General features: G+C 37.9%; 6 protein-coding genes and 1 pseudogene across 7 annotated transcripts; 5 read left to right on the top strand and 2 right to left on the bottom strand.

Annotated features, from left to right (window-relative positions):
• The first annotated feature begins 16,174 nt into the window (after positions 1-16,174).
• Positions 16,175-42,414, top strand: POLI (DNA polymerase iota). Its single transcript, XM_079943348.1, has 10 exons — positions 16,175-16,437; positions 17,897-18,019; positions 19,986-20,150; positions 24,243-24,395; positions 26,580-26,816; positions 27,629-27,807; positions 28,632-28,723; positions 31,010-31,140; positions 36,074-36,279; positions 38,242-42,414. The coding sequence occupies exons 1-10, from the start codon at positions 16,398-16,400 to the stop codon at positions 39,061-39,063; spliced, it is 2,148 nt and encodes a 715-aa protein (XP_079799474.1). The 5' UTR covers positions 16,175-16,397; the 3' UTR covers positions 39,064-42,414.
• Positions 42,415-54,287: 11,873 nt separating this feature from the next.
• STARD6 (StAR related lipid transfer domain containing 6) lies at positions 54,288-77,937 on the bottom strand. Its single transcript, XM_079941925.1, is given in 10 exon segments — positions 54,288-55,156; positions 55,158-55,289; positions 59,437-59,530; positions 61,867-61,984; positions 65,087-65,213; positions 75,314-75,390; positions 75,392-75,397; positions 75,553-75,646; positions 77,087-77,170; positions 77,802-77,937. Coding segments are annotated over 8 exon segments (711 nt in total). The 5' UTR covers positions 75,643-75,646; positions 77,087-77,170; positions 77,802-77,937; the 3' UTR covers positions 54,288-55,089.
• Positions 77,938-78,804: 867 nt separating this feature from the next.
• On the top strand, positions 78,805-101,829 carry LOC307196704 (lung adenoma susceptibility protein 2). The gene is given in 10 exon segments (XM_079941924.1): positions 78,805-78,886; positions 79,466-79,562; positions 81,243-81,571; positions 82,280-83,062; positions 83,619-83,769; positions 87,032-87,134; positions 93,339-93,470; positions 94,791-94,861; positions 98,289-98,344; positions 98,347-101,829. Coding segments are annotated over 8 exon segments (1,614 nt in total). The 5' UTR covers positions 78,805-78,886; positions 79,466-79,562; positions 81,243-81,288; the 3' UTR covers positions 98,382-101,829.
• Positions 101,830-111,273: 9,444 nt separating this feature from the next.
• On the top strand, positions 111,274-125,102 carry LOC307197188 (uncharacterized protein; the record flags this gene model as incomplete). Its single annotated transcript, XM_079942912.1, is given in 14 exon segments — positions 111,274-111,738; positions 114,498-114,546; positions 114,549-114,718; positions 115,206-115,360; positions 115,362-115,383; positions 116,999-117,122; positions 117,125-117,225; positions 118,075-118,209; positions 118,213-118,228; positions 119,521-119,630; positions 120,240-120,353; positions 121,795-121,867; positions 121,870-121,940; positions 124,971-125,102. Coding segments are annotated over 14 exon segments (1,362 nt in total). The 5' UTR covers positions 111,274-111,648.
• Positions 125,103-139,682: 14,580 nt separating this feature from the next.
• Positions 139,683-274,806, top strand: LOC307197095 (uncharacterized protein). Its single transcript, XM_079942692.1, has 5 exons — positions 139,683-139,801; positions 216,180-216,323; positions 229,861-230,025; positions 246,782-246,854; positions 274,750-274,806. Exons 2-5 carry the CDS (start codon positions 216,246-216,248, stop codon positions 274,758-274,760), a joined length of 327 nt encoding a protein of 108 aa, XP_079798818.1. The 5' UTR covers positions 139,683-139,801; positions 216,180-216,245; the 3' UTR covers positions 274,761-274,806.
• On the bottom strand, positions 186,828-187,796 carry LOC307196792 (large ribosomal subunit protein uL22-like; annotated as a pseudogene). The gene has a single exon. The product of its transcript is annotated as a large ribosomal subunit protein uL22-like (transcript).
• A 202-nt stretch (positions 274,807-275,008) lies between the features above and the next one.
• DYNAP (dynactin associated protein) lies at positions 275,009-283,217 on the top strand (the record flags this gene model as incomplete). Its single annotated transcript, XM_079942448.1, has 2 exons — positions 275,009-275,156; positions 283,044-283,217. The coding sequence occupies exons 1-2, from the start codon at positions 275,100-275,102 to the stop codon at positions 283,215-283,217; spliced, it is 231 nt and encodes a 76-aa protein (XP_079798574.1). The 5' UTR covers positions 275,009-275,099.
• Positions 283,218-288,358: the final 5,141 nt, after the last annotated feature.

The following is a 288,358-nucleotide window of genomic DNA, read 5'->3' as shown; positions in this document are numbered from 1 at the left end:
CTGTGAACAAGTTATTTAATCTTTCTGATCGTTCATTTCCTCGTCTGTAAAATGACCCAGTCATTTTAGTCTCTATCATCCTTTCCAATTCAGAATATTTGAATATATACTGTTTTTAAATACCCTGGCATTTCTCATATAGCCCTTTCACGTACATATCATTTCATCCTCAAAAGAATCATTAAATTCGATAAGGCTGGTCTTTGCAGAACAGATAGAGAAGGTGGGTAACATTTTAACTGTGGTAACGAAGATTGTGGGAAATTAGGTGATTGGCAAAGATTACCTATCTGATAAATGGCAGAACTGGAACAAGAACTCTGGTCTTTTGACTCCAGCAAACGCCTGTGTAGGCCACCAAATGATGCAAGAGAAAGCATGACTGTTTGGAATCAATTGTGTGCATGAATTTCTTCTCCTGGTGATATGCCCTTGAGCTACTTAAACCACACTAAACTCAAAGTAAGTAACAGAAATAAAAGTAACAAAATGACCAGTGCTTTACTGTGATATGAATATGGAGTAATTACGAGGGATTGAAAGATAACAGCTGAGCTCTGGGTGGGTAAGTTTGAGGCTGCAATGTGGAGCAACGTTATGATTCAGTATGGCCACTCCTTACCAGAAATGTAGAGATAAGGTACAGGCGGTAGGGGAACAAAGTCATGAGGAAACACAAGGAACTGGGAAATTCTCACAGCTTAGCTAGGTAAAGTAGGAGAACACATAGACTAAAAATATTTGAAAAACAATGGCACACGAAAATCACAGTATGTATCACGCTGGAATGAACCAAGACTAGGAAAGGATGTAAACTTGGTTAGACTGCAATAAAAAAATGTTTGTGACTGCAAAATCATATGCCAAAATGTGATAGGATTTAGGAAATGCACACTGAAAAACTAAGGGGTAAAGGGAATGACGTATGGACCCTACTCCCAAATAGTTCAGAAAAAAAATGTATGGGTGTAAATCGAACCAGAAAACTTTCTGCTTTCTGTTGCTCTCTGACCCAATTATTACTGTAGGTGGAATAAAACTCCACCCAGTTCCATAAGGATATGGGAGATAGGCAAAGGTTATAGACAGAAGGTATTAGCGGTGTTTATGTCCTGGTACATAGCCCCATTCTTGAGAGGGATATGCTAAACTCCTGTCTTGCTCAAGGTTTCCCTGAAGATCAACTGAGCTAATGAAGGAGAAAGTACTTGGTAATGACAATGGAGTAATAAAAGTGAAAGCATTCCTGAACTGTGGCAATATAACTGTAATGGATACACAGTTGTTACTATTAAGCTAAAAGAAAACCAAGGTTAGCATTGGAAAAAAAATCATCAGATTGGTAGACTTGGTTTTTTGATACTATAAACGCATAATAGACAATTTAGTTGCCCTAATCCTGATAGACACAAATCCACTGCTCTTTTCTCTTCCCAATGACTCATGAAGTATATTAGTTTGCCAGGGTTGCTGTAACAAAGCATCACAAACTGGGTGGCTTACACAACAGAAATGTAATGTCTCACAGTTCTTAAAGTTGGAAGCCCAATATCAAAGTGTCAGCAGGGTTAGTTCCTTCTGTGAGGGAATGATCTGTTCTAGGCCTTTCTCCTTGACTTGTGGTTGCCTGTTTTCTCCTATGCCTCTTCACCTAGTATTTTTCTACAAGTGTCTGTGCCCAAATTCCCTCTTCTTATAAGGACACCAGTCATATTGGGCGAAGGTCCACTCTAGTGGCCTCATTTTGACTTGATCACTTCTGTAAAGACCTACTCTCTAAATAAGGCCACATCTGAGGTACTGGGGATTTGGACTTCAACATATGAATTTGGGGGCAAAACAATTCAACCCATAACATGAAGAATGGTTTCTTTTGTGAATGTAGGTCCTTTTCTTTTGTGAATGTAGACCGAATTCTTTGATGATCCAATGGGTTCAGTGAGAGATGGTTCTCCCTTCTTTACTTTCTTAGTTTCAAGGCATGTCTCATTTCCACTGCTGAATCTGTCTCATTGAAATGGGGAAGAAGAGATAGGCTTGCCCTCCACAATAGTGCAAAGGATTGGCAGTGCATTCAAAGACCTACCAGGTGGTATTCCAGGCATACCCAATGGGGTGTTCCAGTCTTTCAGTATACAGATCTTTCCCCAAGAATTTAGTAGTAATAGGTGAGAACCCACCTTACTACTTTCTGCAAGAATGTACAAAAAATATTTTTATAATGAACACATCAGTGACAGAACACTTACAAATACCAGATACCAATACGTTCTGTTGGAGAGCACACTTTTTTTTTTTTTTTTTTGCGGTACGCGGGCCTCTCACTGTTGTGGCCTCTCCCGTTGCAGAGCACAGGCTCCGGACGCACAGGCTCAGTAGCCATGGCTCACGGGCCCAGCCGCTTCGTGGCATGTGGGATCTTCCCGGACCGGGGCACGAACCCGTGTCCCCTGCATCGGCAGGCGGACTCTCAACCACTGCGCCACCAGGGAAGCCCAGAGAGCACACTTTTTAAGACACATGAGGCATTGAAAAAGCCTTTTTTGTGTGTGTGGCCAGAATATTTATAAATCTGAGAATTATCCTATTCATTTATTTTTAACCATTAAACTAAATTTTTTTCTGTTTTAATAAAAGCATTTCATCTAGAATATTCATTGCAGCAGCCAGCCTTTTCCATTGTTCCCTGAGTGCACCCCCAAAGTTTAAAATATAGTCCTCATTTTCATTTGTCATGTACTAACACGTGCTCTACGCCTCAACTGCAGGCAATTACTGAAAATGTCTTTGATGCAGTAAGACAAGCTGTACCTAATTCTCCTCTTCTGACTCTGCATAGTTCAAGGATAAACTCTGGAAGTAAAAGGGGAAAAAAAAGGAAACCCCCAATCCTTTTTATGAAACCTTCCCTCAATTTTTATTCAAACAGTGACCAGTTGACTTCTCCTGCTACCAACAATTGCTAAATAGTGGTGAAAGCTGTGTAAGAAACTATCAGTGAAGCATACCTGAGAAGCTCTGAAATAATCCCTAGAAAAGACTGGAAAATGTGCTGTAGGCTTCGTGTGCAGCAGTGTGTGAGAGTAGAGGCCTGAAACTGAAATCCTCAGTTACCTTTTGCAGTAGTCTGATGTCCAGCCCATGCACTTGTTTATTTTTGAATGCCTTTCCACTGTGTAGGAGCTGAAAGTGTACCTGTTGGGCTTAAACCAACAGTAAGCAATGGTGGTGACAATCACTGAACCCCAGCTGAGTTGAATTATTGGTACAACGAATATAATGAGAAGGAAAGAATCTAGCATTTCCTGAACCCTTACTTGGTGACGAGGTCAGCGCTTGGCCAACTTTAATGTGTGTACGAATCACCCAGAGCATCTTCTTAGCAAACATATTCAGATTCAGCAGGTCTGGGGCAGGGCCTGATATTCTGCATTTTCAACAAATTCTCAGTGACTACTAGCTTCTGGTCCCCAGACCACAGTTTGTGTAGCAAAAGCCTAGATCCTTCATATTTAATACAATAAATTTGAGAGATATTATTATTTTTTTAAAAGCAGACATTGAAGGAGAGATTAGAAAATTCATAAATGAGGAAAACTGCAATTTGACTTATAATAAAGTTCCTATTCTTTCCAGTACTCTAATAGCATCCAGTAAGAGCAACAAATGCTTTATTTTATTTTTAAAAGTTTGTGTCTCAAGTATGCCTGGTCACCTGTAACATTTGTCTAAATTTCTGATCCTCAGGCCCCACCCCAATCTATTAAATTGAAGTTGCTAGATGGTGCGTCTAGGAAACGGTATTTTAAACTGGTACCTAGCTGATTTTTGTGATCAGGAAAGTTTAGGAAACAATGATTACCTAGGTGATACTGTAGTTTTGGAACTGAAATGAGGAACTTTGGTGTTCTAGCTTTATTCGAGAGTTTGAGCAGAACATTACCTGCTCAGAACCTTTAATGCATTTCAACTTCACTGAGAAGGGCTGCTGGGGCACCGGAATGAAACTTGTCGGTTTCATGACGTAAGGGATATGTTTAAACCTGTATCTTATAACAGGGTTGTAAAGTATAGTATCAAATTATGCCACTCTTAATTGTAAGGTGAAAACAACAACAGCCACAAAGTTTTCTTTCCCTCTTTATCAGGTAAATGATCTTTGCTACCAATCCAGTTACAATCGGTATTCTAGAATAGAAACTCATCGGAATAATTTTTCCCGTGTCCAAGCTACATAATTAACTTTTTTCGTAGAAATCTCAATGCGATTAAAGTAAGGTTGGTTATTTATCTCTGCTTTGAAAAGTTTACTTTGCAGCAAGGAGATTACCCATAAATTTTTCACTATAGTTCTGAACAGGAAATGAAGGGCCAAAGTAGACTTTTTAAAGTAAACATTGAGTTACTTCTTTTAGATCACTGATATCCTTTCTGGCTTTTAAACAACACGCTTAATGTACTGCAATACTATATGTGATTAAAAGGCACTTTAGGATCTTGGTATAGTTAAGTTAATGTACTTAAATATAATTTATTAGCTTGATACATTCTGTTATTAATGGAACCTAATAACTTAATAACTGGAAGACCTTGAATTTCTTATATATTTCTATATTTTTAAGAAAATCTAATTATATATGACCAATTTTCAAATGAAATATCACATTTCCTTTTAAAATTAACAGGGTATTTCAAATATGTCAAAAGACTTGTATACCGAAATCTCACTATGACACAATTCACTAAGGGTGGAATTTGCTGCAGGGAAGTTCAACCAATATAAATATTAGTCATTTGGAGACGCTCAACTTGAATTTCAAACCTAGATTGGGCCAGTTAAGTAGTTTTTCTGAGCCTCCATTTCCTCATCTGTAAAATAGGGACATTTTCTTGCTGAGTTATGTATTAGACTAGAGGTAGACGAATGGGCAAGCATGTGGTAGGTGATTAATGAATGGTAATAATAAAACAGGGCATCATTGCTGAACTGCTGAAAGGACTTCTTTTTACTGATTATCACTTTTATAGTAATCTCAGAGAATGAATTCCATCATTATCTGTTTAGCAAAGTTCCTGCGTATGTACTTCCTCCATTGGATTACAATGAAGTCACATGATATCTACATTATACTTATTCAAATTCAACTACATGCACTTGACATGAAAGAGAAAACATGGAAAGAGGGGAAAAATCCCCCGATTTATAATTGTCTAGACAATTCAGCCCAATATTCTGCTCAATGAGCATAAATATTCTGGTGTAAATATAAGATGAGAAATGTGAATCTTTCTTTCCATTGGTTTTGCTTCCATTGGTTCATGCCTCTCAAAGCGTGAACACTTCACTGTCCAAAGTATAACTCTAGGATCTTGACATACACATTTCTGTACAAAGTATTCCTAAAGTGCAGGCCAACAACTGCACTTTATCTGCTGCTAACTGAAGAAAGAATGCTCTCTGTTTCAAAGCTGGAGGGAAAACTGGCTCTATTGGAACTATTGAGAAATACTGTGTGTCTCTTTGAAGTAACAACTTCCTGAGGAGTTTTCCAATGCAATGTTTAAAAATGTCTTATTTTGAAATAATTTTAGACACAGAAGTTACAAAAATAGTTCAGAAAGCTATTGTCTATCCTTCAACCAGTTTCTCTGTGTTAACAACTTTCATCACCATAGTCTAATTATCAAAAGCAGGAGATAAAAGCCTCATACTACTGAAAATGGACACTGTTGTTCATGGTGTCCATAAATTGTTAATGTGGCTACATTGAGAACACAGGTTTTGCTTCCATCACTGTAATTTTATTGCAGTGGTGACAATGAGACCTGCAACATTTTTTTTTGGCTAGGCTCATGAGTAAAAATTGGATATAACAAGGCTTTTCAGTACTAGAAAAGATGAAGGAATAAATAGCAACGTACTCTTGCTATATTTAACTTCTAGGGTCCTAAAGTAAATCGCTCGAGGAAATTGGATCCCAAAGATTACAGGTGGGGAATTTTGAAGTGTGCCCATATTCCACTGGAGATCAAAGAAGCCCAACTAAAAGAATTGTGGGCTGACTCACATGACAACTTCTTTTTTGAAAGGGCTATTTTATCTCGAAGATTATGAGTTTGGAGGAACTAAGGTGATTGGCAGTGGAAAGAATCAGAACATGTGAAATTCCTTAAAAACTTATTGACATAATTTTGTCTATGTTACACATAATTAAAATAAAAGAACCCTTTACACTTTGTGCAGAAAAAAAAAATCGGGAGATAAACGTGTGTACAAAAACTCTTAACCAAACTACAAAGCTTATTCGAATTTTGCCACATTTTCTCCAATGTCCCTTTTCTGTCCCAGAATCTGATCCAGGCTCCTACCTTTCATTTATTTGTTCCATTTTCTTGGTCTCCTCCAAACTGTGACGATTTCTCATTTTTCTTATCTTTCATGACTTTCCTCTGACTCCAGGAAGATAAAGAAAAGTAAATCAAGTCATTTTTAAGAATGTCTGAAGTAGGTATCGATTTCTTAGCTAAAAGATCTTGTGTAAGTCCCAAACCAGGATATTTTCTACAGAGGAGTATTTATCAGTTTGTCATTACACAAGTGAATGTACCAGGTGCCATTTACTGGAATGAATATAACTACCTGAGTGACAACAAAAGTAACAAACTGTTCTTGCTTTTGGATACTATTTTAGAGTCGGAGCCATTTCAGGCACTGGTGAAAGAATCTGTTAATGGTTCTCCATTTCTAACCCCTCAGATGGATTGGAGATTCAGCAATTTTGACTTTAGGTGCTTGATTTCTCAATGATCTTTCTGGGGCTTCCCTGCTGGTGCAGTGGATAAGAATCCGCCTGCCAATGCAGGGGACATGGGTTCGAGCCCTGGTCTGGGAAGATTCCACATGCCGCGGAGCAACTAAGCCTGCGAGCCACAACTACCAAGCCCGTGCGCGCGCCTAGAGCCCGTTCTCTGCAACAAGAGAAGCCCCCGCAATGAAAAACCTGTGCACCGCAACGAAGAGTAGCCCCCGCTGGCTGCAGCTAGAGAAAGACCGCGCGCAGCAACGAAGACCCAACGCAGCCAAAAATAAATTAAAATAAAATAAATAAATTTATTTTAAAAATAATCTTTCTGACTTTATTTAAAAGAAAAATGAGGTAAAATGTATAGATAAGTAAGAATCACCTCATGCAGAAACTTTCTAAGCAGTGATCATTTTAACAGCAGTAATTATCTGTTTGGTGCCAGTATATGCAAAAATATCCTTCAATTATAAACATTAAATGGGCATGAGAGCATCTTTTAGGGAATTTAAAGTATGGTAACAGAAATGGAAAATAATGGTTGAGACCTCAGAGGTTTAAAAGTTTTGTAAACAGAATTCAAAGATTAGTAGTCATCGATCTATATATATATTAACTAATAAAAAGATAGATTTTTCATTGCACTTTTGAATATCAGTAGCAACATATAAGACTTTTTTCCTCAACCTTAGTGAGGTATAATTGCAAATAAAAGCTGTATATATTTAGGTTGTAAAACATGATAATTTAATAAACACACACATAAAATGATTACCACAATAAAGTTAATTAACACATCTATCACCTCACAGAGTTGTGTGTGTGTGTGTGTGTGTGTGTGTGTGTGTGATGAGTCTGGAGGACTTTCTGTTTTCAGTTTTTTGTTCTTTTAGTCTAAGATTTGAAAAAATATTGTGGTTTGTTTAGAGTCTGATTTGTGATTACCTATTTTTTTAAGTAAACTTTTTATTTTCGAATACATTTTGTTTACAGAAACATTGCAAAGATAATCAAGAGAGTTCTTACATAACCCTCGCCAATTTCTGCTGTTGTTAACATCTAACACTACAATGGTACTTTGGTTAAAACTAAGAAACCAGCATAGACACATGTCTTAAACTTGTGATTTTATTTAGATTTCCCCAGTTTTCCCATTAATATCCTCTTTCTGTTCTGGAATCCAATCCAGGGGGCTACATTGCATTTAGTTGTCACGTTTTCTTAGTCTTTGCCAACCGGTGACACTTCCTTTTATCTTGTCTTTAGTGATCTTGACACTTCTGATAGAAACTGGTTAACTGTTCTGTAAAACACCCCTCAGTTTGGGTTTGTCTGAGGTTTCCTTAGGATTACATTGAGGTTACACATTTTTTGGCAAGAATTCCACAGAAGTGACGCTGTGCCTTTCTGAGCGCATCCTATCAGGGATGTATGATATCCACATGATACTTTGGTTAAGTAGTGACTGCCAGGCGTCTCCACTGTAAGTTTACTATCCCTCCCTTTCCATCTTCTATTCTTTGGAAGCAAGTCACTGTCTAGCCCACCTGCAAGAGGGACAAGAATAAGCTCCACCTCCTGGAGGGGGGCTTATCTCCATATATTATTTGGAATTCTTCTACAAGGAAGATTTGTCTACAAAGGACTTCTAAAATCTAACATTACTTAATTATCCAATTGATGTTGAAATAACGCTATTCATTTATTGCACACGTTTTGGGTAGATACCAATAAAGTACAAGGCATGCTAGGCCACTAACCTAATATATCCTAGTAGGAGAGAGAGATTAAAAACAAGTAAACAGCAAATGAAAAAATTACACATCAGGATAAGTGTTACAAATGATACTCAGTATGTCACGAGACAATGTGGTAATTCTGAGGTAGATCACCTGAGAGAGTGCGGTTTGGAAAAGTCAGAGGTGTTGACATTTGAATTGAGAACTGGAGAAAGAGAACAAGCCCATTCTACAAAACCTTTCAAATGATAGAATGGTCTGGAGGCAGGAAATTGTCCTATGACGTTTCATTTCACGTGTCAACTTGACTGGGCCACAGGGTGCCTGGGTATTTGGTTAAATACTATTCTGAGTGTGCCTTTGAGGATGTGTCTGCATGAGATTTACGTTCCAATGGGTAGACTGAGCAAAGCAGATGTGGATGAGCCTTATCCAATCTGCTGAAGGCCTGAACAGAAGCAAAAGGCTGAATGAGGGAGAATTTGCTCTCTCTGCCTGACTGTGTTAGAGCTGGGATATCGGTCTTCTCTTGTTTTCAGAAGAGGACTTGACCTGGAATTTACACCATTGGCTCTCCCGGTTCTTGGGCCTTGGGGCTTAGACTGGAGCCATATCATCAGTTCTCCTGGGTCTCCAGCTTGCTGACTTCAGCCTAACATATGTCCCCAGAACAGAAAGGGGGCTGGGGTGGCCCAAGTACAAGAGAAAAACATAAACTGCTATGAGAAGAAGCAGGGACATGGAGGAAGAATGATAAACTTCTATGAAGCCTGCCCCAGTGCCGTCTTGAGGACCCTGTGAGAAGGGGGTTTGAATTTTGCTCTAAAGGTTGTGGGAAGCCTTTCAAAGATCCTCAGCAGGAAACTTAAATTATATATTATATTATTTAAAGATCATTCTAGGGCCCACAGATGGTAAAGGGCAGACGCTCTGAAGCCAGCGCTGTAGGCTGAGCTGGAGATGTCTGTGTGTGGCCTGCGCTGTGTCAGCCTGGATGCAGAGAATTGAAGGGGTTCCAGAGAATGTTTGGAGGCAGAAATGACAGGTCCCCTGTATCATGGTGCTCTCTCAAGCGGTTTTTATTAATTTTAAAAAGATAAAGATAACATTCTTACAGAATTTTAGGAGGTTAGATTTGTCCTAGGGAAGGGTGGGATCAAATTCCTGAGGAAGAGCACAGAGATATACGTACAAGGATGTTCACTGCAGCAAAAAATCAGAAATAAGTGTCCATGAATGTGGAATTGGTAAAACAGAACATCCGTTAGAAAAGAACACAGTAGGTTTTTGTGCATGGAAAAGAAATGATGTTCGAGAGATACTAAGTGAAAAAGCATGGTAGAGAAGAGTCTGCATAATACGATCCCACTGATGTGAATTAGAAGTGATTATCACTATGTCTACTCTATATTAAATATTATAAGAAAAAGTCTGATGAAGTATATCAATATATGTTAACAGCGGTTAACTCTGTTGACAGTGGTCATATCACGGTGCAGTGGAGATTATGAGGGATTTTTACATTATACCTTATACCTTTCTGTCTTACTAGAATATCTTAAAAAATGGATGAGAAAAAAAAATTTTTTTTTAGACGTGGAATTTTCCTTCCTTTCCATATAACTTATCTAATTAAAATATTCATCTTGGTAGTTACCACAAAAAAGTAACATAGAAAATTGTATTTACATTTTGGGACCAAAATACAAAGGAAGAGCAAGGTAATACCTTGCTCCTTTCCCTCCCACTTCCCGGAAAGAAAGAAAAAGCCCCAAAGAAACTGCTCATTACACCAAGGATCACAAAGGGTTAATTTGTAATTTGGTGATTTGTATGTAGTGTAGCACGGAAAAAAAAAATTGCACAAGTTTTCACAAATGAGACCGAAGGTTCAACATCATCCTGTGTCTGCTCTGCAGCCATTTCAATAACCCAGGAGAGGCGGTTGTTTAGAAACTCGGTTTTTCTTCTTCCCTCTTCTCACCAAGTCACATCCCTGATCCAGACACTCTTGGAGGGGAAAGGGGAAAATAATTTTTTTAAACCAGAGACACAAGCAGTACTTTTAGGATTAATAGGTACTTTAATGAAGTCTTTGAATCAGCTTTAAGAAATAAGTCCTATAAATATAATTTTCCTTTATAAAGATTATGGATTATACTCAAACCAGGAAAATGGAGAATATTATTAATTAAGTTGAAATTATTAGTATTTCCAAAATGATGTTGAAAACATATTTATTCATTTCCTTCAAGTAACATCAAAAACAAATAAGTGTACAAAGATTTTCCTATGTCATTTATTTAGGCAATGGTTTCTGTGGTTTAGTCAAGAAAGAGAAACAGAAGTTTATTTGTGAAATAAAACTAAAGCTTTCTTTTTAAGTTGTGCTTTATGAAAAGACTATTAATGCTTGGTTATCTCTGAGCACCAGATTATGGATTATTATGGATGACTACCATTTTCTTTTTACCTCCTTTTTATATTTTCCAAATTCTCCATAATAATCACAAATCACTTTTGCAATTAAAAAAAATGTTTCATTAAAGTTAGGTGTCTATAAATGTAACAGTGTATCTGATCAATGTCAATCTGCTTGCACTTTCTACATGGCATCAAGTAGTTCTCTTTTTCTCAAAGACGGAAGTTTGCAGATCTTGTTTACAAACTGGGACCAAATGACTTTTATCGTGATCACATTGGTCCCTACCTCTCCCTCTATCCAAAATGACAAGGCAATATCTATTGAGCACACCCTGACAAGCAACTTTTTAAAGGTCATTACTAAAATGACTATGCAGGCCTTTCATCGAATTCTAGAGAACCACAAAGAAAGGTCAAAGCAAAGAGAAGCTGACTGTTAGAAAAACTCCAGCCTCTTACACCTTCTCTTAGCCACAGTCACATGGTATGCAGCAAATATTTTTAGGTTACACTGAGAAAGCTTGAAACTGCAGCTTTGCTGTGCAATGTGCAAAAAAAAAAAAGAGAGAGAGAAGAGGGTTTTTTCATGACAATTGAAAATTTTATGCAAAGGGTGTGAGATCCTTGGATGAGTGTTATTTAGTAAATACTGCACAACATGCACATTGTACAACTGCGTAAAATAATTCTACTTTGCTTTCAACCACCTGAAGCCTTTCGTGCTTTCTGGTTTCAGCTTCTAAGCCGTGTAAATTATTTCTGACTCATTAGCCTTTCACCCTGGGGGCAACTCACAAGCTTCATAAAAGTGTGAATATTTTTCTGAAATCTCTTTTCCAGCCAATGAATTCATTTGCATTTTAGCCTCAGAATGTAAATCCCCATGGTGAAAAGCAACTAAATAATACTTGTCTCCCTCTCTTATATCTTCCCTTCTCTAAAACTGTCCTATTCATAATTAAAAGCACATAACCAAAGACCAATTCTACATTATTAGTTTACAGCTGGGGACCATAAGCTGAGGAGGGAGTTGGCAGCAGGATGATACAAACACTACTAGGCCAGAGTTCCCCAAGCTTGGCCCAACTGACACTTTAGACTGATAATTCTTTATTGTAAAGGGCTGTCCTGTGTATTGTAGCATGTTCAACAATATCCCTGGCCTCTACGCAATAGATGCCAGTCATCAGAGCTGCAACTCCCCAGATGTGAACACCAAGAGTGTCTCCAAAATATTGCCAAATATCTTCTAGGGGACAAAATCGTTGTCTGCAACTGAGAACCACTGTACTAGATCAAAGACTACAGAAAGACTACAACAGGCCCTCTGTTCTCACCAATACAAATTGTTCCTTTGACCCCATGGCCAACCTCTATTTACCTAGCCACCACCAACATAAAATACAGATACTCATAAACGCCCTCACACTCTTCATCTCAAAGCCCTTGAAGAACACCATCTAGAGTTCTCCTGCTGAATAATATGTGGCCAATTTGTCTAGGAGGAGATAAGCAGACGCTGGTAACTTTCCCAGCCTTCCCTGACATGGCCGGTCATGCTTGTCACTTTTTTTTTTTTTTTGGCTGTGTTGGGTCTTCGTTGCTGAGGGCGGGCTTTCTCTAGTTGTGGTGAGCAGGGACTACTCTTAGTTGCGGTGCACGGGCTTCTCATCACGGTGGCTTCTCTTGTTGGGGAGCACAGGCTCTAGGCATGCGGGCTTTGGTAGTTGTGGCACACAGGCTCAGTAGTTGTGGCTCGTGGGCTCTAGAATGCAGGCTCAGTAGTTGTGGCGCACGGGCTTAGTTGCTCCGTGGCATGTGGGATCTTCCCAGACCAGGGCTCGAACCCATGTCCCCTGCATTGGCAGGCGGATTCTTAACCCCTGCACCACCAGGGAAGTCCTGTTTGTCACTTTTCAGGTATGTAAGTTCATAATGTCTTGACTTCTGAAGCTCATGAATGCCCCTAGTTTCTTTATCCATTACCTACACTGCAAACCCATGCTCCCCCATGAATATTGTTTCAACCTAATTTCCTTTAATTAAATGTTTATTCTGCCTTGCAATTGTTCTTCTCATTTGGCACTTAAGTACCCAGTTATGATCCAGGCTCAAAATATTTATTTCCTGAAATTATCCTAGATTTAGAGCCAATTAATTAAAACTGAGGGATGGGATTTATAGATTAAAAAAAAAACACTTTCCCTAATTCATCCCACTACAAAGCAACACATATTAGCTCAAATAAATTTTATTTTTATGCCTCCGAATATATCCAAGTTGTTGTGATTTTTTTTAATGAGGCAGATGATTCAAAATTCTTTTACTGATAATGAATTGATATGAAACTGAATTTGAATTTACTTAGTTGCAACTTCACTTCTCACTTTAAACAACTCTTTCTCAGTGATTGTCAGTACATAAAAAGCCCCTTTGCTTATAAACAACGCAGCTCTAATACATAACAGGGCCTTGCTTATTCTTACTTGATGCCACGCTTTTGCACATACATGAATAACACTAAAAATATATTTACGCACTTAGTGGAAACAGCCATACAAGAGTAACTGTAGGATTCCCTTTATATGAAATTCTAGAAAATGCAAACTACAACGTCTACCTGAAGATGGCAAGTTGGGTAGGGCTGGAAGAGAGAGAATACAAACGGGGCAAGGAAGCACCAAGGAAAATGGGCAGAGGGAGTGGTTTCCTCTGTGGAAGAAACATTCTTTTTTTTTTAAACATCTTTATTGGAGTATAATTGCTTTTAATTGCTGTATAACAAAGTGAATCAGCTATTATACTTATATCCCCACATCCCCTCCCTCTTGCGTCTCCCTCCCGCCCTCCCTATCCCACCCCTCTAGGTGGTCACAAAGCACTGAGCTGATCTCCCTGTGCTATGCGGCTGCTTCCTACTAGCTATCTATTTTACATTTGGTAGTATATATATGTCCATGCCACTCTCTCACTTCCTCCCAGCTTACCCTCCCCCCTCCCCGTGTCCTTAAGTCCATTCTCTATGTCTCTGTCTTTATTCCTGTCTCACCCCTAGGGTCTTCAGAACCTTTTTTTTTTTTAGATTCCATATATATATGTGTTAGCATACGGTATTTGTTTTTCTCTTTCTGACTTACTTCACTCTGTATGACAGACTCTAGGTCCATCCACCTCATTACAAATAACTCAATTTCGTTTCTTTTTATGGCTGAGTAATATTCCATTGTATATATGTGCCACATCTTCTTTATCCATTCATCTGTTGATGGACACTTAGGTTGTTTCCATGTCCTGGCTATTGTAAATAGTGCTGCAATGAACATTGTGGTACATGACTCTTTTTGAGTTACGGTTTTCTCAGGGTATATGCCCAGTAGTTGGATTGCTGGGTCGTATGGTAGTTCTATTTTTAGTTTTTTAAGGAACCTCCATATTGTTCTCCATAGTGGCTGTATCAATTTACATTCCCACCAACAGTGTAGGAGGGTTCCCTTTTCTTGTGGAAGAAACATTCTTAATGAATTCTTCTCTATGGAAAACTCTGGAAAGTAGATTTACCATTAATAGATTCATAATCTTGAGTAAGCGTCTTAGTCTCTGATGGCCTGTTTCATCTTTGGTAAAATAAGAATGATGATACCTACCCTCTAAGGCATATTGAATGACATAATCTGTTTTAAGCTCTTAGGGCTGTGCCTGACATACAGGTGTTTTGTAAGTGTTCTTTTCTATGCCACTTCCCTCTTCTGTTCCCAGCACTGGCTAATAATTTGTGAGGTCCAGTGCAACATGGAAATGAGGGCTCCCTTGTTCAAAAATTATTAAGAATTTCAAGACAGCAACAGGAGAACATTAAATCAAGTGAGGGGCCCTTCTAAATGCAGAGCTACAAAGCCAGCCTGGCTCACTCCCCTATGGTTGCAAGGTTCCATTTGTCTATTCTTCTACTAAATTTAAAGTCACTCTTCAGTTTGACAATTGACAGGGAAATAAATTCAATTAAAGAGGGCTTATGTGTGTTGTTTTTCAATGCTGGTTCACTTTTAGTCAAGCTGTTGAGTGTTAGTGACCCTAGGGCTCTTATAAAGGAACTGTTTTAATCTGCCATGGTATTTCCCTGGTTTGTATCATTCTCAACATGGAGGAATTGAAACAAAATACCTTAGTTGTCTACAAGTAATTGGACCCTTGATGATAGCCAAAGAGGCACTTAATTCAAAAGTACTTTATCTAGACTTAGCAAATAGCAATCGCAAAGAAAGCAGGATAGCTTTAAATTGGTGTCTTAGATCCCATACTGGAGAGTTTGAAGGAACTGGTCCAGATGTCTAAGAGTAAAATACCCAAAGAGGAAGACCTGGTCTCCAAACCACCGAGCCCCAGCTCTGCCTGTTATTCCTTCTTTATGGATGCATCAGCATGTCCTTTAATGGGTTTCTCAAAGTTTTCACAAGCTATTTATGAAAGAATCCTGTAAAAAAAATCAAAATAATTGTGTGAATATATATATATATATATTCATTCACACGCACAGAAATTTCCAAATTTTCTGTTGTAAGAAACACACACAGGCACAAAAGGCATCTTAACAGAAAGCAAAGAGAATGAACATTTTTTGAGCACCTTCTAACCTTCCATGTCCCAAGTGTTTTATATTCATTGGAATATTAAAGCGTATGTTAGTTTTCATTCGTTCATTTAATCCCAATACACTCAAGACCTTTTTGTTTTTTTTTTTTTTTTAAACAGTGGAGAAACAGGTTCAGAGCAGTTATTTAACCTGCCCAAAGTCACAGTTAGCAAGTTGGAGGGTCTGGATTGAGAATTTTACCAGACTCCAAAGCTCATGTATCAACATCCTATTCAGTTTAAATGATTAAAAATTCAGGGGTCCAATCTGTCACAGTATCTTTGAATCAAACACCAAACAAACAAAATGCAAACTTTAACATACTTGCTAATCATATTAGTTTACATGGTCGCCTTGCTGTCACCATAATTTCCATCCTTTCCCCCAACTCCATCAGCATAAATCATTCAGCGTCTAAGGGTTAGCAATTCTGCTAACAGTTATCAGGAGAACAGGCTGGCTTCTAAGTAAAGATAAACAGTTAAAATTTGTGGTGTGGGACTCACTCCGAAGACCTTAAGAAAAAAATGAGCTGTTTGGTAAGGCAATCTCTCATTCACTGCTGGGCGGGAGGGAACCCCCGCACGCTGGTCTGGAGGGTTCCCAGCCGGCGAGTCCTTCGGAGCAGCCCGCGGGTCGGCGCAGACCGCGCAGGCGCCAGCCCGGAGCGGCTTCCCTGGAGACCGGGCGGAAGCGGTCGGAAGCTGCCCTGCGGTTGGCCGCTGGGGCGGGACGCAGAAGCAGGGGGTGGAGCCTGAGGAAGAAGGCGACCGCGACGAGGAAGAGGACGCGGCTCTGGGCATGGAGCGGGCCGAGACGTGGGCAGCAGGCAGCTCGCCGGGTGCGCTGGGGCCTGAGGAGCCCGGCGGCCTCCCTTGGTGTAAATGAGCAGCGCGGGGCGGGAGGACTCCCGGGGCAGTGGCGGCGGCCGTTGGGGTGCGACCGTCCCGCCCGGCTCGGGTCCTTTCGTCTTCCGGGCTCCGCTGAGAGAGCTGCCCTTCGCTGCCCGGTGTTTTGAGGCCAAGATCCCGAGAGGGATTTTTTGACCAGTAGTAGGGTGGGCGCGTCAGTTGGTTAATCGAGGTTGCATTTGTAATCCCTGAAACAGCCCAGTGAAAGCGGAAGAGTCCCCGGCCGCCTAAAGGTTGCAGTAGCGGGGGAACTTGTCGCCCGTTTGGCAAAGGTTGGGGCCCCGGCTCAGCCCAGACGGGAAGGGACGGCGCAGCTCGGAACCGGGGACGAGGCACGTCTGCAGTGGCCGCCTCTCCGGTGACCCACTTCCAGCCTCTGGACCCTACTTTGCAGCGCGCCAATCCCCGGGCCTGGGGCCAAGGCTCTCCTTCCCTGCCTCCTAGACCCCCGCCCCCTTTTTAAAAAACTTAAATTTTATAATAATTTTAGATTTACCGAGAGATGCACAGATAGCTTTTCCTAACTTTAACATCTTACATCACCGTGATACATTTGTCAAAACTAAGAAAGTAACATTGGCATACTATTAATGAAAGGACAAGCTTTATTCAGATTTTACCAGTTTTTTTCCACTTAATTTTTTTCTGTTCCGGGCTCCAAACCAGAAAACCACATTGCATTTAGCCTGCCTTGTTTTTAACTGGTGTTAAGAGCTGTAATCTCCTCTGTCTTATCCCTCTGCCCCTTCCCTCAAGACATGAACCACTTTTAAAATTCAGGAAATATTTACTCTGTCTTGCAATTTAGCAAGTATTCATTGGTAGTCTATTATATGCCAGTCTCTGTTTTAGGTATTGGGTATTCAGCATTGAACCAGCTAATCTTGATATCATATGGGAGCTAGATGTAGTCCATCGGGACCCATAGGTTCTGTCTTGTGCTGCTTTGTATTTCAGATTATTTTTTTAATTTAAGGACATGCCACTTAGAATACTTTTTAAGTTGGTTGAAAGATCAGCGTTTAAACTTTTCTGCCCCTTGCAACTTTCTCTAAATTTTCCCATAAACTTCCAAGTCCTAGGATTACCTCTTGCAATCTTCCATTATTGATAATTTTTTTCCTTAAATTTATTACTATCCTGAGAAAAATATAGTATACAAAGAAATAGTAAGTAAACAGGACTGAAGACTATACTGTGGGTGGAGTTTCTCTCATGTCTTTGTAATTTTTAGATGCTTTGACACATGTGATAAATCCAGGAAAAAAACTTTAAAAATCGCTCTGCATTCTTCTTTCTCAGTTGCCGTGTTTTAAGGGGCTGGCAGTTGCTCAGAGGCGATAAGCTGCCTGAATGTATTTTTATGTTTCTTTGCATATTGTGCCACAGTCCATGATCAAGTGGTGCCAGCAGGAAGCTCTTCATCTAGAGTCATAGTACACGTGGATCTGGATTGCTTTTACGCACAAGTAGAAATGATCTCACATCCAGAACTAAAGGGCAAACCTTTAGGTAATTCTGGAGTTTGATACTATTTTCTTTGTATAATAGGATTCATTATTTATTATGATTTATTAACCATATTAATAAATGTTGGAAGCAGTTCTGTGATGCTTTATAGACAGTAGTCTTTGCTTCACTACAGGTGTAAACTTTATAATCGTTTAATAAATGGTGAATGTGACACAAGTAGTATAGTTCACCAAACGGATGAACAGAGAGACCATGATAAACTTTTAGTCTTTTTCTCAATGTTTGAAATTTTACAACCGTCTTATCTCAAGAACAATCTCTTTTATTAATTTTAATGGAAGTTGTCATCTATTCTCTCACTTTTGAAATTAACTCTTGAATTGTGTAACATTCGACAAAATAGTTGGATTTTGAACAGAACCCAAAATGTTAAGGCATACAGTACAAATTTTCCATAAAATCATAAGTATCTTTAAAAGGCAAAGAGAAATTTTACATTGGGGATCTACTTACTATTATGTTGGCTTTTTAAAAAAACTTTCTTTTTTTTATTATATCTTAAATTGGGAAAGTAATTTAAATTTCTGAAAATTTATTTTATGCATGTAGTAAGGATTTATCTTTTAGTAAAAGCATAAAGAGCAATTTTGGTTCACCTGCCGCTTCCCTCTGTTGTCTATTTTGGTTTTGATAAGTCCCCAATTCAACTCAGCCTAGTTGATTTACTAAGGAACAGAGGGATGACTGATGACTAGTTTTTGGTATGCCAAGGTCAGTCTAGGATCTTTAAAATTAAGGCTGTCAAGGAGTTAGGATTAGGGGACCTCAATTTTCTTCTGAAGGCATTTCTAACTAGTAGCATGGTAACAAGATGTTCTGTAAGTAATGATTAGTAAAAAGGTATTGTGTAATTAAGATGCAGGAATGAATGATTACCAGGAAGTGAGGGATATAATGCTGAAAGTTTCTAGGAGAAAGCAGCATAGTCTTCCATTTGTACTAAGCAAATATATGACTACTTAACTTGGGCTGGTGACATAATGGTGAGTCCATTAATCCTGCATTAAAAGACTACTTTTTTAGTTAAGGAAGTTACTAATCTGATTTTTTACATAGTTCACTGGTGAATCATAAATTATTACTTTTGACCCAGTGCTTCTATTTTTGGGCATAATCTGGTATATCAAAAATATACGAAATAATGTTTCTTTGCCTTGTTTATAGTATCAACACTTTAGAAACAAAATGTCTTACATTAGGGGAATGGACATAACCTTTTTTTCCCCATCTACATATTTGTGTTTTACATATTTTAGATGAACGTTACTTTAATAGTGGTAAACAAGTAGTCAACTTGTGTAAAGAGAAAAGCAAATAATTTTAGCAATTTTAAGCTACCGGAAAACTAGAATTTTTAAACAGTCTGTAGATGATCATAACTTAATCATTTTGATAAGGAGGGGGCTCATAATGCCACCTCACTCTCTATAATCTTTTCTGAAGATTACTATGAAGAACAGTTCAATAATTAGAACACTGGGGGAGATCCCTAGTAATTGCTGTAGGTTGGCACTTGTAACAGAACATTGCTTTATATTCATTGGAAAGTTACTCGGAAGACAAGTTAGGTTTTCTAGCAGCAACCGGTAGTTAATTGTACTCAGTTATTTTCATCTGCTTTATTTTTTGGTAAAACATGGCCTAGAGTTATATATAAAGTTATATAGAGTTAATTCTTTGGTTTTGTATTGTTTGAAAAAAATCCTCGAAGGATTTTGTTTGTGTCTTTTTGCAGAATTCATAGAATTGCTCGTTTGTGCTAATTTTTGTTAAATTGTACTTCATAGAGCTTTGATGAATGGAGGCTGTATTTTTTAACTGAGCGCTTTTTATTCTTATCAAAACATGGTATTACAACTATAATATGGAATAAGTAAATTATATTTTAAATTTTATTTTTAATCCTCATAAAATATTTTTCTCATAAAATATTTGTTTCTTATAGGGGTTCAGCAGAAATTTTTGGTGGTTACCTGCAACTATGAAGCTAGGGAACTTGGAGTTAAGAAACTTATGAATGTCAGAGATGCAAAAGAAAAGTGTCCACAGCTAGTATTAGTTAATGGAGAAGATTTGACTCGTTACAGAGAGGTGTCATATAAGGTTACAGGTACGTTACAGGTACAGATTATGGGCAATATAATTTCAGCATTAATTTTTATATAGGATGCCTGTTAACTACATGAATCTTTTAATAAATGTAAAATGCATAAGTCAGTTTCCTTTTATTTTGGGGCTTTCCCATGTAAAAAAAATTTATATGAGAATGACTTAATATATTATGAGTAACGGTGACAAAAATGTATAGTTGGAAGGAATTTGAACTCTGTCATGCTGATGTTTACATAAATATGAGAAAATGTAAAAAAATTTTTAAGTGAGAAAATGGGAGAAGATAAACCAAAAAGAACCAGGTAATTTTAATTATAAGTTTAAATGCCAAGTTTAAATAAACTATGAAGAAATATGCTGTACTCTAATGCACTAATGGGAGTTGAGAGAGGCTTCTGTAATGTTTGATTAACATAATTAAAAACCAATTTGTTAGGAAGTATTAGCAAAGATAAGGAGTATATTTTTTTCTTAGATTTTATGTATATATTAAATATTTCAGTGTAGATAAACTCCCCCTTACTAAGGTTTGGGTTTGAATCTTCGTGTTTTAGTAAATTACAGGAAAAATGAAACCATGTGTTGTACTGGCATATGGCAAATATATACAGTTTTAAAATGTATAAGGATCAGCTTTTTATTTATCTTGTTTGCTATTGTTTTAGTAAATTCTTTTTTTTTTTTTTTTTTTTGCTGTCCGTGGGCCTCTCACTGTTGTGGCCTCTCCCGTTGCGGAGCACAGCCTCCGGACGCGCAGGCTCAGTGGCCATGGCTCACGGGCCCAGCCGCTCTGCGGCATGTGGGATCTTCCCGGACCGGGGCACGAACCCGTGTCCCCTGCATCGGCAGGCGGACTCTCAAGCACTGCGCCACCACGGAAGCCCTGCTATTGTTTTTGTTTACTTGTTCTTTGGTTATTTGTAGCAGTTTTCAGATGAAAGCATTAAATATAATATCCAAGAGCTCTTAGGAATTAACAAGAAAAAGAAACTTAAGAAAAATGGACAAAGGATATGAATAGGCAATTAACAAAAAGAGCAAATTCAACAATGTGGAAAAAGAATGCTCAAATTCATTAGTACTAAAAATAAGAATGTGAGAAAAAGTAGAAACAAAGTATTACAGCCTTTTCAAGAAAGCAATCTAGAAACATGTTTTGAAATTAAAGATACCTATTATGTTCTTTAACCCAATAATACCACTGCTGGGGATTTATCTAATAGAACTAAAATAATGTGTATGTACAAAAATGTTTCTTGTAGCATGGTTCATAATTGCTAAAAATATGGAATGAAAACAATTGCTCACCAGGGTGAGAATGGCTAAATAAACTAAGACTTCTCTATGATAGAATATTATATGGCTATTAAAAAGAATGAATTGGTGCTGTACTGTTTGACTCATAGAGATATGCCTTGTTGAGTGAGTAGAAGGCAAGATGCAAAAACCAGTATCAGGTTTTTTCATATGTGTAAAACAATGACCCAAACCCCTTCCGCCACATATGTGTATATGTCTGTGTGTGAATAGACAATGTGCACAATTATGTGTGTGTATCTGAATACTCAGAAGTTAATTTTTACTGTACATAGAAGAGGTGATATAATACAGACAGTGTGCATCTTGCCTTTGTTCTTGGTGATCTTTCATCTCATTCATATAGCTCTTCCTCATTCTTTTTAGTGCCTGCACAGTATTCTGTTGTATTTTGTCCCAAACATTTAACCATTCCTTTACTGATATGAAGACAGTATGTCCCACTTTATGCCCATTGTCCCTATGTAATTATTAATAGCACCTCCTTTTGTTCAAAAGATATCTTGTAAATTTTGTGGCTTCCCTGATAGTGAGGGATTATTTCTGTTACCAACTTTTTGCTTTTACAAATATATGCTTCAGTAGACATTCTCTTACAGAAATTTTCACATACTTTCATGAAGATATCCTTAAAGTAAGTTCCTAAAGTTTAATTGCTAGATCAAAGATAATTTGCATTAGAAATACTGCTATATGTTGCACTTGAGGTTGTCCCAACATATTGCTAGTATGTATGACAGTATTAGATATTCATAAAGATTTTGCCTATAGGCAGAAAAAATAGTAAATCATTGTTTTGATTTGCATTTCTCTATAAGTAAGTGTGAGCATTTTTTCATGTATTTTTGGTCATTTATATATGTTTTCTGTGAATGGCCTTTCCACTTGGGCCCGTTTTTATTTAGATTGCTCCTCTGTTTTCTGATTGGTTTGTGTCATTGTTTGGGGAAGTTAAGGAAATTAGCCCTTTGATGGTCATGTGTTATAAATGTATTTCCAATTTGTGTTTCATGTTTTTTACTTTTCCAGTTTGTGTATTGTCTGACATTATGTTGTCAGATTTATCAGTCTTTCTCTTATGATTTCTGTGCCACTGCAACTCTTCACAGTGAAAATATCTACTGGAAATTCAATGAGTAAATCTTAGTTTTTATGCTGATTCTTAACTTATAAAGTAGTATCTTGAAAGAATTAAAAATGCACTAATATAATAACAATAAATATTCTAAGTATGATTTATGCATCAATAAAATGTTATTTTGTTAATTTTTTTCATGGTATTATCTGAGTTGAAATAGGAACATAGCCTAATAGTCCTATACTGAATTTATTTCAGACCTATTTATGATGTATAACCTTATTGTTTATTTCATATTTTTATTCTACAGTATTACATTTTTGTCTAGATAGTTTTTTCTCTAATTATAACTCCTCTCTTTGGCCTTGTGTAATCATATGTTTAATAAATGCCTCTTGTTTATGGAGTTGACAAGTTGACAGCAAAAAAGAGGTTAACTTCAGGAATGGATAAGTGATTTATTCCTATGACCTAGTAATAGAACCAATATAATCAATCAATATTCAGTGATCCACCAGCTTTGTGCATGATTCGGTACTTAATTTGCTTTTCTCCTTAGCACTTAACTTGTTCTTTGTTTTTTATATAGTATTGTTTTGATAAACTTTTATTTTCTATCTGTTACTGCTGGACATCAGGTATATACTTTTGGGGAGGAAAAGCAGAGATTGATGAGGGAAATTCAAAAGAATCCTTTTATATGGTCAGACACATTGTCAGTTTTTCCTCAGAGTAGATATATGGTTTTCTCTAGGTAGGTTGAAAGTGATTTTTGGTGGTTACCAGATCACACTGTTGTCTTTATTAATTGTTTTTTCCTGCTGTTATCAGTGTTGGCATCAATAAAACAGAGCTTTCATATTATAGGACTTTAAGAACCTATGCATTTTTATATAATAAGAGGCTAATAGATTGTTTTCTGCCATCCAGCTGGTATCATAGGTGATTCAGAGAGAAGTGAAAATTCTTCTTAATGATTTCAAATTATTAGTTTTAATCCTAAAAATGAGAATTGATAAGTCTTTTTGAACTTATTTCAAATCCTGGTTCAGCTCAATTTAGTAAACGTTTGAGTTATGGACTAGGCATTCTGTTAGAGGCTGGGCATTCAAATACATGTAAGTCATGGGCCATCTCTGCCCTTAAGGAATGTGCTGGAGGGTGACTAATCAAAAAGTATTGCATTGTAGTATATTTTGAAAATTAAGTAACTTTTCTCTTTGGATTAGTATTAACCGGACATTTTAAATTTTATTTTGTTTTGCCGTTTTAAAATTCTTATGAAAAACTTAGCTAGAATATATTATTACTTGTTTTTACTTTTCTAAGCAGACTATAATTTATTCTTTGACCTACTGCTTCAAGATCATAATTAACTATAAGCATTGATGTTTAATGTACTACAGATAGAGAAATTATAGGTATAGGAGATTGAGAAATTTATTGCTATGAGCATCTGCCCAGGAAATGTTATTTTTGGACTTATTTTGTTGGAAAATATTGCCTTTACTCAGAATGTGGTACAGAAAAAAAAAATCCCAGTTAACTGAGGACTTTATTAAAGATATTATGGGACTGTGAATATATGTAAAACCTTTAACAACATATTTTGTTATTTTTTTAAGCATAAAAGAGTTAAATCTATTCTAGTTACAACTTCAGTTACATCTGTGCTCCAATGTTATTTTAATTTAGAGTTGTTGGAAGAATTTAGTCCAGTTGTTGAGAGACTCGGATTTGATGAAAATTTTGTGGATCTAACAGAAATGGTTGAGAAGAGACTAGAGCAGCTTCAAAGGGATGAACCCTCAGCACTGACTGTGTCGGGTCATGTATACGGTAATCAGCGTAAGTGGGTTCTTATTCATTCAATTTAGTAACTAAAAGTATCTACATTTCTTAATGTTCAGTCAGTTCAGAGAGTCGATTATGTCTTTCTGAAAGTATTCTGGCTTTTGTTGGATATATTAGCCATATTTCAGCAGTCTAAGATGATTAAAATCAGGTATTGATATTCCATATTAAATAGGCAGAAAATCGTATTTTGATGACATGTAGCTCAGTGCTTTGTGCACTTTTCATTTCTCTGACACAGTCCTGTATTACGGTTTTTATTTTATTTTTTAATTTTTTGGCTGCATTGCATCTTCGTTGCTGTGCGCAGGCTTTCTCTAGTTGTGAGTGGGGCTACTCTTTGTTGTGGTGCGCAGGCTTCTCATTGCGGTAGCTTCTCGTTGCGGAGCACGGGCTCTAGGTGCCTAGGCTTCGGTAGTTGTGGCACGCGGGCTCGGTAGTTGTGGCACGCGGGCTCAGTAGTTGTGGCTTGCGGGCTCTAGAGTGCATGCTTAGTAGTTGTGGTACACGGGCTTAGTTGCTCTGTGGTCTGTGGGATCTTCCTGGAGTGGGGATCGAACCCGTGTTCCCTGCATTGGCAGGCAGATTCTTAACCACTGTGCCACTAGGGAAGTCCCTGTGTTATCGTTTTTAAAGAGGATGACTCTTCAGGTCATCCTTAAGTTACAGGAGTTGGCTTTTTAGAGTAGTTTTTGATTTTCTTAAAACCATTTTTAAGCAAAATTTTAGGTAGACTAAATTTGCCTTTGCTGTCTCTTTGCTTGTTCACTTCTATTCTCCCAAGGCATCAAGACCCTCCCAAGTTAGCCCTTGTGGAAGCTTGTCCAGGGCTACCTGCCATATTTTGCAAGCTCATATTTAATCAGTTCAAATAATCTTTGCCAACTCTTAGCAAGAAAACAGAATGGTTCCTCTCCTTCGCGTATTAAAGTATGAATGACTGATGGTATTTCCAGGGTTATTTGCATTTGAAAATAAGCTGCAATCAACTCTACTGAATATCTAATTAGGCTTTCAAACATCTTGTGACTGCTGGTGACTTCCAAATCATACCACGTAGAAGGCAAGCTACTCTGCTTTTCTCTAAGACTTGTCCTGACATACTTGCTCATAGGTTTCAGGCAGCATGTGCTTTCTCTTATTCCCCCTTTTTGAGTGCTGGTGGATCAATCTCCAGTCATTATCCACCTCCCTGATATTAAAGAAGAAAAGAAGTAGAGCTACCATTCTGCCTTAGAAGAAGATATGAAGCTTTCATGTGTCTTTTGTACCTGTGCTCTTTTGTCACTTACGAGGTCTGGGTAGCAAGAAGGTTCCAAATGTGTTTCTGTATAATTTTTAAAGCAAACTTAGATTCTATTTGTTAGAACATATTGCAGAGAGCTAGGTCTTATATCCTAAAATATCTAATTCTTCATGAATTCTTCTTTCTCCTCCACGTAAGATTGTGTTAATTTTTTTTTTTAAACCTACAGAAAAGTTGACAGAATGGTATAATGAGAACAGTCATTATGCCCTTCCTTGTAGATACTCCCATTGTTATCATTTTGCCACATTTGCTTTATCTTGCTGTTTATTGATTGGTTGATAGATTGTTGAGCCACTATTACAGACATCATAACACTTGAAATGTAAATACTCCTGAGGATAAGGACTGTCTCATATAACTCTAATGTCATTTTCACACCTAAGAAAATTTGTTTCTATATAATTTCCTTATACTTTTAATAAAAGATCTCTTAAACTGTATACAAATCCAAAATTGTTTTTAATAGCACATACCACTGGTGTGTAAAGTTTAGATTCAGATCTTTAAAGCTGTAATGTTAGCTTTATCATTAATGTAACACTTACTTTTATGCTTACTTCCAGATAAACATGAGTAAAAGTTCTACTAATGTCTGTCGGAATTTTTTATGTGATCAATTTTTGTAATCTGTTAATCATTCAGCACTCCCAGTATGCATTTGCTATCACAGGCCTTGGAATTTACTTGTGGTAGTTACTTTACAGAATTCCTGTGAAGGACAAGAGAGATTAGTTAAGTGTGTAGCAGTATGGTGGTAGGGAAGGGGGGTTGGATATAGATTAAGCCCTTTATCTTTTTAAAACTCATTTGTTAAAAAGAAAATTAAAATTTGTGGTGGTGACTTTTAACAACATTGGCTGTTTTTATAGCTATAAACCTGCATGACATCTTGCACATCAGACTACTTATTGGATCTCAGATTGCAGCTGAGATGCGGGAAGCCATGTATAATCAGTTGGGTCTCACAGGCTGTGCTGGAGTGGCTTCTAATAAATTATTGGCAAAATTAGTGTCTGGCATCTTTAAACCAAATCAGCAAACACTCTTACTACCTGAAAGTTCTCAAGATCTCATTCATAGTTTGAACCACATAAAGAAAATGCCAGGTAAGACAAATATATTTGAAAAATATATATTGGTTTTATTGTATTTCTTTAAGTTTAAAAATTACAGCTACGTGTAATTAATTTTTAGAGCCTGTGTACTCGGCTCTTGGTGAAAACCAAAAAACCTGACGTTTTCTGGAGGGAATCTATATTAGGAATCTATATATATGAAAGTATTTTCCTAGTTTTACCTACTTTTGTATAGTTTGAATATGATTATGAAAGTTATAACCTGGAAACGTATGGTCCTTTATCACAGCATTAAATTTTTTCCTGTGGTAAAGTATGACTGAGTTTTAGTGCAAGAACTTTGTCATAGGAGTTTCGCTAATGAGAAGATTCGTTTGTTTGCTTTCTGGCTCGAAGTTGTATTTGGGATGGTTCCTACCTCCAGATATAAATGTGTGGTATTGTGTATAGAAATCAGTCAAGTTAGCTAATAATTAGCAAATGGTAATGCATTTTAATTGCTCTAGTGACAGTCTTTCTTTACATGGATAATAACTATGATTCTTCAATACTTCCACATTGTTATGTAACAGGTGGTAAAAATTTCATTTTATCAATATCAAGACAGCATTTATTGGTTGTCTCCTTATTCATTATATTATACTATGGTTGTTAGGTTTTCAAGGTGGTTCATAACTCAGAGGTCTTGAGCAGAACAACAACCTAATTTTTAATAAAGTTTGATCTTAGCAAAATACAAATTATGGTATCAAAAGACGTGGTTGATATCTTTATAATATTTTAATTAGCTAATTTTAAAGAGAAAAACTATTGTAACACCGTATGCATCTCTTTTTGCTTAGGTATTGGCTATAAAACTACCAAACGTCTGGAAGCACTGGGTATCAGTAGTGTGCGTGATCTTCAAACCTTTTCATCCAAAATATTAGAAAGGGAATTAGGAATTTCAGTTGCTCAGCGTATCCAGAAGCTCAGTTTTGGAGAGGATAACTCTCCTGTGACCCCCTCAGGACCTCCTCAGGTACGTGGCGATGATGTTCATTTTAACTGAATACTGGTTGTCACATTATTTGAGGTAAAGATTTCTAGTTTTACTACTGTGTTCTTACTATTCTAATTTGCTTTTTAGGTTAGTACATGATCCCTTTCCTATGAGAAGGCTATTTATTATAGTAGATTAATAAATAGTCTTAAATTGAATCTAAGAATTAGTATTTAAGTCTCAAGTTAGCCACTGTGATTGAATACTACTTAATTTTAATAGCCTATATTGTATACAGTAGGCAAAATATTTTAATTTTTAAAAATCTTGTTTTCAGAGTAGTCTAATGGTTTAGGAAATGGAGAAAGGTATAATCACCCAGATAACATTGATGAATTTTTTTCCTGAGGGATAATAATATATACATTATCCCAGTTAATCTTCACAGTGAGTCTTCCAGGTAGTTAGTACTATTGTTTATACCTTTTCCCCCTCCCTTACTCCCTCTTCCTCCCATTATTTTTTTAAGATGAAGATACTGTACTTTAGAAAGGTTAAATAACTTGCCCAAGGTTAAACTCAGATTCAAGTCCTAGGAGATTAAGAGCCTCACTGTAATTGTACAGTAAAGCGTGGCATTGGTACTAGAGCTTTGTAATTTTCTTGACTTCCAGTGCACTTTCTAGTGGAGTACAATAACTTGCAGATAAAAAGATTTAATATAAAAGTGAACTAAATGGCTCAAACTAAGTACATGAGGTAAGTTAGTAAAGAATGTGTTGAATATTTATTTAACATACACACTGATAATTGGAGATGTTTATTTGGGTTTTTATTAATCCTTATTTGTGCTTCTTTGGTAGTCCTTTAGTGAGGAAGATTCATTTAAAAAATGTTCATCAGAAGTTGAAGCTAAAAATAAGATTGAAGAGCTACTTGCTAGTCTTTTGAACAGGTGATTTTTCCATTTTGCCGTATCATCTTATAGATTCTGTGTATAGTACATGGAAAGAATATTTGATGTTCTATCTTGGAACTTACCGATTAACTGGAGACTAAACATGCAAAGATAGATCATTATAAAGTAACAGATGTTTTTAACTAAATTTAATTCATCTACTTCCATTGGTCTTAATTTTAGTAACATTGTGGTTTACTGTGGATCTTAAGCTGCTGATCATTAACCTAAGGGAGTTTTATGGGTATCTCTAGAATCACGGCACCTATAAACTTTGTGATGATTGAGGATAGGAAATTGATGGAGAAAGCAGAAGAACCCTTTTATCTCCTGTGCCTCGGACCATGTGCAAGAAAATGGAGTCAGATGAAGGAATAGCTTAATGGGATTATGTGTGAGCAGTGAGAGTGATTGTGGGTATGTGCAGGGTTACTGGCCTATAAATACATGAGGAGTGTCAATTGGGATTATGAGTATACAAATAGCATTGCATAAACTGAACAAGACATTTAGTTTTCTGATGCCCCTTTGCCATCATATATCTATTTCTCAGTACTCCATTTCTTTTCCTCCCATTTCTTTGATTTCTCAAAGTGAGGTGTCAGGGATCTAACAGTTTTGGGTAGGTGTGCTTCTGTAATGATGCTAGGATGGCTAATGTGACTAGAGAAAATGGTTTTTGGATGACTGTAACTCTCAGAAAACTGATAAAGTGATATTTCCTTCAACTTCGCAGTCATGCAACATGCATTGCAATCCCATGTCTTGAGCAGGGCCGCGCAGCTCATCATTTGCTGCATGCAACTGGCTGGCTATATGACCCAGCTTCAGTGATATGACTCAGGCTGAGCCTGTGACTATGCTAGTGAAACTGGGTTATCTGCTTTGTTTCAGCTAAATATAAGACTACTGTGAAATGCCTGGTCACTGGAAAAAGTTGTGTACGTAGAGAAACCACAAGAAGTATACATTTTATAGGTTCTCTTATTTGAAGCATCAACCCAGAAATGAGTCTAGATGCTCTAAACCTGTGAAATAACTATTAACCATTTCTCCTTATCTCTGCTTGGCATTCCCTTTTCTACATAGTGGCCCCTTGTATCAGTGACTGAGTTGTATAATGCCATCTAAGTAAATGGCAAAAAAAATAATTGTGCGTGTGTGTGAATGTTCTCAAGCATATGATAATTAATACTATAGATATGTAAGAGGTATAAAATCATACATCTAGGCACTGGTCCATTAATCCATTCCCTAGGCACTGGTCTTAAGATTGCTTAGAGTATAACCTTTTTCTAGTATGTCTTAATTAGTTATAGGAACCAAATTGCACTCTTTGAGTTGCATATTAACTTAATAGAACTGGAAGATGTTTAAACTAGTAACATGTTTACAGGAACCATTTAAGATATTATCTTAATAAAGCAGCAGTCAAGAAGTTTTGTGATAAAGCAATAAGAAAAAAATTGTTTACTACAAAAATCCAAATTTTCTAATTCAAAATCAATTTGAGTATGTTTAATAATACTTGTATTTTATGTTTGTGACACATATAGAAAGGAAAATGTTATTCTTTGATGACATTTATTTTCTCTAGTAATTAGATTTTCTACTTTATAAGCGGATTTTCCATGTCATTAAAAGTTTTGTTTTCAACACTAAAACCAAGATTATTTGGATGGAACACTTTTTAAGATGCATGGACAAGTACTTACCTTCCTAAACATAGTATATAATTAGCCTTTCACATTATTTCTCTAAAGCCATATAATGGTGATATTACTGACTCCCTTGGATCTATTTGAGGAGTGCTTTTTGACGGAAATAATCTCATTAAAAAATTTTTTTTTGTAATCTTATTTTTTTTACATGTGTAAAAAATTGTCATTTTTTAATATATTTGCTTCTGTCAGTAAATGATTCTCTCTTTCTTAAATTTCCTGCTGATTTTAATATGTTGCTTTTAGTTATGTTTTGGATTTGGATTGTAAAATGGCTTGTTATTATTATATCTTATCTCTTTTCTTTTTCTGATAGCACTCAATTCTGCATGAGGCCTGAGAGCCTTATTTAAGTTTCAGAGCTTTATTATGTAGACTTTGTGAAGTTTGCTTGGACTATTCAGGGACCTTTATTGCCTACTGCCTAATTATCAACTGTATTTATAATTGTTACAGTTACTAAATCTGGCACCTTTAGGTAAATGAGGTATATTGGACCATTAAAAAAACTTTAGATAATACTTTTTCTAATTCCTTGTTTCCTCTTTCTCTTTATTTTTAGAGTCTGCCAAGATGGAAGGAAGCCACATACAGTAAGATTAATAATCCGTCGGTATTCATCTGAGAAGCACTATAGCCGTGAGAGTCGTCAGTGCCCAATTCCATCCCACATAATTCAGAAGTTAGGGATAGGTAATGGACTAATTTTCTGATAATTTAATTGGCAGGTCGAACTCTTAAAAAAACAAATTTTGAGTTAGAAATATGATCCAAAGATGGGTAGTCTTCACAGGGAGTTAGTGAACTATTAAATACTTTTATTCTATATGAAATTTTCACTAGAAAACTTTGTTGTTTTTTAATAGATATTAAAAGTAAAGACTCAGTTAGGAATGCTTCCCAACTCCAGAGAAAACAAAACTATGGTAATTAATTATATAGCACGAGATAACTTCTTTATGGGCATTTAGATTGTTTCCAGTTTTTGACTGTTAGAAAAATTTGTTACGAAAAATGGTGCTGTGAACATTTGTGTGCAAGTCATTGGGCAAGTATATGCTTTTGTTCATCTTGGGTAGATTACAAGGAGTGGAATTCCTGGGTTGTATGGTAAAGTTGAACTCTAAACTGACACATTTTTTTTCAAAGTGAATATAACAATGTAGATTCTCACCAACAAAGTATAGAGGGTTCCAGTGTTTTCATATTCTCACTGACATTTAGTACTGTCATTTTATTTTATTATACTCATTCTCATGACTGTGTAATGGTATTTCATTGTTTTGTTTTTTCTTCTTATATGGATAGTACTTTTGATATCATCTAAAAATTCTTGGCCTAACTCAGAGGTCATAGATATTTCCTCTTATGTTTTCTTCCAGAAATTTTATAGTTTTAAGATTTCTACTTAGATCCACTTTGAATTAATTTTTATGTGTTGTGTAAAGTAAGAGTCTTAGTTCCTTCTTTTCCATGTGGGTATCCAGTTGTTCCACAGAATTTGTTGAAAAGAATGTTCTTTCCTCTTTGAATTGCCATAGCACCATTGTCAAAAACTAATTGACCATAAGTGTAAGGGTTTATTTTTGACCTTCTTATTCCATTGATCTATATGTTTATCGTTATACCAGTTCCACCCTGCCTTGATACTTTGTTGTAAGTTTTGAAATTAGGTAGTATAAGTTCTCTAGCTTTGTTCTTTTATGAATAAGAATTGGATTTCTTTATTTGTTACAAGTTTATTCTGATTTTCTATTCATTTTGAGTCAGTTTTGGTCATTTGTATCTTCTAGGAATGTATGCATTTCATCCCAGCTGTCTAATTTGTTGTCATGAAGTTGTTAATATTCCCTTATGATCCTAATTTTTGTAGGGTCTGTAGTGATGTCCTCTCTTTCGTTCTTGATTTTGGTAATTTGTGTATTCTTTTTTTTTTTTTTCCCTTGGTCATTCTAGCAAAGGTTTATCAGTTTTGTTAATCTTTTCCAAGATTCAACTTTTGGTGTCATTGATTTCTCAATTGTCTTTCTACTTTCTATTTCATTTATTTCTGCTCTGATCTTTGTTATTTCCTTCTTTCTGCTTGCTTTAGGTTTAATTTGCCTTTCCACTCCTGGTTTCTTAAGATGGAAGCTTACATTATTTATTTTATACTTACCTTCTTTTCTAATAATTCAAGTTTAAAGTTATACATTTCTTTCTGAGCAGTGCTTTAGCTGCATTCCATAAATTTTGTTGTGTTTCTTTTTCATTAACGCTAAAGTAGTTTCTAATATCCATTGTGATTTCCTCCTTGACCCTTAAACTTATTTAGAAATTTGCTGTTTAATTTCCAAATATTTGATTATTTTTCAAATTTCTTTTTGTTGGTTTCCATTTTGATTTTAGTTGATCAGAGAACATACTTAAAGTAACTTCGATCCTTTTACGTATATTGTGCCTTATTTTGTTGCCTAGCATATGGTCTACCCTGGAGAATGTTCCGTTTGCATTTGAAAAGAAGAGTTGAGCAACACTATCAAACCATTCTACTTAACTAAAATTTATGGACTACTTCTCCAAAATAGCATTTTTGAATGACAGTTTGTCTGGATATATAATCCTTTACTGGTTTCTTTCTATACTTTGAATATAGTATTCCATTGCTTTCTGGTTTTCATTATTTTTGATGAGGAGGCAGCTGTTAATAGCTTAATCAGGAGAGATTCCTGTTACTAGTTCCAATCAAGAGAGAATAACCACACAGAAATTTGAACAGGGAAAGTTTCAAAGAATTACCAAATTATGATAGGGGAGTAACTATAAAGATATAAAGATACTCTAAGAGGTACCCGAGCGCTAAGAAAAAGTATCCAAGGAAGGGCAAACTTGGAAAAGAGAGTCCTCTTACCCCTCAAGGAGAAGGTGTGGTTGCAGAACACTGAATGGTAGAGAAATCCTTTGAGTTACCTGGCCCAGAGCTGGTCCATAGTTATTGGGCAAAGAGAATACCATGCTCTGATCTACAGATGAGCTGAGGCTGATTGGTGGATGCACAGGAGGTGTTGGGATATTGGGAGTTTGCTCACTGGCAGGGCAGCGCATGAGCTGGGGTATGCAGGTGTCCATGTTGAGAGGGCTTCTGTTAACAATCCTCCAGGATGTGGGCAAGCTGAGACTGGTAGGTGTTTATGCTGAAGGAATCTTCATTCTTCTGCTAGTGCAAAGGTGGAGGGTATGGTGCCTGCACAGGAAGAGCTGGAGGAAACAACCTTCTGTGGCATGTGCAAGTCAAGCCTATTAGGTGGGTATGCAGGAAGGGTCAGGGTGCTGTTTATGGCACAGGCCTGGTATGTGCAGTGTTTGAGTTGCTAGTGCCATGGTAACATGGTCACTAGGCTTAGACTGGGGCTGGAGGTTGCTGAGGGACTGAGCATTCCACACACACGTGGTATGGCACAGCACTATTGGATATTTCCACACATATGTACTGCACACAGACCATGTTACGGGAGCAAGAAAAGGTAAATGACAGTACATCGGAACCAGGAAGAGAAACACCCTTTCTCCTTTAATGGTCCCCCAGTTCTCTCTACTGACAAAACTTAACAGTTGAGTTCAATGTAAAAAAAATTTTAGAGTCCAATGCATTATCACACAGCAGTTACTGAAGTCTGATTTGTAGCTGAGAGGCAATAAATTGTTACCAGGCACAGTTGTATTGTTGTTCTCCTTTATGTGATGAGTTATTTACCTCTCTGTCTTTTTCAGCAGTTTGACCATGGTATATCTAAGTGGTTTTGTGTGTGTGTGTGTGTGTGTGTGTGTGTGTGTGTGTGTGTGTGTGTGTGTGTTTATCCTACTTGGGATTTATTGAGATTCTTAATTCTGTAGACTAAATTTTTAGATGAAATATGGGGAGTTTGGGGCTCTTATTTCTTCAAATATTCTCTCTTCTTTTTCTTTCCTTCTGGGACTCTCATTGCACATATGATGGTGTGCTTGATAATAATGTCCTATAGGTGTGTGCAATTCTATTCATTTTTCTTCAGACTTTTTTTCTTCTTTATCAGATTAGATAATTTCTTTTGAGCTGTATTCAAGTTCTCTGATTCATCTGTCACCTCAAAACTTTGTTACACATCTAGTGATTTTGTTGTTTTGGTTACTATACTTTATAACTCTAGAATTTCCATTTGTTTTGTTTTGTTTGTATGTTTGATTCTGTTTCTTTATTGAGACTCCCTCTTTTTTGGTAGTGGTTATTATATCTTACTTTACTTCCTTAAAATGATCTTCTTTAATTCTTTGAAAATATCTATAATCGCAACTTTGAAGTCTTTGCTAAATTGAACTTAAAGTCAGTTTCTATTGACTGCTTTTTCTGCCTGAGTAAGAATCACATTCCTGGTTTTTTTTTTTTTGTATGTATTGTAATGTTTTGTTGAAAATTGGACTAGATAATGTATTCTAGAAACTCTGGATTTGGATTTTTTTTCCCTGTGGGCTTTTTTCTCCTTTTCTTTCTTTGTAACCTGTCTGGACTTAAGCTGCAGAATCTACCTGCCCTGTGATGTGTTGCCCCTGATCTCTCTGCTTAACTTTTTTTCTTTTTTTTAATTTAAATTTAAATTTTTAATTTTGTCTTCTTAGGAGATTACCCTGTGTCTGCATAGTTTGGTGGTTAGACAATAATTGGTCAAAGGTTTGCTCAAATACAACAGCCTGGAAGGCTTTCATTTTCTGTCAGCAGACAAGTGCTTGGGTTGGAGAGCACTTTCAAAATTTAGGCCTTTTTCAAATCTGCCTTGGCCTTTATTTTCGGCTCGTCCCTCTTGCACCTCCCCTGGTATACTTGCTGCCATTCTGGTGAGAGACATATGGAAAGCTTGGCTCCTCTCTGTGTGTGCAGCTCTCAGTCAGTTGGGGTTGTGAGGAGAGCTTATCTAGTCCCTCTGTGGTTCTCTCATTTCCAGATCTCCTGGTTAAATTTATGGCTGGTCCATTGATCTTTCACTCATCCCAACCACAGTTGCCACCCCAGGCTCAAGAGCTATGTGATTTCCTTTGTTTCCTACCAAGTTTGTTCATTTTTCTGGCAACACTGCTGGGTGTGGGCTTTTGCCCTCTACCTCAAATCAGGTCAGTCCTTTCTGGCAGCAAAGCTTCCGGCTTTCACAGCCAGCCTCATCCTGGTAAAACTACTATACAAACCGCACTGTGTAAATGGGGATACAAGCAACTCCAACCAATAAGGCTGCTGTCCCCACTTCATTACCTAAGTTCCAGCAGCTTTTCATAAATCAATGCTTCTCACTTTATTTGCCTTTGGTTCATTCCAGAATCTCAGAATGATTATTTTTGACCATTTTGTTCAGTTTTATTTTAATTTTATGGGGAGATTTTCTGACCTCATCATTCTCCCGTAACTAAAAGTTCCATATTTCAAATCTTCTGAAAACTTTAACTCATTTGGCAGTTGGTGTTAGTGTTGAGCTGTCCCAGTTCAGTAAATAATGTCAAGATGTCCCAATGATATCTATAGGATTTTAACTTCTTAATCTAAGCAATATAAATTAGATTAAGCTCTTAATATCAATTATGATATAATGTGTTTAGATATTGTCTTCTTAAACGTTTTATTTAGGAAATTATGATGTGATGACCCCAATGGTTGATGTACTTATGAAACTTTTTCGAAATATGGTGAATGTGAAGATGCCATTTCATCTTACCCTTTTAAGTGTGTGCTTCTGCAACCTTAAAGCCCTAAATACTGCTAAGAAAGGGACTATTGATTATTATTTAACACCATCATTATCAACAACTTCACGCTCTGGCAAGCACAGTTTTGTAAGTACACTGTTACTGGATTTGTATGGTTAAATTTAGAGATATAAATTTGTGTTTAACTGATATAAGTTAGAGATTCTTTTGGGTGATATGATTTGAATGACTTACTTGTAATAGTGCCTTTCATATTATGGTTTCTAGCCTTAAGTATACTGTACTGTGACCTAAGAATAAAACATAAACATCGCTGGATAAAAGAGAAAACCTTGATAGAGGTTCTCTGTTTTGGAACTGTTAAAACATTTTATAACAGTATATAGGAATATGATGATTAGCTCACATGAAAATATTTTCAAATACTGGAAATCTAATCTTGTTGTCAATTTATACATAAGCTACCAGTGACGCCCCCCCGCCAAATGTCTTTGTTCAAATATTTAAATTTTCTTGGTTTTGAAATTACATAAAATTCTGGTAGCAATATTGATAGAATATGACTCCTCATTTTACAACTGTAGAAATTAAGAGTGTGGCAATAGAGAGGCAGAGGCTAGTCATATTTTCACATGACTAAAAGAAAATGCAAACTTTTGTTTACCAAATGCTTTAAAAAATAATCATCTTTTACTAAATTGTTTATGCCTACAATTAACTCTTAATTTTATTTTATTTATTTATCTATAAATTTTATTTATTATTTATTTTTGGCTACATTGGGTCTTCGTTGCTCCGCACAGGCTTTCTGTAGTTGTAGCGAGTGGGGGCTGCTCTTCGTTGCGGTGCGTGGGCTTCTCATTGCAGTGGCTCCTCTTGTTGCAGAGCACGGGCTCTAGGTGCGTGGGCTTCAGTAGTTGTGGCACATGGGCTCAGTAGTTGTGGCTCACGGGCTCTAGAGTGCAGGCTCAGTAGTTGTGGCACACGGGCTTAGTTGCTCCGCTGCAGTGGGATCTTCCCGGACCAGGGCTCGAACCCCTGTCCCCTGCATTGGCAGGCAGATTCTTAACCACTGCGCCACCAGGGAAGTCCAACTCTTAATTTTAAATGTTTTTATTATTTTCTTTATTATTATTGTTTAATCAGTCATTATAATTTTAGTAATATTTTCATTTACATTTAAGCTTATAATGAGAACAGAATAGTGTTATGGAAATACTGAATTAGTGCCCTCTTCTAATTACTTTTTTTTCGGTGACCCTTTTTATTCTGTATATTAACTGACATTTAAAAAGATGTTTACTTTTTAATTAGTCTGTAGAATGAGAATTAAAGGTCTCTCATCCACAGTAGTATTAGAGAGTAAACATAAGTGAAAGTACCTTGTACATGTCTGGCACACAGTTCATGCTCAATAAAAACAGTGACCCAAATCTCTTCTCCTTTTACTTTTTGGAAGTTACTAATGTGTTGATGTTTCCTGAATTATATATGACTATCTGTACATTTTTATGGTGCTTGAAACTAGAGGGAAAATTAGGCAAATTAAAATGGAAGGTGTTTTAAAATTTTTATTTCATGTAAATATAGAATAGTGTTACATCTTAATAATGATACTGGGTTTTTACCATAGAAGTATTTTTTTTCTTTCTGTTAAATGTTACACTTCAAAAATAGGGAATTTTAGAAAACCAGCCCTTGGTGCTATCTGTGCATATACATATGTTTTAGATACCCTTGGTGAATCATTTTATTTTTATAGGCCACCAGTCTTTTTATTCACAGAATTGAAAGTTTGAATACATGATTAAGGTCCTTTCCAGGTTTCCAGTACATACCTACCTTCTGGCTCAGTGCTTTCTAGGAAGGAAGCCGTCTTCCTGGAATCGTGAGTAAAGATCCACACAGTTGTGTGACTAATTGTGGTGGATTGATCATTTCTAGTTGTTTGGAACTGGCCAAAAGGATTGAAGTTATAGAGTAGGATAGAAACATGTTGGTTGGATAATAGCTACAATCACACTTCAGCAGCATGAATGTTTAAAAGATATCAGTTATCTAAATTTTTCTGTTACCCTTGTATTCTAGAAAATGAAAGACACTCATATGGAGGATTTTTCTAAAGACAAGGAAACAAATTGGGATTTTCTACCAACTGGAAAAATTGAAAGTACAAGAACTGAGGAGTCTCCACCAGATACTACAAGTTTTTCTAAAGAAAAAGACAGTAATGAACTTCCACTCTCCTCACTTCCTGCGGGTATTGACCAAGAGGTCTTTAAGCAGCTTCCAGTAGATATTCAAGAAGAAATCCTTTCTGGAAAATCTAGAGAAAAAGTTCAAGGGAAAGGAAGTTTGAGTTGTCCATTACGTGCTTCTAGAGGAGTATTATCTTTCTTTTCTACAAAACAAATGCAAGATGGTTCCTTAAATCCTAGGGATCATTTATCCAATACCAAACAGATATCCTCTGTATCTCCCTGTGAACCAGGAACATCAGGTTTAAATAGCAGTAGTTCCTCTTATGTGTCTAGCCAAAAGGATTATTCACATTATATAGACAGTAACTTAAAAGATGAACTAATGAGTCAAGGACCTAAAGAGTCTCAAGGATTCCACTTTTCAAAAACAGACCCTGCTGTATCTGTTTTCCATTCATTTCCAAATGTGCAGAGTGAGCAACTTTTCTCCAAAAACTGCACTACAGACAGCCATAAACAACCAATGGCAACAGTCTTTATTCATGAAGGACTTACAGAAAATAGAGAGCAAGATTCTACCAAAGAGAAAATTACTTTTCCTTCTGACATTGATCCTGAAGTTTTCTATGAACTACCAGAAGAGGTACAAAAAGAACTGTTGGCTGATTGGAAGAGAACAGGATCAGATTTCCACACTGTACATAAATAAGCATGCTCAGAAAAAAGGGAAAGACGTTCTCAGATTAACAGTTTATTAAGCTCTTCTAAATTAAACACTAATACTTTCAATAATGTAGAAACACAATATAAAATGTTCCAGATAAAGCAAACATAGTTATGGGAAGTAAATTCTGGCACAAAGCATAAAAATATTCGTAACAGAAATAATGTAAAATGTTACCTTCCTCTTATTTCTAAAGCTATTTTATATTGCTTTTCAATAAAAAGAATATCATGGTCAGCATTAGTACATTTTCCATTCATTGTGGAAACATTGGGAGGAAGATATATATGACTATATAAAAAATAGAGTGGCCAAATCATTGGTATGCTGTACCAAAGAGCAGGTTTTTTCTATGAACTATGGAGTTGCTCAAGAAATTCACCTCATTAGGAAATAGCTATAAGAAATTCTATTGCCTGCTAAAAATGTATGTCTTTGACTGAAGTACTATGTACCATTCGATAAGTTGATTTAAAAAAAATACCAAAGCAATGTATATTCAATTAATGATTCTTAGTATACCTAGAACCTACCTCAATGCCTGGCACACAGAGGGTGCTCAGTAAGTACTGAACGAATGAGTTGTGTGGCAGAGGCCCAGCAGGGAATTGGTCTGGGGAGTGTATTTGTTGTAAAGAACTAGAAGGAACTCTCCATACAAGTTGATTAAGGGAAGGATGACACTAGAAATTCAAAGTGATAGGTCTTTAAGAATGTCAGATAATGGAAGAAGTCCATTTCCTCTGGCCAGTCTGTAGGGTCTAAAAACAATGGATTAGGTGTGTTTTAATCTCTACAATTTTGTAGATGAAGATTTGGAGATGAGATTAAGGATATCATACACAGTGACTAAATTGATGGGTATCCTATTTCTCCCATTGTTGTTGCGTTCCCCTTTTGCCTTCAAGATTAAGAATCAGATATAAGCTTGTGGACATTTTATAATTTGCAGGACATAGAGAATGTTTCTAGAAGGCACCAAAGTGTGGGTCAGCATTGGATTGGAGTAGGTCTGTTCTCAAGTTTATATCCTTTCCAGATATAAGAAAGAAAGGATGATAAAAATAAAGTGTACAAACGTGAATAAAAGTTGTTTAAAAATATTTTCTTCCTGGTGAGGACCTTTAATTAGTTTTAGATTTCTTGACATCTGAAAATTCCCTAACAAGGATTTTTAACAGGGAGTTGGGGTTATCAAAAACAATAACTTGGAGCAAGAATGTCAGAAATTATTTACCATGCAAATATTTAGTGCTTAGGATCAAAGGCTATAGAATTTTCTACATGCAGTATTCTGGTAAGGTAGTTAAAATTCATATGAAGGGATATATTACTTTTTTGGATAATACATTTTTACAAAGTTTCTAATAATCCTTGTAATTGTTTCAGCCAGAAATCACTGGACAACTGAAAAGTTAGAAAAAAAAAGGTTAAGAAAAGTAAAGTAAACAGTTTGGGACAGTTTAAAAAGAGAAAATGAAGTAGTAAAAAGTACACTTTCTTAAATGAGAATGCAAGGGGTATATCACCGCTCTGCTATTTATTTATTCTGTGGCCTTAAGTTGGTCTTTCAACATCTTTGTGCCTCAGCGTCTGACTTTTTAGATTATCTTTTTATCTCTATCTACTTTTAATAAAATAATCTCTTTTTTCTTTGGTGTTCTACAGGTTTACTATAATGTTTGGAGATGTGAATTTCTTTTTATTTATTCTTGGTGTATGCTGGCTTTCTGTATCTTTCAATTCATTTTAGTTCTATTAAATTTTTAGCCACTCTTCAAATTCTGCTGCTCTATTCTTCTAGGACTCTGATTGCACAAATGATGGACTTTCTTACTCTATCATGTCCTTTAATCTTTCATATTTTTCATCATCTTGTTTGTGCTGCATTTTGGTTAATTTCATCAGCTCTGTGTCTTATTTAGTAATTCATTTTTCAGCAATGTCTGATCGATTTAAAAACACTAATAATGGTTTTAATGTCAGTAGTTATATTCTTCATTTTATTCTTTTTCTAATCTTCCTGTTTATTCATTATAGTCTCTTGTAAGTCCATTTCTAATTTTAAAATTTTCATAAATATTTCATATTCTATTTCTGATCATTTCAGTATTTTAAGTCTTATAAGTCTAAATTTTTGTGTGTACCATTGTGTACTAAATACTGTTGTGTACTATTTTGGCTTGTTTTCTTTAGTGTGTGGCTAAGCTAAATCTGTGGGAAAACAAAGGACCTAAATTGTGTATACTTTCCTTCAGATGTGATTTTGCATTTGCTTCCAGTGAGGCAGTACCAAACCCATTGGCACCACTGTAGCCCCGGCAAGGTTCCTGACTGAATGCAGTTTGTCTTTGTCTTATTTTCAGCACTCAGACAAGTTTGCTTCTTGCCTGATGCTTCCTGCTCCTTTCCTGCTTTTGTTTCAGCTCAATTTTTTTTTCCCCTGTGTGAGTGTAGAGGGATGGGACCTGGAAATTTCTCTTATATAGCACAACCCAGCAATGAATTAAATCGTTTGTTTTCTTCAGAATCTAGTGTTTTGTATTGGGAGAACACTTAAGAGTATCTATCCCACCATAGTGCAGAAGTGCAAGTCTGTTTGGATTTACTTTTTCCATCTTATTTTGTGCTTTCTATTTTTTTCTTTTTCTATGCTATGCTTCTTTCCCATCCTTATCCCTTTCCTGTCTTCCTTTTGGCTTGGTTGAATTTTCTATTTTCCTTCTACTGATTTGAAATTTAAACATTCTAAGTTTTTGATTACCCTTAAAAATTTAACATACTTAACATCTAAAAATTGTATATATCTGTACCCTCTTTCCAAACAACAACACAAAGATGTTAAAATATATTAATTTTAATCAAATTCCTCTAGTTCTTTATATAACCTCCAAATTGGATATTGTTAGTATTTTATATAGTTAATGTTTGGGTTTGCTCACATGTTTATCTTTGTTGGTGGGGGGGAGGCTCACCTTTTTTTCTTGTATTGCAGATGTTTCTTCAAAATAGGATTATTTTTACTTTCTAAAATTATGTCTTCAGAACTGTGGATTTAGAATTGACTTCTCGGGTTTTAAAATATATTTACTTTTATCTTTGGAGGTCTGCAGTTTTTACTATATGTCAAAATATATATTTATTTTTATCATGTTTGGGATTTGGGTGCTTTCTGAATCTGCAGATTTATGTCTTTCATTGAATCTGGATTAATATCAATATTTTAAAATTTCTATTGTCAAATATGTGTATAGGAAAGTACATAAATGAATGGACATGTTAATGGGTAATCATAAGCGAAAACTATGTAACATCCAGGTCAAGAAATAAAATATATCAAGGGATCAGGAAGTTTGGAGTTTTTTTTTTAATTGAGATATAATTGATATATAACATGTTTCATGTGTAAAACATATTGATTCAGTATTTGTATATATTGCAAAATGACCACCATAATAAGTCTAGTTAACATCTGTAACCACACAGTTAATTTTTTTTTTCCTTGTGATGAGAACTTTTAAGATCTAAGGAAGTCAAGAGTTATTCTTGGAGTTTCATTACATAGGGAGGATTTAGTAAATTATTGGCCATGTGATTGAACTCCATCTCCAGCTTCCCTGTCCTACCCTCCCTGGATGTCAGACTGGCTCAAAGCCTCAACATTCTAATCAAGTGGTTGGTCTTTCTGATGTGGACTATCTCCATCCTAAGTCATCTTGTTGATATAAGCTATCTAGGGACCCACAACGAATCACCTCATTAGCATACATTGTCAGTGTCCATGATGAATAACAAAGACACTCCCATTTGGGAAATTCTAAATGTTTTAGGAGCTCCATGCCAGGGACTCTGGACGAAGATCAGAAAACTTCTTCATTCTACTGCAGAACATTTTGAAATAAGTTTTGAGATGTTTTATGGCCCCAAATGTGCTGTAACTAAGTAAATATTCTGTGTGTGCTTGAATATGTATTTTGCTGTTGGTGGAGTGTTGTATAAATGCCAATTAATTTAGTGTTCAAGTTTTTTTTTTTTACATTTTTAAAATTCATTCATTCATTTATTTTAACATCTTTATTGGACTATATTTGTTTTAAAATGGTGTGTTAGTTTCTGATTTATAACAAAGTGAATCAGCTAAATGTATATATATATATATATCTCCATATCCCCTCCCTCTTGCATCTCCCTCCCACCCTCCCTATCCTACCCATCTAGGTGGACACAAAAAACCCAGCTGATCTCCCTGTGCTATGTGGCTGCTTCCCACTAGTGATCTTTTTTTTTTCCCCTTATTAGTTATCCATTTTATACACATCAGTGTATACATGCAAATCCCAATCGCCCAATTCATCACACCCCCACCCCACCCCCCGCCGCCTTCCGCCCTTGGTGTTCATACGTTTATTCTCTACATCTACGTCCCTATTTCTGCCCTGCAAACCGGGTCATCTGTACCATTTTTCTAGGTTCCACATATATGCGTTAATATATGATATTTTTCTCTTTCTGACTTACTTCACTCTGTATGACAGTCTCTAGATGCATCCACGTCTCTACAAATGACCCAATTTCGTTCCTTTTAATGGCCGAGTAATATTCCATTGTATATATATACCACATCTTCTGTATCCATTCATCTGTCGATGGGCATTTAGGTTTCTTCTGTGTCCTGGCTATTGTAAATAGTGCTGCAATGAACATTGGGGTGCATGTGTCTTTTTGAATTATGGTTTTCTCAGGGTATATGCCCAATAGTGGGATTGCTGGATCGTATGGGAATTCTATTTTGAGTTCTTTAAGAAACCTCCATACTGTTCCCATAGTGGCTGTATCAATTTACATTCCCACCAAGAGTGCAAGAGGGTTCCCTTTTCTCCACACCCTTTCCAGCATTTATTGTAGATTTTCTCATGATGCCCATTCTAATTGCTGTGAGGTGATACCTCATTGTAGTTTTGATTTGCATTTCTCTAATAATTAGTGATGTTGAGCAGCTTTTCATGTGCTTCTTGGCCATCTGTAAGGCTTCTTTGGAGAAATGTCTATTTAGGTCTTCTGCCCATTTTAGGATTGGGTTGTTTGTTTTTTTACTATTGAGCTGCACGAGCTGTTTATATATTTTTGAGATTAATCCTTTGTCCAATGATTGATTTGCAAATATTTTCTCCCATTCTGAGGGTTGTCTTTTCGTCTTGTTTATGGTTTCCTTTGCTGTGCAAAAGCTTTGAAGTTTCATTAGGTCCCATTTGTTTATTTTTGTTTTTATTTCCATTACTCTAGGAGGCGAGTCAAAAAAGATCTTGCTGTGACTTATGTCAAAGAGTGTTCTTCCTATGTTTTCCTCTAAGAGTTTTATAATGTCTGGTCTTACATTTAGGTCTCTAATCCATTTTGAGTTTCCTTTTGTGTATGGTGTTAGGGAGTGTTCTAATTTCATTCTTTTACATGTAGCTGTCCAGTTTTCCCAGCACCACTTATTGAAGAGACTGTCTTTTCTCCATTGTATATCCTTTCCTCTTTTATCATAGATTAGTTGACCATATGTGCATGGGTTTATCTCTCGGCTTTCTATCCTGTTGTATTGATCTATATTTCTGTTTTTGTGCCAATACCATATTGTCTTGATTACTGTAGCTTTGTAGTATAGTCTGAAGTCAGGGGGTCTGATTCCTCCAGCTCCGTTTCTTTCCCTCAAGACTGCTTTGGCTATTTAGGGTCTTCTGTGTCTCCATACAAATTTTAAGACTTTTTGTTCTAGTTCTGTAAAAAATGCCATTGGTAATTTGATAGGGATTGCATTGAATCTGTAGATTGCTTTGGGTAGTATAGTCATTTTCACAATATTGATTCTTCCAATCCAAGAACATGGTGTATCTCTCCATCTGTTGGTATCATCTTTAATATCTTTCATCAGTGTCTTATAGTTTTCTGCATACAGGGCTTTTGTCTCCCGAGGTAGGTTTATTCCTAGGTATTTTATTCTTTTTGTTGCAGTGGTAAATGGAAGTGTTTCCTTAATTTCTCTTTCAGATTTTTCATCATTAGTGTATAGCAATGCAAGAGATTTCTGTACATTTATTTTGTATCCTGCAACCTTAGCAAATTCATTGTTTAGCTCTACTAGTTTTCTGGTGGCATCTTTAGGATTCTCTATGTATAGTATCATGTCATCTGCAAACAGTGACAGTTTTACTTCTTCTTTTCCAATTTCTATTCCTTTTATTTCTTTTTCTTCTCTGATTGCTGTGGCTAGGACTTCCAAAACTATGTTGAATAATAGTGGTGAGAGTGGACATCCTTGTCTTTTTCCTGATCTTAGAGGAAATGCTTTCACTTTTTCACCACTGAGAATGATGTTTGCTGTTGGTTTGTCATATATGGCCTTTACCATGTTGAGGTAAGTTCCCTCTATGCCAACTTTCTGGAGAGTTGTTATCATAAATGGGTGTTGAATTTTGTCAAAAGATTTTTCTGCCTCTATTGAGATGATCATATGGTTTTTCTTCTTCAATTTGTTAATATTGTGTATCACACTGATTGATTTGCGTATATTGAAGAATCCTTGCATCTCTGGGTTAAATCCCACTTGATCATGGTGTATGATCCTTTTAATGTGTTGTTGGATTCTGTTGGCTAGTATTTTGTTGAGGACTTTTGCATCTATATTCATCAGTGATATTGGTCTGTAATTTTCTTTTTTTGTAGTATTTTTGTCTGGTTTTGGTATCAGCATCATGGTGGCCTCAAAGAATGAGTTTGGGAGTTTTCCTTCCTTGCAATTTTTTGGAAGAGTTTGAGAAGGATGGGTGTTAGCTCTTCTCTAAATATTTGATAGAATTCACCTGTGAAGCCATCTAGTCCTGGACTTTTGTTTGTTGGAAGATTTTTAATCACTGTTTCAATTTCATTACTTGTGATTGGTCTGTTCATATTTTCTATTTCTTCCTGATTCAGTCTTGGAAGGTTGTACCTTTTTAAGAATTTGTCCATTTCTTCCAGGTAGTCCATTTTATTGGCATAGAGTTGCTTGTAGTAGTGTCTTAGGATGCTTTGTATTTCTGTGGTGTCTGTTGTAACTTCTCCTTTTTCATTTCTAATTTTATTGATTTGAGTCCTCTCCCTCTTTTTCTTGATGAGTCTGGATAATGGATTATCAATTTTGTTTATCTTCTCAAAGAACCAGCTTTTAGCTTTATTGATCTTTGCTATTGTTTTCTTTGTTTCTATTTCATTTATTTCTGCTCTGATCTTTATGATTTCTTTCCTTCTGCTAACTTTGGGTTTTGTTTATTCCTCTTTCTCTAGTTCCTTTAGGTGTAAGGTTAGATTGTTTATTTGAGATTTTTCTTGTTTCTTGAGGTAGGCTTGTATAGCTATAAACTTCCCTCTTAGAACTGCTTTTGCTGCATCCCATAGGTTTTGGATCATTGTGTTTTCATTGTCATTTGTCTCTAGGTATTTTTTGATTTCCTCTTTGATTTCTTCACTGACCTCTTGGTTATTTAGTAATGTATTGTTTAGCTTCCATGTGTTTGTGTTTCTAATGTTTTTTTCCCTGTAATTGATTTCTATTCTCACAGCGTTGTGGTCAGAAAAGATGCTTGATATGATTTCAATTTTCTTAAATGTACTGAGGCTTGATTTGTGACCCAAGATGTGATCTATCCTGGAGAATGTTCCATGTGCACTTGAGAAGAAAGTGTAATCTGCCTTTTTTGGATGGAATGTCCTATAAATATCAATTAAATCTATCTGGCCTATTGTGTCTTTTAAAGCTTGTGTTTCCTTATTAATTTTCTGTTTGGATTATCTGTCCATTGGTGTAAGTGAGGTCTTAAAATCCCCCAGTATTAATGTGTTACTGTCACTTTCCTCTCTTAGAGCTGTTAGCAGTTGCCTTATGTATTGAGGTGCTCCTATGTTGGGTGCGTATATGTTTATAATTGTTATATCTTTTTCTTGGATTTATCCCTTGATCATTATGTAGTGTCCTTCCTTGTCTCTTGTCACATTCTTTATTTTAAAGTCTATTTTATCTGATATGAGTATTGCTACTCCAGCTTTCTTTTGATTTCCATTTGCATAGAATATCTTTTTCCATCCCCTCACTTTTGGTCTGTATGTGTCTCTAGGTCTGAAGTGGGTCTCTTTTAGATGGCATATATATAGGTGTCGTTTTTGTATCCATTCAGCCAGCTTTTGTCTTTTGGTTGGAGCATTTAATCCATTCATGTTTAAGGTAATTATTGATATGTATGTTCCTGTGACGATTTTCTTAATTGTTTTGGGTTTGTTTATTGTAGGTCCTTTCCTTCTCTAGTGTTTCCCACTTAAAGAAGTTGCTTTAGCATTTGTCGTAGAGCTGGTTTGGTGGTGCTGAATTCTCTTAGCTTTTGCTTGTCTGTAAAGCTTTTGATTTCTGCATCGAATCTGAATGAAATCCTTGCTGGGTAGAGTACTCTTGGTTGTAGGTTCTTCCCTCTCATCACTTTAAATATGTCATGCCACTCCCTTCTGGCTTGTAGAGTCTGCTGAGAAATCAGCTGTTAACCTTATGGGAGTTCCCTCATATGTTATTTGTCATTTTTTCTTGCTGCTTTCAATAATTTCTCTTTGTCTTTAATTTTTGCCAATCTGATTACTGTGTGTCTCGGCCTGTTTCTCCTTGGGTTTATCTTGTATGGGACTGTCTGTGCTTCCTGGACTTCGGTGGCTATTTCCTTTCCCATGTTAGGGAAGGTTTCGACTATAATCTCTTCATATATTTTCTCGGGTCCTTTCTCTCTCTCTTCTCCTTCTGGGACCCCTATAATGTGAATGTTGTTGCATTTAATGTTGTCCCAGTGATCTCTTAGGCTGTCTTCATTTCTTTTCATTCTTTTTTCTGTATTCTGTTCTGCAGCAGTGAATTCCACCATTCTGTCTTCCAGGTCACTTTTCCATTCTTCTGCCTCAGTTATTCTGCTATTGATTCCTTCTAGTGTATTTTTCATCTCAGTTATTGTATTGTTTATCTCTGTTTGTTTGTTCTTTAATTCTTCTAGATCTTTGTTAAACATTTCTTACATCTTCTCGATCTTTGCCTCCATTTTTTGTCTGAGGTCCTGGATCATCTTCACTATCATTATTCTGAATTCTTTTTCTGGAACGTTGCCTATCTCCATTTCATTAAGTTGCTTTTCTGGGGTTTTATCTTGTTCCTTCATCTGGTACATAGCCCTCTGCCTTTTCATCTTGTCTATCTTTCTATGAATGTGGTTTTTGTTCCACAGGCTGCAGGATTGTAGTTCTTCTTGCTTCTGCTGTCTGCCCTCTGGTGGATGAGGCTAAGAGGCTTGTGGATGTTTCCTGATGGGAGGGACTGGTGGTGGGTAGAGCTGGCTGTTGCTCTGGTGGGCAGAGCTCAGTAAAACTTTAATCCACTTGTCTGCTGATGGGTGGGGCTGGGTTCCCTCCCTGTTGGTTGTTTGGCCTGAGTCAACCCAACACTGGATACTACCTGGGCTCTTTGTTGGGGCTCATCGTGGACTCTGGGAGGGCTCACGCCAAGGAGTGCTTATTATTGCGGTAATCAATAATTATGAAAGTATTAATTTTATATTAAAAACAATGAACAATTTTCAGTTATTGAGTAGGGAAAGAGATTGACAGTTAATATGAATGTTGAAAGAGTACAAATACTTGATAACTTTATGATGAACACATATCCTTGAGTCAACAAAAAATGTGTTGTTGTTTTGTGGCATTATTTTGTTAATAGATTACTACAAAAGTTAATACATACAAGTGGGGAGCTGTTCAACAAAACCCTGAAAATATGGTATTGGCTTCAGTAGGGAGTTGAGAAAACTGTTAGCAGAGGTTGAAATAATGACGAGGAAACTGCTTTATTAAAAAGCTTTCATGAAACATTTGATAAAACAGCTGCCTATGGTACCTTGGAAAACAGAAAATACACCTAATTAACTTTTGGGTTTGGGCAAGTTTATCTCCAGGCAAAATGTAGAAACCGCCACCTGGTGGCTTTTAGCTACATGGAATATACTACGTACAAGAAAGAGTTGAACTTTAAAAAAAAAAAAAAAGATGGTTAGGTTGCAAGCAGAAGTTAAAGGTAATATAGAGAGCCAGAACTGCTAAATTGGAAAACTTGTCATCTTATCTCCAGCCACCCCAGTTAGCAAAGTCTCAAAGTGAGATGTGAACATGTGTCAAACATCAAATGAACACTGTGACTATCAGATATTTTGATAAGACTTCTGAGAGAGTTAAGGTGGTGCTGAGATCTTCTGAAGTGGACAAAAGCCTAAGGGTGTGGTTGCACAGAAGTCAGATCCAAAATTAGCCATAGGAAAATCTAGAGAAGTATATGTTGATACCAGTTATGGGGGTGTGGCTTTTGAATATGTAATGGACCATAACCAGACAGTTACAGAAAGCTGAAAAGTTTTAAAGAGAGTACTACTAGCAAAAACACCAACTGCCTGGATGACAAGAGGGGTCAAGCTATACAAAGGTCTCTGGGCTCTTGACTTTCGGGGTAGGAAGCATCCTGAGAAAGTTATTCAGCTGCTAACAAGGATCATTTCTTCACAAAGAATAAAGGAGGGTGATGGGAAAAGGAGGGCATCTCAGATAGTGTGACAAAAAGCTGGAGAACAATGAGTCAGGGAGCAGCTCCCAGAGAGCAGGGTTGGGTCTAATCAGGGAGCATTTCCCCATCGTCAGAATGGCAGGCCCAGTGGGATATCAGAATTGTTATGAACCAGTGACTCTATGCTTCCCATTCTTCCTCCTTTCCAATGGGACTATTCACTGTGGTTATCCTGTTCCTTTTTTATTATTGTATATTGGCTGCATGTGTGTTGAGGCAGAGGGCTAGGAAACTTGTTTTTATTTCATAGGTCTTTGGACCAAGAGAAGCTGCATCTGGACCTGATATATATCACAAATTTCTAGACTTGAAGTCTGTTACTGTGATTATATGAGACCTCTGTGGGTCTTGGGAATGAGTGAGTATATCATGCATGTGGAAGGAATGTGATTATGACCAGACGGTGAAATGTCATAGATCAGCTGAATTAATGGTCTCACTTCTTCACCTCTTGTATTCATACTCCTTTACCATGGGACTTTACAGTTTCACTAAAAAGGCAGATTCTATTTCTTTGCTTATATAGGATTACAAGTTTGGCGGAGTGACTTGCTTTGCCAATGGAATGTTAGACTTGAAAAACACTTAGTCTTTTTCCACCTCCAGGCAAGGCTGCTGGAGGATGGAGACTCGAAGCAGAGCTACGTCACTCCAGTTGTTCCAGCCCAGGCCATCCTTTCTCGGATGACCCACAGCCGTTTGCCAGACTTAAGATAAATAAAGTTAATTGTATGCCTCTGAGGTTTTATGGTTGTCTATTAAACATCATTATTGTGGCAACCAATAGTTATACAATAATTTACAATAGTATATATAAGTCATCTTGATTTATGAAAAAGATAAAGTCTGTGAGAAAAGTGTTAGTGAAAAAAAGTGTTAGTGAAAAACAACTTATTTTGTTCAACCAATTAAATCCCCAAACAACCTTCAACTGGAGGATAAAATTTAAAGCAACTTATTAAAGTGATTATTGTAGACTGCCATTTTGCTAAAGGAATTTTAAGGTTTGCCAAAGCTATGAATCCTAAATTGAAGTTCATTTTTTTTTTTTTTTTTGCGGTACGCGGGCGTCTCACTGCTGTGGCCTCTCCCGTTGCGGAGCACAGGCTCCAGACGCGCAGGCTCAGCAGCCATGGCTCACGGGCGTAGCCGCTCCGTGGCATGTGGGATCCTCCCGGACTGGGGCACGAACCCGTGTCCCCTGCATCGGCAGGCAGACTCTCAACCACTGCGCCACCAGAGAAGCCCCCAAAGTTCGTTTTGAAACTCACAGAACTGAAGAAACTTTTCCCAGATTTTATGTCCAAAGGAGTTAGTAATATCATTATGTGTGCCACTTGAGCCTGTGTATTGAAGGGGTACAATATAGTGACTGTAGGTATAGTCCAGAAGCTGACAATACTGAGAAATTATTTTTCCCTGCACACTCTTGTCAAACTTGAAAATGTAGACTTCTAAAAATTTTAAACAAAATTATAATACATATTTTTTGATAAAACTTCAGATTTATCCTTATGTCCCAGTTCATTCTATGATGGTGATAATAGGAGCTGGCCTTGATTTGGACAAATACTGAAATACTCACCTACTGTTTGACCAAAATGTATATTTAATTCAATGTACTTCTATTTTTACATAGTTTAAAATTATAAATTTATTCTATTGTTGTTAGATATCTTAAGACATGAAAGACATTTAGGATGAAGCTCATTTTCATTGACAGTGGATGCAATTTTATATTTCAAATAGTCTTGATAATTTTTCTAACTTCTTATGAGATCTAATTACATATATTGTTATTGTTTACTTTATAATGTTGCAAAGATCTCACATTAATGAAATGTCAGCTCTGCTATATTCTCGTTTTTGCTTTCATTATTTGCATTTTCAATCCTTAGTTTCTTTATAGAAATCTTTTAAATTCACTTCTCCATTTTCCAAGGGTTTTTCTTTCATTAAAACTATATCAATTTAACTGTAACCCTAGGAAACCCAATTTGTCAAAATATACTGAAAGCCAACGATCACTTTCAAAACTTCCACATTGTTGAACTTATTCTTACTCCTCAGAATGTCTTTTATAATATGTCTCAGGACCCTTTCATAACTGGTGAAGTGTGACACTGTAGGCAAGGTACACAGCATATATTAGGAATTGATTTTTTGAAAAAAATGAACATAAGTAGAAGTTGTAATATTTTATTTCTGCACCCCAGTAGAACTTCCCTTTTTCTTTTTCTACTACAGATGCTAGAATACCTTCAGATGCCAGGTCTGGCCGTGTGTTCCACTCTTGGCTAATGAGATGTGAACATCTTGGATTGAACGTGGAGGTTTCCAAAAAGGCTACGTACCAGGATGAAATCAGCTAAAATGTCTTTTAGCTTTTACCCTCCTTTGTCCTGCTTGGAACCCTGGGACAGTGCCACTGGGACAGAAAGACAGAAGCTACAATCGAAGCAGAATTGAGTGATGTAAAGAGCCTCCCCGGTCCCAATTATTATTAGCTCTGTACTGCACACTCCCAGAGTTCCTGTGTGAGAGCAATAAACCTCTCAACATTTATGTTCTCTGAAAGTCCTCTTTTTTTGCACCCAAATATTTTCTTAACTGATATAATCATGTTGCACAGTTCTGGTTCATTAATGTTATATGTCCAACATCACAGTTAGATAAGATCCAAGATTTGAAGGTGCATAGGGAATAAGCATTTCATTTGATTAAATATAAACATTTTGTTTTGGTAATTCCAGTAATGTCTGAATATCTGAAATTATTAGGAAAGCTGCATGATTAGAAAGATTTAAAATATTTAAAGAAAAATCTAAGTTTAGAATTAAATTATTTTTATTTTTCATATTACTTGGATGACAGTATTACCTTCAAACTTTTGCGTTATATAGGATTTTCGTTATTACAGATGACACCTTCCATAATACTTCTTCCTAGGGTCTTTCTTAGAGCATACATTTTAAATTTTGATGAAGATTAATTTGCTATTTTTCCTTATATGGATCATACTTTTGGTATCCAGTGTAAGAATTCTGCCTAGCTGTAGGTTCTGAAGATTTTCCTCCTAGGAGTTTTGTAGTTTAATGTTTTACATTTAAGCCCATGTTCCATGTTGAGTTAGTTTTTGTACAAAGTGCAGGATTAGGCCTTTGGATGTCAGTTACTCCAACACCATTTGCTGAAAGGTTGTCCTTCCTCCAATGAATTGCTTTTGTACCGCTGTCGACCATCAAATGTGATTTAATATACTCCTGAGAATAGCATATGACATTTGACATTTTCACCTCTTTTTACCCATTCTGATGTTCTTCTTTCCTTTGCAAAGGACTCTGGATCCTATTGAACCTTCCATCTCAGCAGACAGTCTCCTAGTTGAGGTGTAATGCGAGGACTGGTGGGTATGTACATTCAGCTCCCCACTAGGCCCTGCTCTCACCACCCTGGTGAAAGTAGAGCACTGACCGACCCTCATTGCAGATGTGAGGGGGCAGCTCAGCTCCCCTTGCTGGCAAAAATGGGCACTGATTTGCATAGACTTGTTGCCTCCAAGTGCAAATATAAGCTCAGCTCCCCACTGGGCCCCGATGACACCAGGGAGGGGAAGGGGAAGTGGAGTGCTGACTGACCCCATGTCCCACACCTTGCTTCACCTTGATGATGCAAGCTAGGAGCAGAGGCCCAGATTCCCACTGAGCCCTGCTGACACCGGTGAGGGTATATTAGTTTCCTATAGCTATCGTAACAAATTACCACAAATTTGGTGGCTTAAAGGAACAGAACTTTATTCTCACAGTTCTGGAGGCCAGAAGTCCAAAATTAAAGTGTCGGCAGGGCCACACTGCCTCTGAAGGCTCTAGGGGAGAATCTTTCTTTGCCTCTTTCAGCTCCTGGCAGCTCTAGGTGTTGCTTGGCTTATGGCCGCACAACCCCAATCTCTGCGTCTGTCTTCACATGGCCTCCTCCTCTCCACATGTCTCTCCTTTGTGCATCTCTTATGAGGACACTTGTGACTGGACTTAGAGCCTGATAATCCAGGATGATCTCATTCTGAGGTCCTTAACTTAATTACATCTGCCGAGATCCTTTTTCCAAATAAGGTCACATTCAAGGTTCCAGGGATTTGACAAGGATGTACCTTTTGGGGTCACCATTCAACACACTACAGAGGGCAAAACACTGATGCTGGGTGGGGATGGAGGCTCACATCGTGCTGGGCCGTGGTGGCGCCAAGGATCAGGGAAGCTGACTGGTGACTAGCTCTTCCTTGACCTAGCTGGTTAAATCTTGCTGCTGCCAGGTGCGGGTGGAAGCTCACTCTGCCACTGAATCCCACTAACACTACCCCAGCAGGGATATCAAAGCACCATACCTGCCTCTGCCGGATGGAAGGTGGAAGATGAGCTCCCTGCTCAACCCTGCCGACACCACAGGCTGGGGGTGTCCAGGCACCACCGCCTGCTTCTGCGCCGCAGAGATGAGGTGGGGTGGAAGATTCGCTCTGCTTTGCCCACACGGTGGGGTAGGTGCAGCTTTTCGGTTGGTGTTTGGCTGGTGCTCTGCGGGGCCACCCTTTTGTTTGCGGGCACTCCTATGGCGAGGAGGAGAAGGCTTTTTCCTAAAGCCTCCCCCCTCTCTTTTTTCTTCTTTCCTGTCAGCAGTTCCAGGTTGGAGGCTTCGGCAGCGCCCTGTCTGGAATATATGGATGGCAATAAGGAAACCCAGAGAACTCGCGGCTAAAACATTCCTCAAGTCTCCAGGTCCTTGGCCAGTTCACCTTCTTCTTGCCACCTATGCTGGAGTCTTCCTATGCTTGTCTGTTGTGGTAAGTGCAGGTCTTCTAGTTTTACGAGGAAGGACTTGGGAGGAACGGGCTACTACATTCTGGCCAGACCAAAAATTGACTCATGATTCAGCTGCAGATTCCAGATATCAGTTGTCAAACATTCTAGTGGAATTCTTTTCAATTTTTATGTTCATGCTTCCTACAGTTATCAATTTAAGCAGTAAGTGAAAGAAAAACAATTTAAAATATATTTTAATCTTTAATTAATGCTGACCTCTGCCTGTATATGCTTTCTTATTGATGTTTTCTTGCAGGGCATTTTCCAGGGGAAAAAAGCAAAAGATAAAAGTGCATTAAGAACACGTGTTGTTTAACATTATTCTTACATGAGATTAAAAACTATATTTAATGCTTCTCTTGTACAACTATGAGCTCTTATTTTCACAAAGTACCTTCAGTAGTTTGTTCAAGAATACAGTTTAGAATAGTGTAACAGTATTTATGCATATTGACTTAGAAGTAAAAGGCAGTTAACTGCCACGCATGATTTTAAATGGCCTCATTTCTTCTTTAGGAATGACGAATGCCCATCATGATGACATCCACGTCCTGATGGAATTTTGTGTCTTTACTCCATCCTTTACATTGAGGAGGAAGCTTACTAAATTGGAAGGCATGGTTGCTTCAATTATTGATGGGGCCAATTTTCCTCTCATTTCTGTCTGGACAAACATCACTAGTTTGGAATATGCTGGGTTCCTGTAAACAAAGGAAGAGTTAAAAAATATAAAGAATTTTTAAGTTTATCTATGGAGTGTACAAGTTGACAAGGAGCAGGAAGCTTGTCTTATTCGCCAGTGATTGCCCACATAGCGCTTATGACAGTGTAAACAGCTACTGAAGGAAGGAAGGACAAAATGTAGAGTGAGTTGCACACTCATAAATAAACTATTTTACATAAAAATATTAAGTAGTCAGACTATATCTTAAAGTCTTCAGTTTTAGTTATTTCCTTTTTGTCATTTTATTGACTTTTTAAAATTATAAAAGTAATATATGCTTATGAAAATTTAAACTGTAGAGCATTTTCACAATTCCCCCTCACTCTGTTCACCAGAGATAATCACTATTTATAACTTTGACTGTAGCTTTTCAGGTTATCGTCTATGGATATACAAAGATAGCATGTATGTACATATATGTATATGTACCCCACATATATGCACATGTACATTCTTGGTTTTACAAAAATGAGACATATTTATTTTTCTGGAACTAGTTTCATTTTCCTCTTAGTATGATATCATGCACCTCTTTCTGTGTCAATCTATATAGATCAGCTTAATTGTTTTTCATGATTGCACATGGTATTTCATACTCTATTAACCAGTCCTCTATTGACCGTCATGGGGTTGTTTCTCACTTTTTGCCACTGTAAATAAAGCTGCAATAGGGCTTCCCTGGTGGCGCAGTGATTGAGAATCCGCCTGCCGATGCAGGGGACACAGGTTCGTGCCCCGGTCCGGGAGGATCCCGCATGCCGCGGAGCGGCTGGGCCCGTGAGCCATGGCCGCTGAGCCTGCGCATCCGGAGCCTGTGCTTCGCGACCGGAGAGGCCGCAACAGTGAGAGGCCCGTGTACTGCAAAAATAAATAAATAAATAAATAAATAAAGCTGCAATAAAGCATCTTGTAATGTATCCATTTGCACTTCTATAAATACTTACATTGAGTTTCTAGGGTCAAAGTTTTTGTGCATTTAACATTTTGAAATGTTATCTCCAAATTGCCTTCCAAGAAGACTGTAGTATTTTACATTCTAACCCAGTGATCTTCAAACTAGAGTATATGAAGACTTGCCAAGGGGTATGAGAGACTGAATAACATTTAAGGGAATAAATTTTCAAATCTCTAACTTCCATGTAACTTTTCCTTAAACTGATCTGAGAATACGTCTCTGATGGAGATGCTGGCTTTTCTCTTGCCACCAGCCTGTTCACACCACCCTTCTATTGCTTTACAGAACCAAGGGATGCCTGTCATTCCCCACTGAATAATACTGAATGGTACCAAGGTGCTTTACTCCGGCATATAAAAATCTTTGAGATGCTAAAGGGAAAATTCAATCTATTGGAAGTGAATTGAGAAAGTGAATGACAGATGACTGGGTAATAAAACCTTACCAAGTCATGTCAATTCTTTGCTTTCAATAAAATGTAAGGATCTAATTGAGTTGTCACCTGATAGGTCATTAAAAACAATTTTTGATTATAGGTCACTATGTAATTCACAGCACATAACTCAGAAGAATTTCAAGGGATTGAATGACAGTGCTAGGGTTGCACTCTCTCCATTTTAACTCACTCATTTATGTGAACAAAGTTTCCTATGCTTATTTTATAAAAATGCAAAGTAGAAGTAGACTTGATAGTCTCATTCTATTAGATGGGACATCTAGATCAGCATTTTTGTCCCATGTTTTTTACAGTTAAATTAGTGTAATTGATAGAAGCATGGACTCTGCATAGTTCGAAGCTGAGCTTTGCTATTACCTATGTGTAACCGTGAGAAAGTTACTTAATCTCTCTGGGCTTCCATTTTCTTTTCAACCGACTTCATGAGGTAATTGTGAGGATCAAATAATTGACTTATTTGGTATATGTAAATTGTTTGTAACAGTGTCTGGCACATAGTAAGTGCTAAGTTTTGCTAATAATATGTGTTTCCAATAACAATTTGCTTTTTTTTTTTTTTTTTTTGCGGTACGCGGGCCTCTCACTGTTGTGGCCTCTCCTGTTGCGGAGCACAGGCTCCGGACGCACAGGCTCAGCGGCCATGGCTCACGGGCCGCTCTGCGGCATGTGGGATCTTCCCGGACCGGGGCACAAACCTGTGTCCCCTGCATTGGCAGGCGGACTCTCAACCACTGCGCCACCAGGGAAGCCCAACAATTTGCTTTTATATTGAACAACTATGTAATATATTTTTATTTTTATCAATGTGTAGTAATAACAATTTAAACCAGTACACATATATATATTTTAACATTTAGATACTTGGGGTCATAGAAAATAAAACAAATTTTAAAAATTAGGTACTTATTTTTGCTGAGGTATGATTGAAAATAGATAGATAGTGATTAATAAAAGAACCCGAAGCATAAGATATATTCTATTAGGGTAAAATTATGCAAGGGAAAAAGAGTAAAAATATGGGATCAAGGAGAAAAGAAAAGAAATGACACAAACTTTCTGACTGTTAAAGGTTATATGTATTTTGAAATTGATAATGTAATGGTGGGTTTCAAGTTTTTATGGTATTTAGATTCCGTTGGATGCACTTAGAAGGGTGATATAACCATTTTTTTTAAATGTCAGGATTTAGAGTATGCTGGACATTGCACCCTCTTAATATAATGCTATGAAAAATTTTAATATCAACTTAAAAATGTGCAAAGCAGTATACAGTTTTACAAAATTCTCTTGGGGGGTTTGAAGACCACTGCTCCAACAAACTGTGAGTGTCTATATTCTTACACCCTCTCTATGCAGAGTTTAGACTATTTTTACATTGTGTCAAATGGCTGGACTCACTAGCAGTTTGTATAGTCTTAAATCTCTATTTGAGTTTACTAGGGCTTTACACACTTAACCAAGCCTTTCCAACATTTACTGTAGAGTACCTTTACTACAGATACTATGTTTTATAAGTTTACTATAGGACTTGGGCTGCATGGAAAGAGAAGGTACAAAATTACTTTTTTGTCAGTACCCTTCTCCAGCAGGATGCTAGGCAGAGTTTCCACCCTAGGTGGGATATCTAAATCAGAGCTTTTGTCCTATGCTTTTTGCAGTGGAAAGGGAACGGTGACAAGGTGCAAGAAGGGGACTTTGCCTGTGAAGCACACTTTAGGTTGTGTAGCTCCCCAACAAGAGTCCCCACCAGCAGCTGATGTACCTAGCTGATTTGGAGTAATAATCCTTCCCTGTTTTGTTCTTTCCTGCTGTGGAGAATAAAGTCCTGGCCATAGACACAAAACTGATGGATGGGCAGAAAGGCCATATCGTCATCAACATCATCATCTGCATCAATGATCCTGTCCATTAATGTAAATATTTGTGACTATCTTTTAGTTCTCTAATTCAGTAGAGAAAATATTAAGGAGTACGGGTCTAAATGTAATTTTATTTTGACTTCCTTCACAAAAATATTTTTCTCATATTGAGTGGTTTATATCTGACCACTATAAAGTTTTACACCTGTTTCTATGTGTCGACATCTTTTATTTAATATAAAATCATTTACCAAAAATTAAAATGTAACGAATTTGTAGAATGATATACATTGAATTAATATATAGGCATTTAAAGACTATGTGTATTGGATGTTAGTGGCCCTAGGCTGGCCACCTGTGGGCAGTGACTCTAATTTCTCCAGCTCTTCCCTTTCTGAATTTACCTACTGGATGTCTCATTCTGCAGGTATCTGTTCTCAGTAGGTAGTCCATTGGAAAGAATTTATTCAAGGTAAAGCATTCATTGCTGATAAACGTAACTGCATTATAATTCTAGAGAATTTATTTTTAATTTGCAAAAATTCCCTAATAATTCACAGAAGTGACTCTAATGGAGAAACATAAAACATCAGGTTAAGGTTAATAGGAGGGGGTGAGGATGTCTGTATGTATGTGACTAGTGCCAGAAACCTCAAATCATACTTCATAGGGAATTATCCATTCTGATTATACTTAAGACAAAAATACTTAAAAATTTATTTTAAAAATTGTATTTAGGGGCAATTTTTTTCCCAGCAGAATATACCAGAACATATTTCTGGTGAGTTAGTTAACAAATTACAAATTGAACTAAAAAACTGTTAAAAAATAAATATACGGAAATAAGACTTACTCTTGCAGAGGTGAACACATATAGCCACAAGCATGGTTATAACCACGGATATAATTTGAAGATGGAGGATATGCTGGAAAATCCACACTAGTAGCTAAGTGATTAAAAAAAATTAAAATGAAACTTATTCCACAAAGATGAAAAATTCTGTTTCCAGTAGCATATTTTAAAAAGTGTATGACATAGCACTTGATTTAACTTAGTTATTATCAGCAGTGACATTAGTTTTATACATATGTATGTATGTTTGCACATTTGAATGTGTACACAGGCCAAAAATGAAAGAATATCAGTATGATCACTATTGTCCTCTCACACTTTTTCATGTAGAACTTCGAAAGATGCTGTTATCTTTCACGTACAGGAAAAACTGTTAAAAGTATTGTTCAATTACTTTCTGAGATTTGAAGCAGAAATCACAAAGAAAGAGACTATTCTATTAGGATAGTGGGTTTATAGATGTTTTGGTTTATAAATTTTTAAAATAAAATATTTGATGTAGTTATTTGGTCTGTCAATACAAGTAGTTTAAATGCCCCTTTCTGCCAATTCCCTGTAGCCAACTTCAATATATAATTAAAAATCAGTAGATTTTGTTTTAGGAATTATGCAGCATAACTGCATATTGTATGTGAAGTTAGAAGGGAGGTCATCTGATCATGATTATGATAATTATATATACTCTTCCAAATATTTTTGTTTACTCTGTGCAACTGTTTATTCTGTGCAACAGAATATATTTGTTTATTCTGTGCAACTGAATCCTGCTTTTGTCAGAATTTTCCTATGTGATTTTAACATAAGCAATCACTTCTGTAGAAATATAATGTTAAGCACTAGCTTAGGACTAGCTTAGGAGACAAATGTGGTGGAATCAATTTCCCATTTTCATGACCTGTTTCATCATCTTAACAGAGCCAATTATGTTGGCAAAATGGTACTGCCAGAAGTGATATTAACAATTTTTTCACTGTTTAAAATATGGAGATTATATTTGTCTTTATTTTTTAAAATTTTGTTATATTCCACAAACAAGTATGGGTCTTTTGTGAGGCACACAGTATGGTAGTTAGTACAGATTTTGGAAAATCAGAAAGACTTGAGCTGCTTATTAGCTATGTAACTTGATTTCTGTGAACTTCGGTTTCCTCATTGGTGAGAAAATGCATGCAAAATATTTAGCTCAAAGCAAGATACACAGTAAGCTAGACAACAACAGAAACATTAAGAAGAAAACTATCAGTAATCATCAAAAACTCATTCAAAGAAAATCACTTAAAGCAAATTCAGTAGTGATCACTGAATGACTGATTATAACTATTTATTGATTTTATCTTCCATACTTATTTTTTACCTTCCCTCTGACCACTAAAAATGAGATACAAATTGAATGCTTTCAAAATATAGATAATAACAGATCTATGATTCAAATGGACAGTATTTTGTGTTATAGGCAGTGAATAAATTTTTATGTGCCCTCATTTAAAAATGAGATGACTAAATGACAACTGTATGAAACTATACGAGACGAATATGTGAAAGTGATGAACAGCAGTCCCCAGTGGTATGGGCAAGAGAGCTAACTGTGCACATGAGTGCTATCAGCAGAGCAATGACTCAGTCCTGGACTCAGAAACTTAAGAGTCCTACAGATATATCAAAGTAACTGCAACCTTGTTCGAAAATAATAATTAACAACACTGAACTGTCCCTCCCCAAGTAGTTTACAGTAGGGGAAACTATTCACATAGGAATAGTGAGATTAAATTGAATTACAGGGGAAAAAAAGGCTCTAGGTCATTGTCCTACCAAAGTCCCTTCACCATGATTTATCTTGAGTTCTTGGAGTCCAAAGATCTTTGGGGTGTGAACTGGTATGTTTTAAGTGAATAACGCAAATTAGGAAGTGGTTATGTATTTGTATTTTACAGAGTGACACATTTTTTTTGCCGGGGGGTGGATAAGGGTATATCAAAACCTCCAGTTTTTAAAAGAAATATAAGCACATTTATGAAAACACCTATCTATTGAAATTTTCTTCATGAGCTTTTTCAGTTTCTAGATATACCCATTCTATGTAATTTAAATACAAAAGTATATATCCAAAGATCAATTTTGTTTCTTAGTAGTTTTATAATGTATACTGTGACGTTTTAGCCTGCAAGTATCTAGCTACACTGAGCGCTGCAGGGTATATGCTGCAAAAAGGCCAGGAGATGCCATAATCATTGACGATGATATAAATGGCACCTCTAGAATTAGGTAAAACTTCAGGCTTATCTATATTAACATGCATTTATTGGCCTCACTAAGTAAATACAAAAATAATTAATTGAAAATATTGTTTCTTTCAAACTGTGAGTTAAAAGTAAAAAAATTTATTAATGACTCACAGTAATTCCAAAGTGTGGGCAAAATGTTTCAACTTACAACTGATAATATCGATATTCCCTTCGCAGTGCTTCAAATACACTAAGTCGATAAAGTCTCGGGGGGATATTGAGCCCATGGCAAAACTTTGTGTGATGGTATGACATATGAATGTGTCCTGAAACAAACTGCATAAGGCTGGACTGTATTTGGAAAAAGCAGGGCTTTGAGGTTTTAAGAATTTATCACCGAGTCAACTTGCATTTTCAGTTAAAGAAACAGTAGATGTATAATTATAAGTGCAAGGCAACAAAAGCACAAATAAACGAGTGGGACTACATCAAACTAAAATGCTTCTGCACAGAAAAGGAAACTATCAACAAAATGAAAAGGTGACCTACAGAATGGGAGAAAATATTTGCAAATCATATATCTAACACGAGTTAATATAATCATAAGTGTGACAGAATCAGAAAGGAATCTTGATATTATCTAACCTTTGAATTTTTTGATGAAGAAATTGAAGCCTAACATTAAATTACATGTAGAACTAGAGATATGTATAGAACTAGAACCTGGATTTCCAGTACAATATTGTGTCTACTACGCCACACTGACTAGGTAATATATTCTGAAAAATATATTGACTTAGCAGCTTGTGGTGTAAGGCCTAAAATTAAAGGCCAATATATGCACTGCTTTGACATCTGGTAAAACTGGGAGGGTGGTGAATGGCCTAACTGCAAGTTCCTCTCCCCACTCTGTTCCCACAGATAAGAACCCTTAGTCCAACAACCCTCCTTATCAGCAGGATCAGACACAATGCCTACTTATACCTGAGTAGTGCATTTCAGTTCCCTGCTACCCTGCAGAATTATTCCAACAACCAATCAGATCCTCCTGCAGGAATCAGGGGTCACCTCAACCTCTTGATACTACAAAGCCTGCCTTGCACAACCCCTAGTTATTCACTCTGTTCCTGAGTGCAGCTCCCACGTCACACTGCATGACATGGTGCATCCTTGAGAGTTTAGCTAAGCTACTCCATGTACTGCTGCCTCAGTATCCGTTTTGTTTGTCCGAGCAGCCTGCAGGGGCCTTAAACTAACACTAGTCCTCTCATGTAAGGACACCCCCAGATAACAGCCCTCAGAGTCACAAGCAAATGTAAGTTCCTGATATGACTTCCCCAACAGCGCTTCTGATCAACTGTCTCTCCCACTTCCCAGGGCCTTCCCCTTGTGAGCACCTTAGGTAAGATGCCCCCTGTGGAGCTTACCAAAACCCTGCTCTTTTTGGTTCCAATTGATCAATCTGGGCTTAGCCCAGGAACCCCAAAGCACTCCACCCACAGACACTAATAAAGGCATGTGCCTCAGGTCCTGCCTCTCTCTGTCTGCAGCCTGCCTTGACCTCCCCACATGGGGCCCTTAGGCGTGCTGTACACTTCCTCCTCGACCTGTGAGTAATAAACTTCTCTATTTCAATTTCTCTTGTGGTCATTTGTTGAACCTGGCTCACTATTGGCACCCTGTGCTCCACTAACAAATGTTAATTTAACAAAGTCTTAACAGTCCTTCCTGGGCTGTGATTAAGGATTAACAAAGTGCTGTGGATCTCATTTGTCTAGTGCTGGTGTCATGTGTTTGACCACCACCATAACCCTAGAGCAGGAATCCCTTCCTCACCAATGGGGTGAATGAGTCAATTAAAATGCACCCCTGGAAGTGAATGCTACAAACATTCACTGCAAGGCAGACTAATTCTTCTCACAGTATAATGTGATTCAGAGATACTGTGGTATACTGGAAAAGGCATCAAATTTGGAATGAGGAGATCAGGTATAAGTCCTGGTTATACCATACATTGGCTGTGGTGACCTTGGGCAAATCACAAAATTCCTCTATGTTTTCAAGTTTTTTGATGCCAAACCTAGTATACTTTCCATTATTACAGCTGACTTGCAGCAACAGCAGAAATATCTGAAATGCTAATGAAACTGTATAATTAGTATCATACAATCATGAATGAAACAGTCCAATTGTTTGGATTTTCATTTGTGATGGGCCATGTTCAAATCCCAAGAAGGTCACGGACAGGCGTTCTTTGTGGATAAGAACTTCAAGGCCTCTCTACAAGATGAAACTGCTTTACCTTTCTGGGCTTTTCTACAATCTCACCCCCATCCCAGATTTCAAAATCAGTTTAATAAAAGGCGGTAAAGTTAACCTACAGAGTTCTAAATACATGATAAGGTGATGGCAGATATGTGGGCCATTTGTTTTGATGAGTGAAATGCGGCTTGGAGACTCTAAGAACCAAAGACTCAGTGATGTGGAATTTTACCAATGCAACTGTTTAAGTTTGCATTACTCCAACAGTCACATTTACCAGCTCCTTCTAATAAAGTTATTATTAGCCAAACAGTAGGACTCAATTTTTAAAAGCCGCTTATGAGGTATAATTTACATACCGTGAAGTCTATCAGTCTTAATAAGTGTCAGACCTATACTGTGCTGTACCAGAGTTCAGAATCCCCCACCCCACTCCTGTCTTCTTCCTGTTCCTCCTTCTTTCTACCAGCTAACAGTCTTTCTCATTTCATTCATGCTTTTCTCCTCCTGAGCTTTCACTCTACCCTCACCTCACCCTGATCTTCTCTCCCCTTTTAAGCCCTATTTGCCTCTTGCATTCTGTCTTTCTTTCTCTCACCTCTATGACTTTAGATTTCTAGTCCATTACCTATATTTTTCTTTTCTGTTTTTATTCTCCCTCTTCATTTCTGAGATAATGTATTTGAAAGTGTTTCTAAAACCACAATATAATGTTATTTCACACTTACTCTTTAAAAAAGTCACATGCTGTTTGTTCTTAAGTCCTTACAGTAAGTGTCTGCGATGTTCCTGTTATCTAGTGTATTATGACTAAGATAAATCTACTGACTTCCCATCAACAAGGCATGCTTAATCTTTTTATTCCACCTAATGGAGGAGGTGAATCCATGAGTTCAGTCGCCTCAGTAACCGAAGGCACACATCTGCAGGAGAGCTGACCAAGTTCAGAATGTGGTATTCATTTAAAACAGAATAAAGGTAATTGGAATTGAACTCTTGACTAATAAAGAAGGAAGTTTTAAGCTTTTTATAAAAATTTCAACTTGATTTGAACCTGTAAAATACAAAGTGTCCACATAATACAGATTTAATAAACTCAAATCACTAAGATAGCAAACTAAAAGTGTACTCATACAGTGAAAGTCCAATATTAAGCAGTAAATTACCGAATCAATTTTTTGTACCATGCTGTACATTTTCAATGATTTGTCCCATGTGACCCTGTTTTCAGGTTTGTAGAGGAAATCAGGTAGTTTAGATGTTGATTCTGGAATTATTCCTTCAACACGATATCTATAGTTAACAAAATAAAGAAAATTCAAAATTTAATAAGTTTAGTCTAAGTTGAAAATATAATGCTATCACAGTATAAAGCACACTAATTTAGCAAATAATGTAAAGAAAACTTGAAGGTAATATCAGCAATTTAAAATACTAATATTCAGGCTTCCCTGGTGGCGCAATGGTTGAGAGTCCGCCTGCCGATGCAGGGGACACGGGTTCGTGCCCCGGTCCGGGAACATCCCACATGCCGCGGAGCGGCTGGGCCCGTGAGCCATGGCCTCTGAGCCTGCGCGTCCGGAGCCTGTGCTCCACAACGGGAGAGGCCACAACAGTGAGAGGCCCGCGTACCGCAAAAAAAAAACAAAAAAAAAGAAAACTAATATTCAATTGGAAGTAGCCAGTTTATAAAAATATGCAGTGTAATAATTAATATAAATTATTTTTTCTACAAATTTTGTTTATAATGTTTCTATAGTTGTCTTTTTAAAGGGGCTACTTTCATTTAGAATTTTTCTAAACTCTTTCTCATAAACATTTACCTACTGTATTTATCATAAGTCAACAGTAATTGATGAGAAGTTTGTGTGGTTGTGCAATATCTTGTGGCCTTAATTCTTAATTGAAGGATGTAATATGGTCTAAAGCAGTAGTCAGCAAACTTTTCAGTAAAGGGCCAGATGGTAAATAACTTAGGCTTTGCAAGCTTCATGTTCTATGTTGCAACTATTCAACTTTGCTAGTGTATCAGTGAAGCAGCCATAGACAATATATAATGGGCACTCTTGTGTTACAATTAAACTCCATTTATAGACATTGACTTCTGAAGTTCATTTATTTTTCACATGTCAAGATTTGGAGAAGAAACTAACCTTTATGTTAATCCATCAATAGAATTGGGTTGGGCTATCACAACCAATGAAGTTAGGACAATGTGAGAAAACTGGATTAAAACCCACAATTTAGCAGTAGGTTGTTAAATGAAAATGAAATCTGAATAATATTGGCCATACTTTCTCTCTCTGTTAATCATTCTTTCTAAACTAAGGAGATAGGTTTAGGTAAAATCAAAATTTTAAACCTCTAAAAAGTTAAAATTTTTGGAGGAAGTGAGGTAAAAACTAAATGCTATTATTACAGAAAATAGTTGTTATATTTATGAAGAGTTCTTCCTCTGAACCTTGTTTTTATGATTTGGTAAACAAGTAAATCATTAGACTATTTTTTTGTATGTTAGTCTCTCTTTAAAAGCTCAACTGGTCCCTAGTTTTCTCTGTGAGATATCCTAAAATTTTCTTAGTATGTAAGGTTTCCTTCCTTCAGATCTACAAAGTTTTTAAGAGCTTATTATTAAACTCTATAGAAGACAGTGACAAAACAACCTGAATAATTATCAGGTCCTTTGAAAAAGAAGGCAGATATAAAACAGTTAAAATTTAAGCACAAAACTATTGTTAAGGGGTTTGTATATACCTCCCTAGATTGCTTTTTTTTATTAATCTGTTCTCTAATTATATTGTAAATTTTGAGGATAAAGAGCTTTTGACCTTTTTGTATTTCTAACTAACATCGAATTAGGTATCTTTTATTAAGCACTTACTATATATTTACTGATAATGACTACCCTTAATCTTTTAATAGCATTCTTTTATTGACTGAGTGATCAAACATTTACTATTTATTATGTTGACGCTTGAACAACATGAAAGTTAGCAGTACTGAGCCTCATGCAGTCAAAAATCCGTGTATAACTTTAGAGTCGGATCTATGTATCTGTGGTTCCTCCATATCCACAGTTCCACATCCAAAGATTCAATCAACTGCAGACCCTGCGGTACTGTAATATGTATTTATCAAGAAAAAATCCACGAAGCTAAAACCCGTGTTGTTTAAGGGTTAACTATATATATACTTCAGCCTAGCAGAGAGTCAGACATATAATCAAAAAAATATTATATGGTTTGATAAGTGTTGAAGAGACAGAAAGCAAAAAAAAAAAAAAAAAAATCAAGGTAAGAAGGGGAATAATGTGCTGAAGCTCTTTTTGGAAGGTTTGCCCAAACCCTTTCATAGTTATTCACGATAAAATTAGGGATGGACAATATTGAAATGGAGGACATTTAGGCATCAGCTGCTTTGTTTCTTCTATTTCGGAGAGGAAGTTTCGATTTTTAACTTTAAGTAACAGTACACACATTACATATAATTTACAAAAGCATTTCGCTTTTTTCTTTCAAAACTTTGTTTTAAAATTTTATGCATATGGATAGCTATCCTTCTTGTATAATATTTTAAATGCTTAGTATAGAAGTTCTCTATATTTTTAATTAAAATCCTTTATTAATTATGTGTATTACAAATATTATATCTCTGGCTACAGCCTACCTTTTCACTTCTTTTGGTACAGAAGTGTTTCACTTTACCATAGTCAAATTGACCAATATTTTCCATTATGGTTTGTGCTTTTTTATGTCTTCTACAAGATGTCCTTCCCTACTTCAAGATCACTAAGCTACTTTCATACATTTTCTTCTACAATTTTATAGTTTGTATTCATATTAGGACTTTAATCTACCTGGAATGGATATTTGTGTATAGTGTGAGGTCAGCATCTAATTTTACTTTTTACATATAAATAATCACTTATGTTAGCACAACTGATTATAAATAGTTCATCCTTTTCCATGTTTTTGTAATGCCTTATCTGTTACATATCAAGTTTCCACACATGTGTAGGGCCTGATCACACCCATATATTATTGCAGAGCCTCCCTGACATTTGAAAGAAGCTCCCTAAAAGAGACAGGAACATATTAAAAACTCTCTTGATAGAAGTTGGCTTGTAATAATTCTAATAATACTTTACACCTGTATCTGCATAGTTCTTTACACTGAGATACTTAATATTTGATTTTGCTGATGTTTCATAGTTGCTACTACACACAGGCAATAAAGTTAAAATGTTAGGAGAGTAGCATATAGAGTCAGCCCACCTGTTTTCAAATTCTAGCTCTTACCAGTTATCTGACCTTAGGCAGGTTACTTATTCGAAGTCTTGGGTTTCTCATATGTAGAGAGAGTAATATTTACCTCATAGGGCTGTCATGAGGACTGAATAAATTAATATATTTACAGGATAGTACATGGCATGTATTAACTGTTCAATACATGTTAGCCATTATTATTTCACATATATTGAGTCTTTTATGATAGTCATCCCACTCTGCCTTGTATTATAGGTATTTATGTACTTTTCTCTCTTACAAAGACTAAAAACTCCTTGAGGAGCAAATCTGCTGGATAAAATCATGAAAAATTAACTTTAAGAGGTTTTTTTCTTGAGAATGTCAAGATTATAAGCTTTACAAGTATATGCATTTTGTTTTGCTCACCACTATACTACCAGCACCTAGAAAGTGATTAATGAATAACTGAATATAATGAATGAACAACATCATTTTAAATAAGTCTAGATACCTTGCTGAACCTTGCCAACTCCTGGTTTAGACTGTCTACTCAATGGCTAATTGTTCATTTTCCAGTCATTTGTAAAGGTGAGATAAGTTTGAGTTATTGGTATTATATGACTGCAAGGCAGAAATTATTTATTTTGCTTCCTATAAGATTATGAAATATAATTAAAGTTGTGTCTTGGGTAGAGGGTAGGTTACTAGTTAAGAAGTACCTTACCTTGGCCTTCCCTGGTGGCACAGTGTTTAAGAATCCGCCTGCCAATGCAGGGGGACACAGGTTCAAGCCCGGGTCCTGGAAGATCCCACATGCCGTGGAGCAACTAAGCTCGTGCACCACAACTACTGAGCCTGTGCTCTAGAGCCCGCGAGCCACAACTACTGAGCCTGCATGCCACAACTACTGAAGCCCGTGCGCCTAGAGCCTGTGCTCCACAACAAGAGAAGCCACTGCAACGAGCAGCCCACGCACCTCAACAAAAAGTAGCCCCCGCTCGCTGCAACTAGAGAAAGCCCGTGGGCAGCAAAGAAGACCCAACGCAGCCAAAAATAAACAAACCAAATTTTAAAAAATGAATAAAATCTATATTTAAAAAAAAATACCTTATCTTAATTCACTAGTTAGAGGTGTATTGGAGTTACTGGCTTTTAAAAAATATGTAAATATAATGCCTCTTTGAAAACATAAAACATCTCTATGTCTTGAATAATTGAATCTATCATTGAATGAGCAATTCAGTATCTACTGTGTTCAAGACTCTTCAGAGATATCAATTTTGTCATATTTGAATCTAAGAACTATATTTTTATATCTATTGATCATTAAAATGATTGGTTCTTTGGATATTTTACTAAGATCTATAATAAAGCTTCATGCTCATTATGAATAAAGTGACCAAGTCAAATTAAAAATATTTTAATTATTCTCTCTTGTCTCTCACAGTTTCTGACAAGCTTTAGCTGGTATGTGGGATAATTGATACATGAAATTATGTTTCTTACAGATCATTATTTCATGAAGCAATGAACACCTTTTAGTAAATGTGCATTTGTTTCAACATGCTAATTTGAGCATGCATCTCTAAATCATTTTATAGCCTTTTATGGCTTCTGTGAATGAGTACTGCTGAACAGTAAACTAGGAGGATAAGGGAGGAGAAAAACAGTGGAAAGTGCCTGTTTTTACATACTGGAAATTTAAACCTGGGGAAGCACCTGTAAGATGATAGGCTTTTTAGTGATCTTATTTTTGGCATTTCCTATGTGATAATTAGAGTTGGGAGTGGGACTTCCAGAGTGGCTATGTGAGGAGCTAAGGAAACCCTCTTCTACAGTCATTGAACTGGTGAACATTACTTTTAAAAACTACTTAAATTCCCTAGAAATTGACCTAACAGCACACAGGAAATGAAGAAACATTTATTCAAGAAAATCTACTAAATCTAGGTAGGAAAAGTCAGAGTCTGTAGCATCTGAGCCACGACCTCCTTCCAGCCACCCCCCTCCCTCTATGGTAGCTCTGCTCCAGCTGGGTGCAGACTAGAAGACAGGGGCTCCCTCTCCCCACGAGATCCAGGCTAGGGCTATGGTTTCATCCTGGGATCAGCAGGACACTGACATCTCTCATCACCGAAACTCTCAGCTCATGTTGTAGAAGCTCTATTCCCCGCATGCACTGCTCAGAAGACTAGGGTTTCCTGACACCCTGATCTCACTGGTAGGGTGAGGGCTTTGCTTAAGGCACAGTAGGCTGCGAATCCTGGGGCCTAAACTGCCCCTCACCCCTAGAATAACAGGAGCAAACTGAGAAAGTCATGGTACCATCCTTCCCCTATGCTACCCACTTACTCATGGAGCAGAAGTGTTACTTGGCTTCAGTGTATTAGTGCATAGGTCCCTACTCAGAGCAATCAGAGTGAATGTGAGGCTGCCCTTAATCAGAGTAATGAGAGTAGATATACGAGGTTGCCCACTCAGGAGAAATCAGAGTGGGTGTACTAGGCTGCCCCTACTAAGGAACATTCAGAGTGACGTACCAGGCTGTCCCTAACCGAGAAGCAACGGGAGCTTTGTACTAGGCTGTCCTTACTCAGACAAATCACGCTGGATATGCTAGGCTGCCCCTACTTAGGAGCAATCAGTCCAATATGTGGCTTCACTGACTTGCAAGCATTCCCCAAGCCATACACAGGTTAAGTAGCGAAGGGCTGAAGTCTTACTGGCTCAAGAGACTTAAGCATAATCTCTGAGTCATCACTGACTGAGCAATAAGCTATTCTGACCACTTTAAAATAAAATCATACTCATCGCTGGTGGTTTGGAAGAATGTGTGCACCCCAAGGCTATGTCCTCTGGGGAATGACTGGTGACACAACTTCCAAGCTACCGGCCCCCTGGCTACATGCAAGGCAAAACCATAAAACTCTCTGAACTGTGAAAACAGTTTCCAAGCCACACACAGAATTGACAGTAAAGGGTAAAAATCTTACTGGTTTTGGGTGCTAAGCACAACTTGTGACCAATAATGGCTTGTGTTAACCTAGGGATGACCTATAGGATGCCAGGCTGAAAGATAAAAACAAGGACAAAAATCAGGGCAGGTATATCTGAGGCTGCAGACTGGGGGGGGGAACAGACTTCATGGAATTAGTCCAGACCAATCACTAAACAAATAAATGCCCAAGCAACAAGAAGCCCTGGGTGAGTGGGTGGGATCTGTATCCAGAGTTGCTATATTACCTAAAATGTTCAGTTTTCTTTTTTTTTAAGGATTAAAAAAAAAAATTGATTGATCGATTTTGGCCGAGCCATGCAGCATGCAGGATCTCAGTTCCCCGACCAGGGATCGAACCTGCGTCCTCGGCAGTGCACGTGCAGAGTCCTAACCACTGGACCTCCAGGGAATTCCCTAAAATGTCCAGTTTTCAAGAAAACTGTGAGGCATGCATGCAGAGAAACATGGAAAGTGTGATCTATACACAGGAAAAACAACAGGCAATAGAAAGTATTTGTGGGATATATGGGTTAAGTTTAAAAATGAAATTATTTAGCTTAGTGTGTGACATACAGTAGATTAATAGGGGAATTAATAGGGAACATAGGGGAATGTGTCAGCTGAACTGTGTGTTGGTAGGTCTGTATTTCATCTCTTGAGGGTAGAAAGGAAAAAAATTCCAACCAAAGAACTGGCCCCCTTCTCATGCATATAGGCAAGTGCTCAAAGCTAACCACAAAAGGAGCTTTTTGGGTGGGAAATTAATAAGAAAAGGTGAAAGTGCTGAGAAAATATCTTCAGGTTTTGTTGTTGTTGTTCTGTAGTTATAATGGAAACAAATATGTTTAAATGCTTTCTATTTGGCAGCCAATATAACATAACTAAAGTCCATAAATTCATTCAGGAAATATTTATTAAGTGTTTATATGACAGACACTGTTCTGGTGTTAGGGATACTATGATGAACAAGAGTTTATTTCTAGTCTGCTTCTTGTTCAAGTTCCTATTCTCAAGTTTATATTCTAATAAGAGAGACGTAATAAATAAGACAACAAATGAAGAAGATAAATTTCATCTAGTGATAGATGCTATGAAGAAGGTTAACAGCAGAATAGGGTAGTAAACGGTGGTTTGGTGTATTTGAGAACTTTGACCAATTGGCCAGGAAGGTCACTCTGAAGAGAAGCAATGAAGCTGAGATCTTGAAAACAAAAATGACATCAGCCTTCATTTGGGTGAAGAGCACGCTAGGCAAGAAAAGAGCAACTACGAAGGCTCTGAGATGTTCATTCGTGCCAACAGTAGTCCTACGTGGCTGTAGCATAAGGAGAGCAAAGATGCAGTGGTAGGAGAGGCCAGAGAGGTAGGTGGGGGCCAGATAGTGCCTTGCAGAGCATAATAAAGCCTTTAGAAGAGTTTAGGCAGGGGAGCAACACTGAATTATATTTCAAAAATCTACTTTAACCATTGTGTGAATAATAGGATGTAGTTGAGTAAAGGTATATATGAGGAATCCACTAGGAAGTTACTGAAATAATCCATGAGATGCGAGAGAATAATAGTAGGGAGATAATGAAAAATAAATCACTTCTCTCTGTACATACCTAGTCAATTAGAGCTTCTATTAGAATCCAAATCTGAGATGAGTGACCCATTATCTATCTAGGTCAATGTTTTGCAAGCATGTTCTTTGTTGAAAACATTTGGAAGAGTCTGAATTACAGTTGGACAGATGTCTTTACTTTAGGACTTCTCCGAACCTTAGAGAAGAGAAAATAGTCTAGAGTGTTTTGAAAAACTTGACAATGCAACCCATTTTTCCCACAGGGCATTTTGAAGGATAATTTCTCCCAGACACTAGCTTGGCAAACCATATTAGACCATGCTACATAACCCCAAAGTGTGCAATGTTTACACTTGGTTGTCCAGTCTAAATTAACATGCATATGTTTCTTGCTTTGATTATTTATAACCCTATAAATAAAACTGTGAAGCTTGAAGTACGGGAAAATTTTAAGCTTCCCTAGCCTTTTCCCTTGATTTATTTGACGGCAATCTCACCTTCTTCTCATTCCAAGCTGGGGGAGGTAAACGTTTCGACTGAGGCAGACCAACCTGATCAACATGTTCAGATTGATTTCCTTTGGAAGAACCTAAATATCTGCCCCAGCTGATTTAGAATAATATAGATATTTTGAAAAGTATTAACTGCTCCAGTCACACTCTCCTTCTGTACATAAACATGCTAAACTTAGAAGGGTCAGTGGGCCGTGCTTGACAAAAGCAGCATGCAAAATTGAGATGTGTGTATCTTCTAGCAGTCTTAATTTTGAAGCTGTGCTTGATATTTATTGGATGATAGTTCAACTGTAAAAAAGAATTAAAAGAGAGTTTGCCAAAATCATCGTGTGATAGGCAGCCTCTAAAATGGCCCCCAGTGAACTCCACTTCTTGGTATTGACACACTTATGTAATCCCCTTCCCCTGAGTCAGGGCTGGATCTAGTGATTCACTTCTAATAAACTGAATACTGCCAAAATGATGGGGGGGTGGTCCCTTCCAAGATTAGGTTACAGAAAGACCCTGGCTTCTATCTTGTTTGCTCTTTCTTTGGCTCTGTCCTAAATCCCTCCCTCTGAGGGAGGCAGACTGGCATTTGTGAATAGCCCTATGGAGAGGCCCATACGTCAAGAACCGAGGAAGGCTTCCAGCCTAGAGCTGGCAAGTAGCTGACGTCCCCAGTCTAACAAGCCCACGAAGAACTGACTGCCGGTGACTGTGTAAGTGAGCTTGGAAGCAGAGCTGCCTTCAGATGCGACCTAAGCCCCAGACCACACCGTGACTGCAGCCTTGTGAGAATCCTTGAGGCACAGGCACCAAGCTAAGCTACACCTGGATTCCTGATGACATAAACCATGAGACAGTGTCTGTTAAATCACTAAGATTTGGGATAAGATATTACTGTGTATTAATAAATAAACTAGTATGCAGTGCATATAAATTTCTCTTAAAGCAAGGGCAAAAAGTTTCAATTTTTTTTGTCTGCGTAGTATGGCATGTAAGAGTACAATATCGTTGATGAAAAATTTGAATAAAGCTTTAAAACAGCCTTATTGAGGCTATTTTTTGAATGGCTCTAGGCATTGTGTAGAGCACCTTGTATAAAAGTACCCAGCAAGTATTTGTAGAATAAATACCTTCCAAGGTTTCTTTGAGGCATAGGTTGCTGTCCACACTGGTCTGACCTGGAAGGCACCAAAAAACTACAACATCCAAAAGTTTATTCCCATAGTGTGCCTGGGCTTGACGTTACCCATTCCCTGCTCAATCTATTTTTTCAAGTGCCACCATTAGAATCATTAATTATTTAGATTACAAAGGTAGGGATTACCTTCCTGATAATTATTAAAATGAATAGGAGAAAGTATACCAGCTTTGTCCTACAGTAAAAAAATTGAAATGAAGCACAAGATAGATAATTATAGTCAGATGAAAAAAAGAGCAATAAGCACAAAACAGAGTAGTGAAAAGAAGGAGTGGATCCCTACCCCTCAAAAATAAACTAAATAATATTTGGTTTTCTCAATAGCATATGATGATCTGATGGCATTAATGTGATATCACGAGCAACAAAGGAACAACTCTTAAAAAGAAGGTTAAAGATGTCAGCACAATTTCCCTTAGAGTACTTGTATCTGAAATAACAGGATCCTCAAAAATATCCTTAAAAGCAGCTTACAGAATAAATCATATATGTTAGCAAGAGGAATATATTGGGAAAATAAACTTTGTCTTTAAGTGGTTCATTTAATGGAAAGGTGAAGTTTTAAAAGACCACGAAATACTGTTAGAAAGAAAATATCAATCTAATTTTATAGTTATTATTTCTTGAAGTGGAAATTTCCTATCTTAGTGAATTATTCACTAGAAGTGATTTTCTTTTCTGATTGTCTTCCGATTTGGAAATTAGATGGTACATATTGCTCATTTTATTAATTTTACATTTCAAACAAGTGACTTTATAATTAATTTCTACTTCCTGTTCACTACCAAATAACGTTTTATAGCTAATGAAGTAGCATTGAACTCTAGATACATCAATGTCATTGAATTCAAAACAATGATTGTAAATAGGAGATTGTACTTACAGATTTCCATGGAATTTCTTAGAAGCCTTGCTGGAAACAGTTAACTTTTTCTCAAAGGGGAATAAAAATCCACAAATAAATTAACTGTCAGATACAGAAAAAATGAAAAACAAAAAATAAAGCAAAAGTAAAAACTTTTTTTTGGTTTGTAGAAGAAAATATTTTTAAAAATGTCTTTGCAATGAATTGTTTCTCATTAAAAAACAAACTCTTGAAACATATTTAACTTCTCTTCTTACTGAAGCCTTAACCACTTTCCAGCCTGATGTATCTTGATAGTAACCTAAAATTTCTTGAGCAGTTTGTTGGGCAAGTGCCTTATAGTCCATCTACCTGCAAAGTTTTAAAAACAAATGACTGATGAGAATGTAATCATACAAAATTTTTTTAAATGCTGTGTTACATTTTAATACTATTTCTATGTCTGTCACATAGCAATGAACAATAACTACTTTTGGAATGCATGCATGCATGAATCTCTTCCTTTTTATTCATAGTCTTTCAAGTGAGAAAATGTGATATAGTAAAAAGAGCAGGCTTTGGCTTTGGAGTCAAAGAGACCTGGGTCAAATCGTCTCTGCCACAGACTAATTGTGAACCATGTTATTTCATATTTCTCTTTCCTCATTTTCTCAAGTTGTAAAGCTGGGACAATAGCTAACCTGGTAGAACTGATATGAGGATTAAATGAAATAATGCACTTAAATGTCTTACCCCTTTGCCTGGCACATAATAGTTATTCAATAAATTGTTATTTCTAACAGCTAAATCATGCTTCCTTTCTCTTGTAAAGCAGCATAATCTGTTGATCATGTGTTACTGGGAATTCATCTTTTTAAAGTGAGTGGCAGTGGCACTAAATGATCTGACCCCTGCCTTCCTCTCCAAAGACAATTCCTACCTGTCTCCTTCTCTCCCACTTAGCTCCACTCATACTGACCTCCTGGCTGTTCCCCAAATACAACCAAGCAACTTCCTACCTCAGGGTCTTTGTACTTGCTGTTCCCTATGTTTTTAATGTTCTTCCCCAATATGTTCAGAGGACTGACTCCTCTTCATTGGTGTCTTTGCTTAAATGTTACCTCTTCAGAGAGGATCAAATTCACATCAGTTCAACTCAAACACATTTACTAAATCCTTGCTAAGGGTTAGATATTGTGGTAGATGTGGCAAAAAAGGTTGAGTAAGATGCTGTTTCTGCTTTGAATGAGCTCAGGAAGGTGGAGTCTCATTGGTCCTTTGGCCCATCACCCAGTTTTCAATTAAGGGAAGCTGGCTGGTGTGGTGGAAAGAATATGACAACACAGAGCTGGATTCAAATCTTGGTTTTGCCACTCACCACCAGCTTTATCATTCTGAGTAAACTGCTTAAACTTTGAAATTTAATTTTCACTTCTATAGATTGGGGATAGTAATACCTATCTCATGGGGTCATTGTAAGGATTAAGTGAGTTAATATACGTAGAAGTGATTGAAACAGTGTCAGGCCCCTTCTTGGTGATCAAAAAGTTAGTTTTTTTTCTTAAAATGGACACATTTAAATCTACCTTAAAAAAAAAACTCTCCTAAGACCTGCCTGAATAAACCTTAAAGTTTAATTATCAGCACACGTCTTCCTTAGCTCTCACCTAAAGGCCTTTAGGTGGGATCATAAATTTATTTTCTCGTGTTTAGTTCTCCAGCAAGGCACAGCACGTAGTTGACATGTATATTTGAAAAGCATTAGTAAACCATTATAATTTCTCCTTCCTAGTAGACTCATGGTTACTTCACCTTTCCTAGTAGATCTAGTCCAGAATTTTAATAATTATTAGGACTCTTCTCCAAATCCTTGTGGAGATCTCCATAGCTTTCAACCTGTGAAGGAATGAAGTGGAAGTAGAATTATTTTGATCCATGAATTAGGTAAATATATTTGATAATTTCCTTAATATTTTCTCAGTGTCCTTTATTTACACTCTATGTACTCATTTGGAAACATTTGATATATCTTTCCTCAATGAAGGAAAAACGTAGTAAGAGATACATTAAAGATAATGTTAATGAAAAAGAACCTTTAAGAAATTATCTTTTAAAAGAATAGGTTAAAAAGATACTTATGTGGAATGTGGATAAAAATGTCGAAGTTTTTAAGGTCACGCCATTAACAATCCTGGCTGGTCCCTGACCTGGGCTTGTCCCAGCATATATAACACGGTTCTTTATTTCCTACCAGCAACGTACTTGATACTGAAGGCTCAAGAAATTGCAGATTTTTGGAACAAACCACTAGCATGTAAACTTCCTGCAGGGACTTTGTCTTACTCATTTTCAAATCACTAGCACTACTTACTGCCAAAATAAACATGTGTTTAATTGAACCACTCAACTAAATTTTGTAGCTTCTGGACTTTTTCATTTGCTAAGAAAAAAAGGGAAGGTTAAGCTTACTGGGCTAGAGAGGGTGAAGAGAAGAAAAGAGCAAACAGCAAGACTACAGTTGTATTACCTGGTGATGTAACATCGGATGAGCTGGAACATATTCAGATGGAGTAATGGTCAAGGATATCTTCACCCATAGGGTCAGTGGAAAATAAACACAAACCAACACTGAGATGGCATCTTTTTCCGATACACCACTCGGTTGAAACTGGATTCTTCGCAACTCATATCCCGTCCCAGCCTTGTAGACAGGTTCACACATGTTGTTAAGTGGGTTTTTACATCTGTTTGTATAATCTCCCTGTTTCTGGGCTGCCTGACTGGGTTCCCAATCCGTGCTGGGTCACTGCCATTGTTCCCTGGGAATCAAGGTCCCCAAGGAGTTTGTTAAGTCCCATCCCTGGCCAAACTCCCTCCTCCAATCCCGCGTCTGCTTTGAGGGTGAGGGGCCGGCTGGAAACCCAGGAAGGCCGGGCTCCGGGATGGGAAGGGGAAGGCCCTGAAGAGGAGGGAAAAAAGTGGTCGGGGGATCTGCCCCCCCCCCGGCCGGGTCGGTGTCTTATCCGGGGAGGGGGTGCTCTGAAAGCGGAGAGGCCGAGCGTGTTGGAAGGACTGTGGCTGTAGGGCTGGCTCTCAGCGACCGAAACGGCAGCCGCCGGGGCCCCAGGTCCCCATCCCCGCCCCGTCCCGTCTCGAAGCCCCGGGAAACTGGCCGAAGGAAGCTCAGCCTGTCATACGCGCAGACCGGCCGCGCAGAGCCGTGACCGAGGTGGGGAAGGCACGCGGGGTAGCGACGCGGAGGTAGTCGAGAACCTCCCCGCCCAAGAAAGACCGGGAGGGAGAAACTACACTTCCCAGCAGGGAGAGCGACCTAACGCCCCGCCCCGCCCCCTGCCCCTCGCCCTGCTAGCCCCAGCCCCCGAGCGCCACGCATGCGCACCGCAAGCCAGCGCCATGTTGGGTCAGTTTGAAAGGGAGCGCGGGATCCGCGCTCGGCTTTGACGGCGGAGGAACCTGCGAGCTAGCGGAACCTGAGGCCGGGCGGCGTCCGGGTCTGGGTGCTTTGTCACGTCTCCCGTCGGGTGGCAGGACAGGGCTTTGGGTGGAGAATTGAGGACGTGTGCGCTTTTCTCTCTTTCCAGGCCTTCGTCGGTGAGTTTGGCCGGAAAAGGGCGTGTGTTTTCGAAAGGCGTCCCATCCTTTGACAGCCCGAGGGGAGGGGTGGGCTGTCTCCCGAGGGAGGGGGCGGGATGAGAGTCCCGGTGGAAAGCGGGCAATTTTAGGGGGAGGGTCGCGGAACGGGAAGGAGAGGACCTGACCTGGACCTCGAGGCGCTGTCGGCGATTGAAGCGGGCGGGGAGGCAGGGTCTTGGGCTTTAGGGGCCGTCACCTCGGCAAAACTGGCTGCTCGCTCTTGTTGTCTGATGAATGGTTTGTGAGAAGCCTGTGTCTGGGACTGCGGTGGGGGGTGGGTGGGTGGGTGCTGAAATCCCCGAGGGAGGTGCTTCCTAGTTAAGGGCGGAAGCTTTGAAGCCGAAGATGCTCCGCTGCAGGGGCGCCAGCGATCTTCGCTTTCCAGGGTCATTAATTCTTGTCTTTTTGCTGCAGAACAAGCACATGTTCATTTTCATAACATAAATCAGAGCTGTTATTTCTAAGAGTTGTTCTTCATTTCCTGTGAGCTATTCTCATTGGTAATTTAACGCTCTACGTTCTGTTTTTGAATGAAAGGTAGTAGAGATCTCTGGCCACTCGTGCTAACGTTCTATTCGTCGGAATGATGGATTTCCTTTTGGAGATACACCCGGAAGTGTTAACGGAAGAAATGGTAAGATGCAGGGAATTTGCTTCCAGATAATTCCGTGGCAGAAGTGAGGAGAAGTGGGTGGATAGAGTTTCGTCGTGTTGGTAGTTGAAGCAGGATGATGGGTGCATAGGAGTTGATTAAACTTTTCTTTCTTCTTTGGTGTACTTTTGGAAACTTTGCACAATAAAAATTCAGTTGTGGATTTTCTTTTTGCCTTTTGTGAATTAAAATAAATGTTATTACCCACTTACTGAGAACTGTAATCCAACAGCTTTCCTTTTTAGGGTTTTGTTTTCGTTTTCAAGGTTTTGTAAAATAAATTACAAAATCGGTAACCTGTCCTGTGTTGGAATAAGGGGGGAAACGTTTGGTCAAGTTTGTTATCCAAGCAATATTTACTTGAGAAAAGTTAAAATCATTAGTGAGAGGGGTGAAGAAAGGGCAGAGCTGACTTGGCCTAGCCATTCTTTAGAGGTATACCAATAGCATCACAGCATTCAGGGAAAGCAGAGGCTAAATAACCATTATCTTATGTTCTGCTGCTGCTTTGCACTGACTAGTGTCAGCTCTGACCTTTTACTCTTTTCTTCGTAAACGGAAAACTTTCTCAGTATTTTAAAGTCAAATTTGACAGTTATTAAGATTACATTAAAAGTTGTTAAAACTTTAACATTCCAAAAATTATAGCCAAAAATTAAACATTAATTTTATAGCATCATAGCATGTGTTAAGTCCTAGACATTAAACTTTCATTTTTACTTCAGAAAATCCATTGATTTAATTCTAAAAGAATGTCATATTATTTACTGAAGTAGTACCTGTTCACTCTGTTATTTCTTAGGTTTTCAAATATAGATCCTATTGTTGCTATATTAAGGTAGACTGGAATTCTCTCAATTTTAATAATGGAAAAACAGATGAATACATTAAAGCAATTTCCAAACTATTGTCTCCTTTGAAAGAGAGGTGGGCTGAATCCATTTTACATAAGAATTGAAAATAGTGAGGATAGTATCAAAAATGAATGTCAGAAAATGATTATTGACAGTGTTATTTTAGGAAAAGAACATTTTGCTAGCTCATTATATGGTAAGACTTGCAGTTTATTTCTTTATAAATGAATATTGTAAATTGTTTTGTTTTCTCAAGTCTTGGGGGAAGGGGTTGGCTGAAGTTACAAATTGGCATTTAAAATGTTGAAGGTGGGTATTCTCCATTGTTCCTTCTTGTTTCAGCTACGTCATTTGATGCCTTTTAAAAATTTATCAAGCACCTACTATGTGCAGCGCGTGGTGGTAGGCTTAAGAATTGAAAAATATTTTGTATAGGGAATGTTAGGTATTGTGATGTCATAGCCTATATCAGCATAAGAAAAGACTGTACATCGTAGTTTTTAGGACTTTAAAAAAAAAGTGAGTATTCTTCCCTTGGTACTTTCTATACATAGTCTTAGATGATTTTTGTATACATAATTCCAGGCACATAATAGGTGATCAATAAATGTTTTCTAAATTGATGATGAAGGAATTCACAGTAATTAAAACAGATAATCTATAATGTACATTACCTAAAAATAATTTATAGATAATGGATTTTATTTTTTAAAGAAAGTTATAAAACGTTTACAGATTTAGTAATTTCTCTCTGTACAGCTATTATTCCTTTTAATTGGAAGTTTAACCTTTTGTTTTTGTATTACAGTTGTTTCTAAGAGAAATGAGTGGAAATAACCCATTTTGAGGAAGCCATGGCAAAATTAAATACAAAGCGCAGAGTTTGTTCTCGGGAATCTTCAGTATCTTCTCTGTTAGCAAGCTGCAACCTGAGTGGTAGTAATTCCTCTAACTCTGATGGCTCTTTTCAGTATAAGGATAGACTGTACAGTTCTGCATCTCAGGCTCTACAGGCCTATATTGATGATTTTGATCTAAGCTGTGTGTATCTTGGTGCAAGCACTGGAAAGATTAACATCGATAAATGTTCTGCTAATATGCCAGAATTCTCCAACTATGTTTATAAACCAAAGAATGGTATGCTTTATTCTTTGTTTTCTTTTTGCCTACCGATTTAAAGCATTTTGAGAGATGTATTGTAGCCTTGGAAAACTAAATGCTTCTTTTGGGGTAAAAATGATTTGTAATATTGAGATCTGGTTATATTTCTTAAATGATTCTGTAATTTTCTGGTTCTTAGGGGTTTTCAGGTAAGATCCCCTTTTGACCTTAGAGGAGAAGCTCATGAAATGTAACTAATAATAGTAGATGGCTGATCCTAAACCCTTAAGCCGTTCTATTATAGCATAACAGAAATAGCATTGACTTGGTGGTTCTAGCTTCCATTAACTAGCTTAATGACTTTAAACAAATCTCAGCCTTTCAGAATTTATACTTGATCAGTTCCAATTGATGGGCTAGGGCTATATTAGTCTTCCTGATCTGTATTCTGTAGGACAGTAATATTCACAAGATGTTAAGGGTTTTTCCTTGGTAAGGTTTCCATGAATACAAGTTTGGAAAATGCATCTGTTGATAATCCAGTTAACACTTTACTGAGCACTTACAGAATGGCCCCTAGTGTGGAAAAAGGTTACATTCTACTCTTAGAAGTGGAGAATATATTCCGGAAGGGAAAATGGCAAACATGATTCTTAATTCTTAGTTTTCATTTACTGTTGAATATTATAAAGTATTTTTATATGTGATACAGGAAGGTAAACAGAACTATGCTTTGTTTTTCAGCTTTTGAAAATCTTGATGACAAAAAAGATTTGTCCTTATCCTGTAGAGGACAGACTATTAATGACATGGACTCCATTAGCCTAACAACTGATGATCTATTAAAACTTCCAGCAGATGGATCATTTTCTTTCACTTATGTTGGAGCAGGTCATGGAACTAGCAAGAAAAGCAAAAAACATACTGGAAGACTGAGTTCATCCAACAGTGAAAAGAATCAAAATTTTCAAGAACCAGCCACTCTACTGGGCAAGGATAACTTAGTTACCCCGGTTGTATACACAAATGTAAAAGGAAAGCAGTGTGGTAGGCTGAAAAACCCAAAACTTGTGAATAAGGTTAATAAATGTGTTTCTGTACCATCTTTATCTTTTAACAAGAAATCATCTTTTAGGGACAGTTCAGAACACAAACTTGAAAAGAATTACCCAAGATGGCTCACTAGCCAGAAGTCTGACCTTAATGTTTCAGGGATAACGAGTATACCGGATTTCAAATACCCAGTCTGGCTCTACAATCAAGACTTGCTGCCCGATACAGATAGTCAAAGGATTTATCAAATATTTAAAGAAGATCACTGTTCCCCTAGGCATAGTTACCAGGCACAAAGAACTTCTCAGCTAATGAATAAATTAGATTGTTTTGAATATTCTTTTGAACCGTCAAACAGTTCACATTCCTTGAGTGATGATAAAGGATTAGTTAATGAATATGAATGTGATTCTGAACATAGCCAATGTCAGTGTGACAATCCACTTCTCCCAGGATCCAAAAAGCCATTCAGTGGTAATTGTTTTGTTTTGTTGTTGTTTTTAAGAACCAAAGAAAGTGCTATAAATTTGACCTCACATCTAGGAGTTTTTGTGTCATATTCTTGATGTAACCATCAAGTGATATATCTATTTTGAACTCTTAATGGTCTTCATTTACGTAGCATTTTGTGACTGGAAAATGTCTTTTCTGTTTTTCTTTGTGTCACAACAGATGTCACTTTTTTTTTTTTTTTTTGCGGTACGCGGGTCTCTCACTGTTGTGGCCTCTCCCGTTGCGGAACACAGGCTCCGGACGCGCAGGCTCAGCGGCCATGGCTCACGGGCCCAGCCGCTCCGCGGCATGTGGGATCTTCCCAGACCAGGGCACGAACCCATGTCCCCTGCATCGGCAGGCGGACTCTCAACCACTGCGCCACCAGGGAAGCCCCAGATGTCACATTTTAACATAGCTTGCTATTACAGATATGTGTGTATTCCAAATTATCTGAATTCTTGTTGCCTTTGTGAGGTTTTGCTGTGCTTTGCATTTATTTCTTTTCTTAAAGAATTAATGTGATCTTTTAAATTAGGTGACAGAATTGAATTGCTTATCCTGAAGGCCAAGAGAAATCTAGAGCATTGTACTGAAGAATTACCGAAGTCTATGAAGAAGGATGACAGTCCTTGTTCATTAGATAAACTTGAAGCAGAAAGATCATGGGAAAATATTCCTGTTACTTTGTAAGTAAGTTACAATAGAAAAACTATTCAGTTTTCCAAATGAAGAATGTCATGTGAACATCTGATTTATCTTTTAAATAACAATGATAATTAACAGTGGTAATAACATGGTAATTCTGTAGAGCATAGCTTTCAGTGTTGCTTGCTTTAAATTGCATTTTTCATTTGTTACCACAAGATGGCGTAATATTTCATAATCTTAGGTACATTATATAATTTTTGTCTTTGTTACATGGTCCTTTTGTTGCACTGTAAAATATTAATATATATTAAATATGAGGAATTAGAACCAAAAGCAACTATTTTGCAAATGGAGAAGGCTTGAAATTCTCGTTACTTTTTTTACTTTAAGTTTTTTCTTCCTCTGTATTCTCTCCATGTATTAGAGTTATTCATTTCTTTTCATTTACAGTTTACTTTCTTAGTCATTATTTTCTGTAAATAATGGTGCATTTTCTTGTATGGTAAATGTTTGCAGTTTCTAAGATTGTTTTCATTTGTGTACTTAACCTTTATATGCCATAGTTTCTCAGAATAATTTAAAAAGTGTTTGCCTAGATACCCGTGAATATGAGTATAGAGGAGGAATCGAGAGCTTAGGTAGGAAAGTTTCTTTTAGTGGTATTATTACACGTATATTCATCAGAAATGCATTCTTGGTAATCCTGTGTCCTGCCTTAGGCTCTGATAATTTATTATCTTCAGTTGTCTAAGCCTTCATTCTGTTACAGACAGTCTGTTAATTCCTGAATCCTTTTTTTGATTCCTTCTCAGTTGAACATCTTATTCTTTTGTAAGTGGACACTGACTAATTCTAGTTTGGAATCTTGGCTCTGTCACTTCCTTGCTGAGACTCTGTACAAATCACTTCTACTTTGGGGTTGTGAGGATTCAGTTGATTAGAAAATAAATATACAGCACTATTTACAATAGCCAGGACATGGAAGCAACCTAAGTGTCCTTCAACAGATGAATGGATAAAGAAGATGTGGCACATATGAACAATGGAATATTACTCAGCCATAATAAAAAGTAAAACTGAGTTATTTGTAGTGAGGTGGATGGACCTAGAGTCTGTCATACAGAGTGAAGTAAGTCAGAAAGAGAAAAACAAATACCGTATGCTAACACATATATATGGAATCTAGAAAAAAATATATGGTTCTCATGAACCTAGGGGCAGGACAGGAATGAAGATGTGGAGAATGGACTTGAGGATAAGGGGAGGGGGAAGGGTAAGCTGGGATGAAGTGAGAGAGTAGCATTGACATATATACACTATCAAATGTAAAATACATAGCTAGTGGGAAGCAGCCGCATAGCACAGGGAGATCAGCTTGGTGCTTTGTGATCACCTAGAGGGGTGGGATAGGGAGGGTGGAAGGGAGACGCAAGAGGGAGGGGATATGGGGATATGTGTATACATATAGCTGACTCACTTTGTTATACAGCAGAAACTAACACACCATTGTAAAGCAATTATACTCCAATAAAGATGTTAAAAAAAATAAGTAAATATAAGGTACTTAGGACAGTTTCTGATTTATGATGCTCTCTTAAAAATTTTAATAGTGGCGATGATCATCCAGAGTATTTTTTGTTTGTTTAGCTTCATTTCGCACTTGTTGGTTCATTAATATCTTTTAAAAAAAAAAAACTTGGGTTAGTAATTAGCTCACTTAATTCTTAAACTTATCTTTCATCTTTACTAATTTCTTATCTTCTTATCAGTTGGTTGTATTTGTATCTGTATTTGTAAAGTCCTATAGCTGCAATACTTTGCTTTCAAGTGGAACCAAAATGGGTGAGCAAATCATATCAGAGATGCTTAAATTAAGAGTAAAATTTTTGAATGCATCAAATGTATTTTGTAATTAGATACTATGACTTCTAACTTGTATAATTATTATTAATGGTTTGCCCTAGTACCTTATGGTACAGTAGTTGATTTTTGGAAGATTAAATTCATATTATGATGGATATGTTTTACATTAAATTAATGATGGTGTGAGAAGAAGGAATAGACCTTACTTCACTGTGATAATGACAAATTATTATCAATCTGTCATCAGAAACAAAATTGACTGGGAAATACTCCAAGTAGTATACTGAGAGATAGAATAACTACAACCAGACAATTTTTTTTTTTTGGTTTAACTTTTTATAATGGAAAATTTCAAACAAATACAAAAGTATAAGAATAGTATAATGATTCCCTATATATCCAGCACCCATCTTCTATAATGAGGTAAATCCTCAACTATTTTTGTTGATAGTTGGTGGATGTACAAACTCTTTGGTAAAGAATGGGAGAAAAGACTACTTGGAAGCGAGAAAAAGTTCCTAGTAAATTACAAATCAAATGAGTCAATAATGAAGTGCTGCTAATTATTGAGAAAAAAGCATTATTACATTTAAATGTTTTAAGAAGATTCTTAGATATCTGAGTATTTGAGTTAGAGATACATCTTATATTGATTTATAAATGAAAAAGATAAAATGAGTTTCTTTATTCTCTGTAACTAATAGAATTTGGTTTGGGGAAAATTTTTACTCTTGCTGGGGATCCCCTTTCCTTCTGCTTGAACATCAAGATAGAAACTATTATTTATTGAGCTCTATTCAATGTACCAGGTATATTGAGTTAATTTATGCAATACTTCTGTGACATAAGTGGGGCTACAAATGTAGAAACTGAAGATAAAGTTTTGTGAAGTCATATAAGTGAGTGGGACTGGTATTTGAACTCAGGAATTTTAATTTCAAAATTGATCCTTCTCCCACTTTAATCTGTCCTTTATATTAATATGTGCCAGTTCTGGGGGAGAAGTCTGTCCTATTGCTTTGACGTAGAAGAGCATGTAACTGCCATCCCAGTAGAAACTGTTAATAAATTTCTGGCAGTTTTGTGTATTAATATTGAGTAACTAACTAACAATGTTTAATTGGAAAAATGCACTGCTTATTTCAAGCAAATGAGCTTTTGGAGGATACTTATATTTGAAGGCTTATTTGTTTAGTTGAAGACTAATGTCTTTAGTTTCTATATAGTTTTTCCTTAAAGCTTTAAAGGAGAAGCAAGGAGATAGGGTGGGATGAAGGAAGAAGTTTAGGGAGAAGGTGAAGGAATCACTAAGCAGCATCAATATGAATCCTAATGGTTATTTAGTGGTGACCACTTTAAATGATAACCATCAGTTATATACTGTCTAATTTTTGTAAATGGGGAACTTATTTGCTGTCTCGTATCCTTAAATCCTAGCAAATCTCCTGTTCCGGTTAACTCTGATGATAGTGTTCAACAAACTTCAAGGGCAAAGTATGCTGACGGGTTCCTTGAAGACTTTTTAAATAATGATAATCAGGTGGGTGATGTTAAATCTTTTTAACTTATTAAAAGAATATTTATGACTAATATATATAGATATTAATTTCTAAGTTATTTAGATAGTATAAAACAAAAAATGACTAAAATCCCTTCTTCCCCAACACACTTCCATAAAACCATCACTCCTAGAATTATTCATAATTTTATTTTAGTATTCTAAAGTAGAGTGACCTGGGATTGAACTCTACAGGGAGCCTAAATTGTTATTACAATGGTTTTTTTTTTTCTTGTGAAAAACATACAAAACAGAATCTTATAGAGTAAATTATATTTTCCCATATGGCGGTTGCTTATTGAGAGTTATGTTTCTAAGATGCAATTATCACCGCTATGATTTAAAATGGGAAATTTATTATCCAGTTTTATAAAATCAGCATATGTGTATCTTGCAAGTAACCCTAAAATGAAGTGTAAATGTGTATATATACACATAAGGAATGATATATAATATGATTTAGAAGTATAAGCCATGGCTGTTAAATATTGAAATACACTTTCGATATTTTAACATCTGGAAGATTTGAGAGATTGAACACTCAAAACAAAAATTAGCTAAAAATTTTAATACAATATATATCTTTTCCTTCAGTGAAATTTACTAGAGAAAGTAGAGGCTGTCAGAATATGTCTGACCTTAGAGCTCTCTTTTTTTTTTTTTTAATATTTATTTTGTCCGTACCTGGTCTTAGTTGTGGGATGCAGGGTTGCAGACTTCTTAGTTGTGGCATGCATGTGGGATCTAGTTGCCCGACCAGGGATTGAACCCGGGCCCCCTACATTGGGAGTGCAGAGTCTTACCCACTGGACCACCAGGGAAGTCCCTGACCTTAGAGCTCTGTATAAGATACTATAGCAGATGCTGATTAAGTGAAGCTTAATTATCAAATATTTAGTTGCCAAATATTTGGATACCAAGCACTTTTCTAGGAACTGTATTCCTAATAGTAAATAAGAGAGAAGAAACCTTGCATCTTGGAGTTTTTATTCCAAATTGGAGAGATAAGCTATATCAAAATGTAATATATAAGGTGATACTACAAAATGTTATAAAGAAAAATTACTTGGGATAGAGAAATTTTAACTAGAGTAGGTAGGAATCGTCTCTCTAGAGAGGTGATATTTGCGCCAAAACCTAAAATGAGTGAATAAGCCTTGTGTGTACCCATAGGGAAGTAACTTTACATGTAGAGGGAATAGTAAGTGCAGAAACCCCAACGCAGAGAAGTGTTTGGCATGTTCAAGGAATATCAGAGTCCAGTCAGTGTAGCTCAATCAGAAAGAACAAGGATGAATGGTTAAGAGATAAGATGGAGAGGTAACCAGGAGTCAGATCATGTAGCTATGTAAGTAATGGAATGAAGATTTTATGTTTTATTTCAGCGAGATGAGAAGTCACTGGAGTACTTTGGAGGAATGAAATTATCAGATCTACATTTTGAAATATAAACAGGCAGCTGTATGGAACATAGACCTTGAAAGGAGCTAGAGAAGGACAGGGAACCCAGTTAGGAGGCTTTTGCAGTCTTCCAGGATAGGGATTGTAAAGGCTTGGGCTAGGTGGGTACATTGGAGATGGTCAGAAATAGTTAGACTTGGGATGTGTTTTGAAGGTGACCTCGTAGGATGGAGATAGAGAGGATTCAAAGTATGAGTCCAAGATGTTTGAGCCAAGCAACTAAAGGATTGGGTGGTGCAATTTACTTGGACCATAAGTTTTTGCATAAGTTTTTCAGAGTTTGAGATGGATGACTGTTAAATACTAACCAACTAATCCCTTTTCTTATGCCTTTACACACACAGCCTCACTACCACGGTGTTTTTTTATTTTTAAATAATTTTAGATGTACAGAAAGTTGCAAAAATAATACAGGTCGTTCCTGTCACCCTTCTCCCAGCTTCCCTAATGTTAACATCTTATATCATAATGATCACATAGGCCCAATACTGTTACCTGAACTACAGACCTTATTCTGATTTCACCAGTTTTTCTACCAATGTCTTGTTGCAGGATCCAGCATTGCATTTAGTTGTCATGTCTTCTTAATTTACTTCAGTCTGACAGTTCCTCAGTCTTTCCTTGTCTGTCATGACCTTGACACTTTTTCAGAGTTACTGGTCGTTGGTTTTTTTGTAGATAGTTCCTGAATTGGGTTTATCTGAAGTTTTCTCATGATTAGAATGAGGTTATGAATTTTTGGCAAGAATGCAACAGAAATCATGCTGTGCCCTTCTCAGTGCATCATATAAGAGGGTTCATGATATATTGATATCATTGGTAATATTGATATGTTCCTTAGTTCAGGCTGCTGTAATAAATATGCCTTAGACCAGTTGGCTTAAACAACAAACATTTATTTTTCGCAGTTCTGGAGACTGAGAAGTCCAGATGAAGGTGTCTGGTGAGATCCTGCTTCCTAGTTTGCAGATGGTCATCTTCTTGTATCTTCAAGAGCAGAGAGGGTGAAAGCTCTCTGTTTCTCTTCTTATAAGGGCACTAATCCCACTCATGAGAGTTCCACCTTTATGACCTAGTTACCTCACAGAAGCCCCTCCTCCAAATACTGTCACATTGAGATTAGGCTTCAACATTTGAATTGTAAGGGGACACAAACATTCAGTCCAGAGCAATATGTTAATAAAATAATATGTAATATATAAAATTATAATATATTAATACTTGTGATGTTAGTCTTGAACACGTGGTGCCTACTGGTTTTCTCTTTAGTAAAATCATGGTTTCCCCTTGTAATTAATAAATATCGTAGGGGAGATACTGTGAGACTATGCAAGTAGTCTCAAACTTTCATCTACTAACTTAGTATCCATTGGTGGATATTGACTTTTTGTCTGCATTATTAATTGAAATTCTTGTGTAATGAAGAGCTATTCCTTCTCCCCATTTATTTATTAAACTATTTATATTAGGACTCATAGATATTTATTTTATTCTAGGTTTAACACAATACAATATTATTACTTATTTTGTTGCTTAAATTGTTTTAGTTTAGGCCATAAAGAGTTGCTTCAGGTTGGCTCCACGTGTCCTTTTGACATGTCCCTATGCTTTTTTGAGCACTTCTCTGAGGAGCCATGGTTCTTTTTATTGGAAAATGGTATTTAGAAACTAAGATCTAGGCACTAGGTGTGCTTATTGCTGCTGGGTTTTTATTCTAGACTTTCTCAGCAGGCAGACTTAGGAAACATAAGTTTACTAAGCCACGCATACACACATACTTATTTGTATATCTGTTTACATGTATATATTTTATATGTAGGTATAAAATCATGAGTTCGTACTGATACTACTTATTCTAGTCCAATACCACAGACTTTGTTTTAGCCCCTCTGTTCCTTATTTGTAACTTCTTTCTCATCTGGTGAGAATCTTTACTCTTATTATCTATAATAGGTTTACTTATTTTTTCAGTCTTAGCATATGCATAGTTTCAGAATTGCTAACCCATACTGCTGTAAGAAACACATTTACTAATTAGATTATATTATTTGTGTATGGTTCTTTTTGTCTTTTGCCTTGCAATATCCAGTCAAAATATTCTTTTCCAAGGTTACCGTGGTTAATTATTTTCTGCCCAACTCCTTTCAATGTGGTCATGTTGTTCATTTGTAATGCTGTTAGGTGGCTCATTTTTTTTATTGTGTAAATTGGGTTATTCCCACATTTTATGTGGTTTAAATAATTGGTTTTTGAATACATGAAACATTACTATAGTTCCGAGAGTCAGAGCTATACTATACAAAAAGACATACTCAGAGACATTCACTACAAGGATTTAATGAGAAGTCTCAGAACAAATTCTATCAAACATGCCAACGTTTATTAAACATTCATTCGTGAGTGGCACAGAACAGTTCATATAAACTGTTTTGTAGTTTTCTTTTTTGGTACTCTGACCAGAATTTTGCCTGAAAAGTTCACTCAAGGCAGACATAGCAAATTGCAGAGGCAAGCTTTTGTAACTTTTATGGTTGGCATTAGGCAACCTGAATTTCTTCTAAACCAGTGGCTGGATGCAGATCATTTAGAGATAATGCCTCAGGTGCTGTCTCTGAGGTTGTAGGAGTATAAGTGGAACTGGATCCTTATGCCCTGTTTCTTTTTCTTTCTTACTTTTTTTTTAAATTTTGGTAAAGTATATATAATATTTACTATTTTGACCTTTTTTTTTTTTTTTTTTTTTTTTTGCGGTACACGGGCCTCTCACTGTTGTGGCCTCTCCTGTTGCTGAACACAGGCTCTGGACGCGCAGGCTCAGTGGCCATGGCTCACGGGCCCAGCCGCTTCACGGCATGTGGGATCTTCCCAGACCGGGGCACGAACCCGTGTCTCCTGCATCAGCAGGCGGACTCTCAACCACTGCGCCACCAGGGAAGCCCTGACCATTTTTAAGTGTATAGTTCTGTGCAATAAGTACCGTACCTTCACATTGCTGTGCAACCATCACCACTGTCTATCTCTAGAACTTTTTCAGCTTTACCAACTGAAACTACCCACTAAACACTAACTCCCCATCCTCCTTTACCCCCAGCCTCTGCTAGCAGCATTCTACTTTCTGTCTCTATGAATTTGATTATTCTAGGAACCGTATATGTTTTAGTCTGCTGAGGCTGCCATAACAAAATACCATAGGCTGGGTGGCTTAAACAACAGGTATTTGGTTCTCACAGTTTTGGAGGTGGGAGAATCTAAGATCAAGGTGCTGACTGATTCTGTTACTGGTGAAGGCTCTCTCCCTGCCTTGCATACAAGCCACCTTCCCACTTTGTCCTCATATGGCCTTTCCTTGAGCTCTTAAGTGTCTCTTTATGAGGATATTAATCCTATGGTTTCAGGGTCCCACCCTTATAACCTCACTTAACCTTGATTACCTCCTTGTAACCTTATCTCTAAATACAGCCACGTTCAAGGTTAGGGCTTCACCATGAATTCTGGGGTAGGGGACACAATTCAATCCATAGCATCTTATAAGAAGACTCATACTATATCGTTCCTTTTGTTACTGGCTTATTTCACTTAGCATAACGTCTTCAAGGTTCATCCATGTTGTATCATCTGTCAAAATTTCCTTCCTTTCTTAGATTGAATAATACACCATTGTGTGTATGTATCATGTTTTGTTGATCCATTTATCTGTTGATGGACACTAGGTTGCTTCCACCTTTTGACTATTGTGAATAATGCTGCTATGAACATAGGTGTACAAATATCTGCTTGAATCTCTGCTTTCATTTCTTTTGGGTATATACTCAGAAGGGGAGTTGCAGGATCATTGTGGTAATTCTGTATTTAGTTTTTTGAGGAATTACCATACTGTTTTCTACAGGAACTACACCATTTTATTACGTTCCCACCCCTTGTTTCTTATACCCTGTTCATATAACTGTGGAGAGTGCCTTTAAAATCTTTTTGGCCACTGTGCTTAACTTCGTATATATGTTATACTGTCCATGTTGAAATATTTTAAATTATAGACATCTTAAGAGGCCTATTTTCCACTTTGTGGATGATTATCAGGACACAGCAACTCATTTGAAAGATGTAAAAATAAAGGTAAGACTTTAAAAAAGAAGTTTAAAAATATCCTGTACAGGTTCTCTTAACTGACTACCTTATGTGGCTAAGTGCTGTTGCCTTCTTTGGATGCAGATAAGATCAGTGGTAATCGAGGTGTGAGTGTTTTTAAGGTAGCAAGGAATGTGTGGTCCATAAAGAGGTGAAAAACCAGCATTCCCTGTGTGAAAACGTATTTGGAAGTGTGCAGAGAATATGATATTTGAAATTCTAGTCCTTGTTCAGCTGATAACCAGCGTCATTTACACACTTGAAAAGAGCATATTGACTTACCTGCTCTCTGAGGACCTTTCAGTTCAAAAAATCTATAATTTTAAATGTACTAAGTGAACGCATTGCAAATGTAAACATGTACCATTCATTTTAAAAGAACAAGGACTGGGAAGGATGTGCCAAGCTGTTAATAGTGATTGTCTTTAAGTGACTGGGTAAGGAGAGGTTTATGAGTTACAGTTTTGATTTGTTGGAACACTTTATTGACATGTATTGTTTGGATTTTGCATTAATTTATATTGTGGGGAAATAATACAAAATAGAACTTTTCCCCTTCTGAATTTGGATGGTTTATCATTCATCTGTTTTAACTTGTAGAGCTGTACCCTTTCTGGAGGGAAACACCATGGTCCTGTTGAAGCCCTGAAACAAATGTTATTTAATCTTCAAGCAGTGCAAGAAAGTTTTAATCAGAATAAAACCACAGAGCCAAAAGGCGAAATTAAACAAGTAAGCACAAACTTAATTTATGAATTGAAATCTATGAATGTGAATTGAGATCTGTGAAGGATAAGATTTCCTCCTAGATCTTTCTTAGCCTCACCTCTAATTTTATGTTAATAAGCATGGTATATAACACATGTCGTAGAGTTGCACTGTTTTTATTCTTTTTTTAGAAAGTAACTTACTCAAATTTAATACTGTAAGATTTTTGCAGTTGTGTACCCCTGAATGGATTGTTCTGTTAAGTTTATGGTTATAAATACAACATCGTATTTAGATATGATGTTATTAAAACTGTAGATGAAAGGTTTGTAAGAGTTGTTTTTTAATGCCCTACAAAATTATTCTGTGTAGTCCAACTTCCTGTGTTTATATTTGAGGTGACCTAGAGAACCTTTCGACATTAGACTTCTCCCCATAACCTTTGTCATCTGAAGTTTCATTTTGTTACCATGTGTTTATTGACTCTTAATACGGTTATGTAAAGTTTTATTTTAAAGTAATTGTGTTTTTGTGTATTTCCTAGGAATTTGGAAATCTGTTTCTGCTTTGGGCTGATATTTCATAGGGGTCGAATTTTCCTCACAGTAGTATAGTGTTTGCAAACCTAGCTTATGTTCTTCCAAGCCTGATTGTGAATTCTAATTCTGCCACTTACTAGCAAGTGCAGTATTTGTACAGATCACTTAACCTCCTTAATTTCAGTTTCCTCTTCTGTAAAATGAGATTGTTGAGAAGACAAATTGAAACAAACTATAGAAAGTACTTATTATAGTCCTTGGCACCTGGTAAAAACTTAATACCTGGAAAATACTTAATACATTTTAATTGATATTGTTTATTTTGTTATTCAGTAGAGCTTTACAAAATTCAGTTTTCATTACAAGTGAGTGTGCTAGATTTTAGGAACTATCACATGCTACTCACTTAAGTTGTATTTCTTAATTTTTCTCCTTACATTCTAATGATCATGACACTAACATACAGTGCAATCCATCCTTCTTTTCCTTCCCCTTTTAAACATTCTTGAGATAAAGCCTTGTTCAGTAAAGTCATAATTTCAAGCCAAGATTTGATATTTAATGAACAAACATTTTGAAGCATACTTTAGGACAGTTGCAAGATGAAAAAGTTGTAGTATTTTTAGAATAAAAAAATATATATATATTTAATGCTTTACTGAAAGTTATTTGCTTAGAATTATTTCCTTAGGAATGCGGACAATATTTTTAATGTTCTTATTAATCACACATATTAAATAGCATATAAGTTTATAATTATATAATATTTTCACTGTTTTATTATATTTGGTGTTTTTAATAATAGGTTTCAGAAGATGATTTCTCTAAATTACAGTTGAAGGAAAGTATGGCTCCTGTTAATAGGTCACTTCAAAAGTAAGTGTTCTCTGTTAATTTCTGAGTATGTTATGGATACAAACATCTCTGATTGAAATCAGAAGGTTACAGAATGGAATTAAAGTAGCTGGAAGAGGAGGTGTGCTAGGTATATTTAAGATTCTTGGAGCATAATTTTTAATCCTGAGATTTTCTCTTAAATTTGCGCTATTTTCTATTGAAAATGTTCTTAGGACCTAATGAGATAACTGTAGACACTAAAAATATAATAGATGTGAATGGCCTAGGGAAAATATCTTTTCATTTCTGAGTAATACCAACAATTTGAGATAGTATTGGTGTGGATATTCTGGAAGAACAACTTGTGCGTGAAATGTGTTGTCATATATTCCCTCTAGAAGAGATAAATAATCCTAAGTAAGTATATCATTATTTGACATATCGCCACAGAAATTTAAGTGGATATAATGTCCTGGATATAAAGATAGGTCTAAATGCCCTAAGGTGTTAATCTACTTATTTTCTTAGTTACATATCTTAAAAAGTTGGGAAGAATTTCCTATAGTCATGATATTGGTAGAAGAGACGGGTATTTATTTTATAGATTTGATTGTGTGAATATGAAGCGCCCTTACACATATGAATGTGTAAGATTTTGTAATTCTCAATACTAAAGGCCATGCTGTGAAAACCAAACTTAACGATAGCTGGGAAGTTGTCTCATTTCTCAGATCTCTTTTCGTGCTCAATTTTCTGGTCTTCGTTCTACACTAGGGATAGACAGAATTAGCTCTCAGACTTGCAAAACTTGACCCTAAAGCAAACATTTTTCTTTATTCTAATGTGCTCATATTTTACTTAGATCTAGGAAAGAGTGGGCAGTTTGTTCTGAAAAGCCTTTCATTCAGTTCTTGCTGGATTCTAGGCTGAATATAGGCCAGTAAACATAGTATTTAAGAGAACAGCCAGTATAGTAGTACTAGTAGAAAAACAAATGTAAGATGTCAATGGGTAAAGTATAGCTAAATTGCCATCACATAATCAGTGTTACTGAGTTTCTGTGGGTTGATTAGTATTTACTTGAATGATCATCAATAGATACATTGTCACAATAAGAAATGAGTTTTTTAATTTCAGTTTTTAAGGTGAATGACTATTCAATGTTGTAATACAACCCTTAGGTTGATGTTTTCCCCATTAGCCTGCTTTTTCACTTTTTGAGAGAAGAAAATCAAGAATAATTTCCTTCTACAATTTTATCCTTCTCTTCTCCCTACACTTAACTTTGAAATACCAATCACTTTTGATAGACTCTTCTCTAAACAGATCGCTTTATTCTCAAAACGGGAGATAGAAGTTAGATGAAAGGAACTGCCAAATGATTGCGTAGCTGAGGTAGGGAGACTGAAGATTTCACACTTCTACTTAGCTTTTTTATTCCTTCCCATTATTACCCACTCCCCTTTCTACCTGACATTTTGTTTTAAAGACATAAAATATACTACATGGGATTAGAAAGGAAACCAGTTATAGTGAATTAACTATGAAAATATTAAAATACATTTCTAATTAGTAAAATATGCTTCTCTTTATTGCATTTAAAATAAGACAATACATTTAAAATACAGGTAAGTTAAAATTCATTTTGTAAAAACATGTATTAGTGTGAAGGCCTTTTGCATAACTTGAATAAAAGCATTAAACCATGGTGTGCTCTTTTACTTACCTTTCACATATTGATCAGCAAACAATTACAGAAAGGGAATATTGGAAGGCATTGATGTCTGGGTTACCAGTGAGACTTCACTATTTGGAGGATGAAAACTAGACTTAAAGTTGTCTAATAGTTGGCCAGTTATGTCATATGAACTTTTGGACTGTAGACAGCAAGACTTAGAGGACGTATGTTTTAGCAGTGGGTTTAATAACTGTTGTAATTTTGTAACTATTATATAACTATTGTAATTTTGAAGTAGTGATGAGTATAAAACATACTTGCAATGACTGTAATGTGATATCAAAATACCTCTGATTTCTATGGCGTATGAGGTCACAGATTTTGGCTGTTGCTTACATTCATAATGGAAGGAAATGCTAATTTAGAGATAGCATTTTGTGAAAATAAAGATGATTTTTTTCCCCATCCAATTTCATAGACCCTCTGAATCTAAAGGATCTGTTGACCCTCCGATTTGTAAACAGTAACATCAGATTCTAGCCACTTGTCATCTTCCTTCTCTTGAGTCACAGCCTGAAAAGAAAAAAGGAAGATAAGCCCCAAGTATATTTACAGATTATCTTCTTCCTCATAAATATGTCTGTAGGAAGAAAATAATTCTTTAAGTAGAGAGATATTAGGATGTAGAAATAATAAAGTCTAATTTTACCTCTGATTGCTTAGTAACTCTGGGTGAGTTATTGTCATTTAGATAATGAAGATGACAATCTCAGAAATTAACAGAAGCTGCCAAAAGGATGGCAGAATTCAGATTCTTAATACATTTGAGTAGAAGTGTCTAAGAAATAGAGTACAGGGAAATAGACGTAATGCAGTAATTAACACTACTAATTTCCTCCCTCTCCTTATCCTTGGTAAAGTGGAAGATATATTTTATTTAATATACATCAGTTGAACCTGTGTTGGAGACTGTAGAATAAGGTGTTGTAGTCACCACCTTTCAGTAACTTCTCACTAATTTCTCACTTTAGAGATTACTGGTATATTATTTCTGTTTTTCTTGGTCTCTTATTTATCAGAGATCTGAAATATGGTTGATTAACTGATATTTTTGAGTGATCCTCAAGGATCTGAAGGGTAAGGGAGAAGGAAAGCTGGAAGAATACTTTTAGAGGAAGACTGGAAAGTTAAGGGCTCCTATCTTCTTGGTTTGTCTGAGGGATGATTGAGAAAAACCAGGGTGTTGGTATAATACTGCATTATTCAATGTAATTGTCATTTGTTTTCCCCCATGCTCAATAAAAATGAGTTTTCCTCAATTGTAACTGATTGTTTAGTGCTATTTAAATTTAGCTCTCTTGATTGTACATGTTAAAAATGAATTATGTCCTTTATTTCTTAAATGATATACACAGTATATCAGAAGGTATCATTTCATTCTGCAAAGTACATGAAAAAGATGCTTTAAGTGTGACACAAGTGATACCTATTATTGTTTCTTATTAGGCTACTTGGCACACTTTCAAAAAAAAAACCCTTAAATGTCAAACATACAATTTTTTTAAGTAAGTGTTTATAGAATTTTAGATGAATTATTTTAACCCTCAGTTATTCAGATTGCAAGGTTTTGTAAAGAAAAATTTTCAGTTTTGATACTAAAACTATTCCATAAACTTATCTCTCATACTAATTTTGAAGTTAAGAAACAATATAATCACCATTTCTTTTTGCATTACCTATTCAGTCCTTAATATTGGTTTATAATGTGTTTTATACTTTTTAATGAAGGGCTTTGCACCATTTATCTCGCCTGAGAGACCTGGTTGATGATTCCAGTGGGAAACAGTCACCGAAAATACGAAGAGGAAAATAAAACTCTAACCAATAAGTAGTCACCACAGAACAAAAATGTATTTTTTTTCCTATTGCTTAAACTGACAAAGTAATTAGAAGCCATATATTATTCTGTGATTGGTTCAAGTATTATATATTTTTTAAAAACCAGACTTGAAAATGTTCATAGATTTTTGTGGTCTATCCTCATTTTGTGCCGAAATACCAGGAGGTGAACTAGAAGTACCCACACTATGTGGCCTAGTCTGACTTTGGTCTTCAGGCTGTCAAATGTCTAATATTCAAAGATGGATGATTTCCGTTCTTGAAGCTTACATGGACTTAACTTTCTTCAGCATCCTCATCATTTTATCATCTGATTCTGGATCATTAAGAAGCTTTTCCTGGTTTCTATCCAAAAGCTCTTAAATAGACTCTTTTATAAAGTTAGTATCCACTTAAGGAGCTTGAGGAATGTCAAAATTGTTATGGTGTATCTTATCCATATGGAAGTATGTTACTTTCAAGTTTCATAAAGCAAACATTTAAGAATATGTTATATTTGCAAATAACATTAACTGGTGCAGTGCTAAAAGGATGTTTTATATTGTGAATTCCAGGAAAACCTCATTTAATTAATGCTTTGATTCTATATGTAAGATAATCTTGACAGTACTTGACAGTTTATAAAATATTTGGGGGGGATATTTGAGATTTTAATATTTTGATATTATTTCCCAGATTTAAGTTTTGAGGTTAGCTCAAACTAGTAAAAACTATATCAGTGGCCAGTTGCTTTATGGAATTTGATAACTAAACTTAAATGAATATGGAAAATTAGAAAGTAACTGTATTTTAAAGCTATTTTGTAAGTGCTGAACTTTCTTTAAGGTTTGTCACTAGCTAGGACTGAACAGAGCTCTATAATTTTGCAACTTCTACCAAATGAGCGTCTAATAAGCAGGAAGCATCTTTACAACAAAATGAAGGAATAATTCATAAGACATGGCGAAGCATATTAAAAAAGCCTGATGAAATTAAAGAATTGGTATGCATACAAATAGTACAAATTAACACCACCCAAATTGGAGCGCTTTTGCTAATAAGTAGCTTCACTGTCAAATAGGAATTTCTAAGTACATTGGGTCAAAGAATTTTTTCCCCCCAATTTAAAGCACTATCTAAGGCCTTTGTTATAGAACTTACATGTCAGAGACTGTGGAGTGAATCCTGTCTTTCTTTTCCTTGCCTAGTGAGTCAGTCACTGTACTATTCTTTTTGCCCAGTTTGAGAGTCACTTGCTAATAAGTTTGTTGTGTTTACTCTGTGGAGGTGTTTTTGCTGCAGACATTCTATTTCTGATTATGGTCTTCTGCTTCACAGCAGATAGTTTGCATACAATCAAACAAGACATTACTTTGATGATTGAAATGTGGTTGGCTGTTAAAAGTGCAGATAGATTTTAAGTGGATGAACATAGATCTGAGCGGAGCGTGTTCCAGTGAAATCCAGTATCCAACGAATTCTAAAGGCAGAGCAGACAAAGATAGCAGATAATTACATATTATCTGTTGATCAGATATAATATGTTTAGTATACCTAGAAAGCATCTCCAAAGGGATTATTATGCTGTGTTGACTCTGAGTAGCACTGATTTGGTTAGTTCTTCCATTTGCAAGAACATATATCCAGTACTAAATAAGATAAGCCTGTTCTAAAATTTTGTTATAACTAGTATTTTAAGAAACTTGATTATACTTACCCCAGAGTATTTTTCCTTTTGTATTAAATATGGAAGTTTAAGTTTTTTAGCAAAAAAGAGAACTTTAAATGATTAATTCTAACCTTTCAAAAAATATATAGGAGATTCAAACAAGAAAAAAATGTAAATGATAAATGTTCAATAAATTCTTTAAGGAATTGATTTAATTAATTGTTAAATATTTCAGTATTTTTTATTTTGAGATTTCCAGAGGAAAAAAAGGAGACAACAGTATTGAGACTGCTGAGTTGGGAATTTAAAGCAGATGAGAACAATTAGTTTTAAAAATAGGATTGTGAATATAAAGTTTTATCAACCTTTTTCTCTCTTTTAGGTATATTGAAAAATATTAAATAGAAAAAGTGATAAAATTTTAATAAGACATTTCAGATTTTTAATTGAGCATGAAAAAATTTAACCTAATTCCAAAAATTATTTGAGATCAGTCGATAAAAGTGTGATGCATATGTGAAGACTTGAAACTCAACTGTATTTTCTTTGTTATCAGTAAGAACTCTCAGTTTTTTCTGGGACAATTCATTTCAGCTTCATAGAGATTTCTGACCAAACTGAGGAACTCTGTCTTCTTGGGTTTGTTTGGGTTATATGTCTCTCTAGTTATGTTATTTCTTGTTGAAATTTATAAATGTGGATTTGGGGGGTTATTATTTTGTATTTAATGTTTCGGATAATGTCTTGTTAAATCATATGCAGTTATACCAAAACGTTGCCTGAAGATAAATCATGACAAGATTTCTTTTTTTCCCCCTATGTTTTGAATATGTGGAATCACTCATTACTTTGAATTTGTTTCCTTTTTTCCTGTCCCACCTTTCACTGTGTCTCAAAACCTCTTTGTTAGAAGTGCTCTCAAGAAGTAAACTTGACAATAGGCAAGTAGCATGAAAGGGAACAAAATTCATCTGTGGCTAAGATCATTTTCCTTTTTTGAACAAAAGTATTAGTTTTTTACCCTCCCAGTTTATTCTACATTGTCCTTACGGTAGACCAGACATGTCTGCGTAACAACTTTTTTTTTACAATGTAGCAACTTCGTTACATTAACAGAGACTAGTCCATTTGCCTCCTAATATTTATTTCACCCATGACCATTCTTCCCCTCATTTTCAGTTCATACATCCAAAGACATCCTGACTAGTGTTTACAAGATACTGTTGTACACACCGCCACTGTAATCTTACTGATTTATTTCAGCAAGTTTGCTGCAGCTAAATTGCTTTACTCAGATTCTCCCAAACTTTCTGTGTATGTTCTCACCTTTATGCATATTATTTCTCATACTTGAAATACTCAGTTTTCTTTCATTCTGGTTATTTAAAGCTTACTCTGCCATTTCTTTAAAGCTCTGACAGAGTTTATACTTACTTTTCCAAACATTCTCACCTTCCAAACTCTGGTAGCTTGGCTCTCCATTTTCCTTCCCCATCGCTCATTTAGCTGTTATATTTCTTGTTTATGTTTTTGATATTCTTCTTGTAGCAAATTTGTATCCTTAGGGGAGAAAATGTCTCAAAAAGTATTAGATGATTGATTCTGTTTTGTCTCCTTGATAGTGTCTCTTACATAATGATGTATAACCAGAAACATGTAAATTTAAAGTGTTAATTGATAATTCTAAGCCTGATTTCCTATATAAGGTTGTAAGCTCAAGATAGGAGAAACCACGTCTTTTATTTATGTGATGTCCTGCAAATCCTTCTTAAAATGAGGTAAATTAAACCTATTATGGAAGAGATTTCTTTTTTGATATTGCAGTTTATCAAATAAGATTAACATTTTTGTATTTTGGATGACTTGGTTATAAGCTTTCTAACCTCTTGAGCCCTGAAAACTTTTAAGATTTTTGAGTTTTTATATATTCTGCATTTCATCAGGTACATGAACTATTTTACAGATCTAGGACTAAGTCTAGGGAAACTTTCAGTGGCTGGTTTTCATTGTGTTGCTGCTTTGAGCCTGGCTTGATGGGAAACTATCAGTCTGGGTCCAATCTAGAAACAGGAACCACACAGTGATTGTAAACAAGAGAAGCTTAATATAAAAAAAAGTTTTAAACTGGTCAGACTCCCAGGAGTTCAGCATTTGCAGCAGCTGAAGAAGTGGTGTTTCCCTGGACCTGGCTGCCTCCCTCTCTCCCGGGTTCCACAGGGGGAAAAAAAGTTTTAAATTGTGACAAAAGAGATATATAAGAGAGCTCTATATGGTACCCCAGAGATAAGGGAGAGTGCTCAAGGAAGGACAACCTTTTAAGAAGGAGCTAAGAGTTGGGGTCAGAGCTTGTAGCTGCAGTCACTTGATGGCACAGTTTACTGGTTTGTCCAGACCAGAGTCGGTTTTCAGTTACTAGGCAAGCAGGAAGCCATTCTCCAAGGTTCAGGGAAGCTGCAGGTGGTGTCTGGGTGTGGGCCTGGAGAGGGAGTGAGGATTCTTTCTGCATGCTGGACAGTGCTGGCTGGACACCTGGAGCGTAAGGGGTTTGTATTGGGAAAGTTGGGAGGGTGATCACCAGCCTGGGCCAGGTCTGTGAGGTCGCCAAGGAGAACCATACATTCTGGGACTGTGACTGGGGCAGAGAACTACCTGGTGTCTTTATACCCACCTTGTTTACTGATGGTGGAGCTGCCAGAAAGCAGCAGGTGAGCCCTGTCAGGGTGAATTTGGAGCTGAGAGACTATAAATTGATGACTGGCATGGAAACTTGTCAGGTTCTAGAAAGGTTTTGGTGGGAGAAAACATCATAAGGGAAATTTAAAAAATGCTTCACCTGTCCAACTCTGACCTCCCTGTTTTGCAATATACTATGTAGCCTGTCCAAACCAAGAACCTGGAATAAAGATAAAATAGCAAAAATGTCAGGTCATTTGGAAAACAGGCCCAGTAAGAAACCTTGGGCCAATATTTTCAAAATCTAATGAATTTGGTAATTTTGTAAAAGAAAACGGATCTGAACTAGAAATCTGGGACTATTGTAAATATTCTGGAATTATATGAAAGAAGATCAGAGTATCAGGGGAGTAGATTGCGTTCCTTCAATTATGTTTCATCAAGGTGCCACATAACTTTTGAGTGTTTTTGGAAATTGAGCGTTTCCTGCAATTGGAATGCTTTGTTTTGTAGTATATTGCTTCAATTAAGCCATGATTTTTTCTGTGTCTTCCACATATTACTCTTAATTTTGCCTTTCAAGACAATCTCACATTTTGGTCTTCCTAATATTGGAACCAACAAAAATAATGCTACTTCCATCTTTCAGGCTGTTTCTAGTTTCTAAATTATTTTTTTGGACAAAGTTTTATGTTCATTATTGTCTCACTTTTTTTTGAATGCTGTCTAGCTTTCCCTGTGTTGTTTAAATGTCTATATTATCCAAATGATCCAGAGCCCTACTTAACAGCAAAACTCTAGAGTATGCACTTTATTTTTCGTAGTGATACATGATTGACATATATTAGTTTCAGGTATACAACATAATGATTCGATATTTGTATATTTGATGTTTGTATATAAGTCTAGTTAACATCCATCAACTGTATTTTTTCTTATTGCCACCCATAGCTAATTTTTTCCCAGCTTTGTTGAGGTATAATTGACAAAATTGTAAGATATTTAAAGTGTATGTCGTGATGATTTGATATACACATGTTGTGAAAAGATTCCTCCATCTTGTTAATACATTCATCACCTCATATTTATCTCTATTTTGGTGAGTTGTTTTCATTTTTTAAGAAATGTGGCATCAGATGTCCAAGATGCATAGAGTAGATCATAAAGGATCTACATATTGTTCTTTGATAATTTATTATTCCATTCAGCATTCATTTATTTGGCTCTGCGTGGCGGTGGAAGGAGGAGAGAGGAGTGTAAGGGTGGGAGAGATGATGACAAAGTATGGCTATCGTGAGGAACTCGATGGAAATATATAAGTGTATACAGTTACACTACCCCAGGTAAGTATTGTTTCAGAGAAATGAAGATGGAGCAACTGCTATTAAGGCACAGGCGATGGAGCAGCTAAGTGGCCGGAAGAATCAGGAATGAGTTCGCTCAGGAGGGAATGCTTGAGCTGATCTCCAAAATGAACAAATTTGCCATCAAAGAAATTGGATGGAAGGTTGTTTGCTCTAGGCAGAGAGTAAGACGTGCAAAGACTCGAGTCATTAAAAAGGTCTGATACAAAATTACTGAGTTGGAAGGGTATGTTGTGTGTTGTTAGTGGAAGAAACCAGTGCTTTAATATCGGGCAGATTTGTTTTATGATTCCACCATTTATTAGCTCTTTGTTGTAAACAAGCTCCTTGATCTTGCCTGAGGCTTTATTTAAATTTTCCCTTCCATTTGTAGTAGGTACTTGGCAGTTTTGTTTCAAGAATTAAATGGTAATGCCTCTCACGTGATTTCAGTAAACACTAGCAGCTAATAATGTTAATACACCTAGGTGGGGGGAGGCTTTGAGCTCAGCCCCTGGCATGCATTCACCAGTTACAACTCTTGAAAACTGTGCTGGAATATATTAAGAAATGCTCTTATCTCCCTCTCTTCCCACACCAAGGTATAACTCTTTCGTTTTGAGGAGAAAGAAACATCTCTCTCCATTCTGTAGGCCACCTACGTTCTTTAGACTGTAAGCATTATGATTAGGACCCCAATTCTCTTCTTCCTCTTCAGGATGCTTCAGCCCAGGGTTCCTGTTAGACCACTCATGTCCTTTGTGCTCCGTCTCTCCTAGTTACCATCCCCACACTCACATAATGGGAGGGTGTTTGAGCCTAGGCAATGCTTCTGCCATTGTAAAGTGGTGGCCCTTGGAAGAATACTTCACTTTGGATCTTCAGCAAGCTATAGACTTGACATCATGAGTTGGGAGTGGAGGTTCAAGGGAAGTACACTTGTTACTTATCCTTTAGACCTCTTCACCGCACATATGATTAAAGCAAGTTTAGCTGGTAGACTAAGCCAGTGGCCATAACCTCCCCAACACTCTCACTTCTAGTAGGAGAAAAGAGAAGGTGTGAGGTGGGGAACGAGTAAAAACAGAAAGGGGCAACGAGGTGAAATACAAACTTTGATAGCATCACTATTTTGAACTAACAGACCCTGCTTTGGTTAGTTTTTTCATGGATTAATAGAAGTTTCAGATTCCTAGCTGGTGACCATGCCTACAAAGTAACTTTACAAGGGGATGTTACAACATCTGTATCCTGGTTTGCATGTGACTTGTTTTCTGTATACAGTAGAATGTCAAATTTGAGGGGTTCAGTGTCAGGTCTCTACTTAGCCATGGTCACAAAGAGGAGCCCCCAAGTATGAAAGGATGAGTAAGGTATAGAGGTGAGGGGTGAGGAGTAGAGGGGACATCTGCCAGGATGATTGGAAGGGTAGGAATCCTCTGTTGTCTAGTAGGGATAGAAGGGGGACTCCCCTTTGAGTCATCTTTGTAGAGTTCTGAATTGTAAAAGTAGGAGCTGATGTCTCTGTATCCCAGTTCTAGGATCTAGAAATGTCTAGATTTTATAGCACGGAGTTTTTATAGCATTCTCTGACCCATAGTCTCAGGTTCAAGTGGGAAAGTCCAAACTCTTAGCATTACCTGTGTAGCAGGGGCCTTTCTGACTGTTGGAAGGCCTCACTTGGCAAGAATGACACAAATGAGGGCTTTGGTTCAGTACTTTAAACAGTATCTTGTCCAAGAATCACATATTCTGGGCTTCCCTGGTGGCACAGTGGTTAAGACTCCCCTACCAATGCAGGGGACACAGCTTCAAGCCCTGGTCTGGGAAGACCCCACATTGCCATGGAGCAACGAAGCCTGTGCACCACAACTACTGAGCCTGTGCTCTAGAGCCTGCAAGCCACAACTACTGAAGCCCATGTGCCTAGAGCCCGTGCTCCACAACAAGAGAAGCCACAGCAATGAGAAGCCCGTGCACTGCAGCAAAGAATAAGCCCCTCTCACCGCAACTAGAGAAAGCCTGCGTGCAGAAACGACCCAACGCAGCCAAAAATAAATAAATAAAATTTAAAAAAAAACAACCACCACATTTTCTGACCTCGAATAAAAAGAGGGCAAGTTAGGAATGCTGTTAATGTTGGCAGAGTTGAGATAAGGGGTGAAATTAGAGATGACTAATTTCACTACTGGCTTTAAAAGTGAGCAACCAGGGCAGGACAGGAATAAAGACGCAGACATAGAGAATGGACCTGAGGACATGGGGAGGGGGAAGGGTAAGCTAGGACGAAGTGAGAGAGTGGCATTGACATATATATACTACCAAATGTAAAATAGCTAGCTAGTGGGAAGTAGCTGCATAGCACAGGGAGATCAGCTTGGTTCTTTGTGACCACCAGAGGGGTGGGATAGGGAGGGTTGGGGAGAGATGCAAGAGGGAGGAGATATGGGGATATATGTATATGTATAGCTGATTCACTTTGTTATGCAGCAGAAATGAACACACCATTGGAAAACAATTATACTCCAATAAAGATGTTTAAAAAAAAAGTGAGCAACCACTGGTTGTACAGGAACTAGTTTATAAACAGTCTAGTAGAAGTAGTCATCCTTTTAATAAAGTTGTACTTTTTTAAATAACATTTTTAAAAACTTTATTTATTTTTGGCTGCATTGGGTCTTTGTTGCTGGACGCGGGCTTTCTCTAGTTGCGGTGAGGTGAGCAGGGGCTACTCTTCGTTGCGGTGCGCGGGCTCCTTATTGCGGTGGCTTCTCTTGTTGCAGAGCACGGGCTCTAGGCGCCTGGGCTTCAGGAATTGTGGCTCGCGGGCTCTAGAGCACAGGCCTTAGCAATTGTGGCACACGGGCTTAAGCTGCTCCGCGGCATGTGGGATCTTCCCGGACCAGGGCTCGAACCCATGTCCCCTGCATTGGCAGGCGGATTCTTAACCACTGCGCCACCAGGGAAGCCCTGTTATACTTCTGCTAGCTTGATTAATTGTTGAACCTTCTTCCTTCCAGTTATATGTGACTATGTCTCAGTCCTTCCTGATTTGGGTTCAGTATCTGCTTTCCCTGGATTACTCATCTTACTCATTCTTCTCTTCCCTAGTTTACTGCAGTATCTATGTAGAAATATACCTGTAATTTATAAACATATATCATTTAAATTTTTTTAATTAATTCAGTTTTCTTTATTATAAGCTGCTATTGAAGTATGATGAAATTTTTTTAACATGAGTCTTGCATGAGAGAAATGTGGCAAAAATCTTTGAATATACATTTTATTTAAAAATCTTTTGGAGCCACAAGCAAGATTTAGGTGGAGCCATATGTAGTGTTGCTTTTGAATACAGATATGAGTATGTATACTGTGGAGTTCTCAGGGTGGGTATATCAGGATTAGCTGGGTGGTATTTCTTCCTCAACTCCATCACTGGGTTGTGATGAGGGATAATGTGTTGCAAGTGTCAGTGTCTGGAGACAAAAAGAAGTTGACAGCGTCTGTTACATTGTATGTTTTCATCCTTAAATGCTGACCAAGATATCTTCATAGTTACATATATTTCAGAAGACAAAGGTTGTGTGTGACAAGAAATGTTGGGTGTTTCTTTGTTTGTTTCCAAGGGCTAAGTGGGGACTCTGGAGTCAGACCTGTCTGTGTTCGAGGCTCTACCACATGCTAGCTATATGACCCTGGTTTAGTTAACTTCTCTACACTTTGCCTTTCTCATTTGTAAAGTGGGGCTAGTGATAGTACCTACATCAGAGGATTGTCATGAGCATTTAATGGGACAGTAAAATAGATCATAAAGGAAGCCTCGATAAATGTTAACTATTACATTATTACAATTGTTATTAGTCACTAGGTATAATGTTTCTGTGTTTCTTTTGCATTGGAGCAATAGAGTGTTGCTCATATTAACTAACTTAAGATCATTGTTATCTCTCGTGATTTATCTGTTGTCTGCTTCTTGGAGAAGTTAACTATGCCCTTCTAAACAGATATATCACTGATATAAACCATTACAGTCAATATTTGTTGAATGAATGCGCATGAGCTGTAACAGTTCTCTGGAGTTGGACTCAGCTGATTTTGTTGTTCATATCACCACTCAATAGCCTTCTGTTCTAAAATGCTGTTGGATTGGCACTAAAAATTACATATGAAGCACTTATATTGGAGAACAAACAAAAGCTGGAATGTTGAATATCTTGAATTATTATGTCAATGAAATCTTGAAAAAAATGGGAGTGTTGGGAATCCAGCAGTGTTATTTCCCCAAATAATTATATCTCTAATTCAAGTGGGTAGAGCTAGACAGTCCTAAGGGTTATTTAATCTAGCCTTAATTTTATACACATGAGGAAAACTGACTTAGCAAGGTTAAGGAGCTTGTCCAAGATCATCGTCATGTAGAGCTGCGTGAATAGAATATTTTCATTTTCTTCACAAGTTCAGAGCTCCTTCCCAGCTCTTTCCCTTCTCTGACACTTATTTTAGGAGCCCATACCCACATAACACCTCTTAGTGTTAGAGTTCTTCCTGAGAACATTCTGCAGTGGGTAACGGTGGACTGTGGCAGCAGTGGGAACATGTATTGAGTCTTTTTCCACAAATGTCTGAACATTAAATGTATGGCATTGATTTTGAGGTGACAAAATATTTAAAATAAATTAAGTTTTATCTGTGGGACCAGTAAGGGGATTTCCTCATCTTGTTACCAGGGTACTATAAAACATAGTTTTTCTCTTGCAAATCATTACATTATTGTCTTTGAGACAAGGATCTATATCTTCTATGATACTGTAACAGTCTCCAGTGTCTGGTCATCTGAAAGTTGGCAATAGATAAGATACATTTGCATAATAAGAGCATTGATCAGTCTTGTTACTGGTAGACATTTCAAAGGAAGTAATCAAATAATTGCCAACTTTATCTTATTAGCTTTTTCTACCTGAATCATAGAAGGCAGATAACTTGGAGATGGGGGCTGCTGGGGAAATGTTCTTATTGAAACAAAGAAGCACTGCCTTTTCTTCTATGCCAGCATGGCATAAAGGAAGAATCCTGTTGGCTCAGGTTTTCTAACAGAAACAATATGCATATATTCTGTTTTCTGCTTAACCTTTCAACCAGTAATAAAATTACTAAAAAGTTAAAAGCACCCACCAAGGGATCTTGCTTGAAGCAATTATTATGATGATAATCTAATGGTGATTTTCTGTTTCTTTCATTAAAAAATATATTTTTGGTGGGTGATGAATATCTTACATAGATATTCTATATTACATAGATATATATCTTACATAGATATTAAGGACTTCTGCCTTCCCACCAGCACTGCCCATTTTGGAGACTAAAGTGACCATGGTTTAAATGATGTTAAATGGTGAAAGGGTGGGTTAGAAGAAGATGAAGGGGTTAAAAGTTAAGAAATATATTGCCAGTAGTACTTAGGTATGGTCTAGATAGGAAATTCACTGTAATGGCAATAAGAAAACCTGGGTTTTAGTTACAATTCTGTTATCTTTATATAAGCAGGTCTTTTATTCCGATTTTCTAATTTGCAGAATAAGGACAATTCTATAAATGATTCAAGGTAATGGGTGAGGATGTAGTAATTTGACTTACTAGGAGGGATAATAGGTGGTTTATGAATTCAGATGTCCTTCTACCATATAAAGATAAGGGTGTTATTAAAGTAGTGAGTCTACTTGTGCTTATTAAAAAGGAAAAGCCTGACATTCATTGGACATTTACTATGTATGGGCACTGTGCTAAGTGCTTTACTTATATTAACTAGTTCAGTCCTCTCGCACCTTTATGAGGGCAACATTGTTAGCCCCATTGTAAAGATAAAGAACTTGAGGCACAGGGAGGTTAAATACCTTGCCCCAGGTCACACAGCTAATAAGTGGCAGAATTAGGATTCAAACCTTAGTGGTCTGGCTCTAGAATTTTCACTCTTAATCACACACGATAAACTTCTGCCCTGGTTATAGCCACTGGCAGGACTGATATTCATCTAGTATATACTGGTGTGACCACACCACCTATATTTCCATTGAGTCTTACAGACCACTCATTGTAAAGCACATCCCATTTTTAGAGATGTTAAAATGTTGAATTCATTCTAACAAATGCACAAGGAAAATTTAATAGGAAAAATATGTTTTATGGTACTCTGATAGCATGATGAGAAAATCACCTTGCTGGCTCCACAGATAAATTATTTTGAATATTTTATTACCTCAAAAATCAATGCCATACATTTAAATTCCAGGTCTTTGTGAGAAAAGGCTAAATTGATATGAGTCACTGATGCATCTTAGATTTGATGAGATATGTTAGGAAAGCCACAAAGTCACTCCCTATCACTTGAGCATAGATTAACCTTCAGCCTTGTCAGAGCCTGAGCTGCCTGACCCAGATAGAATCTATATTTTTACCACATGGTCTGTTACTAAACTACTTACAGGCAAGTCAGAAATATGAAATAGAATGTAACTAAATGTGTCTACCAAGTGAAACAGTGTTAGGACTCGAAGACTTAGCTCAAAATTATGGTTTCAGAGAGGGCTTGCCTTTTCTTCCTATCTCAAACACAATTATTCTTTCTGTGCTCACAAGATCTTGTACATATTTCTATCAGAACACAGCACATTTTGGGGGGAAATTATTTGCTTTCTTTTCCATTTCTCCTACTAGATTATAAGGTAATAAAAGGCTTCGTAATGTGTAGAGTGGTATACAGCCTGGAATAGAGTAGGCATTCAACCATGTTTATGGAAGGAATAAAGGTAGGAAGATAGAAAGGAAAAGAGGATGGGTGACTGTTTTGTGGATTACAGTAGTAGTTTTTAGCTTACTCAGGCCACAGCTCATCACCAGGAAAGCTGATGCAAGATGAATTTTAAATGAAGATTTAACTTTCAGGTAACAAAATTATCTAATAAGTAAACCACATAGAAAAATCACTCATTATCTAGAGGCAGGACTGATTTGGGTGATAAAATGTTATGCTAGACTGAGCACCCACCATCAAACTCTGCAGAGAACCAATGCCATGGAAGAATCTTTTGATAAAGGGTGCTTTGCTTCTACACTAAAACTAGTTGTGTGATTTCGGGCAGGTATCGCACCTCTTCATGCCTCAGGTTCCTAATTTACAAAATGGGAATAATCATCATAGTACCTGACAGGATTGCTGTAAGAATTAAATCCCATGATGTATGGAAAGCACTTAGTACTGTGCCTGGTACTTTGTTGAAGGGAGGAAATAAATGTTAGTTAGCTATTGTTATTATTATCTGTGTATGTGCCATCAGTGAGCAAAGAATTGGGGACCAAAAGAAGTGTTTTGTTGGTCTCTAATTTGGCAATGCTTTCAACGGTTTTTTTTTTTTTCAACTGAGATTATTGTTTAAGAAACAACTTCCTTGTTTCATTTCCTTAACTTTCAGCTCTATATAAGCACTTCCTTCCTTAAGAATTATCATTCTTCTCCTCTCAGGGATCTCTCCATTTGCTAAAGCTACATCCCTCCCCCGTTTTTCTTTTTCAGTGAATTGCTTGCCCATCTATGCCAATGGACAACTTAGCATTTGAAATGCATGAAGATGCAAAGCAGAATATTGTGTCTGGGGGGAAGATGAATACCATGTCCAGAATGGTAAGAATGTAAATGGGGACTTAAGTCTTGAGATTAGTTCCCCCCATAACCTTTATGCAGAGCTCAGGAAACAGTCCCTCTTTAGACCAGCTCTCTTCAAGTGACCTTCTTCAGAAAGGTAGCATCTCCTGCTCTGAATATCTCCTGACTTGCCATCTCTCATAAACTCTTAACTCCTGTAGCTACTTAATGGCCCAGCTTTCTATGAATTGTTGTTCATGGCATTAATGAGTTGTTTATTGTTCAATATATTACCCTTATACAATGTTAAATTGAATATGTTGGTAAATGATTATGTTATACAAAATGTACCATTTAAGAATTGATAATTTTTTAAATTTTTATACAGTTTTTAAAGATTACTCTCCATTTAGTTATTACAAAATATTGGCTATATTCCCTGTATTGTACAGTACATCCTTGTAGTCTGTCTTACACCCAATAGTTTGTACCTCCCACTGCCCCACCCTACCTTGCCCCTCCCCCCCACACACACTGGTAACCACTAGTTTGTTCTCTATATCTGTGAGTCTGCTTCTCTTTTGTTGTATTGACTAGTTTGTTGTATTTTTTAGATTCTACATATAAGTGATATCATACAGTATTTGTCTTTGTCAGACTTATTTCACTTAGCAATAATGCCCTCCAAGTCCAACCATGTTGCTACAAATGGCAAAATTTTATTCCTTTTTATGGTTGAGTAGTATTCCATTGTATATATACCACCTCTTCTTTATCCATTCATCTGTTGATGGACACTTCCATATCTTGGAAATTGTAAATAATGCTGCTGTGAACACTGGGGTGCATGTACCTCTTTGAATAAGTGTTTTTTTAAATTATTATTATGTACCTAGGAGTAGAATTGCCAGGTCATATGGTAGTTATGTCTCTAGTTTTTTTGAGAAACCTCCATACTTCCACAGTGGCTGCACCAGTTTACATTCCCACCAACCTTCCCTTTTCTCCACATCCTCACCAACATTTGTTATTTGTGTTCTTTTGAATATTTAAGAATGTTAAAGTAAGAATGTCTGTTAGAATTATTAGTGATCAAAGGTTTGCTTGCTCAGGGAGAAAGACCAGTGGAAAAGGAGTCCTGGACATCATTGCTTATAAAGGTCATTTTAGCGGTCAGAGGAGTGAGGGCAAATTGGTCCAAAGGTTAGGGTGTGTATTTTCTTGGCAGCTTTCAGTAATGTGGGTTGTAACTCAGAAATAATACTGCTGTTTATAGCATATATTTGTGATATGAAACCAGGAAATAGTAACATAGAAATACATGGAAATATTGTGACTTGGAGATGGGTGGTGACTTGGAAGCTCATTTAGGTAATACACAGGAGGAAGGGAATTTAATGAAGCTATTTAATGAAGGAGGGAGGGGGAGAGAGAGACAGAGACCTGTCAGGCCCGTTGACTACTGATATGTTGCTTATTCCCATGCATGTAGCTGTACATGTAAATGCATTTGTACATTCTGGAACCAAAAAGTTCTTAGAAAATACTATTTATAACCTCTTTGATTTTCAGGTGAAGAAACTGGTAAATAGGGGCTAACTGACTGACTTGGAATGCACTTCATATACAAACTTAACTGGGTACTTAATTTTCTAGTATTATTCTGTGCCCCAGCTCCTTGTATTTTTATTTTTATCCTTGTTTATTTGGATGTCATCTGGGTATACGGGGTGTGTGTGAGTGTGGGGCTGTGCCCTGCAGCCTGCAGTCCTTGCACTTGCCCAGCTGCTAGACTGAAGAGAGAGCCTGAGTCAGTGGCAGAGACATCAGTATTCACCGGACACGGAATCTTACAAGTCAGAGGCCGAGGTCCTGGAGTGACACCCACCATGTACAGGCAGGCAGGCAGGACAAGACAGCAATCTTCCCTGCGTAGGGGAGGAAGAGGCTATGAATTATAGGGGGCATGACATCAAAAGGGCTCCTTGGTTGCCAGGGGGACTGTGGAACACATCTCCGCACAGCTCTCTGGGTTAGCAACCAACGCAAGTGCCTGGTTTCCTGTTGATGACTGAACATACTGGAGCTGGTCTGGTCCCAGGGCTAGAACAATGGTTAGCGGAGGTGGCTGTGGGGGGCAGCGATCAGGCAGGTGGTTACTGATTAAACTTTCCACTTAGGAGGGAAGGCAGTCATGTGCATAAGTAAGCATGAGGCAGGGCTGGGGAGGGGGGCAGGGGGTGTACAGGGAGCAAGAGAGCAGCCGTCTTATGGGGCCTGACCATACTGTGAGTGTACGTATGTGTGTATTTATTTACACATGTAGTATTTTTTTTTAAAGCACATTCTCTGCATTCAAAGACCTTATTCTTTTTTTTTAATTAATTAATTTATTTTTGCTGTGTTGGGTCTTCGTTTCTGTGCGAGGGCTTTCTCTAGTTGTGGCAAGCGGGGGCCACTCTTCATCGCAGTGCGCGGGCCTCTCACTATCGCGGCCTCTCTTGTTGGGGAGCACAGGCTCCAGACGTGCAGCCTCAGTAGTTGTGGCTCATGGGCCTAGTCACTCTGCGGCATGCGGGATCCTCCCAGACCAGGGCTCGAACCCGTGTCCCCTGCATTAGCAGGCAGACTCTCAACCACTGCGCCACCAGGGAAGCCTCACATGTAGTATTTTACTCAGTATGTTTATCCCACAAATGCATTTTTTTAAATAAAGAGAAAATAAACCAAATTGAGAAAGGAGGCAATATTTCTCATACATCAAGAGTAGAGAATAATGGCTTCATAATTTCTCCTAGGAAAAGAAGAGGCAGTGGTCACTGACGAGCATTTTCCTGGTGTGTCTCTTGGCTGCACCATTACCACTGCATCTGGAGTCCTGATTCTCTCCTTGGTTTATGTTAACAACTCTCAGCCCCATTCAGAACCTGGAGCCCAGCCTCTGCAAACAGCAATTCCCATGGTGCAAAAGGGTGTTGATCCAAAATTCAAGTTTCTTAATCATTTACCTAAATCCAACGTATGGATCACACGTATTAGGAAAAAGAATCATCTATTATAAATGGTGATTCCAGAACAAAGTTTCCATTGCTTGTTTTCTAAGCTTTGTTCTCTCTTCATTGGAAGGAAGCAGCTGCGGGCTGTTTGGAGGAAAGGAAGTGAGGGATAGAGAAGGGGGAAATTTGGGTGGATATTGGCTCCAGGCAGAATTTTTCTTTAGCAGATAGTTCTATGTTTGGCTGGAGGGGAGAAGTGCAGGGCAGCCCTGTTCTCTTGCCAAGACAGGTGTTCTTTTCTATGTCAAACAGAGACTGATAGCACTGCATGTACCACGTTGTCTCCCGGAGTCTTGCAGACCTATTCTTTCTCTTCCTTTTGGGGCCTCCAGTACTCGCCACACCACCTTGCCTTTTCCCTTGTGCTTCCCACTTACCCCATAGGCCATGGTGGCCTCACGTTCCTCAGGAGGTGGCCTCCATGCTGCTGATTTGCTTATGGCTTTTCAGGTGTTTGAGTTCCCCGGTGGTGCAATCCAGTGGGCCTGGTACAGGAACAATGCCGAAGACTATCTCAGCATTGAAGAAGACGCCTTTGGCAGCAGCTTGAACAGTCAGAGCTCACAGATGACTCTGGGGACCCTGAGAATAAAAAGCAACGGCCTCCGAACACGGCTGTCTTGTACAGGTATCACCAGTTTGCCCACGTTCTGCCCTTAAGCATTTGTGCTGTGTGTCCTCAGGCTATTATTTAGGTTGTTGCAAAACCTACTTAAATAAGTGGTAGACCACATCCAGGCTTTGGCTGTGTACTCAATTAGATTAGTTATCAGTGCCTTGAAGCATTAACCTGTTTGTTTTAATTATTCTTGGCATCACTTTGAACTTCTTTCTTCAGTATGAGATCATTTTTCATACATTGTTAAGCTAAGATCACTGTTCCATCTTTTTTTATATATAAATTAATTAATTAATTAATTTTATTTATTTATTTTTGGCTGTGTTGGATCTTCGTTGCTGTGCGCAGGCTTTCTCTAGTTGCGGCGAGCAGGGGCTACTCTTCGTTGTGGTGCACGGGCTTCTCATAACGGTGGCTTCTCTTGTTGCGGAGCATGGGCTCTAGGCGCATGGGCTTCAGTAGTTGTGGCTCTTGGGCTCTAGAGCGCAGGCTCAGTAGTTGTGGTGCACGGGCTTAGTTGCTCTGTGGCCTGTGGGATCTTCCTGGACCGGGGATCGAACCTGTGTCCCCTGCATTGGCAGGCGGATTCTTAACCACTGTGCCACCAGGGAAATCCCCACTGTTCCATCCTTTGAGCCAAAGCTAAAACTAGTAGCTTGATCTAATGATCAAAGAAACTACAGCTTCCCTCTAAGGAATAAAGCAGTGACTGTAATAACAAACTGGTTTGCTGATGTTCAGCCTGGAGTCTCTGAGATCAGCCAGTTGGATGCCCTTTTGTGGTTTAGACCTTTCAGAATTTTTTGGAAGTGAAATTAGTGTGCTTACTTGAATTTCAAATAAGTCATTAATTCTGAAATGTATTTATGGCTTCTGTATTCCAGACCCTGGGGAAGCTGAAGTGACTAAGCTCTCATAGAACTTTCAGAGTTTGGTCTTACCCTGATGATCTTATTAATAGATCAGCCAGTTTTTTGTGTGTGACATATTTCTGTTGTTGTTAATAAAACTCCTTTTTTATACTTGGACAATTCACTTGATTTTAGAATTTACAGCAAGAAGAGAGATTAGAGCTTTATCTATATGAGAGGAAACTCTTCTTAGAAGAATACCTGGACACACAGTAAAGCACTATGTTATTACTATTATTATTATCAAAATTATATGCAGACTTTTTCTTATCTGGAAAATACATACGTCTCTGTATGCATACACACACAAACACACGCAAGCACACACATGCATGTGCGTACACATGTGCCTGCAGTCTTTTCAGACTATCAAACTAGCATGAACTTAGAGCTCTAAATGCTCAGTGGGGGTGGTATTGCCCAAAAGGGGGCAAAAACTGGTTGTTAGCAGGGTAAAAATATTACTCGTTTTATGTATAAAGCATAGATGTACATGTAGTACATGAGCAGTATGTGTATACAGTATACAGATCTATAGTACCTCTGTATAATGTGTTAACATTATAGTACCTATGTATAATGTGTTAACATTTCATAGGGTGGTGATTAGAAAAAAAAGTCTAACATGGTACCTTAGAAGGGAGGTAATGAAAAAAGGTTGAGGAGCATTGCTCTAAAGTAGTGTTGGATGAGCTCTTCTGTTTATGTTTCAGGGGACAGCGTGGATTGGGGCGGTTGATGGTGCTGTCGTTACCACGTACAGTGTTACAGCTGGCCAGGTGAACTTCTTCCCTAAAAACACAGTACACTGGATAGAGAATGTGGGGAGTGAAGACTGCTTTTCTTGCTCTTCTTTTCTACACATCATGAACTTCAAACCCTGGAAGCTGATGATGTAATTTTTTCTATACCTGAGGGCATTGCTTCCAGGTCACTTGAGGTCTGTACCACTGCTGAGAGCAAATCCCATGAGGGTACAAAGAGGGCACGAATATTCGGGTTTCTAAGGTAGCAGTCAACAAAGTGACATTGGGGTAATGGGCTCAAGAGCATTGAAGTTGAATTGCTCTTTATTTTCCCTTACGAAGGCCTGCTGTAGGAGCTACTGTATAGTGAATTGGTAGAAAGGTTACGATATAGTTAATAAAAATTACTATAATTTTCATCTCTGAAAAGCCATTTGCTCATCCAGGGATAACTTCGCTACAGATGATGTAATTGTGTTTTCCGAATCTAATGCAGAGGTTCCCACAGTTTTCCTGAGGAACGGCTGCTTTTCTCTTTCTGATCTCTTTCAGTAGTTATACTATCACTGGAGGGATTGCTGATAATGCTGGGTATAGAGGGTCAGATGTGGATGCTGACAGTGCAAATGGGTGATCAGAATTGGTGATGGCCCGTGAGTGGTACCTGGAAGGGGTTTTGTGGTAAATTTAGGAATCTAAATAATAAGATTTTGAGATATATCTTGCAGCAGATCCTGCTCTAATGTTATAGGGAGAAGTAGAAGAAATGAGTCATTAGTGAGAGTGTTGGTAAGCATGGGAACCAGTGTATATTTTTGCAGGCGTTTATATTGACCATAAAATACTAATGCCCATACATTGAATGCTTGGAAGATTTTCATAAAGATCACAAGTCTTAGGCTAATCGAGGTCAGCTCTTTTGACTGGGCCACTGAAAACCACACTGGTGCCAGTGCTGCCCTATCCTCAGCTACCGCCCCTTCTATTGTTAAAATTTGTAGAATGTTTCACAAATACCTTATATGGTCTCTTATGTGTTTCAGCCTGAAGGTGGAATTAGTTTCATTAGAACATTCCATAAGCAAAAAGAGGATGAGGGGGTCAGTCTTCCTCCCAGCTTGGCAGAACTGGTTGTCAATGCTGATTACTCACAGTCTCCAGATAGCCTTGTGTGGAGATAATTGTATGACCTGAAAGGTATAGTGTGTTATTTTGTGAAGCCTTTTTAGTTAAGTATTTATATATATGATTATATAGGTGTATTGGATTGAGATGTAATGTGTTTTTTACAGTGGGTCACAGTCAAGAGAAGTTTGAAAAGACACATTTCTCAACAGAGTAGCAAATGTGAGAAAAGACCTGGAAACAAAAGAAAATGTGGAAAAAAAATTCAGAGTGTGAGGGGGGTGTGCTGGGGCTGGGGGATGCTGTAGGAGAAGAGGCTTATGAGAGAGGAGAGGCCAATCATGTAGCAATTAAGGGGCTTTAAATAGGAGAGTGACACAATGAGGTTTTTAATTATTTTATTTTATTGAGGTATAATTGACATACAACACTATGTTAGTTTCAGGTATACAACACAATGATTCAATATTTGTATATATTGTGAAATGATCACCACAATAAGTCTAGTTAACATCCGTCACTATACATAGTTACAGAGTTTCTCCTTGTCACAGGAACTTACAAGATCTTAGCAACTTTAAAGTATGCAATACAGCATTACTAACTATAGCCGCCTTGCTCCACATTACATGCCCATGATGTGTTTATTTTGTAACTGGAAGTTTGTGTCTCTTGACTTCCTTCAACCATTTCACCCACCCCCACCCCCACCACTGGCAGCTACCACTCTGTTCTCTGTATCTGTGCGCTTGGGCGCTTAGGTTGTTTCCGTATCTTGGCTATTGTAAATAATGCTGCAATGAACATGGGGTGCATATATCTTTTTGAGTTGGTGTTAGTTTTGTTTTTTCAAGTGATGACCAATCCAGCTGGATTGTGGAGAATAATTGGAAGTGGCCAGGTGAGAGGCAGGGTGATGAGTCAGGGGGCTCCTGCAGTCCCTCCAGTAGGGGATGATGGTGGCCTGCACTATGTGAGAGGGAAAGAATTGTTGAGAAGCCGAGAATTTAGAGACGCAGGACTGACAGGGCTTCGTTGACGGATTGAGGGGAGAGGTAGGGATTGGTATTTAGGATGACTCTCACGTTTTCCAGCCAGGTCCCCTGACTTGAATGTCTGTCTTAAAGAGGTCACTCTATGTTAGAAATTTCAAGAGAGTTTGGGAAGTTAGGATAGTATCTGACAGTATCAGATCAATATCTTGGGGGAACATAGGATGTGGTATTGGCAATTCCTACCACATAAACGTTCTGTGACTATAGAAGGGCTATGTACCTTACTAGAACTGCATTTGACACTCCTTTTGTAGTACCATTTTGAAGTAGTTTTATCTTATTTTGTTTTTTAAACTTCATCTGATTCAGGTTCAAAAGAATATCAATTTCCAGGAGGAATAATACAATTGGCACAATATTGGAAAAACAGAAGTGAACTAAGCAACAATGAAAAAATTTTTGGTGAATTCCTGAATCAGGTAATTGAGAAAAATGTTTTGAAATTATTAAAATATTATTTATTTAATAATTATTATTTAATTATTATTAAAATGGATGAAATATGAGACTTAGATTGGATTCATCATTTTTCTAGACAAAGGAAAAGGAAAGAGCTAGTCAAACACTGGTTGATCTGATCAATGCAAACTATTGATTGAGGCCTCATTGTGAATTTGGGAGCTTAACTTCTTGGCGTGGGTGGTTACATTAACAAAGAGACTGGATGCTCGTGAGATTTCTCTTTTCATTTTCATTTGTTTTAAATGCTCAACTGGCTGTATTGCTTAATGACTAAGAGCACAGCTGTGGCATCAAATTCCCTGATTCAAATCCCAGTTCTGCCACTGGGTGACCCTAGTATACTCAACCAACCTAGAATTTAATTTCATCTCATAAGGTTGGTGGCAACCTTATAAGATTATTATAAAGGACAAGTGACATAATAAATGTAAAGAACATAAAAAATTGGATGTTCTCAGTGAGGGCTTCATAAATTTTAGTTATTATTATGATTATATGAATTGTTAAGTTGCTGAGTTGAATGTTGGCTAAATAACTGGATTTCATTTTTCTTTTTCTTTCTCAAGCACAAAAATACCCTCACTTTGAGTACACTCAAGATTTATAACAATGGATTAAGACAGCCACATTTTCATTTTAATGCAAATGAAATGGGATATGTAATAAGTGGATGTGCAAAGGTAATTCCTCTGTGAACAGGTTTTTTTTGAACTTTCCTTTTCAGTGCAGAAAGAAGCAAACAGGAGGTATTTCTTTGTTTTGGTTCAGTTGTTGGTAACATAATAGGACTCTGTGCCAATGGCTTTCTGGGCCATTTCCACAGAGGATACCACGCAGGTCCTGCTAGGTAACTTCCAAGTTTGCTCTTAGCATGAGAAGGGGCTAAGAACATTTCAGAACTGATAAAGAGGTTTATCACTGATGGTGAGGGGCTGGAATACCTGCTTACATGTTCAGAGTTTTGCATTCTCAGGTAATGCAAGCATTTAATGTGCTCTACTTTGGGGACTGTGAAATTGGCTGTTTGCCTCTCAGTGTAAGATGAGTGGGGGGGTGGGGAGATGTGGAGCGCCAGCAGGGTGGCCACATATCCCCATTTATCCAGGATCCTTCTGACGCATACTTGTCATCTTGGTGAAGTTATTAACATCAGCCCCTTTGATTCTTCGGAAAAACCACACGAAGTAGCATGTTACTACAGGGCTCCTGGGGAGATCTACAGGTAAAATGGGCTTCTCTAGCTTGTACCTGAATCAGTCTTGACAGAAAGAATCAGAACAGCCTGAAATTCACCTTTTATGTCACCCATAGCAAAAGTTTTATGTTTTTAGAAGTGAAAGCTTTAATAAATTGGAAAAGGGCATTGTCATCTTCCACAGATTTAATTTCAAGGATCGGAGTTTATTGTTGGTGTGCTTTGTGCTCATCTGTGTGCGTTTGTGCGCACATTCAGTCTCGAACTCTTTTTTAAAAGACCGTTAGGATGCTGCTCTCCCAGAAGGCTGAATTTTCCCAAGCAAGTAGAAAGGCGGGCGTAGAGGTGGTAAAACACTGCAATTTAAGTCCTCTGCCTAATTAGGGAATGTCACTGATAACCCTTAATTAGAACATGGTGATTAATGCTCTTTTTGCATGATGTTCTACACTACTGAATTCACTAATGCATTTTGAGGGACATTTACTTTAAATAGAGCATCTTTTAATTTTTGTGGGATTTTGTCTCAGAAACAGGAGAGTTAATGTGCAGGATTGCCTCTTTTCTGCTATTTACCCTCTCTGCGAAGTCCCTTTATAACCATATGCTTTTATTCATCTGTTCTTCACTATGAATACTTAGCCTTAATGAATATTTGATTTTATTTGCTTAACTTCAGCATAGTTTTTTTTTTTTTTTTTTTTGCGGTACGCGGGCCTCTCACTGCTGTGGCCTCTCCCATTGCGGAGCACAGGCTCCGGACGCACAGACTCAGCGGCCATGGCTCACGGGCCTAGCCACTCTGCGGCATGTGGGATCTTCCCAGACTGGGGCACGAACCCGTGTCCCCTGCATCGGCAGGCGAACTCTCAACCACTGCGCCACCAGGAAAGCCCTCATAGGGCATAGTTTTTTCCCCGCCTTAGGTGGGCATTATCAATGCTCAGTGTACCATAGAGTTCAGTGTTCACATTGGAGATGTGATATTTTTCCCCACTGGAACCAGCATTACGTTAAGAGTACATGCGATAAGGAATTGCTTCTCGTTCTTGCCTTCAGCACTGGAGACCAGGTGAGAATAAGCCAGTTTAAAAGAGATTGCTGAGTGCCAGTGATGTGCAGAATACTCTGCTAAGCAATGTATCTGCATCATAGGGGGCCCTCAGTATATGTGTGTTGAATAAATGATTGAACTGGCTGAACGAATGTGTGAAGAGAAGAATCAAATAATCTTTTCATTCAGTTATAAAGAGATCCAACACATCACATTCCCTCTTAATTCCCCCAATTCTCAACCAGCTGAGAAAAAAGACCAAAGAGCAGTATATAGAGATCCAGGAAATCATTTCTATTACTAATCAAGCAGGTATTTAAGAGAATATGATTAATATCTGTGGGCAAGTGGGTTTCCCAATATCTATCTCCAGAATTGGGCTGGCCTTCCGACATTGAGGTGGGCCCTTGTACTACCTTACATCGTAGAGAAGCAGAGCATGATTTTTGAAGCTTTGCCAGTTCCCAGACAGAGAGGGAGAAGCTGAAGTGAGCATGGCTAGTTTATTCTTCTGGAATTTACTTGGCAGAGAGAGGAAAAGAAGAGTCTCTTGTGTACGAAAAGAGACTTCAGGAGACGTGAAGTAACATTGCGTATGATTGAGCAGTGCTACCAAGAAGGAGTAGCATTCCTTCCCATCATTCTTTGTTTTAAGCAAATCTGATATATCATGATCTGCAGTATAAAACATACATTAAGAGGAATTGTTTATTGTATTACATAGTTGTTTGCTTTTAAAAATTCACCCCAGTGTTCCTTAATTAGATGAATAATGTGTTTGAAAAACGAGAATAAACAGTGGAATTTAGATTTTTGAACAGTCCTTAGGACTAGGTTCCCTGCTGAGACTGGGTGAGAATTATGAGTCTGGGTATTCCTGGGGCAAATCCAGGAACAGACATTCCTCTTGGCCATGGTTCTTCCTACATGGAGACCCAACAAGATCTCCAGGGGAGAGCACAGCATGAATTCAGCAGTATCATCTGCAGAACCTACGCCATCCTGCTCAGTGGTGCTTATTTCCCATGATGACACTTTCCTTCTTTGAGGGACACTGGAAAATTCCAGCATCTGCTTCTCTGTGTCTCTAAACCTTCCTGGGGTTGCCTGGGATGAGGTTTGTGAAGAGCTCTGTGAGGAGGAGATGCAATGGAAAGCTAGCTGTAGACTCTTGGGGGGAAGAGGATTCCAGTGTCCCCTGCTTTTGGTGTGGGGCTCACCACTACTGCCACCCCCTTGGTCATCATTCTCTGCAGCTGTTATAAGAACAAATCATGAAGCAAAACGAAATCCAATCAAATATAAATAGGAAAAGAAGGGAAAAACTCATTAAAACAGCAAGTTAGAGTTAAAAAAATTAAGATCAAGAAAAGGGAATTTTAAAAATTAATTAAAGACTAATGTGACGTGAAAGGCTAATACCAACAAATTAAAACTTAAAAATATGAAAGAAGGATAAAAATAACAATTGAAAATTATTAAATACAAGTTAAGAATTAAAGAATATAAATCTTTTGAAAAGAGAATAGAAGTAGAGGGTTTCTTTCTTTTTTTTTTTTTTAATGAAAAGAAGCAATTTAAGGGAGTGATCCACAGCAGGGAAGGAAAAAATGAATCAGAATTTTGGGTAGAAGGAATTTTTTTTACATCTACCCCCACCGCCAAGAATGTCTGATATGCATCTTGAGGGAGCATAACCCCAACTAACCCATTAGAAGGGGTATTAGGGGTGTTTCTAACGGGGATTTATTTTGCATAGGGGTATGAAGGGAAAGAGAAAGGAGGAAGAATAAGAGAGAGGCTGAGAGACAGAAACACATGCCTAGAAAGAAACACAGAATGAGACATAGGGACACAGAGAGAGACATACATGCCCAGAGACACACAGAGATAGAGACATACAGAGAGAGAGAGAGACAGACAGAGATCTACAAAGAGAATGACACAAACACAGAGAAAAAGAGAGAAACAACACAGATACACAAAAAGAAGGAGACATACAGACATAGACACAGAGAGGGACAGAGACCCATAAAGAGACAGAGACACAGAAGGAGAGACACACAGATACACACATACCCAGACACAGACCTATACACAGAGGGGCAGGGAAAGGCAGACATACCTAGAGACACACACGCACAAAGAGTTAGGAGAGAGATTCAGAGACAGATAAGCTCAGAGACACACACAGACACAGAGAGAGACAGAAACACAGAGACACAGAGAGACCCACATACATGCAGAAATTGAGAGGCTGGCTGAGAAAGAGAGGTAGTGTCAAGGGGGAGGGGTACAGAAAGGACAGTAAGATCATGATAGAGAGAGGGCACAAGGACAGACAGAGTCAGAGCCAGCCAACTGGACAGCCAGGCCAGTTAAGCAGAGGTGAACTACTGTCTCTGGCTGTGCAGGAGGAGGACTACTTACCTGGCAGCCAGGTAGCCTCCATCAGGTGCCTGTGGGCATGGAGCTCTGAGGGGCCCTTTTGCCACTAGTCCCTGCTTACAAGTAGACAAAAGGTCCTGCTCCCTCTTTAAAGAGAACTACCTCCCCGTGGGATGGAGGTCCCTTCTAAAGAAAGCTTCAGGGCTTCCCTGGTGGTGCAGTGGTTGCGGGTCCGCCTACCGATGCAGGGGACACGGGTTCGTGCCCCGGTCCGGGAAGATCCCACATGCCACGGAGCGGCTGGGCCCGTGAGCCATGGCCGCTGAGCCTGCGCGTCCGGAGCCTGTGCTCCGCAACGGGAGAGGCCACAACAGTGAGAGGCCCGCGTACCGCAAAAAAATAAAAAAAAAATAAAAAAAGCTTCAGATGCCTCAGCATCTCTAGCTATCAGTCAGACTTTCCTTATTCCCAGAGTCGAAATGGTGAGCTCCCCATGGCAAGAGAAGACAAGTGTACAAGGGGACCGTTCGCAGGATTTCATAGCTCCTAATGTTACACAGCTATACCTACAGTCTTGAAAATGCCTTGATGGCTGTAAGATCTTTGTAGAAACCTGAGTAATTTGGTGCTGATACATCTTCTTTTTGTTTCCACTGTCAGTTGCAAACCCTTGACATGGACGATTATCTTCAGGCCACAGCAGACCACATCCTGGCCCAGCTTTTCTTCAAGCAAAGTGAGTTTAAGAAGATCCCCAAATTCAAGGAGGACCAGGCAATCAACCTGCCTTAGATTTGCTGATGAGTTCATATCTATTCTTTGCTCTTCATATGTTATTCTTGCTGTTTTTAAAGAAGGTCCACTTGGCCAATGAGCTTGGAGCTCTTTACAGAGTGATATTGGGAAAGCAGGTGTGAAGCAGCCCTGTGGGCTCATTTAGCTGATAAGATCATCGTCAATTCATGCTAAGAGAACATTTCAGTGTACTCTGTGCAGATTATCTATGGAGGGGATCTGATAAATTAAATTAATATATTTTTGTATGGATTTTAGTCACGTGTATATATTTGTTTATTTTCCTTTTGTTACTTCAAATTTATTACTCCAGAGGAAAATCCGTTTTTTTTGCACATCACTGAAACTTAGTGCTGTGCTTGTATTTTGGTTATATTCATCACTGTGGAAGGAAGTAGGGAGATCAGCTTATGTATGTTGTACATACGGAGGCACTGGAACCCGGGTACATCTAACTTTGTCTGGAGAGTTTAGTATAGAACCTTAGGTTAGCCATTCTCAACCCTTTTGTTGACATGAAGATACTTTTTATAAAGCCCAAAATTTCAAGGACTCAGTCATACGAGTAGTTGAATATTTATTGTATATTAGCTGAGAAAATACTTACTGACAAGCTAATTATGAATTCAATACTTTCTTTGAATGTATTTGGATTTTATTAATCACATCATGAACTACTTACATTTGAGGAGTAGTCATCCCTATGGTTGAGAAGCATGTGTTTTCTTTAGTCTATTGGCTGGGTGTGTATATGAATTTGAGGACTACTTGTCATCACTTGAAAACTGGTAGAGGCTAGTGGTCTCTAAGTTGGGGGTCATTGTCTTAAGTAGAAAAGAATTTGTTCAGATCTAATCTGTGCTTGATTTTTGTTTACAATTTATTTTAATAGGTATTTGGTACCCCTGCATTTTGCTTGGGTATCACCATCAGTTCTGGGCTACCCTATATAAAACCCAGTCAGTACAGACACTTTTTAATGCCTTGAACCACCACCCTCTTTCAGTTATATTTCCCTGACACATAATGGAATTTTTAGATATCTTAGGATGTTTGCTCTTAACCTAAAAATAAATCTGTATGTATTTCTCTCTCTCTCTGTCTCTCTCTCTCTTCTAGATAACTAGCTCTATTGACTATGTAGAAGACAATGAGAATTAGGAATGACTCACTTTTGGTGTGGGGAAGTAGCCATCTACATAACCTACATAATCAGGTCATAAAAGGCCTGTCATCCCTTGAAACCACCTTACTGTGTATTTACCTTATTGCCATTTTCCAGGACAGCCAGCTGAGATCAGAGCTTGGTAGCAAAAGGAATTTTGTGGTGGTGGTATAGTTCTGAAGAGACCTTGTAGGGAATGCGTCCCCATCCAGGAGGAAGAACATGATGCCGGGAACAGCACAGGACAATAGGTATATGAAAGGTGGATGTCCAGATAGAGGGGAATTGGTCATAAAAGGAAATGGCAATGTGTGTCAACATATTTTGTTTGCAAATTTTGTTTTACTTTGGAAATTTTTTAATATACTATGAACTAGTTCATAATCCCTTTTCTTGTATCAGGAAGTGTTATATTAGATTACTATGTGGTCATTTAATAAAGATTTTGTGTATCTTTGCATATTATCTTCTCATTTAATTTTAAATGAAACCTGTTTTTATGGTTTTATGAATTTGAAGCATTACTGGATTCCCTCTATGCATCCTTGAAATATGATATATCATCATCTAAAGAAAATATGTTACGGTGTTGGAACTTTCTGGGTTTCCTGATAATAATATACTGGAAGCCTGACTTAGGTTTCCAGACTACTATGTATTTAAAAAAGAGAAAATGTTAAAAATAATCTAATGAAGACATGTCAATTGGAATATTGTTGGTATGTTATTTTATGGGTTTTTTTTTTTCGGCTGCACCACTTGGCTTGTGGAATCTTATTACTTCCCTGACCAGGAATTGAACCCAGGGTCACGGCAGTGAAAGCACCGAGTCCTAACCACTGGACCACCAGGGAATTCCCCAGGATGGGGACTAGATAGATATGTTCTTAATTTTCACTTGGTTGCTCTAATCTCAGTCTTTTTCCCTCCTTGGAAAGCTGATTTCTAGTTTTCATACCATTTTATTCTTTAGTGTAACTTCATCCATTAATACTCAAGTGCTTTTAGGCTGTTTGGTATTTCTACTTTATTTATTACCAAATCAATAGATTGAAGAGTGAATTGCTCAATCAGACATTATTTGTCATCATTCAGGCAAAACCCAGACATTTAACTGAAAACCTCCTTTAAAACTGAACCTACCTTAACCACTTTATATGCACATTTGATTCATTTGAAATGGTATGAATTGTACATAAAAAGTTCTTAAATGTCAAAAAAAATCTTTAGAACTTTTTAACAGCAGCTTTGAATAACTGAATGGAATGAATGAATTAGACTAGAGGAACTACAAGGTTAGGTAAACACCACTGAATGTTCCTTATTGCTTCTAAATAGTGCAAGGTAGTATAAAAAGTTTCCTTGCTCATATTCTCATCCTTTCCTATGAAGAGTAATCAGGCTGCTTTTTATTGTCCAACCAATTTAGGAAAAGGAAAATGGTCACTTTTACTATGTAACTCGATTCCTAATGACCGTAATTTATCAACGGTTGAAAGTGATTTTCAGCTGTATAGCATTATTACTTTATTTTTTTTAACATCTTTATTGGAGTATAATTGCTTTACAGTGCTATGTTAGTTTCTGCTGTATAACAAAGTGAATCAGCTATATGCATACGTATATCCCCATATCCCCTCCCTCTCATGTCTCCCTCCCGCCTTCCCTATCCCACCCCTCTAGGTGGTCACAAAGCACCGAGCTGATCTCCCTGTGCTATGCGGCTGCTTCCCACTGGCTATCTATTTTATATTTGGTAGTGTATATACATCCATGTTACTCTCTCACTTCGTCCCAGCTTACCCTTCCTCCTCCCCGTGTCCTCAAGTGCATTCTCTACGTCTGTGTCTTTTTTCCTGTCCTGCCCTTAGTTTCATCAGAACCTTTTTTTTTCTTTTAGATTCCATATATATGTGTTAGCATACAGTATTTGTTTTCCTCTTTCTGACTTACTTCACTCTGTATGACAGACTCTAGGTCCATCCACCTCACTACAAATAACTCAGTTTCGTTTCTTTTTATGGCTGAGTAACATTCCATTGTCTATATGTGCCACATCTTCTTTATCCATTCATCTGTTGATGGACACTTAGGTTGCTTCCATGTCCTGGCTATTGTAAATAGAGCTGCAGTGAACATCGTGGTACATGACTCTTTTTGAATTATGGTTTTCTCAGGGTATATGCCCAGTAGTGGGATTGCTGGGTCGTATGGTAGTTCTATTCTTAGTTTTTTAAGGAGCCTCCATACTGTTTCCATAGCTCGATTCCTAATGACCATAATTTATCAATGGTTGAAAGTGATTTTCAACTGTATAGTATTATTAATTTAAAAAAAACGAAGAAAAGAAAGAAAGAAAGAAAAAAAAACGGCCACGGTGATTTTATGTTATAATTAGAAGTTACAAGTGGTGTTTCTTCATGCTCTGCACTCACCATAGCTTCGTGAAACTCATAGGTTCACTTTGGAACACTGTTCCTTTGAACAGAATAGTAAGATGCTGGAGAGTCCAGAAAAGAATAGCAATGCTAAAGAGATGAAAAACTGTGTTTTATTCACTGAACTTAAATTGGAACTGTTTGGAAAAAAGAAAGGATGATGTAGAACGATGAGGTTGTACAGCTGGTAGAGGCCACATATCATGTGGTCTCAATGCTTTAACTTGCAGAAATACAAAGTGAGACCTGAGAAGGGTAAGCAAGCTACCCAGATTGCAAGTGAGGTATTTGAGACCAAAGTCCAGATCTCCTGTGGTGCTTCCCACCTCCTGTGTAGAGTTATGTGATTACTGTCTTCACGTATATAAACGAGTCCTCCACCTGAAGCAGAACTCTACACAAGAAAATGTACCATCTTCAAATGGGAGAGGCGGCTTCTGTTCACCCACACATCAGCAGCCCCAGTGCCAGCGCTGCTTCTCCTTTTCTGAGCCTCCCACGTGCCAGATGCCCAGCCCCAGCTGCTTCTGTAAAGGTGATCAGAGCCTCCTGACATCACAGGTCACTGTTCCTATCTAGCCAAGTATTCTCTGCTTACGTTTTCATTTTAAATTTTTATTAACAATTTTTTACACTGACAAGATGTACCTAGGATAAAATTCACCACTTTAAGTGTACAATTCAGTGGTATTAAGGATATTCACATTGTTATGCAGCCATCACCACTGTCCATTTCCAGAACTTTTTCGTCATTCCAAACAGAAACACAATACCTATTAAACAATAACTCCCCAGTCCCCTCTCCCCCAGCTCTTGGTAACCTTTATTTTCTATGAGTTTGTCTCTTCTAGGTACCTCATATAAGTGGAATCATACACTATTACTCCATGCTTATTTTTATGAGTTTTTACTCATTTTCAAAAATTATGCCTTTACTGTGTGCTCATTATTGTACTAGGATACAGAAGAGACATAAAAAAGATGTGACCTCAAAAAATTTATAATTTAAATGTTTCTTATTCAGTTCTATATTTCTCTTCCCTCCCCACCCCTGTATTAACCCAGCCCTTATCATGAGTATTCAAAAGAATATTTGTTCATTCAGACTATATTAAGGAGTACATAGTAGCAAGATGAAAAGAGCTAAAGAGGTGAGTATACATTGTGCGTTCATATTTCCAGAGAAGGCAACACTCAGCCCCTTTGGTGGTTCCCATTCCACTGTCCTAACAGTTCTTGGTCCTCAGATTTTTCATAACTTTCATAAAATCGCTTTCCCCTACTTTTATTGAGGACAGGACCTCATTCTAGCGCCTGAAGTTTAAACATCCACGCAAGAGTGAGTTCTAGGGGTTTTTTGTTTTTTTGTTTTTAAACATTAACAAGAAACCCAGTGGCCTCAGCAGGTGTTGTTTACATCTCTTCTCTTGGTTCAGGAATGCGCAGCTTCATTCTACTGGCAGTAAATCTATTGTTTTAGTATCTTAGCCTGTTGAATTCAGATTCTTCCTTGGTTCAGAGTGTGGAGTAGCTCTTGCTGAAAGGGAGCAAGCTTTGATGTGCAGGCTAAATGGATACTGTACCAGGTGGGCCCGTTGTAGTGTGTGGGGGCCTGGACTCATGGAATGTCAGCCGAGGCATTAGCACACATCCCAAAAGCCTACTTTGGATGTAGGGTCAATGAAGATATTTAAGAAATTTAAAATCATCACCTAGAAAACAATTTGCAAAGGAAAGCGTAGCACCTTTCTTTTCTTTTTTTTTTTTTTTTTTTTTGGTCTTTTCAGGAAATTGCACAATTAAGAGGCAGAGTTTTTAATTTGTTTTTGTTTGGTGTTAAGCATGCAGTATGCTGTAGCTGTTAGTGTCAAGAATAAATTAAATAAAAAATAGAACAATTACTAGTAAAGTTGGTCTCAAGTGATTCACGCAGAGCCTTTAAATGTCTCCTGTACCTTGATAACTTTTCCTCCAGAATCAGCACTGCTCAGACGATTATTGTCCTGGGAGACAACTTTGTCTCTCTTAGTAAGGAGTTATAGATAGCAGAACCAAGAAGAAGAAACTTCTGTCAACCAGGATGGATTGTCCTTCCAAATGTACTTTCTCTAATGTTGTAAAGTAAACCATTGGAAATGGGTTTACAAGTTTATAGTTCTGAGCTCCTCCCTGGCCTAGGTATGGGAAGGCGTTCTTAAATACACAGCTACAGAACAGAGAGAAGCAGGAACACATACAAGATAAGGGAAACCTATGATTAATTGTTGTTTTAAAATGTCATGACTTAGGGCTGGAGTAGAACTCTTGAATTTCCTTCCCATGAGATATCTTCAATTTTCTCTTAAAATATTTGCTTTGGGATGGGATTCTTTTCTAACCAGACACAATCTACTTCTGCCCATGTTTTTAGCTACCACCCCTTAGGTTTTTAACTTTTAGCTCCTCACTTAAATATAGCATACATGGAGAAAAGTGTCCAATCACAGATGTACAGCTTGGTGATTTCTGCAGACAGAACATGCACATGCAACCAGCACTTTGGTCAAGAAACACTACATTGGGCTTCCCTGGTGGCGCAGTGGTTGAGAGTCCTCCTGCCGATGCAGGGAACACGGGTTCGTGCCCCGGTCCGGGAAGATCCCACATGCCACGGAGCAGCGGGGCCCATGAGCCACGGCCGCTGAGCCTGCGCGTCCAGGACCTGTGCTCCGCAACGGGAGAGACCACGACAATGAGAGGCCCGCATACCGCAAAACAAACAAAACAAACAAAAACAAAAACAAAAAAAAGAAACACTACATTGCCTGCAAGTCCTCTTGTGGGTCCAGCTTCCATCACCACCGCCAATATGATAAACTTACTTGTGCCTGTTTTTGAACTTCATGTAAGTGGAATCATACTCTCTGTGTTTTTTGGTACCTGATTTATTTTCCCCAACATTATATTTTTGAAACTCACTCATGTTGCTGCTCCTTCTCTTAACTTCTATGCTTCTTTTTTTTCTTTCTCTTCAGATAAACACTTAGCTTTTATGTGTCACCTCCTTGATGCAGTGTTGCCAGCCATGACGTGTATAAGTAGAGTGACTCCAAGTCAGGTCCTTCTGGTGCCCTTGATGGCTGGGGCCGTCCCTGCTCTTTCTCCTCTGCATGGTTACCTGGGAAGAACTGAGAGCTAAGAAGAGACAGGAGAAAATGACAAGCTCAGCACTCTCTGCATGAAGCTTCTTTTCCTTTAACACTCTTCCTCACTCCAACCCCTTCCACCCCAGTCCCTCAGGTGGGAGGAATGTCGATGCTGGCTACACCAGCCAGGTTCAACTCCATGGAGACACTTTCCCGAACAGGAGTCATTTTCCTCTAATTAGGGAAGGAGGAGTAGAGGAAAGTGATCTAGGAACATATTACCAGCTTTCATCTAGGAACATATTACCAGCTTTCATATTACCACTTTCCCGAACAGGAGTCATTTTCCTCTAATTAGGGAAGGAGGAGTAGAGGAAAGTGATCTAGGAACATATTACCAGCTTTCATAAAGGGGTGATTTGTTTGGCCGGTAATTTGTTCATGATTTTTTCCTTCCTCTCCTGGTGTGCTTGCCCATGAGAAATGAGCTAATGCTTTATAAAATACAAAAATAAATTTAGCAACCTCTTGTTTAAGAGAGAGAGAGATTTAAACTTCACAAGCATATAGCATAGATGAAACAACCCATTCAAGTTTGAGCAATTGATTTTATAAAGATTTTTTGCCCAGATCTCTTTGCAGTATGAAATTTATAATAGCAGCTCTGTAATTTTGTAGGTCGTCTTTTTACTAAGTACTTGTCAATTCATTCATTTTCATACACTGTGCAGAAGTAAAGCCAATAGCTGTCTGAATGTGTCAACTTCAAACACTAGTGCGTTATCAAGAAAATCAATACGATGTTTCAACACTCTTCCAACTTATTCTTCTGACCTCAAAGGCAGAGAACATTCACTGGAATGAAGTCAACTTAGATTCTTAGGTCACAGCCAAAGTGGTTATATTGATAAAACGAAGACAAGGGAATTGTGCATTTCTTTTCTGATGTTTCTTTACATATTTATGATCAGCGTTTGCAGCACTGGGAAAAATGTAGGAGGAAGTGGGAGGAACCGGTGTAATGGTTGCTGTGGTTTTAGATGCTAAGGGAGTTACAGACCCTCCTGTAACTCTGCAGTGGCTGCAGGAAGCGGTGTCAGGGTGGTGGAATATGGTACAGGGGATGGTGAATCCTTTTGGCAGGTCCCTTCTTATAGTCCTTGACACTGGCTGCCTATGTGGGGAAGTCGACTAGAGACAACAGCTCATTTGGAGACGCCCCCTCCGTACTCCTCTGTTTGGGGCATGAGAACCATTTCGATTTGCAAAATGAAATGTTGAGAATTCTGTATATGTAGGCACTTGAAATTACCTAGACCCCAAAAATGTGAAGGTCAAATAGAATAGGAGACTCACCTTTTGAAGCCTCAGTACAAAATATGCATGGAAAATTTGAATTTATTTTGTATTAAGTATTTTGGGACAGTTGCTGCTAAGGGCAGTGTGATCTGAATGATGAACCAGATGTAGGGCTGAGGCTCCAACCATCAGTCATGCATTCACAATAGGCATGTAAGAAATTAACACGAACTTGAATTAGTATTTGAAGCCTTTCCTCAAAGTACCTTTGTTTAAAGGAGAGACGAACCCCATCCATTAAGTGTCACAGGCCAGATTACTCTGTCACCTGCTATGGCATCTCCATAACTGTCTGGAATGCCACATAGCTTGTTACTTTGTTTTGGAGAATTCCTACCTACCTGTGGTAACCATATTTCCTTTGTCAAAGGCCCCCACGTGCTGCTGTATTCTCCGCCTTCCTGATACTCACCATTGCTTGACTTCACCCTACTGCCATATACACGAAGGCTGTAAAGAGAAAAAGAGACCTTCAGAGCTGGGAAGGGACCAGCTAGTCCAGTAATTCCAAGCTGTGCTCCTACAGTGCCCTAAGCAGCCTGCACAGAGTTGGGACTTAGAGCTGAGGAGAGCCAAACTAGGGGTGCTCAATGCTCGTACCAGCCTTCACCCTGCCCTGCTTCAAACAAAACAGAAAAAGATTCGCAACTCAGTTACATAGTCCATTCGCTTTCCTTTCCAGGTAAGGAAATTGGAATCTGAAGAGCTGACTTCCTAGATACAAAGCATATCAGTGTGGCAGTGACAAAACTGCTCGAGAAATGGAGGATTTCTGGGAACTGCAAGTCCAGCCCTGACATGTGAAGGAGGGAGTTGAAGGGCAACATAAACCTTCTGAGACTGAACCAGGAAGAAATAGAAAATATGAACAGACCAATCACAAGCACTGAAATTGAAACTGTGATTAAAAATCTTCCAACAAACAAAAGCCCAGGACCAGATGGCTTCACAGGCGAATTCTATCAAACATTTAGAGAAGAGCTAACACCTACCCTTCTCAAACTCTTCCAAAATATACCTGAGGGAGGAACACTACCAAACTCATTCTACAAGGCCACCATCACCCTGATACCAAAACCAGACAAAGATGTCACAAAGAAAGAAAACTACAGGCCAATATCACTGATGAACATAGATGCAAAAATCCTCAACAAAATACTAGCAAACAGAATCCAACAACACGTTAAAGGGATCATACACCATGATCAAGTGGGGTTTATCCCAGGGATGCAAGGATTCTTCAATATATGCAAATCAATCAGTGTGATACATCATTTTAACAAATTGAAGGAGAAAAACTATATGATCATCTCAATAGATGCAGAGAAAGCTTTCTACAAAATTCAACACCCATTTATGATAAAAACCCTCCAGAAAGTAGGCATAGAGGGAACTTACCTCAACAAAATAAAGGCCATAGATGACAAACCCACAGCCAACATCATTCTCAATGGTGAAAAACTGAAACCATTTCCACTAAGATCAGGAAGAAGACAAGGTTTCCCACTCTCACCACTATTATTCAACATAGTTTTGGAAGTTTTAGCCACAGCAATCAGAGAAGAAAAAGAAATAAAAGGAATCCAAATCGGAAAAGAAGAAGTAAAGCTGTCATTGTTTGCAGATGACATGATACTATACATAGAGAATCCTAAAGATGCTGCCAGAAAACTGCTAGAACTAATCAATGCATTTGGAAAAGTTGCAGGATACAAAATTAATGCACAGAAATCTCTTGCATTCCTATACATTAATAATGAAAAATCTGAAAGTGAAATTAAGAAAACACTCCCATTTACCATTGCAACAAAAAGAATAAAATATCTAGGAATAAATCTACCTAAGGAGACAAAAGACCTGTATACAGAAAATTATAAGACACTGATGAAAGAAATTAAAGATGATACAAATAGATGGAGAGATATACCATGTTCTTGGATTGGAAGAATCAACATTGTGAAAATGACTCTACTACCCAAAGCAATCTACAGATTCAATGCCATCCCTATCAAACTACCGCTGGCATTTTTCACAGAACTAGAACAAAAAATTTCACAATTTGTATGGAAACAGAAAAGACCCCAAATAGCCAAAGCAATCTTGAGAAAGAAAAACAGAGCTGGAGGAATCAGGCTCCCTGACTTCCGACTCTACTACAAAGCTACAGTAATCAAGACAGTATGGTACTGGCACAAAAACAGAAATATAGATCAATGGAACAGGATAGAAAGCCCAGAGATAAACCCACGACATATGGTCACCTTTTCTTTGATAAAGGAGGCAATAATATACAGTGGAGAAAAGACAGCCTCTTCAATAAGTGATGCTGGGAGAACTGGACTGCTACATGTAAAAGAATGAAATTAGAACACTCCCTAACACCATACACAAAAATAAACTCAAAATGGATTAAAGACCTAAATGTAACACCAGACACTACCAAACTCTTAGAGGAACACATAGGCAGAACACTCTATGACATAAATCACAGCATGATCCTTTGTGACCCACCTCCTAGAGAAATGGAAATAAAAACAAAAATAAACAAATGGGACCTAATGAAACTTAAAAGCTTTTGCACAGTAAAGGAAACCATAAACAAGATGAAAAGACAACCCTCAGAATGGGAGAAAATATTTGCAAATGAAGCAACTGACAAAGGATTAATCTCCAAAATTTACAAGCAGCTCATGCAGCTCAATATCAAAAAAACAAACAACCCAATCCAAAAATGGGCAGAAGATCTAAATAGACATTTCTCCAAAGAAGATATACAGATTGCCAACAAGCACATGAAAGAATGCTCAACATCATTAATCATTAGAGAAATGCAAATCAAAACTACCATGAGATATCTTCTCACGCCGGTCCGAATGGCCATCATCAAAAAATCTACAAACAATGAATGCTGGAGAGGGTGTGGAGAAAAGGGAACGCTCTTGCACTGTTGGTGGGAATGTAAATTGATACAGCCACTATGGAGAACAGTATGGAGCTTCCTTAAAAAACTAAAATTAGAAGTACCATATGACCCAGCAATTCCACTAGTGGGCATATACCCTGAGAAAACCATAATTCAAAAAGAGTCATGTACCACGATGTTCACTGCAGGTCTATTTACAATAGCCAGGACATGGAAGCAACCTAAGTGTCCATCAACAGATGAATGGATAAAGAAGATGTGGCACATATATACAATGGAATATCACTCAGCCATAAAAAGAAACGAAATTGAGTTATTTGTAGTGAGGTGGATGGACCTAGAGTCTGTCATACAGAGTGAAGTAAGTCAGAAAGAGAAAAACAAATACCGTATGCTAGCACATATATATGGAATCTAAAAGAAAAAGAAAAAAAATGTCATGAAGACCCTAAGGGCAGGACAGGAATAAAGACGCAGACATAGAGAATGGACTTGAGGATACGGGGAGGGGGAAGGGTAAGCTGGTACAGTGAGAGAGTGGCATGGACATATATACACTACCAAGTGTAAAATAGATGGCTAGTGGGAAGCAGCCACATAGCACAGGGAGATCAGCTCGTTGCTTTGTGACCACCTACAGGGGTGGGATAGGGAGACTGGGAGGGAGGGAGACGCAAGAGCGAAGAGATATGGGAACATATGTATATGTATAACTGATTCACTTTGTTATAAAGCAGAAACTAACACACCATTGTAAAGCAATTATACTCCAATAAACATGTTAAAAAAAAAAAGGTCAACCTAACTTTGTAAAGCTTTGGTTTCATTCAGAGATTTTAACTTTTCCAAGGATGTGCTTGCCACCTTCTCTAGATTCTTGGTTTCTGGTACACAGCTTTGGAGAATTGTCCGTGCTGTTTCAGGAAAAAAATTCAATAGCAACTTTCAGCTAGTGCTTCTCGTGCCAATGTGAGGCTAAACACAGGGAACTATGGTGAAGACTGTGGCTTCTAAGGCTTACCTTAGTCCAAACCTCCCTTTCCACACTTTAGAGAAGGCCACGATGAAATGACAAACATGCCTAATCCATGTCCCACAGTTCCTGGGTGGCAGCTTGACTTGCGATGGTGCTTGAGACCCTTATTGTTATTGGTCCCCCGCCTAAATCCATCTCTCCTTTAGACCCTCCCTCTCCAACTCCAGACTATTATCAACTGTCTACTTGAAATTTCCACTTGCTTGTCTAATAAACACCTCAGACTTAACATGACAAAAGGTGAATTTCTGGTCTTCTCCCCAAACCAGCTCCACCCAAGCATTTTTCACCCTGGATGATGGCAACTCTATCCTTCTGATTACTCAGGCCAAGACCCTCAGGGTCATCCTTGCCTCCTCTCTGTCTCACACCCTCCATCCACTGGATCTGACCAGTCCTCACTCCCTCCACTGCTGTCACGTCAGGCTGAGCCACTATCATCTCCTCTCCTTTTTGCTTCAGGAGCTTCTTAACTTGGCTTTCTTTCTGCCTCTGAACCTCACTTTCAGTCTATTCTAACAAAGTGGTCAGAGAGGTCCTTTTTATAAGTAAGTCAGATCATGTCATCCTTTCTTCAGAACACTCCAATGACTCCCCATTTCACTCAGAAATTAAAAGATCTGCCTTCTTTATTCCCCACCCTCTTCCATATCCCATTGATCCAAGCCACACCCTTCCAAGCCGCCCCAAAGTCCCTCCATGCCCTTCCTCTTCCACGGTCACCCCCTCCATGCCTCACCCCCATAACTTCTCTGGCCTCATCGCTACTACTACTCTTGACCCTCCCCATCACTCCACTCCGGCCACACCAGCCTCTGAGCTGAGCCTCAAACTCCCTTGGTGTGCTTCTGAATTAGGCAATTTGACCGGCGGTCCTCCTCTGCATGGATCACTCTAGCCAGATTTCTAACTCCCTTACAGCTTCAGGGCTTTGCTCCAGTGTCCCTTTCTCAATAATCATCCTAGCTAAATCATCAGGGAAATATAAATAAAAACCACAATGAGATATCACCTCATACCTGTCAGAATGGCTATCATTAAAAAGAACACAAATAACAAATGTTGGTGAGGGTGTGGAGAAAAGGGAACCCTCTACACTGTTAGTGGGAATGTAAATTGGTGCAGCCACTGTGAAAAACACTATGGAGGTTTCTCAAAAAACTAAAAATAGAAGTACCATAAGACCCTGCAATTCCACTCTTGGGGATACATCCAAGAAAAACAAAAACACTAATTCAAAAAGATACATGCACCCCAATGTTCATAGCAGCATTATTAATAATTGCCAAAATATGGAAGCAACCTAGGAGTCCATCAACAGATGAGTGGATAAAGAAGATGTGGTGTATATATACAACAGAATACTACCCAGCCATAAAAAAGAATGAAATTTTGCCATTTGCAGCAACATGGATGGACTTGGAGGGCATTATGCTAAGTGAAGTAAGTCAGACAGAGAAAGACAAATACTGTACGATATCACTTATATGTGGAATCTAAAAAATATGACTAATTAGTGAACATAACAAAAAAGAAGCAGACTCACAGATACAGAGAACTAGTGGTTACCAGTGGGGGGAGGGGAGGGGGAGGGGCCACATGGGGGCAAGGGAAAAAGAGGTACAAACTCTTAAGTATAAAATAAGCTACAAGGGCTTCCCTGGTGGCTCAGTGGTTGAGAGTCCGCCTGCCGATGCAAGGGACACGGGTTCGTGCCCCGGTCCGGGAAGATCCTACATGCCGTGCAGCGGCTGGGCCGTGAACCATGGCCGTTGAGCCTGCGCGTCCGGAGCCTGTGCTCTGCAACGGGAGAAACCACAGCAGTGAGAGGCCCGCGTACCGCAAAAAAAAAAAAAAAAAAGCTACAAGGATATATTGTACAACAGGAGAAATATATCCAATATTTTATAACTATAAATGGAGTATAACTTTTAAAAATTGTGGTTCACTATATTGTACCCCTGTAATATATAATATTGTACGGCAACTATACTTCAATTAAAAAATAATTTAAAAAATTTTTTTAAGAAAAAAATCATCCTAGCTAAAACGGAAAAATACCTGCCACCTACACATGACTCGCCCTACGCATTCTTGCTTGTGGCTATGCATAGCGAGCGGAATTTCCAGAGAGAGACCTGCGGGAGGAGCTCTTGGAACTCTCGCGAGAGCCAAACCCCAAACGGTGCGCCGGAAGTCCACGTCGCTCCCTGTTCCTTGGCCCGCGGTGCGAAAGCAGCACGATGCTTAGTGACTCTGAGAGGCCCGCGGAAGTCCGTCAGAGCCCTAGCAGCCTTCCTGAAGGTCCAGGAGGCCGAAAGTGCCTGAATGGGTGGGCGCTGTCAGCCGGCCAGGCCTAAAGCGCTTGCTCCCGACCATGAGAACTGGTTCTGCACACCGCGTGTCACCTGTCCCTCCGGGGCAGCGCTGGGGCGGGTCCGTGACCGAGTTGCAGCGGGGCGGCCGCAGGGAGGCGGCGTCCTGCCTCAGCCCAGGCTCCAAGAGCGTGGCCTGTGGTCCTCCCAGCTCCGGAGGCGCCGAAAATGGTGGAAAAGGCCCGAGGTGGGGTCCGCAGACTGACATCGCGGGAACAGAGAGGTCTGGATGGGCTCGCCGGGTAAGGTGATGGCTGACGACAAGGAGCATTCCGGTAAGTGATGCTGGGTTAGTAAATTGCCTTATTCGTTAAAAAAAAAAAAGAGAAAAGAAAAAGAAGGAATAGCTGGGTTCAAGTATATGTCCTTAAATTTTTGCCAGCTATTGCCAAACTACCATCCAGAAAGATTCTTCTAGTTCACAGTTTCACCAACAGTGTGTTAATTTCTTTCTCCAAACCCTTGATAACACTGTCTTATTAAAAAAAATATCTTTGCCACTCCTATAGGCCAACAATTATGTTATTACCGTTTTAGCTTATGTATCTTTGGTTACTGTTGAGGATGAACATCTTTATTGATAATCTGTGATTTTTACTTTTATGAATTGTTCTTTGTTTTTTTAAATTGGCAAATTATGAAAACTCTTTATGCATTAACCATTTCCTAGCGTTTCACGTTGCACCCGGTTTACTTTTTATCTTTTTTTATGGTGTTTTTTTGGTCATGTGAAAATTTTAAGTGTTTAGAGAGTTAATTCTATCCACCTTTTCTTTTATGGGATCTAGTTTTGCTTAAAAAAGTATCTCTCCCTCCTCTTCATATGAATATTTATCCGTATTTTCATCTAAGTTTTCTGTGGTTTTATCATTTCACAGAAATCATTATATATTCTGGAGTTTATTCAGGTTTAATAGGTGTGATAGGTCGCAAAAATAGCTACAGTTCTCCATGCTTCTCAGTACCACCCCTCTCTGCAATGTCAAGTTGAGCTCTGCCCGTGAGGAGGTGGAATCTGTTTCCCTACCTCTGAAGTCTGGCCTTGTGACTTGCTTTGACCAATAGAATGGAATGGGAGTGACAATGTGTATCCAAAGCTAGACCTTAAGAAACCCTTTGTGCTCCTGCTTGCTCTCTGGGAAACTTCCTGGGCCACACATGAACAAGCCTGCTGGGTGATGAGATGCACGGGGCCTTGTTGCTCTCGATCACTCCAGTTGACATCAAGTCAGCTTACAGAGATGTGAGTGAGGTCATCTTAGACCCGTTGGTCCCTAGCCAAGATATCAGCTGAGCAGTAGCTGAGGGCAGCAGAGCCAAGACCTGAAGAAGAGCTGCTCTGCTGAGTCCATCCCAAGTTGCTGACCCACAGAAAAATGAACTAAATAAATGGAGGTTGTTTTTAAGTCCCTAAGGTTTGGAGATTGCCTGGTTATATAGCAAAAGGTAACTGATGTATGAAGTAGGGAATCCTATTTTATTTATCAAGGGTTAGCATATGGTCTAATATCATCACTGAATAGTTCATCTTCTCCCCACTGATTTGAAATGTCACTTTTATTCCAAATACATTGTCTTGGTTCTGCCTCTGGGTTCTCCATTATGTTCTGTTGATTTGTTTCTCCTTTGTTTAATAGCCTTGCTCAGTTATATGTTTCAATATCTGGAAGGATAGGTCTCACTTCATTATTCTTTTCTCCTACAATTCTTAGCTATTCTTGTATTTTTATTCTTCCAGATGAGCTTGGTATTATTTTTTCATATCACAAAAATATATATGTTGGGCTTTTGTTTGGGTGTTATTAAACATAAAATTTGAAAAGTATTGACATTTTAAAAATATTGAGCTATCTAGAAATACAATATTTTGAATAATTTATTGTCATATTTTATATATTTCAGAAGAATTTTATAGTTTTCCTTATGTAGCTTTCTCATATCTCATATTAAATTGATGCTTGGGTATTTTATATTAAAAGTAGGATTGTTTCATTATATTTTATAGCTGATTACTTTAAATTTTTAGGAAAACTATCGACCTTGATATATTAATTTTGTAATTGACCCCCTTACTGAACTCTCTATTTCTAGAAAAATGTTTAAAATTGGGTTATTTAGCTATGCAAATCATAGCATTGCAAATAATGATGACTTTTTCTCCTTTCCTATGTTTTTTCCCTTTATTTTGTCGTTGCATCTTATTGCTTTGGTTAGCACTTTCAGAATAATGTTAAAGAATAGTGGTGATGAGGTCATCCTTTTCTGAATCTTGCCTGTATTGTTTCCTTTAAACAAGATAATAACTCTTTGAGAGCAGACTCCATGTCTTGTTCTTTTATTCTTTCTCTCTTGATTCATAGCACAGCGCCTTGCTTATATTTGGCAATAAGCAAATATTTAGTAATTTAAGGGGCAAACACTTATTGCAGATCTTCTTTGTGTTGGAAGTTGTAGAAGGAACTGGGTGTACAAAGATTAAGATAAGGTTCCCCAGCTTCAGGGACTTTTAAGTCCATTCATATTGTACGGACTTTGTAGTTGGAGAGAACCAGGGGCAAACCTTGGCTTTATGTCCTACCTGTTGTGGGACTTTGAAAAATTTACGTCACCTTTCTAAATTTCAGTTTTATCCCCTTGAAAATCTGGAAATTAATCGTAACCCTCTTACAAGTTTCTTGGGAAGATTGGACAATACATGTATAAGAGCATTTAGAAGAATTTCTGAGTAAATGAACAGAAACAGGAAATACAGGAAGAAGAGCTGTGGTAGATGGGGGAGAACACAGGCTCAGATTTGGACATGCTGAGTTGAGAAAGTCTGTGGAACTCTAAATGGAGTTGTATGTTGGGCAGTTGATTATACAGATCTGGAATTTGGAGAGATTTCGATTTATGAATATGTTACTTAGGTCCTTAATGTTTCAAGGCCCAGAAGAATCACTCTGGTCACTATAAAGAGGTTTTTTTGTGGGGTGAGTGGGTGGCAGGAGAGGGGAAATACATATGAAGCTAAACTGAAAATGGAAAGCCACCAGAATGGAGACAGCTCAAGGATGAGAGTTATCAGGAGAGGCAAGTGCCACAGAGTGGTCCAGTGAGCTGGGGATGGAAAAGTGCACTGATGTTAGCTATTAGGTCTCTGGTGTCCTCTCAGGAGCAGCTCCACCACTGGAGGGTGGGAGAGGAGGGCTGACGGCAGTGCAAGTGGGAGGTGAGAAGGGAGAAAGCAGCTCTGCAGGGAGGATAGAGATGAGCGCCATGCTATCTGTTGGCTTGGTGGGTGGTTCGTAGCTCAAAGCCACGCAATATCCATGGCTGGGGTTCAGATATATCTCTGGGAAACTCTTCTGTGGATGACCACATCTGAGCCTATTTCTGTTGAGGGCTGAGATACTCCCTTGGCAGGCAGTCAACAGAGTGTAACCCCAACGAGGATCTCCCCACTTGGAGATGGAATGCAAGGTGGCTTTGACACACTGAGGATTCCAGAGAATGCAGAGTACCTTTGGCTTCTCAGTGGCTCTAGAACATTAGCACAGTGGACAAGGTGTTTATCAGGCTGCAGTGCTTGGCAAATGGGACAGTACCTGGCAGAAGAAGCAGGTTCCAGGCATGGCCATGCTGTTCAGTGACAGCAGCAGTGGCTGGAGGATGCAGTGGTACCTGGAGGAGATGACATAGGTGCTTCCCAAAGCAGGCAGGTTCCAAAGGTGTGGTGGTACCTTATGTCACCAGAGGAGATGGGGGCTTGGGGGCTCCACCTGATACCTGACTAGGCTTTCCTGTGAGTACATATAAGAAAGGGCTTGGGGATTCTCAGAAATACACAACGGGGCCTTGAGGGGTTTAGGGTATTGTGTGGTAGTTAAGTATAAGAGCCAGCAAAATGTGGGTGATGAGTAATTCCTATGATCCCTTGTGCCCCTATGAGCTAGGCTGTACGTGACGCAACATGGTTACCAGGTGAAGAAATTGTTCCTAAATAGGCCACAGGAGCCCTAGCAGGTCAACCATTTGCTACTGTCTCTGGGGTTGTCTCTGCATGGAAAGTGTTTTAGCAGGACATGCACACACACGAGTTCTAGGGTGAAATAATCTGGGAAAGTGAGTTAAAGAACATTGAACAGGTTTTCGTATATAGATTCTTTTATTAAGGGTCTCTGGTGTCCTGATCCATTCAAGTTATATTCATTGAGCACCTGCTAGGTATCAGGTGAACTAGGTACAGTGAACACCACAGGCATGGTCCTGGTGGTCTAGAAGGGCAGACAATGCTAATATAGACTGTGAATCTCTAGGAGGAAGGGTAGAGTATTCAGCATTCCCCATATTTATGCCATGAATCCTTTCTGGAGGAACACCCTTCGTGTTTGGGATACTGCAATATCAAAGGAAAAGAAGTAGGAGGAAAGCTGGCAGATGAGGTATGACTATTTGGTCTCTGACTAAAGGACATAAAACAAGTTGAAACAAAGACAAAGAAAGAAACAATGCACACCATAGAAGGTGTTTATAAATCAACAATAAAGACCAAATGGGGGTGAGGTGAGAGAGAGAGATTCTGAATTGCTCCCACCCTCCAGAGCCCTTCTCTCTCTCACTCTCTTTCTGCTTGAATTGCCTCCAAATCATTTGAAAACCTCTGTCTCCCCTCTCACATATATACTTGATATTTAAACATTTTAATCATAAGCTTAAGTAGTTATAAATGTGCAGTTACCAGGTTATTGCATGTGTGCCTCAAATATATTTTTGAAGCTGTAGATTTGAGTTATCTAGTCATAAAATATGCCCACCGTGTAATTAACCCACAAAACTATTCCTCATTTTCAGCCCGAACAGCCAAATCTTTCTGAAAAAAAAAAGTTCTTCATGTTTTTCAGATACATTCCTTTGACAGCCATTCCTCTTCTGAATTCTTGTCCTAAAGTGGAGGGAGCAATATTGCACACAGCACTGCACACAGCAATAGAAGACAAAGGCTTAGAGACTGCCATCAGTGTGTCACTGAGATGAAATGAGCGTTACCTCCTTCAGTATTTCCTACCTGACTTGCTCTGCTTTGCCCTCAAGGGAGATGCTTTCTCAAACTGTCCATGGGTTTAGTGACCTGGAGGTTTTCCCGACCTGGGGCACTGCTCCAAAGTCAGACTGGGTGAAGGCTGAGTCTTTCCTTTGTGAGGAGGGAGACTTCTTGTGAAAGGGGAGGTGGCAGGTGCCCCTGCCCCCCATCAGAGCCTGTGTGGGGCAGTCACTTTTAGGAAAAGACACGGAAACTGAGGATCTCGTGTCCATGCCCATGTGTCCCGCGAAAGCCGTTCTATGTCCTAACACACTTGTACCCAGTTAAAACACTACTGGTGAACTAGCCGGAGAGTAATGGAAAGAAGCCGCTTCTGATTAAGCTCATGGTCAGTGCAGAGGCTTGGGGGCTTTATTCCTTCTCCTAAATTCAAAGCCCAGTTTAGCCCCCACTTGGGGGGATGCATTTGCTGGACGAGGAACCCAGTGCTGGAAGTCACAGACATTTGGGTTGGGAGGGAGGGGCCCCATCATCAGCACCTGGGGTTTTATCCTGTTACAAAAGAAATTCTTATTGTGTCTGAGTTGCATTCTTCTGCTTTCCCCTTCTCTCTGTTATCAGGTGCCCCTACCTTCCCCAGTCCCCAGGTTTCAGCGTAGCAGGCTGATCTGTACCTGCACCAGTCTTCCCCTTGCTGAGCCCACCAGTCTCAAGGAGAGGCATCCCACCCACCCTGTCCCCCACCCCAGGGCAGCCGTTGCCCAGGCGATCTGATATCCACATTTCATAAAACCTCCCAGATCCTCTTAGCCTTTCAGCTATAAGAGAGTGGATCATTATCTGAATATTCCCCCGGCTTCCTTCAATTCCCTCTTATAGTCAACTTGTAATGTTGACTTTTCCCCCCTAAGTTGTCAAGATGTTTTATCTCTACTGCAAGAGTGGAACTTCCTAGGGGCAAGGCTTTTTTCTCCTTGCTCATTTTTGTTTCCTCTGAAGTACCAAGAATGGGGTGTCACACACGGTCGGTGCTTAACAAATATTAGTTGAATCAGTGAAATTGGAGGTGACATAATATACATATATGAGCTATGCCTTGATAAGACTCAGGTCACAAATATAGAATGAAATTCATATAAAGAAAAATATGAAGACCAAGTTTACAGCTGAGGTTTTTAGTGGTTATAATGGCTATTACTGGCTATGCATTATTGACAAGAAAATCCATGGAATCTGAGTGCGTGGCTCCTTATTTTGATAACCACATTTTGTGATTAGGATGTCAAGCCTGAAACTAGAGACTGAAGCCACCCCTGCCTCTGGGCAGCAGATGGCGCTCGCACACCATTAGAGAAGTTTTTGCAAACTGCCTCAGTCTGAAGTTTCTGTTTTATCAAAGGGGAGGGCTGTGGCTTTCCGCAAAAAATTGCAACAAATTGATTTCCTGCAGTCTTCTGGGCCAGAGGTCAGTTCTCCAAAGCGGGGGTTTAATACACACACGCGAAAACCTGATTGTAAAGCACCCAGCTCAGGCTGTATTGAAGGCCAAATCCTGTTTCTGTCAGTGCAACGACACTGTCTCTTCTTGCTTGGTCTTTGTGCCTTTTAAACAGCTTTCTTAGTGAGAACGAAAAGACCAGACGAAAAGCAGAGAAAGAGAGCTAGAGAGAGAGGTATTGTCTGGACTCGGGGATCACTGCTGACCTATAGAGAAACCCAGAATGCAAGTACTTTGGACAAATCACTTGCCCTGAGCAAGCCTGCATTTCATCATATAGGTAACGATGAGGACGCTGCCTCAGTGCTTTCGGATCTTTGGGGAGGTGAATTTTTACTGTGTTTTGTCAGCTCTTATCTCCTTACTCTGCAAGAACTCTGGTGCCTTGATCTCTCTCCTCCCGCTTTCTCTCCTCCACTATTCCTGGAATCTTCATGATCAGTCTACAGGGAGGAAGTGGTTAAGGCAAAACACAACACAACACAGCGAAGCAGCCTGTGTCACTCACCATCTGAGGCAGTGTCTTCCCTGAGCCTCAGTTTACGTATCTGTAAAATGAGGATAATATGTACTTGGAAAAGTTGTTTTTATAAGAATTGAACAAAATAATGGATATGTGGTGAAACATTTGTTTTCTTATACCTCTGAATAAACAACAAATACAGACTAACACTAACCAAGAATTTGAGTCTAAAATCTTCACTAATTCATTTTTAGTCCATTACTTCTAAGCCATCTCATTAGTTTCTCTTCACTTAGGCTGGTTCTTTATGACATGACTGGTTTTCCATTCATTCTTTTATGAAACAAACATTTATTGAACACCTAATGTACCCCAGGCACTTTACTAGGTACTGCTGAGTATACGACAACAAGGACAAAATCCCTGACCTCATGGAATGCATGTTTAGTGGCAGAATAAATAATAATAAATAATAAACAAGTAAACAAATAATATGTAATTACAAATATTTACTGTGAAGGAAAAAAAAACTAGTGTTTTGGTTTAAAAAAAAATAACAATGGGGCTTCCCTGGTGGTGCAGTGGTTGAGAGTCTGCCTGCCGATGCAGGGGACATGGGTTCGTGCCCCGCTCCGGGAAGATCCCACATGCCGCGGAGCGGCTGGGCCCGTGAGCCACGGCCGCTGGGCCTGCGCATCTGGAGCCTGTGCTCCGCAATGGGAGAGGCCCCAACAGGGAGACGCCCGCGTACCGCCAAAAAAAAAAAAAAAAACAGTGAGGGGAGGGATATCTTAGGATGGTCAGGGGAGGCCTTTTTGGGGAGGTGAACTTAAAATACAGAGGAAATAGAGATGAAAGTGAATACTTTCCTATGGAATAGGCTAGGAAAAAATCCAGGGACACCTGAAAGATTTTATTTTTATTGTCCTTAAATAATAAATACAATTATGTTTATAATCATGTAATAAAACTATCCATTCTATAGCATTTTGCAGTTTATATAAACATATTTCTTTGGGAGATTTCATCAAGTGTATCTTTTACCCTACTGCTTTACTTTCAGCCTGGTCCATAGTAGGTACCCAATAAATGCTTGTTGAATGAATAAATGGTTATAAAAATCCGCCAGTGTAGGCAAGGCAGGGGTTACTGCACCATTTCAGGGATGTTGAATGACTTGTCCCTGGCCTAATGGTTCAGAAGGGAATGGAACTAGAGCTAGAATCCTGACTTTTTTTTGACCTTTGGCAATTTTTTCAATATTTTAGTCTTTAAAATTAAAGTCTCATCTTACATTTATGGAATTTCTCTTCAATATATTAGAGTGTTTAGGTGAGATACAGTCCATATGTCTGATGGAAAACCAGTGCAATCTTGTGGGGGATAAATTGTTTATAGATAACACTGATGTTAATCCAAGTGAAGTTGTCCACACCACCTATCCTCCACCCATAAAATCCTGGACAGGTTTAACCTGCCAATTGCTGATTCTTGAGTGTGTTTCACAAGCCCATGATTAGCACCAAAATACTAATGTTTCTATGAATTGTTATGAAAGGATGATTCCAAAGCTTCAGGAAGGGTGTGGTGGCAGAATTGTGCTATTGTAGAAAGTCCGTATTTCAGGAATGCGAATGGATCTCTTCACATTCCCATTTATATTCACCCCTCCTCTGTAGGAGGTGAAGTTCAGAGAGATCTTATGGGTATCTCATGTGTTGGTGGATTAGTAGATAACTAAAGAAGTGTTTGAATAGGGACTTCCCTGGTGGGGCAGTGGTTAATAATCTGCCTGCCAATGCAGGGCACACGGATTCGAGCCCTGGCCCGGGAAGATCCCACATGCCACGGAGCAACTAAGCCCGTGAGCCACAACTACTGAGCCTGCGCTCTAGAGCCCGTGAGCCACAACTACTGAGCCCACGTGCCACAACTACCGAAGCCCGCGCACCTAGAGCCCATGCTCCTCAACAGGGAAGCCACCGCAATGAGAAGCCCGTGCACTGCAACGAAGGGTAGCCCCTGCTCACCACAACTAGAGAAAGCCTGCGTGCAGCAACGAAGACCCAACGCAGCCAAAAAAAAAAAAAAAAAAAAAAAAAGCCTGAATAGAGCGTCTTGAAGGTAAGATCTCTGATCAAAAAAAAAAAAATCTCGTGGGGATCTGGAATGCCACCCAATGGCTTTGTTTCCTCATTTTAGGTAGAATCTTTGCCTGCAGTCTTTCTTTGAATACAGATCTATGAATCACTGCTAGGTTCTGGGAGAGGTGCAAAGAAGAATAGAAGTGTTTTTCCACCCAGTAAATAATTTTTTTTCTCCCTCCCTCCTTCCTTCCACGAGTATTTCCTGAGCACACACTATATGCCAGATACTGTGCTAGGCTCTGGATGAATCAAACAGCTAACGTTTTGAATGCTCACTGTGGACAGACACTGACTGTTTAAAGTGCTTTTTATGAGTTAACTCATAGACTCACAACCTCCCTTGATAAATCAGAAAGGGAGGTCCAGAGAGGTTAGGTGATTTAACCTGAAGTTACACTGCTAGAGAATAGCAGTGACAGGATTCAAACTTAAGTGTTCTGGCTCCAGAACCCGGGCCTTCACAGGATCCCTGCCCTAAGCTCCTAGCCTAGTTGGAGGGACAGAAATGTAAAGAGATTTGTAACTAGAGTCCAGCAGGGCTGTGATGGAAGGGGAAACAGAGAGGACTCCTGGAGCTGGCTGCCTGGAGGAGCTGGGAGCCATCACCAGGCATCAGATAGTAACTCTGGAGCCGTAGCTTAGTCACAAACAATCAAAACACAAAAAAGCACCTCTTGTCTTCCTCAGTGACTCGCTTTGCTGTTAAGGTGTATCACTCCACTGAGGTTACTTCGGTAATGCAATTTTTAATTCTTTTAAAAGTAATACAAATCAAGTACTGGTTGAAGCAATGAGCGCCATTTGGGTTTGTGAGACTTGGCAGGTATCCCATGTGTAAAGAGTCACTTTGTGCTCTTGCTTTTGTCTCTCAGCCTCTTTTGTTCTCTGGGTCGGGTGGGGGATTGAGCCAGGGTGGAAATCTTGAGACACTGTTCTCTCTCCCAGGACCGCATGGACGTGACTAAAACCACCAGAACTGGAAAGGGAAATTGAAGGGGAAAGGGGATGGATAAATTCAGCCACGCCATTGTGAGACTTTAATCTGTTCATTCTCTGCGCGCTCACTGTCCCTCAAAACCTTGCATCTTCCGTCTCCTTTCCCTGAAGTACGATGTCATCTCTTATTCCTGCCTGTCTGTGGTCCCGAAAGATGCGGCTCATAGCCTGCCTCTTCAAAAAGCCTCCCTAACCTCCAGCGCCATCTCCCTCACGCCACACTCCTGTGGTGCTTAAGGTACACACCACTCATCTCACTAGTGAACAGACGTTGCTTTGGAACAGCTGGTATTTTCATATTATGGCATCATATTTCATATCTCTTCAAATTCAACTCAGTACCCTTTTTCTTGAACAGAAGATTCTAGTTAACTATACATCTAGGGTAGGTCTTCCTTTTAAAGCCGAGGAAATCTTGATTGTGTACCTGTAAATTTCTCTCCTTTTAGGCTTGTCAGCAGGTCAGTTTTCCTAATCCTATTTTGCTTAAAAATCAGTTCCTCTTGTGGTGGACTCCTAACACTTTTGCATAAACTTTATTTATATAGAAGTTACAAAAATTTATAGGTATCAGCATGGTTGTTGCCTTTTTTTGAGAATATTGCATTGTTTTACGTACACTTAAAATTTTTTTCTCATAAAATATGCATAGCATACAATTTACCATCTTAACCATTTGTCTATCCTTTTAAAATCTCCAAGGTTTTGAGCTAAATAATCTGAATACATTTATTTCTTTTTATATTTCTGATATTTCATAAATGTATAGAGCTCCGTGTATCAATCATTAAGTATATCCTACTGGAACATTCTTGTTTCCTTCTTGCTGTTTTGTGATAGAAGTGAAAACACATATAAGGAATATATTTACATAATAAATTCACTACACTTTAATTTTTGTGTTCCTAATTAATTTTGGGTCCTGCAAGTTGAATTGATAAGTTCCCAGTTATAGACAACTGCATCAGGCTCATCACACTCTTGCTTTTTACCTCCACACTTTTTTAGGTTTCAAATATTGTCAATACTTATAGCTGCGATTGAATTATTTTTGATATTACATTGAATATTGTGATTTTAAATGTAAATAACACTAATAATATGAATACTACTACTAATAGTAGCTAACACTTTGTCAAGTACTTACTGTGTTGCCAGGGATTTTTTAAAGTGATTACACAGATTGACTTAGGCACTCAAAACATTAATTCCAGTCAATTCCTGTGCTGAGTAACACTTTATACCGTCTCATGAAGTTAGACCAACGATAGATGCAGGTGTCTCTTGTCCTCTTCTGGGTTTGCTCTTGGGATATAAGGCACAAATATTAAAGTTCACCAAGAAGGGAGTAGCAAACTATACTAGATTGGAAATTCCTAGAATTATTTATTTTTGATATCCCAAGTTATTATTTGGCATACAAATGTTTGAGAAATAAATTAATGAATATTATTTCATTAGAGCCCAGTAAAGTATAGGATCATGATGGGCTTTGAAATGGCAGGGGAAACAGCTGTGCGGGGAGCTGAGTTTTCAGCTAGAACTTACCTGCTGTTAGGGAGGTAAGTCAAGGAAAACATCTATTCCTGTCAAGGCGAAATTTAAAGTACATGGTATTGGCTTCATGGATGATTGCAAATGTCAAAATTCCATTAATTTGATTTTTAAAGTTTAAGGTATTCTGCCATTTGGTTACTCAGTATATGAATAGAATGACATTTATTCTACTTGGCTCTCTGTAAGCTGCACATGCACATTTGTTTGAAGGGTATAATTTATCCCCTTAATGAGTATTTTAGGAGCACACCACGTTGGGCTAAATAGGATGTGTGAACTGCAGGAAAGGGACTCTGATACTTAGACTCTAATGGAAGACAGACCTGCTGGACATGAAAGTCTTAAGTTATAATGAAAACCAGTGTGGGATTAAGTGGCAGTGAGTGATACAGACAAGATGATACATCTACATATATTTCAGAGAAGGGAGAGGATGGTCAGCTAAGGCCTGATGAGGAAGGTAGGATTCTGTTTGGACTTGAATTGCAGGGAAGGGAAGAAGAACTTCCTTTAGAAGTGGAGGTGTGTTGTGACCCAAAGCAGGAATTCATAATGTCTGTTTTTGAGGTAATATAATGATTTTTTCCTGGCTGGAGTTTTTCTTTTCTTTTTTTTCTTTTAAGGTCATTCATTGGGCACTTACTACATGCCAGGCATTGTGTCATGTATTAAGGTGCATCGTTTAATTTAATCCATCTTACGCCCTATGAAATAGCTATTACTAAATCCAGAGAGGACACTCAGGTAAGGGAGGTCAAGTCACTTGCCCAAAGTCAGCAACAGATCTCAAGTCTCTCCCTCACAAAAGTTTGTGCACTAACCCATGTGCTCCCATCCCAATTTGTTCAAAACGAAATATAGCCCAAGTGTCAGTCTCTCTCGAAGACTTCTCTTCCTTTAGTGTATTTGGGGATAGGTGGTCTTATCTCATGTTTTCCCTGAGTTATTTCCCCGTAGCACACGTTCCCGCTCACTTCTTTCAGCTTGGCCCTGAGGTTCTGCTTACTTTACGGGTGGTCACTGTTTGGACACTACAGCCATTGTCCTCATGATATGGCGCTGCTGCCATTGTGCTGGCTTCAGCTGAATGGTGGTGTGGAGAAGGACACAGTATCTTTTCCTGCTCTGTTGCTTAATTCTTCACTATATCACCAGCACGAAACATCACTGAAGGAATAAACTGGAGGTTATCTTAGTTTGGATGTAGGTTTAATCATAGAAACAGAGACCCGCCATTAGTAATGGCTTGACTATGGTGGGAGTTTCTCTACCGTATGAAAGTCTGAGGCGTTAGGGTTGCTCTCCTTCATGACAGGGATAGGGGCCCAGACTTCCACCTTGTTGCTGTGCCATCGTAAGGCAGCTACATGTAAGGTCCAGTGTGGTGCATCATCATGTCTGTATCCTACTAGTCTTTTCAAGGAATGGCCTGGAAGTTGGACACATCACTTTCACAACCATCCTGTTGGCCAAAACTTAGTCACATGGTCCTGCCTAGCTGCAAGGGAGGCTGGGGGAATGCTGTCTGTATTCTGGGTGGCCAAGTAGCCAGCTGAAACTCAAAGGTTCTATTACTATGAAAAGAGGAGAATGAATATTGAGGAATAGTTAGCAATCTCTGCCACAGAGGGAATGATTACAAACGAAAACTGTGAAAAGACCAAACTGTTAAAATCTTTGGATTTGGGAGGGATGCAGTCCTCTAATAGACATTGTCTAGGTACAGTCTTTGCTCTCAGGTGTGACTTCTTTCAGAGAGAGAGAGAGAAAGAGAGAGAGAGAGGGAGGTCCTAAGTACATCTTCATTCTTCTAAAGGACACTGGGTACTCCTTCTTCCACAGAAGTAGTTCTCACCCTTGGATCTCTCCTCCAGCACTATCCTTAGACACGACAACCTGCAGCCATACCTTTGCCAAATTCTGTTTCTTTTTTATCTAGAGTTGCCCGTAAGGGACATGAGCGGAAACCCCCAGATGTTATAGAAGAGTGTTACAAATGCAGCCAAAGTGGCTTTTTGCTTCACATCATTGGTGGGATTTTTTTCCAGAAACAAAGTAGAAATGAATGTCTACCTCGCTTAGCTTCTACCAGCAGGTTCTGAGTCTCCACACAATGGTTCTCAAATATGGCCATCGACTGGGACCACTGAGGGACTGTTTAGAAATGTCAGTGCCTGAGTGTCTCTCCCAGGGCTTCTAAGTTAATTGGTCCTGATCATGGCCTGGGCCTCAGGATTTAATAGGCGATTTTAGTGCACAGCTGCTGTTGGAAATCTGTTCTCTGCCTTTTCATAGGGATATTTCCTGAAGGATTCAATTCTGAGTTAGTGACTTATTTTAAAATGGTTCTGGGACTTCCCTGGTGGTGCAGGGGATGGGACTCCATGCTCCCAATGCAGTGGGCCGGGGTTTGATCCCTGGTTGGGGAACAGGATCTCATGTGCCTGCCACAACTGAGAGTTCGCATGCCCCAACTAAGGAGCCCGAGCTGCAACCAATATATATATAAAAAATGGTTCTAAAAGCACTTATACTTGGCTGGTAGAGAGAACAATTAGTGAGCAGCATTGAGAATTGGGTAGAATTAGAAATAAAGTTGAGATTCCAAATCCTCTGGATCCAAAGTGAAGTGACACATAGTTGCACGATGGGTGGGAGACAAGGTGACTGAACCAGGCAAGATCAGAGTGAGAGCACATCGCAGTGAGGCAGATGTAGGGGCGGATGTAGGAGGGAAAGGGTGAAGGGGTAGGCTCTGCTACTCCGGTCTTTTGAGGTAAAATTCTAACCAGGAGGATTTAGATTGCCGATGGGCTTTGGAAAAGTGCACAGGAAAGCAGGAATCCCAAGTGTGAGAGTAGAATGAGAATTCCCCTCTGCCAAGCATCCCTCTTTCAGAGCTGCTTGGCTGGTCCTGTGAGCACTGAGGGGCTGAGAAAATGAAGGTTGAACGCACCCTCCCTCTCCCATCCCCTCATCTCTACAAGCTTCTCTGCCAGGGGACTGTGGACAATTCCTACTCAGAGCAGGGGGATTTACATTTGACTTGGAATTGTAAAATTTCCAAAATCACTGTTTACAGCTCTGCCCTGTTGGTTCAGTTCATTTCTGCAATTCAGGGGTTTTAAGGGGAGCTTTTAAAAATGGGACAGGAAGGGGAAGTTGAGGAATAGGAGAGAAAATTCAAATTGGTCACTTTTGACCTATTAAAATTTGGAGACATGAAGCCAGGTGGTGATGCCTGGATTAGCAGTTTTAGTCTTGCTTCACTTGCGTCCTCAAAGTTATTTTTGCTCTTTGTAGATACATTTTTCAGGTGTTGAACCCGTGTCCCCTGCATTGGCAGGCGGATTCTTTTTTTCTTCTTTTTTTAATAAATTTATTTATTTTATTATTATTATTATTTTGGCTGAGTTGGGTCTTTGTTGCTGCACGCGGGCTTTTCTCTGGTTGCGGCGAGCTGGGGCTACTCTTTGTTGTGGTGCGTGGGCTTCTCATTGTGGTGGCTTCTCTTGTTGTGGAGCATGGGCTCTAGGCACATGGGCTTCAGTAGTTGTGGCACGTGGGCTCTAGAGCGCAGGCTCAGTAGTTGTGGCGCACGGGCTTAGTTGCTCCGCGGCATGTGGGATCTTCCCGGATCAGGTCTCAAACCCGTGTCCCCTGCATTGGCAGGCGTATTCTTAACCACTGCGCCACCAGGGGAGCCCGCTCTTTGTAGACGTTTATTTGGTGTTTTTCTGCATCTCCTTGCTCTTTGATAATGGGTAAGATCTGATATATGTCCAGATAGAATAATGTTAAATGACTATGTTTTGGCTCATATTACATTTTACATTTCTGCCTTGTAATAGTCTGCTTTAGTAGAATATCAGATTTTTCATTTCAGTGCAATGCAACCATCGAGTTTGGCTTTTCTCCAGTTTTTTCTGTTGGACACTAGTGGCAACAGTGTGTAAAATTTATACTTGCCTTGGACCCCTGTAGTTAAGGGTTCAAATCATTCTTTTTGAAAAATTACTTAAGATCTCTGAGCCTCAGTTTCTCTTTTATAAAATGGGGATAATAATAGTCTCTATTTTATAGAGTTGCCTTTTATACTGCTGTTTAAAAAATTATTAATATTATTTGGTTTTTACAAAAACCTGTTTTAGGACTTCCCTGGTGGCACAGTGGTTAAGAATCTGCCTGCCAATGCAGGGGACATGGGTTTGAGCCCCGGTCTGGGAAGATCCCACATGCTGCGGAGCAACTAAGCCTGTGCACCACAACGACTGAAGCCCATGCGCCTAGAGCCTGTGCTCTGCAACAAGAGAAGCCACCACAATGAGAAGCCCACACACCGCAATGAAGAGTAGCCCCCGCTCGCCACAACTAGAGAAAGCCTGCGCACAGCAACAAAGACCCAACGCAGCCAAAAGTAGATAAATAAGTAAATAAATAAATAAACTTATAAAACAAAACCAAAAAACTTGTTTTACAATGCTGGAACAGTTTAGGCAATGACTAATAAAATAATATTGAACTAAAACTCAAAGTATAAAATAAATAAAATACCAATACTGATGTAATACATGATTGATTAATTAATAAATGGAGGGAGACTGAGCAAATCTGTGCAGAATTGCAAGTAATTCCGAAGTCCAATCCATTTTTCAATCCCAGGTCAAAACCAAAGTGTCTGATGGTAAACAAAAAACGTTAATTTGAAAAAAAACCTGGGATATCCTCAAGAAATCTTAACACCTAATGATGACAAGTTAAACATGGAGAAGTCAGGGATGTTAGAGGGAAACATTCTCTCTTCAAAAACTATAAAAACAACGCCAATAACTTTCTACTCTGAAAAACTTGAAGTTTTTTCACGTTTGTTTTAAGTGATTTTAAGTTCGCAAGCCTTTAATACAGTGTGTTGACTGATCCTTTAGAGTCATTATTTTTTACTTTTACTTAGAAAAATGAGGCTGGAGTAGTTGTGTTTTTCTGGTGTCAAAGAGAGTAGACTTTGACGATGTCATTCCTCCTCTTTCTCTGCGTCCCCTACTCTCCCCATCCAACACCACGCCCCCCAACCAGAGTATTATTTTATGGTTATTCACCAACTCTTCCTTTAGCTAAAGAAAATATTTTTGGAAAAGTGAAAGATACATGCTATTCTTCAAAGTTTATTTCTGTTTCCATTTTGGACAGCCCTAGAAAAGATGGGTATATTTGAAGGTGTGAAAGGCATCAAGAGAGGATCTGGGAGAAGGCGGCAGTTGGTGTGTCAGGGGTTTGCACTCTTGTTAAGCAAGGTCTCAGCCAACACTGCTTCTGACCTGCGTCCCTCCCAAAAGAGGTTGTGTTTGTCTGACAGCTTTGCGCCATGTCTGCAGGGCGTGTTGGAAGTTTGTATTTCCATAATGCTTCTTAATGAGTGCTTTCAACAATGCTCACTGTCCTAGTTTTGAGGAACCAGTCTTGTTAATTCTTGTTTCATGTGAAATAGTTTAACATCAATGCCTTACTTACGTCAAAGACCTTGGAGCAAAAAAACTGTGACGAGATAATTTACTGAAATATTAGCTGATTGTTTTCTCCTGTTATTTCCCCTCTTCTTTATTTGAGGAATATAGCCTGGTCTAGATTTTGTTGTTGTTATTGTTTTTTGGCTCAGAGATTTTTGTTGGATAGAAAGGAGAAGCAACGTTTCCTTCCTTCCTTCTTTCCTCCTTCCTTTCTTCCTTAGCTAATGGCCAGAACAGGGAAATATAAACGTTATTTTGTAATAACGATAAATGGAATATAATCTATAAAAATATTGAATCACTATGTTGTATACCTGAAACTAATATAATATTGTAAATCAACTATATTTCAATTAAAAAAGAGCTAATGGTAATGTCCTATGAGGAAAAGGGAAATAGATAAGGCCTTTAAGGGCTTGGAGAAATCGAGGCAGAAGATTCTCCCCAAACTCATAATTAAGAGATTTGAGGTCTCATGGGGGAATAAACGCATTGCTTAGGAGGGGCAATAGCTGAGGAGTTGGGAAGAGCCCAGAAAAATGGCACCTAGGGGAGAAGAGACATTAAGCATGAGGGTTGCCAGTCCAGGTAAAGATCCCTAGTGCCCACGTATGGCAAGGAGGCCAACTCTCCTGCCCTTGTAGGACCACTCCGGGCTCGGAGGATGTTCACCCAAAGTTCTTCCTGCCTTCTCTGCATTCCAAGTGACCCTGTCAATCTGGTGCAGCCTGGGAATGGAAGGGGTGCTCCTCATGACGGGGATGAAATGCAGGCTTGCTGCCATATTAAGTTGGTTAAAAGGCAATAAAACAGCAATATTTCTTGAGCACCTGAGCTGTGGACTGAGATTCATATCTGCTACACTAGAATTAATTCATGGCTAATTGATTTGAGGGGAAAATATTGATCTTTCACACCAAAGGCAAATGTTTGAGTAAGCCCCGACAAAAGCAGGAATTGTATTAATTTCATGTATTAAGGGGGAAGAGAAGGAAAAAGCATAAGTAAATATATAGGGTTTGTTTTTCTGTAAAAACTCAGGGCTCCAAAACCCTAGTCAGAGTTTCTTTTACAGAATATACACATTTTTATTTTATTTTATTTTTGTTTGTTTGTTTTTTTACGGTACGTGGGCCTCTCACTGTTGTGGCCTCTCCCGTTGTGGAGCACAGGCTCCGGACGCGCAGGCTCAGCGGCCATGGCTCACGGGCCCCGCCGCTCCGCGGCCTGTGGGATCTTCCCGGACCGGGGCACGAACCCGTGTCCCCTGCATCGGCAGGCGGAGTCTCAATCACTGCGCCACCAGGGAAGCCCCCTCACATTTTTGAATTCTAGGGATTTGCAATCATTTTGGGCACGTTTTAGGTGTGAATGGGGAGGGAGTCATTGACTTACTTCCCGATTGGTTGTCCTTTCCCTTCCATTTCCAGCTAATGCACTTTCTCATCTCTGGAAAGAGCACTGGACTGGGAGTCAGGACACTGAATCCCAAACCTTGGTCTTGGGTGAGCCATTTTACCCTGAAATATGTGAAACCGAGGGTCTTGGTGTACATGGGAGTTCCCACTTGTTGGGATTGAGGATGGGGAGTCAGCTGTGGGGAAATGCATAGAGCGAAGAGCACTGGACTTGTTCTGAGGACCGAAACTCAAAGTTCGGCTTTTAATACTTACTAGCTTTTATGACTTTTGGCAAATTATTTAATTTTTCTCAACCCCAGTTTCCTAAACTGGAAAATGATCCTTATTTTTTGTGTGTGTGAGGATGAAATGAAATGCTGTATGCTGGAGTACTTTGTAAATTATGAAGTACGATACAAATTTAAGGCCTTATTAGCAGTCAATCAACATAGGTTTTTGAGAGCCTGAAATATGTTGCTTGGCTCTAGAGGAGAGATGAGAGGAGCCTCAAACGACTTCAGTCTCAGTGAACTTTTCGTTCAGTTGAGGACAGGAAACAATCAAAGGACACTTAGCAAAGGAAAACTTTTAAAAAAGTTTTATTGGGGCAGGATGAGAAAATAGCTGGGGCATATTATTAAAAAATTATGACATTAAAGTAAATAAAGGCTAAATTATTTGCCAAGCCTTCTAAAATTTGCCAAAACAAACCCAGATGATCTTTCATTTTTAAAAAATTTAATTTTTTTCCTGGAACTTTATATATCATAGCAGCAAACAAATCCCATCCTAGTCAGAAAATGCAGAAAGCTTCTCTGGGTGAGAATCTCCATGCCTGTTAAATCCCAGATCAGTAAAGATTCTTACCTTTTTGATTTCTTGAAAGTGGCTTGCCTGCCAGCAGTGTGTATTTCTGGAAGAAATGATAGTAAGTTCAGGTGTCCCCATGCTTTACATAAATTAGTCTGTTTAATCCTCACAACAGTCTTATGAGTTAGGCACCACCATTACCACCAGTACCCCTGCTTTATAGAGAGGAAACTGAGGCACAGAGGAATTTACAAGCAGTTGAGCCTGAACATGAACCTGGGCAGCCTGATTCCAGGGCCAGTATTCTATGCATTAACCAGTATTCCACGTTGCTGCCGAAACACAGCATCATCTCTGATCTTAACTTTTGCTAACAATGAAATTTTTGTTCTGTAGAGTGTAGAATACCCAAAGTTCTCAAAGGCAGTTTTTTTTGAAACATTGTTTTATTTCATTTAAAGTGAGAATATCTATGACAATCTGTTTGTTCATTGTTGGTGCCATCAGTGAAGACAATATCCCAGGAAGATTAGTACTTTCCTTTGTGCTAAGGATTCTCTAGAGTGATGATACTGAGATCGTGAGTCCTAAACTCACATATAAGTGACAGTTAGAAGAGAGAAAATTAAACAAAGAAAAAAATGGAAACAACAGAATGAGATCTTGAAAAGACAGAGTAGAAAAACAACATATGTCAGATTTATTTTAACACAACTCACTTGAATTCAATGCATATTGTGAACAGTTTTGACTGAGATATTTGAATTCCCAGAGAATTTTTTCTTTCTATTAGTACATCCTTTAATTTTAGGTTATGTATTTGCATATCCAGATACTTATCCTTAGGGCAAAAGTAATTACCTATGTCCTTAAAAAATAAATTATTTGTATGGTAAACATGCTGAATAAAAAATATTAGGTCTCCAGGCAGAGGATTCTATTCATGCATAATTCCTATTTATTATCAAACACATGTGTAATTATAAATCTTTTTGAAAAAATATGGAGAGCTGTAGTAAAGCTATTATATGAGCAACAATAAAAAATTTTACAATTGTGGTGGAAAATTGGTTTGGGTGTTTTACCTCTACATTAAGCCCTACATACCTTCAAACATTTAGGGCGCTTCTGAGGAATGAGGAAGAAATTGGTGAACTCCTAATGGTAATTATATTAAATTGCCAACACCTATTTGATTGTAATACTGAAAAAATAAACATGATACTAGGTAGCAAGTTTAAATAGAGAAACTGGAGCTTACATAAGGAGAAGGAGACAGATGTTCAGAAAATTTGAGAAATCGGGCAGTAAAAATTCCCATTGTGTAATTTCTTCCTAAAGACACACATTAAAAAAACAGTTTTATCCCCTTACCTTTCTCCTCCTTTCCTTCCCTCCCTTTTTTCTTCTCTGTCTTCCTTTCATTCTTTCTCGCATATTTATTGGGTGTTTATTGTATTCCAGTCATTGTTCCCACTCAGAGTGCAACAAGACAGATGTGATCAAGACAGATGAGGTTCCTGCCCTCCTGGGGCTTACGTTCTAATCAGTATCTCTCCCATGCTGTTTCCATTTTCTTCACTATCACTGCCATCCCTCATTAATAAATGTGAGCTATTGTAGCTAGACTTCTAACTGGTTACCTGGTTTCAACTTTCTTTCCTTACTCTGTTTAGCATACTGCAACCAAATAAATCTTTGCAGTATGTTGCTTGGTTGAATTCGCCACAGAGTGAGGACCAGAAAACTACCATCTGGTTAAATGAAACTTTCAGGTAAAGATTTAGCACAGTAAGTCCCCATTAAATATTGGTCCATGCTGTTATTCTAGAGCCTCCATTGGCTTCTCCCTCTCCAGGAGGGAAAGGTTAGCCTCTCATCCATCATTTGCATGCCTCCAAGATTTTGGTTAGGGCTTGAATATAACATATTAGGCAGTTCTGTTTGGTTTACAGTTTGTGGGATAGTGAGGGTCAGGTTGGGTTTATGATACACACTTAAAAGTGATTCAGTCCCCAAAGTGATGACCATTCAGGGGTAACAGTAGAGAGAGAGTATTTGTCTAGAGCACCTTTCAGTATTTCAAATTCTACCCTGTCAGCCTATGCTCAGCCCCTGTAACAATGTAGGATATTGTTATTTTTACTAAATTATACTGATAACTTCTACATGTCTAAAACAGAACTCATGGTTTCCCCTCCCTATTGCTCCCCCTCCCCCGCCCCATTGGTAAATGGTACCGCCAAGGCACCCGCTTGCTTAGTCAAGAGATCCTGGAATCATCCCTGATTTCTTTCTTCCTCTATTACCCCACACTGAGTTCCTGAATAAAGCCTGGGGGCTCTAATTTCAAAATGTATCCCCACCCCAACCCTATCTCCTCTACTCTCTGGTCCAGAGCATCAACTTCTCCTCCCTAGGTTCCCCCAAGAGCCTTCTTCCGTGGTGTTTTGCCTCTCTTGCCGTCTACAGTCTATTCCCACACGGCAGCCAGAGTGATTCTTCTGAAACATGAAATTACATTAAGAACCTAAGTCCTTTGCTCCTCCAGCGACTTCTCATCTCCTTTAGAATCAAGGCAGATACCTTGCAGAGGCCCTCCCTGACCTGGCTCCTGGCCTGTCTTTAGTCTCGTTTTCCACCCCGTCACCTCTTGCTCACAGCTCTCCCGCTTCACTGGCCGCCTTGCTGCTCCTCTGACTGACTGTCTCCTAAGCAGCTTAACCTCCTGAAGCTCCTTCTGTTTCCATTGTACAAAGGAGATATTTGCATAGTTGAGATTTTTTGTCTCCTGTTGCTTGGGAAGATTACAATGGATTAGGCTTGTAGAGTGTTGTGCCTTGTGCCTAGCATACAGCAATTCATTAATAAATGTTTACTATTGTTTCTCTTTTAATACGACTCTGAGTTTTCCAGATGTCCTAGATGTCTCACTGGCAAATCAAATTCGATATTTCCAACCTGAACTCATAAACGCTTCCCAACAAACCAACTCTTTTTTTTGGCACTTCTGTTCAGGTGTCAGGACATCACCGTTTTTCAGGATCCCTGTCCTGACACCTGTGCCCTGACTCTTGCTTAGATATCACCTCTAATTAGTCACCAAGTTCTGTTGTTTCTAAAAATTTCCATCGATCTCCCTCTTTGCTTAATGCCAGCAAACCAAACTCTCATAGTAACTTCCTAACTGACCATCCTGCTTCTGGTTTCTCCTTTCTAAAGGATCCCGTTTTCCACTCTCAGATTCCTGCAGTCCAGCTCGGCCCTGGTCATGCCACTCCTGGACTCAGAAGTCTTTAAAATCTTCCCGTCACCTACAGAAGAAAGGCTCTGTGACCTGGCCTGTTATTTAAGGCCTCTGTATTCGTCAGTATTTTCCAGAGAAACAGAACCAATACCATATGTGTGTGTGTATATGATTATGACTATATATATTATATATATATGATTTATTCCATAGAATTGGCTTACATATTAATGGGAGCTGGCAAGTCTAAAACCTGCAGGGTGGGCCAGCAGGCTGCCATTGCTGCAATTCCAGTGGGAAGACTGGCAGTCTGGAGACCAAGGAGAGCAGATGTTCCAGTTTGAACGCATTCTGCTGTAGAAGGCTGTAGGAAGAGCCCTCGTCGCTGATGAAGTCTGAAGGCAGTGTGCTGGAGAATTCTCTCTTGCTCAGAGGATGCTGGTCTTTTTGTCCTATTCTGATGGTTGGAGGAGACCCACTCACATTGTGGAGGGCAGTCTACTCGAAGTGCATGGATTTGAATGTTAATCTAATCCCAAGACAGCCAGAATAATGTTTGACCAAATATCTGGGCACCCTGTAGCCCAGATATTTGGTTAAGTTGACGCATAAAGTTAAAAGCTAATATCTTAACCAGCCTCCTTTGTGTAGGCCAGTACTTGCTGTTTACTGATGACTCTTATTTAGCTTATTTTGGAGTTTAAATCAGCAACCTGCTGTGCTTCTTGGTTTTTTTTTTTTTTTAGAGTTATTTATTCATTTATTTATGGCTGCGTTGGGTCTTCGTTGCTGTGCGCGGGCTTTCTCTAGTTGCAGCGAGCGGGGGCTGCTCTTCTTTGAGGTGCGTGGGCTTCTCATTGCTGTGGCTTCTCTTGTTGCAGAGCACGGGCTCTAGGCGTGCGGGCTTCAGTAGTTGTGGCTCCCACGCTCAGTAGTTGTGGCTCAGGGGCTCTACAGCACAGGCTCAGTAGTTGTGGTGCATGGGCTTAGTTGCTCCGCAGCATGTGGGATCTTCCCCTACCAGGGCTCAAACCCGTGTTCCCTGCATTGGCAGGCGGATTCTTAACCACTGTGTTACCAGGGAAACACTGTGCTTCTTGGTTTTCAAAAAAATAAGTTAAAAAAAAATGTTAAATTTAATTAAAACAATTTATTGTGCATAGAGGGATTTAGAACAACTGTTGGCCTTGTTCTTTTCATTTCAGTTCCCAGGCAGCAAAGGCTGCTGAGTATGAACTGTCCATAGTCACCAGGAAGCCCTCTGAAACCCCCAAACCCAATAGCAATCCAGCAAAAAAAACAAAAACAAAAGCAAAAATCTATCATTTATTGAACTGAACATGAACTGCCTACTAAGGTTACACCAAATAGGCCTGAATGCTAGTTTTTAGTCTTCCCATTTTGCAGCTGACAAGACTAAGGCTCAGGGAGACTGAGAGGGTTTAGGTAACTTTCCTGAAGACACACTATAAATGGGTAAATTGGGATTCATCCTAGGAAATTAAAAAAAAATACACACCTAGATTTATTCCTACTAGTGAAAGATTTTAAGAAGTGGGGCCTGGAGGGCTGCATTTTTTTTTTTTTTTTTTTTTTGTAGTACGCGGGCCTCTCACTGTTGTGGCCTCTCCCGTTGTGGAGCACAGGCTCCGGATGCGCAGGCTCAGCGGCCATGGCTCACGGGCCCAGCCGCTCCGCGGCATGTGGAATCTTCCCGGACCGGGGCACGAACCCGTGTCCCCTGCATTGGCAGGTGGACTCTCAACCACTGTGCCACCAGGGAAGCCCGGTCTGCATTTTTAATGAACTCACCAGGAGATTCTGGTATGTGGACCACTCTTTGAGAAACACTGACCAATGGGAATGAGCTTGTGAACATGAAGAAATGAGCTCACGGACATGGCACTGCTGTGGGATAGTGTTCAGTTCTCTCAAACCAGCCATTTGATATTTCAGATAAATTGAAAGTAATACAGTAGAATTCAGTTATGGGACTCACAGAAGAGGAGCTCAGTGCAACGTGAGGTGCATACTTCTCCAGTGGACAGATATGGAATAGCTTACAGTAGAGAGGCCCTGAGCTGAAGACCAGTTGAGGAGTGGAATTAACTGGGTTACCTAGACATGTTAGGATTCCGTGTTCCTGAAAAGAGAGAAGCCAGTGTCAGCTCAGACTCCACCTGGAAGAGATCTGGGGGCGACTGTTTCCTTGGTCCCCAAAATACAACACATATGGGGAGGATTCATTGTTTTCCATTTAAAGAGAAAATGGCCCACCTTGGTTCTGAATAAGCAGTGGGAGGTATTTGAGTGTGATTTCTGGAGAATGTAAACTGTCCCCCAAATCACTTACAGATAATGACTCCAAATGAGCTTTGAGCAAATTCATGAAAAGCTAAGTGTTTTTTGTCTGTTGTAATAAGCGTCCTAATACAAGATCAAAACATGCAAGTTCAGAACTGAGCCACACAGCAGGAAAACATTTACAGAACCCAGTAAAGGAGGAGTCCAGAGTCCCAACAGCCAAGATGTTGTCTTGGTTCTCACCAGAAACTAGACCCTCTGAATCACATTCATAATATATGTAAATATAGCATAAGTTAACTGCTTCGTAAATTTATATATTTAATATTCTAGGATAGTATATTTTCCATTTATTTCTATATAATCCATTTGTGGTCTTCAAAAACTCTGAGGTTGAGTTCCTTCAAGTATTGTAATGGATTACCAATTATGTCTAAACATAAAAATGTTATAATACAAAAATATAAAAGTGAAAATGCCTTATTAGTAATTGCTTCATTTCATTTAAAAAAGCACAAAGAAATAAAGAATCACGGAAAGTAGGTTTTGCTTATCTTAAATACTGAAAACAAAACCGAAGGGGAGTATAAAGTACAAAGGCAAATTTCTGAGTTTACCTACAGCAACGATATAAACTGCATCCTAAGTAATCATATTTCCCATTTTAAAAACAGTATATATTTTCAAGTTCTAAAGTGAATGTTACCTATTTAAAGTTACAAAATAGACATCAGCTTATTTAAAACAAAAGCAGGATGACAGATTCTACCCATGAGAATTTTTAGCAATACTACCGAATTCTAACATTCGTTTTTGCATATCAGGGATTTTTTTGGCAACAAAGAGCACAGTGAAGCAGGAACATATTAAGGAATTCATCTATAAACTGACTGTAGTCTTGCAAATGTCAAAGGCTTACCTAAGGTGTTTGATATTTCACAGAGCTGCTGAAAGGATTAGCTTTCTTCCTTTCTCTCCGTTCTTTCATTCTGTTCCTGCACTAGGACAGCTCCTCAGAAATCAGACCTTGCCAGGCTGTATCATCTTTTATTTGTCTCAGTTTCCAGAAATGCTGTTCCTGCATTAATAAATAGTTAATGCTATATCGTCTTTTTTTCTTTTTTTTAAATAGAAGTCAGATTAAAAAATACTCATTTGGGGCTTCCCTGGTGGTGCAGTGGTTGAGAGTCCGCCTGCCGATGCAGGGGACACGGGTTCGTGCCCCGGTCTGGAAAAATCCCACATGCCGCGGAGCGGCTGGGCCCGTGAGCCATGGCCGCTCAGCCTGCGCGTCCGGAGCCTGTGCTCCGCAACAGGAGAGGCCACAACAGTGAGAGGCCCACATACCGCAAAAAAAAAAAAAAAGAAAAAAAAATACTCGTTTGAAGAATGACTCAATTAAAAAACTAGTGAAAGATATTTTATTCCATAAGCCTATTAGAAAGATTGAAATAATGTTTGTTCTTCTTAAAAGGAAATAGATGTATTCTGCCAAGGCCAGGGCCTAGCACAGAGTGGATACTCACTAAATGGTAGTAATTTAAGAAAATCTCTTTCAAGAGTTACTGTCAGAAAAATATTTGACTCTTCTGAGGAACTTGTTTGCTTTTTAATGGAATGAATGATGAGAATTATATTCTCACTTGTTTACCTATTGTCTATAACTGATAGAAACTCGAAACTAAATTTAGTGCTTAACTTCCATAATCATCGTATTCTAGATACTTAACGCATCTATTTCGAGTCATTTTACAATTGTAAAAAATTAGCTATGTTATTTTATTTGGACTTTAACATTCTGATCACCTTCAAGTGGTTTTTAGATGAGAATAATGAAAACAAAACAGTAACAAGAAAGAATGCTGCAAGCCTCCAACTCCTAAGATTTTTCATAGACATTAGGATGCATCCAAACAAAATGATTTTATTTTTATGACATAAATTATGTCAATTTATGTTATGTATTATTTATGTTTTTACTGTAGTGTCGAGTGTTTAAAATATTTCAAATATCACAGGAAAAATAGCCTGGATGACTGATTCATGCCGCACTTAAAAAATAAAATAAAACAAAAACCAGTGTTTTATAAAATTTAGAACTTTTCTGTTTTCTAAAGAGAAGTCTGAGAGAAGCAAAATATTAACTTATGCTGTGTTTTAACACTTTAAAGCATCGTGGTGTATACATGGTTATATGGACAGAATCCCACAGACTCATGATCTGATCCAGTTGCTGCTGCTTCCTCCTGGGTGATCTTTGCAGAGTTAATCAACCCTCTGTGTCTGTTTCCCTATCTGTAAAATTAAAAAAAAACAATTCCTACCATTCATAGTTGTAAGGATTTATGACAGTTTATGCAGCTTGCCTGAGACAAAGCCTGGTACCCATTAAGTATTCCATAATTGGTAGCTGTTGAATTAGTAACAAAACCAACACTATATGCTCTGCTTGCCTAGAAGGGTGCTGAACATGAATCCTCAAAGGACCTTTGGTAAGTTGCATTGAGAAAAAGAGTAATACTGACAGCAAAACAAGCTGGCTCTTCCTTCTAGGATGCTTCTGGCTTGACTGACTTTCTCTCTGATTGATGAAGCTGGATGTAAAGATGGGGACTGGAGTCTATTTTTAATAGCAAGAGTTATTAAATATTGTTTTTCACTTATATCAAATATCAAAAGTAACAACACTAAGAAAATAACATTGTGTTGTTGACATAGTTATACTTCTTTTTTTCATAAGGAAGAGAGAAAAATATCTTAATCACTTATAATAATCGTGTTGAACATGTTTTTCAGGCCATGGGGCTTTTTCCTGTAACACCCTGGAATAATTATTTACTTTTGTCCCAAGTCTGTTTTTGATTGTGTACAATTTCTTTTGATTCTCTTAGAGGTGCGCTAAGATTCCAGAAGGCTGAATTTTGCCCGTAACATACTGCACCAGTTGAATCTGGAAATTGTGCCTGTTGGAAAATAGATGCTGACTCACATGGTGGACTATAGCATGACTACATGTAGTAGTAGTAGTAGTCACGTAGTCACGTACATGTAGTCACGTACATGCCCTTTCATCTGTTAGAGCTCCTGCTGTCATAATTGTAATTTTTTTGCTCTGGAAGAAACTGATAATACGATTCTCAGTTTGTCAGAGCTGTAGAATTCCACTAATGTAACAATTTGGCTTTGGTATTCAACATTTTTGCAGCTTTTTGTATTGGTAAAACTGAACTAAGCAGAGAATCATGAATTAAGTGTGTACCAATTTTGACCCTTTAACTTTGTTTTCTCTAGGAAGATATAAAAACAAACAAAAAACTTTACCTGCCAATTGGTAAACTTTATAGTGTAGCTGTGAAGTTTAGAAGCACACCATGTTTGCCTCTATCAAGACACGCAGTAATTACTGCATTGGGGAAAAAGTTCCTGCTTTTCTGCTGGGGGAAAGTTGGGGGAAAGTTCCCTGGAGTTGTTTAAGGGACTGGTGGGATGATGTCTGCCAAAACTGTACTGGAATATGTGGCTGTGTGCAGTGGGATGCATGCTCCTCAGACGTGAAGCTCATGGTTATTTCTTCCAGGGTAGGCAAAAGGCACAGTTTTATTTAAAATAAACAGCAAAGGTACACATCATCTGAGGCAACACATTATAGATGTGTATGTGTACCTGTATGCAGGGATTGATGGAAATCCTGCATTTAATATACTACATTCATTGCTGTTTTGCGTACTATAGTGAGATATGCATTGCTAATGAGGGGCAATGCTTTGAACTTTCATGTATGCATTGAGCACCCCATGTACTTCAATGCAATATCACCAAATAAGTATACATTTGCCTGTGTTTTCAAAATAAATGGTCAAATAAATATATAGCTCTCTAATCCCTGAGTAGCACAGTGACTAGGGTGACCAACCATCCTTGTTTGCCTGGGCCTGAGTTTCTCAAGATCAGGACTTCCAGTTTTAAAATCAGGAAAGTTCCAGGAAAAGTTGGACCAGTCGGTCACCTTAATGGTGACATACCAAGATGTGAAAAAGTTGGTCAATATGTTCTACCTCCAATACTAATATAGGAAGTGTGAAATCAACTGAATGTTAAATTCTAATGTTAATTTACACAAAAGGGCAGTAGCTACGCTGTCTACCATAAGACCTGTGGTTGCTCTAGGTCTCAGGACTATTTTCATCATTATCCCCTGCCTGGTATTTATAATACACATGATAACTACTGACCAAGATTTTGTGGACTGACTCAGCTAGCCACATCACGTCCCAGCATGGAGCCAGAGAGGTGCAATGTATCTAAATAAAAGCAGAATTAATTAATACTGCAAGGATTTGCAAACCTTTTCCTCAAACTTAGAGGGACATTTTTAGGAAATATTAAACTAGAAGGGCTGGAAGAAAGGGAAGTATAATTCACCGTAAAGAATCTTTCCGGCTTGCTGTTTCTCATGCAGCTGTCTTAATGAGATTGAGAGAAACAAGGAAAAGAGCAAGGGCTCTGGAGCCAGGCAGGACTGGGAAGGAATCCTACCTCCAGGACACCTTGGCTGTGTAATTTTGATCAAGTTACTTAACCTCTGTAGTCTCATCTCTGAAATGAGAAATGCATAGTCTAAATCATTTTCCTTTGTCATATGCTTTCAAAGAATTATATTTCTTTTCATTAGAGCACTGAGCTTAATGGTGATTATTTGCTGTGTCGATCTCCCTGTGAGTTCTACGAGAGGAGTGGCCATCTCTCTCTTTATTTTAACTGCATTGTCATAGTGGGCATTCAGTCATTTTTTGTTGAATGGAAGAATGAAGAATTTTTGTGAGGATTACATGAAATAACTTACATGTAGGGTTCCTGGAACCTTCTTTTCTTCTTGTCTGCCCAATCAAACCCACTGAAATTACAGTCTTGCTTTTGTATTTGTAGAAAAAGGTTTAGTTAATAGATATTTTGTAAGTATGTAGAAAAACTGAAAATCCAAAGATCAGATGGTATATCTGCATGTTCATCCAATCTGCATATTTGGTCCAAATGCCAGTTCCTATCCAGTTATTTGGGGTAATGTCCATGCAAGTTAGGTTATGGCTAAGGATTGTGACCACAGAGAACTGGAGTTTATTTTGTTGTGATTAGTGGTCCCTATTTCTGTAGAGAGGGTACGCTGATAACCAACAATTTAGATGGATTGCATACATTTTCAAATATCTTTTTATGCCAATTTTGAGCCCAGGTATTGCATTCCAGGTAAGAATTGTGTCTGAGCAGACAGTGAAAAGTGAGTACTAGCAGGAAGTTTATTTTCTTTTATCCAATCAATATTTCAGCTGTATGTGATTTTCTGTCCAAATTATGTAGTTGATTGCTTCAATTTTGTACTTCCTTCTGCATGTCTAGACACATCATTAGAACTGACAAAGAGATTTAAGTGGCATGCCAGTCTCTGTAGCACAGGGCCTTATGAGAAGGATAATCCTTGGAACTACTCCTTTCCAAAACAATTCATGTAAAACAGGCCATATCATTTATTTGTAGAAGGAACACTATTCAGCTTATCTATAAGTTAATATGGGGTAAATAGAACAAATTTAGTTGTATCATATTTTTATAGTGGGCTTATTCCACTATAAAATTCCAATACCCTTTCAGGGAATCCTTTAATTTTGTGTGTGTGTTTTGAAGAGTTATCTAGATATAACAATTCAAAAATTTTAATGCTTGTTCTATGATTTGATCCCTAAAAATCAACAATGGATGGTGTACCCTCACCATTTTTGTTCAGAATAGTCTTGCTATTGCCACTTTCTTACCTCACCACATCCTCTGCTCTTCCTGTACTCTCAGGCATACTTTCTTAAAGATTGGAAGTAAGGATGAAATTAAAAACATACAAACCAAATAAATAAAAAACCTTGTGACTAATTATTTTATGCATAAACCTAATAAGAATACAAAATATAGGTTGTTGCCTACACAAAAATCCTTGGGGTTTGCCACAAATGCCATTTTAGTTTCTACATAGTTGATGCTGATGGGGAGGGGAACATCTCTTCTACGCATCTTGGGTTCTCTAGCTGTGGCCTTGTAAATTAGACTGGCCAAAGGCAGATTAACAAGGGAAAAACAAACAGATGGTTATTAACATGTGCACCATGCATGTATCACATGGGAGTACCAGAGATGAGTAACTCAAAGGTTTTGTTAGCATTTTAGCAGAGGAGCAAAACATTTTTAGAGATATGACAAGGAAAAGGAAAAGGACCTTGAGTCTCTAGGGATAGCAAATAGTGGAAAGGCAAATATATGAGAAACTAATGGAAGACAAGGACTAGCTAGTAAAATCTGTTATATAGATTCCTCTGGTGCCATCTCTAGGTGATGAGGATCTAAATATGTCTCTTGTGATTAACTTTTGTCCTTCCTGGTAGAGAGAGGGAGGAGGGACACCTTTGTACATTTATGTTCTGCTTTAGGCAAACAGGAGGGCAGAAAGCTTTTCTTGTATCTGCTTTTTCTCAATTGCCTTCCGCTCAAAAATAATCCTTATGCCAAAGTGACACACAGTTGGCCTATCCACGGGTTCCAGATCCAGGGTTTCGACTGACCCCGGAACCTGCAGATGTGGAGGGCAGAGTGTGCAATGCTGTTTTACATAAAGGACTTGAGCGTCTGTGGATTTTGAGAGGCATCCTGGAACTAATTCCCTCCCAATACCGAGGGACGGCTGTATTTTGGGATGATATGTTTTGCTACCCTACAATGCCATTGGCCTTTTCTTATGCTGCTTGTGTGTGTGTGTGTGTGTGTGTGTGTGTGTTGCTTTCTTTTTAAGCTATAAGATGAAACTGATAGAATTAAGGACATATGTGATAGTAACCTCTATATAGCACTCATCAGCATATTCAGGGTTCAAATTAGATACATTTACTTTGTAGAGATCAATTACATGATATAATGTGACAAACTCTAAGTGACTTTTTAAAATAGAAAAGGATACCAAGGTCACCTTTTTTACTCACTTTATCATTTCATTCTCATAGTTTAGGACTAAATTTAACAATACTGTTAGGCAAATAAAATTTTTAGAATAAAAATTTGGGAACATTGCACTCTCCCAAGTCCAAAATTTTATAAACTACATGGGAGGGACACATTACAACATGTTTGCCCAGTGTTTTACAACAGAATTTATTCTCTCATTCAGAAACATTTACTGAGTGCCTCCTATTTCCCAGGTGCTAGTGCTGTGCTGCCAGTTTTAGGAAATAGGAAGCAAACAAGACATTGTTCCAGCCCCAGGGGAGCTTACCAAGTGTCAGACAAATCGATGGGTCATTTTTACATTGTGTGATGAGTGCTTTGATAAAGACAAGTGCCGTGTTGCCCTTCCATTCCCCTTAGAGGTAGGTTCTCTGTCAAAGTGATAACTAATGAGGCTGCTGAGTTCATCAGTGATCTGTGAGGTTAATCATGGAGTGGGCTAAGTGGGATCATGAAGGCGTGTAAGGAGGTAGGTTGGGAGACCACAGCCTTTTTTTTTTTTTGCGGTACGCGGGCCTCTCACTGTTGTGGCCTCTCCCGTTGCGGAGCACAGGCTCCGGACGCGCAGGCTCAGCGGCCATGGCTCATGGGCCCAGCCGCTCCGTGGCGTGTGGGATCTTTCCGGACCGGGGCACGAACCCGTGTCCCCTGCATCAGCAGGCGGACTCTCAACCACTGCGCCACCAGGGAAGCCCGACCACAGCCTTCTTAATGTGAAATCGTTTGAAAGGACACTTCTCTGACTTCTAGGAAGTACTTACAGCTATGATAGAGATGAGTTATCATGGTAGACTTTCTAAAAAATCAAAAACAGATTTCTGGGTCTCTTTCAGGGTCTGCTAGTGTTCCTTGCACACTCTGTCTCACTTACACAGGACGTTTTCCTGCACACAGAAAGTCAGTTGTATTTTACCACTTAACAAGATTTATATAGAAACAAAATAATGAATACTGCTTGCGTTATTAGTTGCAACTAGTCGCAACCCCAAATATGTTGTTAAGTCTTCCTGCAGTGGAGCCCATCTTCCCTTCATTGTTAATCAGTCTTTTTAAGCACGTGGTTGGCTTTATCACACTAGAGTTTCTAATTAACTCAGAAGTCTGTACAGTCCTGTTGTCAAATATGTCCTGTTTGGTTCAAAAAATTCAAATTTGCCAAATCTGGGTCATTTGATGAAATCAGGTGATTTTTCCTACTGTATAAAATCCCCTTATTAATGTTTTAGTAATGTCTCCAGATATGTATATTTAAACTAATTTAGGGAGAGAGAAAAATATTAGAAAATTGGATTGACAATGAAACTTGAAAGATTGAAATCTGAAGAAGGAAATAACTTCCTTTGCTACAAGCTGTAGACACTGTATGGACACTGTATGAAGAAAAATGATTTCTTATTCTCTATCTTCTCCATGAGAAGAAATATATTAGTTCTGTAGGAGGTGAAATGTAAGTAAAAATTCCTGGAGAATAACATCCTCTAGAATGTTTAAATACAGTGGAACTGGTCAACATGGAAATTTCCATAATGTCCTTTTTGACTTTTCAGAGGCGGCTATTCGAGGCACTGTGGAATACGGTGGTGACTGAGGCGGTCAAGTCACTCTGGGTTCTTGTTTTGGGCAGGGGCACCTTTCTCTGGGGCCAGTGCAAGTGGCAGCAGATGCCTCCTCTGCACAGAAACAATGCCCTTCATTCCTTTATGTTCCGAAAATAATATAAAGGTCTGCCTGGGAGGTTTCTGTTCTCTATATACCCTTTTACTCCTCCCCTATCAAATGTTTGGGTGGTATTTTATGCAGACTCATGTTTAAACATTTATTTTTTCTGACTTCAAGTTTTTAAGTTCGAATGTTTACAATCTCTTATCAAGGGAAACCAGGCTGCTTACTCTTGTCAGTGTCACACAGGGATGTGGGCAGCCTTTTGGGTACGAGTCATCCACAATAGCCAGAAAGATGGAGGCAAAAGACAAAACCATATCTGAAGAAGACATCCAGGTTCGAAACTAGATTTGCCAAATTGGTTGTCAGTGAGGAGTGGGATGGTGGAGGGGGCAAATGTGGGGAATTTTCTAGAGTTCTGTAACTAGAAGAAAAAGCATAAAGCAGAAATGAGATGACAGAGGTCAAGACATTGGTCGTAAGTAGGGATGGGTGTTGACTGCATGATGTATGTGTGTGTCATTTGGGTCATTTGGCACAGGGTTTAGTTTGGAATTAACATATACACACTACTGTATATAAAATAGGCAAACAAGGACCTACTGTATAGCACAGGGAACTATATTCAATATATTGTAATAACCTATAATGGAAAAGAATCTGAAAGAGAATATACATATATCTGAATCACTTTGCTGTACACCTGAAACTAACACAACATTGTAAATTAACTATACTTGAATAAAAAAAAGATTGAAAAAAATAAAATAAAAAAGGAAGGCACAGGATTTAAGGGCCTGAGTAAGGGATTTAAAGCATGTGTTAAATTTTTTTTAAATTTATGCTTATATATATATAATTATTTTTAATTTATTTGTTTTATTTATTTATTTTTGGCTGCATTGGATCTTTGTTGCGGTGCGCGGGCTTCTCATTGCAGGCTCGGTAGTTGTGGCGCAGGGGCTTGGTTGCTCTGCGGCATGTGGGATCTTCCCGGACTAGGGATGGAACCCGTGTCCCCTGCACTGGCAGGCGAGTTCTTAACCACTGTGCCACCAGGGAAGCCCTGTGTTAAATTTTATACTCACTGAGTAATTAAAGTTATTCATTCTTACCTAGAGATGAAGTCAGTGCCTTCTTTGTTTCTTACTTCTAAAAATTTGCCAGGCAGGATATGACTTCTCCTTTTCGAAAAGAAGGAATCCTCTCTTAAATATTCATTGCCACTTACCATAATAGAAGGAACAGACTGGAAATGAGAAAGAGAACAAGAAGAAAAGGGGAGATATAAATGACAAATATTTAATATATGTGCATTTATGAAATGTATTATAAAAATGTAAAATATGTATTATCACCCAGATAACTAAAGTGACTTAAATATCTTACATTTATATTGTTTGTGGGACTAACAAGACAGGAATTATGTCCCTACTTCTTTAATCTGGAGGAAGAACTTGAAAAAATCTAGGGCTTTTCAATATCTATAAAATTTTCAAATTTAAAAGTGATAAATATATAAAAAAGAGTTTCTTCCCCAATTGGGTTTTTTTTTTTTTAAGGGATTATTTTATTTTATTTTATTTTTTGGCCGTGCCACACGGCATGCAGGATCTTAGTTCCAGGGATCAAACCTGTGCCCCGTGCAGTGGAAGCACGGAGTCCTAACCACTGGACTGCCAGGGAATTCCCCCCAATTAGTTTTGACTTCAGTTCAACAGAACATGAATGGAATACTCACAATTTCATATGACACACCATCCTGGGTTTTGTTTTGTGCCCTGGTGCAAAAGAATAAGATGAAGTTGTAGAAAAATCTCAGCTCTTGCATCATGCAGTCATATTGTTTCTCCACAGACTTGTCAACATGAAAAAAGTCTATGTTATGGCTAACAGTTATGCTTGAACAATGTGTTAATACGGTCTTTCTCAGAATTGAGAAATACATGGAGCCTTTTTAATGGAAAAAAATTCCAATCCTTTGAATGTTGAAAAAATATTTTTATTGTAATGTTACTTGAAATGTACAAATATACAAGGATGTATACAACATGGGGAAAATAGCCAGTATTTTGTAATAACTGTAAATGGAGTGAATCCTTTAAAAATTATATAAAAATGTATAAATATAACACTAATTATATACTCTTAGCTATTAAACAAATATAAGACCAAAATAAATTTACAAATTAAGTAAAAACAATACGTTAAAACCAACAAAATCCAATTTAATATGATTAATTTAATGTGGTGGATGATGTTGTATTACTGAAATTAAATTACCTCTTGTAACAGGAACTCTGTTACCTGTACCTTCAGACCCCAGGTACACAGATCTTGGCTGAGGAATGCCCTACAATAATGCTATGACCCTCTTTACATCATCCTAAGGAAGAGTATGGTCTAGTAGATAACCATGTGGGATTTAGGGGCAATCAAACTTCAGTTTGAATACCTGCTCTGATTTCTTTTCCTGTAAGCGATGTAACCTTGGACAAGTTTATTTAATTTCTTAAGCCTCATTTTTCTCATCTGTGAAATGGGTGGGTGGGTGTAATACCCCCCTCCCAGGTATTGTTTTGAGGATTTAATGAGATCATTTAGGATGCCTGTCACATAGAAGGTATTCTATAACTATTAGTTCCTCTCTTTCCTTGATTAATCTAGTTTTTTTTTTAAAGTTCCTCACAAGTTTGGACTTCCAAAAAGAATTACAGCCTATCAGACTGTATGAAAAACCAACTAGCTAAGACAATTTTTGGAGTCACAAGAATAATAAAAACTCATCACCCTCCCCCTGCCCCCCACTTTTTTTTCTCCATGATTGCTTATGCTTTCTTCCTCCATTCATATGTCCTTCTAGACATTATCACATGTCCAAATCCAACTCAGAATTTAAGGTCCGGATCAAGTGCACTGCAGTCCAGAAAGCTTTTCTAAATTCTTGGCTAGAGTCATCACTCACTTCTTATAACGCCCAAAACACTTAATCTCTACCTCTCATGTGTTACTCAAATTTGAGTAAGACAGCTGAATATGACTTACACAATGGCAGAGCCTTGAGGATGGGCTTGGAGAACAGCTTTGTCATAACACAGCCCAGCCAAGGACTGCTGGGAAACAACTGCAGACGGACCCACCCCACCGGAGCAGTGACAGCTGCGCCCCTCAGCACTCTAGTTGGGTGGGCTGCATCAGAGCTGTGAAAGGGTCTTTTGTTCTGAGGGTTACTGGCCTCCCATTAGCCCTTTCAGCCAGTCACGCACAGCGAGCAGTCCTGTCAGCAGCCTCATTTCTTTAGAGGAAAGGAAGTGGTAAATCAGTGTGTGGTGAGGATCGTGGAACATCGGTTGGAAGAAGCGTTTCTGGAAGCTTCTCTGCTGGCAAGTAGACACTGCTCAGTGGCTGAACTGCTGCTGATTTGGACAGGAAGCTGAGTCAGCTTGTGGGTCAGCCTCTGAGGAGGAGGTTGTGAGGGAGATTCATGCACTAGGGTCCAGGGAGAGATGGAAGAGACCAGAAAATGAGGCCACTGCATAAAGTAGACTCAACCATAAATAGGGGAGGTGAGGTCAGCTGAGGAAGGAAAGCTGTCAGGCCAAAGGTGTGGTTTCTGCTGCCTATGGTGAGGACAACCAAACAGAGATAACCAAATGTACGTGCCAAAAAAGGTCCAAGGTGCACCACGTTTGGAATAGAATAGGCCTGTCCCCAGGCAGAAGCCCTGCCCTTGTCTTGGTTAATCTTAATATCTGAAAACACAGTAGTGACTGAGAACAAATATTTCTCTTTATAAGGGATATATGCAATAGTGTTAGTCAGCATTTCTCAAACTGACCCAATCATAAAAATCACCTGGTGAGGTTTCTAAAAAGATACAAATTTCCAGGCTCCATCTCAGATAGACCCGCGGAATCAGAATCATCAGGGAGAAGGCTGGTCTGGAATTCAGAATTTTTTTCTAGGCTTCTCAGGGGATTCTTAAAATCAGGCCAGTTTAGGATGCGCTTTTGTGCCTGGAAGGGCTCACAAATGGGAATCAGAAAGTCTGAGTTTGAATCCAGGCTTTACCGCTCACTCATTGAGAGGTCTTGTGTGAACAGCATAACTTCTGTGAACCTGTTTCCTCAAATGAAAAAAGGGCATCCCTTTCCTCCCTACGTCACTGGCTTGTGAGGCTCAAAGGCCTTCATGTGTATGATAGTACATAGTAAATTCAACCTGTTTTCCCCAAACTGTCTATAAAATACATTGCTCATGTATTACAAAAGTTTTCCATTGATTTGCAGCGTATTTTGGAAGAAGTATACATTTAGGTAAAATCAATTACAGGATGACAGTGGAGGCTTTAGTCTCCTCTGTCTGGCTTGCTCATCCCCCCATTCAGCATGCATTGGGTGAGCAAGTTATATTTCTTTGGAGACTGCTTGGGTTATCATTGCTGCTTTCATTGCCTTCTCGGGGGTTTGTGAAACATGACAGGTCAACCCCAGACTCCAAGGAGAATAGTTGTGTTTGTCTTCCTCTGAAGGTGGGATGGGAGCAGACTATGGGATGCAGAATGGAGTGAGACCACACGGTGGTCAGCTATGTTTCTTCCAGAAGCAAGGGAAGATAATGATCAGGAAATCTGAGCATATAGATATGTGTGTGAATATGCTACTCACACACACACATATATGTAAACATATACATACATATAAATATACACATAAATACATACAGGTATTAAAAATATAAAAAGTAAAATTGGGATTAAAAAACCACCTCATTTGTTTTTCAGTTCATACAGTCTTGATAGCTTTCCATCTTAATAAATACAGATGCATAACATGATTTTTTTTTTTTTTTCGGTACGCGGGCCTCTCACTGTTGTGGCCTCTCCCATTGCGGAGCACAGGCTCCGGACGCGCAGGCTCAGCGGCCATGGCTCACGGGCCCAGCCGCTCCGCGGCATGTGGGATCTTCCCGGACCGGGGCACGAACCCGTGTCCCCTGCATCGGCAGACGGACTCTCAACCACTGCGCCACCAGGGAAGCACCCCCATAACATGATTTTTAATGGTTGACTACTAACAAATTAATTGATGTGTCATAACTTACTTAACCAGTCCCTACTAGTGAATACCTGGAATGTTTTCCAAATATTTGCTAGCATAAATGTTGCCTCCTACATATGTCTTTGCCTAATTGTCCAAATATTTCCTTAGGAAAAATACCTAGAAATTGAATTGCTGGGTCACGATTATGCACATTTAAAAAAGACTTTTGATCTATTAGTTCAAGTGATTTTCCAGAAAACTTGTATCAATTTATATTCACACCAATACCTTCTATGTGCTAGCCCCTACCCTCAAGGAAACCACAGTCTAACTCTTTATTCTTTAGGATATTAACCATTTGTCTACCTTATGTATTTGGAAATATTTTCTGGTGTTTTATGCTCTTTTTTTTCTCTGATTGGACTGGGTAAATCCTTGAGGTTTGCTTAAATTTCATAGTGTACTTCGTGGTTTGAAAAGAGATTAAAAACTGTCCTCACTTTGATCAAACATAAGTAGGAGGCTAAGGTTATTGTTGCCACTTACAAATATGTTTATGTAATGTCAGATACTCAAATTCAATCTGGCTTTGTTGGCTGGACCATCGATTCATTTATTCATTTCATCAAACATTTATTGAGTGTCTTAAAAATTTCTAGGACCTTTCAGTCAAACGTGAACTCTAACTCTGAGGAAGCTGATGATCTAGTAGAGAAGACAGACAAATAAATCCATACTGATAGTGTGACATGCAGTGTGATACGTGCTATGATATTAGAATACACAGACTGCTCTGAGAACGCAGAGTAAGGAAATCTCTAATGAGGTGGGAAGGCACTTGGGCCATTTTGAAATTTTAGTAGGTATTTGGTGGATATAGGCATGGAAGGGCATTCTGTGCAAAAGGAACAGTATGATTGAAGGTGCAGAGACATGATATACATTGAAACATTTAGGAAATATGCAGTGTTTTTGTTTCTCTGGATTAAAGAGCATTGGAGAGCCTGCCGCTCTCCAATGCTCTTTAATCCAGAGAAAGTTAGAGGGAAGTTAGAGATGAAGTTGGGGCCAAGATAAAATGGGCCTTCTGAAGGCTAAGATAAGAATGATGAATTTTACTTAGAAAATTTTGGGAGAAAAGAGGAAGAGGAGTGGGATTGCAGAGGGAAGAGTGGAACTTTACTTGTAGTGTTTCTTCTTTTTTTCTTTCCTTAAGAGATAATTTTAGATTTAGAGTTGCAAAAATGAGTTCCCACATGCCCTTTAACCAACTTTTGCTTATGTTCACCTTACCTAACCATAAAACATTTATCTAAACTAAGAAATTAACCTTGGTTAATTAATAATACTATTGATTATAGAACAGAACTTTATACAGTTTCACCAGTTTTTCTACTAACGTTCCTTGTCCGCTCCAGAATCCAATCTGGGATCCCACATTGTCTTCAGTTCTTATATTGCCTTGGTCTGTGATAGTTCCTCAGTTTTCCTTGTCTCTCATTGTTACTGAACCAAGTTTGAGTCCGCGGCTCTCATGAGGTAAAGCCGCTCTACTGACACTGAGTTGTGGCGAAGCAAAGTGCAGCGCACCAAGCAAGGAGTCCAGGACAGCTAGTGCTTAAAGCACCTGAACTCCCCATGGGTCTCATTCAGCAAATCATTTTTAAAGGCAAGGTGAGGGAGGGGCATCCCAGGGTATGTGATCAGCTCATGCACCATTCTCTGATTGGTTGATGGTGAGGTAATAGGGTGGTGTCACAAGGGTGAATATTATCAATTCTTTAGGTGCCAGTAGGTATAGGGGCTACGTGCTCACGATCATCAAGTAGTTAATTTCTTACATTTGGTGGTGGTTTTAGCATCTGTAATACAACTCAGGAAATGTGCATCCGATACTGTAATCTAGGTACTTCAGAGAGAATTTGAAAGAATACTAGTCAGTTGTTTTGTAGCATGTTCCTCAGTTTGAATTTGTCTGTTTTCTCATGATTAGACTAAGGTTATACATTTTTGGGGAAGGATAACTCAGAAACGACGTGCCCTTCTCAGTTTGTCATATCATGGTGAACACTGATTTTTTATTGCTATCTGGAAATGTTAACCTTGATCACTTGGCTAAGGCAGTGCTTGCCAGGATTCTCCACCATAAACTTAATATTTTTTCCTTTTTAATTACTTAATATCTTCAGAATGTCAACTAAAAATCTGGAAGAACATCTTCTTGGTGATTTGGAGACATCTAAGAAATAATATCAATATTATAATTATAATAATAATTATATATTATTAGTATTTTTGAGAGACCTGCCTTCTGAGCTGGTAGTCTCTGTCTCATTAAAGCTCTAAGCCTTCTTGACAAACCAATCAGTAATAGTTCAGACATTACTGCTCAGTAAAGACTAACTTAGCCTCATCTCGCGACAGATATTGACATCCCCCCATGTGTATTTATTCTACCAGCTAAGTTGCCTAGATCCTTAAGCCCTACCCCCCTCTTCCTCTCTTTCTCAAATGTCTCATTCCCTTCAGCACACACATTTTCTCAAGTCTCTTCCACGTTAAAAAAATACGTATATATACATAAAACCCCTCAATATCTTCCTCTGACCCTGTGACTGTCTCCCTAACCACCACCCTTTCCACATACTTCCTTCACAGTAAGCTTCCAGAGTATGTCATTTACACTCTACATCTGCGTTCTGTAATTAGCCCAGCCCATGGCATTCTTCTTTTGCTCCATCAAACAATTAACATTACTCTTATTAAAGTCAACACAACCTTTCATTTGGCACTTTTCAGTAATTACCTTACTTTACTTCCTGCGGCATTTGACGTTGCTCACCATGGACTTGTTCCTGAAATGCTTCCATCTTTCTTGGCTACATTGGTAATACTCTTTCAGGGTTTTCTTTCTGTCTCTCTGGTTGTTCCTCCTTTATTTTTCTCTGTCATATTTTAAATCCGCCTGCGTCTGAATGATGTAAGACTCACGCTTCCAAAGACTAGAGGGAAAAACAGTAAATTTACAGGGAAGAACTTGCCAAACACTACTTAAGCCTTGAGGTTAATATCCCTAGTGATGTCACGTGGTATCAGGTACCCCTGGCATGCTGTGATGAGAAGGGTACTTTTCCTCTGTGGTATTCTTTCAAAAAACCCACAAACCAAGTCAAGAGGAGTTGACCAAGGTGGTGACGTAGGAGGCTCCTGAGCTCCCCTCCTCCCACGTGCACACCAAACGCACAGCCACATGTGGAGCATTTTCCCTTTGAAAAGGATCCAGAAACTGGCTGAAGGACTCCTACTCATCAGACGAATGAGGAAACATCCACATCAAAACAGGCAGGAAAGGCTGAGACACACTGTCACCATAAACCCCACCCCTGACACAGCACCATACAAGGGGGAGGGAAGCCCCAACTCTTAGCTTTTCCTTAAAGAGAAAAGGGTTTGAGCCCCACGTCTACCACCCCAACATTTGAGACTCCCAGGGAGGGTCAGGCTCCCAAAACATCTAGCTCTGAAAGCCAGTGGGACTTGTTTTCACAAGACTCACAAGACTATAGCAAAATAAGAAGCAATTCTTTTTTTTTTGTCTTTATCTGACATTTTTTAACACCTTTATTGGAGTATAATTGCTTTACAATGGTGTGTTAGTTTCTGCTGTATAACAAAGTGAATCAGCTATACGTGTACATATATCCCCATATCTCCTCCCTTTTGCGTCTCCCTCCCATTCTCCCTATCCCACCCCTCTAGTTGGACACAAAGCACCCAGCTCATCTCCCTGTGCTATGCGGCTGAGAAGCAATTCTTAAAGGGTGAGTGAACACTCACCAAGGCTATCACCCCAGCGTTCAGTGCAGAGGGAGAGGGCAAAATAGCCCTTCTGCCAGTCTTGCCCTCAAAGAGATTTATCTGCGTACTTTAAAAGCTGCTGCCTGAGGGCCAGCCGTCTAATTGAGCAGGCGCTAGAGGCTGGCTGTAATCCTCCCTAGAGCCCAGAGAAGCTGGAGGACACCTCTGCCACCTGCTCCTTCCTACCTGCGCCAAGTCACCAGTTTCTCCGTGGAAGGAACTTGTATGCATGTCTGTGCCCCAGCTTTTATGGCTGCTGCAGAAAGGACTGACTGGATCACCTACCTCTGATAGCCGAAGGGGCTTCCATTCCTAGGTTGGAAGTGAATGAAAGGAGGTAGATATAATTGCTAGGAAAGTAACTGGGATGATGTCTATGGTAAGACTAACTGGTAGGTGACAATAAGCTGTATGAGTGTGTTGGACAGGCTTCACAGGTGAGAGGTAAATGATGGGTTTTAGTTTATAAAACGTATTTTGCTTATATGATCAGTTCTTTAGTTACTCCCTGCAGTGACTCTATGAGATATTATTATACAATATTTTCATTTTCCACATGAGCAAGCTGAGGTAAAACAGCTTATGCAGGCTCACACCAAGGGCCAGAGTCTGCTCAGAATGTTGCTATTTCCAGCTGTGCTGATCACTGGAAAAAAAATTGGGGGGAGGTGTGTTAGTTCATTTTGCTAAAAAGGAAACTGCTTTGAGTACGTTTGGCTAAAGCAAGATGTGTGACAAAAAATGCTGCTTGTTCCAGGTCTTATTCTGTGCTTTGGTGATGCAGTGCTGAGTAGGCTTGATTGAGCTGCTCAAATTCCCTAAGCGTTCTAAGCGAGCGGCAGGGAGACGCAGAGATGTGGGTGTTCATTTTCATTGAGCCTCATGCTGTTTGATGGTGTATTTATTTTCCTCATCTTCCTTAGGATGTTCTGATTTTTTTTGTTTTTTTTTTGGTTAAGTCTCTCATAGTAACAACTCCTATTTAAGAAGAGCTCAACACATTTAAGAGGCAAATATGACAAGATCTTGGACTTTTTGTAATGCCTTTTGAAAATTTCAAATAGTCCAAATGACCAAGTTTCTTTATATGATTTAGATTAGAGCTATCAGCTTCTCCAGATAATACATTTTTTTCATAACAAGGTACTGTTTAGAGGATCAGAGCTTTTGGGCTTATTAAATACATTACACATCTTTATGATAAAAATTTTTACTTTTTATAATTTAGTTAATTCATATAGTAGAATTTAATAGTCTAAATTCTACAGGGTAAACCCATGCAAAATTTTCCCCTTTCCTGGATTTAGGAAACATTCTTTTGGATGACTTTTTTCCACTGCAAGTATTTTTGGTCTCTTGTGTATAACAGCTAAATGTACAGTAAATATCCCTGTTCCCAGGCCAATATGAGAGGCAAAACACGTAGAAAAAAAGCATACAAAACAGTATAGGGTACATGTCTGATGATAGGCACTGACAGCAAGAACTACTGAAATTTAGAGAAGAGAGAGCTTAGGATTCATTAAGAGCAGTTAGGAGAAATGTTGCAGGAAAAAAAAAAGAGAGACTTAAAGATTGAAGGGTCTTGGAAACAGCCTAATTGAAGATTATGTAAGTGCGTTGGAGGAAAGAATAACTAAACTCCATACTGATGGAAAATATGAGTATCTCATGAATTTATGATCCAAATCCCAGGAAGAGGCATTCTTGAAAAAATTATTCTTGTGAGAAGAGTGAGAGAAAAGGGAGCATAGATGGGGATGTGTATGCAGACTGCCTATGGGCAGCCCTTTCAGATCTCTGTGGTTCCTTCCCTAGTCGTACAGTGGATGAACGCTATACTTCGTGTCTGTCCTTCGTGATCACTTACCCAAGATCTTCAGGAATTTGTTCCTCAGGCCCAGCTGAGGAAAGCCTTTTTAGATTGTGTGAGATCAAGACAGCCAGCCAGACTACAGGAAAGATGTTCTTTTTGTTCTGCAGAGGTCCTTGCACTTACAACGATTTACACAGGTGTGGTATAAATTGTTCTCTGAACCAGTAAACTAAGAAAGCGTTACAGCAGGATGAATTCCTTATTTGTTTTCTGTTCATTGTTGAAGGGGTTATATTACTTTAGAAAAATGGAGTGATTTTTCAGAGGACATAAAATTATCTAAACTCACAGGGACCAAGAGGTATCTAATTTGTGGCCAAGCTCTGAGTGAAAGTTTATCTTTTACATGGTACAATGTAAGCGAAAATTGATTCTTTGGACAGTTATTGCTTGGAGTGTAACTTCTATTCCAATTATCCAGGAATTCTGACTCCCTTTTGAAAATAATAGCATCTTGATGTTTGATGTTATTTTATTTTGAAGAATTCAAAGGCTTTTATTTTTCACAGTTTTATTTTGATAAATATACATTATTAGAATATTCATATTTTATTTGATAACCCAATTAGAATTTTATAAAATATGCAGTTAAAATTTCTGAATGATTTAAGTAATGGTTTTGAAAGGTAAACTTGACTTCGTATCATTAAATGAGGTCAATAATTATGCTATTATACATTCACTTCAAATTAGTTGAGTCAGCCTGGATTTTATGATGTTAGACCAGTAAGATATCAGAAGTCCAAGGATATAAACAACAAAAAGATAATAATGACATATATATCATTAATAGTTGAGAAATTTTTTGAAGTTATTTCTCAGGTAAACTGCTTAAACTGTCATGAAGGTAAATTAAGTTAGATGCATCTAGTTTAGGCTCCAGATCTCAGAATATTTCATACATAATTTTACCAAACATTCCACTTAATTAACTATTTTTCTTAGCCAAAGAAAATCCATATAAAGTGAAATACATTAATGAAAGAATGATTTAAAAACACACAGTATTCAAATAAGTGTAAAATTAAAATTGATTTTAATTTTACACTTATTTAAGTTGATGTAGTTTTCCAAGATTTAAAAATGATTTTAGTGAAATTTTAATAGGTACCCAAGTGGAGAGAAGAAAACACTTCTGGATTCTGGGTTTTGAACTATCTGAAATTCAGCAGTAATGAAAATTATTTCAGGTTTAACTCAATCAAAGCTTGGCAAAGTTTTTGCCTGGATAAAATAGTTATTAATAAACATTAAATTGGAGAACAATTATTTAAACTACCCTTGAGTAAGCTATAGTTATTTTATTTAATAGAAAACTTTTTGTCTCCTTTCTTTATCTCTTGCTGAAAGAGTGCCAGAAACCATTTAGGAGTGTTCACTTGAAGTAAAATGAGAAATAAGCAAAAAGGGATAAGGAAACAGGGCAATAAGGAAAAATGTCTGATCTTCAGTGTGCAAATCTATTGGGAAAACAGTATTTTTCCTTTTGCCAAGCATTTATTGAAGTTTAAATAGCAGAATAAAAGTCTTTTCTTGGGAAGAAATGGCACTCATACCGTACGAAAATTGAAACGTTGAGGTATCATAATATACTTTCCTTTGTAGTGCATTTTTAAATTAAATTAAAAAAATTTTAAAAACTAAAAATTGTACATATTTAAGGTATACAAAATAATGTTTTGATATACATGCATCGTGAAACGATTACTGCAGTCAAGCTAATCAATCCATCTCCTCACATGGTTATCTTTTTTGTGTGTGGTGAAAGCACCTGAGTTCTTTCTACTCTCTTAGTGAGTTTCCAGGTAAACTACAGTATTATTATTAACTATAGTCACCAAGCTGTACATTAGATTTCTAGAATTCACTCATCCTACATAACTGTAATTTTGTACCCTTTGACAAACATCTCTCCATTTCTCCCACCTCCCTGCTCCGACGTTTTTAGATTCTGCATGTAAGTGAGATCATGCAGTATTTTTCTTTCTGTGTCTTGCTAACTTCACTTAGCAGGATATACTCAAGGTTCATCCATGTTTTTACAAATGGCAGGACTTCCATCTTTACTGTAGCTGAATAATATTCCATTGTATGTATATAACACATTTTCTTTATCCGTTCATCCACTGATGGACACCTAGTTTGTTTCTATATCTTGACTATTGTGCATGACACTGCAGTGAACATGGGAGTGCATATATTTCCTCGAGTAACTGATTTCCTTTGTAGTGTTTATTACAAATGTTATTAAACATTTATTTGTATGTGTTTTTTGCTAAGCTCTAGGCTCCCTGAGAGAAAAGACTGAATCTCTGGTCCCCTACTTACTTTCAAAGACTCAGCATAGTGGCTGACACCTACTAAGACACAGGAAATAGTTATTGCATGAATGAATGTTACAAATAAAATGAAAAACTGAACCCACAAGGGAAGTTAAAAGAGGAAGTTTGATAATTTTAGTCATTAAGAAGAGACTAATCCAAGATTTTATGGAGATAAACGAAGACCACTGTGTGAGAATAAACAGAGGCTCTTCATTCAGAACTCACTATATAGCAAGGGTGTCAGCCACCATCACTTGTGTTTGGTAGAGACTCAGAGGATGTAGGGGAGTGGGAAAGCTTTATAGTGGGAAAAAAAGGAAGGCTTCAGGTGAACCTGAAGGCTGTTGGCATGCTGAAGCTACAGGTAGGAAAACTAGAATCAGGTCACCTTATATGGTTGGTTTGGGGAGCATATTTGGCCTTCGCTGAATGATCCTGAGTTGGGAGAGGGAGCAAAAATTAGGAAAGCTGTCAGTCATTGGCCAAGTCCTGCCCATTCCAGGCTGATTGTGGTTTGCCTTTCCTGGCTAGTTGTTGCTGGAAGTTGTGGGTCAGAGTTCTACTGAGATGTAAAGTTTGACACGTTCCATTTGTATATTCAATCTTTCAATTTAGTGTTTCTCAAATATGTGACAGGTTGAGAGCCTCATTTGATAGTTTCCTTCTCTCTGGTAAAAGATGGTGGGTGCTTAGTAACTATTTGTGGGATGGTGAGAAATGGGAAGAGAAGAAGGCTGAAGTTCTTTCTCTGCTGCATCCCAAGACTGTACTATGCAGTGCAATAGTCACTAGACACACATAACTGGTGAGCACCTGAAATGTAGCTAGTTTGAATTGAGATGTGTTTTAAATGTTAAATATACAAATGTCCAAATCTTCATATGAATGAAAGAATGCAAACTATCTCATTAACAATTTTTTTTCCTACTTTTATTTTTATTTGCATTTTTTTTTGGGGGGGTGGCATTTGTTCCCGGGCCATAAGTTTTTGTTTCTTCAGTTTCTTCTGGGGTATCTTTTTCTTCTGTGCAACCTCCTTTTCTGATTTAAGATCAATCTATTCTTTTTCAGTAAGGATCATCTCAGTGTGGCAGGGAGAGCTCATGAATGGGTTGATCTGACCATGAGCTCTGTAAGTCCTGTGCCGTATCTCGGGGGCTTTGTTCACCTGGATGTGCTCAATATCCAGAGAATCTACATCTAAACCCTTAAGTTCAGCATTACTCTCTGCATTTCCGAGCATGTGCAATAAAAATTCAGCAATCTTTTTGGGCCACCGACTCTTGAGGCCAGCCCCACTGTTTGGCCTGGGCACACCTACCAACTCCACCATTGTAACGACTGAATGGCACACATCGCTTCTGTAAAGTGACATCCTTCAGATACTCGGTGGCATTTAGGATATGCATACCGTTAATGGCCTGGGAAGTTTCACGAGTGTTCTTAAAGTGAACACGAAGGTTTGAACCTCTTGATTTGCATGTTTGTGGGGTTTTCTGGGTCAAGTGAATGGTGAACCATTTTTAGAGGTCACCTCAGGCCGCTTACTGGAAAAAGCTCATTAACAATTTAAAAAATATGTATGAGATATTCAAATGATAATATTTGGATATAATTAGGTCAAATAAATATGTTGTTTAAATTAATTTCACTGTTTTTAAAAAATGTTTTTAAAAATGTGGTTACTAAAAAATCTAAGATTATGTATGTGGCTTGGATTACATCTCTACTGAACAATGCTGACCCAGAGTGACACTTTTTATGCATAAATTTTCTCTTCAATAAAATAAAGGAAATAATTTCTATAGCATGTCCCTTTTACATTGCCTCAATATAAAGGTATTTGAAAAGGCTGGAAACAAATTTGCATTCATTTATTCATTCATCAAGATATGTGATGTATTTACTATGTCCCAGACATAAAACTAGACATTCCTGAATAACTCCCAGTCCTTGCCTTTGGCAACTTGTGGACAGAGAGACTTAAAGGGTGATTTGTTTGGTAGGCATACAAAACTACTTAAACCCGAGAAAACTTCATGGGAAATGCTCTTGCAGCCTAATTCTCACAATGGTGTATCAATAATGTAATAATTTACGTCTCTAAAAAAAGTAAAACCAGGGCTTCCCTGGTGGCGCAGTGGTTGAGAGTCTGCCTGCCGATGCAGGGGACACGGGTTCGTGCCCCGGTCCCAGAGGATCCCACGTGCCGCGGAGCGGCTGGGACCGTGAGCCATGGCCGCTGAGCCTGTGCGTCCGGAGCCTGTGCTCTGCAACGGGAGAGGCCACAGCAGTGAGAGGCCCACGTACCGAAAAAAAAAAAAAAAAAAAAAGTAAAACCAGCACAAAAAACATCTGAAAATTCACCTTAGGAAGATCTTTGTTTAACATGTTTTCATGAACTAAGAGGCGTTTCAGTTCTGATTTTTTTTCCCCGCTTACAAGCTGTGTGACCTTGATAAGCCCCTGAACCCTATGGGAATCATAATCTTTCCCCCATAAACTGGATTTACCTCATTAGATTGCTCTGAGGATCAAACAAGATAATATGTGTGAAAAACTAATATAAATATGAAGGATAATTATAATTATTAGAAACAATTATGACCATTAAGTTAAAATGAAGGTACTGAGAAAAGAGCAGTTTGGGGACCCACAAAATAAATTTTGGCTTATATAGATTCTTCTTTTTTTTGGCTGTGTTGGGTCTTTGTTGCTGCATGGACTTTCTCTCATTGCCGCAAGTGGGGGCTACTCTTGGTTGCGGTGCGCGGGCTTCTCATTGCGGTGGCTTCTCTTGTTGCGGAGCACAGGCTCTAGGCACACGAGCCTCAGTAGTTGCAGCACGCGGGCTCAGTAGTTGCGGCTCATGAGCTCTAGGGCGCGGGGGCTTCGGTAGTTGTGGCTCACAGGCTTAGTTGCTCCACAGCATGTGGGATCTTCCCGGACCAGGGATCGAACCTGTGTCCCCTGCACTGGCAGGTGGATTCTTAACCACTGCGCCACCAGGGAAGTCCATATAGAGACTACAAGAAGCCAAATAAAGAAGCATAAAGATGCAAAGTATAATACATGATATTAAGATCTAACCCTTCATATGCTTCTAAATCATTAGAAAAAAATTGCCTTCAAGAATGAAATGAATTCCTTTGCTGTGCAGAAGCTTTTAAGTTTCATTAGGTCCCATTTGTTAATTTTTATTTCCATTTCTCTAGGAGGTGGGTCAAAAAGGATCTTGCTGTGATTTTTGTCATAGAGTGTTCTGCTTATGTTTTTCTCTAAAGACTTTTATAGTGTCTGGCGTTACATTTAGGTCTTTAATCCATTTTGAGTTTATTTTTGTGTATGGTGTTAGGGAGTGTTCTAATTTCCTTCTTTTACATGTAGCTGTCCAGTTTTCCCAGCACCACTTATTGAAGAGACTGTCTTTTCTCCATTGTATATCCTTGCCTCCTTTATCAAAAATAAGGTGACCATATGTGCATGGGTTTATCTCTGGGCTTTCTATCCTGTTCCATTGATATCTATATTTCTGTTTTTGTGCCAGTACCATACTGTCTTGATTACTGTAACTTTGTACAAGATGAAAAGACAGCCCTCAGAATGGGAGAAAATATTTGCAAATGAAGCAACCGACAAAGGATTAATCTCCAGAATTTACAAGCAGCTCATGCGGCTCAATATCAAAAAAACAAACAACCCAATCCAAAAATGGGCAGAAGACCTAAATAGACATTTCTCCATGGAAGATATACAGATTGCCAACATGAAAGGATGCTCAACATCACTAATCATTAGAGAAATGCAAATCAAAACTACAATGAGGTATCACCTCACACCAGTCAGAATGGCCATCATCAAAAAATCTACAAACAATAAATGCTGGAGAGGGTGTGGAGAAAAGGGAACCCTCTTGCACTGTTGGTGGGAATGTAAATTGATACCGCTACTATGGAGAACAGTATGGAGGTTCCTTAAAAAACTAAAAATAGAACTACCATATGACCTGGCAATCCCACTACTGGGCATATATCCTGAGAAAACCATAAGTCAAAGAGAGTCATGTACCACAATGTTCATTGCAGCACTATTTACAATAGTTGAGACATGGAAGCAACCTAAGTGTCCATCAACAGATGAATGGATAAAGAAGATGTGGCACATATATACAATGGAATATTATTCAGCCATAAAAAGAAACGAAACTGAGTTATTTGTAGTGAGGTGGATGGACCCAGAGTCTGTCATACAGAGTGAACTAAGTCAGAAAAAGAAAAACAAATACCATATGCTAACACATATATATGGAATCAAAAAAAAAAAAAAGGTTCTGAAGAACCTAGGGGCAGGTCAGGAATAAAGATGCAGATGTAGAGAATGGACTTGAGGACACGGGGAGGGGGAAGTGTAAGTTGAGATGAACTGAGAGAGTGGCATTGACATATATACACTACCAAATGTAAAATAGATAGCTAGTGGGAAGCAGCCACATAGCACAGGGAGATCAGCTCGGTGCTTTGTGACCACCTAGAAGGGTGGGATAGGGAGGGTGGAAGGGAGATGCAAGAGGGAGGTGATATGGGGATATATGTATATGTATAGCTGATTCACTTTGTTATAAAGCAGAAACTAACACACCATTGTAAAGCAATTATACTCCAATAAAGATGTTAAAAAAGGAAAGAGAAAGACTCCGTGCTTCCACTGCAGGGGGTGTGGGTTCGATCCCTGGTAGAGGAACTAATATCTTGCATGCCATGTGGCCAAAAAATATATATATATAAAGAACAAAAAGTATAAACTGTGAAAAATCCAAACATTAAAAATGTGTTTCTTGCAAATAAAAATAAAATAAAATGTTTCTTGCAAATAAAATAAAAATAAAATAAAATGTTTAAAAAAAAAGAATGAAATGAACAGAAAGCTCTTGGAGGAAACTGCTTGGGGGCTATATTTTTGATTAAAAGTTTGGCCTAAGGCCTTATTCTTTGTAGCAATCTAAAAGAAAAAATAAAAGGTAGTGCTTCTTGTTAACTCTTGTGGCCTTTTGATAAATTTTAGTTCTGTCTCTTCACCTAGCCCTATAAAGATAATAACATCCTTGGCTATATCACTGGATTACAAAAGGAGAAATGTAAATGACTAGTCTAGGGCTGCATAAAGGGAATAGCTTCCTTCTAGATCTCCACAGTCCAATATGGTAGCCATGTGTGGCTGTTGGACACTTGATATGCAGTAAGTGTAAAATACAGGTTTTGAAGATTTAGTATGAAAAAGAAGAGTGAAAAATATTTCATTATTAATTTTTTATATTGTCTACATGTTGGAATAATGTTTTTGTATATATTGAGTTAGGCAAAATCTCTTATTAAAATTAATTTCACTTTTATTTCTATTGTGCCTTCTGGAAAATTTTAAATTACACACGTGCCTCACATTTGTGGCTTACATTATATTTCTATTGGATAGTACTCCCCAAGACCCTTCCTAGTGCATTTTAAGTTTATTTATTTATTTATTTATTTATATTTTTGGCTGCATTGGGTCTTCATTGCTGCGTGCGGGCTTTCTCCAGTTGTGGTGAACAGGGGCTACTGTTCACCGCAGTGCGCGGCCTTCTTATTGTGGTGGCTTCTCTTGTTGCGAAGCACAGGCTCTAGGCACACAGGCTTCAGTAGTTGTGGCACACAGGCTCAGTAGTTGTGGCTCGTGGGCTCTGGAGTGCAGACTCAGTAGTTGTGGCGCATCAGCTCAGCAGCTCCGCAGCATGTGGGATCTTCCCGGCCCAGGGCTCAAACCCATGTGCCCTGCATTGGCAGGCAGATTCTTAACCACTGTGCCACCAGGGAAGCCCCCTAGTGCATTTTAAAAGCTCAAGTTCTGGGACTTCCCTGGTGGTCCAATGGCTAAGACTCCGCATTCGTTGGGCCTGGGTTTGATCCCTGGTCAGGGAACTAGATCCCACATGCCGCAACTAAAGATCCCCTGTGCCGCAACTAAGACCTGGCACAGCCTAAACAAACAAACAAACAAATAAATAAAAATTTTTTTTTTAAAAAAAGCTCAAGTTCTTGTCTGGATGGATTTTGGAATACTTCTCCTCTCTCCACATCCATCCTTTCCTGTCCTTCCTTCTAGCAGGCATGAACTAAGCTGCCAAAGCAGAGATCTAGGTTAATTACCTGAAAAATAAGACCCCCAAAATGTTCTTTCCTCTTGTTCTTGATGGTTTTCTTCACTCTTTTTTTTCCTAGTTGAAGAGGAGAAAAACTTTGGTTGGAAATGACTCAGGCAGAGTTCCTGTAAAAATTCCTTCCATTAACAAAGAGTTGGAAACCATAAAATGATTTCTCTTTGCCAGTCAGTGGCTTTCAGTTTAGTCTGACGTCATCTGTCTCTGCTCATATATGCAACGAATACAATTCGTTAGTACTTTTCCTGGACTAATTTTCTCTCCCACTAGACATTCCACTGAAGTACCTCATCTGACCACAGATCTGCACCAAAAAGGGAGTCTCATGACAGAAACAAACACTTTTTATTCTCCCACTCCTTTACTGGGAAAAAGCAATAGAAGTAGAAGAAGAGCAGAGATTTATGGTATCATGTTTAAAAGTCAATAGAAGGAAGAGAGATATTCAAGATTATTTAGAATTCCTGCAAGTGAAATTCTCAATTTACAGGGTTTTGTGCACACAATGTGCCAGGAATGGTGGTGGGCACTGGTAATACAGACAAAAATTCCTTCCCTCATTCAGCTTATAGTCTAAGGTGAGGAGACAGGCAATAAACAAAGTGTTAAAGTATAATTTTCAAGAGGATCTTGTAATGACTTTCTTGCAACTATAAAATGGACACGTGTCAAAGATTATATTCACCTCATTAATAAGGGAACGAGTAAGATATTAAAACAACTTTAAAGATCATTTGAGAAGTTAGGTATTTATAGTCAATGTTAGGACAAGTTTGCTGGATTAGATACAAAACTGGTTAATGACCAATGGGGACATAAACCATAAACTTTGGTTTCATCTGTCCCACTAGACCAGAAGTTACTTGCATCTTTACCAGTCAAAAATCTACAAGTTAGCCTCTGCTAACAAATTTTACCTATTTAAAAGTTTTGGATAATTTTCTGATAGAAGTAACTAAGTAAAATATATAGTATTTTGGATGGTGGTAATTGCTTTAGAGAAAAATAAAGGAGATAAACAGATGAGGGGGCTAGTATGTGTTTGTGTGCTCAATTTTAAATCAGGAGATTAGAGAAGTCCTCTCTGAGAAACTGACCTTTGAATAAAGATCTGAAGGAAGTGAGAAAGTGGTAATTATATCTGGTGGAAAAGGATAACAAGGTAGATGGAATAGTGAGTGCAACATTCCTAAGATGGAAATGTGATTGGCAGTGGTCTCTGAGCATCTAGGAGGCCAATGTGGATGGAGTGCCTTGACTGTCTGGGACAGATATAGGAGCTGATGTCAGAGAATTTATGGTAGGGGGTGGGCCAGATCCCACAGAGCCTTGTAAACCATTGTAGTGACTTTGAGTTCCTCTTTGAGGGAGATGGGGAAACGATCAGGGCCTTTGAGCAGAGGAGTGATATGATATGACTTCCATATTAATAAAGTCTCTCTGGCTGCTATATTGAGAACAGACTGAGGGAAGCTAAGATTGAAAGCAGGACAGCCAGTGAGAAATGATGGTGTCTTGAACCATGTTGGTGGTGTACGGCTGTGAGAAGTGAGATTGCATTTTAGATATGTTTGGAAGGAAGAACCAACAGTATTTGCTAGTGGATCACATATGGGGTGTGATTGAAATTGAGGAGTCGATGATACCAGGGTTTTTGGCCTGAGCACCTGGAAGGCTAGGGCTACCATTAGTTGTCATGTGAAGCAATGTCCTGAGCTGAGAGCCATGTTAAGATTCTGAAATAATAACTAACCAGTGATTTTTTTGCTTATTCTATCTGAGAAATACAAAATGTAGGTTCACGAATTTTGTTAAGCCAAAGTCTTCAAGGGAATTAGTTTTTGCTTGTTCTTCATTTTTTTGTGTTTTGTTTTGTTTTGCTTAGTCATCTTTCAAAAGCCAAAATGAACAGAGGTCTAATATCAAAGAGATGATGTCCCCTTAGGCTCGGAGAACAAGGGGAAGAGGATGGGAAGGAAGAATTCAAATTCTGGTTACTCATGTACATTACCACATAAGTAACTTGTATTAAAAAACACTATATACTCATTATAATTCGGGAAGTAATGCAGAGTGGGATTTCTTAAAAAAAAAAAAATTAAGGACCATCTTCCACACTTCCACCCTATTGGGTAAACTGTTAACCATCTGTTGTGTATTCTACACCTTTCTCCATGCTTATATAAACGCTTTTGTAAATTTTCAAACATATACGCATTAAAAATGGAATAATATTCTAGATTTTAAGCAGAATAACATTCTTTTAGTTTTTACTTAATATATCATGGACATCTTTCCCAGGCCATATGCAAAGCTAGATAGAGTCAGTACACGCCTATGGCCAGTGGAGAGCTGGAGCCATCTCCTGCTAGCTCACGAGACCCGTCGGCATGTCTTCCCAGCTCTGCACTCAGCAACATCACACTGGCAAATTGAAACTGACCATGGTGGGAATATTTACACTCTTTAAATTGTCAGACGCTGCAAATCAGGCCCCCTCTTCCGAGAGCCAGTTGTTAAACACATACTATCATACCTGACCAAGATGGCCTCAGTATTCCCCTCAGCTGACTAAATTTTAGACAAACTTCCTGCCTATTGGTCCCTGACCTCCCCTTTTTTAGAGATTTCCTTTAGAGAACTTTCAATTTTAAATATTTTCTCTGTCCCTTTGAGATGTTCTCCCAGCCTCTTGCCAGCTGCACAACCCAGGACTGTCTTTCGCAAGGACCTGGGATCCATACATCCATACCTTTAAATGTAACCATCAAGGAAGACAGTGCCTACTACCTACCAGTCTCTGTGGGAGGGCAGGAGCCTAACTTCACTTACCGCCAATTAGCAAACACAGATGACCTAATCACACTGACCAGTCTCCCCCCCATTTTAGAGGAACCTCAGTCCTATATCCCACCTTGGGCCTTCACTTTGATCCCTCTGAGGCCATTAAAACCCAAGATGATGTCTTCACTGAAGCTGTGACTTTAGTGCGTGTTTTTAACACTGGTCTTGAGACTCCTTCCTTCACCACTCCCATGTTATATATATCATTTTCGATGTTTTGCAGTGGGAAGGATTTTCTGAGTTATATGGTCAGCCATGTGGGTACAAATGGGTGCCGTCTCTCTTGCGTAGGCCTAAAATTTCTTCCAGTAATTTCCTTCTTTGTATTTAGTTTTGCAACTGAGCTGATCTATTTTAGCATATGATATATGGTAAGAATTTCATTTATTTTTCCAAGCAGTTATCTATTGAAATAAAACCATTTGTGATTACCTGTTTGTCACATACTAAATTATGTACACTTAGGTCTATTCCTGGACTTCATTCTTTTCTATTAAATATATCTCTGTGTTTGGGAGCAAGTAACACACTTAAAATATTTTCTAAATTGTGGCTTCATAATACTTTTATTAACTATTAAAAAAATTTTTGAAACTTTAATGCTCTTCTAATTCATTTATTCCTCCAGATACATTTATGTTCTGAAATGTGTATTATATCATAAATTAATTTGAAATATTGATATCTTCTTAATAGGTACTCCAGAATTATGTTAAAACTCTATTCAAGCATATAGAACATTTAAGCTAAGTGATTATTTTAGAGATACACATTTTAGGTAGCTTAACCCTGAATAATCAGGGTGGTAGAGAAATTTTACAAGGATGGGTTTTCTACATCTTCTAGTGAAGTGTTGCTGTTTATTTATTTAGTATAAAGATTAGAGAGGAAAAGAGGAGGGAAGGAGATGGCAGGGAAGGAAGTAGTTAGGTAAATCAACATTGGTTGATGGCTTCTAACTCCTACTTTCAGTTTCTAATTTTAGTCCCATTAAATTCTTATAAAAGCAGCTTTTAAGTAATACATGTGACTGATGCTAACATTACAGTCTCTTCTCTTCCCTCTCTTTGTCTTGGTGGGGGAGGAGGACTGTGGAAGAGTCTGAGCAGTCATCAATCTGGGTAGCTGACCCTGGAATTATCATGATTTCACTCAGTACTGCTAGGGTTTTAGTATCCAGTGTGATGAGCTGGTGATAGTTCTTTAGTAGTACCCCAATGACAGGGGTCTTCATAAGAGAATAGGCTTTTGGTCAAATGATTCAATTATAAGTTTGATATTGATAACTTATGGGGGCCTTCTAGTAGTTAATATGATCTAAGTTAATTTTTGGAAAATGATTGTGTGCATGACTCTGATTTTTAACTCATGAATGAGGTTTGTAGGGCCCCTCTATTGCAGCTTATGATCCATCCCAAACTATCCAGGAGCTTTCTGAAGTACCAAATACTCACCCTTTTGTTGTTTTACTCTCAGACAATAACCATGAGGCTGCACTCCACCACTCCATCCCAGAAGTTCAGCTTACCAGCTAAACATGTCTGTTGTTACCTTGAAGATTATTCTATGGTCCTCCGCTGTGTTTGAAGTTCAGGGGAATATATATTGCTCTGTTAATTGTATAATATAAAAGAGAGGAAAGGTGTTCTAAACTTCATCCTCCACTGGCCCTGCCATAGTTACTCTTACTTCTTTGTATGAAGGTAGCAAGACCCTTAAAACAAAGATTTTGAGGAGAAAGAGAACATCATCTTACTGTATTAGAGAATGAGGAAAAATGGAAGAATCAACTTGAATATCCTGTTTTGTCCTCTGAGATCCTATCAGTTCTTTAGAACCCCTCTCTAGTCCTCTCCCCACCCCTCTGGTGTTTTCCTTGGCTACCCCACTCCCAGTGTGTCTGCTCTCCTCTGACTCTCACAGCATTTAGTTTGAGGGATTCATCAGGCATAGGGACTCAGTAAGTCCTCATTATTCCTGGTCTCTATATTTGCAAACTTACTTGCTCACCAACATCAGTACTTGAGGAATTTTTACAGTCATTTGTGGATATGAGCAGAATGGAAAAAATTTGAAAAAATTGAGTCTCTCATCATGCATATTTGTAACTGAGATTGAACAAAGAGACACTTCACCTTCCTGTTTCATCTCTCCTATTGTTGTGTGCTTTTCATAGTCTATTTAGCTCCGTGCTCTTTTTTGCACTTTTGTGCTTTTTGTTGGTAATTACATAGTTTAAAATAACCTCCAAGTGTAGTGCTAAAGTGCTATTTAGTATTCTTAAGCTCAAGAAGGCTGTGATGTGTTTTATGCAGAAAATACATGTGTTAGAGAAGCTTTGTTTAAGCATGAGTGCCATTGGAAACAAGTCCAGTGTTAATGAATCAACAATATATATTATGTAAGATATCTCTAAACAGAAACACACATAAAACAAGGTGATATACTGATCAGTTGATGAAAGTGTTGTGATCAGAGGCTTGCAGAAACCTAACCCTTTATTTCTTCTAGGAGCAGTGGTTCGGTATTTTCTTTCTTTTTTTTTTTTAACATCTTTATTGGAGTATAATTGCTTTACAATGGTGTGTTAGTTTCTGCTTTATAACAAAGTGAATCAGTTATACATATACACATATCCCTGTATCTCTTCCCTCTTGCATCGCTCTCCCTCCCACCCTCCCTATCCCACCCCTCTAGGTGGTCACAAAGCACCAAGCTGATCTCCCTGTGCTATGCGGCTGCCTCCCACTAGCTATCTATTTTACATTTGGTAGTGTATATATGTCCATGCCACTCTCTCACTTTGTCCCAGCTTACCCTTCCCCCTCCCCATATCCTCAAGTCCATTCTCTAGTAATCTGTGTCTTTATTCCCGTCTTGTCCCTACGTTCTTCATGACCATTTTTTTTTTCTTAGATTCCATATATATGTGTTAGCATACGGCATTTGTTTTTCTCTTTCTGACTTACTTTGCTCTGTATGACAGATTCTAGGTCCATCCACCTTACTACAAATAACTCAATTTCGTTTCTTTTTATGGCTAATATTCCATTGTATATATGGGCCACATCTTCTTTATCCATTCATCTGTTGATGGACATTTAGGTTGCTTCCATGTCCTGGCTATTGTAAATAGAGCCGCAGTGAACATTGTGGTACATGACTCTTTTTGAATTATGGTTTTCTCAGGGTATATGCCCAGTAGTGGGATTGCTGGGTTGTATGGTAGTTCTATTTTTATTTTTTAAGGAACCTCCATACTGTTCTCCATAGTGGCTATACCAATTTACATTCCCACCAACAGTGTAAGAGGGTTCCCTTTTCTCCACACCTTCTCCAGCATTTACTGTTTGTAGAATTTTTGATGATGGCCATTCCGAACAGTGTGAGATGATATCTCATTGTAGTTTTGATTTGCATTTCTCTAAAATTACTGATGTTGAGCATTCTTTCACGTGCTTGCTTGCAATCTGTATATCTTCTTTGGAGAAATGTCTATTTAGGTCTGCCCATTTTTGGACTGGGTTGTTTGTTTTTTTGATATTGAGCTGCATGAGTTGCTTGTATGTTTTGGAGATTAATCCTTTGTCAGTTGCTTCATTCGCAAATATTCTCTCCCATTCTGAGGGTTGTCTTTTCGTCTTGTTTATGGTTGCCTTTGCTATGCAAAAGCTTTTAAGTTTCATTAAGTCCCATTTGTTTATTTTTCTTTTTATTTCCATTTCTCTAGGAGGTGGGTCAAAAAGGATCTTGCTGTGATTTACGTCATAGACTGTTCTGCCTATCTTTTCCTCTAAGAGTTTGATGGTGTCTGGCCTTACATTTAGGTCTTTAATCCATTTTGAGTTTATTTTTGTGTATGGTGTTAGGGAGTGTTCTAATTTCCTTCTTTTACATGTAGCTGTCCAGTTATCCCAGCACCACTTATTGAAGAGGCTGTCTTTTCTCCACTATATGTACTTGCCTCCCTTATCAAAGATAAGGTGACCATATGTCATGGGTTTATCTCTGGGCTTTCTATCCTGTTCCATTGATCTATATTTCTGTTTTTGTGCCAGTACCATACTGTCTTGATTACTGTAGCTTTGTAGTATAATCTGAAGTCAGGGATCCTGATACCTCCAGCTTTTTTTTTCACTCAAGACTGCTTTGGCTATTCAGGGTCTTTTGTGTTTCCATACAAACTGTGAAATTTTTTGCTCTAGTTCTGTGAAAAATGCCAGCGGTAGTTTGATAAGGATTGCATTGAACCTGTAGATTGCTTTGGGTATTACAGTCATTTTCACAATGTTGATTCTTCCAATCCAAGAACATGGTATATCTCTCCATCTGTTTGTATCATCTTTAATTTCTCTCATCAGTGTCTTATAATTTTCTGTATACAGGTCTTTTGTCTCCTTAGGTAGGTTTACTCCTACATATTTTATTCTTTTTGTTGCAATGGTAAATGGGAGTGTTTTCTTAATTTCTCGCTCAGATTTTTCATCATTAGTGTAAAGGAATGCAAGCGATTTCTGTGCATTAATTTTGTATCCTGCTACTTTACCAAATTCATTGATTAGCTCTAGTAGTTTTCTGGTAGCATCTTTAGGATTCTCTATGTATAGTATCATGTCATCTGTAAACAGTGACAGCTTTACTTCTTCTTTTCTGATTTGGATTCCTTTTATTTCTTTTTCTTCTCTGATTGCTGTGGCTAAAACTTCCAAAACTATGTTGAATAATAGTGGTGAGAGTGGGCAACCTTGTCTTCTTCCTGATCTTAGTGGAAATGGTTTCAGTTTTTCCCATTGAGAACGATGTTGGCTGTGGGTTTGTCATATGTGGCCTTTATATTGTTGAGGTAAGTTCCCTCTATGTCTACTTTCTGGAGGGTTTTTATTGTAAATGGGTGTTGCATATTGTCAAAAGCTTTTTCTGCATCTATTGAGATGATCATATAGTTTTTCTCCTTCAATTTGTTAATATGGTGTATCACACTGATTGATTTGCATATATTGAAGAATCCTTGCATTCCTGGTACAAACCCCACTTGATCATGGTGTATGATTCTTTTAATGTGCTGTTGAATTCTGTTTGCTAGTATTTTGTTGAGGATTTTTGCATCTATGTTCATCAGTGATATTGGCCTGTAGTTTTCTTTCTTTGTGACATCTTTGTCTGGTTTTGGTATCAGGGTGATGGTGGCCTTGTAGAATGAGTTTGGGAGTGTTCCTCCCTCTGCTATATTTTGGATGAGTTTCAGAAGGATAGGTGTTAGCTCTTCTCTAAATGTTTGATAGAATTCGCCTGTGAAGCCATCTGGTCCTGGGCTTTTGTTTGTTGGAAGATTTTTAATCACAGTTTCAATTTCAGTGCTCGTGATTGGTCTGTTCATATTTTCTGTTTCTTCCTGGTTCAGTCTCAGAAGCTTGCGCATTTCTAAGAATTTGTCCATTTCTTGTAGGTTGTCCATTTTATTGGCATATAATTGCTTGTAGTAATCTCTCATGATCCTTTGTATTTCTGCATTTTCAGTTGTTACTTCTCCTTTTTCATTTCTAATTCTATTGATTTGAGTCTTCTTTTTTTTCTTCTTCAGTCTGGCTAATGGTTTATCAATTTTGTTTATCTTCGCAAAGAACCAGCTTTTAGTTTTATTGGTCTTTGCTATCGTTTCCTTCGTTTCTTTTTCATTTATTTCTATTCTGATCTTTTTTTTTTTCTTTTGGTGGTACGCGGGCCTCTCACTGTTGTGGCCTCTCCCGTTGTGGAGCACAGGCTCCGGATGCGCAGGCTCAGCGGCCATGGCCCACGGGCCCAGCCGCTCTGCGGCATGTGGGATCCTCTCAGACCAGGGCACGAACTCGTGTCCCCTGCATCGGCAGGCGGACTCTCAACCACTGCACCACCAGGGAAGCCCTATTCTGATCTTTATGATTACTTTCCTTCTGCTAACTTTGGGGTTTTTTTTGTTCTTCTTTCTCTAATTGCTTTAGGTGTAAAGTTAGGTTGTTTATTTGAGATGTTTCTTGTTTCTTAAGGGAGGATCGTATTGCTATAAACCTCTCTTAGAACTGCTTTTATTGCATCCCATAGGTTTTGGGTCGTCGTGTTTTCATTGTCATTTGTTTCTAGGTATTTTTTGATTTCCTCTTTGATATCTTCAGTGATCTCTTGGTTATTAAGTAGTGTGTTGTTTAGCCTCCATGTATTTGTATATTGTCCAGATTTTTTCCTGTAATTGATATCTAGTCTCCCAGCGTTGTGGTCGGAAAATGTACTTGATACGATTTCAGTTTTCTTAAATTTACCAGTGCTTGATTTGTGACCCAAGATATGATCTCTCCTGGAGAATGTTCCATGAGCACTTGAGAAGAAAGTGTATTCTGTTGTTTTGGATGGAATGTCCTATAAATGTCTATTAAGTCCACCTTGCTTAATGTATCATTTAAAGCTTGTGTTTCCTTATTTATTTTAATTTTGGATGATCTGTCCATTGGTGAAAGTGGGGTGTTAAAGTCCCCTAATATGAATGTGTTACTGTCGTTGTCCCCTTTTATGGCTGTTCGTATCTGCCTTATATATTGAGGTGCTCCTATGTTGGGTGCATAAATATTTACAATTGTTATATCTTCTTCTTGGATCGATCCCTTGATTGTTATGTAGTGTCCTTCTTTGTCTCTTGTAATAATCTTTGTTTTAAAGTCTGTTTTGTCTGATATGAGAATTGCTACTCCAGGTTTCTTTTGATTTCCATTTGCATGGAATATCTTTTTCCATCCCCTCACTTTCATTCTGTATGTGTCCCTAGGTCTGACGTGGGTCTCTTGTAGACAGCATATATATGGGGTCTTGTTTTTGTATCCATTCAGCCAGTCTATGTCTTTTGGTTGGAGCATTTAATCCATTTACATTTAAGGTAGTTATCAATATGTACGTTCCTATAACCATTTTCTTAACTGTTTTGGGTTTGTTATTGTAGATCTTTTCCTTCTCTTGTGTTTCCTGCCTAGAGAAGTTCCTTTAGCATTTGTTGTAAAGCTGGTTTTGTGGTCCTGAATTCTCTTAGCTTTTGCTTTTCTGTAAAGGATTTTTTTTTTTTTTTTTTTTTTGTTGCGGTACGCAGGCCTCTCACTGTTGTGGCCTCTCCCGTTGCAGAGCACAGATTCCGGATGCGCGGGGTCAGCGGCCATGGCTCACGGACCTAGCCACTCCGTGACATGTGGGATCTTCCCAGACTGGGGCACGAACCCATGTCCCCTGCATCGGCAAGCGGACTCTCAGCCACTGTGCCACCAGGGAAGCCCTGTAAAGGTTTTAATTTCTTTGTCAAATCTGAATGAGATCCTTGCTGGGTAGAATAACCTTGGTTGTAGGTTTTTCCCTTTCATCACTTTAAATATGTCCTGCCACTCCCTTCTGGCTTGCAGAGTTTCTGCTGAAAGATCAGCTGTTAAGTTTATGGGGATTCCCTTCTGTGTTATTTTTTATTTTTCCCTTGCTGCTTTTAATATTTTTTCTTTGTATTTAATTTTTGATAGTGTGATTAATATGTGTCTTGGTATGTTTTTCCTTGGATTTACCCTGTATGGGACTCTCTGTGCCTCCTGGACTTGATTAACTATTTCCTTTCCCATATTAGGGAAGTTTTCAACCATAATCTCTTAAAATATTTTCTCAGTCCCTTTCTTTTTCTCATCTTCTTCTGGGGCCCCTATAATTCGAATGTTGGTGCATTTAATGATGTCCCAGAGGTCTCTGAGACTGTCCTCAATTCTTTTCATTCTTTTTTCTTTATTCTTCTGTGCAGTAGTTATTTCTACTATTTGATCTTCCAGGTCACTTATCCGTTCTTCTGCCTCAGTTATTCTGCTATTGATCCCTTCTAGAGAATTTTTAATTTCATTTATTGTGTTGTTCATCCCTGTTTGTTTGCTCTTTAGTTCTTTTAGGTCCTTGTTAAACATTTCTTTTATTTCTTCCACTCTTTGCAATATTTTGAATCATCTTTACTATCATTATTCTGAATTCTTTTTCAGGTAGACTGCCTATTTCCTCTTCTTTTGTTAGGTGTGATGGGTTTTTACTTTGCTTTTTCATCTGCTGTGTATTTCTCTGTCTTCTCATTTTGCTTAACTTTCTGTTTGGGGTCTCCTTTTCGGAGGTTCATAGTTCCCGTTGTTTTTGGTGTCTGTCCCCAGTGGCTAAGGTTGTTTCAGTGGGTTGTGTAGGCTTCCTGGTGGAGGGGACTAGTGCCTGTGTTCTGGTGGATGAGGCTGGATCTTGTCTTTCTGGTGGGCAGGTCTACGTCTGGTGGTATTTTTTTGGGTGTCTGTGGCCTTATTATGATTTTAGGCAGCCTCTCTGCTAATGGGTGGGGTTGTGTTCCTGTCTTGCTAGTTGTCTGGCATAGGGTGTCCAGCACTGTAGCTTGCTGGTCATTGAGTGGAGCTGGGTGTTGGTGTTGAGATGGAGATCTCTGGGGGATTTTCGCCGTTTGATATTATGTGGAGCTGGGAGGTCTCTTGTGGACCAGTGCCCTGAACTTGGCTCTCCCACCTCAGAAGCACAGCCCTGATGCCTGGCTGGAGCACCTAGAGCCTGTAGCTTAGAGACCTCTTTAAATTTTCCAAAGCACTTTCACAAGAAGAGACTGTCACAGCTTGGGGATCCAAAACCCAGACTCAGCGGCCAGCACCCGGGGTCCGTCCTCCAGTCATTGCTGCCGAATCCTTCCCGTCATCCTCCCAGTATTTTCTAATTCAGTGTTTGCAGTGACTTTATAGACTGTAACTACTGTGAAGAACAATAATTAACTGCATATTTTTGTATCTCCAGGGCCTGAAGAATGTAAATCTCAATGCATGTGTATTTAGTGGAGTAGTGAGTAGCTACTAAATATTTGCCACGTCAGTGAACCCTAGGGATGTGGGACAAGGTGTGGAACAGGGAAGAGCGCTGTTAGGCCACAGCCTGGGGTCTGTTTGTTGGTTGGGGCAGTCACTGCACGTCAGGGAGGCCCTGTGCAACTAGCCAGGTGATCCTCCCCAGCAAGGCAAGGGGCCAATCCCGAATACAGCACAGACCTTGGGTAGTCAGGTGGAAATGAGCTGGAACGAAGGGGCTGGACTCCTGTTTGGTTCTGCTACTACTGAAATGTATAACTTAGGGAGAATAAGTTGACCTCGCTCCATCTCCCTTTCCTTATAAGCAGAATGAGGCAGTTGGGCTAGGTTACCGTGTGAGGCCTGGTGAATATGTGAAAAGAGGGAGCTGGCACTTTCTGGGATGCAAAGAAAGCTTAAAGCCCACATCATATTCTTTCCATAATTCCCAAAGGCAGAAATACAGATAATCACAGATGTTTCAGTGTATGAATTCTGCCCTCAACTGAATGCCACCTTGTTCTGACAATCTCGTTGACAAGTTCTGTAGAACATGTGTTCTGATCATACCTTTTGACACAAGAAAGAATTGCTTCTGCAGACCTCTTGGCAAGATCTGTGTGGTGCTTTCAGTCATATTCAACTTGAAGTTCGTAGTTAGGTCAAGTGAAATATTTTCAAAGCTCAATATGTATCCCAAAACAGCAATAAATCACTCAGAAAGTTATGTGCTCATTTGCACATGGCTTCAAATTCTGAGCTAGCCAGCTGAGGGCACATATTATGGTTTTTCACCGTATGATTTTTTTTATTTCTGGTGTTCTGATCATCCAGTAATTAGTGGATACAGATGAAATTACAAGCTGCTGCCATTGCCTCAGATGGTCAGGTTTTCAGGATGACAACTCCCAGCTCCTCTGGAGTTGACATAAATATTATGGAAGCAGAAAATTACAGTCATTTGCAGGGAAATCATGCGTTTAATTGCCAAGTGAAGCAGAGGAAAAATAGCAGAAGCACACCTCATGTATCAGTTAATGTGAGTGCATTTTTGCATGTTGCAAAGGGGTCTGAAAGGACTTTTCAATAGCAAAATGAAAACAAAACTGTTATAAAAAATGCCATCTGCACAGTGGTTAGGAATCCGCCTGCCAATGCAGGAGACACGGTTCGAGCCCTGGTCTGGGACGATCCCACGTTCCACGGTGCAACTAAGCCCATGTGCCACAACTACTGAGCTTGTGCTCTAGAACCCATGAGCCACGACTACTGAGCCCGTGCGCCTAGAGCCTGTGCTCTGCAACAAGAGAAGCCACTGCAAGGAGAAGCCCATGCACCGCAATGAAGAGTAGCCCCTGCCTGCGGAAACTAGAGAAAGCCCGCGCTCAGCAATGAAGACCCAATGCAGCCAAAAAAAAAAAAAAAAAGCTGGCTCATTTCCTTTAAACATAGTCCCTGCATTCCAAAAGCTGATAATAGTGAATGGAAATAACTGCAGAGTACAAATGGACTATGGCTGATGGAGGGAGACTTAATGTTAAGGATTAGTTGCTACTGAAATCAACATGGAGAAGAATGTTCCACAGACACATTTTGTGCAGATATTTCAATGTTTGCTGCAGATGGCACTTTAACACAACATAAGACTCCTCATATCCTACACACAGGGGAATTATTTTGATAATTCATTGCAAGCTCAGAATTTACTTGTAAAAATTTATTTGTAAATAAATATTATTTATAAAAATTTTATTGGTTTTCTGTTTTCCCATTTTGTTATTTGGTAGACTTGTCATCATAGGAAAGATAATTGATGACCATGTAAGATTTTATAGGGGGCCAAAAATTAATCTAACTTGGAAATACTGTTGTTACATTTCTGTATTGGAAACCAATCACCACAACCAATCACCAATCACAATCACAGAAAACTTAAACCTAGTAATATGGCACATGTTTTATTCCTCTTTTTAAATTACATGTAAAATTGGAGACTTCATCTATTATTTTAAAACCAAAAATAAAAAACTCTCATGGGTTCTATGTATCACTGTCAAGCGATCAACACAGTATAGTGGTTAAGGTCACGAACTCTGGAATCAGATTCTATGGTTTTAATTTCTGTTCTGCCACTTACCAACATGTGACCTTGGGCAAGTTTTACATTTATATATACCTCAGTATCTTCGTCTATAAAATTGAGATAATATCGGTACCTACCTCATAGGTGTTGAGAATTACATGAGACCATATGCATGAAGCAGTTAGTTTGATCTCAGGCATGTATGAAATGCTCAAGAAGTATAAGTTCTCACCATTATTTAAGTAGCAGCTGCAGAAACATCCAGCCAGAAGCTAAGTGGTAACATTCTCTGTTATTTAACAATTTTTAGGGAAGATGATTAAAAGGGCTGTTATATTATGAGGATCTATTACTGTCCTATTGTTTTATTTAATCTCCTCAATAAATCTATAATGTAGGTTTCATCATTTCATTGTATAGATGAGGAAACTGAAATTAATTGAGGCTAACAATCATGTCTTTTGAAACAAAATAATAACTAGGGCTTATTGAGTGATGGCTATGTGCCAGGCATTGTTAAATCACTTTCAACTGTAGTCGCTCAATTCTCAACAACATTCTAGGAGGTAAGTATTCTTAATATCAATATTTGCATAAGAAGGGACATAGGCACAGGAAGATTAAGTAACTGGTACAAGAGCACATAATTAAAAAGTGTCAGAAGTCAGATTTTATTCCATCAGTTTAGTTTCAGAATCCTTGTTCTCAACCACTATGCTGAAAGAAAAGAAAAAGGATTCACAGCCACGTAAAAAAGTTACTTATAATAAGTAATAAAAGAAATAAATGATAGACATGTGGGAAAAGTATATAAACAGACAATTTACAGTGGAAGAAATAACAAATGGCCAATATATCCATATGATATTGCTGTTGCCAATTTCTCTAAAAAAGACACAAATTAACATTATAAAGATAATATGATTTTTCACCCATCAGATTTGCAAAATATGAAAAGATTGATACTGCTGTTGATATAAACTCTATAAAAGTCAATTCAGTGGGACCTGTAAAAAATGGGAAATGCACATACTCTGTTCTAGCAATTTAACTTGTAGAAATATATTTTAAACAAATATTGATGTTCATTGTATTGCTATTTGTAATAGTGAAAAATTGAAAATAACCACAGTATATCAACAGAATGTTTTTGATAAACTGTAGATTTTTCATGCTTTTGAATATTATGTAGCACTCAAAATACAGGAATGAAGTAGATCTATAAGAAATGTTATATAAAGAAGTCTACCACATTCTGTTCATGGTAAAAATCAAGTTGCCTTATGTTATATATTTGGTATAATTATTTTTTGGGTAAAAAACCTATTCATTTACCTTCTATATTTGTATATTTATAGAAGAAAGACTGGAAAGAAATACATAAAATATTAATGTTATTTCTTAGGAGTATTCATGGATGGAAATTTATAACAGGAGAAAGATTTCGATTTTACTTAACACTTTAGTATTATTTAATATATACTATAATGATATATAATATGTATTATAATGATCATATCCCATCATAACGTAAAGAATACAGTAAAAGTATAATGTAAAAATAAAACAAAAAAGAAAAAGGAAAGTAAGAACTATATCAAAGTTACAGAGCTCATAAATGGCAGACGTATAATTCAAACCAAGCTTGTGTGCCTCCAAATTTGTCTGTCTTCTCCACTATTCCAGTCTCTAGGATAATAGAGCATTATTGAACATTGCTCCTGCTTTCCTATATATTATGTGAAATTATATATAATTTGCTTTCCTTACAACTTGTCAGGAAGGAGAGGAGACTTTGTTAGCTTATTTAAAAATATATATATTTATTTGGTTCTGCTAGGTCTTAGTTGCGGCAGGTGGGCTCGTTAGTTGCAGCTCGTGGGCTCCTTAGTTGTGGAATGCGAACTCTTAGTTGTGGTATGCATGTGGGATCTAGTTCCCCGACCAGGGATTGAACCCAGGCCCCCTGCATTGGGAGCGCGGAGTCTTAACCACTGCACCACCAGGGAAGTCCCTTTCCAGCTTATTTTTATTCCTAGATTCTTATCAGATCTTGGTCATGCAGTGGAATGGAACAGGGTAAAGCTTTTTAATGAAGGCTGAAAAAGTTCTGCTCTTTCTTTTGTACACTTGTGTAGCGACGAGTTTATAGACCTTCAGTGAGTACTCACCTGTACTTTGCCTCAATTTATGAATGATAAATGGATGTAGAGACTGTCTTACAGAGTGAAGTAAGTCAGAAAGAGAAAAACAAATATTGTATATTAATGCATATATGTGGAACCTAGAAAAATAGTACAGATGAACCGGTTTGCAGGGCAGAAATAGAGACACAGATGTAGAGAACAAACGTATGGACACCAAGCGGGGAAAGCGGTGGGGGTGGTGGTGGTGGGGGTGGGATGAATTGGGCGATTGGGATTGACATGTATACACTGATGTGTATAAAATTGATGACTAATAAGAACCTGCTGTATATAAAATGTATATATATATTATTTTTTTAAAAATTGCCCATAATAAGTTTTTATTCTTTTTAGTAAGAAGCAATCCAGAGCTGCATCAGGTAAAAAAAGTTGTTAGTAATACAGAAAACAAAGAAGAAAATGTGCTGATGGAACAGAAACTGCATTTCAGATATTTTTAGGAGGATATCAGAGGAATGGTGCTGACCACTGGGATTTTGGGTGTCTTTTGGGTCAGCTGGTGTCCTATGGAGCAGAGTGGCTGAGGATATGTTCTCACAGTCTTCCAGGCTTCCTGAGCACATCAGCCTTTGCAAGCTGATCACAGCTGAAGGCCTGTCCTGAATCTATCATCCAGCAAATTGTTAAAAGAGGTAATGACAACAAAAAAATTTCATTCAAGTTGTTTACTGGAATAAAGACAAGTTAGGAGATAGAGAGGAAGGCAAAACATTGGGGCAGAAGATAGTGTATGTTAGTGAATCCAGACGCAAAGGATGCATTGAAATTCAGCTCTGCTTTCAGGACCCACTGGCCCATCGTGACACAGCCCATTCATTCATTCTAAGTTATAGTCTCCCATTATGCGTGCTATGTTCAGATGTCACTATGTTCTGGAAATGACTTTGGATGAAGTAGTCTTTTGTATAAATTGCATTTAGAACATGCTGGTAATAAATTACAGTCTATCAGACAACCAAATTACTTATTAAGAATGTCCTATAGATTTTAAAAAGTTAATCAGCATTAATTGTTCCTTGTGAATATGGAAGCTCTATAATTTTAACTTTGCCCTAAACAGAATAAGAATATAGTTATTAATTGGAAATTTTTGATGTAAAACTTAGAAAATCTAATTCAGAAAATAAAATATTCTTAAAAGTCTGGATAAGTTTTATCTTCTTTCATTTTGATTAACTTTGTTTAGCGAATGGAAATGAAAGAGGAGAAATATTGGGTTGGCCAAAAAGTGCCTTTGGTTTTTAAGTAAAAATAAAAGACACATTTTTCATTTGCACCAAAAACTTTATTGGACAATGTATTCCCCCTTTTGTTCCACTACCTTCTGCCATTTTTCAGGCAACTTCATAATTCCATCTTCCCAAAACTTTTTATCTTTTTGAACAAAGAACTGTTCCAGGTGCCTTATATGGTCTTCCAGGGAATGGAAATATTTTCCATTTAGAGAATTTTATAAAGACCGAAATAAATGGAAATCCGAAGGTGCAATGTCTGATGAATATAGCGGATGAATCAGAACTTCCCAGCTAAGCTGTAACAGTTTTTGCCTGGTTATCAAAGAAACACGTGGTCTTGCATTATCCTGATGGAAGATTATGCGTTTTCTGTTGACTAATTCTGGACACTTTTCGTCGAGTGCCACTTTCAGTTGGTCTAATTGGGAGCAGTACTTGTTGGAATTAATTGTTTGGTTTTCCGGAAGGAGCTCATAATAAAGGACTCCCTTCCAATTCCACCTTATACACAACATCACCTTCTTTGGATGAAGACCAGTCTTTGGTGTGGTTAGTGGTGGTTCATTTCACTTGCCCAATGATTTCTTCCATTCCAGATTATTGTACAGTAAAGTAATTTTATTTATTTGAGTCCTCTCCGTTCTTTCTAATGGTTCATCAATTTTGTTTATCTTGTCAAAGAACCGGCTTTTAGTTTTATTGATCTTTGCTATTATTTTCTTTGTTTCTTTCCATTTTTTTCTGCTGTGATCTTTATGATTTCTTTCCTTCTGCTAACCTGGGGTTTTGTTTGTCCTTCTTTCTCTGGTTCCTTTAGGTGTAAGGTTAGATTGCTTATTTGAGATTTTTCTTCTTTCTTGAGGTAGGCTTGTATAGCTATAAACTTCCCTCTTAGAACTGCTTTTGCTGCATCCCATCGGTTTTGGAACGTCGTGCTTTCATTGTCATTTGTCTCTAGGTATTTTTTGATTTCCTCTTTGATTTCTTCATGATCTCTTAGTTATTTAGTAACGTATTGTTTAGCCTCCATGTGTTTGTTTTTTTTTACGTTTTTCCCCCTGTAATTCATTTCTAATCTCTTAGCTTGTGGTCAGAAAAGATGCTTGATATGATTCCAATTTTTTTTAATTTCCTGAGGCTTGATTTGTGACCCAAGATGTGATCTATCCTGGAGAATGTTCCATGCGCACTTGAGAAGAAAGTGTAATCTGGTGTTTTGGGGTGGAATGTCATATAAATATCAATCAAATCTATCCGGTCTATTGTGTCACTTAAAGCTTGTGTTTCCTTATTTGTTTTCATTTTGGATGATCTGTCCATTGGTGTAAGTGAGGTGTTAAATCCCCCACTAATATTGTGCTACTGTCGATTTCTTCTTTTATAACTGTTGGCAGTTGCCTTATGTATTGAGGTGCTCCTATGTTGGGTGCATATATATTTATAATTGTTATATCTTCTTCTTGGATTGATCCCTTGATCATTATGCAGTGTCCTTCCTTGTCTCTTGTAACATTCTTTATTGTAAAGTCTATTTTATCTGATATGAGTATTGCTACTCCAGGTTTCTTTTGATTTCCATTTGCAGGGAATATCTTTTTTCCATCCCCTCACTTTCGGTCTGTATGTGTCCCTAGGTCTGAATTGGGTCTCTTGTAGACAGCATATATATGGGTCTTGTTTTTGCATCCATTCAGCAAGCCTGTGTCTTTTGGTTGGAGCATTTAATCCCTTCACATTTAAGGTAATTATCGATATGTATTTTCCTATGACCATTTTCTTAATGGTTTTGGGTTTGTTTTTGTAGGTCCTTTTCTTCTCTTTTATTTCCCACTTAGAGTAGTTCCTTTCACATTTGTTGTAGATCTGGTTTGGTGATGCTGAATTCTCTTAGCTTTTGCTTGTCTGTAAAGCTTTTGATTTCTCCATTGAATCTGAATGAGATCTTTGCTTGGTAGAGTAATCTTGGTTGTAGGTTCTTCCCTTTCATCACTTTAAGTGTATGATGCCACTCCCTTCTGGCTTGTAGTGTTTTGCTGAGAAATCAGCTGTTAACCTTATCAGAGTTTCCTTGTGTATTATTTGTCATTTTTCCCTTGCTGCTTTCAATAATTTTTCTTTGTCTTTAATTTTTTCCAATTTGATTACTATGCGTCTCAGTGTGTTTCTCCTTTGGTTTATGCTGTATGGGACTCTCTGTGCTTCCTGGACGTGGGTGGCCATTTCCTTTCCCATGTTAGGGAAGTTTTCGATTATAATCTCTTCAAATATTTTCTCTTGTCCTTTCTCTCTCTCTTCTCCTTCTTGGACCCCTATAACGTGAATGTTGTTGCTTTTAACGTTATCCCAGAGGTCTCTTAGGCTGTCTTCATTTCTTTTCTTTTTTTTTTTTTCTTTATTCTGTTCCACAGCAGTGAATTCCACCATTCTGTCTTCCAGGTCACTTATCCGTTCTTCTGCCTCAGTTATTCTGCTATTGATTCCTTCTAGGATAGTTTTCATTTCAATTATTGTACTGTTCATCTCTGTTTGTTCTTTAATTCTTCTAGATCTTTGTTAAACATTTGTTTCATCTTCTCTATCTTTGCCTCCATTGTTTTTCCAAGGTCCTGGGTCATCTTCACTATCATTATTCTGAATTCTTTTTCTGGAAGGTTGCCTATCTCCACTTCATTTAGTTGTTTTTCGGGGGTTTTATCTTGTTCCTTCATCTGGTACATAGCCCCTTGCCTTTTCATCTTGTCTATCTTTCTGTGAATATGGTTTTTGTTCCACAGGCTGCTGGATTGTACTTCTTCTTGCTTCTGCTGTCTGCCCTCTGGTGGATGAGGCTATCTAAGAGGGTTGTGCAAGTTTCCTGATGGGAGGGACTGGTGGTGGGTAGAGCTGGCTGTTGCTCTGGTGGGCAGAGCTCAGTAACACTTTAATCCACTTGACTGTTGATGGGTGGGGCTGGGTTCCCTCCCTGTTGGTTGTTTGGCCTGAGTCAACCCAGCACTGGATACTACCCGGGCTCTTTGTTGGGGCTAGTGGTGGACTCTAGGAGGGCTCACGCCAAGGAGTGCTTCCCAGAACTTCTGCTACCAGTGTCTGGGAAGCCACAACCACCTCCTGCCTCTGCAGGAGACCCTCCAACACTAGCATGTAGGTCTGGTTCAGTCTCCCCTGGGGTCACTGCTCATTCCCCTGGGTCCCGATGTGCACACTACTTTATGTGTGCCCTCTAAGAGTGGAGTCTCTGTTTCCACCAGTCCTGTCAAAGTCCTGCAATCAAATCCCTCAAGCCTTCGAAGTCTGATTCTCTAGGAATTCCTCCTCCTGTTGCCGGACCCCCATGTTGGGAAGCCTGATGTGGGGCTCAGAGCCTTCACTGCAGTGTGTGTCCTCCAGTCTGTGAGTCACCCACCCAGCAGTTATGGGATTTGATTCTACTGTGCTTGTGCCCCTCCTGCCGTCTCACTGTGGCTTCTCCTTTGTCTTTTGATTTTGGGTATCTTTTTTGGTGAGTTACAGTGTCTTCCTGTCGATGATTGCCCAGCAACTAGTTGTGATTCTGGTGTTCTCACAAGAGAGAGTGAGAGCACGTCCTTCTAGTCCGCCATCTTGGTTCAGAGCCATCCAAGAAATCGGTGTTTCGATTAATATCAGATCACGGTGAAATTTCAGTCATGGAAGTATTTGAAGTGGGTGACTTGATCAATAAATTAATTTTGTTGTAATCTTTAAGACTACAGTGTGGTTCATTTTATAACAGATGACAGTGTAACAGGCTCTGAATTCTTTGGCCAAAAAAAAATTACCAGTTGTTAAAAGACCATCAACCACTCTCAATTAATACAGACTTCCACATTTTTTTGACTCAACATTATGCAGATATCAAAGAGCTTTTCTAGGAGATATTCAGCATACCAATGAGAGTTGCCTGTATTTCTTTGCCTGTTGTAGTAATCCAGGTGTGCCGCTCTCTAGCTGTTGGTTTGTGATGTGAAAAAAGCACAAAAAGTATTCTTTGGGAAAATAAAGTTCTAAATTTATGCTGAAGATTTAAGTGCATAGCGATTTACTTTGGCTCTTGAAACAGTTCATCAACTAATGACAATGAGGGTGGGACTTTGATGATATTTTGTCAGTGACTTAATGATACACACTCTGGAATTTTACCTTCTCAGGGGTTCTGGAACTCCAGGGCAGAATATAAATGTGTGTGTGTTAGTACTGCAACACCATACTAGATTTTTTTAAAGCCCAAGTAAACTATGTATTCTAATCGAATATTTGTTCACTAGAGATATTGAATCAATTTTTAAATGCATTGACTTATCCAGTGGTCATGGTTAGTACTAGTGAATCTCCTAACTCACATGGGTTCTTTATTGCTAAGTGACCACATGTCCTGGTTTACATGGGATAGTGTTGTCTCTGTAAAATTAAATTATTAATACTGCTTCCTTTTGCTCTCAGAAGTATTTTGGTTTGGAGTGATAAACTACATGATCCCTCTACTTATATTGTCACAGAAGCCATAGTTTCACTGCCTTAGTTTCACTATGGAGGGGTAAAGCGTTGTCTTTTACTCTTTCCTAGAATAAATCCCTTCCCTAATTTTTTCACACCTTTTTTATTCTCTAGATCTAAAGGCCATTTTACTTTGCTTCCATGGATTCCAATGGAAACTTTTAGCTAAAGAATGCATCTATAAGAGAACTTTAGAAATGATCAAAAAATATTTTAAGACATAATTCAGTATACGTTTTACTCCAAGAGAGCAGGAATCTTGACTCTTTCATTCACCATTGAGCACTCAGCCTCTTGCACAATGCTTGGGTATAACAGAGACTCAGTAGTGCTTATTGAAGGAATAAGCAATTAAAAACTTACCATTTTTTTAATTTGAGAAAATTGTAGTTTCTTTACACACACAATTTTATTCCCTAAAGATATGAAGACACTGCATGTGCATGCTTGGGATCATTGGTTAGCAAACTATTTCTCAAACATGTTTGAATAAAGATTACTTGACATTTGGCCAAAAAGTCAGGCTCCCAGACTTTGCCCCTGAAAGTTCAGTAAGTCTCAGATGGCTTCAGGCATCATATCTAGGATCTTTTCCAAATCCAGGTCTTTGATATCTTTGTTTCACTTTGTTTTCAAAAGACATTTGCTTGACTTCCTACTAGGCTGTCCATCTTTCTACAAAGTCACTGTTAATAAGCTAATTATAGAGATGGTATTAGACTGAAAGGAAACTGGGTTCTACCACCCAGCTGATTTTATCGCTTCCCCTCTTTGGACACAAATTCCCTCAATCTTAAAATGACAAGGCTGAGTTAACTCCAAGAGTTAACTCCCAGCCCTCTTGCAGCTCTATTATCAGGTAATTCTTATCTTTGAAACCTGATAGATATCTGGCCAGTTAAAAAGTGCTACATGAGACATTTTCAACAAAAAGTGTAAGTATTTTGTCTTTGTTGCTTCATTTGTAATAAACTAACTAGGGACTAATTACAAATTGAAGAGATATTTAAAAACTTTTAGGTTATTTAAGCACCATTCTTCATAAATAATTTTCTATACCAGTTTTATTTGGGATTCCTTGGGTACGTGTGTTGGGAGCTGATTGATAACTTTTTATTTGAGGTTAAAAATGATTCCTTAAAAAAAATGATTTCTTAACTCTTGTCAATTTTCTTTTAGATCCCTCCAAAGATATATCTACAGATAAGAAAAAAGTCCTTTGCTTTTGAGTATAATTTTCAGAAGTTAGAAAAGCCCCACCTGCCCAAGTGTCTTGTTACTAAACTGTAAGCAAAATCAGAAGTAATCTTCTGGGTAACTATGCCAAATAGATCTCACAAAAAACGAAGAGAAGGGGATCTTGGTGAATATATTCACAGAGATTTGTTTATCAGATTAACCGTCTGTATCAGTCTGGGGCTTGGAGACATGTAAGCCAAGTTGTATTATTTTTTTCCAGAAGTATAAATCCAGTTAGATTAACATTTTCTAGAAGCAGAGAAAAATAGTAGATTGGAAAAGTTTTAAAGGTGAGGAGGAACCCAAGAAGGTCAAGACTTGATGAGCAGAGGGTCATGTGTGCCTAAAGGTTGTTGCCAGTAAGAGCGGAAAGATGTTCCTGTCTATTTGGAAAAGAAGCAACAGCAACATTCACGTATTTCAGAATTCTATCTTGAGCTGTTCCTGAAGTCAGAAGGAAGAGTTCTGTGAAATGATGTGATAGGAGAGAGAAGGAAGAATTGTATAATTGCAGTTTCATTCTACCAGGAAGCTGCCTGGTGGCATAGTATTGAGGGTGTCATCACAGAGGTGGGATTGGTTTTCTTATATCCTCATGTAATTTCTTAACACCCACTTCTTCCTCTAAGGTGGATCCCACATAAAGAATAATTATTATTTAGTCTAATCCACACTAGCAGTGATGTCTCATAGTGGATATTAATCAACTCAATTATCTCTCAAGTTTGCAGGTATAAAGAGCAATGAACAGGCTGAAGAACATTTCTGGAGTTAAGCTTGTGCTTCAAGAATGGACAGAAAATGTGGGAAATACGTAGTGATGGAACAGTCTGGAAACCAGCCGATGAATATTGGTGGCACCACCGTGGTATGTTCTGATAGTTCAGAGTCTTGTTTTCAATAATAATACAACTCTGATTTTTTTTTTTATTACAACATGGTTCTTCCCAAAAAGCAATTTTTGTGTGTGTGTGTGGTACGCGGGCCTCTCACTGCTGTGGCCTCTCCCGTTGCGGAGCACAGGCTCTGGGCGCGCAGGCTCAGCGGCCATGGCGCCCAGCTGCTCCGCGGCATGTGGGATCCTCCCAGACCGGGGCACGAACCTGCATCCCCTGCATCGGCAGGCAGACTCTCAACCACTGCGCCACCAGGGAGGCCCCCAAAAAGCAATTTTTAATCAGAATTCTACATGAAAGACAATTTTTAGCTATTCTATGACTACTTGTTAATTAGAAAACTTGTATTTTTTTCTGTATATCAATATATGCATTATTAATAAATTTATTTTAATACTCAGTAATCTAAGATATTAGCAATTTGGGGAGTAACAATTTAATAAGCTGTTCAAATAATTCTCTAGTTACCATAATTAGAGTATAAGATGACAAATCTGTGGTTGATTGCATTAACAATTTATGTTTTTAAAATGTGATATATAGATTTTTGTGTTAATTGCCTGGATTTTAGTGTAATGTGTAGATTTGTCAGAACTCAAAGATTTCATACGTTTTTGAACGTCAGAACATCATCTTGTAAGTGAATTCTAGACCTAGGAAGCAAATTATCTAGCAAGTCTTTTAGATTAGCCTCTGCTTAACTACATACGAGTTCCTTTTTTAGTAAAGAATTGTATTCAAGGGAATATTAGAGTTCAATTATATACAATATTATTTGACTATTGCTTATGTTTTTAGAAGAAATAATTTAGTACTGTGTGTTTTGGGATTGCCTTTTATGTAACTTTGTCTCTGACTAGAGCCCTTGATACTGGAAACGTGGAAATGTGTTGAATGAAATCAGTATAAGTTTGAATGGACAGTTACATTCTGTGAGGAAAAATATTTTTGTCCCCTGCACTAACAAGGAAGGTACAAGGCAGAGAAATTGTTCTCTTGATTCTAGATCAGCACTCCTTTCCCCTAAAGATGTTCTTTATGGTTCTTCTAGCCTTGCAGCTATGTCATTAGGTCTTCACAGTGTCAAGATACTCAGATAAAAAGGTCCCTTTACTAAGGAATTATTCATCTTGAAGATTTCCCTAGATAATAATGAGAGTTTTCAAATAAAGGGCATGTATCTTCATCACTGACTATCTCACTTTACATCTGGATATTTGGATATAATCGTACAGAAATTTCTTTTTAATTGATGGCCATTTTCACCAGTGGATTATAGTAGCAGTTGAAGTCTACGTAAAAAAGAGAAATTTAGGAGTTTGTTTTCCCCTCTTAGGAAACATGAAATGGTAATCTCTTAAGTTATGAGCATAGAATTTAAAATTTTATTCTATGAACATAGCTAGTGCATATTGGGTGTATGTAATGGAGATTATTGGCTTCTACCAAGAGCTAATTAACTATAATTCATAGCCCCCCAACTTCTCAAAATTTTAACTTTAGAGACTACTGTGCTCTCAGTGCAATCACTCACCATCTTTCTTCCCTTAAATATTTTTAATTCTGGTAAGTTGGTCTTGCCAGTGAATTTTTATTTAATTACGAAAGTTCAGAAAAATATTCAAGTTCATCAGCCATAAACGAACTGGATAGCTGAAGAATAACGATAGTAATAATACAAAGAAACACAAAGCTTTTATAAAATATAAATGTGTGATTTTCTCAAAGCTACCTATTTAAAAACAGATGGAAATTCTTAAAGTGCGTGTGTGTATTATATCTTCTTTTATTTGGTATCACTGCATAGCTATTCTCTTTACTTCTTTGGCGTGATATTACACCTTTAGAAAAACAGAACTTGACTAATTTTTTTTTGCCTGAGTGTATTCCTTCTTGACTATATTTAATCATATTTATACTCTCTTTTATTCTTAGTTATAGTTGCTCAGTGGCCACCGTCTGCACACATATGTAGCTTGATTGTTTTAATAGAAATTCGAGATTGAGCCAGCAATGTCAATAGCATTTTTAATAACCATTTAGGATTGGTTATTTAATCAATGTAGTTGAGAGAGTACATTTAAATAATGCTCTTGCTGTCCTATGAGTAAAAATTAGATAATTCTATAATGTTTTTGAGCTATAACAAATTTATACATAACAATTTACACTCCCGTAAGAATATAACACAGATTGCTCTCTATCTTTTTCTTAAAACTGTATCTGGAGTTATTTCTCTGTCTCTCCTTTTTTTTTTTTTTAGTTGAAGAAATAATCTTCTATTGTTAGAAAATAACATTTATTCAAATAAATAGAGCTAATATATTTTAACATAGTAAGTTTATAAAATGTTATAGATGGTGCTGTTGAGGAAATGTCTTAGACTGACTTCAAGAAAAACCTAACCACCAAAACCTTTCATATTTGAACCCATCCTTTTAATTCATTTACTTTAAAAAATTCAACATGTATTTAAAAGACTTCAAGAATAACGTAATAGGCATGTATGTACCAAACACCAAGTTTAAGAAATAAACCATTACAGATATAGTTGAAGTCTTTGTTTTTTAGTTTTTTATTGGATATATTTGACACATAACATTGTAAATTTAAGGTGTACAATGTGCTACTTTGATGTTATTATATATTGTAATATGATTAGCTGTAGCAATATTTATCACATTACATAACTATAGTACAAGAATATTGTCTACATTCATTATTCTATGTATTAGATAACTACTTGTTGCAAGTTTGTGAAATCTTTTGTTTATATCTTCCCAACACCCTTCCCTTCCTCCTTTGTGCTACCCACCCCATAAAGACTATGGTGAATATGTTTGTACCCAAACATTTTCCAGCTTCTAATCCTTATCATATTTATCTGCACATATTTTATCGAATTCAAACAAGCCTGTTGTGCTTCACCAATGGAGCATAAGATCTGTAAGAGTAGAAAAATCAAATAGAAACTAGGAAATGCGTGTTGAGAGATTACTAAATGACTTGTCTTCCATAGGTCTTTCATGGACTGCCTAGTTCTGTTGAAAAATGAGGATGGCATTAATAATGTTAAGGCTACAAGACCCATTCTGGTATGAGGAATTTCAGTTAGTAGGTTGTGGACAGATGGCTACTGGTCTTATTAGACTTAGAAATCCTGGGCAGTAGAACCTGAAAAATGTAACTTTGTTATTGCTTTGAAAACCTTTATTTTTAAAAATAGTTGTAGTCTTATAGAAAACTGCAAACATAGTACAGAGAATTCCCATATACCTAGAACCTAATTTCCTCTATTTTTTCTTCCAGCTTTATTGGGATATAATTGACATACAGCACTGTATAAATTTAAGTTGTATGGCATAAATTTTGTGTGTAGTTGTATGGCATGATTTTACTTACATACATTATTAAATGATTATCACAATAAGTTTAGTGAACATTCGTAATCTCATATAGATACAAAATTAAATAGAATTTTTTGTGATAAGATCTCAGGATTTACTTTCTTAACTTTCATATATAACATGCAGCAATGTTAATTATATGTATCATGTTGCACATTACATCCCTAGTACTCTTTTATCTTATAACTGGAAGTTTCTTCCTTTTGATTGCCTTCATCCAATTACCCCTTGCCTCCATGGACCCCACCTCTGATAACCACAAATCTGATCTCTTTTTCTATGAGTTTGTTTGTTTGTTTTTGAAATTTAATTGACCTACAGCACTATATTACTTTCTGTTATACAACATAGTGATTTGATGTTGCTATACGTTTCAAAATGATCACCACGGTAACTGTAGTTATGATGTTACCATACAAAGATATTATATAGTTAATGACTGCACATTTCATTCCTGTGACTCATTTATTTTGCAACTGGAATTTTGTACCTCTTAATCTCCTTCATCTATTTACCTCAACAGTTTCCCATATATTAACATCTTACATTAATATGGTACCTTTGTTACAATTAATGAACCAAGGTTGATATATTATTGTTTTAAAAAGTCCATACTTTATTCAGACTTTTTAGTTTTTACTTACTGCCCCTTTTCTGTTCCAGGATCCCATCACAGCTACCAAATTAGGTTTAGCCATCATGACTCCTTAGGCTTCTATTGGCTGTGACAGTTTCTCAGACTTTCCTTGGTTTTGATGACCTTGATAGTTTTGACAAATACTAGTCAGATATTTGGTAGAATTTCCCTCAATAGGAATTTGTCTGATTTTTTTTTATCATTAGCCTGGGGCTCTGTATTTTTTTGTTTTGTTTTGTTTGTTTCTTTTCCTTTTAGGGAAGACCATGGAAGCAAAGTGCCATTCTCATCACATCAGATCAACAGTACCTATTATTATTTATTTATTTATTTATTGCGGTACACGGGCCTCTCACTGCTGTGGCCTCTCCCGTTGCGGAGCACAGGCTCCCGACGCGCAGGCTCAGCGGCCACGGCTCACAGGCCCAGCCGCTCCGCGGCATGTGGGATCTTCCCGGACCGGGGCACGAACCCGCGTCCGCTGCATCGGCAGGCGGACTCTCAACCACTGCGCCACCAGGGAAGCCCAACAGTACCTATTATTAACATGATTTATTGTTGTTGATGTTGACTTTGATCACCTGGATGAGGTAATACTTAACAAGGTTCTTAAAGTTGTTCTCCACTCGTCCCTTTCCAAACTATATTCTTTGCAAGTTGCTGTGCTTAGCCCACTCTTAAAGAGTGGGGAGTTATGTTCCATGAGAGTGTAGTATCTATGTCAATCATTTGGGATTCTTCTGCATAGGAGATTTACCTCTTCCTCCTCATTCACTTATTTGTTCAATCATTTATATCAGTATTGACTCCCAGATGTTTATTTTATACTTTGGGTTATAATCCAATACCACTTTAAGTTTTTTGCTCCAATTGTTATAGATTTGGCTATCGAGAGCTCTTTCAGCTGGTTCCTGTGTCACTTTGACATACTGACATACCTCTATCATTGTTATTATTATTATTTTTTTTTGGTGAAGCATGGAGGATTTCCTTAATCTCTGGTGCTACAAGATGCTCCAGGCTCATCTTGTATATTTCCACACCCAGCCCTATAATCAGCCATTTCTCCAAGGATCCTTGGTTCCTTTCGCTAGAGAATGGTATCAGAAACCAATGTCTGGGTACTTGTTCCTGCTAGTGTGTTGTTGCTTCTAGGTCCTCTCAGCTGACAAAGCAAGGAAATATGTGTGTATATTAACCAGTGTATACACATGCATCTATAAATATTTCTATATGCAATCATCTGCATTTATATTAAGCTAAACATGAATTCATACTGATAGCTCCAACTTTTTAAATTTTTTTATATTTATCTGTATTCAGTGATCTCGTTAATTCACTTATTCTAACGTTCTGTCTATAGATTCTTTTGGATTTTTTTTGAATTTTTGAATATTAATTTATTTTTCTATACAGCAGGTTCTTATTAGTTATCCATTTAATACATATTAGTGTATACATGTCAATTCCAATCTCCCAATTCATCACACCGCCCCCACCACGCCACCGCTTTCCCCCCTTGGTGTCCATACGTTTGTTCTCTACATCTGTGTCTCAATTTCTGCCCTGAAAACCGGTTCATCTGTACCATTTTTCTAGGTTCCACATATATGATTTAATATACAATATTTGTTTTTCTCTTTCTGACTTACTTCACTCTGTATGACAGTCTCTAGATGCATCCACGTCTCTACTAATGACCCAATTTCATTCCTTTTTATGGCTGAGTAATATTCCATTGTATATATGTACCACATCTTCTTTATCCATTCCTCTGTCGATGGGCATTTAGGTTGCTTCCATGACCTGGCTATTGTAAATAGTGCTGCAATGAAAAATGGGATGCATGTGTCTTACTGAATTATGGTTTTCTCTGGGTATATGCCCAGTAGTGGGATTGGTGGGTCATATGGTAAATCTATTTTTAGTTTTTTAAGGAACTTCCATACTGTTCTCCATAGTGGCTGTATCAGTTTACATTCCCACCAACAGTGCAAGAGGGTTCCCTTTTCTCCACACCCTCTCCAGCATTCGTTGTTTGTAGATTTTCTGATGATGCCCATTCTGACTGGTGTGAGGTGATACCTCACTGTAGTTTTGATTTGCATTTCTCTAATAATTAGTGATGTTGAGCAGCTTTTCATGTGCTTCCTGGCCATCTGTATGTCTTCTTTGGAAAATGTCTATTTAAGTCTTCTGCCCATTTTGGATTGGGTTGTTTGTTTCTTTAATATTGACCTGCATGAGCTCTTTATATATTTTGGAGATTAATCCTTTCTCCATTGATTCATTTGCAAATATTTTCTCCCATTTTGAGGGTTTTCTTTTCGTCTTGTTTATGCTTTCCTTTGCTGTGCAAAAGCTTTTAAGTTTCATTAGGTCCCATTTGTTTATTTTTGTTTTTATTTCCATTACTCTAGGAGGTGGCTCAAAAAAGATCTTGTTGTGATTTATGTCAAAGAGTGTTCTTCCTATGTTTTCCTCCAAGAGTTTTATAGTGTCCAGTCTTACAGTTAGGTCTCTAATCCAGTTTGAGTTTATTTTTGTGTATGGTGTTAGGGAGTGTTCTAATTTTATTCTTTTACATGTAGCTGTCCAGTTTTCCCAGCACCACTTATTGAAGAGACCGTCTTTTCTCCATTATATGTCCTTGCCTCCTTTGTCATAGATTAGTTGACCATAGGTGCGTGCATTTATCTCCGGCTTTCTATCTTTTTCCATTGATCTATGTTTCTGTTTTTGTGCCAGTACCATATTGTCTTGATTACTGTAGCTTTGTAGTATAGTCTGAAGTGAAGGAGTCTGATTCCTCCAGGTCCGTTTTTTTCCCTCAAGACTGCTCTAGCTATTTGGGGTCTTTTTTATCTCCATACAAATTTAAAATTTTTTGTTCTAGTTCCGTATAAACTGCCATTGGTAATTTGATGGGGATTGCATTGAATCTGTAGATTGCTTTGTGTAGTATAGTCATTTCCACAACGTTGATTCTTCCAATACAAGAACATGGTATATCTCTGCATCTGTTGGTATAATCTTTAATTTCTTTCATCAGTGTCTTACAGTTTTCTGCATACAGAGCTTTTGTCTCCCTAGGTAGGTTTATTCCTAGGTATTTTATTCTTTTTGTTGCAGTGGTAAATGGGAGTATTTCCTTAATTTCTCTTTCATATTTTTCATCATTAGTGTATAGGAATGCAAGAGATTTCTGTGCATTAATTTTGTATCCTGCAACTCTACCAAATTCATTGATTAGCTCTAATAGTTTTCTGGTAGCATCTTTAGGATTCTCTATGTATAGTATCATGTCATCTGCAAACAGTGACAGTTTTACTTCTTCTTTTCCAATTTCTATTCCTTTTATTCCTTTTTCTCTGATTGCCATGGCTAGGACTTCCAAAACTATGTTGAATAATAGTCGTGAGAGTGGACTTCCTTTTATTGTTCCTGATCTTAGAGGAAATGCTTTCAATTTTTCACCATTGAGAATGATGTTTGCTGTGGGTTTGTCATATATGGCCTTTATTATGTTGAGGTAGGTTTCCTCTGTGCCCACTTTCTGGAGACTTTTTGTCATAAATGGGTGTTTAACTTTGTCAAAAGCTTTTTCTGCATCTATTGAGATGATCATATGGTTTTTCTTCTTCAATGTGTTAATATGGTGTTATCACATTGATTGATTTGTGTACATTGAAGAATCCTTGCATCCCTGGGATAAATCTCACTTGATCATTGTGTATGATCCTTTTAATGTGTTGTTGGATTCTGTTTGCTAGTACTTTGTTGAGGACTTTTGCATCTATATTCATCAGTGATACTGGTCTATAATTTTCTTTTTATGTAGTATCTTTGTCTGGTTTTGTTATCAGGGTGATAGTGGCCTCATAGAATGAGTTTGAGAGTATTCCCCCCTCTGCAATTTTTTGGAAGAGTTTGAGAAGGATGGGTGTTAGCTCTTCTCTAAATATTTGATAGAATTCACCTGTGAAGCCATCTGTTCCTGGTCTTTTGTTTGTTGGAAGATTTTAATCACAGTTTCAATTTCATTACTTGTGATTGGTCTGTTCATATTTTCTGTTTCTTCCTGGTTCAGTCTTGGTAGGTTATACCTTTGTAAGAATTTGTCTATTTTTTCCAGGTTGTCCATTTTATTGGCATAGAGTTTCTTGTAGTAGTCTCTTAGGATGCTTTGTATTTCTGTGGTGTCTGTTGTAACATCTCCTTTTTCATTTCTAATTTTATTTATTTGAGTCCTCTCCCTCTTTTTCTTGATGAGTCTGGCTAATGGTTTCTCAATTTTGTTTATCTTCTCAAAGAACCATCTTTTAGTTTTCTTGATCTTTGCTATTGTTTTCTTTGTTTCTATTTCATTTATTTCTGCTCTGATCTTTATGAGTTCTTTCCTTCTGCTAACTCTGGGTTTTGCTTATTCTTCTTTCTCTAGTTCCTTTAGGTGTAAGGTTAGATTGTTTATTTGAGATGTTTCTTGAGATAGGCTTGTATTGCTATAAACTTCCCTCTTAGAACTGCTTTTGCTGCATCCCATAGGTTTTGGATCATTGTGTTTTCATTGTCATTTGTTACTAGGTATTTTTTGATTTTCTCTTTGATTTTTTCAGTGATCTCTTGGTTATTTAGTAATGTTTTGTTTAGCCTCCATATGTTTGTGTTTTTTACGTTTTTTTTTTCCTGTAATTGATTTCTAATCTCATAGCGTTGTGGTCAGAAAAGATGCTTGATATGATTTCAATTTTCTTAAGTTTCCTGAGTCTTGATTTGTGATCCAAGATATGATCTATGCTGGAGAATATTCCATGTGCACTTGAGAAGAAAGTGTAATCTGCTGTTTTTGGATGGAATGTCCTATGAATATCAATTAAATCTATCTGGTGTATTGTGTCATTTGAAGCTTGTGTTTCCTTATTAATTTTCTGTTTGTATGATCTGTCCATTGGTGTAAGTGAGGTGTTAAATCCCCCACTATTATTGTGTTACTGTCAATTTCCTCTTTTATAGCTGTTGGCAGTTGCCTTATGTATTGAGGTGCTCCTATATTGGGTGCATATATATTTATAATTATATCTTCTTCTTGGATTGATCCCTTGATCATTATGTAGTGTCCTTCCTTGTCTCTAGTAACATTCTTTATTTTAAAGTCTAGTTTATCTGATATGAGTATTGCTACTCCAGGTTTCTTTTGATTTCCATTTGCAGGGAATATCTTTTTCCATTCCCTCACTTTCGGTCTGTATGTGTTCCTAGGTCTGAATTGGGTCTCTTGTAGACAGCATATATATGGGTCTTGTTTTTGCATCCATTCAGCAAGCCTGTGTCTTTTGGTTGGAGCATTTAATCCCTTCACGTTTAAGGTAATTATCCATATGTATTTTCCTGTGACCATTTTCTTAATGGTTTTGGGTTTGTTTTTGTAGGTCCTTTTCTTCTCTTTTATTTCCCACTTAGAGTAGTTCCTTTCGCATTTGTTGTAGATCTGGTTTGGTGATGCTGAATTCTCTTAGCTTTTGCTTGTCTGTAAAGCTTTTGATTTCTCCATTGAATCTGAATGAGATCTTTGCTTGGTAGAGTAATCTTGGTTGTAGTTTCTTCCCTTTCATCACTTTAAGTGTATGATGCCACTCCCTTCTGGCTTGTAGTGTTTTGCTGAGAAATCAGCTGTTAACCTTATCAGAGTTTCCTTGTGTATTATTTGTCATTTTTCCCTTGCTGCTTTCAATAATTTTTCTTTGTCTTTAATTTTTTCCAATTTGATTACTATGTGTCTCAGTGTGTTTCTCCTTTGGTTTATGCTGTATGGGACTCTCTGTGCTTCCTGGACTTGGGTGGCCATTTCCTTTCCCATGTTAGGGAAGTTTTTGACTATAATCTCTTCAAATATTTTCTTGGGTCCTTTCTCTCTTCTCCTTCTGGGACCCTATAGTGTGAACGTTGTTGCATTTAATGTTGTCCCAGAGGTCTCTTAGGTTGTCTTCATTTCTTTTCTTTTTTTTTTTCTTTATTCTGTTCCACAGCAGTGAATTCCACCATTCTGTCTTCCAGGTGACTTTTCCGTTCTTCTGCCTCAGTTATTCTGCTATTGATTCCTTCTAGTGTATTTTTCATTTCAGTTATTGTATTGTTCAACTCTGTTTGTTTGTTGTTTAATTCTTCTAGATCTTTGTTAAACATTTCTTGCATCTTCTCGATCTTTGCCTCCATTCTTTTCCCGAGGTCCTGGATCATCTCCACTGTCATTATTCTGAATTCTTTTTCTGGAAGGTTGCCTATCTCCACATCGTTTAGTTGTTTTTCGGGGGTTTTATCTTGTTCCTTCATCTGGTACATAACCCTCTGCCTTTTCATCTTTTCTATTTTTCTGTGAACGTGTTTTTTGTTCCACAGGCTGCAGGATTGTAGTTCTTCTTGCTTCTGTTGTCTGCCCTCTGGGGGATGAGTTTATCTAAGAGGCTTGTGCAAGTTTTGTGATGGGAGGGACTGGTGGTGGGTAGAGCTGACTGTTGCTCTGGTGGGCAGAGTTCGGTAAAACTTTAATCCACTTGACTGCTGTTGGCTGGGGCTGTGTCCCCTCCCTGTTGGTGGTTTGGCCTGAGGCAACCCAACATGGGAGCCTACCTGGGCTCTTTGGTGTTGCTAATGGCGGAGTCTGGGAGGGCTTACAGCAAGGAATACTTCCCAGAACTTCTGCTCTGCTGCCAGTGTTCTTGTCCTCACGGTGAGACAGAGCCACCACTGCCTCTGCAGAACATCCTCCAACACTAGCAGGTAGGTCTGGTTCAGTCTCCCCTGGGGTCACTGCTCCTTCCCCTGGGTCCCGATGCGCACACTACTTTGTGTGTGCCCTCCAGGAGTGGAGTCTGTTTCCCCCTGTCCTGTCAAAGTCCTGCAATCAAATTCCACTAGCCTTCAAAGTCTGATTCTCTAGGAATTCCTACTCCCGTTACCAGACCCCCATGTTTGGAAGCCTGACGTGGGGCTCAAAACTTTAATCCAGTGGGTGGACTTCTGTGGTATAAGTGTTCTCTAGTTTGTGAGTCACCCACCCAGCAGTATGGGATTTGATTTTATTATGATTGCACCCCTCCTACCATCTCACTGTTGCTTCTCCTTTGTCTTTGGATGTGGGGTATCTTTTTTGGTGAGTTCCAGTGTCTTCCTGTCGATGATTGTTCAGCAGTTAGTTGTGATTCTGGTGTTCTCTCAAGAGGGAGTGAGAGCACGTCCTTCTTCTCTGCCATCTTGGACCCTCTTTTGGATTTTCTATAAACCCAATCATGTCTTTGTTTTTTCATATTTTATAACTTTATTTTTGTTTTTCTAACAATGCACTGGCTACAACCTCCAATGTAATGTTGAATGGAAGTGGTGAAAGTGAACATTTTGTGTTGTTCCCAAATTCAGGGGGAAACATGAAATATTTCGCCATTAATTATGATGTTAGCTTAGGTTTTATGGAGCTATCCTTTATCAGATTATGGAAAATCTCTTCTATTACTAGTTTGCTCAGAAATTTTATCACAGATGGTTGTTGAATTTTGCCAGAAGTCTTTCTGCATTTTTTTGATATATTCACATGTGTTTTTCTCCTTTATTTCTGTTAATGTGGTGAATTATATTAGCTGTTTTGAATGTTAAACTAACTTTCATTCTAAGTTAGTTTAGGTAGCTGGGTAGACCTCTCTTGGTTATGAGTTTTTACCATTTTGATATATTTTTGGATTTAATTTACTATTATTTTGTTTATAATGTTTGTACGTATATTCTTCAGAGATTGACCTTCAGAGATTTCAAGGTCAGCTCTTTAACATCCTATGCCAGGCAGCCTCAAAGTATGGCAAATGTCCTTAGGGGGAAACCAGTCTTGTGTTTAAGTCCCTTTCTGATAGCAGGATTTTATCTCCTAATCACTATGATACTGCCGAAGACTTTACTCTGCCTTTCCATCCTGCCTTCCAGCCTCCTGAGCTATTCCAGAACATTACAAAGGCCTTGTGTTTGGGGATCCCCTATTTTCCAGTCTGTTATGCCAGACTCACATGAACAGCAAAAGTTTTGCTGACTCTTTTGTTAGTCAGAACCTCAACTCATACTCAGAATCAACAAATGCTCCCAGAAAATAAAATGGCCTATGATTATTAGATCACTTTGGAAAAGCTCTTTCTTCCTCTAAATTTTAAGTAATCTGATTTTCACTTCTTTGAAAGCCCTTCAATTTTATTGATTGATTGATTGATTGATTGCAGTGGGAGAAGTGTCCTATTGCAATTTACTATACCTAGACTCTCACTTCACCTCTTTAGATTTGATTTTCTCATTATGAATAAGACCACAAAGTGTTGTTCTTTATAAGCCTTGAAGTCTCTAGAATTTTCATTTTGGGACTTTTAAATTCTATTTTATTAAAAAAAATTTTTTCTGGAAAGAAATTTATTATTCCATACTAGCTGAAGCACACAAATTTATGGCCATGTAGAATTACACAGAAGTATGTAATTTTTTTATTGAATAAAAGATTCTTTAAATCCTATAGTTCTTTACAATTTTCAGAAGTTTCATACATATGATTTTATATATTCTCATAATAACCCTTTCCCCACCCATCCTCCTTCCCCTTTCCTCTCCCCACTGGTAATCAATAGTTTGTTCTCTGTATTTGTGAGTCTGCTTCTTTTCTGTTTTATTCACTAGTTTGTTGTATTTTTTATTTTACAGTATTTGTCTTTCTCTGTCTGACTTATTTCACTTAGCATAATGCACTCCAACTCCATCCATGTTGCTGCAAATGGCAAGAATTCATTCTTTTTTATGGCTGAGTAGGATTCCACTGTAGATATATATCACATCTTCTTTATCCATTCATCTGTTGATGAACACTTAGGTTGCTTCCATACTTTGGCAATTGTAAATAATGCTGCTATGAACATTGGGGTGCACGTATCTCTTTGAATTAGTGTTTTTGTTTTTTTCAGTTATATTCCCAGGAGTGGAATTGCTGGGTCATATGATAATTCTATTTTTAGTTTTTTGAGAATCCTCCATACTATTTTCCACAGTGGCTGCACCAATTTACATTCCCACCAACAGAGTAGGAGTGTTCCCTTTTCTCCACATCCTATTATGGGACTTTTTAAAATATCTCTCTACATCAGCTTGCCACATAATGATATTTAACAAATCCTTTAAATATGATGAAGGTAAAAGATAATGTCTGAATTTTAATGTGAATAATTATATAAAATAATTAAATGTAATTTATGATGACCTAATTAGATTTTCTTATTTTGAGAAGAAATATAATAAATGTATTTATTTATTCCTCAGGTTTCAAATGATCTTATTTGATCAAATAAGCCATAATATGACATAATCTAATTTATATTTGTCCGAATTGTATTACTTTAGACACAAAATACAATAGCATCTTATTTTTCTCCCATTCTTTTCTGTACACAGCCATTCCCGAACCTTGGAAACAATGAAGCTCAGAGTTCAGCCTGTAAGTTTGCAACATCAATTGATGTAACTGGTGATGCTGGTCCCAATTTAAATGACATCTGCATCAACAGAGGGACCCTTGGACTTCCAAATTTTCCAAACAGAGAATCCCAACATTTTCAGGTAATGTCTGGGGTGACACTGTTTCTCTGGGTTTTGATGTAATCCACATGGAATTGTTTTTGATCTAATATTAGAGAAAAACATTCAATCAATTAACATTGTTCTTTTGAAAATCTACAGCATCCTTTGAACATGTCAAATCACTGAGAGGGAATGCAGAAGAGGTAGATTTATGGGACTCTTAATTTAAGGAGCTAATGATCTTGATGGAAAGAAAAAACACCTATAAAGTTTAGGGAAAATATATAAGCATCAAAAAAAAAAACAAAGTTTTGGGTTCCTTTTTTTGGAGGACCGAGTAGCTGATGACAGCAAATGCATTGACAGTGAATGACATTGTAACCCTTGCTCAGTGGAAGGTGAAGTCATGTGTTAAAGCCCTGGGGCCCTAGTCTGTGGGTGATCTGGCTCACTCTCCTTCCCTTCCTGCTTCTGAGCATAACTGTGGGCCTTCTGTTAGCCTCCTGTTTCTGACCTCGTGTGTTTTCAACCTTGACTTAGACAATATTTAGCCTTGCCTTGGTTTGGTGCCTGGAAGCAGATTTCCGGTGTTCTTTACGCTGTTTCTCATCATTCTGTTTTCTTCACCTTGAGACCTGATCTCCAAGTCTTTCCTCCATTCCACCCCCTACTCCAGGTGAAAACTTGATTTTGACTGATTGCTACTGATGCCTGGCAGTTTGGTTCGATTCTTCTGGTCCTGGACTACACCCCTCCTCTGATTAATCCTGCTATAGAGACAGTTTGGAAAGAGTTTGATAAGAGAAGAGAGGATAAACTCTTAATGACAAGAAACACTGTGGAAGAAGGATTTTGATAGAATTATTTAGAGAATATATCTCTGATGACCTCAAACAAACCAGACCAATCAGAGAGCTGAAAGTTATTTTAGATGCCTTTACTTAGCCACAGATGGACAACATCGCGGTCTAGGAAGTTTAGATTGTTTGTAAGAATTCACACATCTAGATAGTAGCAGTAATAGCACTTGAGCACGGGTCTCAGGTTAGGTTAAGATGAGTTTTTATTAATCTTGCTCCTCTTTTTAAAAATTCAAACAAAAAATGAGGGTAATTTTCCTCGGAGGTGTGAGTATCATCGTTCCTCTCCTCCCCCTTTGATTTCCTTTCTAAGGCCTAGATGACATGGGGCAGGAGGCGCCATTAGTCACTGGGCTCTCTTAGTTGGTGCCACAAATTCCCTTAGCCTTGGTACCCAATGCCCTTGAACTGCTTCTGTTTGCCTAGTGGGTGTCACTCTCAACACCCAAATTGTGGTTTATTGTCTGAGACAGTGTCCACTATTTTGGAAAATTGAAGAGTTACCCTACATGCTCCAATGACATATGTGCTCTTTGTTTCCTTTAGTGATTGTTTTCAGTCATAAGAAAATAGATAAGAATGAGCTAATTAGTGAAATCAAATGTTTTTTGAGTACTTAGAAAGTGCTAGGACAACGTTATTCATACTGTTTCCTTATTTACTGTTTAGCTTTATTAAATAGGTGATATTATCCATGCAAGGGAATTGAGGCTTTGCAAGACATGGCAAATTTCCACATACCACCATCTATCTAGTAAAAGGTGGATTTAAAATTTAAACCTAAATCTGTTAGATTCCAATGGCTATGCCCTTAATTACTATAAAGCCCCGCCTTCTGCAAAAATCCAATTTGAAGGATGTTTCTTATTCTAATTTTCTCAATAACATTTGGAGGTAGATATTATTATCCCCACTTTTGATACAAGGCAAGTTGAGAATTAGGCAAGTTAAGAAACTTGCTCAGAATATTAATGGTATGGAATTCAAATTCAAGACTCTCTTGTCTCAAGGCTTACATGTTTTATACTGTGCAATGTTTCCTCTACAATAACAGATTAGAGAGATATTACAAAGTAATATTACTGACATTAATCCCTATTCTAATCTTATAGATTTTTATGGATGAAAAAATAAGATCAAAGAGGTTAACATCTTACACAGTGAAAATAGCTGGTGGCAGCACAAGATGGATTTCAACAAATGTATTCAACTCTGATTTTCATGCTGCCATTACTAACCTGTATGAACACCTAGCTAGAATATTTGATAGGCCATTAATTAATGCATTTAAAATGGAAGGCTATAAAGCAGACACAAATCTGATAGTTGATAGGCCAATGAAGGGAGAAGATTTTATCAGGTGATATTTTGGGTCCCTCAAATCTCTGTATGCAGCAGTCAGACACACATGTGTAGATACTTCATTTGATGGTGGGAGGAATAAACAGTTTTTAAGATGACATTTAGTATTTCTTTTAGCTTTAAATACATATGAAAAGAAAGCAGACAGATCAGTGGATATTCCTTTATTCCTATTACAAAGAACAAGCCTTTCCCAAATGAAACATTAAACTTGAGCCAATATTTATTACTACAGGCTATTAAGGTATTTTTTATGTTTATACATTCTTCCACTGAAGTAATCTATATATAAAAAGATTATAAATGACATTTTTCTTGCAACATTTGCTTTCAACTTCAGTAATTATATTTAAATCCTTTTCAGGTGACACGAAATTTGTTTAGTGGCTGGTCTCTGTGGAAGATATTCCTGGCTTGTCTCTTAGCTTCTGTGATAACAGTGGCAATTGGAGTACTCATAGTGTCTCTGGTGTATAATGGGAAAAATAATAATGCCCCCATTTTTATACAACTTACTCAAAACCAGGGGACAATTTCATTGACTGAAACAAGCTCATCTGCTAGTTCCGAAACTACAGTTGCCACTAGCACAACAGATTCTGCCACAACATCCAGTACCATGACTACCATCACTGAGCACACTTCAACGGAACCTACAAGTATACCAACCACTGATTCCACAGAAACCACAATTGCAACAGACACCACTTCAACTGAAAAACCGATCACAGATAAAACTGAGGGTACGACCAAAACAGCCACCACTGCTTCCACCACTTCTACTGAGACTATGACTACCACAGTTGCCACCACCACACCTCAACCAACTACCACGACAATGGCTGGCACTACCACTGAGGCTGCAACCACAACAGACACAACTGATTCTTCCACTTCTACTTAGACTACAACTACCACAGTGGCCACCACCACACCTCAACCAACTACCACAACAATGGCCGGCACTACCACTGAGGGTACAACCACAACAGACACAACTGATTCTCCTCCTTCTACTGAGACCACAACTACCACAGTGGCCACCACCACAACTCAACCAACTACCACAACAACGGTCAGCACTACCACTGAGGGTACGACCACAACAGACAAAACTGCTTCCACCACTTCTACTGAGAGTATGACTACCACAGTTGCCACCACTTCAGCTGAACCAACTAGCACAACTACTATTAGTACCATGGGTGATTCCAATGTCAGTAACTGCCAGCATAAAGCTACAGTGACCAAAATAACCACTTCTAAAACAAGATTACTTAATGACCAATTCAACTAACACTAAAATGATAGTGAATTCATCCATAAAACAACATTTAGATGTAACAGTACCGTATATTAGACCTGACCATTTAATGTGGATAGTCTCTACTTTGTGAGGTTTTTGATAATACAATTTTCATACAAAGTAAATCCAATCCATTTACTTATGCTGGAAAGCTGTTACGATTAAATAGAAAGTTACCAAATGTGATTACAGTCTTTTATTATTATAAAGTTGTAGTCTCTAATACACTAATTCCATATGTAATAAGGAAAATACATTCTATATGGTAAGGGTGTTTTAAATAGATTTACATATTACCACATCTTCTTTTTAGATTGTGCCAACATTATTTTCATTTCATTTTCTCTTTAAATCATTTTGATATATAAGTAAAATTTTAAATGTGTTATCACTATTTTCAGTTAATAATTTTGTTTTCTACTACTTTTTGCAGTAATCTTATAAAGCATTCAATTAAATACTTTCGATAAATATTTACTTATGCCTGCTATCTGCTGAAATACCAGAGAAAATTCAGAAAAAGAAAATAGCAATGCTGAGAGTAATAAACTTACAAATTTGGATTCTGTTACTTAGAATTCTTGGTAATTCACAGGTTTAAATCAATGTTGATGGTACACGCACTCTACTGCAGTCCTACTGAATCAGAATCCTCAAGGGTGATCCAGAAATCTATATTTTTCAAAAAGTGTGCAAACAGGACTGATAACCGCTACTTGAAGCAGTGAATTCAGAAGGGCATTGTGACCTGTATGTTTGATGTTAGTGAGATTGATATAAATCAGTAAATATTCTTTAAAGCACTAACAAAAGTCAATTCCATTTGTTGGTGTTAATTTTACCTATAAACAAAGGATGCTGAATAGCATATAGACACGTGAGCACATGGTAGGGACTGGGTATGGAAATGCTTTCCTAACCCAAAAGGAAAAATGTGTTTTCCAGTAATTTAAAACAAATATTTTAGTGGTCACTATGCTAATAAGAAATAATTTTTAACTATCCTTCCAAGTCAGCCTTACAGAGTTACTTTCCCCCTGTATTGCCAACCTACTTACTGTAACTATATGCAATTAATGTAATAAAACTTTATTAGAACACTCTAATTCTGTTTCCTTCATTATTTTTGTTTTTGTTTTTGTTTTGCGTTATGTGGGCCTCTCACTGTTGTGGCTTCTCCCGTTGCGGAGCACAGGCTCTGGACGCGCAGGCTCAGCGGCCATGGCTCACGGGCCCAGCTGCTCTGCAGCATGTGGGATCTTCCCGGACCGGGGCACGAACCCGTGTCCCCTGCATCGGCAGGCGGACTCTCAACCACTGTGCCACCAGGGAAGCCCCATTATTTTTTTAATTAGTGATACTGTATATTATTTATTAAATGTATCACTGACTGAACTTCTCTTTTTTTGTTAAAGAAGACGCAACTTTTACCATTTTCCAGCTCTACATCTCTTCATTTCATCAGGATGAGACATGTTCTGCAGTAGGTCCATTGTGTAAATAAATACAAGTTTGCTCTGTAAAGGATGGAAGATTTTTCCCAGTTTAACACATTGTGGGTGCTCAATGGATTTTTCTTTAATAAATGTTCATCACAGCAACAGTATATTAGGTAAGCTTCCTGAAGGCAGGAACCTGGCCCCTATGTTTAACCAATGTGTGTACCTGGCAACTAACAGGTAATAAATATTTTGCTCAATAAATTAAAATAGCAAAAAGTATAAGAATTTATTATTAAATGAAGAAGATTTTAGAATTGGAATTATACTGTTAAATCATCTTTTTTTTTTTTTTTTTGCGGTACGCAGGCCTCTCACTGCTGTGGCCTCTCCCTTTGCGGAGCACAGGCTCCGGACGCGCAGGCTCAGTGGCCATGGCTCACGGGCCCAGCCGCCCCGTGGCATGTGGGATCTTCCCAGACCGGGGCACGAACCCGCGTCCCCTGCATCGGCAGGCGGACTCTCAACCACTGTGCCACCAGGGAAGCCCCTAAATCATCTTTTAATATACTTTTAATGTTAAGCTATTCTAATTAGTATCATTTTTCTAAAATGTTTTTTAGTTGAAATACACATATGTGCAGAAAATGCACATATCATAAGGTACAGCTCAATGAGTTTTCACCGAGTGAACACACCCATACCCCAATCAAGAAACAGAACCTTACCAGCTCTTCAGAAGCCTGCCATGTGCCCACACCCAAACACCACCTCCTTTTTCCTTCCCCCAAAGTAAACACTGTTCTGATTTCTAACACCGCGGACCACTCTGTCTGATTGCAAACATAGCAGGAATGGAATTGGTATAGTGTGTACTCTTTTGTGTCTGACTTCTTCGGCTCAGCTTTTTACTTGTGAGATTCATACATGTTTTATAATGATTTGTCTCTGAGGATGAGTGATAGAGTATATATGGGTGTTCCATGTAAAATTCTTTATATCTCTTTGTATATTTGAAATATTTCCTAATTTTCCAAAAGCAGTGTGGCTAGGACACAGCAAGTGTTGTCTGCATGAATGCACAATGAAGTCAGCTGGGGCTAACTTACTTTAGATCTTATACGTTTTGCTAAGTTTTAGTGATTTTCCTTTCCCCAGAGGAATGCCATTGAGGGGTTTTGAGCCGGAAAGTGACATATCTTATTTAATTTTAGGTGGAACAATGTGAATGCCTTGCAGAAAAGGGATTGGAGGACTGAAAAAGTAGAAATAGAAAAATTAGATTTTTGCAGTGGGTTCGGTAAAAGGAGATACAGAAATACATCCTTTCTGAACATGTCTCTAGTCCTCCCAGCTAAGTCCACCAAACCTTCCAACCTGTAGCCCCTGTTTTACCTCTGTTTCTGCCCAAGTTCCAGAACTGACCATATCAGAGAAAAAAATTATTGAAGTGCTGGGCAGGCATGCTTCATATGCTCATCTTCTGACACTTTCAACCCAGATTAGGTGAACCAGTATCAAATCTCAAGCTCTGAACACTCTGACAACAGTGTCCTGCAGTAAACACTTGTTGCGGACCTGAGCAGGGGTTTGATGCTTGCTTATAAGCCCTTATCTGTGAGCTAGTTTGTAGCCTCTGATAAGGTGAAGGTCCCTTTTGAGTTGCTGATTAGCATCTAGTTGATTCCCTTTTGTATCCCAGTAGTGCTTGCAGTTTTACAATACCTAGTTCTTTTTTTTTTTTTTGTGGTACATGGGCCTCACTGTTGTGGCTTCTCCCGCTGCAGAGCACAGGCCCCAGACGTGCAGGTTCGGCGGCCATGGCTCACGGGCCCAGCTGCTCCGCGGCATGTGGGCTCTTCCCAGACTGGGGCACGAACCCGTGTTCCCTGCATCGGCAGGCGGACTCTCAACCACTGCGCCACCAGGGAAGCCCCAGGACCTAGTTCTTTTAAGGTCCCATTCCTGAAGACTGGGTCTTTCCCAGGAACTTTAGCTCCAAGTGCTAGGGCCCTATTGACTCCTGGCAGATCTTGACAGACTGCAAAACTGCAGAGCTCTTAACAGATTTCTAATTTCTGTACTCGGGACACCTGTTGGAAAGTTAAACTTCTCCAATGTGGACACCTGAGTGCTAATCATCTATCTGCCTAAATCCCAGTCAGGGACTGTAGAGTTTGTATGATTAGAAGGCTGGCAACCTTGGCTGAATTTGCTAAGCCCTTTCTATGTTTTAGAAATAGATTCTTGCATTTCCTGTCCCCATGGATAGCCTATTTCCAGCACTCAACACCATCCCTGTCTTGTTAACATCCAGTCCTCCCTGATGCATCTTGAGGTAACTTACCAGCATGTTTATTATTCTTTTCAATAGTTTGCTTGATCTCTTTGACTGATTCACTTCTAAATATTTTTTACTCCACTCCCTCTACCTCCCTGCTATTAATCTTTTCTTCTAATAGCTTTATTGAGGTATAATTCAGATTATAAGATTTACCCATTTAAATGTATAATTTCTCTCTCCCCATTATTCTTAACGAAAATGTACAATAATTATAGAATGACCTTAATTAAATGATTGTTGGGGCTTCCCTGGTGGCACAGTGGTTGAGAGTCCGCCTGCCGATGCAGGGGACGCAGGTTCATGCCCTGGTCCGGGAGGATCCCACGTGCCGCGGAGCGGCTGGGCCCGTGAGCCATGGCCGCTGAACCTGCGCGTCCGGAGCCTGTGCTCCGCAACGGGAGAGGCCACAACAGTGAGAGGCCTGCGTACAAAAAAAAAAAAAAAAAAAGCAAAAGAAATGATTGTTGGATGAGTGTCTGGGGAAACCTCAGGTTCACACACTAAACTTAGCTTGGGACTCATTAAGTGTTTCTTTAAGATTTGATGGCTCATCAAGGACGTGGGGATAATAACACTTAATTCTTGAGAGGTTATGAAGATCAACTTATGGTCAGAGGAGTGCACCCACTTATAAAGCCACATCTCTCCGTAGTATATGTCAGTAATTGTCCTGGAAAGGACTTAACATCCGGGTGTTAAGGCCCATTTAGGGGGCTGCAGTGACATTTTGCAACAACAGATGGTGCTGTGGTGCTATTTTCTTCCTCCCTCCCTCCTTCCTTCCTTCCTCCCTTCCTCCCTCCCTCCCTCCCTCCCTCCCTCCTTCCTTCCCTCCTTCCCTCCCTCCCTCCCTCCTCCCTCCTTCCTTCCTTCCTTTTCTTCTCTCTCTCTCTCTCTCTCTCTCTCTCTCTCTCTCTCTCTCTCTCTCTCTCTCTCTCTCTCTCTCTCTCTCTCTCTCGCTCCCTCCGTCCCTCCTTTGCTCCTCCCCTCCTTCCCTCCCTCCCTTCCTTCCTTCCTTCCACCCATTAAAAATACTAATAGGACTTGCATAAAACTCAAGTGAGTCACTTTTGTCTTTTAAGGAGCAGATTTTTTTAAAAAATCTTGAATAATGAGGGACACAGTTGTAGTGCCAAAATAATTGACCTACTATTTAAGAGAAGAATTTTGTTAATTTTGTATATCTTTCTAGAAAACAGAACCTGGGTAAACAGGTTGAAGTTACTGAGATGAAGTCTTCAACTCAACATAGGGAGGAAAGATCTAGCAGGAGAGTCAACCCAGAAAGGAATACTGAACCCTAGAAAACAGACGAGCTCCCAGTCACGGCACGTAGCACAGAGAGGCTGGCATAAGGGTTCACTTCATTCACTGGCGTTTGACCTGAATGTTTAGAATCCTTTTAACTCAAACATAATTACATCCATTTATAAAAGCAGAGCATTTCCCACAATAAAACACAACTACTATTTAAACAAAGTTTAAAATTTATAATCAAAGGTAAAATGTTACATGCATTGTGAACTGTAATAAGGCTGGAATATAAACTCCAACAGGACAAGTGCTTGCCTATTTTATTTATTGCTGTATAAATCCCCATTGCCCAGAAAAATACCTGATATGTTTTCATCAATTCACTTGACAAATGAATAAAAAAACCTCAATATTCTATCAATAAAAACACATTTGACATTTTAAAGTAGACTTAGAATGGAATCTAGTGTAATGTGAAATTAGAAAAAAATCACTGATACGGATCAAACAGTTGCTTGCTCCCAATTTGAGTAGTACTAATTATTGTTGATCCAAGATGTTACCTAAATAATAGTTCATTATTTTAAATTTGCTGAAATAACATTTTGTCACAGAATTCTGCCTAGATTTTGGGAATTGAATTCGTAAAAAAAAAAATTCTTTTATGATAATCACGTAAGAAAATGTACGAAATTTTCCTTTTTTTAACTTCTATATTTACAGATTTTGTGCAAAGCACTAATTGAATACATACCAGTTCTGAAAGGGCTTTTGAAAAGTTCTTTGCACATTTGTGTACGTTATAATGATTTTTTTCATGCATTTAAATTAGTTGAATAATACTAATTAACACTAACCACTATATTTTTAAACCTCTTGTTTGGCTTGTTAGTTACTATGTCAAACAATAAAAATGATGAACTAAAATAATCGCTTTGGCTAAAAATTACTCCAAATCAGGGAACAGGAGCTGTCCTACTGGTCTCAGCCAGTTAGTGGACCAAACTTGATTTAACTGTCAGACTATGGTGTAATTTAAACCCAGGAGCTTTTTTTGTGTGTGGATAAAAATATAAAACAATTTGACAGAGCATTAATAGGTGAATTTGAAAGAGACCACCAAATTCTTTTGGCTAAAAAATGGCCAAATACAAAGCACCTTTACTGTTTCACTAACAAAGTTTTCCAATTCTTTTGGCTAAAAATTCACCAGAGATCGAAGAGTCCTTATAGGGAATCCTGACTTAACTGTGAAATATACCCAGGTATAGAATGTCTGACTATGAAGATAGTTGGAAACACTATAAGGGTCACCAATTTCGTAACCTAGGATGCAAAAAGCACCCCCAGGGTTGGGCAAAGTGGCAATCCCGGATTTACCCATATCCATGTTAATCCGGGTGTGTTCTACTCTGTCCTGTTGAGTAATGTAGTAATACCTGTATTAAACTGTTCTTTGACAAAATAGAGATCATATGAATTTCACAGTAACATACTTTCTTCAGTACTTTGCAATTTGGTTTTGCAACTCTTTAATTAATCAGGCATTTTGAAAGTGTGATTACTTGTGCAGTTACTGCACAAGTATCAAATTATTTATTCCTCTGTAGGCTACCAAAAAAAGGTATAGATACAAATGAGTGCCTGTGAAATTTTATCTACTCTGTGGTTATGGTGCTCCAGGGTCAAATTAAGATAGTGTCTTCCTACCATCATAAGATAGTATATTACTAAGAATGCAATCCAGCTGTTATAGAATTTTAGGGGCTGCAGCAGCTCTTCGTTATTAAAAATTTAGAGGTTAGCCTTCTTCCAGTTGTCTGTTCCACTGTTCATAGGATATTGCTCTAATCTCTGTGTTACAGGATGGCTCACCCACTGATCTGCTTTTGAATGAAAAGGAAGGGCATATTCCTTGCTCTTAAGTAGACAACCAGAAGTTGCACGTCTACCTTCTTTTCTCATGCCATGGGCCAGGATTTAGTCATATGGCCACACCTTGCTACATGGGCAGTTGGGCAGGATAGCCTTTATTGTTGGCAGGCATGTACCCAGCTAAATATTCTGGGGTTTGCTTACTATGAAAGTGAAAGAGAGGCTGATTATTAGGGAAAGCGAGCAGTGTGTCAAACATGTAGCCAGCCTGGAAAAAAAGCCCAGTTTGTAGTCATTTCGAGTGCGATTGATGCTGATGTTATTATCAGTGTTCAATACTATTGAAACATTTCATTCACATGGATTCTTAGAGCCTACAGGCCCAAGTCATTTCTTGGGGGGCATTGTGTTATACTGCTTTTCGAAACAAATCACTCTCTCCCTCTCTCCCCTCTTCCATAAATTTTTCATTGCCTATTTATTTTGGAAGCCGAGGCAATGACATTCTGTTTCAGTTGATTCCAATTAGAACTCTTAAGCTAAAAATGGTGAATACATTTATAAGAAGACTTTTGAAAGGGTTAAACTACACACACACACAAAATACTTCTTCCTAAATAGTTCAGGGAATTCCATCACTTTTCTTTACAACATTTTCTAAGTTAGTGCTTCTCAGACTTTGGTGTGCATTAGAGTCATCTAAGCAGAGTACAAAACTCCCTTTAGGTTTAGTGAGGCCCAGGAGTAAGCATTCCAAAGAAGTCTCCCCAATCCTTTCCAACTCTGGAACTTGAATATTTGCTTTTTTTTTTTTTTTTTTAAGAAAAGGAAAGCTAATGAACTCTCTAATGGATTGTATGCCTTTCTTCATCCTGATCTGGGACATACGGGTGGCTACTAGTCTGAAAGACAGCAGGAGGTTCTGACCACGATGATTAAACTGGTTTTGTCAGTTCTCCTCTTGGGGCCTCAATGTTTTCAATTGCAAATTGGCAGGGTTGGAATAGATGGTTTACATGTTATTGGTAGATTGAGATGTATTAAATTAGATGAATCTCTAACTAGTCAATTAGTGCTCGTGATATATTTATCATTAAAGACCATTATTTTTGAATTAGCTTTTGATTACTTACTGTATGAGTCATTTTTTTAAAACTTACATTATTCAAGTACCATTCTTCACCAGAACTTTCTGTGCCACTTTTGTGAAGATCTCTCAGGACATATGTGTTGGATACTAATTGCTAACTTCTAGATTGATAGTTATTTCTAAACTCCAGCCTATTGCAATTTAGATTTTGCTGAGTCACAGTGACATTTTCTACCTGTGTAAAGCAGAGGCTGCCTCAGCAGTTAAATATGAAGACGTTGGAAGAAACTTGTTGAATCAATTCCCTTTAACTAAATTTCCTAGTGCCCTTCTGAAAGATGGAAGACCTTGGTGAATACATTTTTAGATCAGATTTACCAGCTCTCAGAGTTGGAGCTCTGAGGAAGTGAGCTCAGGATAGACACATTTTTCTGGAAGCTGAGGGAGGAGTACTGGAAAGTTTCAGAGCATGGGAGGAGAGCCTGAAAGTGTTAAAGCCTAGGGAGGAGAGAGCTATGCACCTAAAAGAGGAGGTGCCGACGAGGGGAGAGAAGATGGCCATGCTTAGTTGGAAAGAAAGCAATGGCAAATATCACCTGCTCCAGAATTTTACCAGGGAGACAGCCCCAAAGTCAGGAGGAAGGGTAAATGAGAGAGACGTTGCTAAAAGTTAAGACAATGTAACATGACTTACAATTTGAGAATTTTTTTTTTCTCTTTGGAGAGCCAGGAGGGAATAGCTCCCATAGGCAAGATTGGTTTTTTGTTTGTTGTATTAATTACTACCTTACTTTTTCCTCTAAGGTGGATCCTATATTGGGGAATGATAGCTTATTACTTAATTTAGTTCATACCTGCACTGATGCATCATAGTTCATAACATGGTAGCATCAATCAACTCAATTATTTCTGAAAATTCCAGGTATAAAGGCCACTGTTCAAAATAAAAATTGTTCCTGGAGTTAAGCGTGTGGTAGAAAATGGAGAAAAAGCATGGAAAATGTATTGTGAATGTTGAACCCCCTGGAAAACAGCCAGGGAGTATTTATTTTTCCATTTTGACAGCTTGCTTATGTGAGTCTTATACGCAGTCTTTACAGAAAATTCTAGTAGTTTTTGTAATCTTCAAGAAAAGGAATGAATACTTCTAGTTATTGAGGAAAAGTCAATTTATTAACTTTTCAACCACTCATTGTCAATCAGAAATCTTATATTTTTATTCATACATTATGTCACTCCATGCATAGTTTAAAAACTATTTCAAATACTTATTCATCTCCAACAGGTGCAATTTTCTGTCAATACGAATTAATCAAATTTTGAAATGTCCTATAGTCATAATTCAAAATAATTATGTAATTTTGGCTCTAACTTCTTCAATTTGATTTGCTTTTAAGTTTGATGTCCAGATTTTATTATATAATTAATAGATTTTTCCTTTGGCACAAATTTTAGACCTGTCAGAACTCAAATATTTCCAAAATCCTTGAAAATCAGGAGCTAATCCTGGATATGGTTCCTAGATCTAAGAGGAATCCTCTCTAAAAATTCTGTTTTATTTATGTGCAATTTGTTAAGATGATTGTTTATGTTTTAATAGCAATGTTAGCCATGTGCTAGATGATATTTACAATAGCATTTTTTTTTTTTTTTGGTAAATAGGCAAATCTAATCAAATTGCCCTTGGCATTAAAAAAATGTAAAACTGGATGGAATAATAAAAGTACAGTTTGAAATAAACAGTCCAAAGGAAAAAAAAAGGCATGGAGTAACATATTTATGCACTGAAGAGACAGGTCAAAGAAGACAGTCATGTTGCTTAATAAATATCTGCTGAATGAACGATTTTTTAAAAATTTTTCATTGGAGTATAGTTGATTTACAATGTTGTGTTACTTTCTGCTGTACAGCAAAGTGAATCAGTTATACATACACATATATCCACTCTTTTTTAGATTCTTTTCCCATATAAGTCATTACAGAGTATTTAGTAGAGTTCCCTGTGCTATACAGTAGGTCCTTATTAGTTATCTGTTTTATATATAGTAGTGTGTATATGTCAATCCCTATCTCCCAATTTATCCCTCTCCCTTTTTCCCCCCTGGTAACCATAAGATTGTTTTCTACATCTGTGACTCTATTTCTGTTTTGTGAATAAGTTCATTTGTCCCATTTTTTTAGATTCCACATATAAGTGGTATCATTCGGTATTTGTCCTTCTCTGTCTGAATTACTTCACTCAGTGTAACAATCTCTGGGTCCATCCATGTTGCTGCAAATGGCATTATTTCGTTCATTTTATAGCTGAATAATATTCCGTTGTATGTATGTACCACATCTTTATCCATTCCTCTGTCAATGGACATTTAGGTTGCTTCCATGTCCTGGTTTTTGTAAATAGTGCTACAGTGAACATTGGGGTGCATGTATCTTTTTTGCTGAATGAAAGATTTTTAAGGAAGACAATTCTGCCTCAAAAGCAAGAGATTTTTTCTCTTGATCCAGGGTAATGAGACCCCTTACCCGACATACACACAAATCATTTCCAGATTCGTTGTGATTTTTTTACTTCACTATGATGCCAAAACACTCTAATTAAAATTACATTCTTTTTATGAAGCTAATCATTAGCTAATGTTATGGTTTCTCCAAATAATGCCAAACTTACAAATGTTTTCAAAAGCTATTTAAAATAAGATTTAGAATATATATTTCTCTTTTCAACTAGATATTTGAACAGTTATGGAGAGAGTTTTTCTATTGAGGGAGAGTTTGACAAATGGAATAAAATATCAACTGAAGATTATAGGCAAAAAAAAGTATATATATATATATAAAGACAGGTTCAGTGGTTTTATTTTTCCTCTTAGGGAATGTATAATATGCTAATCTTTTTCAATGTATAAACAGAGAACATAAAACTTTATTTAATAGACATAGCTAATGCATTTGAGTTTTACTTTGTGGCCATTATTGGTGAACACCGATGAGCTAGTTAATGTTCTATCCAATGCTGCAAGAGCTTAAATTAAAAAATTCAGATCCAAAGCAACCTAACACACACAAATTACTTCTTGGGCTTTTGTGTTTGTGATCAAAGCCACAACCAATAGCTAGGTCTGACCCCCTGTCACAGATACTATCTTGGAGTGGAAACTATCCATCATTTTCTAGTGAGAGGACTGGATTTCCAACAAGGCAAGAAGACTGGATAATTGGCCTGGTGGGTCAGTTTTATTTTGCTTATAAACTGTATTCAAATTGTCTAGTTAATCAGCCCTGGCAAATTGAGTAATAACTGAAGACCAAGCAGTTATATCAACATAAGAGAAACCATATGAATCCTGATTTCGTCAATTTTCTAGTGAATAGAAATGGAATTTTGTTGAAAATGCTAGGATATATCAGGCCTTCCCTTATTCAGTGACAATGTATAACTGTTATTTTCATTTCTTTCAAGTAGTATTATACTATATGAACATTTGCATTGTCTAACTGTCCGCAATTTTTATATCATGTTTTCTTTATTTAATTACAGTCATATTTGCTTTTAATCTTAGTGATGATCACCCGGTGGGCCATTGTTTACACATATAGCTAGTTTTGATATAACCGATTGTTATCTGATCAGCAAAGCAGTAGATGTAAGGAAAGTTTTTCCTTGAATTTCTAATAAACTTCCTGACTTTAACACTGTATCTCAGGTTTCTCCTTTCTTTTTGTTTGTTTGTTTTTTGGGTTTTTTTGTTTGTTTGTTTTTGTTTGTTTTTTGTTTTTAAGGTGTTTATTTTATTTCTTTAATGTTTTTTAAATTGTGGTAAAAGTCACATAATATAAAACAAACTATTTTAACCGTATTTAGCTGTACAGTTCAGTGGCACTAAGTACGTTCCCATTGTTGTGCAATTCTCACCATCATCCATCTTCTGAATTTTTCACCTTCCTAAATTGAAGCTCTGTCCCCATTAAACACTAACTCCCCATTCCCCCTCCCCACCCCCAGACCCCCCTGACCCCTGGCATCTACCAATGTACTTTCTGACTCTATGAATTTGGCTATTCTAGGTACCTCGTATAAGTGGAATCAAACAGTATTTGTCTGCATCTAGTGTATATTGGAATGCATTTTTAAGTTTCACTTAATATATGTCCTGCAAACATGCAAACAGGATCTTTAACCTGTTTTGAAGAAGCCTGTCCCCTCAAGACTTTCTTCATTGATCCCTCCCTTTTATTATTTTAACAAGTATTTATGAAATAGTTCAGACATTCAAGTATAAAGAGTAAGAACATTATCATACCATGCATTAAATACCCAACTTAAGAAATAAAACATCATGAAACATGTCATTTCCATCCTCTTCAGCACTTTCCTCTTCACATTTTAGCCACTATCCTCAATTTGTCTAAACTCAGATTTCTTTACCTCCCTTACTGTCACTTCACTCATAACAATGCTTTATTATTTCTGTATTTACATAATCTTATTTATTGTATGCAGAGCTCCTTGAGGTGAGATAGAGACTGAGAAATGCATGTTGATGGACTACAAAATGCTTGGTCTTTCTTAGCTCTGCCTTGGACTCAGACTCGTATTCTGTTAGACAGAGCACTGAGTTACTGTTAACACAGGGTATATCTTTGTCTAAGGGGTTTTTAAAGTGGTGGTTTTAATTGCAGGGATCCCCAGGCTCAGAAGGAGAAAATTGGATTGTTAGTACTTCCTAAATTGTGTTAATAAGGGCAAGTCTATGCACCACTATTATTCTCAGTATTCTTATTTCTAAAGTAACTGGTAGAGGGTGATTTTGGTAAGCAGTCAGTTCCCTTTTAGTTCTGATAATGTATAAACATTTATTTTTATGTCTCATAAAAGCTCTGTGGTGGTGTATCTTCATAGGATGCACCTATATATATGCTTGAAACGTGGGGATATTTAATAAAGGAATAGCATATTATGATGATAATTGATGGTGTATAATCTTGACCCCCAAACATTAATAAAGTATTTACAATAATAAAAGATAATGATTCAACCACAGTTAATTATTTTGAGAGAAAATATTATTTGAAAAATTTATTCATTAAATAAAATAAAACATTTGATTCATTCAGTAGTGAAGTCTTATTTTAAATACTCATCTCCTACTAACAATCTCATGACATGTTACCAGCTGGTTTAGAATTTTCAGAATAATTTCACTTCAAAATTCAACATGGTGGCTTCCTTTTTTTTAAATTAGTCCTGTTGTTTTGTTCCTGTAGACATTCCAGAGTCCAGATGACCATGAAGTTCAGAGTTCAGCATGTCAATTTCCACCATCAGTGGATGTCAATGGTGAGGTTTGTACCAATGTCACTGCTGCCTGCATCAGTCCAGAGAGACAATTCCAATATAGAGAGGTAATGTTTGTGACAACACTGCTTGGTTCTCCAGTGTTACCCCCACGGCAGTGCTCTTGGCTCAGTATGTACTGATATATATGTGTGTGTGTGTGTGTGTATATATATATATATATAGAGAGAGAGAGAGAGAGAGAGAGAGAGAGAAAGAGAGAGGGAGAGAGAGATGGGCGTGGAATGGGATATATGGTTCATATATAATACACAGTTACATATAGTGAGGTATATCTATATCTATATCTATATATCTCTCATAGATAGATAGGGAATGGGCCAGTAAACAGCTCAAGTGGTACAGTGGAGGTGTGTGTTCAGCGCTCCAGGTCTCAAGGGCTCTGTTCTGTGGGGACGTGCCACACGTCTGACCCTGATCCATCCTGAGGCTGAGTCTGCCTGGATGCCATTTCTTTAGCCCTCTGAACTCTGACCTTCTTAGGGAAAATTTAAGCCAAAACAAAAGTAGAGAGAAGAGTATAAAAATAACCAATATTTGAATCACCCAGCTTCAACACGTATCAACATTTTCCCAAACACATTTTGTCAACATGCATTGTCATTTTACCTGCAAATAGCTCATCATGCTTCTCTATCAAATAAGGACCTTTTTAGTAACATAGCTACCTTCCTGTTATCAAAACAAAATTAAAAGTAATTCCTTAGTATCATTTAATATCAAGGCCATGTTCAGATTGCCCTTCTATCTCAAAAATTATAATTGGTTTTAATTAGGATCCACGTAAAGTGTACATGTTGCTTGGATTGTTATGTGTCTACATCTCTTTTAGCCCAAAACAGTTCCCCACACCCCCGCTCCTTTTTTTAGATGTCACTGATTTGTTGAAGAAACTAGGTCATTTGCCGTATAGAATGCCCCACATTCAGGATTGGATTGGTTGCTTCTTCATGATAGTTTTTGATTTGTTCCTTTATCCTGCTGTGCTCCTGCTGTATTCCTCTGTATTTCCTGATGCTGTGTGCATTTTACTGCATAAAATCATGTATCATATAAAGTCTGGTTTTCCTACTTTTTGTGATGCTGAGATTGCTTACAGATTCAGATGGTATCAAGCTGATATCTCTATCATATTTCTCCTCAACTCTTCACCTAATGGCTTTAATATCTATTGATAATCTTTGCCTAAATCCACTTTTCTTCATTATGGGTTGGTAAATGGTGATTTTTTATTTTTTTATTTCCCTCTACATTATAGCTGAAGCTCTTTGGCAAAGATGAACCAATTGAATTGAATTGAATACAGATTGAATTGAATTGAATGAAATACAATTCTCAGAGAAATGAGAGCATAAATATTGTATTTTTCACTTATTTATTAATTTTTTAAAAAATGAATTGGTTGGTGACCAATGAATATTTTTCCTGAATCAATTTTTGATGCTTGGATTTTTCTTTTAGGCCAATTGGGAATGCTTTCAAGTTGGCTCTTGTGTCTTCTTGAGAAAGCCTGATTAGTCTTTGGCAGATTCATTGTATTTTGGCATAATAAGATGTCCTAGGAATATCATTTTGCTTTCCCTGACCCAGACTTAGAATTAACTATTCCTCCAAGGATCCCTATTCCTCCAAGGATCCCTGGTTTCTTTCAGTCAAAGGTATTAGAGACCACAATCTGTTTTTAGCTCTCCTGCTTCTGATCTTAGTGTTTTTAACCTTTACTTAGAAACCTCTCTTGATGTCCCAGTGTTTTGCCCCTTAATTTGTTGCCCAGGCTCCGATCTTCCCTATTTCTGAGCTCTTGTCATGCTTACTATATTCACTTCCTCTCTTAGAATGATTTCTAAGCCCTCAACCCTGGCAGAAAGTTGACATTTTTTGACGGTGACATACTTAATATTGGGGCTGGTTGTTATTCTGGCTCTGAATCTGCCTCTGCTCTGTTTCTTGCCACTGTGGAGCATCTTGTGGAGGATCTGAGCCCTGGTCCTTGAAACAAAACTGTCAAGTGTCAACTCTGGCAGAGCTGAGGCAACGCATTAGGAGGGGTGATCTTAAAAGGGAAGAAGCAAGAGGATTTTCTCCTTGCTTGCAAAGGTAAAATAAAGCAGTTAAATTTCAGAGATGAGAGTGGTTTTAGATACCATTTAATCCCATCCAATCTCTTCACTTATTGACTGAAAAAAATTATTCAGGAAAGTTGAAACTTTTGCCAGAATTTATACAGCTATTAATTGGCTGAGATGGGACGAGATCAGGCAAATGAAGAAACTTCTACTAGATCTCATAATTTTGAGACTTACACCCAAGAATCCTTGATACAAAAGCCTATTCTTTTTCCACTGTCATGTTGTCATCCAACCACCATGTATTCAGCCTCTCACTTGCATAGCACTTTATAATTTACGAAGCAGTTTAACCTCCATTAATCTTTATGCCAGTACTCTAAGTCATGTGCTCCTATTAGTAGCATTTTACAGATGAGGACTTGAGCTCAGAGAGGATAAGCAATTTTCCAAGTGAAAATAGCTGGTAGCTTGCAGAAGCTGGTCTGTCTGAAAAATTTCATGCTGATAAATACTAACTGAGCTGAAGATTAGCAGAAGGGTGTGAAATAATTAAAATGCACATTGCAGGGGAATTGGGTATTAGGTTCAGAAAGGAGGAAATCCTAACCAGGAGAATTTGAGGGGTCCTTACTTGTACTATACAGTCAGCAACCTACCTGTATACTCATCTTTATCTGGGTATTTGGGGTAGGTGTTGAGTTTTTAGCATTTTTTTTTCACCTTTAAAAGATTCAGACATAAGAATGAAAAAGAGTGATAATTGTGTACATATTTCTTTCCTCCAATTACTATCCATATACCTCTGAATGATGGGGAACCTATAATAATCATCCCTAGAACAACCTCATTGCCTATTTTTCAACCTACAGTCACCAGTACAACTACTATGATCACAGCAAAGGAACCTACAACCACCACAGCAGACAACTCCACCACTTATGGCAACTGAACCTGTTGCCCTAAAGCCCACTACCACCATGTCCCCTGAACCTGCAACCAACACAGTTTCAGCTGAACCTACAGACACCAACTGCCACAACCTCCACTTCAGCTGAAGCTGCTACCATAATGGAAACAACCAGCAGCATTTCAACTGAACCACCTACCATGAGGGACACTACCACCCCTCTGACTGAACCTGCCACTTTGATTGAGCATAATACCACCACAAGAGCTGTAACCACGTCAACAGAAGTCATACTCAGCGTTACCCCCACAGACCTGACAACCATAACCACTCCAACAGAACATGTAACTCCTGTACCTGCGACCATCACAACCTCTTCTGAACGTGCCTCAACAGCCATCCTGACTTCTAGTAAATCTATAAGTATCACCTCCTCAATCGATCCCCAAACCCATTCGACTACAGGTACTTCAACTGAACTTATGACCACAACAGAAATGATCACTTCCACTGAATCTGAAGATACAATTGCTACTGAACCTACTACTTTTACAAATATAACAACCTCTTCATTTGAAATTACAACAAATGCAGTCGATACCACCTCATTCATTGAACCTGAAAGCCCTACAATTTCTACTGAACCTACTACATTTAGAGATATAATAACCACTTCAGCTGAAACTACAAATATAATAACTCAAACTTCCACTTCTACTAAACCCTCTACCACAGCACCAACTATCCTTGAAGTAACCCTAAAGCTCCTACCAATTCTATTGAACCTCCAGCCAAAAAAGTCACTCCCATTTAAATTTAATTTCCAAATACCACTAAATGTACAAAATGTACAGGTACAAAAGCAAGAACCAAAACTTCATTCATAAACACTCATCATTTTTTTCAGAAGCTACTATTAAAATAACAAAACACTTCAATAGAATTTATAACACTTCAAATGAGTCTACAACCCCTCAGCTTTAACCACTTTAACCACAATGGGAACCAATACTTCAGCGGAATTTATAACCACCACTATCCTACTACCAGGACAGCCGCCACCACTCCCACTTTATCTCAACTCTCTATAGCCAGTACTTGAAGTGAACCTATCATGTGTCCAACTTTGAATTTGCAACCATATCAACCATTGCTACTTATTCAATGAAACTCATCTCTCTCACAATACAGCCACCTCAATATCATGCATTCACTCTGCCCCACGTTTACCACCAATGCTAGTTAATTGAGATGACAACAAGTAACATCCAGGTAACAAAGGCCACAACTACCAAAGCTGCCATTGCTTCTAATGAACCAACAAGCACAATAGGCCATCTTCACTATTTTAGCGGAATCAAAAAGCACCATATGTTCTATATAATTTTACTACCATAAAGACACTATAATAATTTCAGTTGAAGCTATGACCACCATTACTTTCACTAAATTCATAACCATCAAGAAACCAATACAACAATGGAAGTAACAGCTACCACAAGAAATGATGCCATAGATTTGTCTGAAATGGTGGGACTAGTTTTGATTGTTGTGGGATCAAATGATGTGATATGTTTCAGTTGAGCCTGAAACCGCCACAGCTACAACCACTATGTTACGTTAATTGACTACCATAACTGTTCCCAGCACTACTTAAAAAATAAAACAAAACAGAAAAACATTGCAACAACACAATGATTTCCTCATAGCAAAAGAATTCTTAGTTATTATCTCTAATTATCCCATCATCTATTTCCCCCTACCATCTCTCATGTTAAATTTATATCTATAACTATTGTAGGTGATTCTCTAACCAACAGCAATACTTCATTGGAAGTTTATCACCCTCTCAAGGACAAAAGACAACCATTTAGCCCATCACTAATCCATCACTGTATTACATAAAACCCACACTGTCTTCCACACTTATTAGATCACCATTTTACAAGAACTGAAATTTTAACTTAAAAAGTTTATCAGTTTCCTAAAAGTTATAGATCATATAATTTGCATAAAAGTGAACCTAATTTGTTACTGAAAAAGCCTCATCTAAGAAATGTATGATAAAATCTCATAGTAAAATTACTATTAATATCTGTTGTTAACTACCAGTGTGTTTAAAGGCTGAACATTAAATATAGAAGTACGTTAAATAAACTTACATAGAACAATTTTAATTATTATATTTTGTTTCCTATGTATGCCATACAAAAATGTGGTTATTTTTCTCCTCAAATTGTTTTGTCTTTAGCATACTGGCTGCTATTAACATTACTATAAATTTGTTTTTGCTATTTCAAATGGAAGCACTAACTAAATACTGAAGAAGATTCCAAGGAAGAAAATAACTGTGCAAGATTATTAATAAAATTTTTAATTTGGACTTTGTTTATAATTTCTGCTAATTGATGAAGTTTAAATTGAGGCTTACAATGACCAGGCTGCACTGGAAATTACTGGAGCAGAATCAGTGAGGGAGCCAAGAATATATATTTTACAAATCAGTATACATTGAAAAATTATTTTAAAAATTTAGTTCTTGAGACTGTCTTAGTCCAGTCAGGCTGCAATAACATAATACCACAGACTGAGTGGCTTATAAACAACAGAAATTAATTTCTCGTAGTGGGAAGGCTGGGAAGTTCAAGAATAAGATGCGAGCAGATTTAGTATCTAGTGAGAGTTTCCTGGTTCATCAACAGCTGCCTTTTCTCTGTGGCTTCACATGGTGAAAGGGGAAGGCAGCTCTCTGGGGTCTTTTTTATAAGGGCACTAACCCTATGCATGAGGGCTTCACCTTTATAACCTAATTACCTTCCAAAGACCCTGCCTCCAAATTCCATCATATTGGGGGTAGGATTTAACATATAAATTTGGGGGACACAAATATTCAGTCTATTTCACACACTATAAAAAATGTTAGCTTCATTCAAACCTATAAAGAATGGGCTGCTATTTATTATATGATGACATTCTGGCAAGGGTGAGGAGGGAATATCTTGCTTACCAAATGGGAAAAAAAGGATGTATGTTTAAGCAAAAAATTTTAAATAAACATTTCAGTACGGACCATGCTAATTAGAAATAATTTAAAAATTACTGCAACAGTAATATTTTTAGTATGTTAACCTATTTACCATAAATTCTACATACTTAAAAATGAAATAATTGAAAAAAAAAAATGAAATAATTGTATTTGAATACTTTAATTTGGACTATAGTTACACAAGTTGAAATTCCTTTCTCTTCAAGTCATTTCAGTTAAACACACACACACACACACACAAACTTACTTTTTAAAATGATAGTAAGATTTTTTTCCAGCTCAAGGTATAGTAGGTGCTCAATAAATTTCTGTTGCATAAATATATAAATAGATAAATGTTAATTGACTTGCGTGTTAGTTTCCTAATGCTGCCAAATTACCAAAAATTTAAGGACTTAAAAATGCAATTTTACTATTTTGGGGCTTCCCTGGTGGCGCAGTGGTTGAGAGTCCGCCTGGCGATGCAGGGGACACGGGTTCGTGCCCCGGTCTGGGAAGATCCCACATGCCACGGAGCGACTGGGCCCGTGAGCCATGGCCGCTGAGCCTGCGGAGCCTGTGCTTCGCAATGGGAGAGGCCATGACAGTGAGAGGCCTGCGTACCGCAAAAAAAAAAAAAAAAAAAAAGCAATTTTACTATTTTTTAAATAAAATAGAGATAATAACAATAATTATCTCTGGGGGAGAGTTGTTTTTTTTTGTCTTAATTAGCTTCTAGAGGATGCCTGCATTCCTTGGCCCATGGCCCCTTCTTTACATCACTTCAACCTCTGCTTTTGTCATCACACCTCTCTCTCTCTTTCACTGATCCTCTTGCTTTTCTTGTATAACTAACCTTGTGGTTACATTTGCTTCATCTTGATAATTCAAGATGATTTCCCATCTCAAGGTTTTTAATTTAATGACATCTGCAAAGTCTCTTTTGCCATGTAAGATAAGATGAGGATTAAGATGTGTACATTTTGGGGGGCATTATTCAGGCTAACATTGTTCATTTTCTGGCCCCCCAAAGATTCTTATCCATCCAAATATAAAATACATTCACTCTATCTCAAACTCCCAGTCTCAGCCCATTACAGCATCAACTGCAGTCCAAAATATCTAAGCTCCATGAACCTAAAAGTCCCCAATTTCATCATCTAAATCATCTTAAAATTAGGCAGGAATGAAGTTCTGGATATAATGCATTCTGGGACAAAATAGCTTTTCATCTGTGGACCTGCGGAACTAGAAAACAAGTTATCTGCTTCAGAAGTATAATGGTGAGACAGGCGTAACATAACATTTATAGATAGTCCCATTCCAAAAAGGAGAAAATGAAAGAGAGAATTAGCCACTGGTCCCAAGCAATTTAGAGATCCAGACAGAAAAACAACATTAGGTTTCAAGGCCTGGAAATAGCCCTCTGGCTTGAGGCTCCAACTTTTTGGGTCTTCTGTTTCATCCTTTTACTTGAAAAGCAGTCATTCTTCCTTTTCTTGAAAAGTAGCGTATGTTTGCAGCTGAGTAGTGTTGTCAGCCTGTTTCCCGCCTGAAGAGTTTTGAGAGTCCAAGTAACTTCTTTTATTTCATCCTGTCTCTCTCCCTTGCATTCCAAGCTGGCAGTGTTTCTGCTGGTATAAAATTCTCAAGGACCTTGTGGTCCCCTGTGTATGTCACTTCATTGAACAAGATATTCCTCCACAGATCTTTCCTGGAAAAATTCCATCTCTATTCCTGGCTTCTGCTGAGATGACTGAGGGAATCCATGAATCACAAGCTCTTCAAAGAGCTGTCTCTATTATTGAATACTCTGACTTTTTATCCTTCCAAGGCACTAGTAAAAGGTTGTCCAACCACACTCCTGGCTCTCTCCCTAGCATGCTTTCCTAACAGTGAATCTCCTATTTTTAGCATCTTCTGCAATCTGGATAGGCTGAGAATTTCCCAAATCATCAAGTCCTCATTTTTTTATGCATAACAGTTCTTCCCTAAATTTATCTGTTTCCTCTTGCATTTTACTATAAATAACAAGAACAAACCAGTTCACACCTTCAACACTTTGCTTGGAAATCTCTTCAGCTAAATGTCCAAGTTCATCGCTTACAAGTCCACTTTCCACATAACTAAATGATGAAGGACACCATTCAGCTAAGTTTATGCCTTTATATAACAAGGATCCAATTTCCACTACTTTCCAATAACGTGTTTCTCATTTTCACCTGAGCCCTCACCAGCAGCACCTTTAACATCCATGTTTCTACCAACAGTCTGTTTATGACGATTTAGTTATTCTCTAAGACAATATAGGCCTCCTCTACCATGCTTCTCACTTTCTTCTGAAACTGCAATAGCAGAGTTATTAACATCCATATAGATGGCTATTAACCATATATCATCTGAGATCTGTTGAAGGCAATCTCGGCTTTTTGTATCACGCACCTCAGAAATTTTCCAACCTCTTTTCATTGCCCAATTCTAAAGCCACTTCCACTTATTTAGATATTTGTTATCACAGAACCTTCCAGGACCCAATATCTGTATTAGTTTCCTATTGCTGCACCACAAACTTTGTGGCTTAAAGCAGCACAAATTTATTGAATTACAGTTTTAGAAGTTAGAATTCCTGAGTGGGTGAATCAATTTATAGTTTTCTCACTCTACAATAAGTGAATACGTATTTTTCTCAAGCTCACACAGAACATATGCAAAAAATTGACCATATATATAAAATAATTCTCAATAAATTTCAGAATTGGTATTATTCCAATCATTTTCTCTTATCATAAACAATTGAAATTAGAAGCAAAATTTAAAAGATGATTAGAAGAGCCCTAACACTGGAGAATATTTTAGAAACTTAAAAATAAATTATGAGTCAAATAAAAAATGGAAATTAGAAAATTCTAAGAACTTCATAATGAAAATATTATATTCCTTCTAGATGAATTTGGAAGAAAATTTATATTTTTGCTAAGTTTATATTGAAAAATGTAATGCTAAAAGTTAATGAGTTAAGCATTATCTTAAAATTATAAAGAAAAACAGAATAAAGTCCAAGTGTAATATTTTATTTTTATGTTTCTCTCCTTTTTATTAATTTTTCAATAAATTTTTATACATATATGTATATATCTAGATTAAGATATAAAACATGTCCATCACCCTAGAAATTCCTTATTCCTAATACCAGTGCCCCATTTCCCCAGAGGTAACCATCATTCTGAATTCTGTCACCATAGATTAATTTTGACTGTCCTTTATTCACATAAATATAATTGCATAGTATATATGCTTTTGAACATGGCTTCTTTCAATCAACAAAATGTCTATGTCATGTATTGGCAGGTAAGCATATGTTTAGCTTTAGTTATCCAAATATAATTTTCACATTATTTTCCTGTTTAAAATGTTGCTGTTTGGCTTGCCATTTCTACATAAAATATCAAAAGTCTCATACTGTCATTTAATTCTATTTTCCTGTAATTATTTGGTATCATTTCTCTCTGCTGTTCACTCAGACCTCTCTCTATCAATCTCTGTCCTTCCCTTTGATGCCTTCCCTTTCTACTTTCCTACAAAGCCCTCCTTTTTCTCCTCTACTAGCCTTGCTTATCATGATCTTTAAGAGCTGGGCCAGAACTTGACTCCTACGTGCAATGGCCAGATTCAAACTATTTCTTCGCTTTCTTTATATTTTTAATGACATCAGTTCAATCCCGCTTATTGTCAGCCCCATCTCACTATCCCTGACTGAGCCAACCTCAGGTCTTCCCCACTCAATCCCATCAACCTCCCCCAACACAACGTGTAGCCTTAGTTCCTGCCTCAGTTCCAGACCTAACTACAATTGAGAAAGGAGTTATATTTATCATGCCACTGTGATAAATCTGAAAACATATCACCAGAGTCTTGTTTATATTCATTATTGTTGTTTGGCCTTTACAATAGATTTAATCTATTAAATGTCCTTCTCCCCATTCCCACCATAATTTTCCATCTTAGCACTTAGTGATGTCTAGTTAATGGAGGTGGCATTCTAAATATACCTTGGAATGCAAAAAGTATTTCTTGAAACATTGATATCCCATAAGTAGAAGCAATAATACTTCATGCATGGAGGATTGTAATTAGAATAAGATTATGATCACATAGTATACTCATTGATAAAGGCATACACACCTTTCCATACTAAATGTCACTAATATTAATGGCAAACTGCATCTGAGTCAAGCACTTAACCAGGGGTACTATCCACTAAGTGTGATTCAGTGACATTTGATAATAAAGAGAGTGATTCTTTTCTCCACCACTTTCATATTTTAAAAGAAGTTTGCATATCAGACTTAAGTAAAAGTCAAATGACCAATTTTAGCCTTTAAGAAATAGTATTTTTATAGTAAAACTATAATATTTGTCCTTAAATGCTTAAAGTTATTTAGAGGAAAACTTATTTCTAGAAAAAAGAAATAGGGAATATAAGTTAAAGTTACAAAGAAGAATATTTCAACATAGCATGAGAACATTTTTCTGACAATAAGTATCATTAGAAAATAAAATGCCAAAATTCTAGAAAATTCATGAACTCTAGTCACTGGCACTCATCTCAGGAGGTTGAATGATGCAGTTGGCCTTCATTCAATGGAGGACTGAATTAGAAATCGAGGGTCTTAAAAAATTTACACATATAAACTTACAGATAACAAAACAATGTTATCCTTGATATATCAAAATACTACAATTTAAAAAATCTTTGAAAGTTATCATCTAAATTCCAATATGTCATTTATTAATGAGATGAGCATACAGTCTCAGATTACATTGATTGTGCCAGAATAATACTAATAGTTCTTTCACTCTGAAAAGTGTCTTGGGTAAGATGGTAAAATATATGGTCACCCAATTTATAAACAAAGATTAGACTGTAAACTCTGTGATAGCAGGGATCTTATCTGTGTTATTCACTGTGCCCAAAAGAGTGACTGGCACAAGTTAGCTGCTCAATAAACCTTTGTTGAGTAAAATGAGTGTCTGTTGTGTAAATGGAAAGACACTATTCCCTCAATAAAAAACATCTATACACGTTTTAAGCCAACATGGATTAGGGCTCTTGAATAATTTGGAATTAGAAAAATCACTGAATTGCAACTAAACTAATACTAAAAAGTTGATTAAGCTTCTATTTTGATTTAGTGCCACTAATTATAGTACCACAGTGTTCCTTAAATAATTTTTAGCTGCTTTTACTTCAGTGAAAGAACACTCTCCTCCAGATACTAGGACCAGAACTAGGAAAAATAAAATTAAAAACAAAATTTTTAAAAGATAATCATATATATTAACATAACAGACTTATATGATTTAAAAGAAATATATTTTATGTAATGAAATAAATGCACTAATAATAATTCTAATATTGTTCATGAAAGTTTCTTTTGTATCTTCTGTGAGTTTTTCACAATAATATTCTTACACATTAGAACTATTCAGATGATTTGGGAACTTCAAATAGCAATCGTAGTAAACTTTGAAATCTGATATCTGGCTGGTTAATTACTATATCAACTACATAAGAAAACACGATGAATATAATAATCTCTTTGCTTAACTGATTGCCAATGATCAGAGAGCTTGAGCCGTCTACTAGTTCTCAGCCGTCGGCAATAGAGAAAAGGAAGAATGCACAGATATTTTAATTATCATCATGATGCTAATGGTCAAATTTCATCCACAAAAGTATATGATATGGATAAAATTTTTAAAAAGTCAATGTTGACCTAGAATTTAAGATAATAGTGGTGTTCACTTCCTGTTAATAGATGACATCAAAATAGTCCACTGCTGACAAACTTGGCTAATAAAAACTCAAATATCAATGCTCTTAGTTACTCTGTTACACAAGAAAGTATACAACTAATATTTTTGGCTAAATGGTCTGCTTAAGTTAAAGAGCTTTCATGGGAGAGTATGATAAATAATGAGATATATCCATATCCTTTTTATACATCTTCTCATTCAATTAGTTTGATCTATGGAATAAGAAATGCACAAGATACGTGGGTTTAAAAAACCCCAAATATCTGCACATCACAATACATGATTTTACATGATTTTTAAAAATGTTTAGTTTTATATTTTCTTTGGAACTTAGTAATTGGGTCGTGTAGGATTTGAGGGTGGGAATGAAAAGTTTCTGCAGAAGCGATAGAATGATGTAACACTTTCCAGGCTACTGGATAGCACAGAGGTACAATCAAGTGCTTATGGAATCTCATTTGCTCTATGGTTATGGTACCCCGGTGCCAAATTAAGATGTGTATCTCAGTATCATAGTAAGGCAGTATTTTAGGTTGCTCTTGAGTTTTGCTATATGGAATTGGTCCAGGGTCTTCTCACCTTGTCTCCTGTTGCTCCACCATCCTTAGTGTGTTATCCTTAAACACAGCATCTGAAATGATATACCTGCACGTCCACATTCCAGCTGTCCAGAAGTGAAAAAAAGAAAGGGGGCATATATGCCCCTCCCTTTTAAATGATTAACTTCGTTGCTGCTGACTTAACTTAGCTGATATCTCATTATACAGAACTTAGTCATATGGCTGCATCTGGCATCAAAGGGGACCGGCAAAGGCAGGCTTTATTCTGGGTGTCCATGAGCCAACTCAAAATATGGAGGTTCTCTTACAATGAAAATGAAGGCAAGAATGATTATTTAGAATAATTTGTACTTCTGAAATGTGTACCCATATTGTAAAGACAATCCAGCTTAATTTCTATTCTACTTAAAGTCCATAAATTTGGTTTGCTAATGATAACCTACGGATTTTCAGTTGAATTAAATTCAATGTTTATTGTTATGGAAACTTTCACATCACTTGGGCCCCTTACAATTCCCTTGCCCAGAGGCCACACAGTGGCATCATGGGTTAGTTTTACTGCTGAGCAGACATCATGTTTTCATTGCTCTGTGGAACAAATCCTTTCCTTACCTTCTCCTTCCTTCCATGGAGTTTTCATGCTCATTGTGTTCTAGTTTCTCAGCCTTGGCTCTATTAATATTTTGGGTACAACGACTCTTTGTTATCAGGGGATGTTTAGCAGCATTCCTGGCCTCTACGCAGTAGATGCCACTAGCAACCCCTCCTTATAGTTGTAACAATTAAAAGTGTCCCTCAACATTGCCAGATGACCCCTGGGGAACCTTCTTTTTGAGAAGAATTCTCTCTTTAGAGGCTTTAAGCTGTGTTATTTTGCTTCCATTTGTTACAGTAGAATGAATATACTTGAGAAGGGAAAGGCAATTTATTAAATTTTCAACGATTACCTGTAAATCAGAAATCTGATATTTTTTGTGCTATCTGTAAGTATAGTTAAAATTTTTATTCTATGTATTATTAATCTAAAATATTAGTATTTTCCTAGGAATATATAACTATAATTATAATATTATAATATGCAGTTATAATCATGCATACAGTAAATGGGACCTAATTAAACTTAAAAGCTTGTGCATAGCAAAGGAAACCATAAACAAGACAAAAAGACAACCCACAGAATGGGAGAAAATATTTGCAAATGAAGCAAGGGACAAAGGATTAATCTCCAAAATATACAGACAGCTCATGCAGCTCAATATCAAAAAAACAAACAACCCAATCCAAGAATGGGCAGAAGACCTAAATAGACATTTCACAAAAGAAGACATACAGATGGCCAAGAGGCACATGAAAAGATGCTCAGCATCAACTAATTATTAGAGAAATGCAAATCAAAACTACAATGAGGTATCACCTCACACCGGGCAGAATGGCCATCATCAGAAAGTCTACAAACAAGTGCTGGAGAGGGTGTGGAGAAAAGGGAACTGTTGCACTGTTGCACTGCTGGTGGGAATGTAAATTGATACAGCCACTATGGAGAACAGTATGGAGGTTCCTTGAAAAACTAAAAATAGAACTACCATACGACCCAGCAATACCACTACTGGGCATATACCCCTGAGAAAACTATAATTCAAAAAGAGACATGTACCCCAATATTCATTGCAGCACTATTTATAAGAGCTAGGACATGGAAATAACCTAAATGTCCATTGACAGATGAATGGATAAAGAAGATATGGTATATATATATTATGAAATATTACATAAAAGAAGTGAAATTGGGTCATTTGTAGAGATATGGATGGACCTAGAGTCTGTCATACAGTGTATAAGTCAGAAAGAGAAAAACAGATATCGTATATTAATACATATATGTGGAATCTAGAAAAATGGTACAGATGAACCTATTTTCAGGGCAGGAATAGAAATGCAGATGTATAGAACAGATGTGTGGACACGGGGGACAAGGGGAGGGTGGGATGAACTGGGAGATTAGGTTTGACATAAATACACTACCATGTGTAAAGTAGATAGCTAGTGGGAACCTGCTGTGTAGCACAGGGACCTTGGTGCTCTGTGATGACTTGGAGGGGTGGGCTGGGGGCGGGAGGGAGGTCCAAGAGGGAGGGGATATATGTGTACATGTAGCTGATTCACTTCATTGTACAGCAGAAATTAACACAACATTGTAAAGCAATTATACTCCAATAAAAAAATAACAAAACAAAAACCTATTGATTGTAGTTCATATGACTGTGAAAAACGGTCTCCAGATGTATCTGAATCCTCTGAACTGGATCTTCATTATGTTAAAATACTAAGGTTAAAACAAAAAGTAGTTACCTTTACTAAGGCATTAGTTAATCAAGGTGATGGTTTTTCTAGAAAATAACAAAATTAGAAATGTTTCAAATCCTATAAAAAACAAGGTGTAGGATATATATATAGCTATAGATAGATATAGATATAGATAGATATATAGATATAGATAGATATAGATATAGATAGATATAGATATAGATATAGATCTGACTGGAAATTTACTTTCATGTGGATATTCTGTCATAGTAATCGGGAAACCTTTTCCATGTAAGGACAATTTATTTTATTTTTTAATATTTTGTAAGGACAATTTAGAACAATGGAGAAAATGTTACTTGAAGGTTATACTTTTTCTTCTCTTGGCAAAATATTACATCTTAAATTATAATACCATACATTTTCAATAAATGTGCCAAATAACATTTCAGTTGCAATGACTAGCATTGTTGAGAAATTCTGATTAGCTGATTAAAATTATCCTCAGCTCTCCATCTATTCAAAATTGAAAATTGAGAGTCAATGTAGAGCCAGAGCAAAACAACAATGAAAATTACGATTTGAATTTCAGTGTTGGTGACAAAATCCAACATTCGCCTCTAGTGCAGTCTGGCTCCAGGATTACTGGTTTCTCATCACTGATAAAGACATCACCTGTCATCTTCCTTCCTAGAAAGAGCTGGGTGTCTAACGGGAGAAGGAGTTTCAGGAAGCTGACCTGATGAGTGAGTTTTGATTCGGTTTGATTACAGAGTGCGTTAATGGTTCAGGTTTATCAGCCTCAGGCTAACCGAACAGTGACTGAAGACTAAATGATGGTATCAGCACATTTTAAAAAAGCACAGCTGTTTATAGAAATGAACAGAGATTTCCTCAGTGCTTCTCAGTTATTAGCAGAATTTTGCTGAAAGTTTACATATTCTATTGCAATTGTTATCTTTCAAAGTGCACTTGCAATATTTTACCTAAGAAGTATACTTGTCTACATTTAATTACAATAATATCTTTATTTTTAGTGATGGTGTCTCAATGGACCAGTCTCCTACCCACACAAACAATTTAGCTATTTAACATTGTTGATCAGCAAATTTAATAACCATGTAGGAATTTCAAGATCTAGAGAGAGAGCATATAAATAGCACATTTACTATCCCCTTATGAGGAAAGTCCTAGATTATTCTACTGTGTTTTAGAGGTAACAAAATGTCCCCCCAGATTCTGATATAAATGATTCTACTCCTCTTTAAAACAATATATTGAATTTGTCTCTTCTTCTAAGCCTATTTCAAAAAAATCGCTTTTTTCTAAAGAACTTTCTAATTTTTTTCTTTAAAAATTAAGTATAAAATGTTTCAGATATTAAAAAAGCTATAAAGAGGAATATAACATCCTGCATCCACCACTCAGCTTAAGGAAAAAAAACATTACAGAACTCTTAAAGTTGATGACGATTGGGGTGTGCTTGATAGGTGTCTTGAACCAGATTTCTTAGGAAGGAATTTCAAAGGAGGTACCAAAGAGTTTGCCAGGATCCAGCAAGGTCAGCCTTCCTCTGGGAAGAGACATGGGGGCAGCAGTGTGTGGGGCCTGATTCTGCCTGTCTCTGACGCTCCCCTGACGGATGCACCCTCCATCAGGACCTGCACCCACTGCCTCCAACACCCCAGTGCCATAGAGGGCACCTGGAGAGCTCCACCTGCCTCCTTTTTGCCTTCCTGAGAATCCCTATACTCCACCCACCTGCAGCAGGCCCCTGACCAGGCTCCGAACCAGACCCACTGGCTTCCCCATGATGTTCAAAGAGAACATTTCCTGTTGGAGGGGTTTGGTGAAGGGGCCAGAAAAAAAAAAAGAATTAAAAACCAGGTGAAGGGACTTCCCTGGTGGCGCAGTGGTTAAGAATCCGCCTGCCAATGCAGGGGACACGGGTTCGATCCCTGGTCCTGGAAGATCCCACATGCCACGGAGCAACTAAGCCCGTGCACCACCACTACTGAGCCTGCACTCTAGAGCCCACGAGCCACAACTACTGAAGCCTGTGCGCCCTAGAGCCTGCGCGCTGCAGCTACTGAGTCCATGCGCCACAACTACTGAAGCCCGTGTGCTGTAGGGCCTGCATGCGTGCTGCAACTACTGAGCCCACGTGCTGCAACTACTGAGCCTGCATGCTGCAACTACTGAAGCCCGCATGCCTAGAACCTGTGCTCCGCAACAAGAGAAGCTACTGCAATGAGAAGCCCGTGTACCGCAGCGAAGAGTAGCCCCCGCTCACTGCAACTAGTGAAAGCCTGCACGCAGCAACAAAGACCCGACGCAGCCAGAAACAAACAAACAAAAAAAAACAGGTGGGAACAATGACCTGACAGACTCTGATGATGGGTGGGACTTCACTTGATGAGTTGGAAGATTTTTTGACTTGGGTCTATAGTAACTTTGCATGGCATGTAAACTGGTTTGCTGAGGCTCAGATAGTAGGTGTCCTCTAATCGATCATATATTGTACAGTATAGTTCTCTCAATTGCAATTGCTGTTATCAATCTGGTTGACACCAAACCTTTTCTAGTCCTTAATTCCTCCTTTCCACTAAATATCTTGGTACTACTGCATATATACATATACATCATACATATTGCATATATATACTTCTGCACATATATAATACTTCTGCATATATATAATACTTCTGTCTATATTTTATTAATTTGAAATGAAAAAATCATTGACTTTTTGTTTTTACAAAATCGCTGTCCTCCCCTCCTGCCTCTGAGACTGACTGAGGCCCTTCTTTTAAGCCCTTTGTCTGGACTCCCCTTACCCCCTGGTTTTTCCTCTTTGCCTAGTGACTTGATTCAGATCTGTGTTCCTGATGGCATATTCACCTCACTTGACGCCTTATCTCTGAGTCCTCACCTCCAGGGAGAACTCTGATTTTGACTAATTATTGATTATTTGGCTGTTTAGTTGGGTGTTCTGGGTTCCAGCATTCATCCCACACTGTACTCCACCCCTGCTTAGAGGCTCATTAAGGAGGGTCTGAACTTAACTCTTGAAGCAAAAAAAGAGAGTCTTACTGTTAGGTCTGAGAGCAAAGACCTGGATCTGGTGGAGTTACTTAAAGTAACTTTTCTTGCTTGCAAATTTATTTACCATTGAACAGAAGGAGATTGTAGGTACCATCTGGTCTTAACACATTATTTAACAGATGGGGAAAATATTGTTCTGGGAGGGCCACATTTTTGCACGAATTCACATGGCTAAGTTAGTGGTAGACTCAGCCTGTGTGCTCAGTTCTGTTGTAACATTCCAATCTGCCTGCACTTCATCCTTCTGGTTTTGATTCAAACCCAAGTGAAAATATGTCTATTCTGAATTGTGAGGGCAGCCATTTATTTTGCTCCTTCTTCAAGCTTCCTTTAGCCAAAGCCTAGACTACAGTGTGGTACAAGGTGACATTGGGTGACCATTGGTGCCCCTTGTTTCCCTGGTTTTGTTGCTCAACGTCTTGTTCTTCTTGGTTTTCTGGGAACTGCCATCTGAGACTCCCAAACTGGGGTGTCCCTCCCAAGACTGGGGATCATATTTTCTACAGTGAGACACACTCCATTCCTTTCAAAGATATAAGATGTGTGCTCACCCCTACTTTTCCACTGACCTCAGCCATGAAAGCCTGAGTGACAATGAGCTTATCAGTAATCACAGATTTTAAAACTGAACAAGTGTCAGGAATTGCACCAAGTACCTTAAATACTTTATTATCTTATTTAATCCTTACAATTATCCTTTGATATAGGTATACTCTTATGAAGACATAGAGGCTAGGACAAAAATTGCCAGATATTAGCCTGTTTATAAGTCAGAGATAAAATTTAACCCTGAATCTTTAGACTCCAAAGCTCTTAATCACTACGCTACACTGCTTCTGATAAAGACTAATATGAAAAATAAAATTACATCCTCTTTTTAATTCTTTCCCTAAAGACTACTTTAGTGTTATTGTATTATTCACCACTTTAGGGATTAAAAAACCCTAAAGACTGAGAGGAGTTAAGAAACTTGCTTTAGATCTCAGGCATTTTGGATTTAAACTCAAATTTGACTCCAGAGATTGCATTCTTTATCTGTCCTGTTGCCTATTCAATAATACCAATCTACAACATTTGCTGCATCAACGCCACCATCATCATCATTATTATCATCATCATTATTGATTATCTCCCGGACTCTTACATAACATTTACTATATGACAAGCTGTGCTCTAACTACTTTGTACCTATTATGTTTGCTTCATAAAAATCCTGTTTTCCCATCATCCTGATTATACAGCTGAGGACTCACAGGGTCAGGGACTTTAATTAAGTTGCCCAAGCTCACACAGCAGTGTAGCTCCGGCATCTGGCATCTCACTTCAGTCCTGCATTTGCACAGTGCTTCATAAGTTGCAAAGCTATTTTTTTGTACTAATCCTTATATTAGTCCTATAAGTCAAGTGTCTTTATCTCCAGCATCTTACAGATAAGAAAATAGATACTCAGAAAGGATAAGCAATTCTCCAAGTGAAAATAGCCAACAGGAACTGAACTCCAACAAGGGCAGTCTCAGCCAGAATTTCATGCTGACAAATAGTAATCTAAATTGAATCATTAGCCAGAGAACGTGTGCGGATCAGTACTTAGCCCCATTACAACACACACTGCTGGAAGGCTCTGAAGGAACATATTAATGGGACTTTCAGGTATAGTCAGAATCCAGGTTTAAATCAGTCTTTTAGTGTTTATCAGATATAAACAGCCCCTTGCATGTGTCTTGATTTCACTTGGGTAGAGGTAAATGTTTAACAAATTTCCATTGACTCCCTAAAAAAAATTATTATTTTTTTTTAACTTGAGAAGTCCAGATGTAAGAGTATCTGAGAAGTTGGTGGACATTTTTTCTTCTACTGTTAGGCGAAGTTTAAGAGCAATCCTTTCCTGGAATGGAGACTTAGAAATTAAACCCAAATTTATTATTAAAAGACTCTCTTCTAGGGCTTTCCTGGTGGCACAGTGGTTAAGAATCCTCCTGTCAATGCACGGGACATGAGTTCGATCCCTGGTCCAGGAAGATCCCACATGCCATGGAGCAACTAAGCCCGTGCACTACAACTACTGAGCCTGCACTCTAGAGCCCGCGAGCCACAACTACTGAAGCCTGCACGCCACAACTACTGAAGTCCGTGCACCTAGAACCCGTGCTCTGCAACAAGAGAAGCCACCGCAATGAGAAGCACGTGCACTGCAACGAAGCGTAGCCCCTGCTCAACTCAACTAGAGAAAAGCCTGCATGTAGCAATGAAGACCAAAAGCAGCCAAAAGAATAAATAAATAAAATAAATAAATTTATAAAAAAAGACTCTCAGGCTTCCCTGGTGGCGTAGTGGTTGAGAGTCTGCATGCCGATGCAGGGGATGCGGGTTCGTGCCCCGGTCTGGGAACATCCCACATGCCATGGAGCGGCTGGGCCCGTGAGCCATGGCTGCTGAGCCTGCGTGTCCGGAGCCTGTGCTCCGCAACGGGAGAGGCCACAACAGTGAGAGGCCCACGTACCACAAAAAAAAAAAAAAAAAAAAAAAAAAAGACTCTCTTCTAATATTGATATGATATTGATGATTATATATTTTTCTGATAAATTATACTTCCAGTAAAATAAAACAAAGGATTAATGATCTTTGTTTTCTTTGAAATGTTTGGTTTTATCTTGGTATTTTCATTTATATTCCTGACAGATGAAACACAGTTTGTTTGTTTTTTTTAATTGAAGCATAGTTGATTTACAGTGTTGTGTTAGTTTCAGGTGTACAGAAAAATGATTCCATTATAGATACATATATATGTATATATGTATATATATATTTATATATATATATATATATTCTTCTTCAGATTCTTTTCCATTATAAATTATTGCAAGATATTGAATATAGTTCCCTGTGGGATACAGTAGGTCTTTGTTGTTTATCTATTTTATGTATGGTAGTGTGTATATGTTAATCCCAAACTCCTAATTTATCCCTTACCTCCCCCTTTCCCTTTTGGTAACCATAAATTTATTTTCCATGTCTATTTCTGTTTTGTAAGATTCCACATATAAGTGATATCCTATGATATTTGTCTGACTTATTTCACTTAATATGATAATCTCTAGGTCCATCCATGTTGCTGCAAATGGCATTATTTCATTCTTTTTTATGGCTGAGTAGTATTCCTGTGTGTGTGTGTGTGTGTGTGTGTGTGTGTGTGTGTGTGTGTGTGTATGCCACATCTTCTTTATCCGTTCATCTATTGATGGGCATTTAGGTTGCTTCCATGTCTTGGCTATTGTGAACAGTGCTGCTATGAACATTGGTGTGCATGTCTCTTTTCGAATTAGAGTTTTTGTCTTTTCCAGATATAAGCCCAGGAGTGGGATTGCTGGATCATATGGTAACTCTATTTTTGTTTTTTTAAGGAATCTCCATACAGTTTTCCATAGTGGCTGTACCAATTTACATTCCCACCAACATCGTAGGAGGGTTCCCTTGTCTCTACACCATTCCCAGCATTTATTATTTGTAGACTTTTTGATGATGGCCATTCTGACTGGTGTGAGGTGATACCTCATGGTAGTTTCGATATGCATTTCTCTAATAATTAGCGAAGTGAAGCATCTTTTCATGTGCCTATTTGCCATTTCTATGTCTTCTTTGGAGAAATGTCTGTTTAGGTCTTGTGACCATTTTTGATTGGTTCATTTGTTTGTTTGTTTTTGATATTGAGCTGTACGAGCTATTTGTATATTTTGGAAATTAGGCTCTTGTCGGCCACGTCGTTATGTAAAAACATGTAAAAATAGTACGTTGCCACCAAAATTCAGAAAAGTCCTACCAAGCAATATGCTACTGATTTGGTGAGCATGGGGGCAAGGGGTAAACGATGAAGCAACTCGCTTTTCACTTTAAAGTGTTAACCTACATTCATTTCCCCAACCTCCAGAGGACAGTGTCCAAAGAGCTTTCCATGGGTGGTGCTCTTTCCCTCATGCACTGTGTGATGTAGGGCTTTTCCTCTGGTCCTCCCAAGGGAAGCAGTCATGGGATGCGTGAGAAATTCACATATGACAAATCCAGTGCAACATTTTTTTCAATATATAAATTTATTTATTTATTTATGGCTGCGTTGGACCTTCGTTACTGCATGCAGGCGTTCTCTAGTTGCAGCGAGCGGGGGCTGCTCATCGTTGCGGTGCGCTGGCTTTTCACTGCAGTGGCTTCTCTTGTTTCAGGGCACTGGCTCTAGGCGCGTGGGCTTCAGTAGTTGTGGCTCGTGGGCTCTAGAGCGCAGGCCCAATAGTTGTGCCTCACAGGCTTAGTTGCTCTGCGACATGTGGGATCTTCCCGGACCAGAGCTCGGACCTGCCTCCCCTTCATTGGCAGGCGAATTCTTAATCACTGCACCACCAGGGAAGCCCCAGTGCAACATATTTATTCCTAACCTTGGAATTTTATTTTTTAAAATATTATATCAAAGAAGTTGTGTCATTATAGCTCCACTAAACATAATCCACCACCGTCCAGGTTTTATGCAGTCAAAGGAGTAAATTTTGAGAGCTACTCCAAGTCCTGCAAGCTAGCATGTTGAATCCAGAACTTTGAGCAGGTGTCCCCATACCATTAAATTTGGTCCAATCCAATGTTATAATCCTTCTCTCTAGACCAGCACCCTCAGATTATATTCTCACATGTATTTCTTATCCTTCTTTCAATATTATCTGGCTGTTTAATCTTACTTTTTGAGAATCAGTCATTGGAAAATAGCTTGAAATATCGATAATAACACCTTCTGGTATTACTCATAATTGAAGACACACAAAAACTTAACAGGTCAGCTCAACTAATTCACACCTGACATAATGTCACACCTGACCCTGACACTAAATGTGTTGCTGTTTTTGAAAAGATTTTAAATTATTGGGACAAATCCATATGCTAAAATGATCAGTGAAAAAGAAGATACTATATGTGTATATGTGTATAATGTGGTTGTAATTCAACAGATGTATGACAAAAAGACAGAAGCTTTCTAATTCCTGTAGCATGAAAACATACTTAGTTCTGAACTTTCACACATTTATTTCTCAAATTCATACAGAACAAAACAAAGAGTAAACTAAACAAAAATTCCCACAGCAAACATCTGTTGTGTAATGCAAAAATGAAGATGCATATAAACTCCAACTTACATGTAAACAAGGATGAAGAAAAAAGGTGAAATCAGTATTTTTAATACCACATATGCTAGAAAAATTTAAAATTTGACCACACTAAGTGTTAGTACTTATGAAAAAGTGGGAATACAACTATGGGAGTGAACATTCATATGACCTTGGATACAATTTTGGGAATATATGGTATAATGAAAAAAACATACACTTGATGATCCAGGAATTTCACTCTTAATTATACATCTAGAGACATTTTAATGAATGTTCCCAAAAAGGCATATACTAGAATATTCATAGCATCATTGTTTATGATAGTAAAAAAAAATGGAACCAAACTCAATTTCTATAAATTATTAATAGATTAAAAATTGTGATGTGTTCAATCAATGAAATGCTATAATATATTAAAAACAAATAAAATGGCGTTACAATTGTCAGTGTAGATGAAGCTTACAAATGTAATCTGGCCAAAAAAAGTACCCCATATTGTGAAAACATAAAGTATAATAGGTTTCATATAAAATTTAAAGCATGCAGGGCTTCCCTGGTGGTGCAGTGGTTGAGAGTCCACCTGCCGTTGCAGGGGTCACGGGTTCGTGCCCCGGTCCGGGAAGATCCCACATGCCGCGGAGTGGCTGGGCCCGTGAGCCATGGCCGCTGAGCCTGCGCGTCCGGAGCCTGTGCTCCGCAACGGGAGAGGCCACAACAGTGAGAGGCCCGCGTACCGCAAAAAAAAAAAAAAGCCAGTTATATATACATTGCTATATTTAAAATAGATAACCAACAAGGACCTACTGTATAGCACAAGGAACTCCACTCAATATTCTATAATAACCTAAATGGGAAAAGAATTTGAAAAAGATTAGGTACCTGTATATGTATAACTGAATCACTTTGCTGTATACCTGAAACTAACACAACGTTGTTAATCAACTATACTTCAGTATAAAGTAAAATTAAAATGCCAGTTATGAGTCAGCCTACTGACTGAAGTCATTATGAAGTAGTTTCTCAGATCAGTTAAGAATAAGGAAAGACACATTAGTTGTCTTTAAAAAATTGAAAATTTCTACAAGCCTTTAGTCCCTCATATGAAGTGCTTGGGTGAGGTGTGCTTTATAAATGAGATTTTCTTTTAATTCTATAAAAGTAATACAATACATATGCTGTGTATTACACAAGACATGCAGCAGGATTGTGGTGGTAATCTGCAATAGACTTTCATATTTTTATAATTAAACATATAAATAATCATGTTAAATTTATTAAAGGCTAAAAGTAGCTTTATTAGTTCGAATTAATTTTTGCTGCCAAGTAAATTTGTGCTAAAAGTACAAATAATTTTTGGTCTTCGAAGCCTTTTGGATTTTGGAATTATACATCAGGGATCACAGACCCATATTCTGAAGAAAAAAATGGTTTCATTTTGGGTGTCTCCAGATACAGCAGGTCCAGAATGTAAATCAGCTGAAGGAACGAGAAAATGTTGGGGTTAATAGAAAAAAGAATTTTCAAACAGTTAAGGTCCCCCTAAAATGAACTACTAGTCCCTAGAAAAGTCATGAATTCCCAGTCACTGTGATCAAACAGAGATGAATTATGTAATTGCCCTTTATTCTGTAGAACCTGATAGACTTACCATTACGGAACCAATTTCCAGACATACAAAAAACACATATCTTTAAATAAATAAAAAAAGACCCTTCCCTTTGCTTAAATAAAATATTACATTTTAAACACATTTGAAAGTTAAAATCAAAGCCAAACATTCAATAAACAAAGAATAGAGTGTAAGCAGGGTTCTTGTCTGACTCAGCCAATGCTGTGCGGCTATTATGGCTTGATACATGCCACGGGAATGTTAGGTGCTCAATAAACAGTGGGGAATAAATTAATGAAAGACCATGTTCTGTCAGTATAAACATATTTAAAATTTGTAAGTACACTTTAAATTTGTAATTAGGAAATTCAATAATATGCATCAAAACATGTTTTTCCTCCTGAAGTTTCTATTTTAAGTATGGCTATTTATTGTAATCCCATTGTGTTACTGAAATACTTTTTAATTACTTTTTATTTAGTGAAGGAACATCTGCTGTTGGAATTGGTTCAGCTTTGTAAAAAATATAATAAAGAACACTCTGATAGTGTTATGATAACCATATATAAAATACAATTACAGAATGCTGCAGTATTTATTTTTTATTTTTATTTTTTTAAATTTTACTTTTAATAATTACTTTTAATAATTCATCGAATCTCTTTATTAGATGAATGAAAAATAACTTTTTTCCCCCAAGACTGGCCAGCTACCAAAGAATTCTCTCAACTACCTGTTAGCCAACAAAATCTTCAGATTTCTTTTTGACTGTAAATCCTGCTCAAGACAAAGATCTTATTTATTTATTTATTATTATTTTTAACATCTTTATTGGAGTATAATTGCTTTACAATGTTGTGTTAAGTTTCTCCTGTACAGCAAAGTGAATCAGCTATGTGTATACATATATCCCCATATCCCCTCCCTCTTGTGTCTCCCTCCACCCTCCCTATCCCACCCCTCTAGGTGGTCACAAAGCACCGAGCTGATCTCCCTGTGCTATGCGGCTGCTTCCCACTAGCTATCTATTTTACATTTGGTAGTGTATACATGTCACTACCACTCTCTCACTTCGTCCCAGCTTACCCTTCCCCTTATCTGTGTCCTCAAGTCCATTCTCTACGTCTACGTCTTTATTCCTGTCCTGCCTCTAGGTTCTTCAGAACCTTTTTTTTTTTTTTCAGATTCCATATACATATGTTAGCATATGGTATTTGTTTTTCTCTTTCTGACTTACTTCACTCGTTTGACAGACTCTAGGTCCATCCACCTCACTACAAATAGTTCAATTTCATTTCTTTTTATGGCTGAGTAATATTCCATCGTATACATGTGCCACATCTTCTTTATCCATTCATCTGTTGATGGACACTTAGGTTGCTTCCATGTCTCAGCTATTGTAAATAGAGCTTCAGTGAACATTGTGGTACATGACTCTTTTTGAAATATGGTTTTCTCTGGGTATATGCCCAGTAGTGGGATTGCTGGGTCGTATGGTAATTCTATTTTTAGTTTTTTAAGGAACCTCCATACTGTTCTCCATAATGACTGTATATTCCCACCAACAGTGCAAGAGGGTTCCCTTTTCTCCACACCCTCTCCAGCATTTGTTGTTTGTAGATTTTTTGATGTTGGCCATTCTGACTGGTGTGAGACTGGTGGCCATTCTGACTGGTGATACCTCACTGTAGTTTTGATTTGCATTTCTCTAGTGATTAGTGATGTTGAGCATCTTTTCATGTGTTTGTTGGCAATCTGTATATCTGCTTTGGAGAAATGTCTATTTAGGTCTTGTGCCCATTGTTGGATTGGGTTGTTTGTTTTTTTGATATTAAGCTTCATGAGCAGCTTGTATATTTTGGAGATTAATCGTTAAGAAAAAGATCTTTCATAAGAGATTGTGACAAGACAATGAAAGATACCCATGCCCTCTGTTCATTAGAACAATCCAGGTATGTTCAGTTTTTTATTTTTTCTGTTGACCTTCAGGTTGAAGTACTCACAAGAATTGTCAATAATACATGCTGAAGTATTGTTCTTTGCCAAATAAAGAAAATTCTGATTTTCACATGGTAAATTTAGCCACAGAGCAATGTGTTGTTTAATTTTGTTGCTATTTTTAAAAATTTAATATTTTCTTCCAAAATATAGAAGAAGACTTGTGACTGAGTCTTCCGTTGCGGAGCACAGGCTCCGGACGCGCAGGCTCAGCGGCCATGGCTCACGGGCCCAGCCGCTCCGCGGCATGTGGGATGTTCCCGGACCGGGGCACGAACCCGTGTCCCCTGCATCGGCAGGCGGACTCTCAACCACTGTGCCACCAGGGAAGCCCGGGAAGCCCTATGGCTGAGTCTTTTGATTGCTAGGTCAATTAGAGATTGTGAGCAGGAGACTCAGTGCTGGAATAAAGTTTCCCTCTTTATACTATTGATAAAATGGGTGGGTGCTGTCAAAAATGATGAAGTTTTACTTATACCATGACTATGTTGCTCCAGTACCAAATTGAAATAAATGTCTCTGCAAAATAAAAATATAGTAATATTTTAAAGCAAATTAAGTAAAATTTATACCACATGTTTGATAATTATATCATTCTGATCTTCAAATAAATCACTTTATTAGAAGGGCATGCTTAATATTATTGATACCTTCAACCTATGCCTGTCCCTTGAAGCCCATGGCCATAACAATGACATCACTGGTTTTGTTTCAACAGGAGTAAAAGTAAGTCATCATGTTTTTACTCCTTTTGAGGACAAATCCCTTCCCAGCTTTTCAATTATTTGGCAGTTTTTCTATGTTATTTATGTTCTAAGGCTTGAGACTATGCCATTTCAGTTGATCCAGTAAGACTCATTAAACTGATGGTGTTAAATACACTTAGAAGAGAAATTTCAGAGGATCAAACTTTTGGAAAAAAAATTCAGTATCTAAAAGTGTCAGATACAAAGAGGTCTGTTTTATTTGCTACTGAACTTTTTGCACTAGAAAATTCCTGGCACTTTTTAGAAACACAGTGTTCTCACTTGTTGAGTTAATAGAGCTATAAAAGAGTTAATCCTTTTTCAATCTGAGACAAACTAGATTTCTTGACCAAAAAATGTTTTCCTCAAGATTTTCAATATTTCATCACTCCTTTGGCATTATTGCCTAGAAAATTGATTCTAATGGTTTTTATATGCATGTGAATTACTGATGAACTAAGTAGACTTCCAGGCACCAACCTTGAGACTGAAAAGATGAAGCCACTCTAAGGCCATGGATGTTCGCAGGGCTGAGAAGGCATTCAATGGGTAGAGAGAAAACAATGACAAACTTCTACCTCATTTTTTCTTAGGTTGGTCCTAGAATAGAAGGCAGGTGTCTGAAAGATGGTGCCAAAAGGAAGAAGAGGAAGAACTGTGTAAGATTTTCAGAATCCCTTTGTGTCAGGGAGATTGTTGAGGGGGTAGTCATAGTAGCTCTCAGAAGCAGTATTTCTTGTGTCTTTCTCTCATTAATACCTCATTTCCTTCTCTAAGGTGGATCCTGTTTTAGTGGATAATTATTTATTATTCACACGGGCACTGATGTATCAGAGTTGATTTTCCACCATTTTAATTATTTCTCAGGGCTGCAGATATAAAGGGCAATGCACGAATTGAAACATATTTTTGGAGTTCAGCTTGTAGCACTGAAAGCTCAAGAATGGACAGAAAGCATGGAAAATATGTGGTGAATATTGAACACTCTGAAAACCCAGCAGTGAGTATTGTTGCTGTAGTTTAATATTTGCCTATATTGCAGTCTATCAGCATTTAACAGCAATCTAATCTTTTTACTGCAATATAGTTAATGTCATAATTTTGCATTCTTCTCCAAAAGGAAGAGTAGCCAGGTACTAATTTTTTCCTTCAACATTTCATGATATATTCTGCTCTATTATACTTTAGAAGTTATTTACTTATATACAGCATGACCACGTGATATAAAATAAATAAAACTTTCAGTATTCACCATCATGTAAACATAAAGCTCCAAAGATGACTTTGGTTTAGTTTTGAAATTATATTTTTACAATTTCATTCTTAGATTTTATATATAATTTCTAAACCTGTCAAAACTCACATTTCTAAATATGTTGGAAATCCAGAAAATCCCTGAAAGATATCCTCTGAAAATCCCTACCTTGAATGAAAATACGATCATTCTGTCTATTTTAAAATCTTTTACACCAAGAATCAAGTCTTCACTATATAGTTATAAGAGGTCTCTTTAATACCAGAACAAAGGATGGAAATGTGCTAAAAATTGAAATGGTCAGTTAAAATTCACGCCAGAAGAATAAAGACAATATTTTGCCTTTGCAATTTGGAGCTGTGACAATCGGCCTGTATTAATCACCTACAAAATAAGCCAAAGAAGATCAGCTCCTGTTGTTCAGTAAGTGTTAGTTGAATAAGAGAATCCCACAGAGGATTCCTGGTTTACTGAAAGAAAAGGGGTTTGTCCCTCTGAGTCATCATACAAAGGACCCTCCTGAGGCTGTTCTCTTTGTCATTGGTCTCTGAATTTGACACTCTATAATTGGATCTTCGGGATGATGGAATATTCAGATGGAAAAAAAGAAATCCCTTTAGCCAAGTATTCATCATCTTGATAGTTTCTCTAGATAGCAACAAACCTGAAGATGTTTACAAATACTATCTTAAGCACATCTTACAGCATATGTCTGCATAGCTGACAATATTTCAATTACCGTGGATAGTTAAGGCATAGTAATAAAAATATTTTTCTCTTAAGACCAAATTCAATAATAGAATTAAAAAATGAATTGAAAATCACAAAAAGGAAATAAATTTTGGTGTATTGTTTTTCTGTTGGGATATATGAGAACTTAAGTTAATCCTTATAAAGTTAGGGGAAAAGCTTATAGACCTTTCCTTGGTAACTATTGTTGCTGTACTCCAGTTGCCTATGGCCATTATTAGCTAAGGCTGACTCTCTGACTAAACATTATTCACAGCTCTCCAACTATTCCAGTTTTGTATAGAGGCTTTCCTGTACTAAGTCAGAGGAACCCTGACCCAGCAAAGATTATTACTTGGGTTGCAATATTACCCTGAAGCTGAGCCTAGTTCACAGGTTCTCCACCCTTGGTGTAAATGCCACCCATCATCTTCCTTCTTTGAAAGGGTTGGGATTCCACCAATGCCAGAAAATTCTGGAAAACTGGTCAGGTGAGTGAGTTTTGCTTTGTTTATCAAGCACATTAAAATATCCAAGTTCTTCAAAATATCCAGGTTCTTCAGCCACAGGCAAACTGAATAATAACTAAAGCAACAAAATCAGTACTTAGGAAAATAAGCAAGGTTGTTATTAAAAGTAAGGCCAACTTTGCTCAGGTTTACCTAGTGAATAACATGGACTTTGTTTAATCTTATTCAATAAAAGTGGAGATATTTTCTTTATTTCTTTGATATAACACTTATAGAAAAATCTAACTTAGTGAACTCTTTACTGCCAAGAGTATTCCATCTTGTCTATATTTAATAACAATCATTTAGTTTTGATATTGTTAATGATAGTTCCCAGTAGACCAATGACTTTTTACAATTCTAGTCTGACAGTTTTATGGAACTCATTGGTTGATGGGTCAGCAATTTTTATAGCTATTTAGTAATGGGTTTTAAATCAACATGGTAGGAGACAACTAGTATTTGTAGCAGGAGGAATAAAAACATTAATACGATATTAATGATAATGATAGCTAATACGTATTGAATGCATACTATATGCCAGACATCACTCTAACCCTTTTCATTAATCATGAATCCTCACAGCAAATCTATAAGTGTGGGTAGTCCTGGTAACCCTTTTTTGGGAATAAGCAAGAAGTGGCAGAGATGCCCTTGACTCACAGAAAACTTATATTATTATCCTATGAGATGAAGACCCCCAGACAATCCTATATTATTTTTGAGATTTGACAAAACATTTTGCCCAGATACATAAACTCCTGAACTTCCTGCTCTGCCATTTTCATTTTATCTTTTTCTTTCTCCTCTTTTAATGCACCTCTCTCCCCAGATCTTTCCCACTGAACTCACCCATTTTCAATCTTTATTACCCCCTTTTCTCAACAATGTTTAGCAATGACTGTATTTATTTAAATAATTATACACAAATATCTGTTTTCCTCTCTGTTATATTAGCATACAAACTCCCTAAGCGTAGAGACTTTTGTTGTTGTTGGGAACAGTTTTTACACTGCTCTGTGTCCAAGAGGAACCCAGCAAAGACATATCACAAACTGGACAAAAGACTCATCTTCTGTGTTCTTGTGACAGGCTTGCAAGTTCCATTGAGTAGAGCATCATGTGAATTATGCAAAGGAATCTCTTTGAGAATTTTTCACTAGTTTAGTGTAGTATAGTATACACTATATTAATATATTATTGTAGTTTAACATAATAACATGCCATATATACTTTAGTAGAGTGGAAATTACACTGGCCTTACCGCTGGAATGTCTGGGCACCAGTGCTTGCTCTTGGGTCATCATGAGATAATAATAGTACTACTATTATTACTACCAATAATAATAACTTCAACTCTTTTTGCTTCGATAGTCTCATTTCCAAAATGACCTGAACAGGTTGTACCTGATAAGCTGCAAGAACTTTTTCAGCTCTAACATTCTGTTCCTTATATGAATTGATGTTTCCTAATATATGCTCCACCGACAGCATCTTGCCACATAAGGGTATTTAATACATGCTTGTAATATGATAGAGAAGATGGATTCTATACATTCCTGATCTGGAACATTGATAACTTACAAAAATTAGTCAAAATGTACCATAGAATAACCTGTCTAGATTTTTTTGTCTTCAGAGGATAAGAAAACATTAATTTCTTTTAAAAGTTTCATTGTTATTTCTTTTAAAAGTCACAGTCTTGCTTATTTTTTTTTTTAATTTTTTGCGGTACACAGGCTTCTCACTGTTGTGGCCTCTCCCATTGCGGAGCACAGGCTCTGGATGCGCAGGCTCAGCGGCCATGGCTCACGGGCCCAGCTGCTCCGCGGCATGTGGGATCCTCCCGGACCGGGGCACGAACCCGTGTCCCCTGCATCGGCAGGCGGACTCTCAACCACTGTGCCACCAGGGAAGCCCAGTCTTGCTTATTTTTGACTGAAGTGTTTAATTTTAGAAATTCAACACCACTGCTTCCTATTCACTTAACACTTCCAGTCATGTGTTCAAATGACCAAGAGGCTCCACCTTCAAGTGCCGTAACTGGTGATGTCCCTTCCAACTTAACTGGGGTCTGCATGAACCCAAGAGTCCTTGCACACTCAGAATGACAACACACAGACTTATCCCGCGCACAGGTAACGTTTGGTATAGCAGCTTTTACCCAGGTTGGGATGTGCTCTATATGGGGATGTATATGGTCTAGTCTTTCCCAGGAAGTGCATTTAATTGTTTAATTCACCTACATTCATGTTAAGCATTTGCTGTGTTCTCAGTATAATTATAAGTCACTATGAGGTAATCTACTAGAAGGAGAGTATTTGATCGCCTCTGTTTTCAAGAGCTAATGTTCTTTGAGCACTGGGGGCTCCAATATTCTCATAGATAGAGAACACATATGAAAATAAAAGGAATAAATGTAAAGTACAAATGCAAGTTTGGGGAGGGGCAGGGGAGCAAATATGTCAGCAATGTAAAGATTAATTCACTAATTAGACTCTGATGAGACACTGGGTCATACTTGAAACTTCAAGGGTCCTACTCTATTGTGATCACCTTATTTTCTTATACTGTTCCAGCCTCTGAATCTGTATGTGACACTTTCTACAGCTCTCTTGGTTCTGACCTCTGGTGCATATAACCTTGACATAGAACCCTGCCTCCATTCTCTGGATTTTCTCCCCTAGCTTTGAAGACTAGATTTAGCTCTCCTTGTTTCTTGATCTTGTCTGTTGGCTGAATGAACTTTACCTCAGGACTGTATCCCTGTATCTTCAGCCCTAGTGTAGAAACTTGACATTGACTATAAATTACTTACTCTGCTTGGCAGTTTGGTTGGGTTACCCTGACTCTGGAATCCCTATCCTCTGTTGCTTAATCTTGCTGTGGAGGTTCAGTAGAAAGAGTCTGAGCTTTGTTACTTGATTCTGGATAAAATATATAAACTATTGATACTGTTGCTAGGTCAATGTGAAAGAATAAATGAGTTAAAATGGGTGGAGACAGAAAATGTTTCTACTTGTTTGCAGAGGTAAAAAGCAGAACTGAAAGAGGTCTTAGATAACATATAATCTGGTGGTTCTTAACCCTCGCTGCATATTATAATCATCCAGGGATTGTTTAAGAAATATTGGTGGCTGAGCCCCACCCTAGATCAGTTAAATTAGAAACTCTGGGAGCGAGGCCCATGTAGCAATAGTTTTTAAAAGCTTCAGGTGAACTTAATGTGCAACTAATGATCAGACTATCTGATCTAGTCCCATTCCATCATTTAACAATCAAGGAAAATGTGGCCCAGGAAATTTAAGAGATTTTGCAGAACCCACATAGCTTTTGCCAGAAGTGGCTGAAGTAGGAGGAGAGCTTAGGTGTCCTATTGTCTGGCTATGTGCACTTTATTTCACTAAGCTGCTCTTTTATAATATTTTCTTAAGGTAGTATTATAGCTCCTCCCAGATGTGCATAAGTCTTTTGCCACATTCCTTTCTTGAGACTCCTTTGTATTACCTTCAATATAGGTAAAGAAGATGATATTTTTTCCTAGGTCTAACTTGGTCTTAGTGGCCCTTATTTCCTTGGCCTTGTGGACCTCGTCCTCATTCTGCTTCTGCTGCCTTGGAACTGCCACCATTTGCACAAAATCCTGACTTTTCTACAAATATCACAGCCCATATTTTGCAACATTTAAGACCTGCTCTATTCTGTCTGGAAGGCACAAGTGTTGTAGTTGTATTCCATTCTTCGAGGGTCTTGCTGTCATCCAAATGATAATGAAATCATTAATCATAATGGACGATTGAAAAATTATGTAGGTGTCACAGTGCCAGGAACTCTGCAAACATTATCTTATTTTCCCTCTCATCATTGGGAAGCTTCTGGGAGTTCTTTTCATTGTGCACTTTCAGGTATTTTAAGCCTTCGAAGGATATAATGCACTCAGGTAACTTCTCTGTGTCTCCCTAGTCATCCTGGGTCCCAGGCAGCTACTTAGATTCTGGATGATAGGAAGTTAAAAGGATTGTTACCAGGAGTTGATTCATCACTTGGTGACAGTATTTCTTAAAGGTTTAGGAATACACTAAGAACAATTTTGAAAAACCTCACAGTGTATCATTCCTCTCCTGATAACACAATCACTGACTGATACTCAGGTATGTATTGGGGCAAAAATAGGTGCATGAGGAGAACTTGCTGTGTTGAAGGTGAACCATGCAGCCTTCTGCCTGGTGAATGGAGGTTGGGAAAGGCATTCCCAATCAGCAGAACTGTTTGTGCCAAAGTCTTACCTTAGAAGTAAGCATGGTGCATTGAAGAAACAGTGGAGGCCAGTGTGGCCCCGGGCTATTGCACTAGTCCAGGACAGAGATAAAGGAAGCTTGGACTAAAGTGGTATCAACAGAGATAAAGTCACTAACATTGGGAGATGTTTAGCAGATAAAGTTAAAAGACCTTGGGAATAGATTGGGAGATTTCAAGGATAATCCCTTTGCTCCACTTTATGAAATTGAATCAAATGGATGGTAGTGCCATTTAGTGAGATGTGGAACCTGGCCAGGTTTCCCTAGCAAGATCATGACTTTGGGTTTGGACACAGTGAGACAACTCTGAGGCATCTGAGATGTGCTGTTGTGTAAGCATTTGAGGGCTAGAGGGAAGGGCTGGATTGGAGATAAACTTGAGAGTCATTTGCATGCAGATGGTGGTTAAATCTGGCCCACTGCTTATTTTTGTAAATAAAACTTTATTGGAACACAGCCATGCTCATTTGTTTACTCACTGTCTATCGCTGCTTTAACACTATAATGGCAGATTGGTACAGTTATGACAGAATCTGTATGGCTCACAAAGCTGAAAATATTTACTGTCTGGCCCTTTACAGAAAAAATTTGCTAACCCTAGACCTAGTGTGAAAAAAGACAAGGGCCAAAGAATGTCAAGCAAAGGGAGCAGATGGTTCAAGAGAGAAGAGGAATGAGCTTCAGTGGCAAATGCTACTGAGGGCTTAAGTAAGATGAGGGCTAAAATACATCAATTAGATTTTAGTGAATGCATGTCATTGGTGACTCTGTTAAGAGGTGTTTCAGAGGCATGGCAGAAGCAGACGCCAGACTGGGTTAGGTTGAAGAGTGTGTAGATGGAGACGTTGCATTTAGACAACTCAGGAAATTTCATTTGCCAAATATAAAGAGAAGTAGCTAGATGGGCATTTGAAACCCGTGGGAGATTTTCTTGTTTAAGATGGGAGAGATTTGAGTGTGTTTAAACGTTGAAAGGAAGAAGTCATTTAAGGGGAAAATGGTGAAGTATTCAGTCCTGGAGGAAGGATAAATAAAAAAGTTGCTGAGGAGGTCAGAGGGGTTGGGATCCAAAGACAGATTGGCAGGTCAGCTTCAGGCAGAAGGAGGGATAGAATCTTTTGTGTCAATCAGGGAAAGAAGAGAGTGGACTTGCAGGTTTGGTACCTAGTGGGGGTTTGAAAGAGTTTCCATTTGATGGTTTCAAGTTTCTGGATGAAGTAGAAAGGAAGTAGAGTCATTTGATAGGAATGAGGAGGGACAATTTGTGTGTGAGAGTTGGTGGATGGAGGTTACAGGTATAAAGAGAGGGAAGAAGATTAAGGAAGTATTTTGAAAATGAGAGCATATCTTAATCAGAGAACTATCATAGGATGGTAGAGCAGTACAGAAAATCCATCTGAGGATGGTGGTCATACATTTTTATTGAGTCTGATCTGCCCAGGTGCATGACTTTCCCCAACAGTGCGACTGTTCAAGGGAAGCTCCGGAGTAAGAAGTCACTTGTTTGCCAACTGGAAAAACGGAGAAGAGGGAAGTGCAAGAGATTTTAGGGAGTTAGTAAGTATATTGAAATAATGGGCCTTGGAACAAATGGTGGATATGGAGAGATGTGAGTGAAGCCAGGGCTGCTGGGCTGGATGTTTTAATAAAACTAAAGAAAGGTTGTTACAGGAATAATTGAACAAACAAGCTGGAAGGAGAGGACATGGTGGTTAGAGCACAGGATTCTTGAAGAAGTGATTCTGGAAGTGGAGCAGGTTGGGGTAATGACAATACCGGGGAAATTTGGGTGTATGGCAGAGAATTTGCTATTAAAGTTTTGTTCTGCTTATGTGAAAAAACAAAAGGCCCCATATTCACCATTGGAAAATAGAATAAAAGAAGATGAGATATAGGCAGATTTTTATCTCTTCTAATGTTAGAGAAAGCATGCAGTTACTTCCATCGGGATAAAAATGTGGACTTTAAATTTCTTGAGAGATATATAGGAATTCAATGATGTTAATGCACCTGGTTATAAATAACACAAAAGAGATCATAAACGACAAGCATTTTTATCTTTCACTACTGATATTTTTTATTTACACTCTTCTTAGATGAAAGAAAATTGCTACAATAACTGGTCTCTGTGGAAAGTCTTTTTGGCTTGTCTCTTAGCCTGTGTGATAACGACAGCAATTGGCATACTTATAATAAGCTTGATGAATAATAGGGGAAATTACAAATCTTCCATTGTTTTCCAGCTATCCCCAAAGTCGGGGAGCCTATGATTATTATTCCTTGGACCACCTCTACTACTTCTCAACCTACAGTGACCACCAGGTCAACAGAACTGACAGCTACAACCACTTAAACAGAATTTACTATCTCTGCCTTGTCCACTGAACCTACAACCACAACAACCACAACCATCGGTTCACCTGAACCTGCAACCTCAGCGGCCATGACCATCGCTTCACCTGAACCTGCAACCTCAGCGGCCATGACCATCGCTTCACCTGAACCTGCAAGCGCAGCAGCCACGATCACAACTTCAAGTGAAACCACAGCTGCCTCTGCTACACCAGAACCTTAAACTACAACTACTGTAACTTTCACTTAGCTTACAAAACCTATGGTCATCACTCTCCTTCAACAATCTGTAATCTCCACCTATTTCTCTGAACCTGCAACTGCAATGCCACCATTATCACTTTAATCTACTAGAACTACCACCAATCATCAAAATGTTCTCTTCTATGGCAAGTTAACGTTTAGTTATTTTCACTACAAATTAACCTACAACTATCTTCCCTCACTGGCTCTTTCCTCAAATTGTAGCTACCTCTTCAATGGCTGAGTCTATATCCACTGCTATTGCTACATTATACCTATAGGAGCTACCATGATGCCATTTGAAGAAAAGTAATTTAGACAGTGAATAATGGAAAAAATTACCTTAATTTTCACCATGTCAACACTTAGGTCTTCCAAAACTATTAAAAATGTCTGGTTTTTTTTTAAGAGCTGTACACCTGAAACTAACACAACATTGTAAATCAACTATACTTAAATTAAAATTCTAAAAAAACAACTGAACATTGAAGCTATAAGAACCTTCTTTTTTTCTATATTTCCAAATAATATAATTTCATATAGAAAAAGTAACCCAATTTGTTCATTTAGAATGTCTTTAAGACATTTTATATAAAATCTTAATGGCAAAATTAGCCATTTAGAATTTTTTCAAAGATTTTTTTTTTAATGTGGACCATTTTTAAAGTCTTTATTGAACTTGTTACAATATTGCTTCTGTTTTATGTTTTGGTTTTTTGGCCCAGAGGCATGTGGGATCTTAGCTCCCTGACCAGGGATCAAACCTGCACCCACTGAATTGGAAGGGGGAGTCTTAACCACTGGACCGCCAGGGAAGTCCCAAAACCATTTAGATTTTAATATGTAATGATTTCAGTTCAGAGCATTGCATTCCTCTGCAGACAAATTACACACATAAAGAACACATTTTATACTGGGGAGATTTAAATTTATGTAGGGAAAAAATTTTAATTTATAATAATTGTTTCCTTTATAGTGAAGCTTGTTGTGTTCAATTTTTCTTTAGATTTTAATTACCTTTTAAACAACCATATTCTATTTACTTTAATATTTGTGGATTTAAAATAGAGATTCAAAGTGCATTTGAATCTCTATTTTAAAATTAAATGATTAATTTTCTGCAATCTTGTAAATCAGTTAATTAAAGACTTGTCTTAAGTCCCAACTATGTGTTTAAGTACAGAAGATGCAGAAGAAGAAAACAGCAATGCAGATTAAGTAGTAAATTCATTAATTTAGACTCTTAATTTTGAATTCTTAATAATTCTAGAAGATTTAAATAAGTTGATGATACTCCGGACTTACTAAATCAGGATCTTTAGACTGGAACTGGTAATCTATAATTTAAAAAACTTTATATGGGCTTCCCTGGTGGCGCAGTGGTTGAGAGTCCGCCTGCCAATGCAGGGGACACGGGTTCATGCCCCGGTCCGGGAAGCTCCCACATGCCGCGGAGCGGCTGGGCCCGTGAGCCATGGCCACTGAGTCTGCATGTCCGGAGCCTGTGCTCTGCAACGGGAGAGGCCACAACAGTGAGAGGCCCGCGTACCGCAAAAAAAAAAAAAAAGAAAAAAAAAAACAAACGGGAAAAAAAACGTGTTGGAAAAATATTTACAACACTGAGGGTAGAAGAATCATTGGTATCTTGATACATGAAATGTTCACTGGAAAGAAGAACACTGACCCATAATAGTTAGACAGTCATAGCACATAAATATGAATAAACATAAATACAAATATGAGTAAGCACATATATGATAGTTTGTAAATATGACTATTGAATGATATTTAAATGGTTATTAATGTGTTTAATTTCAGAGCTATAAAACAAAGGAAATGACTACACACACACACACACACACACACACACACACACACACATTCTTTTTCCTGACCTGAAAACAAAGACTGAGGAAATGGTCAAAATGTTCAAAGCAGGGAGAACACAGTAAGTAAGGTGGTCTTGTGACACTGTTAGTGACATTGTAACCTGGTACAATTGTCTTCATCAATTTGACAGCAATTTTTTTATCAAGAGCTTTTGATCTATCTACTCAATTCCACTTTTTTTGAGGGGGGGTTATTTTTTATTTCTATATTTAAAAATTTTTATTTGAATTTTTATTTATTTATTTGTTTTTATTGGGGTATAGTTGTTTTACAATGTTGTGTTAGTTTCTATTGTACAGTGAAGTGGAGTTCCCTGTGCTATATAGCAGGTTCTCATTAGTTATCTACTTTATACATATTAGTGCCACTTTTAAATTGCCCCATAAAGAAACAATGCAAAATTTTGAAAAAATATTTTAAAAAATAATTATTGTATTGACTATTATGTCTGCAAAATAGAAACAATCTAAATACTTAAGGATGGAAGCATGGTTAAGTAAACTATCTTACTTTTTGTGTAACTGACTGTTGTACAACCAATAAAACACATTAAAATGAATTACAAAAATAACTATCCTTAGATATACATTGAAAAGTGTCTGGGAGGAACCAAAACAATTTAAACAGTTGGGTAAGTGATGATTTTCTTTAAATTTTCTGAATTATCTTCAAAATAGGTTTATATTACTCTTCTAATTGGAAAAAGGTATATGAAGTCAGATGTTTCATAAACTAATGAAAAAATGATAAGAGAAACAGACAGTAAATTAGGGGCAGTGAGTAATGGAAACTAAAGTTAATGAATTTAAAGTGAAATAATGAAGCATCCTATATGGACGCTTCTTTTATTTTTAATTTTCAAATAGTGGTCATAGAATATTGTTATAAAATTGAGATACAAAAGGAATCCAAAAGATCGTAGGTGAATCCAATCACATATGGTACCTCCTATCTTATTTACATCAGAGTATCTGGCTACTAAGTGATTTGTCTATTAGATTCAGGTCTGAAGAATCAATTTTCTGGTTCTACGTGGGATTTTGACTTAGATTAGGGATTGAATTTCTGCTCTGCAGCAACTGTTGGTTTTGCAACCTGAAGAACACTTCTTAAACTCTTTGAGTCTTAGTTTCCTCATCTGTAATATGGACATAATACTTTCCCATAGAGCAATTTTGAGGATTAAAGTGGTTTATGTACCTATCATTGTCCCTGACAAATAAGTGTTTGTTTTTATTAGTTTGAGACAAATGCTTTCACGAAGAAGCATTGAATTATATGTGTGTATATATATATATAATATTAGTAAGTATGAGTATTCCACTCAATGCCAGAATTATTAATATTTATGTTAACATAATTGTTAGTATGTATATATACTTATACACAAGTACATGGTATATATATTTTGATATATATAAATATATTATGGTTAATATTTATATATACTGGGTTGGCAAAAACGTTCGTTTAGGTTTTTCCATAACATCTTATGGAAAAACCCAAACAAACTTTTGGGCCAACGAAATATTTGTTTACATAATTGCTAGTATTTTGGTATATATGTATATTTATATACATATACATGTTATCGACAGTTGACCCTTGAACAACAGGTTTGAACTGCATGGGTCCACTTATATGAGAATTTTGTCAATAAATACGTACTACAGTGTTACACTACCTATGGTTGATTGGATGCACAGATGTGGAACCACAGGTAAGGAGGGCTGACTGTAAAGTTATATGAGGATTTTTGACTGCAGGGTGTCAGTGCCCCTAACCTATGCATTGTTCAAGGGTCAACTGTATATATGTTTTACTATATATTTATGTAATAAAACTTCATTTATTCTAGGGTGTTTTAACTTCTATTGTTTTGATGTATCAATTTTTTTCTTACTCTACTGGGCTTCTAGATAACTTTCTAAAAATCCTACATTTTGCTATTTGAGATTCCATAAGCAAGTCAAATATTGATCTTCCTTTCTTTTGATTTCTAGATGATCTCCAGAGCCAAGAGGAAGCACAAATGGTCCCAATATCCATGCTCTCTGGGCAACATATTTCATTTCTTTGTACTATTTTGAACTGCTTTGAATAGTTGACATTTCTGGGATTCACAATTGGCTCCATAATTGTGACATATAGATAAACTTCCCATTTCAGAGATATTTACAACAGAACCCAGAAACATAATCTCTTCAGTTCTTCTAAGGATTCTGAATAATTATCTCTTCTTCTTTTTTCTTTGTGGGTAAAGCAAAGGAAGCCCAAGAAATGTCACCAGAAATCAATACTTAGGTTGACTGCTATGCTCTAATGCCTTATGATCGTGGCTGGGAACCAGCATTCAGTAGCTGGGAAAGGGGCACGACCCTATGCTCTTGCCACCTTCTCCCAAGAACAATGATTTAATCTTTGATGGTCAAGGTGGAGATCAAACTTGAAGGACTTACGGCATGAGAACTTAGATCAGTCCATAAATTTTATGGTTCAGGTTCAAGTTCAAGGACTGACAAGAATTAATATACTTGCAGAATCAGCAAACAAACAGAGCAGACGATGCACATGAGCTGATACAAAAAAATGTGTCACCCCAGTGCCAACCGTGTTTCCTACTGAGAGGTGCCAAAGTTCCGTGGTCTCAGCACCTTTTATGAAGTGAAGAGCTAAGACCCCAGGAAGCCATTTAGGCTGGTGTTGAAAGAGTAGACAATCATCAAGCAAAATCAGACCTAATTACCTTAAAGCGATTGTATTTTTTTTTTTGCAAGACCACAAGTATGGTAACTAGTTTATTTCATGTTTTACTTCTTATTGTGCCATCAGGCCTTGAAACTAAAGGTGTCAGTGAATCAAGCCTAACCAAGAGGCAAATGGGCCTTCCAAATTATTTGTCAAATAGTTGCTGTGAACACAGAAG

Source organism: Stenella coeruleoalba, assembly GCF_951394435.1.
Source record: "Stenella coeruleoalba genome assembly, chromosome: 14".
In the NCBI taxonomy this organism is placed as follows: domain Eukaryota; kingdom Metazoa; phylum Chordata; class Mammalia; order Artiodactyla; family Delphinidae; genus Stenella; species Stenella coeruleoalba.
The sequence above is the reverse complement of the archived record's forward strand: the minus strand, read 5'-3'. Positions and strand labels throughout refer to the sequence as shown.

Bases quoted from the DNA above. Each gene is read 5' to 3' on its own strand.
- LOC307197095 (XM_079942692.1), top strand. From the start codon at position 216,246: ATGGACAGAAAATGTGGGAAATACGTAGTGATGGAACAGTCTGGAAAC. The intron at 216,324-229,860 runs GTATGTTCTGAT...TTCTGTACACAG, and splicing joins ATATTGGTGGCACCACCGTG to CCATTCCCGAACCTTGGAAA. The intron at 230,026-246,781 runs GTAATGTCTGGG...TTGTTCCTGTAG, and splicing joins GAGAATCCCAACATTTTCAG to ACATTCCAGAGTCCAGATGA.
- POLI (XM_079943348.1), top strand. From the start codon at position 16,398: ATGGAGCGGGCCGAGACGTGGGCAGCAGGCAGCTCGCCGG. The intron at 18,020-19,985 runs GTAATTCTGGAG...TGTTTCTTATAG, and splicing joins ACTAAAGGGCAAACCTTTAG to GGGTTCAGCAGAAATTTTTG. The intron at 27,808-28,631 runs GTACGTGGCGAT...CTTCTTTGGTAG, and splicing joins CCCCCTCAGGACCTCCTCAG to TCCTTTAGTGAGGAAGATTC.